At 47.9% G+C, this 288,358-nt stretch overlaps 1 protein-coding gene across 2 annotated transcripts; it reads right to left on the bottom strand.

The window, feature by feature from the left end:
* Positions 1-148,556: 148,556 nt before the first annotated feature.
* Positions 148,557-283,847, bottom strand: RBM28 (RNA binding motif protein 28). 2 transcript variants are annotated; one of them, XM_075345397.1, is made up of 19 exons: positions 283,770-283,847; positions 267,736-267,894; positions 267,523-267,614; positions 265,807-265,882; positions 252,352-252,444; positions 251,107-251,178; positions 250,823-251,018; positions 250,418-250,602; positions 249,843-249,906; positions 242,648-242,757; positions 206,299-206,372; positions 202,523-202,658; positions 195,708-195,772; positions 195,302-195,460; positions 189,085-189,234; positions 177,070-177,144; positions 156,971-157,386; positions 151,273-151,372; positions 148,557-149,422 (listed from the first exon to the last, which is right to left on the bottom strand). In XM_075345397.1, exons 1-19 carry the CDS (start codon positions 283,843-283,845, stop codon positions 149,282-149,284), a joined length of 2,439 nt encoding a protein of 812 aa, XP_075201512.1. In that variant the 5' UTR covers positions 283,846-283,847; the 3' UTR covers positions 148,557-149,281. The 2 variants fall into 2 exon arrangements, with proteins under 2 accessions (XP_075201512.1, XP_075201511.1); XM_075345396.1 differs by lacking the exon at positions 283,770-283,847 and adding an exon at positions 273,410-273,585.
* Positions 283,848-288,358: the final 4,511 nt, after the last annotated feature.

Here is a 288,358-nt window from a genome sequence, read left to right as displayed (position 1 = left end):
GTCTGACACTTTCAACAGTCACCGTAGTTCTCACTACTGTCTTACCGACTACTCTCCACAGTCTTCCCCTCCCACCTGGTCAACTAGTGGACTGGAGTGGCTCCACCTCTAGACGGCCATCCATTGGTCCCACCCTAGCTGAGTACCATTGTATGGGGGATTTGTTGGGGAAAACTGGGATTACCTGGGGTTTTGGTGTTACCGGCACTGGGGTTCTGGGTCCCTAAGGGGGTAGGCCCTGCATCCTTATGGGGATGCAGAACCTTGTAGCACCCTAATGGGTTCAGGGGCGCTACAACTACCATTGTTTTTGAGGAAAAAGGAAAATGCATTTCATAACATTTTCCAGCTTTGTGTACTTCTGATACCAATTTAATTTTCTCCAACACATCTACATCCCAAAATCCAAGGCCTCTTTAATTTGTGAATTACATATGTGTTTTAACCACGATTTTCATGGATAGAACATGTACCCATTAAAATCTATGGTGCTAGTCACATATTACATATTTTTGGAGGACTGTATTTTTTCAAAAATAAAACACATAAATCTTCATTTTTGCTCCAGGTCACAGAACAAGATTACCCATGCAATTCTGTGGATTCATAACAATCACGCAGCACAGGATGGCATCGGTGTGTAATCTGTATACTGTCCAGGATTAATATTATAATTAGCATCTGAGTAAGGCCTTATAGTGTTTTGTACAGTATACAGATCTAAGACACGGGAAAAATGGAAAAGAGCACACTGCTTATAGACTGCATTGTTTTCAAACACCACAGCTTACGACATACGTTATATGACCTAAGTATGTTGGCATATCACCATCACATCACTATGAACTTTGTTGGCAGTAAAATAATATTGGCTCCCCTTTAATACCTTTATTTACCCTCTTCTTGGATAGCTTTCCACAATATTTTGGAACGTGTCTGTGGGAATTTATTAATATCCAAAAATAGATCATGTGTGAGGTCAGACACTAATGTGGGCCGAGAGGGTATGACACATAACTTCATCTGGTAGAAGTTTGATTGGGTTAATGTAAGGCAGACATCCCAAACCCGTGGCTTGTAGGTCCCTGCTATATACTAGCTCAGCGAATAAATGCCGTAAGAGACAGCCATCAGAAGGAACAATGTAAACAAGGAGGTCAGGCCATGAAAAGGTTAAAGCTGCCTCCTCTTCCCGACTTGTGATATCCAGGGGTGTAACAATCGAGGTCACAGAGAGCTGGAAGGGGGCCCACTGATCCCAGTGCCTATTTCAGTTGGATGTGGTCTAAGGACACACATTAAGCTGAACTGCATTGGGTCTCTGCACCGCAATTCACTCCGCTGACCAAACAGAGGCCAGCAGCTGACATCGTAGTGCCGGGCATAGGCGTCACATGGCAGTGACATCATGCATCGCCATAGTAGGCAGGCCAATGTCAGTTGACAATTTCTGCTCTGGCAACAGAACGGGACACCAAAAAAATGTAGGAGCAGAGGAAGACAAGTATAATGTTTTAATTTTTTCATGTGTTAAGACAACAGCTGCTGGATGGGGGACATATATACCAGGATGGGGGACAGATATACCAGTATGGGGGCACTGTGAGGGCTATTAAAGTGGTACTATACTGGGTGGGAACACTAACAAGCTTTATTAGAAGTAATATTTAAGTGTGGCCATAAATAATCGAGGTTGAGGGTTAGGTTAGGGTACTAGCTTAGCATAAAATAAAAAAGATTGTGGCGGTGTATGGGTCCAGTATGGGTGCACTGGTACATAGATATAAATATGTATTTACCTGTTTAATAAAGGTAAAATAAAAGTCATATATTTTATTTCCTTATGAAATTACTGAAAAATAATGAAAAACAATTATCAATAATTACATTTTTAATACTCTTTTTCAAAATAAACACTTCAAACCAGTAAACAACATGACCATGTTGCTTATCCGTATAATGGTAACAGCCATACAATACAGTCATCAATTATTCATGGTGATTGGTAAAAGGCATTATAATAAAAAAAAACTTGATTAAATGTATCTATTAAATCCATAAGAAGTTTAGTTTATACAAATTTAATGCAGAATTGGGTTTGAAATTAGGACTATTGATAAGGATGTATGCACACTACAATACCACTGAGGGTGTTGGGGATAAGAATTAAGTAACCAGAAATACTTAATTCAGCCATTTCATAGACTCATGTATATAGTTTAGTAGATGTAAACTAACACACACATTTATGAATGTTTTTGTTTCTTACTAACATATATATATATATATATATATATATATATATATATATATATATGTACATATTGCATATTCAGTGTTTTTTCCTTAACCCCTTCAGCCCCCGGGCACTTTCCGTTTTTGCGTTTTTGTTTTTTGCTTACCTTCTTCCGAGAGGCGTAACTTTTTTATTTTTCCATCAATCTTGCCATATGAGGGCTTGATTTTTGCGGGACAAGTTGTACTTAAATGAAACCATAAGTTTTACCATATAGTGTACTGGAAAACGGCAAAAAAATTCCAAGTGCGGAAAAATTGCAAAAAAAGTGTGATCGTACAATAGTTTTTGGGATATTTTATTCACTGTGTTCACTATATGGTAAAACTGAGCTATTTATGTGATGCCTCAGGTTGGTGCGAGTTTGTAGACACCAAACATGTATAGGTTTACTTGTATCTAAGGAGTTAAAAAAAAAATCACAAGCTTGTCCAAAAAACGTGGCGCACGTTTTGCGCAATTTTCCAAAACCCGTAGCGTTCTAATTTTTCAGGATCTGAGGCTCAGTGATGGCTTATTTTTCGCGTCTCGACCTGACGTTTTTAACGGTACCATTTTTGCGCAGATGCTACGTTTTGATCGCCTGTTATTGCATTTTGCGCAAAATTTGCGGCGACCAAAAACCGTAATTTTGGCTTTTGGAATTTTTTTGCCGCTACGGCGTTTACTGATCAGATTCATTGATTTTATATTTTGATAGATCAGGCATTTCTGAACGTGGAGATACCAAATATGTGTGTATTTTTTATTTTTTTAACCCTTTAATTTTCAATGGGGTGAAAGGGGGGTGATTTGAACTTTTAGGTTTTTTTATTTTTTTTTTATTTTTTTAAAACTTTTTTGTTTACTTTTTTTTTTTATTTTACTAGTCCCCCTAGGGGGCTATAGCGATCAGCAATCCGATCGCTTTGCACTATCTGCAGATCTCAGCTACAGAGCTGAGAACTGCAGATTTGCTGCTTCACTTTCAATGCCGGCTGTATTCCGGCATTGAGAGGAAGTGAGTCATGTTAGCTACAGGTGTCATCACATGACCCTGTGCTACCATGGCAACCGCCGAAAGTCACGTGATCATGTCACGTGACTTCCGGTGGGGGCGAGGTAAGTGACTGTCATGGCGGCGTCCATATACATATCGCTGCCAAGATTTTGGCAGCGAAATGTAAGGGGTTAATGGCCGCGGGTGGAAGCGATTCCACCCGCGGCTAGCAGGCACACATGTCAGCTGTTGATAACAGCTGATATGTGCGCGGATCGCCACCGGCAGGGGGCGGGGCTTACCGGCACACGATCCATGACGTACCCAGTACGTCATGGGTCGTTAAGGGGTTAATACAATATATATATATATATATGCACATGTAGCACATGTAACTTAAAGATGGCTGCCACATCCTGTCTACACCCAAGATGATGAACAAAGGAGAATTCCTAAAGTTTGGAACAACCAATCCAGTAGAGACTATGCAATTTCCTATATGTCCTGAGTCCAGCCTGCGATACTTGATTGGACTGTATTTTGCCTACACCCTTCACTTCTCAAGAGCTTTAAAAAGTTTCAAACAATAAAGGGAGCCAGAATCTTAGGCGTCTGTCATGGAGATAGTTATAACTGACTCGTAGTCCATTATTTTAGTCTCGTGTGCACTCATGTCAATATAATTTGAAACAGCAGTCAGATCCCGAGAGACCGCTTGAGTCTCATCCTCAACAGCTGGCGCTCCAAAAATCGTGGGGCTACCGTAAGAAATATTGGCTGAATTTCTCTCTCGGATACAGAAGGCTGTTTCCCAGTACCCGAGGGTCCCCCAACAAAGAGCTGATCACTCTCAAAAATCACAGGTGAGCTTCATATACATTGTATGTGTCGATTTGCCTGTGAGTCGGGGGTTTTCGGCGAAAAGTTTGGTCTTTGATCTGGGAGGGAGATAGACACTGCAGACCTACAGCGTGTGCCTATTTTTCACCGGTAGTCTAGAACCAAGGAAGGACTCAGACTCTCTGAGAACTGGGCTTTTGTATGCGATCTGACTGTCTGTATTATTGAGTTGCTGTCAGTGAGGCAGAAACCGGGGGCTTTTTGTAGCAGCTGCCCACAGATTTGTATGCAGCGGACTGACATTTGTGATTAATTAGGAATAGGGAGGGGGCTGTGAGCTCCACAGAAGGCTTGTAATTTCTCCGCTTTAGTTCTGACTTAGTCCTCAAATAGTTAATTACTTGCAGCTATTGGACTCAGAAGCAGCGGGAGGGGAGGTCAGAACGCAGGGACATCGCTGCAATCTTTACACTGAGAGCAAAGAGGAAGGGGGGTCATTGGGCTAACATAGAGGAAGCAGAGAGCAAGGAGGGGGCTAGTGTGTGTGACAGTGAGAGCGGAATGTATAGCAGCTGAGGGGTGAAGAAGGAGCCCGGCTAGCTTACCAGAGTGATATTTTGTTTGGAATTTGGAACAGAGAGATAAGGGAACCGACGTTTCCCTCTGTGTTTGTATCACATCTATTGCCGTGTCTATAGCCGGAGAAATGGGAACACATGGAGAAGGGAAGTATAGTATCCATGTATTGGACGCGACAACTGTGTCCTCTTTACATGGGAAGGAGGGGGAGGAGTTCAGGTGGAGGATAGTGTTTGAATCAGCGTATTCCCCTGAGTATTAACTCATGCACTGCTGTTTAAGAAGTCGGAAACAGGGACGTATTAGGAACGGTATATAGTGTCCTTGTGTCGACATCGTAAGTGTATCCTTATTACACAGCAGGGGAGGTGAGAAATGGGTTCAGATTGGAACCGGCCGGTCCAATTAGACCACTATGTATACTCTGTTCAAGAAGAAATCGGCTTTTTCTGCAGGAACCGAGGACACTGTCACTCTAGTCAGTAGAAAATTGAAGAAAGTATATGTTGTATAACTGTGTTGATAGATGGACCAAAACGATGGACATAGGTAGTGTAAAGAATCTATGATGAAATTATGAAGTTATCATTTCTCAGTTCAGTTTCAAAAATGCTCGTAACAGGATCATTCTAACAAAGAAGCTGAAGCAAAGACAGGCAGCGTCACTGCCCTCATATCTGAAATGGTGAGGGCTTGGCAGCTCCTGGGGAGTTGGAAAAAAAAAAAACAGAGGTTTTGACCAAGTGTTGAATATACATGTAATTGTGCTAGGTTTTGTATCTTAAGAGCATGTTTTGATAATTAGGAGATTTTTTGGGGGGGATTCTTTTACCCTGGTGAGAATATTGAGAGTTTACAAGTATATAATTTGTTATTTTGAATCCCTTGACCTGCATAAGAATCATGCATAAATGTAGGCGTTTATAGAATAGTAGCCTATAGCAGAGCGCATAAATGCATAATAATGTAGACACTCCCTGTATACACCCTGCTTGGCCCGGCCCCTCTCGGTGATTCTTTGTTCACCGTTCTTAACCCATCCCCTTTAAACTTTTTTTCTTTTTTGGGGGGGCAGGGTGTTCTCTGGTATATATGATTAAAATATTTGAATAAGTATAAAATAGTATATTTGTTTATTCAGTTATCCAATAAATATAAGTCAGAGATATATAAGTGAAATTTTTAAAGAATTGGTTAATAGAAAGAGGTAACTGTCCACATAAAATAATTGGTATTCTAAAAGTTCAGCAGTATTATATCTTAAAATAGAATAGAGTTAGGTAAATACAATTTTTGTATTGTGTTAGCTAATCTAAAAATCTTAAAAGACTTACCCCAATGATGTCAGAAGGTATTATATCCATTTGTATAAAGAAAAAATATATAATGCATCCAGCGGAGATGTGTATTGTGGAGAGTAGAGGTTTCAAGGCTATGTTTTCTTTAAAACAGAAGAAGATGAGGGTTTTTTTCCTTTGCTTTGGTTTCTACTAAAAGATAAGGATGGAATGTGGGCTTCCCAAATGGTGAAGTAAGTTCTGTTTAACCCTTAGAGTTCACGATTTTACATTTTAGTATCCTGCTAATATCTGAATAATTAAATTAACTTTGCAGGGAAGACTAAATTTCTTGAAATATGCAAACTAGTTTTTTGTTTTTATGGCTATATTTTTATTTTGTGTTTATGCATACATTTTATTAATTGGATTTCCTTTCTTTTATAGATACAGTAAATACAAGCCGTGTTATCTATCATAAGGTTTCAAAATTCCCTAGCAGTGTATATTGTTGATATAGGTTATATTCAATGTTTCTTTTAATTTGTGTTTTACAGTTAATTATTGCCTGCTGTCTTATTTTTTCTTTTAGGGAATACCAGCATATAAACTCTGAATTTTGCCAAATTGGTAAACAAAAACAAAAAAAGGAGGGAAGAAGTTATTTATTATATTCTCCAACAGTAGAGGGCACAGCAGGCATATTAGATAGTCTTTGAAGCTGGCCTTTCCCTTGCAACAGTTATGTTTACTAGACTACTATGAAACATGACCATTATAAGAATAATCTAATGTATATTTTTTTAGTTTTTGTTTTCATAGATGGAATAAGATGTTGGTCGATTCTACACTGGATATGCTACGGTTTACACAATATGAGGTAATCAAAATTTGAACCACTCCCTCCCCTCCTACAGGAGGTAGTGACGCATTAATGCCCTCTCTAGATGGGTAGAACAGGAGTGGTTAAGATGGTTAAATGTGTATGTAGGTTGTAGATCTTCCCTGTCGTCAAATAAGCTAGGTATGCTGAAGATAAAGTCTAGATTTGAGCTGATGGAATCGGATGGAGATGCTCGCACTGGTGTAGCCGACAAAGAAGTAATGAACGGGCCTAGAGTTGAGAGTCTTTCACCAAGACGGATCATACATCTGTGGCACCTGTCACGTCGTCGGTGACACCTGCCACTCCTTGTGTTCTTAAATCCCTACAGGAACAAGCAAATCAACAAGGAATAGAGTGCGAGACGCAAAGCCAGCTGACTCAGGAAGGTCTGTGGATAAAGGATAGTAAGCGTTCTCTGCCATGAGAGCTCTTCTTAATGATGGCCCAGGTAACCTATGGACTAAAATCTGGGAAAGACAATTGTCAGTGTGTGCTTTGGTGACACCAGGGTTCAGTACTCAGGTGGGCAGACTCACCCAGTCTTGTAAGACATGTGCCTAAAACGAAGTGAGAAAAAAAACTGTAAAGAATCCGTAGAAACACCCTGCACCTGCTCTACCTATTTTTAGAGACTGCAAACTGATTATAGATGTATATCATGAGCAGGTATTATGTAAGTTTGTGCGTGTTGTGTAAATTTCTCTCCAGGCTTGGTCAGAGGCATTTCAGTTCAGAAAAGGACATTATTGCTGAGAAGCACATGATGAAGGTGGTTTGTAAAATAATGGCTTTACAAAAATGGTGTATATTTTTATAGAAAACTGGAAACTGGCTACTCGTGAACAAAATGTATGTTTTGTTTTCTTTTTGTAATAAACAGGTTTTTATGTAAGATATTTTTTGGTTTAGCACAGGCATGTATATTTTTATATAATTGACTAAACAGTGTGATAAACAGGTGTATTTTCCAATTCCAGATTTTAAATCAGAGCTAGTAGTATATGGGGTTTGGTCAGGGGACTGATTGATTCTAAAGGACAAGCGAGAAAAAGCCATGTGTCAACACTAGATGAGCCGATCGAACCGCAGAAACTTCAATGGATCCACGCCTCGCATTGCAGAAGGATAGACCAACCAGAGCTGCACTGAGCATCCTGCTCATATTCATCCTTTTCAAAAGACCTGTACAGTCTCAGACCATTATTGCCAAAACAGTTAGAAGAGAGGACTTAGCGAGCCTTGAGACATGGGAAAGTCCAACTACAAAGGGGGAGGACTCACCTAGGGGTCCTTGGTCTCAAATCGGTGAAGAAAACCCCTTTCCCTCTCCGCCCATGCCTCAATGTTCAGTTAGGCAGGTTTTCCCAACAGATCTTTCTATCTCTCTTCCTAAGAGAACACAGTACCCTTAGTATCTGGAAATGGCAGAAATAAGTTTTTAGGGGGGACTGTTGGGGATAAGAATTAAGTAACCAGAAATACTTAATTCAGCCATTTCATAGACTCAGGTATATAGTTTAGTAGATGTAAACTAACACACATATTTATGAATGTTTTTGTTTCTTACTAACATGTGTATATATATATATATATATATATATATATATATAGATATATACATATCTATATATATATATATATTGCATATTCAGTGTTTTTTCCTTAATACAATATACATATGCACATGTAGCACATGTAACTTAAAGATGGCTGCCACATCCTGTCTACACCCAAGATGATGAACAAAGGAGAATTCCTAAAGTTTGGAACAACCAATCAAGCAGAGACTATGCAAATTCATATACATCCTGAGTCCAGCCTGCGATACTTGATTGGACTGTATTTTGTCTACACCCTTCACTTCTCAAGAGCTATAAAAAGTTTCAAACAATAAAGGGAGCCAGAATCTTTGGCGTCTGTCATGGAGATAGTTATAACTGACTCATAGTCCGTTATTTTAGTCTCGTGTGCACTCATGACAATATAATTTGAAACAGCAGTCAGATCCCAAGAGACCGCTTTAGTCTCATCCTCAACAAGGGTACACTCTCACTAGCGTTTAAATAATCCCTCTGATTCTCATCCAGAAAAGCTGGACAAGTGTCATGCATATTCCATATGTCATGCTTGTGCTATGTGAGTGTGCGATATTTTTTTTTCACCTAACATCCGTATGATATGTGTATGACGTGTATGCAATGCAATTTTAACATCATCTTTTACATACTATAATTCTCTATGTAACTTAAATCTTATATAAAGATTAGATAGATAGATAGATAGATAGATTTGACATCAGCAAAGGCAAAGCAGACAGCTGCGGGCTGATATTATCAGGTTAGGAATGTCCATGTTTATTGGTCTCTTCTCAGCCTAAAAATACCAGATCACTGGCACTTCAAGATATGCACATCACAATAGATGCACCAATTCTGGCACTTCACCTTGGCTCTTCCCAATTGCCCTGTTGAGTTGGCAATTGGGTAATTGTTTATGGGGTTGATCTCAGCAGTGTAACATCAATCAGACACCCCCATTACTATCACAGTAAGTTAAATGAAAAAAAAAACAAAACACAAAACTACTTTATTAAAAATTATATTTGTAAAAAAAACAAACAAACATTAAGGTCCAACGCACTCTAGGGAATCTGACATAGTCCCCATATGGAAACCTGAAAAACAAGAGGGTAAAAATAACAAGAAGCTAATGTGATATTCAATTTCTGGGGTGGCAGGCTGCAGGCTGCTATTTTTCGGATGGGAAGGAACCAATAACTGTGGACCTTCCCAGCCTGAAAATACCAGCCCCAGCTGTCTGCTTTACCTTTGCTGGTTTTATAAAATAGGGGAGACCCCAAGTCGTTTTTTCCCATTAATTTCTCTAATTATTAGGCTAAACAACTATTGAATAAACTGCACATGACAGGCACTAAAGGGTGCCAGTTTATAATATGTAAGACTGTTGTGACATTATATAGCTGTAGAATATCTATCTATTCTATCTAACATCTTTCTATCATCTATCTATATATTTATATTATTTTTTTCCTTTGAGATGTGTGTAGAAATCGGACGGCATATGGATGGTTCGTGTGCTGTTCATATTTTACTCCTAACTATAGACTTTTGTATTGGCGAGTGTTGTCCAATATATGCAGCCATATGCAGCATGCTGGGATCTTTTCTAGCTGCACGTCGAAACGCGTAGTCTGAAGTGAATATCTAAGAATACACTATAGTCTGTCAGAGACATGAAAGATGGCTTTTTTATCTTTGTAAAAATAAAAGTTATTTTTTAACTACATGACACCCCCTTTTGGAGTGATACGCTGGATGAAATTCTACAAATTTACCTTCTGGGAGTGATACCTATTCTTGGAGTGATATCTTCAGGCAGGTTTACAAATGAAGAAGAAGGAACCTCTGTGCTCTGAAGGCTTGCAGATATAATTTTTCTGGTTAGTCAATAAAAGTATCACTCTAAGAATACTTTAGTCTTTTTTTTGACATAAAAGTATTTACATCGACTTATTATATGGTGAAATTTATTTTTACTCAAATTTTATAAATCTCCGTATTCTCAAGGACATAGCTTTTTTGTAATTCGCTCTACATAAATTCAGAAAAATGGTGATGTGCTGGCTGCATCTTGATGTACAAGGGCCAGCAAAGGGAATTTAAACAAAATCTAATGCCTCATAGCTCAGCTTTCCAGCGACCTTCATGCTTGCTCTCTCCTACGATCAGCACCTCATCTTCCCGCCACTTGCATACTAAAATGCTAAGCATCTTCACTTCATAGTCTCAGCCGGAAGTCTTTACGCATACGTGTTTTAAAGTTGTGGTGACGTCGTCACATAAATACATGTGCCATGACCTTACAGCTCCTATTCTAAGCCGGAATTGCCATCCGTTACTATACTCGGGACCTCTGTGCTCATACTCATGGACATCCCGGGCCTAATCGCAGGCAGAAGTCCATGACTAGCATGAAGCTTCCCGGCATTTCAACACTTAGTGGTGGTAAGAAGAGGTGCCAAGAACTGTATAGAGGACAATGGTTAGTGGGGGAGAGTAATGAGGTAAGCATTATTTGTTTCATTTTTTTCTACATCTTAAAAAGAACCAACCACCTGGATTTTGTGATATGAACCAAAGGTGTGGTCATACAGGCAGTAAGATGCTGATTGCAGGCATACCTGTTATAGAAAGATGGGTTACAGAAATATTTTTAATCAAAGTTACAGATATGCACAGCACTTTGATTGACGGGTGCAACAGGGGCGGGCCTTTGTGGGTCCTTACTGTAAAGTCCTCATTCAGCATCCTTCTGGCTTGTTCCCTTTCTTTATGCGTATAATGTGCTGCCTTTGCTTTTGTTGGTGGCGCATACACATTGCCACAGTAATTCTGTCTTCTTCATTAAAATGACGCCAAGTCTGCGATTTCTCGCACCAATTTATTGAAGACGCTGCGGTGAACACTATAAGTGGCAGGGACGCATATGCAGATGTAAAAAAAATCTGCTCACTTGCCAATGCCTCTCATAGTCTTCGCCGCAGTCTCTTCAATAAAATGGCACGGGAGTTTGTGGTACGCGCATGCGTGGATTCCAGCGCCATTTTAATGAAGGCATAATTATTGTGGCAATGTGAATGTGCCACCAACAACAGCAGGGTGGTGCAGCGCAATAATTTAATAAAGAAAAGGGGGCAAGCCGGGAAGACGTTGGAGGAGGAGTAAACGCCAAGGATCCGACCCACAAAGGACTGCCTCCGATGCACATGTCAATCAAAGTGCAGTGCATTTCTGCAATTTTGATTAAAGATATTTCATCAACCAAGCATCAGATCTTTCTAAAACAGGTATGCCTGGATTCAGCATCCGAGTGCCAGTATTGCACTGCTTTTACCTCATATAGCAAAATCCTGGTGGTTGGTCCTCTTTAAGTTTAATACACCCTGGGGTCTCTCAGGACAACAGAGCATAACAAGGTACATTCAATTCATGGTAATAAATTAGCTGCAAATCGAATTTTTTGGTAAAATCCTCACAATTTGGCGAATTGGAATTTCTTCACATCTGTTAATTTCTAAGTGTCATAGATGGCTGATGTGCCGTGCACAGGGAGGTCTCTGTAGGAAATTTATGGTCACAAGCCCGCAAATATGAAAATTGATATACCATAGTTTAGCATTGTATCTTAATGTAAATATGAATTCTTGACATAATAACTGAAATCAAGCATTAATGCAATTTCGGGAAAAAAAAACAACTAAACCTCCAAATGAACTGGAAATACAAGAAAATCCCAAGTGCTTTAAAATAGTCCAGTCATTTATTGCAAAAACTGAAAAAAGGTTTTCATTTCATCACAGTGTATCATTCATCCAGCGATTAAATAAGCTCAAGGAACAGAAGCCACATGATGTGACTGTCTCCTTGGTACTTTTCCTGGGCAATGCTTCTAAGTATTGACCTTTTTGACCTTAAGACGTGTTATATGTGAGTCTTACACCAGACACATGGCAGACTTAGCAATTCCGAGAAGCCAACATTGATGTAGTCTGTGTGCCCAGATGTGACGTAAGTCTGAATTCCCAAAATGAGGATTATTTTCTCTTTTTATTTCATTTTTTTAAGCGAAACTGCCTGGAGTCTGGATTGTAACAAGTTATCAGCAAGATCCTGAAAATTGTAAGGAATTAAAATACAGAACGTATTTGAAGATCACAGAAGTTTTCATTTATGAGGTGATAAATAATGCTTTTGTCACATAGGACCAAAAAAAATTAATTATAAACCTGAATGAAAGTCCAAGGAAGTACTCAAAGTGGCTATAGAGAAGAAATTGCAATATAAAACTAAAAACAAAGGGGAAAATGTTGAATCATGCATTCCAAATTATAGTAAAAAATAAGATGATCTAGCTTATAGAATTTATCATCATAAATCATAGATTTTCACTTTTTCTTATTAAAAGGCTTTTCCTGAAGTTACAGTGCCTTGCAAAAGTATTCTCCCCCTTGAATTTTTCAACCTTTTCCCACATTTCAAGCTTCAAACATAAAGATAAAAAATTTGAATTTTATGGTGAAGAATTAACAACAAGTGGGACACAATTGTGAAGTTGAACAAAATTTATTGCTTATTTTAAACTTTTATAAAAAATAATAAACTGAAAATTGGGGTGTGCAATATTATTCATCCCCTTTACTTTCAGTGCAGCAAACTCACTCCAGAAGTTCATTGAGGATCTCTGAATGATCCAATGTTGTCCTAAATGACTGATGATGATAAATATAAGCCTCTTGTGTGTAATCAAGTCTCCGTATAAATGCACCTGCTCTGTGATAGTCTCAGTGTTCTGTTTTAAAGCACAGAGAGCATCATGAAGAACAAGGAACACAACAGGCAGGTCAATGATACTGTTGTGGAGAAGTTTAAAGCTGAATTTGGTTACAAAAAGATTTCCACAACTTTAAACATCCCAAGGAGCACTGTGCAAGCGATCATATTGAAATGGAAGGAGTATAATACCACTGCAAATCTACCAAGACCTGTCCGTCCCTCACAAATTTCATCTCAAACAAGGAGAAGACTGATCAGAGGCCCATGATCACTCTGGATGAACTGCAGAGATCTACAGCTGAGGTGGGAGAGTCTGTCCATAGGTCAACAATCAGTCGTACACTGCACAAATCTGGCTTTTATGGAAGAGTGGCAAGAAGAAAGCCATTTCTCAAAGATATCCATAAAAAGTGTCATTTAAAGTTTACCATAAGCCACCTGGAAGACACACGAAACGTAGAAGAAGGTGTTCTGGTCAGATGAAACCAAAATCGAACTATCTGGGCGCAATGCCAAATCATATGTTTGGCGTAAAAGCAACACAGCTCATCACCCTGAACACACCATCCCCACTGTCAAACATGGTGGTGGCAGCATCATGGTTTGGGCCTGCTTTTCTTCAGCGGACAAGGAAGATGGGTAAAATTGATGGGAAGATGGATGGAGCCAAAAACAGGACCATTATTGAAGAAAACCTGTTGGAGTCTGCAAAAGACCCGAGACTGGGACGGAGATTTGTCTTTCAACAAGACAATGACGCTCTCCATCCAACCTTACTCAGCTCGAGCTGTTTGCAAAGGAAAAATGGGCAAGAATTTCAGTCTCTCGATGTGCAAAACTGATAGAGACATAGCCCAAGCAACTTGCAGCTGTAATCGCAGCAAGAGGTGGCGCTCAAAGTATTAACTTAAAGGGGCTGAATAATATTGCACGCCCCACTTTTCAGTTTATTATTTTTTATAAAAGTTTAAAATAAGCAATAAATTTGGTTCAAGTTCACAATTGTGTCCCACTTGTTGTTGATTCTTCACCATAAAATTAAAATATTTTATCTTTATGTTTGAAGCCTGAAATGTGGGAAAAGGTTTAAAAATTTGAGGGAACCAAATACTTTCGCAAGGCACTGTAGATATTGATGGCCCCCACTGTTAGGACCCAAGTTAGCCAGATGCCCACAGTGCACTGAGCCAGCAGGACAGCTACGTACACTGTGTAGCGGGAATTCTAGGGTGCTTCATTAAAGTGAAGCTACTACATAGTGTACAGCTAGGCCATAAACATCAAAACTCCTTCAACATCAATGGACAAGTTTATTAAAGAAATCGGTCACCAAGTTTTTGCTATTTTTCATCTGAGAATAGCACAATGTAGCCGCAGAGACCCTGATTCCAGCGATGTGTCACTTTGCTGCTTGCTGCAGTTTTCAACAGTTTTATTAGCTGCAGACCTACCAGTTCTCTGAGCACTGAGCGCTGCATAACCCCACCGACACCACTGATTGACAGATTTTTATGTACACTATGCATAAGCAGAAAGCTGCAAATTAGTGGTATGAGAGGGGTTAGACTATCTAGCAGGAGGTCACGTTGTCCACTATTGATAATCTCCTACTGATAAAACAGTAATTTTATAAAAACTACGCTAAGCAGACCAGTAAGTGACACATGTGGAATCAGGGTCTCTTTTCTTACATCATGCTGCTCTTGGATTAGATAGCAAAAGCCTGATGACAGATTCCCTTTAAATTGAACATACTAATTTACGACAATAAACAGTCGGTTATATCATGTACAAGACTTCATTTGTGTTTTAGACACATTCTGTGCCTTCTCCAGCAGTTGTGGCTTTGCTAGAAAACAGATATTGCCTGAGTACAACAGACAGTGTGTGCAAAAAAAAAAAGGCAATCTCTGACACAAAGTAAGCAAAATATTAGATGGTGTAAAATTAGGTTAAAAAGTCCAAGGGTGTACTAAATTTATACAAATGCATTCACCACTTTGATAAATCTGGCGCATTTAAGACTGTTCACTCTATGTTTACACTAAAAAGTGATACATATGCCCCAATATAAACGGAGGAAGCCGCATTACATATGAGCACCCTCAGGTTTTTGATGGGTGAACCCCCCAATGTTCAGGATCGGGAGCCTCACCCGAAGGTTTTGTAAAGAGTTCGGGTTCTGAGATAACGCGAACTTGCGTCCGAACACCGAATTTGGACTTTACACTTATGGGATGGGGCGGGGGGGAGGGGCTGTAAAATAAAGAATATAGTTAATAATAAACATTGTCATTTTACTTACAGGTCCCGCGACATGTCCTGCAGACCCGCTCAGCCACTGTCTCCCGGCCGCTTCTGCTTCCATGTCCGTTCATTGCTGTGCCCCCGGGTAACCACAACTAATGACAGGACCTTCCATGACGTCATAGCCATGTGACTAGTCTGGTGTGAATGTTGTACAGACATTGGCTACAGACTGGTCACATGGATATGATGTAATGGAAGGTCCTGTTAACTTTCAGTGGTATTCACTACACTGCTCGTCGCTCGGCAGTCTTTGGTTGTTATTGGCAGTGTTTGCAGGAACACGGACGAAAACATCTGAAGACTGCCGAGTGACGAGCAGTGTAGTGAATACCAATTGAACTTTGACTATCACTGTCAGTGTCAGGGTGTTTCTTGCTCTCTACAGAATGATGAAGCAGAGCTGACATGGCTCTCCCTGCTTCTTGCTCTGTATAGACGCTTGTCTTCACATAGCGATGAAGCACACTTGACATTGCTGTCCCTGTGGACTACGTCGGCATGCCAACGCCATTAGGGCCGCTGAATGAGCTGGGAAAAGTGCCTGGGAATGGCGCTAAGAAACAATGTGCCATTTCCAGGGGAGGCTGCGGGCTGCAGAGAATTCCAGTCCCCAGCTGCCTGGTTTTACCTGACTGGCGATCAAACTACAATGGGAGCTCACTCATTTTTTTTTAATTTTTTTTTTTTTTTTTAAATAATTAAAAAAAAATGTAATGGGCTTCCTGAATTTTGATTGACAGCCAAGGTAAAGCCAGGCAGATAGGGGTGGCAGCTCGTAGCCATCCGGTTTATCTGCACTAAGAATCAAAAATAGCGCGGAGCGCTACATCATTTTTTAAAATTATTTATTTATTTTTATACAGCTATATCTTGCATATATATATATATATATATATATATATATATATATATACAATATACAGTACAGACCAAAAGTTTGGACACACCTTCTTATTCAAAGAGTTTTCTTTAATTTCAGGACTCTGAAAATTGTAGACTCACATTGAAGGCATCAAAACTATAAATTAACACATGTAGTATGAAATACTTAAAAACGTGTGAACCAACTGAAAATATGTCTTATATTCTAGGTTCTTCAAAGTAGCCACCTTTTGCTTTCATTACTACTTTCCACACTCTTGGAATTCCCTTCATGAGCTTCAAGAGGTAGTCACTGGAAATGGTTTTCCAACAGTCTTGAAGGAGTTCCCAGAGATGCTTAGCACTTGTTGGCCCTTTTGCCTTCACTCTGCGGTCCAGCTCACCCCAAACCATCTTGATTGGGTTCAGGCCTGGTGACTGTGGAGGACAGGTCATCTGGTGTAGTACCCCATCACTCTCCTTTTTAGTCAAATAGTCCTTACACAGCCTGGAGGTGTGTTTGGGGTCATTATCCTGTTGAAAAATAAATGATGGTCCAACTAAACGCAAACCGGATGGAATAGCACGCCGCTGCAAGATGCTGTGGTAGGCATGCTGGTTCTGTATGCCTTCAATTTTGAATAAATCCCCAACAGTGTCAGCAGCAAAGCACCCCCACACCATCACACCTCCTCCTCCATACTTCACTGTGAGAACCAGGCATGTAGAGTCCATCCGTTCACCTTTTCTACAAAGACACGGTGGTTGGATCCAAAGATCTCAAATTTGGACTCATCAGTACAAAGCACAGATTTCCACTGGTCTAATGTCCATTCCTTGTGGTCTATAGCCCAAACAAGTCTCTTATGCTTGTTGCCTGTCATTAGCAGTGGTTTCCTAGCAGCTATTTTACCATGAAGGCCTGCTGCACAAAGTTTCCTAACAGTTGTTCTAGAGATGAGAAGGTGTGTCCAAACATTTGGTTTGTACTGTATATATATACATGGCTCTCTCTGCTTCACGCTCTGTAAATACAAACAATGGAAGGAAGAAAAGGGCTAATCTCCTGCGCCACCAAACCAGTCCAAATGATGTAGATAAAATGTGATTTATTGATCAACAGGGGTTCCCTTGCCGGTTTCTCATGCTGTTACTAACCTGACTTCAAACTTGACTGTCAGCACCTACCAATGTGAATAGGTGCGTATCTGTACATGATGCAAAATATATGTAAAAAAGAACAGTCGCACACTGCAAAACCACAAAAATACTTTATCTAGCCCCTGCCAGTTTCATGAACCTTTTTGTGGTCACCTGCTGATCTTGTGTAGGTTTTTAAGAAACCCAGAAAGATGCAGTTTAGAGTAGGACCCAGCAACGGAGGGTGCCGTGTAGGGGCACTGGGCTAGTACTACAATGGCCATTCTAATATTCTAAATACCTCCAAAAAAATGTTTTATTAGGTAGAGTATTTTTGTGGTTTTGCAGTGTGCGACTGTTCTTTTTTACATATCTAATATATAAAGCTGAATGTGTGTGTGTCTGTGTGTGTGTGTATGTGTGTATGTCCGGGATTGGCATCTGCACCGTCGCAGCTACAGCCACAAAATTTTGCACACTCACACGTCTGGACCCCGAGAGCGTCATAGGCTATGTTTTGAGGGGAAATTTTAACCCCGCGCTTTACAGTTATTCACCAAAAAACCTGCCTCCATTAAAGCGAATGGAGCTGGGAGCCACAGTGCAGCCAGAACTTCAGAAAAATGCGCAGCCACGCCCTTATATGGAATGTTGGCGTGTCACAATGCAGCCAGGGGAAGAGACAGACACAGAGAGGGAAAGAGGCAGACACAGACAGGGTAAGAAACAGACATAGACAGGGTAAGAGACAGACACAGACAAAGAGACAGACTGACAAGGAAAGAGACAGACAGACAAAGAGACAGAGACAGACACAGGGAAACAGACAGGGAAAGAAAGGGAAAGAGACAGACAGGGTAAGAGACAGACAAAGACAGGTAAAGAGACAGACAAAGAGACAGACACAGGGAAAGAGACAGAGGGAAAGAGACAGACAGGGAAAGAGAGGGAAAGAGACAGACAGGGAAAGAGAGGGAAAGAGACAGACAGGGAAAGAGACAGACAGGGAAAGTGACAGAGATAGATAGACAGACAGGGAAAGAGAATGAGACAGACGGAGAAAGAGACAGAGACAGTCAAAGACAGACAGGGAAAGAGACAGACAGACAAAGAGATAGAGAGAGACAGAGAGATATATACAAAGGTACATTCAACCCTAACCAGGGATTGTGAATGAGTGCAGCGTGGCTGTTAGTGAAAATCCAACAAACAGTAAAGTATTAACCTCGGTGCAGGCACCCTTAAGCAGGAAGATTGCCTTTATACACGGGCTGGAACGGTCGTAGTACCTCCTTGGAAAAACTTTCTGCAGTTATTAACTATTTATTCCTTGAGAAATCCACCTTCTTTTTAATCGGACTAATCACATCAGTAACTTTTATTAATAATCGTGGTTGCCACCGGCCGGGGCCCCATGATTCTACAGTCATATTGTGCTTATAAATGTATATGTTTTGTCCATTGTCATCTACTATTTGTAGAAAGTAATCTTGTTCATATTGTTAGGGATTAGGAGTATTGGTAATAATAAAATATTAAAATAATCCTCACTCTTATTTTTCAGCGCTGGTTTGTGAGATTTTCCAATTATGGAAAAAATCTCAACTTTATTTTCAGAAAATAAATACAACATTTTTTGCTTTGAAATTCGGAGACATTTTGTCAGTAGTTTATAGAACAAAAGAACAAGAACAATTTACATTGTACTCAAAAATATAAAGAGAAAAATCAGAAAAACTGAAAATTTGGAAGTGGTCTCTTAGTTTTTGCTAGAGCTGTATATATATATATATATATATATATATACATATATATATATGTATATATATATATATATATATATATATATATACAGTGAGGGTATGATTACACTTGCATCTCGCATTGCATCACCCCACATGGCCTAACGCTCTCCGGTCAGAGGTGACTCAGCTGCATGGAAACAGATACAATGGCCAAAAAAATACATAAATCAGATAAAGTAAAACATACAATGGCCCTTGTAATACAAAAATTAGATAAAGTAAAACTTACAATGACCAAAAAAATACAAAACTCAGACAAAGTAAACCGTACAATGGCCATAAAATACAAAAATCTGAAAAAGTAAAACATACAATGGCCAAACAATACAAAAATGAAACAAAGTAAAGCATACAATAGCCAAAAAATACAAAAATCAGAAAAAGTATACCGTACAATGGCCAAAAAAATACATAAATCAGAAATAGTAAAACATACAATGGCCAAAAAATACATAAATCAGACAACATAAAACATACAATGGCAAAAAAATACATAAATCAAAAAAAGTAAAACATACAATGGCAAAAAAATACAAAAATCAGAAAAAGTAAAACATACAATGGAAAAAAAAAGACATAAATCAGAAATAATAAAACATACAATGGCCAAAAAATACATAAATCAGACAACGTAAAACATACAATGGCAAAAAAATACATAAATCACAAAAGTAAAACATACAATGGCCAAAAATACAAAAATCAGAAAAAAGAAAAAAGAGGAAGACAATGGGGTGCCAAATCTAAGGTGGGCTTTACACATTGCGACATCACTAGCAATTGCTAGCGATGTCCAGCGCGATAGCACCCGCCCCTGTCGCACATGCGATATGTAGTGATTGCTGCCGTAGCGAACATTATCGCTACGGCAGCTTCACACGCACATACCTGGTCGGCAATATCGCTGTGACCGCCGAACAATCCCTCCTTCAAGGCGGAGGTGCATTCGGCGTCACAGCGACGTCACCCCGATGTCACTAATTGGCCGGTGAAATAGAAGCGGAGGGGCGGAGATGAGTGGGACATAAAATCCCGCCCACCTTCTCCCTTCCGCATTGCCGTCGGGACGCAGATAAGGAGATGTTTATCGTTCCTGCGGTTTCACACACAGCGATGTGTGGAGCTGCAGGAACGACAAACAAGATCATACCTGCGGTCGAACCGACATTATGGAAATGAACGACGTTACACAGATCAGCGATATTGTACGCTTCTGTGCTCGTTCATCGTCGCACATAGGATTTACACATTGCGATGTCGCTACCGGCGCCGGAAGTGCGTCACTAACAACGTGACCCCGACGATATATCGGCAGCGATGTCGCAACGTGTAAAGCCCCCTAAGTGTAAATGTATGTGAACACAGATGCAATGATCGAACGAATTATACACTCACCGAGCAGATTTCTTCTTCTTTCACTTGTGTGATCCATGTAGTAAATCAACTCTTTTTTTAATCCTCCAGTATGCAGCAAAAATCCTCGGGAAAACAATGGGAGTCCTGTAAAGGTGCTCCTCCGAGGTTAATGGAGTAAATAGAATAAATCCCTTTCGGCGCTTCCGGAGAATGAATGGAATATCAGTGCAAGTTTTTAAATACTTCAAGAGCAAAGGATTATTGTTAGGTTAGATTAAAAAACGGACAATTACGGACAACGCGTTTCAGCTAACAAAAGCCTTCATCGGGTATAATCTACCGTTTACTTTTTCTATATGGATTGAAGATTTCTACATAAATTACAATAAATTTCTAATTTATATTGGATCCTGGATGCCGAATTATGTTTCTTCCATAAGGATAGTTAGCTGAATCTTGTGGGGAAGCAAGTCCCTGGCACTGACACACGATTCTTTGGATGTAATTTTCTTCTTTATAATGATTCTACTGATTTTATTTTATGCAACTAATAAATACAAGAGGAAAGATAAGGGGCGAAGGGTTGTCTTTGTCATTCTATGTGAGAATTTAGTCCTGTGGCTGAAATACACAGTGGGATATGTGGCTGGACTACATAGGCGGACCATGAGGGCTCTATAAATATCAGAAAACAACTGAACAGTATAAGAGAATATGGGAAAACTTAATATATCATTCGATAGTTGTTTTGTGGTGTCTTTAGAAAGTTTATGTTGACCTATATATTTCCATCAAAAGATAATAGTGGCTCTGGGGGAATAGCTGGACGTTTCCACGACCAGATGCCCATCTATGAAGCAGTATTTTCCAACTTTGTAGCTTAAATACTACTGATTCACTTTCAGACTCCTAAACAGCTAAAGCTCCAGACTGTAAGGCTAAGACCCCACTTTGCGTTTCCTCCTGCGTTTCAGGTGCTTTTTAGGTCCGTTTTGAGAAGCAACTTTTTCATGCCAAAAGGCATGCGTTTTGATTTTACAGCAAAGTCTATGGAAAATGCGGATTTCTAGACCCCACTTTGCCTTTCTAAACGCTGCGTTTAATTTGCATATTTTGTGGCAAAAAAACATGCGCTCAAAGAAGCAGCATGTCAATGCTTTTTGCCATTTTGGGTGCGTTTTGCTAACATTGAAGTCAATGAGAAATGGCAAAAACCAAGATTACTTCAAATTCCTGCATTTTACCTGCTTTTTATGTGCAGAAAACATGCGTTTTGGACTACAAAACGCATGCTTTTTAGCCATTAAAATAATGATTTCATATGTCCTTTACACACACACACATAGTCCGACAATTAAATTTACCAAAAAAAATGATTTATTGCTATTTTTGCAATAAATAGTATATTACCGCTATAATTTTAATCTATATTTTTATTTTCTTTATTATTTCTTAAAATCTGTTTTCTTTTTTTTTCTCTTTTTTCATTGTGTTTGACATATTAAACTTTATTTAGCATTGTCTTGATGTTCAAAACGCATCTGTCAAAACGCAGGTGAAAAAGCATGTAAAGAGCGCTGAAAACGCATCTAAAACGCGGTAAATACGCATGCGTTTTCAGCGCTAAATTTCTGAAAAACGCAACTTTGGTCATATCAATTAAGCCCAAAACATGCGTTTATAACTGCAAGTAGGTGAACGCAAAGGGGGGTCTTAGCCTTAGGCTATTCAGAACACCAGGCACCTATACTTGTCCATGTAACTCAATGATCTCCTTGGAGACTGCAAACGTAGTTTACAGATTCCGAAAGTATGAGAATTATCCGATCTTACGCCTTTGACGAAAAAAACAGCACCTGTTCTATATATACCAAATTTTTTGTGAAAACACAGCATTTTACTGTCTCAGCAAATTTCATGAGAAATCATAGGCACATGTTGCTTATTTTTTCCTTGCAGATTTGAAGCTATTTCAAACATGCAGTTTGTCAATTGTTTCAGTGTCTTTTTAGCCATTCTAGTGAATGAGAAAAAAATGCATAACAAAATGCATCTTAAAAATATTTTTATGCAATGTTTTTGCTGCCAAAAGACAAGTTTTTGATGCAGAAATGTCTGCAGCAAATACTTAACTTGTTCGCATACCATTACACCATATGTCTGAACTGGATGGTATGTCACAAAATTTAAGAAATTGACCTGATAGTGTTGTGCCAATGTATAAATACCACATTAAAGAAGAATGATTCTCGGGAAAATACACTTCCCAGTTAGTGTTGGCTGCTGCTCCGAAATGTGGTGTCCTCCACTCTCCTAAAAGCTTAGGGGTTAAGCAAGGCATCCGAACATTCAATTAACCAGGCATTAAATCATACTTTGTCACACTTTATATAAATGTAAGAATCGTAATGTGTATATTAATGAACCTGACAAAGGCACTAAACCTGCATAGAAATGCATTGTTTAATCATTAATTAAGTCACCTCATCTGCACAAGGTGCACTTCAGGACAGTCTTCTCTTTGGCACTGCGTGACAAAATGTGATTTGATTCACGGCTGATTGAATTGACCTTTTGTTCATTACCTCAATACTATTATGAGCTGTAGTGTTAACATTGCTGAGTAAATGGCCCGTTACCACAGCTACCTGCACAAGCTCCACTACAAGTTGTATATATATATATATATATATATATATATATATATATAGCGGGTGAAATAAGTATTGAACACGTCACCAGTTTTCTAAGTATATATATTTCTAAAGGTTCTATGAAATCTATATCAATAACACTAGATTACTGAGAGGGTTTTTCTTTGATTAGATTATGGGTTTGGGATTTAGGAATAGAGATGAGCGAACCAGTCCCGGTTCGGCTCGAGGTCGGTTCGCCGAACGGAGGTCCCGTTCGAGTTCGGCTCGTCGAACGTTCGACGAACCGAACTCGAACTGCATAGGAAACAATGGCAGGCAATCACAAACACATAAAAACACCTAGAAAACACCCTCAAAGGTGTCCAAAAGGTGACAAACAACTCACAACACAACACAAACACATGGGAAAGTGACAAGGACATATACTCATGCGAAAACAAAAGAGCTGGACAAGGAAAAAGAGGAGGACACACAGATATAGGCATGGCACGCCCTTCTAAAATCATGTAAAACACCGCAAGGTGACTCCCAGCGTAGTCTCCCTTTTTTTCCAAAAATTGGGCCCCACACACACCCACCCCTTCAGTGGCAGCAGTTGTGCCCTAGTTGTACACTTCACAGCTAGATTTGCATCAAGCACATTCCAAAATACGCCATTCTTATCCGTCCCCAGGATGACACCGGGGTAGGTAGCAAAGTCTTTCCTGATCCCAGCTCTGTTCATCTTGGCTTCTTTTAAAAACACATCAAGCAAGGGTTACTCCAAGCGGAGCCTCCCTTTTTTACAAAAATTGTGCAACACACACACCCACCCATTCAGTGGCAGCACTTGTGCCCTAGTTGTACACTTCACAGCTAGATTTGCATCAAGCACATTCCAAAATACGCCATTCTTATCCGTCCCCAGGATGACACCGGGGTAGGTAGCAAAGTCTTTCCTGATCCCAGCTCTGTTCATCTTGGCTTCTTTTAAAAACACATCAAGCAAGGGTTACTCCAAGCGGAATACCTCAAAGAAAAAACCCCACCATAAAATTCAACACTTTATTTTCATAGATCAACAAGTACAAACTTAAAAACAGAGTTGGTTTGATACCCTAAGTCACTAGTTAAAGGGGGGGGGCATACTGGGCCAATTCCCTATTGTGACCCTTCCTATCAGCAGGGGTCGGCACCCTACATATATGACCGTTATGGCGCCCCTGCTCCAACGTGGACTGACCCTTCTTGCCCTATACTGACACTATTATTCGTGCTGCTGATCTCAATGAGAGCTTCTGTATAATGTTTCGTGAAGTTCTCATGCATCCACCCAAGCATTCAAATAGTGGAATTTTCAATATATGTCTATAATTTCCCTGATGTTCAAAATAGACATCTCAGCAATACACGTGATCAGTTAGTCTAGTAGAAGGTGCTGTCCATCTTGTATCAAACTTCGTATATCACCAGTAAATAGTGTAGCCCAATCGCCACTGCTTCGCCAATTGGCATAGCTCACTGCCCATTAAAAATTGTTGTAGCCAAATCGCCTACTGCTTCGCCATAAGGCATAGCTCCTTGCCCGACGCGTTTCTCCTCCTGAATCAACAATCGAGCGGAGGTTCATCAGGGGCTATTCAGGGCTCAGTTGCATAGATGTCAGACTGCAATTATCAATATACCTGTATTAGATGATTAATCACCACATTAGGAGTCCACACAACGCAATTCTATATGGAGCCATTACTCACATTGCAATAGTGCCAAAAAATAATAATTCAGTCCTTCAATAAGGTAATGTCGTTCCCACTGAAAATATATACATATACATGTAAGTCCAACACATTCTCATTATATTGCAGAGATCAGCGGACCATTTTATAGAGCCCAGTACTCACTCATAGTCAGATATTGTCTGGGACTGCCTGTTCCTATTTATGCCATAGATGCCCATTTCCTCAATGGGGTATCAGCTGTGAAACAACATAAAAATCCACTCAACACCTCCTCAGCTCTTTCTCCACTCTAAAGAACAAAAGTACTAAAATGCCTCCGCCAGGGGAACATGATAGTACAGAGATTTTTTGTAAATTGGTGACCAGTGAACTGATGAAAATTGACCCTAAACATAGTCCCGCCCCCGCTAATATGACTAGACAAGAAAGGGAGGCCCGAAGTAATTTGGAGAAAAACTTGGAAATTGTGGTCAAACCGTCTGATAAAGGCGGGAACACAGTGATCATGAATAGATCAGAATACGTACAAATGTGTTTGACACTCCTTAATGATAGAGATACATATGAAGTTCTCAGGAAAGATCCAACTGACACCTACAGGGGTGAACTAAAGGAGCTCCTAAATATAGCGAGAGATGACAGGTTAATCTCTAAAGAGGAATTGGAGTTTTTGTATCCCAAACATCCTAGGATAGCCACATTTTATACAGTGCCTAAAGTACACAAAGGGCTGACATCTATGCAACTGAGCCCTGAATAGCCCCTGATGAACCTCCGCTCGATTGTTGATTCAGGAGGAGAAACGCGTCGGGCAAGGAGCTATGCCTTATGGCGAAGCAGTAGGCGATTTGGCTACAACAATTTTTAATGGGCAGTGAGCTATGCCAATTGGCGAAGCAGTGGCGATTGAGCTACACTATTTACTGGTGATATACGAAGTTTGATACAAGATGGACAGCACCTTCTACTAGACTAACTGATCACGTGTATTGCTGAGATGTCTATTTTGAACATCAGGGAAATTATAGACATATATTGAAAATTCCACTATTTGAATGCTTGGGTGGATGCATGAGAACTTCACGAAACATTATACAGAAGCTCTCATTGAGATCAGCAGCACGAATAATAGTGTCAGTATAGGGCAAGAAGGGTCAGTCCACGTTGGAGCAGGGGCGCCATAACGGTCATATATGTAGGGTGCCGACCCCTGCTGATAGGAAGGGTCACAATAGGGAATTGGCCCAGTATGCCCCCCCTTTAACTAGTGACTTAGGGTATCAAACCAACTCTGTTTTTAAGTTTGTACTTGTTGATCTATGAAAATAAAGTGTTGAATTTTATGGTGGGGTTTTTTCTTTGAGGTATTTTGGTTCTAAGACCCCCCAAGTGATTGGTTGAAGGTTTCTGATTACTCCAAGCGGAGCCTCCCTTTTTTCCAAAAATTGTGCCACACACACACCCACCCATTCAGTGGCAGCACTTGTGCCCTAGTTGTACACTTCACAGCTAGATTTGCATCAAGCACATTCCAAAATACGCCATTCTTATCCGTCCCCAGGATGACACCGGGGTAGGTAGCAAAGTCTTTCCTGATCCCAGCTCTGTTCATCTTGGCTTCTTTTAAAAACACATCAAGCAAGGGTTACTCCAAGCGGAGCCTCCCTTTTTTCCAAAAATTGTGCCACACACACACCCACCCATTCAGTGGCAGCACTTGTGCCCTAGTTGTACACTTCACAGCTAGATTTGCATCAAGCACATTCCAAAATACGCCATTCTTATCCGTCCCCAGGATGACACCGGGGTAGGTAGCAAAGTCTTTCCTGATCCCAGCTCTGTTCATCTTGGCTTCTTTTAAAAACACATCAAGCAAGGGTTACTCCAAGCGGAGCCTCCCTTTTTCCAAAAATTGTGCCCCACACACACCCACCCATTCAGTGGCAGCACTTGTGCCCTAGTTGTACACTTCACAGCTAGATTTGCATCAAGCACATTCCAAAATACGCCATTCTTATCCGTCCCCAGGATGACACCGGGGTAGGTAGCAAAGTCTTTCCTGATCCCAGCTCTGTTCATCTTGGCTTCTTTTAAAAACACATCAAGCAAGGGTTACTCCAAGCGGAGCCTCCCTTTTTTCCAAAAATTGTGCCACACACACACCCACCCATTCAGTGGCAGCACTTGTGCCCTAGTTGTACACTTCACAGCTAGATTTGCATCAAGCACATTCCAAAATACGCCATTCTTATCCGTCCCCAGGATGACACCGGGGTAGGTAGCAAAGTCTTTCCTGATCCCAGCTCTGTTCATCTTGGCTTCTTTTAAAAACACATCAAGCAAGGGTTACGCCAAGCGGAGCCTCCCTTTTTTCCAAAAATTGTGCCACCCACACACCCACCCATTCAGTGGCAGCACTTGTGCCCTAGTTGTACACTTCACAGCTAGATTTGCATCAAGCACATTCCAAAATACGCCATTCTTATCCGTCCCCAGGATGACACCGGGGTAGGTAGCAAAGTCTTTCCTGATCCCAGCTCTGTTCATCTTGGCTTCTTTTAAAAACACATCAAGCAAGGGTTACTCCAAGCGGAGCCTCCCTTTTTCCAAAAATTGTGCCCCACACACACCCACCCATTCAGTGGCAGCACTTGTGCCCTAGTTGTACACTTCACAGCTAGATTTGCATCAAGCACATTCCAAAATACGCCATTCTTATCCGTCCCCAGGATGACACCGGGGTAGGTAGCAAAGTCTTTCCTGATCCCAGCTCTGTTCATCTTGGCTTCTTTTAAAAACACATCAAGCAAGGGTTACTCCAAGCGGAGCCTCCCTTTTTTCCAAAAATTGTGCCACACACACACCCACCCATTCAGTGGCAGCACTTGTGCCCTAGTTGTACACGTCACAGCTAGATTTGCATCAAGCACATTCCAAAATACGCCATTCTTATCCGTCCCCAGGATGACACCGGGGTAGGTAGCAAAGTCTTTCCTGATCCCAGCTCTGTTCATCTTGGCTTCTTTTAAAAACACATCAAGCAAGGGTTACTCCAAGCGGAGCCTCCCTTTTTTCCAAAAATTGTGCCACACACACACCCACCCATTCAGTGGCAGCACTTGTGCCCTAGTTGTACACTTCACAGCTAGATTTGCATCAAGCACATTCCAAAATACGCCATTCTTATCCGTCCCCAGGATGACACCGGGGTAGGTAGCAAAGTCTTTCCTGATCCCAGCTCTGTTCATCTTGGCTTCTTTTAAAAACACATCAAGCAAGGGTTACTCCAAGCGGAGCCTCCCTTTTTTCCAAAAATTGTGCCACACACACACCCACCCATTCAGTGGCAGCACTTGTGCCCTAGTTGTACACTTCACAGCTAGATTTGCATCAAGCACATTCCAAAATACGCCATTCTTATCCGTCCCCAGGATGACACCGGGGTAGGTAGCAAAGTCTTTCCTGATCCCAGCTCTGTTCATCTTGGCTTCTTTTAAAAACACATCAAGCAAGGGTTACTCCAAGCGGAGCCTCCCTTTTTTCCAAAAATTGTGCCACACACACACCCACCCATTCAGTGGCAGCACTTGTGCCCTAGTTGTACACTTCACAGCTAGATTTGCATCAAGCACATTCCAAAATACGCCATTCTTATCCGTCCCCAGGATGACACCGGGGTAGGTAGCAAAGTCTTTCCTGATCCCAGCTCTGTTCATCTTGGCTTCTTTTAAAAACACATCAAGCAAGGGTTACTCCAAGCGGAGCCTCCCTTTTTCCAAAAATTGTGCCCCACACACACCCACCCATTCAGTGGCAGCACTTGTGCCCTAGTTGTACACTTCACAGCTAGATTTGCATCAAGCACATTCCAAAATACGCCATTCTTATCAGTCCCCAGGATGACACCGGGGTAGGTAGCAAAGTCTTTCCTGATCCCAGCTCTGTTCATCTTGGCTTCTTTTAAAAACACATCAAGCAAGGGTTACTCCAAGCGGAGCCTCCCTTTTTCCAAAAATTGTGCCCCACACACACCCACCCATTCAGTGGCAGCACTTGTGCCCTAGTTGTACACTTCACAGCTAGATTTGCATCAAGCACATTCCAAATCCAAAAGCATTTACTCTCCCCAGGATGACACAGGGGTAGTAAATTCCTTCTGGATCCATGACTTGTTCATTTTGATGAACGTCAGTCTGTCCACATTGTCACTGGACAGACGCGTGCGCTTATCTGTCAGCACACACCCAGCAGCACTGAAGACACGTTCAGAGACAACGCTGGCAGCTGGACACGACAAAATCTCCAAGGCGTAACTGGATAGCTCTGGCCATTTTTCTAGATTTGAAGCCCAAAATGAGCAAGGCTCCATTTGCAAAGTCATGGCATCGATGTTCATTTGTAGATACTCCTGTATCATCCTCTCCAGCCGTTGACTATGTGTCAGACTTGTTGTCTCTGGTGGCCTTGCAAAGGAGGGTCTAAAAAAATTATGAAAAGATTCCATAAAATTGCTGTTACCAGCACCAGATACGGTCCTACTGGTACGGGTAGACTGTTGAAGATGACGAGACCGTCCCATGTTTGTCAAGTTACAACTGGGAGATTCACTCCCTGCACCTGCACGGTTGTTTGGTGGAAAAGCGGATCTAAGATCGAGTAACAGCTTCTGCTGATACTCCTGCATACGTGCGTCCCTTTCTATGGCTGGAATTATGTCACAAAATTTGGACTTGTACCGGGGATCTAATAGTGTGGAAAGCCAGTAGTCATCATCACTTCTAATTTTGACAATACGAGGGTCATGTTGGAGGTAGTGCAACAAGAAGGCACTCATGTGTCTTGCGCAGCCATGCGGACCAAGTCCACGCTGTGTTTGTGGCATAGAGGTGCTAACCGTTCTTTCTTCCTCTGACATCTCCCCCCAACCTCTTTCAACTGAAATTTGACCAAGGTCTCCCTCATCTGCTGAGTCTTCCATGTCCATGGACAGTTCGTCCTCCATTTCTTCATGTCCTCCTGCACCTTCCTCAACATCTCGCCTGCTACCATTCGCCCTTGTTGATCCCTGTCCCCCATGGTCCCATGCCTGGCGCCTTGGTGATGATGAACGCCTGGACCTTGGTGATGTTGTTGTGTCTTGCGCATATGAATCCTCCTGTAGTTCATCCCCTTCCTGTTGTCCCACCCCCTGACTCCGAATAGTGTTTAGCGTTTGCTCCAACATGTAAATGACTGGAATTGTCATGCTGATAATGGCATTGTCAGCGCTAAACATATTCGTCGCCATGTCGAAACTGTGCAGAAGGGTGCATAGGTCCTTGATCTGAGACCACTCCATCAGGGTGATCTGCCCCACCTCTGCATCTCGTTGGCCCAGGCTATACGTCATGACGTATTGCACCAGGGCTCGGCGGTGCTGCCACAGTCGCTTTAACATGTGGAGAGTTGAATTCAAGCGTGTCGCCACATCGCATTTCAGGCGATGAACCGGCAGGCCGAAAGACTTCTGGAGCGATGCAAGTCGCTCAGCTGCGGCGCTTGAACGGCGGAAGTGAGCAGACAGTTTTCGTGCCCTGTTCAGAAGGCCATCTAGGCCGGGATAGTGTGTTAAAAATTGCTGCACGACAAGGTTCAACACGTGAGCCATACAAGGTACGTGTGTCACCTTGCCCAGGCGAAGGGCCGCCCCCAGGTTTGCAGCATTGTCGCACACGGCCTTACCAGGCTGCAGGTTGAGTGGAGACAACCATTTATTAAACTCGGACCGCAGAGCTGACCACAACTCCTCAGCTGTGTGACTCTTATTCCCAAGACATGTCAAGCTAAAGACCGCCTGATGCCGTTGCGCTCTGCTGCCAGCATAGTAATGAGGGGTGCGTGATTCCTTCTGCGCAGTGAGAACGCTGGTGGCCTGACCAGGCAGGCTTGGGGCGGAGGTGGAGGACCCAGATGAGGTGGAGGATGCAGAAGCAGTGGCGGAACTTGGACAGACAGAGGATTGACACACAAGTCGTGGGGACGGCAAGACTTGTGCAGCAGACCCTTCACCATCTACCACCATAGTTACCCAGTGCCCAGTGAGCGACATGTAACGTCCTTGTCCATGCTTACTGGTCCAAGTATCGGTGGTGAAATGCACCCGTTCACACAGAGTTTCTCAAGGAAGCGGTGATGTTGTGTGCGACATGCTGGTGTAGCGCGGGCACACCTTTCTTAGAGAAGTAGTGGCGACTAGGCATCTGGTACTGGGGCACAGCGACAGACATAAGGTCTCTAAAATTCTGTGTGTCCACTAGGCGGAAAGGCAGCATTTCGGTAGCCAACAGCTTACAGAGGGATAGAGTCAACCTCTTAGCTTTGTCATGGGTCGCAGGAAGTGGCCTTTTATTTGACCACATCTGAGGGACAGAGATCTGGCTGCTGTGTGTAGACGGTGTTGAGTAGGGTGTCCCTGGAAAAATACAGGTTTGTGAGGAAAGTGCAGGCGGAGACATGATGTTGCCTTCATCCAACGTTGGTGCTATCGATGTCTGAGAGAGCTGTACACACTCACTTGTTTCCCCTTCCAAACCAACTGACGACCTACCAAGCAAACTGCCTGTTGCGGTTACAGTGGTGGAAGTTGTGGGTGGAAAAACAGGTGTGACAGCTGTCCCCACAATCCTAGAAGATGACGAGCGTGCGGATGCACTGGAAGGGGCAGGCGGTGGATGGTTCGCTCCGCTAGGCCGCATTGCAGCACGGTGAGCTTCCCACCGGGCCATATGATATTTATTCATGTGACGATTCATGGAAGAAGTTGTCAAACTGCTGAGGTTTTGACCTCTACTAAGAGAACCATGACAAATTTTACAGATCACATAATTTGGGCGATCTTTTTCTATGTCAAAAAAGGACCAGGCTAGGCAAGGCTTAGAGGCCATGCGACCTGTTGATCCACCCCGAATAATGCTCAGAGGCAGAGTGGTGGCTGAGGATGCAGTTGTAGACGTGCTACCAGTACTCCGACTGTGTCCAGGAAGGCGCAAGGTAACTTCGTCATCAGTTGCATCCTCCTCCACCACCTCTGTTGACCTCCTCGAGTGCCTGACTGTGGGTTGACAGTAGGTGGGATCTAGAACTTCATCATCAATTGTTGCGTTTGCACTCCCCTCCCCCTCAAACCGAGCCTCTTCTTGCCCTGACCGAATATTTAAGTTGTCATCCCAATCGGGTATCTGAGTCTCATCTTCATCAGTATGTTCCTCATTGTCTATAACCACAGGTGTTACAGTTTGTGACAAAGGGTCAACATTATGCTCAGAAACTTGGTCCTCACGGCCTGAATCAGAGTCACAAAGGTTCTGGGCATCACTGCAGACCATTTCCTGTTCTGTACTCACTGTAGCTTGGGAGCAGACCTCTGATTCCCAGGCTATAGTGTGACTGAACAGCTCTGCAGACTCAGCCATCTCAGTTCCACCATACTGTGCAGGGCTGATGGAGACTTCAGAGCTGGAAGAAATCAAGTTTGATTGGGATGACAACTCAGAGGACTGGTGTTTTTTGGATGCGGTACTTGAAGTGGCTGAGAGGGCACTTGTTGGACCACTTGAGATCCATTCAAGCATTTTCCTTTTTTGGCCATCATCTACCTTTGTTCCTGTTGTTCGTGTCCGTAAAAAAGGGAGCACATCGGATTGTCCACGGTAAGTAGTAGACATCTTACTTTTGCTGGTAGATGGTCTATCTTCAGCAGATGATAATGGAGCTTTGCCACCTTCCCCACGGACAAAACCTTTTTTGCCTTTTCCACCACGCCTCTTCCCCTTTCCACCAGCATCTGTCATTTTGCCACTCATGTTGATTGCGACAAGATTGTGGACTGAAAATGTGGTAGTAAAAATTGAGAGGTGGTGTAGATTGCAGTGGTGGTCTAGCTTTATTAACAGCAGAATAATAAAGAATAAATATCCCTGACAATGCAACTACGGCCCTTAAACTGGCAGCAAAAATTGCTAGTATAATGGCTTAGTTATAATGAGTTGGAGTGTGCAATGCAGGTAGAGGTGCTGCAAATGTCTTTGCACTAGTGGGACTATAGCAAAGTCCAATAGCCACGTTTAGGATGCCACTAGGTACACTGAGTGTTTGCTAGTATAATGGCTTAGTTATAAGGAGTTGGAGTGTGCAATGCAGGCAGAGGTGCTGCAAATGTCTTTGCACTAGTGTGACTAGACAAAAGTCCAATAGCCACGTTTAGGATGCCACTAGGTACACTGAGTGTTTGCTAGTATAATGGCTTAGTTATAATGAGTTGGAGTGTGCAATGCAGGCAGAGGTGCTGCAAATGTCTTTGCACTAGTGTGACTAGACAAATGTCCAATAGCCACGTTTAGGATGCCACTAGGTACACTGAGTGTTTGCTAGTATAATGGCTTAGTTATAATGAGTTGGAGTGTGCAATGCAGGCAGAGGTGCTGCAAATGTCTTTGCACTAGTGGGACTATAGCAAAGTCCAATAGCCACGTTTAGGATGCCACTAGGTACACTAAGTGTTTGCTAGTATAATGGCTTAGTTATAATGAGTTTGAGTGTGCAATGCAGGCAGAGGTGCTGCAAATGTCTTTGCACTAGTGGGACTAGACAAAAGTCCAATAGCCACGTTTAGGATGCCACTAGGTACACTGAGTGTTTGCTAGTATAATGGCTTAGTTATAATGAGTTGGAGTGTGCAATGCAGGCAGAGGTGCTGCAAATGTATTTGCACTAGTGTGACTAGACAACAGTCCAATAGCCACGTTTAGGATGGCACTAGGTACACTGAGTGTTTGCTAGTATAATGGCTTAGTTATAATGAGTTGGAGTGTGCAATGCAGGCAGAGGTGCTGCAAATGTCTTTGCACTAGTGGGACTATAGCAAAGTCCAATAGTCACGTTTAGGATGCCACTAGGTACACTGAGTGTTTGCTAGTATAATGGCTTAGTTATAATGAGTTGGAGTGTGCAATGCAGGCAGAGGTGCTGCAAATGTCTTTGCACTAGTGTGACTAGACAAATGTCCAATAGCCACGTTTAGGATGCCACTAGGTACACTGAGTGTTTGCTAGTATAATGGCTTAGTTATAATGAGTTGGAGTGTGCAATGCAGGCAGAGGTGCTGCAAATGTCTTTGCACTAGTGTGGCTAGACAAAAGTCCAATAGCCACGTTTAGGATGCCACTAGGTACACTGAGTGTTTGCTAGTATAATGGCTTAGTTATAATGGGTTGGATTGTGCAATGCAGGCAGAGGTGCTGCAAATGTCTTTGCACTAGTGTGACTAAACAACAGTCCAATAGCCACGTTTAGGATGCCACTAGGTACACTGAGTGTTTGCTAGTATAATGGCTTAGTTATAATGAGTTGGAGTGTGCAATGCAGGCAGAGGTGCTGCAAATGTCTTTGCACTAGTGGGACTATAGCAAAGTCCAATAGCCACGTTTAGGATGCCACTAGGTACACTGAGTGTTTGCTAGTATAATGGCTTAGTTATAATGAGTTGGAGTGTGCAATGCAGGCAGAGGTGCTGCAAATGTCTGCACTAGTGGGACTATAGCAAAGTCCAATAGCCACGTTTAGGATGCCACTAGGTACACTGAGTGTTTGCTAGTATAATGGCTTAGTTATAATGAGTTGGAGTGTGCAATGCAGGCAGAGGTGCTGCAAATGTCTTTGCACTAGTGGGACTATAGCAAAGTCCAATAGCCACGTTTAGGATGCCACTAGGTACACTGAGTGTTTGCTAGTATAATGGCTTAGTTATAATGAGTTGGAGTGTGCAATGCAGGCAGAGGTGCTGCAAATGTCTTTGCACTAGTGTGACTAGACAAAAGTCCAATAGCCACGTTTAGGATGCCACTAGGTACACTGAGTGTTTGCTAGTATAATGGCTTAGTTATAATGAGTTGGAGTGTGCAATGCAGGCAGAGGTGCTGCAAATGTCTTTGCACTAGTGTGACTAGACAAATGTCCAATAGCCACGTTTAGGATGCCACTAGGTACACTGAGTGTTTGCTAGTATAATGGCTTAGTTATAATGAGTTGCAGTGTGCAATGCAGGCAGAGGTGCTGCAAATGTCTTTGCACTAGTGTGACTAGACAAAAGTCCAATAGCCACGTTTAGGATGCCACTAGGTACACTGAGTGTTTGCTAGTATAATGGCTTAGTTATAATGAGTTGGAGTGTGCAATGCAGGCAGAGGTGCTGCAAATGTCTTTGCACTAGTGGGACTATAGCAAAGTCCAATAGCCACGTTTAGGATGCCACTAGGTACACTGAGTGTTTGCTAGTATAATGGCTTAGTTATAATGAGTTGGAGTGTGCAGAGGACAGGAGGGTACAGTGCCAGGATTGTGGGGCTCTGGGTAGAGGAATGGAAGCCTGCCTTTCTATTCCCTCCTAATAGGGAAATGTAGGGAGGAAATCCCTGACCTTTGCTACACAGACGCTGTCGCTGTTTTCAGGACCTGTCACCTATGGCTCTGACCCTGCCGGTACGAGCCCTTAAAAGGACTGATGGAAAGTGCTATCCCTATGCTGTCCAGCGCTGTGTATGGAGCGCATACAGCTGTATCAGCGATAGGACTCAGGACGCAGCTGCCCAAGTGATGTCTGACACCAAGGACGCAGAAGAGATAATGGCGTCCTGGAGGAAAATGTCCGGTTTTATAATGCAGGGACATGTGACATGGACATCCTATCACAAATGCCATTGCTTCTCTGGCTAAAAGTCCACTTAGCTGTATGTGTGTCTGGGATTGGCTGACATGCTGGCCCGCCCCACAAGACGCGCGCGCTTAGGGAAGGAAGACAAGGAAAAAAAAAAAAAATGGCGATCGCCATTATACAAACAGCAGTGATCTGAAGGCGCTGTTCCCGCACACTATACACTGAAATGTCATAATAGTGTGAGTCACAGAGTGACTTACACTATTACAGCGGAAAGCCAGCTAGGAATTAGCTGTTTTTTGCTGCTAGAACCGTTCTCGAACGTTTCTAGAACTATCGAGCTTTTGCAAAAAGCTCGAGTTCTAGTTCGATCTAGAACAGGCCCCAAAATCACTCGAGCCTAGAACTGGAGAACCTCGAACCGCGAACCGTGCTCAACTCTATTTAGGAACAACAAAATAGGCTGGATGGGTACGATTGCTCCCATATTCCAGTCCTCAGGCCAATCTGCAATTGCAGGTGCAGTTTTAGCAGCAGCAGCAGACCCAACAACAAAACAAGGAACTCCTAATCCAGCAGTTTCAGTAACAGCAGCAACAGAAGCAGTAGATGTCTCTCCTGGCAGAAATTTTCCAGGCCACAAAGACAGCACTTCCCACAAGCCAAACTGACTGCACTCATTTGAGGCAAACAGTGTGAGAGGCTTTGCAGAAAATGTCTCTGGAGGACACCGTCTAGGCTTTCCTTACTGTCTTTGAGAGGGTGTCAGACAGGGAAACACTGCACCCAGAACAATGGGCAGAGGTCCTAGTGTGATGCCCAGGGGTCACAGGTCACAACACCACACGCACCCCACATTCCCTGCAGGTACACACAAGGTCAAAACAGAAATCCTTGTTGCCTTTCTCCAGGAGCTGGTGTCCACACCAGGGGGTGGGCCAGGCGGTTGGCTCCACCCACCGAGGAGTTCACAGCTCTGGAGGCGGGAAAACCAGGCAGTCCAGCTAGGGCAGTGAAAGTGAAAGGAAGTGAAGTGAAGCTGGTGAAGTGGTAAAGGAGGAAAGTGAGAGTAGTGACAGAGAAAGTGACAGCAAGAAGCCTGAAGTTGGTCCGGGTGTGTGCCCCGGACTGAGACAGCAAGGTTGGCAGACGGCGGTGACCGTCTGCAGGCGAGACTGATTGGAGGTTGCCGAAAGGACCGTGGACGGGTGGTGACCCGGCGGTACCGGAGCGGTCTACGAAGATTAGTCAGCACCAGGGCAGGGGCCTTTCGGATCCCGGCAAGGCTAGGAGTTGCCATAATTTGCCAAATCCGTCAGTGAAGGGGACGACTGTCTCCCAACAACCAAGTCCCGATTGAAGGCAACAGTCCAACCATTAAGGGGAGACACCGCCACCGCCAAGGCACCAGTTTCCCAGGGCCAGCGCCTGCGGGCTAGAGTGGAGCTCCTCCGGCTCATATCCAAGCTGGGGAGCGGGTTACCGGTGGGAACCCATCGCTACCAAACAACAACACATAGGTGCAGGGAAGAGACCGTCACCGTCAACTGCAGGGGAAATCAGCACCGTAACCGTCCGAGGGACCCGTCCAACCAGCCATTTGTTTACCGAGAACTGTGTCGTGTTTACTGGCTGAGTGAGTACCTCCGTGCTGTGCGGCACAGCGCTGCTCCTGTGCCCCTGCACCTCCACAGGCCCCATAGCCTGCCCGTCCACCATCCAACACCACATCACTGGGCCCCGGGATCACCAACCCCTACCCACGGAGGGGCAAAACAACAACTGGCTGCTCCATACCATCACTCCCGGGTTCCCCAGCCAGAGCAGCGGTGGTGTACACTCAATCACCACAACCGTGGGTGGCGTCACGGACAATAAACTATCCCAACAACCAAACCCCTTTCACTCACGGGTGAGGAGCGCCGCTAGAGTCCCCGTGATCCGGCCCATCGCTCGAGCCACCGAGCAGCAGCAGGCCGCAGCAGCCGCGGCAGCCAGACCCGAGCAGTGGAAGAGCGTGGCGTCCCCTCCTCCGCCCGCGACAACTTGGCGTCACGAACAGGATCTTACCGCTCTGCCGTCTGGTAGAGGTGCGCCTTGTGACCGCCGGAGGTGTCCGGCCAGAAAATTTAAGAAGCCGCCATCTTTGGCGCGAAGAGTTCCCGCTCGAGCGTCTTCTCGAGTAGCAGAGGCGCAAAGGCCAAAACCCCGCCCCGATAGAGGAGGGGCCGGAAAGAAGCTAAGGGGGACGCGATGGCGGCTGGCTGCATGTGAACGCAGCTATAAAAGCAGGGACGCCAGGACTCTGCAGTCACCCTGTTCCTGGAAGGAGTTGCCAGGAGAATGTGGATGCCGTCCCAAAGCACCGTAGCCCCCGCGCCGGGAACCGCGGCGTGGGTGGAGATCCGGACCGCGCAGCTCTATCAAAGGCTGCAGGTCAAAATGCAGCTCCTCATGGAGGAGTGGGAGGCCGACATGGCGGACGTGATAGCGACCGTGCGGAGACGCGAGGAGGAAGCTGAGGAAGGGAGGGTGAGTGACCCACGCCCCGATGCCCTTGAAGGGCCAGTCATCATGGCTGCGGGACCCGGTCCAAACCCTCTCGCCCTGTTACCTCCCTCGCAACCCGTCTCGGAAGCTGTGACCCCGCCACTAGGCCCGCTGCCTCCGCAACCGGTAGCGATACCCAGCATGCCCATTCCGGCGGGCCGACCTGTAGCCGGAGCCCGTAGCAAGTCGGAGGTGCTGCCATGGAAGGCCCCGAAGTCTGCACCGGAGGCAGCCCCTGAGAAGTCCCCCGAGCCGGAGCTGATGACCCGTTCCGAGCCGAAGGCCCAGCCGCAGAAAGCCCCTGTGCCCATCCCCCACACCTCAGCTGAGGTTGCGCCAGGTTATCGCTGCAAGGCGGCGCCCAAGGCCAAGACGCCGCAGGACCTGCCGCCCAGATCCCTGACAGTGGGCAGCATCCAGAATGTCCCGCGGGGCTCGACCCGTGCGCCGGAGCTCGCAGCAGCACCGTATTGGGACAGGGAGCCGGTACCGCTGGGCCCGGAGATCGGTGAGAGGGAAAAGAAGAAAGCGGAATTGGTGGCCCGTGCAATCCGGGAGAAGGAGAACCTCCGCCAGGCGACGTTCCGTGTCCGGGGCCCGTTGTATGAAGGACAGGTGAGGCGGTTTGATGTCCGCCGGGGCTATGGGTTTATCTATGAACCGGGCCTGGAGGCCGAAGTGTTTATAGCCCGGCGGGACGTGAATGCCCACCTGCCAGAGGAGCACCCTGGCCGTAACCTGATGCCGGGTGACATCGTGCAGTATACCCGGCACTGTGGAGAGAGGGGGTGGTTCGCCCTAGATGCGAAGCTGAGGGGCAGCCAGGAGAGCCGTGTGAGTTCTGCACCCCCTCCCTCAGATGAAGCCGACGACTTGGAGTAGGGCAGCGGAGCACCGTTGTCCAGTCCCCGTTGGGACCAAAGTGTGAAAAAGTTTGAAAAGTATTAAAAATGATGATAAGCAAGATGATTACCGAACAGTTACCTGATTAACCGTGATTGGAAAACCGGCCGTTGGGACCGTGGGGACCGTTTAAAAGTTGCATAAGGGACTCCTTATGGACAAGCCCGTGAACTTGCAGGGCAACCACAAACGTTAAGTGGGTTGTAAATAAAAATTTGTTGTTGCCGCTACCGTTACCGCCTCCGGAGAGGCAGGTTGGAGGGAGGGCCCGCAGTAGAGCCGGCTGGGGCCCAGCCACCACAGGAACCGGTGGCTACCCTCTGGAGGGGAAGGACAGATCCCGCTCGGGTAACTTGTGCTGGACTGGGGTCAAGGGGTTTTAGGGGCAGCATCAGGGCCAGGTTACTTGGGTTCGAGAGAGCGGAGCCGCAACTGTTAAAATGTTTGCAACGTTTAAGTACCGAACCTCCCGATGTGGGATGATGTCATAAGTTGTATTATGTTTACCTTTTTACATATTTTTCAGAAAAACAAAAAGGAAAATAAAACCGGTGTTGGACGGGCAGCCCGAGGACGGTCTGCGTTTTGCTAAGGGGGAATGTGACGCCCTGGGCAAGCCAGGGGTCACAGGTCACAACACCACATGCACCCCACATTCCCTGCAGGTACACACAAGGTCAAAACAGAAATCCTTGTTGCCTTCCTCCAAGAGCTGGTGTCCACACCAGGGGGTGGGCCAGGCGGTTGGCTCCACCCACCGAGGAGTTCACAGATCTGGAGGCGGGAAAACCAGGCAGTCCAGCTAGGCCAGTGAAAGTGAAAGGAAGTGAAGTGAAGCTGGTGAAGTGGTAAAGGAGGAAAGTGAGAGTAGTGACAGAGAAAGTGACAGCAAGAAGCCTGAAGTTGGTCCGGGTGTGTGCCCCGGACTGAGACAGCAAGGTTGGCAGACGGCGGTGACCGTCTGCAGGCGAGACTGATTGGAGGTTGCTGAAAGAACCGTGGACGGGTGGTGACCCGGCGGTACCGGAGTGGTCTACGAAGATTAGTCAGCACCAGGGCAGGGGCCTTTCGGATCCCGGCAAGGCTAGGAGTCGCCATAATTTGCCAAATCCGTCAGTGAAGGGGACGACTGTCTCCCAACAACCAAGTCCCGATTGAAGGCAACAGTCCAACCATTAAGGGGAGACACCGCCACCGCCAAGGCACCAGTTTCCCAGGGCCAGCGCCTGCGGGCAAGAGTGGAGCTCCTCCGGCTCATATCCAAGCTGGGGAGCGGGTTACCGGTGGGAACCCATCGCTACCAAACAACAACACATAGGTGCAGGGAAGAGACCGTCACCGTCAACTGCAGGGGAAATCAGCACCGTAACCGTCCGAGGGACCCGTCCAACCAGCCGTTTGTTTACCGAGAACTGTGTCGTGTTTACTGGATGAGTGAGTACCTCCGTGCCGTGCGGCACAGCGCTGCCTCTGCGCCCCTGCACCTCCACAGGCCCCATAGCCCGCCTGTCCACCATCCAACACCACATCACTGGGCCCCGGGATCACCAACCCCTACCCACGGAGGGGCAAAACAACAACTGGCTGTTCCATACCATCACTCCCGGGTTCCACAACCAAACCCCTTTCACTCACGGGCGAGGAGCGCCGCTAGAGTCCCCGGGATCCGGCCCATCGCTCGAGCCACCGAGCAGCAGCAGGCCGCAGCAGCCGCGGCAGCCGGACCCTAGCAGTGGAAGAGCGCGGCGTCCCCTCCTCCGCCCGCGACACTAGCTCCGTTCCTTATTGGGCATATTACAACCTTGGCCTGCCAGATGCCAAGGAGTATGCCAAGTTTTAGCAGAAATTCTGGCATATTTGAGCATAACAAAACAGGAGGAAACGAGTAACTTGCTTCAAAAGTATATGTATTTTTTATTATTTATTATTCATTATATTTCATATACTTATTTTGAGTGATATTTTTACGTTTAGATACAAAATACATATATCAATATATAAATAGATAATTTACAGCAATTGGATGGCCAAAAGGGGAGTTGTTAAAAGAGGCACAAATTGATCCTGCCAAACCCAGAATACATAGTGCTTATCAGTGGCATAGTCAAATATGCATAAAAAGATTTTTTCACATGAAAATATCCACACGTTCCCACGTGAAGAAGTTGTTATACCACATCAAAAAGGGTAGAGTAACAATATCCCCCAATGAGGATTGCGCAGAAAGCTCAACAAGCATATTGCACCCACTGCCACCTACATTGATCAATAATGCTAAGAATGTCCTAGTCCATATGTGACCCAATATCTAACAAAATGATCGATCAGTGGAGTAGTGTTAACATATGCCGTAAGAGAGCCCACGCGCACCTCACTAGGAGAGACCCAACAATGGAGTTCTCTGTCAAAACCTAGGATTACACCAGCAGGGGTTATCAATAAATACAAAAATAGACGCATATAAATTGCGTCAAAAGAGGGTTGCGCATGGCGCTCCAGTCACAGGTTGCGACACACTGTTGGCCATATTAGTAATAAGGGGGCATACAGAGCAATCACCCAGCCTCAGTGCATCAGTGTGAGCATATATCCCAAAAGGAGCATCCGCACACCTCATTTAAGGGATCCCAGTGCTGGAGCAATCACATAATGAGGACAGTCATGCAGAGGTCCCACCTGCATAGTACAAAGATGCTGCGAGGATGGTCACCACACACTCTAACTGTCCAAGCGTCAGTATGCTATAACAATAATGTGTCTCAGATTACATCATAGCAGCAAAATAGGCACATGCAAGTTAAAGACCAACTACATACCATAAAGCACTAATGTCACGTAGGGAACAACACGGCAGGCAGGAAAGTTTGGATGAGAAGGGGGTTAACCCACAAATAGACTCCAACGTACGTTTCACAAGGAATATGTACCACGCTTCATCAGGGAGTGATTTGTCCCAGTAACCGGCAACCGATATTTGAGCATAACCCTGGCAGTCAGGGTACACTGGGTGCACCTCTGGTGCTACCACAGGTACAAGCGTCCTAGGTCCCAGGTGTTTGACCTGCTACACCTAGTGCAAAAATGGCTGCAGCATGAGACCTTCTCTATGGCACAAATAGTTGAAAAAGTAGTGGTGGAATGATTTATTCACTTACTACCTAAGTCCATGCAAGGGTGGGTTGCCCAAGGAGAACCCTAGAATGCAGATGACCTTATAAGCCTCATAGAAAGATACTTGGCTGTGGAGAATTCCTTGTGCACTCAAAGGAGCACTGAGATCACCTTTTGGGATACCCAAAAGAAGAGGTCTAAAGACCCAGGAGGAGCCAGTGCTGGGTTCAAGGCATACATCTCGAACCACTGTCTATTGGAGATGTCATGCCCTGGGTACTATAGCAGCCCTTTGTCTTATAGTATCAAAACCAATGGATTGCTCCATAAGCTAATGCTGCTCATTTTTTGCACATTCCGCATGCAGTGCTGTACCTCACTCTGGTGAGCTATGCCAGGTGACGGTGAACTGTGTTTCTGTGGCTGCTACCCTGACTCAGGGAGTATGGTTATCCTATTAATGGCCACACGTCTGCATTGTGCTAGTGGCAGATGGCCAGTGGGAAGGTAGGAAGCCTCAGGTTTATCCATGGAGACACCAAGAACTTTCCTGTGGCCTGGATTGACATTGGCACAGACTGTGCTGTTCCTAAATATTTTCTTTAAAACCTGTAATAATCATATCCACTCTTATTTAATTAATGTTATTCAATATATGTTCATGCTTGTCCTTTGCTGCCATCTACTGGTTAGGCCCTTCTGTTCCCCTGTTTCTTTTTAGTCCAGCCTGTGGGAGTATTTTCAGCCCTACATGTGACCTCACATTCTGCCTCGATATTAGTTTCATTTTTAGTCAGTGCATTTATGAGGAGCACATCTATTTCTCCTTTGGGCTTCGGAAAGCAAAGTTTTTGACCAGTAGCAGTTCTAGGACAATCATCACAAGACTAGCACAGTTACAGCCACCTGATCACTGTACTTCTGCACGTTTTTGTTCAGGGAGGAAAAAATAAACCACTGTTGCTTCATCTCAGCGTATGTACATTTGAATCCATTCACCCTAGAGCGCTCTGGTCATGTCTGCCTCACCTAGTGGAAACAAAGGTAAGACTTCTCACACCTCTACCCAACTAACTGCCTTCAATTGCCTCTAAGTGGGGAAAGAACACAGACTGTGGATTCTTATCCCACAGAGTAGGAGTGGTAAAAAAAACTTGTTGCACTCTGTAACTGTTGGATGTGACTTTCCTTTATTTTGGGACATGTGAGGGAAAGCAATACCACCTGATAGCTCAGCTACCAACCAGGTTACAGTGCTAAAAACCTGGTCACATGCCAATGAGCTGCTATTGTAAGTACAGGTTGGTGACAAGGAGGAGAGAGCATCCCCTGAAGTAGATAATCCTAAGCTGGAGGTGTACAAGGGAAACTTTGGCACCACCCAACTAAGGAACTCTGGTCAAAAAATTATTTTTTACTAGGCACAATAATCAGTTATGTCGAAAGACTAAGGTGACAGACATCTCAAAGCACAATGAATGGAATATGTTCGGTTCACAAGGGTCAAACAATTTAACCCTAGGGATCAGGTGTGGGTATTGGTGCCCACAGTGGAGAGCAAGTTCCATGCAAAATGGCAAGGACCCTATGAGATAGAGAAAGGGTTGTTGAGGGCAGATATAAAGTTTACCAACCAGTGAAAAGAAGGCCCCACCAGATATGTCATAACAGCTTGGTCAAGCCTTGGTATGATGGGGCCATAATTGGGTGGTTGAAGGTGTACCTCCTGGTAAGCAGACTATTTATATGGAACCTGTGAGGTCCCCCCATGCACTCCAACCCAGTATCCTTCATATTTGTATGACTAAATTCCCTGCCTAACCGGCCCCGTATAATGTTATTATGTTATTCACTTAAATCAATGTTTAAAAAAGTATCAATAACCTCTTCCTTTCCTATGCTAATTATGGCTTTGCATAGTAGATGGGGCATTAAGGTTGCTTTACATGCTTCAATTTCTCGTGCGATCGCATTTGCGATCGCACCCCATCGTTTGTGCAGCACAGGCAATTTGTTGCCCATATCGCACAAACTCGGTAACCCCCGTGACACGTACCTACCTCCCGAACGACCTCGCTGTGGGCGGCGAACATCCTCTTACTGAAAGGGGAGGGACGTTTGGCGTCACAGTGACGTCACACAGCGGCTGTCCAATAGAAGCGGAGGGGCGCAGATGAGCGGGACGTAAACATCCCGCCCACCTCCTTCCTTCCGCATTGCCGGCGGGACGCAGGTAAGGAGATGTTTGTCTTTCCTGTAGTGTCACACATAGCGATGTGTGCTGCTGCAGGAACGACAAACAACATCGTACCTGCAGCAGCAACGATATTAAGGAAAGGAGCAACGTGTCAACGATCACCGTTTTTGGACAATTTTGCGATTGTTGATCGTCGCTCCTTGGTGTCACACGCTGCGTTGTCGCTACCGGAACCGGATGTGCGTCACTAACGACGTGACCCCGACGATATATCGGTATCGATGTCGCAGCTTGTAAAGCACCCTTTATACTTACTGAACATGATGACTGAGATAGTATTACTAAATATAAAATACGCATTGCAAGACAACTGCAAGACAGGTAATTAGTTTTAAAGTTTTCGCAGATGAAATGAAAGACTTTTGTGAAAATACAGAGATAACCTATTGGAACACCATGTTGTAGTTCCTGCGAAGAAGACCGCTTTTACACTGACAAGATATATCAATTCCCTACCATTCACCCCCACCACCCTCCCCCCAAAAAAATAATAATAATAATAATAATTTCAATGTCCATTAAATTCCAAAAAAAAAATCAACTTAGAATCAACTTAGAAACATTTTAAAGGGAACCTGTCAGATCCAATATGCACCCAGAACCACGAGCAGTTCTGGGTACATATTACTAATCCCTGCCTAACCGAGTATTTTTAAAGATCTTTTATCGTATGCTAATGAGCAGGGGCACTAGCCCCCTGGGCGTTAGTTTCCCTTGCTAGTCGCCCCCATTAGAATGTTAGTACATCCCTGTGGATGTGCTAACACGCTAATGAGTGCGCAGCGTCAGAGAATTTCAGCTCAGTTTAAAGTTGGGACGCGTACACCCGGCTTCATAGTGCGCATGAGCCAAACTCCGGGGTCATGCGCACTGAGCCGAAATCCCCTATTGGATGCGATGACGGCGGAGAGTTGAGTGAGATCATCCTGTGACACTGAATATTCATTAGCATATTAGCATGCCCACAGGGGCATAGTAACATGCTAATGGGGACTAATGGGGGAACTAACGTCCAAGGGACTAGTGCCCTCGCTCATTACCATATGGTAAAAGACCTTTAGAAATACTTCTTCTTAAAATCCTAGTGTATACAGGGACGGTTAGGCAAGGATTAGTAATATGCACCCAGAACTGGTCGTGGTTCTGGGTGCATATTGCACCTGACAGGTTCCCTTTAAGACTTACTGACATACACTGTGTAACCAAGTCAGCCCTTTTTCTTTAAGTGTTTCAGTCTCACCCACTGAAAAGAGATGCATAGAATTCAGCACATACACATGTATTCCAAGAAATGATTTATACAAACATTGATATTGTTTGTGCTGGGTTCACTTGATTGTACAGATGCAAACACCTAAAGCCTGATTTACACGTTGCAATTTCGCATACGATATCGTATGCGATTTGCAACGCCCCCATCGTATGTGCGGCACGTTCAATTTGTTGAATGTGCCGAACAAACGATTAACCCCCGTCACACGTACTTACCCGTCCATGCGACCTCGATGTGGGCAGCAAACGTCCACTTCCTGGAGTGGGAGGGACGTTCTGCGTCACATCGACATCACACGGCAGCCGGCCAATAGAAGCGGAGGGGCGGAGATAAGCGGGACGTAAACATCCCGCCCACCTCCTTCCTTCCGCATTGCTGGCCGGGAGCCGCAGGACGCAGGTAAGATCTGTTCATCGTTCCCGGGGTGTCACACACTGCGATGTGTGCTACCCCGGGTTCGATGAACAACCTCACGTTCAATTTATGAGGAATGTACGACGTGCGTGCAATGAACGTTTTACCATTCAATCGAACGTAGCTGTTACACACTACAATGTACCTTACGATGCCGGATGTGCATCACTTACGACGTGACCCCGCCGACACATCGTAAGATATATTGTAGTGTGTAAAGCGGGCTTTAGATCTCTATGTGTGATGCAATGTGATATGCTAGACTTGTCTTTAAAGCGTTTGTATCCATAGGATAAGTGAGAACTTATTGATTGCTTGGGCCCCATCACTATGAGCAGCACTGACCCCAAGAATAGACCTTTGCAGTGCCCTTGTCAGTATTATGCAGCAGTACAGTACATGTGTCCAACCATTCCATTCATCATCTATGAGACTGACCGAGTGCTGAGCACAGCGGCCACCTTTCCATTCATCACTTATGAGACTGTCAGAGTGCTGAGTACAGGGCCACCTTTCTATTCATCACCTATGAGACTGTCAGAGTGCTGAGTATGTTTATCCTTGCCATTGCTGTATGTCCTGAGGAAGGGGGCTGCAACCTTCGAAACGCTTTGACCCGGTTTCCTGTATATATCTCCCTCTGAATACTTTGGAGCTGCAGCTGTTTCACCTTGTTCTTACCACACGAGTGTAGTAGTTGTGACTGGCATAACCCCTATAGGTGAGTTTACCTATTTATTAATCTTTGGTGTTTTATCTGGTAAGACCCTATTGCGCTACTTCTTCTCAGCTTCTATATCGAGTGCTGAGTACAGCGGCCACCTTTCTATTCATCACCTATGAGGCGGTCAAAGTGCTGAGTACAGCGGCCATATTTCCATTCATTACCTATGAGACTGACCGAGTGCTGAGTACAGAGGCCACATTTCCATTCATCACCTGTTAGACTGTCAGAGTGCTGAACACAGCGGCTACCTTTCGATTCTTATGGGTTAAATCAAATTTCTTTTCTCAGGATCAGGTACTTCCAGTGATCAGCATATTAATATTACCTTATCAAATTGTCCTCAGCAAAAAATTGTTTTAATGTTCAATATACTCAAACTAAACCGTATAAACCAAGTGTAAAGCGGGCTTTACACGTTGCGACTTCGCTAGCGATTGCTAGCGTGTCGCGTGCAATAGCACCCGCCCCCGTCGGTGGTACAATATGTGATAATCGCTGCCATAGCAAACTTTATCGCTACGGCAGCGTCACACGCACATACCTGTGCAGCGACGTCGCTGTGACGGCCAAACAATCCCTCCCTCAAGGGGGAGGTGCGTTCGGCGTCATAACGACGTCACCGCACCGGGTCGGCCAATAGAAGCGGAGGGGCGGAGTTGAGCGGGACGCAACATCCCACCCCCCTACTTCCTTCCTCATTGCCGGTGGACGCAGGTAAGGAGATGTGTGGTGCCGCAGGAGCGACGAACAACATCGTACCTGCTGCAGCAACGATATTAAGGAAATGAGTGACATGTCAATGAGAAAGATTTTTTACGTTTTTGTGTTCGTTGATCGTCACTCATTTACACGTTGCGATGTCGGTAACGGCGCTGGATGTGAATGTGGCGCCCCTGACCTGGTCAGGCGCCACTGAGTATTGCACCCACGCCTGGGTCAGTACAAAACAGGAAATCCCAGAGGCTGACTAGGGTGTGGACACACAGACACGAAGTAACCAGTAACACACACACAGCTTAGAGGGGACCCCTGGGTAGACCCAGGGAGGGGGCGTAGCCCTCGCATCCCAGCTAGTGGTGGGTGTTGTCACTGGGAACAGAGGAGTTGTGCAGAGGCAGCCGAAGGAGAAGGAAGTAGAGGAGTCGCGTCTGGAGGGCAGAGCAGTGGAGCAGGGCCCTGCTAGGCACTGCACCATTCGTGGCTGCTGGCGGGGGAGAAGGGCTGCTCAGCAGTGCCGCCCGAAAACCACCTAGTGCAGAGGTGGCTGAATACGGGGACTGCCAGTAGACCCAGCCCGCACGGGGTACAGGTCTCCAGAGCAGGGGCCCATTCAGTTGGCCTGCCAAACCTGCTGGTGAAGGCACTTTATGCGCCTCACCAACCTACACAGAGTTCGGAGCTACAGCAGCAACGAGGGGGCCCATAAGTGACAGAAGGCAAGCAGCCAGAATTACTTGGCCACGCTGCCCGCAAACGGGCCAGAAAGGGGAGAACAGCGTATGTGACTTCCCTGGGTGATCCCAGCAAGACTTCAAGTTGGGGTCACCTCAAAACAAGAAGGGCTAGGAAGGCGAGTCAGCAGTCACCCCTACATCAGCCGAAGGGATACTTGGTTCCACCTGGTCCACCATAGCATCGCCTGGGTTTACTCACAGCTACCACCTGAAAGTGAGTAAAAACCCTGAAAGACATTGCTGTTTGTGTGTGAGTTCTTCTGCGACCTGTGGTACTACACACTTACACTGGGCCCTGGGGCCAGCCTCACTCTCGGGAGGCTACAACATCTGACTGCAACTAACATCAGCCCCAGGCGTCCCCTAAACTGCAGTGGCGGTCACCCCCTGACCGTAAATACCGAGAGTGGCGTCACGAATTCCCCATTGAAGATAACCTATCTGTGACCAGAAGATTACGAAGCCCGTGGAGACCCTGCGGCGTCCTGCATCAGAAGGTAATGCGGGGCTCCACCTGGGTCACTACCGACGTGACCCCCGATGATATATCGTTACCGATATCTCAGCGTGTAAAGCCCCTTTAAGAGTTTCTGAGACACAGAAACAAAAGCTGAGTGATGAGTCATCCTTAGGAATTCTTTTTGGCTCAGCAGCAAAGTTTCTGATTCAATACTTTATATATACTATATACAGTCATGGCCAAAAGTTTTGAGAATGCTACAAATATTAATTTTTACAAAGTCTACTGCTTAAGTTTTTCTAATGGCAATTTGCATATACTCCAGAATGTCATAAAGAGTGATCAGCTTAACAGCAATTACTTGCAAGGTCAATATTGGCTAAGAAAATGAACTTTAACCCCCAAAACACATTTCAACATCATTGCATTCCGGCCTTAAAAGGAGCAGCTAACATTGTTTTAGTGATTGTTCCATTAACACAGGTGTGGGTGTTGATGAGGACAGGGCTGGCGATCAATCAGTCATGATTAAGAAAGAATGACACCACTGGACACTTTAAAAGGAGGCTGGTGCTTGGTATCATTGTTTCTCTTCAGTAAACCATGGTTATCTCTAAAGAAACACGTGCAGCCATCATTGCTCTGCACAAAAATGGCCTAACAGGGAAGAGTATCGCAGCTACAAAGATTGCACCTCAGTCAACAATATATCGCATCATCAAGAACTTCAAGGAGAGAGCTTCCATTGCCAAAAAGGCTCCTGGGCGCCCAAGAAGGACCAGCAAATGCCAGGACCGTATATTAAAACTGTTTCAGCTGCGGGATCGGACTACCAGCAGTGCCAAGCTAGCTCAGCAATGGCAGCAGGCTGGTGTGAGTGCTTCTGCACGCACTGTGAGGCGGAGACTCTTTGAGCAAGGCCTGGTTTCAAGGAGGGCAGCAAAGAAGCCACTTCTCTCCAGAATAAACATCAGGGACCGACTGATATTCTGCAAAAGGTACAGGGAGTGGACTGCTGAGGACTGGAGTAAAGTCATTTTCTCAGATGAATCCCCTTTTCGATTGTTTGGGACATCTGGAAAACAGCTTATTAGGAGAAGAAGAGGTGAGTGCTACCACCAGTCTTGTCTCATGCCAACTGTTAAGCATCCTGAAACGATTCATGTGTGGGGTTGCTTCTCAGCCAAGGGAATCGGCTCACTCACAGTCTTGCCTAAAAACACAGCCATGAATAAAGAATGGTACCAGAATGTCCTCCAAGAGCAACTTCTCCCAACTGTTCAAGAGCAGTTTGGCGCCCAACAATGCCTTTTCCAGCATGATGGAGCACCTTGCCATAAAGCAAAGGTGATCACTAAATGGCTCATGGAACAAAACATAGAGATTTTGGGTCCATGGCCTGGAAACTCCCCAGATCTTAATCCCATTGAGAACTTGTGGGCAATCATCAAGAGATGGGTGGACAAACAAAAACCAACAAATTCTGGCAAAATGCAAGCATTGCTTATGCAAGAATGAACAGCTATCAGTCAAGATTTGATCCAGAAGTTGATTGAGAGCATGCCTGGGAGAATTGCTGAGGTCCTGAAGAGGAAGGGTCAACACTGCAAATATTGACTTGCTGCATTAACTCATTCTGTCAATATAACCTTTTGGTACTCATAATATGATTGCAATTATATTTCTGTATGTGATGTAAACATCAGACAAACACAATTAAAAACCAGAGGGCAACAGATCATGTGAAAATATAATTTTGGTGTCATTCTCAAAACTTTTGACCATGACTGTACATTCAATATTACTGCAATAAGTATTCCTGTGGTTGTTACTGGAGATGGGTGAATCGATTTGTAGCAAATTGAATTTGCATAAAAAAAAAATTGAAATTTTTTGATCACAGCATACTTGAAACAATTTGTGACTTACATTGTACAAATTCCCTCAGCTGTGGAGTGGGGCGAGAACACTAGAGATCCCTGAACATGCATGGAGATAGTGAGTGTGACAGCGCAGCAGTGAAGATTAGTCTAGTTTTGGCGGGGTTTTCAGGGCAGTTGCAGATTTGGGAGTACAGTTATTTTGTGGCTAAGAAATTTGCTGCTACTAAATTTCTTAGAAAATGTTGTTGAAACTGAGGAAGTCACATTTCAGAGATTTCCTCATTTGCAGTCATCACTTTTCAAGCTGTATTAGCTGTTAAACTGATAATGTTGAATATCTTTACTAGATCATCACTAGGTTGTATAATACTGAAAACACGAACACAAATACAGACCTGAACCAATAGGACTTTATTAAATTGTACTGCATTTAATGCATGTCTATGTATATTATTATGGCATGAAATAAAAAAAAAAAAAAAAAAAGAAACAACATATCTATACAGTCATGGCTGAAAGTGTTGGCACCCTCAAAATTGTTCTTGAAAATGATGTCATTCTACCAGAAAATTAATGCAATTGCATTTTATTGTACACATGACATGACAACACAAAAAACAACAACAACAAAAGACAAATTGGACAAAATTTCACACAGACCTCTAAAAATGGGCAAGGACAAAATTGTTGGCACTCTAACCCTTAACAAGCTTCTTACACCTCTCAACTGGAATTTTAGACTACTCTTCTTTTGTAAATTGCTCCAGTTCCATATTTGAAGGTTGGCTTCTCCCAACAGCAATTTTAGGATCTCTCCATAGGTGTTCAATGGGATTTAGATCCGGACTCATTGCTGGCGACTTCTGAACTCTCCAGTACTTTGAAATAAAGTGGGGTATCAATGTGTGGCTGTGGCGCCCCTGAGGGTCCAGTCGCCACAGAGGTACTGTACCTCAGCGAGAGGTGTGGTATTCCGTTCCTGGTAAGGAGAAGCACACAGATCAGACACAAACACACTCTTAGTATAGCTACACCACTTCAGGCCATGGTTAGGGCAAGATTGCTCCTTAGGGAGAGCACAGTCCTGGAGCCAGCTTGGGGGTGGGGTTAGTTACTGGGTGGAAACTAGAGAACACCTTAGAATGGAGTGGAAGAGTTGGAAAGAGGAAGTGGAGGAGAAAGGTCCTGAGGACTGGAGCCGGAGGAGCTCATCCTAGGACAAGGAGGAAGAAGGGGTCCTAAAGACACAGGAAGTGAGAGATCCACCCGTGGACTCGCATCCACATCTGACACACCAGTGTGGAGGGACTAGGCCACAAAGGGGACCATCCCCTAGTCTAGTGGAGAACTACAAGGCTCAGCTAGCAAAATCGGAGGCTGAAGTAACTTCATGTGCTGAAGCCACAACCACACGCGAATACGCTAAAAAGGTGACCATAGAGGGCCAAGGAAACAAGGGCATAAAAGCCTCCCAAACAGGACCCGCGAACACCGGCTCAGGGCACTGTGTGTGAGGACACAGGGCAGGAGGGCGAAGCCAGCGTAGGAAGACGACCAGGAAAGGGACACAGAAGGGTACACCGGTCTTTTGCCTCTGAATTGCCCAGGAATTGACTGGATTCCAACACCGCAGAACTCAGCACTCCAAGGGCAGCATTTGACCATCCGTGATAATCTGGAACTGACAACTGTGAGTAAAGAACTAATGACTATATCCCACTGTGTCCTGGACTCATTGCCTGTGCCGCCAGCTCCATGCTATTCAAAGTATTCTGCCTGCTAAAGGGGACTAGTGTGACGCCCTGGCCTATCAGAGCCGGCGGCCTTGTACCATCACCGGGCTGGGGCCAGGGCACGACAGGGTACGTGGACCCTAGGTCAGGGAGTAGCTTCAGGCAACCTGACAATTTACCTGACGAGAACGGAGCCTTCAAGATCCGCTCTCCACCCGCTCCAGAATCGGGGTACTAACTTAACGAGGGGGATAGGACTTTCCATAAAAATGGTCCAGGAAATCCCAAGCGTGAACCCTGAGAGCAAGCTCCCTCAGTTAGCCATACTGGGGAACGGGACCCGACTAGTTCTACACTACAGGGACCAACTGACAAGTGAACTGAGTGCCAAGGGAAAGGTCACAGATCATCAGGCAACACCAGCGGGAACGGGACAGAAAAACGTGCTGACCTCAGCAGCAGTGGTGTCCAGAACTTTGGTTTATCAAGTTGTTGGTGTCAGCTGTGTGAACTGAGTGAGTACGAAAGTGACCCCTTCATTCCCAATGGCACTCCCCAACACCATCACCGAGTCCCGGGGCATCCCCCCTACCCATGGAGGGGTTAAACACCTAGCTACCCACTCCATCGCCCCCCGGTACTCCCAGCTGCAGCGGTGGTACTCCACCTTACCACACACCACGGGTGGCGTCATGAACTTTAAATACACCATCCCCTGTAAATACTCCCCCTTTATTTGAGTGTCCGCACAACCCCTGGGTCCAGACGCCCCTCGAGCCACCGCGGATCCGGATCCGAGCAGCCCGGCTGCTGACGCGGGGGCGGCACACTAGCTCTACCTGTGTAGAGCTGTACCATCCTAGCTGCATCACCATCTGCCCCAGCAGTCCCATCCAGCAGCATCGGCCATACCTGGCCGATGACCACAGGTGGCGTCATGAATCAGCATATATTTATATTTTCTTTACATCTTTAAACGACACCGCCAGGGTCACGGAGTCAGGCCCTGTCGCCGTGATCTCCCGAACGAGAACTGGCCTAGTTCCGAGTGTCCCCTCGGACGGCCCTGGTGGGACATGTCATGTCCAATAGCTTTCATTGCTGAACATCAGGGTTCTTGTGTGCTGGCTTACACTCTGAAGTCTCTGCCTTGGGCGCCAATAGTTTTTCCTGTTCCCTCAATGCCTATCACGGAAGATCTCTTTTATCATTGTCCAGGTTTCAGTTTTACAGCTCGTATTTTCAGGCAAAATATTATGCAGGTCGCAGATATTAGGCAGCTTATGCAAAAACCATTGATAAAGCTTTTAGATTTTAATTGCAAAACATGCATTCCCTTATGGCAAAGTTTATTAATGCCATAAACCAGTGCTTGCTTGCATTTATAAAGCCGAATAGACTAAAATTTTGCTATGCTTTGGAATTTTAAATTCCCGTTAAATAAGCACCGTTAGGTAGACATTTGTACTAGAAATAATATGCGCTCAGCTTGACTATGAAGATATAGGGCAGCTCTTTGTGCTGCTGTCCTGTAAAGCCGCTGTACTGTATCATACTGAATTTTCGTACTCTTGCCTCTTTAATGTTAGCAAGACTCTACTGAATAATTCCAACATATTTGTCTGCCAAGTGTGTTGATGTGACTGACGTGAATGTTCTCGTTCCCATTCTCTGCTGGAAATTTAGGATCATAACCTTGTGGTTTGCAAATCTCTGGCTTATGGAACACCAATCTGCAATTTTATAACTATAATTTGACCATTTGGGAGTATGTCATTTTTATTCTGCGTTTATTTTCAGAGATGTTAGATGATCAAATAGAAAATCTGTCTGATGGATGATGTTTAATGGGAAAAAAAATAATGTTTTCTTGACTTTTGCAGTTTCTGAGCTAAAGTGCCCATTACTGTAAAGTGTTATGTATTATTCAGCAAAACTGAAGGAAAAGTTTAGCTGAGGACATTACCCTATAGAAACATGGCCTTGACTAAGCGTTGAGAAGATGAGACCTTCATTTGACTGGTCTCGGATCACTATCATTTCCAAATCATGATATTCAAGTAAATACGGGATCAACGATGAAAACTCAATGCAGTTATTCTCAATAATAGAACAAGCCATTGGGTCCACCAATAATAGGACACTTTCTGCCTCTATTTGGCTCTTTGAATGAAGCAGAATGACTTTCTAGTAGGATAATATTATCAAAAAGCTCCTATGATCATTTATCTGAAGATTACATAAGGGGTATAATTCTTACATCACATTCTCCATTCTTGAAAATGATAGATAAGAAGTGCATTTGTGCTCTTACGTGAACTGCAGATGAATCAGACGTCTCATTACTAAACATTGTTCAACATCTGTTATCTATTTAGACGCGAGTCTTCAGAATAGCAATGGTTTTATTGTTTGCATGCTGGGGTACGACATATGTTACATTCTGAATGGAGGGTAAACTTTAATATATTATAATGGGATACATATCCCTAATGACTTGTCTGTGTCATGTTTTATTAAGGAATGCCATAAGGGCAGCCTAATTCAAGGCACCATCATTGTATAATGGTCACTTTTCTTTCCCAGTTATTCTGGTATTGAAAACTTTAAGAAGATGATATACTGATCTATCCAAAATATGCATGTGATGTTATGAGCTGCGGTTCCTTGCCACCTGCCACTGATTGACAGGTTTAGCACTAAAAACATGATAGGGAAAAAAGTGTCAGTTGGCCGCGGGAGAGAGGGGGCAGCCAGCTGTTCACTAATATGAGGACTCAGCATTCTGCACCTTATGAAAACTTATTTTATGGAAAGTACTGCAAGACATTCAGTAAGTTATAGGCTGCTGAAAACAGAGTCTTTGCCACTATTTTCTGCTGTCCTCTGATATTGCAGCAATAACAGGGTGACTGTGATGACTGTCACTACGTGGCACTAGACATTACTTGCGTGCAGTAAATGGAGAAGTATTCAGACAGGTCAAGATCATAAACCAGAAAGAGATGACAGTACACGGGGGGCAGACAGAGATGAGGTCAGGATACAAGTCGAAGGTCAGGGCTCCGGGATGCAAAATACCGGGAGCAGGCGGAGACGTGGTCAGGAGGAAGTCCGAGGTCAGAAGCTGGGAAGTCACAACAGAAACAGGGAAGGACAGGCAGAGACTGGTCAACAAGAGACCGGAGTCGAGAGACCAAGATCTGAACACTGAGCACCACGGGAGCCAACAGCACAACTGTCAACAGGAAGTACAACTGGTGGCATCCTGAGCTAACATACTCCCTAACGAAGCAGAGCAATCACTGGGAATGAGAAGCATCTGCATGAGCACCTCCCAGGACTAGCGTGGAACCCAGTGCTGTGAACAACCAGCAGAGCATTCATCCTGCAAAACGCTCTGCACCATAATAAGCAACATACTATATATTGACTCTGCAGGAGACAATAGCAGATCAATACAGAATGTTCTGCACATTGGAATCGTGACAGTGACATTCTCTTGACGCTATTGAACAGTAATGGTTACAAATGACATGTTTTCCAGAAATAATTGTCATTAAAATATACTACATCATCTAATTTTTACTTCTTTTGAACATTGAAAGAACAATAAACCTACAAATGAATAATACAAGCAAATAGGAGATAATCTGAATAATTTTCTGCCCATTCCTCAAATATGCTCCTAGAAAAATTACTGAAAAAACATGTTGCTACTTATTTCTTCCATTTTTGTCTGTCAAACAAATGAGGAAACTGGGTTTCACTTAGTTAATGGGGCTCATTATTTTTGGTCTCCTATTATAAAGTGTGCAGTTTAGGAGGTTTCCTGCAACAAACATTTATGCAAAAAAGGAGATAAAACATGGCTGATTCATCTGGACACATACAGGGGGTGAAATAAGTATTGAACACATCACCAGTTTGCTCAAAAACATTTAGACAAGCCTTTGAAATACTTGGAGAATATAGTTTGATCAGATGAAACCAAAATATAACTCTTTGGGTGCTATAATACACATCATGTTTGGAGGCCTTGAACACCATACCAACAGTGAAATTTGTTAAGAACCGCGTGAGGAACCAGTGCCCATCCTGCAGAAAGGTGTGGTGGTCTCAGCACTCAGTACTGAGGAAGAGGCTGTGATTGCTAAGATTCAGGATGAGGTACCCTCGGATATCCCAATTAACAAGTTATTTGTTTCTTTTAACCTTAGTCTTAAGGTTTTGAGGGAGCATCATGATTCTGTCCTCTCTGGTCACCCTGGGGTGAAGGGCACACTGGATCTCCTGTAGCGTCGTTTCTGGTGACCCACCTGTGCACGTTCTAAGCCTTCACACTCTCATCCAATTGGATGTCTGATACCGTTAATTGTAAATAGTAAACCGTGAACGAATATTTCCATGGATTGTATTACACATCTGCCTCCTTCTGCTGGTAACATGGTTATTTTGGCTGTGGTGGACAGGTTTTCCAAAATGACACATCTTGTTGCTTTACTATCTCTGCCTAATGCCAAAACGTTAGCTCAGGTGTTCATACGGGAGATTGTCAGACTCCATGGAGTCCCTTCTGACATTGTATCTGTGGCGCCCCTGAGGCTTCAGTCACCACAAAGTACTGCACTTGACCATGGTGTCCAACGCTGGATTTCGGCTCAGTGCACATGACCCCGGAGGTTCGGTCATTCGCCCTACTTCAGTTTGAAGCCAGGACATGTATGTAGCGTCCCACGGGGCCTTAGAGTACTGATCACCGGGCCAGTGGTTCCTTGGGGTAGCTGTGACTGGCCTGACCAAGTTCTGTGACCCTGTCGGCTACATGAAAAACAAAAACAGACAAGTGTCCAATACAGATGGGGATGGAATGAGGGTGACGGGCTCCTGGGAAGCGTGTCACCGATTGCAGCGGTGAATGGGGTCTCGGCCTCCTCCGCCGCCGACCCCCTTCCTGCGACTAGTCTTTTCCCAGGGGCAGTACTGGATGGGGAAGGGGGATGCTTCGCAGCGCCACCCGCGGTATGCGGCCAGGAATTAGCCGCTGCTGCACAGTCTCTCTCCGGGGCAGGTGGTATGTGCAGCCGGGATGGTATCGCTCCCCACGGGCGGAGCGGGGTACCCCGGGAGGTTGGTGAGAATGGTGGTGACAGTCCACGGGAGTGCCGGAGCGCAGGGCAGCGGCAGTTACTCACAGAGTCACCAGGTGTGGGTTCCATTCACTTTATTTACTGGCTCAGGTGGTATTGCACATGGGGTGCTGGTCCTCGCCATCAGAAACTCCGGTCGCTTCCCGGGCAGGTAAGAGGCTGGATCTGGTTTGGTAATCTATGGCCTTTCTCCTCCATGCACAACTCTGTACTTTTCCCCGGTCTCGGTCCGTACGGTTGGCAGCCTGGGCCTCTCGTGGGTCGGACCTCTATCCCCCTCTCTCAGGCTCCCTCTATGCTGCTGCGCCGCGGCCACCCGAACAAGGGCTCTGTACCTTCTCTTGTGCTCAGTCCCATGCTCTGGCAACTACTCTCTTTTAGTCCACGATTACAAGGGCCGGGTCCCGTCTCTCTCTAGGTGTTACTGGCCCCAGCTTGATTGTGCTGTCTGTTCGGTGTTACATCCAGACAGCTCTGTTCTGCCTCCCTGAAGGCCTGACAGCCTCCCTTCAGGGAGCTACATACCATGCGTCTCCTCTGTCTACTGTCCAAGCTTGTTCTGCCTAGCTAAAAGTGTCTCTACTCCTAACTGCTTATGCCCCCACTCTTGCAAGTTGCTATGGCAACCTGGTTCTGCTAGGAACTGGCTGAGTCACTTCCTGACTGTGGTTGTAGAAACATTGTTAATCCTCTCCTAGTGACTGATTCTCCCTGCTGTATGGTGGTGTGAGGTGTGTGTAAACTTACCAGATTAACATCTTGACCTGCTCGAGAAGGATATAATGATATACCCGGTAGCGACCAGTCTCAGGGGCGCTACATGTACACCCGGTTTCATAATGCACATGACCCAAACTCCGGGGTCATGCGCACTGAGCCGATCCCCCATCGGACATGATGGCGGCAGAAAGGTGAGTGAGATCATCCTCTGACGCTGCACATTCATTAGCATGTTAGCACACCCACAGGGGCATACTAACAAACATGCTAATGGAGCCGACTAGCCAGGGGAACTAACGCCCAGGGGACTAGTGCCCTCGCTCATTAGCATATGGTAAAAGATCTTCGGAAATACTTTTTCTAAAGATCCCTTTATCTGTGCTAGTGTATACAGGGACGGTTAGTCAGGGATTAACAATATGTACCCAGAACTGCTCGTGGTTCTGGGTGCATATTGGACCTGACAGGTTCCCTTTAAGCACATATACAAATACTAGCATAGAATCTGAGATTTACATTTCTAAAATACTAGATTAGCCCAGGCCTGATGAGGAATACAGTGCTTATATCTACAAATCTTCTGTTGTTCATGTCCGCATTTCTTAAGGAGAAAACTGTCAGGAAACTTTAATAAATCAGTTGGATGCAGGGCAGAATAAGGGGCACTTTGCACGCTGCGACATCGCAAGCCGATGCTGCGATGTCGAGCGCGATAGTCCCCACCCCCGTTGCAGCAGCGATATCTTGTGATAGCTGCCGTAGCGAACATTATCGCTCCGGCAGCTTCACATGCACTCACCTGCCTTGTTGATGTCGCTCTGGCCGGCGATCCGCCTCCTTCCTAAAGGGGCGGGTCGTGCGGCGTCACAGCGACGTCATACGGCAGGCGGCCAATAGCAGCGGAGGGGCGGAGATGAGCGGGACGTAAACATCCCACCCACCTTCTTCCTTCCGCATTGCAGCCGGGATGCAGGTAGGAGATGTTCCTCGCTCCTGCAGCTTCACACACAGCGATGTGTGCTGCCGCAGGAACGAGGAACTACATCGTACCTGTCGCTGCACCGGCATTATGGAAATGTCAGACCCTACACCGATGATACGATAACGACGCTTTTGCGCTCGTTAATCGTATCAAAAAGGATTTGCACACTACGATATCGACTGCGACGCCGGATGTGCGTCACTTTCGATTTGACCCCACCGACATCGCACCTGCGATGTCGTATTGTGCAGAGCCTCCCTTAGAATCACAGCCATGTTTCCATTATTAGGGAAAATTCCCATAGGAGTAAAACCAGATATGTGATATGGATTCTGACCTCCTGTAATAAAGCTGAAATGTACTTTTGTTCATCATGTTCCCGTGAGACTGAAATAAGATACATAAGCAATGACTGGCTGTATTGATGCTTTTCTACAGTTCTGTAGCTGCTTGTCTTTTTTAGCCAAGTCACAAATATGTCATAGTGTGAGTTTGAGGATTTCCTTTCGCATGCAGAAACTTTGGCAGAACACCAGAGAAATGAGGACATTTTCCGGTAGAGGCTTATTATTCTCCTCAGTGTTTGTTTTCTCATTCGTAATTCTGAAAGTGAGTGAAGCAACTGACATCATTTGGTATGTACGATTATCTAAGGAACATCACTTAGAACTAAAACTGTGATGTTGTTTGTTTTTTAAACCTTTAATGTCTGATATATCTGAATTTAAATCTAGTTTGTAGCTACAAAAATGTTGTCATAAGGTTTTTTCATAGTTGAAACCACAATAAAAACATGACAATTTTGCAAACAAATGTTAATTAATTTAATTAAAATGTGCAGCAATTTATGGACATAGAAATTTCACAGCTACATTAAAATAGTGACTGACAATTATTGCATAATGTTCCACAGCATGAATAGTCCTCATACACCTAATATAAAGTCTTACCTTGTTAATACATATCTGCAATGTCTTATTTAAAGCTGATTCATTCTGTACATACAATAAGGGCGGCCACTAGGAATTTCAAGGCCCCATACTGGCAACATTTTTGTGACCCCTTAAGACACAGCCCAAGCTCCACCCAAGCTCCGCCTCCACCACTCAAAACCTTCCACTGTCTTACCGCTACTCTTGGAGAAACATTAAACACACATAGTCATGTGCCAAAAATGTTAGCATCCTTGCAGATGTCCCAGAAAATGAAGTATTTCCCTCATAAAATTAATAACACACCCCCTACATCATCCCCTCCATAATACGCCCTCTATACACCGCCCCTCTCCATAATATCTCTCCCACACTGCCCCTATGTTGTCACGCTCCCCGGGTCCTCTGCTCCGCTCCCCGGGTCCCCTGCTCCGTTCCCCGGGTCCTCTGCTCCGCTCCCCGGCTCACCTGCCACGCTCCCCGCTCTCCAGCCTCCGGTGCCCGTACTTCCCAGGCCCCCTGGTCTCCGCTCCCGGCGCCCGACGGCTTCCCAGTCCCTGGCCGGCTCCCCTGCGTCCTCCTCTCAGTTTCCTGCCCTGGCTTCTGGCACCCGGGCCGCGCGCATGCGCATTAGGGCGCGCGCGCGGTCACTGACCCTTTCTTAAAGGGCCAGTGTCAACTAACAGGAAATGATGCACACAGGTACAGGGTATATAGGGGGTTAATGTCCAAGGGAGCGGGGCCTGTTCTTCGTGTTTTCCCAAGCTAGGAGTCAGGTCTCCTTGTGTTTTGTGAGATACTTACCTCTCTGTCTTCTAGAGCCGATCCTGCATCGCCATCCGGTCCTGCTGTACCTCGAACCCCGAACGCTGCCCATCTGCCATCCTGACAGTCCGTACCATCTCGGATCCCTGTGGTGACCCGTCATCTGGCTCCAACGGTTCCAGACCCCGCCTGACACCATCACGGCTTCCGAACCTGAGCTCCGTCACCCGGACCACCATCAGTGACCTCGTGGTCCCAGGGACTTCTCCATTTTCTCCCAGTGCACGGACTGTCCTGCTACCTAAAGTGCTCCGGCCACCGGACTCCTTTCCCTCATCCGGGAGTTCGGCCCAGTGGATCCACCTCCAGGGTCTACCCGTCCATCTGGCCCTAACAGTAAGAACAGGCCATGGATCCCGCCGAAGCACTAGCGGCCTTGCATGAGGAACTCCAACGCCAGCGTGAAGTCCAGACCCGCATGCTGAATTTTATGACCTCCGTGGACGCCCGCTTGAACACGCTACAAGCCTCGGTCACATCTGCAGCGCCCCGGGCCTCCACTAGTCAAGCCACGACCCCCGCTCCCGTGGCTGCCTCTTCGGATGCTTCCAGACTGCGTTTGGCCTCACCACCCCGGTACGCCGGAGATCCCAAGACCTGCAGGGGGTTTATAAACCAATGCTCCCTCCATTTCACGCAGCTGCCACATCTGTTTGCCTCCGACCAAGCCAAGGTCGCCTTCATCATGTCTCACCTAGAGGGCGAGGCACTGGCGTGGATGAACCCCTTGTGGGAGAAGGAGGAACCTATGACCAAGAACCTCCAGGAGTTCCTGCAGGCCTTTCGCAGCACCTTTGACGAACCCGGACGCGCCTCCGCGTCTGCGTCATCACTTCTCCGGTTACGTCAGGGAACACTGACGGTGGGTCAATACGCCATCCGTTTCCGCACCTTGGCTTCAGAACTCGGGTGGAATAACGAGGCCCTAACCGCCGCCTTCTGGGAAGGACTATCGGGTCGAATCAAAGATGAGCTGGCTGGACGTGACGTACCGTCCACCCTGGACGCCCTGATTACCCTAGCGACTCGAGTGGACATACGCTTTCAGGAGCGGTCCAAAGAGGTATCCCGTGAGAGACGTCCGGTACGGCATTCCTCTCCTCCACAGAAGCCCGCCGTACTCCAGTCAACGGCCTCTGGTGTCTCCGTCCATGAGCCCATGCAGATCGACCGTGTGTGACAGTCTGAACAACGTCGAGCAGAGCGGCTCGCCAAGGGTCTCTGCTTTTACTGCGGAGAGGGCACACACCTGCTACGCGCCTGTCCAGAGAGGCCGGGAAACTCCAAAGCCTAGGGTTGGTAGGAGAGGCCACCCTAGGTGCTGGGACTCTCTCAGACCCAGTTACATGGACTGTGCAAGTGACAACGGGAGAGACGCGGTTTACGGCTGAGGCGTACCTCGATTCTGGGGCAGCAGGCAATTTCATCCAGCAGGCCACGGTAGACAAGTACCAGGTGCCTGTTACTCCACTCGCCAAACCTCTTGTGATTGCCTCTGTGGATGGGAGACCCCTCTCAGACACCATCTCCTGGATCACCAAGCCGCTTGAACTGCGTATCGGTGCTCTGCACACCGAGAACATCGCTCTCTACGTCCTCCCACATATGTCACATCAAATCCTGCTGGGCCTTCCCTGGTTGCGGACACACGAGCCTTCAGTCAGCTGGGGCACTGGCGATATCACTCGATGGGGGTCTTCTTGCCATGAGAGGTGTCTGAAGACCATACAACCTATCCGGCGACCTCCGGTTCCCGAGTCCCTACCGGGACTGCCCTCAGCCTATTGGTCCTTCGTGGACGTCTTTGATAAGAAGGAGTCCGAAGTACTTCCGCCACATCGTCCTTACGATTGTGCCATTGACCTGCTCCCGGGAACTACACCACCTCGAGGACGGATATATCCACTGTCTCCAGCCGAAACAAGGTCCATGTCTACGTACATCACAGAGAGCCTGGCTAAGGGATTCATCCGGAGATCCTCCTCTCCTGCTGGAGCAGGCTTCTTCTTCGTAAAGAAGAAAGAGGGTGACCTACGCCCATGTATAGACTACCGGGGATTGAACCTAATCACCGTGAAAAACAAGTACCCCCTGCCGCTCATCCCCGAATTGTTTGATCGGCTCAGAGGAGCTCGTGTGTTCACCAAGTTGGATCTTCGGGGTGCCTACAACCTGGTCCGTATCCGCTCAGGGGATGAATGGAAGACCGCGTTCAACACTCGCGATGGGCACTATGAATACTGCGTGATGCCTTTCGGCCTGTGTAACGCACCAGCAGTCTTCCAAGAATTAGTGAACGATGTGTTTCGGGACCTTCTCTACGTCTGTGTGGTGGTATATCTGGATGACATCCTTGTCTTTTCTCCGGACCTCCAGACCCACCGAGAGAACGTGCAACTGGTTTTACAAAGACTGAGAGAGAATCGTCTGTACGCCAAGTATGAGAAGTGCGTCTTCGAACAGTCTTCACTCCCCTTCCTGGGGTACCTCATCACCGATACCGGACTGCAGATGGATCCAAAGAAGGTCTCCTCCATTCTCAACTGGCCTCCTCCTTCTGGACTGAAGGCAATCCAACGCTTTCTGGGATTCGCCAACTATTACCGCCAGTTCATTCCTCACTTCTCGGCTCTGACTGCTCCTCTCTCCGCCTTGACCAAGAAGGGGGCTAATCCAAAGGACTGGTCACCTGCGGCCGACGCCGCGTTCGGCTCTCTAAAGCGAGCCTTTGCCTCCTCTCCTGTACTCCACCGTCCAGAGTTAAACCGCCAGTTCACCTTGGAGGTGGATGCCTCCTCCTCGGGAGCCGGAGCAGTGCTCATGCAGAAGTCCTCCTCCGGGAAGATAGTGACGTGCGGTTTCTTCTCCAAGAGCTTCTCCGCGCCTGAACGCAATTACACCATCGGTGACCGAGAGCTATTGGCGGTCAAACTGGCTCTGGAGGAATGGCGCTATCTTCTGGAAGGAGCAGTTTACCCTGTCATTGTTTACACGGACCACAAAAACCTGGAATACCTGCGGACTGATCAGCGACTGAACCCACGGCAAGCCAGGTGGTCCTTGTTCTTTGCCCGGTTCGACTTCCAGCTTCATTTCCGACCCGCGAACAAGAATGTACGCGCTGATGCCTTGTCTAGGTCTTTCGTGCCCGTGGAACAGGAGGAAGAGACATCTCAACCCATCATCTGTCCAAGTAAGATTATTCCGGTGGCTCCTGTCACCCTGGCCCAGATACCGCCCGGGAAGACCTATGTCTCTGAGACTGACAGGCAAAAAGTGTTACACTGGGGCCATGCCTCGAAAACAGCCGGTCATGCAGGTCAGAAGAAAACATGGAGTGCTATTGTACGTCATTACTGGTGGCCATCCCTTCGCACGGACGTCGCCTCTTTTGTCTCTGCCTGCTCCTCCTGTGCCAGGAACAAGACTCCCAAACACCTGCCATATGGCCGTCTTCTGCCTCTGCCCATACCCTCAGTTCCCTGGCAACACATAGCGATGGACTTTATTACGGACTTGCCATTGTCCTCCGGACACACAGTCATATGGGTCGTGGTGGATCGGTTCTCTAAAATGGCCCATTTCGTTCCTATGGCTGGACTGCCCTCTGCCCAGGAACTCGCGGACGCCTATATACATCACATCTTCCGCTTGCATGGCTTTCCATCACACATAGTGTCCGACAGAGGAACTCAGTTCACCTCCCGCTTCTGGAGGGCTCTCTGTAAACAACTGGGAGTGACTCTGGACTTTTCTTCGGCCTACCATCCTCAGTCGAACGGCCAAGTGGAACGGGTCAATCAGATCTTGACCTCCTTCTTACGTCACTACGTCAACGCCCATCATGACGACTGGTCCACGCTTCTTCCTTGGGCTGAATTCTCCCATAACCACCACGTCAGTGAGTCCTCCTCCAGCTCTCCCTTCCATGTCGTTTACGGACTTCAGCCTACCGTCCCATTGCCTGTATCCTCTTCCTCGGATGTCCCTGCTGCTGATGCTGTAGCCCGTGACTTTACAACCATTTGGGACTCAGTTAAGGCCTCCCTTGCACGTGCATCCCTGCGGATGAAGAGACACGCGGACAAGAGACGTCTGGATCCTCTGTGTTTCTCTCCGGGAGATCTCGTCTGGCTTGCTTCCAAATACATCCGACTGAAGATACCATCCTACAAGCTGGGACCTCGCTACATCGGACCGTTTAAAGTCCTCGGCAAGATCAATGAGGTCTCCTACAAACTACAGCTCCCGGCCACGATGAGGATACCCAACTCCTTCCACGTGTCTCTGCTCAAGCCGGTTGTCCTTGGTCCCTTCTCCGCTGCCGCCAGTCCAGCTCCCCCTCCTATTGCTGAGGACGACATCTATGCGGTAAGGGAAATCGTGGCCATGAAGACCGTACGAGGTCGACAGTTCTTCCTGGTGGACTGGGAAGGGTATGCTCCTGAGGATAGGTCCTGGGAGCCCAGGGAGAACGTGGGCACTCCTCTGATCCGTGCCTTCCTGTCCCGGTTGCGGGGAGGGGGGCGTGGGGGGGGGGGTACTGTCACGCTCCCCGGGTCCTCTGCTCCGCTCCCCGGGTCCCCTGCTCCGTTCCCCGGGTCCTCTGCTCCGCTCCCCGGCTCACCTGCCACGCTCCCCGCTCTCCAGCCTCCGGTGCCCGTACTTCCCAGGCCCCCTGGTCTCCGCTCCCGGAGCCCGACGGCTTCCCAGTCCCTGGCCGGCTCCCCTGCGTCCTCCTCTCAGTTTCCTGCCCTGGCTTCTGGCACCCGGGCCGCGCGCATGCGCATTAGGGCGCGCGCGCGGTCACTGACCCTTTCTTAAAGGGCCAGTGTCAACTAACAGGAAATGATGCACACAGGTACAGGGTATATAGGGGGTTAATGTCCAAGGGAGCGGGGCCTGTTCTTCGTGTTTTCCCAAGCTAGGAGTCAGGTCTCCTTGTGTTTTGTGAGATACTTACCTCTCTGTCTTCTAGAGCCGATCCTGCATCGCCATCCGGTCCTGCTGTACCTCGAACCCCGAACGCTGCCCATCTGCCATCCTGACAGTCCGTACCATCTCGGATCCCTGCGGTGACCCGTCATCTGGCTCCAACGGTTCCGGACCCCGCCTGACACCATCACGGCTTCCGAACCTGAGCTCCGTCACCCGGACCACCATCAGTGACCTCGTGGTCCCAGGGACTTCTCCATTTTCTCCCAGTGCACGGACTGTCCTGCTACCTAAAGTGCTCCGGCCACCGGACTCCTTTCCCTCATCCGGGAGTTCGGCCCAGTGGATCCACCTCCAGGGTCTACCCGTCCATCTGGCCCTAACATATGTCTAATATCCCACACACACACTGCCCCTCTGTACAATATTTCTCCCACATATACTTTCCCTCTATATAATATCTCACACACACACACGGCTCCTCTGTATAATATCCCACACACACACTGCCCCTCTGTATACTATCCACCCCACAAAAGCTGCGTCTCTTTATAATATCCTCCCACACACATCCCCTTTGTACATTGTCCCACACACACTACCCTACTATATTGCATCCTCCCACACAAACACTACTCCCTGTATAATATCCCCACATACAAACACTGCCCCTCTGTATAATATCCACCTTTCCACACACACAGACACACACACACAAACACACACACACACACACTGCTCCTTGCAACACTTTGTTAAGAAAGAAGTAGTGGGCATCACAGTGTAAAAAAATATAAATAAAGGGCGGAGTTCTAACAAAAACTATGCAAAAAAATGAATTTCAACATGATTGGGAAAAAACTGCATAGTAAAAATGTGCACACCCAGCTATTTATATATAAACATGGCTTGTATTGAAACAAAACATATAAGGCTGACAAAAACAAAGGTTTAAACATGATTGACAAGAGAAAAAGAATGGATGAAAAAAGGGATGGACATAATAATGCTATACATATCCACAATGAAGTATCAGGGCATTGATAATAGAATGCACAATAAGTATATAAACAAGACAGTGTCCACAGAAAAATAATATAATCCAAAAACACCCAATACCTGGCTGTAGAGCTGCACCTTAGAGGTAAGGCTGCAGTAAATCAATAGAGGGTAGGTATTCAACCTTTGTTTTTGTCAGCCTTATATGTATTGTATCAATAAGAGCCATGTTTTATATATATATATATATATATATATATAACTATATATATATATAATATACTGTATACTGTATATATATACTAGAAGGTGGCCCGATTCTAACGTATCGGGTAGTCTAGAATGTGTATGTAGGTTAGCAGGTTGAATAGTAATATAATGAGTAAGTCTTGAATAATCATGGTTCATTTTTTGCTCGTTGGTCTCCTGCTATGCAGCACGCATCGGCGTGTTTGACAGTGGGAGACCAACGATCTGAATGGGCAGGGAGCCGGGGTAAGCTAGCAACCATGGTACACATTGGGTAACTAAGCAAAGTGGTTTCTATAGTTACCCGATGTGCACCATGGCTACCAGACTACACCGGCTCCGGCACACGTGTGCCGGGAGCCGGGGTAAGCTAGTGGTTTCACACATCCGGCTTTTCTCCACTTTGTCGGATCCGGCGCGCTCCCGTAGGCTGGTTTCAAACGTCCATGTTTTAGGTACGTGTGACATCCGTTTATAACACGGATGTCACACGTACCCATGTTATTCTATGATGTGCCTTACACGTCCGTGTTTGCACATGGACCGTGTGACTTTTCATGACCCCGCATGCACACACGCAGAGAAAAAGGAGCCAGCACAATCTGAAATTGACATGCATCATATAAAAAGTGAAATTTCACAGATTTATTCCAACTGTACTATAGTAAAAAAAATGAGATTTTTAGCAAATAATTGATCAATTTTTTGAGCCACCCCTGCCAACGTCACGGCAAATCTCAATAGGGGGTCCTACTCTATATTCTGTATTTCATGTGCCATGCGGCCTCCTAGATAAAGTTAAAAGCAGAACCTAATGGAGCACACATACCTGTAACCTGTATATAGCCGCTTCCATGTTGCAGGCATCTCCGGCAGCACAGATGTCACACGGATCGCACACTGATGTGATCCGTGTGACATCAGTGTAAAACATACCGGAGAAAATATGGGTCTTTTTAATAAAAATATTTTCTAGATTTACTTCTCTCCAGCGATGCTGTCTCCGACTCTGCTGCCTCCCGCTCCTTATCACCGCTCATTATACTCACTGAATATTCCGTGCCCTGTGGAGTTGGAAGCGGGAACAGCGCTGGGGACTTCAGTGCCGGGGACCGCATCGCTGGGTGAGTATACAGCAGAGTGTGTGTGTGTGTGTGTGTGTGTGTGTATGCGCACGGTGTATCACTGTGTGTCTGCTATGTGTGTATATGTGCTCAGTGAGTGTGTGTGTATACATGCATGTACGCTATGTGTGTATGCGCTCGGTGTATCCATGTGTGTCTGCTATGTGTGTGTGTGTCTGTCTGCTATGTGTGTGTGCTCAGTGTGTGTGTGTGTGTGTGCTCAGTGTGTATATGTGCTCAGTGTGTGCGTGTGTGTGTACATGCATGTGCGCTATGTGTGTATGCGCACGGTGTATCACTGTGTGTCTGCTATGTGAGTATATGTGCTCAGTGTGTGTGTGTGTGTGTGTGTGTGTATACATGCATGTGCGCTATGTGTGTATGCGCTCGGTGTATCCATGTGTGTCTGCTATGTGTGTGTGTGTCTGTCTGCTATGTGTGTATGCTCAGTGTGTATATGTGCTCAGTATGTGTGTGTGTGTGCGTGTGTGTACATGCATGTGCGCTATGTGTGTATGCGCTCGGTGTATCCATGTGTGTCTGCTATGTGTGTATATGTGCTCAGTGTGTGTGTGTGTGTGTGTGTGTATACATGCATGTGCGCTATGTGTGTATGCACTCGGTGTATCCATGTGTGTCTGCTATGTGTGTGTGTGTCTGTCTGCTATGTGTGTGTGCTCAGTGTGTGTGTGTGTGCTCAGTGTGTGTGTGCTCAGTGTGTATATGTGCTCAGTGTGTGCGTGTGTGTGTGAGTGTGTGTGTGTGTGTACATGCATGTGCGCTATGTGTGTATGCGCACGGTGTATCACTGTGTGTCTGCTATGTGTGTATATGTGCTCACATGTGTGTGTGTATACATGCATGTGCGCTACGGTATGTGTGTATGCGCTCGGTGTATCCATGTGTGTCTGCTATGTGTGTGTGTGTGTGTGTGTCTGTCTGCTATGTGTGTATGCTCAGTGTGTGTGTCTGTGCTCAGTGTGCATATGTGCTCAGTGTGTGCGTGTGTGTGTGTGTGTGTGCACATGCATGTGCGCTATGTGTGTATGCGCTCGGTGTATCCATGTGTGTCTGCTATGTGTCTATATGTGCTCAGTGTGTGTGTGTGTGTGTGTGTGTGTGTTGATAGGCGGTCAGGAGCGGGAGGCAGCAGAGCCGGAGAAAGCAGGTAAATATGAAAAATATTTTTATTTCATAGACCCGTGTTTTCTCCGGTACCTATCACACGCATGCAAACACGGATTTCACACGTATGACCATAACCAGGCGTGTGACTGGTACCTGATTAAACACGGACGTCTGTAAGCAGCCATACACTGTGTACAGTACAGTGGCCCGCCGCAACTTCCTGGTCACATGCTCTGGTCACATCACAACACGTGATCGGAGCTTGTCGCGTGGCCACTGTAGTGTACACAGTGCACGGGAGCGCGCCAGATCTGACAAAGTGGAGAACAGGTAAAGTAACTATTCAAAGCGACAGTGCTGACGTGTGCCGGGAGCAGCTACTAACCATGTTACACATCAGGTAACTAAGGAAAGCGGTTTCTATAGTTACCCGATGTGTACCATGATTACCTGCCGGCTCCGGCACACGTGTGCCGTGTGCCGGGAGCCGGGGTAAGCTAGTGGTTTCACACATCCGGCTTTTCTCCACTTTGTCTTGCCGGTATGGGCTTCCGGGGGTGCAGCAGTCACCTGGGAGTCGGGGCTCCGTGTGGGTTCGGGGAATGTGTGCAGGGGGCGGGCCAGGGCAAGCGTCCAATGCGTGAGGGGGCGGGGCCTGGCCAAGCGGCCAATCCGTGTGGGGGGCGGAGCCGAGGCGAGCGACTTTTGCTGCGGTTGTCACTGTAACGACATAATTTTGGAGCAAGACAGACAAACAGAATAAGGCAATTATATATATAGATAGTGTCCCCTCCTGGTATGTATCCCCACCGTGGGCCCCTCCCGGTATATATGTCCTGCTCCTGGTATAGATGTCCCCTTCTATGACACACCTTTTCATCTCTAGAACAACTATTAAGAGGAGACTTTGTGCAGCAGGCCTTCATGGTAAAATAGCTGCTAGGAAACCACTGCTAAGGACAGACAACAAGCAAAAGAGATTTGTTTGGGAATGGACATTAGACCAGTGGAAATCTGTGTTTTGGTGTGATGAGTCCAAATTTGAGATCTTTGGATCCAACCACCGTGTCTTTGTAGAAAAGGTGAACGGATGGACTCTACATGCCTGGTTCCCACCGTAAAGCATGGAGGAGGTGTGGGGGTGATTTGCTGCTGACACTGTTGGGGATTTATTCAAAATTGAAGGCATACAGAACCAGCATGACTACCACAGCATCTTGCAGCGGTGTGCTATTCTATCCGGTTTGCGTTTAGTTGGACCATAATTTATTTTTCAACAGGACATTGACCCCAAACACACCTCCAGGCTGTGTAAGGGCTATTTGACTAAGAAGAAGAGTGATGATGACCTGAACCCAATCGAGATGGTTTGGGGTGAGCTGGACCGCAGAGGGAAGGCAAAAGGGCCAACAAATGCTAAGTATCTCTGGGAACTCTTTCAAGACTGTTGAGAAACCATTTCCAGTGACTACCTCTTGAAGCTCATCAAGAGAATGCCAAGAGTGTGCAAAGTAGTAATGAAAGCAAAAGGTGGCTACTTTGAAGAACCTAGAATATAAGACATATTTTCAGTTATTTCACACTTTTTTAAGTATTTCATTCCACATGTTTTAATTCATAGTTTTGATGCCTTCAATTTTTGGAGTCATGAAAATAAAGAAAACTCTTTGAATTGGGAGGTGTGTCCAAACTTTTGGTCTGTACTGTATGTCCCCATCCTGGGCCCTTCCTGGTATGTATGTCCCCCTCCTGGTATATATGTCCCCCTCCTGGTTTCTTTGTCCCCATCCTGGTATATATGTCCTCTTCTGTGTATATATTTCCAACTCTTTGGGACACATTCTAATATATATATATATATATATATATATATATATATATATATATATCCATCCGGGTTTCTGTCCCCTTCCTGGGCACATTCTGGTATACATGTCCCCAACCTGGTTTACTTGTCCCCATTCTGGTATATACATCCCATCCAGGGCCCTTCCCGGTATGTATATCCTCCTCCTGGTATATATGTCCCAATCCTTGTTTATTTGTCCCTTTCCTGGTATATATGTCCCCTTCCTGGTTTATTTGTCCCCATCCTGGTATATATGTCCTCTTCCTGGTATATCTATCCAACCCTTTGGGGCACATTCGGAAATATATATATATAATAATAATAATAATAATAATCTTTATTTCTATAGCGCCAACATATTCCGTAGCGCTTTACAATTCAGGAGGATCATATACAAACAAGTAACAGTTATAGAAATACAATATTTAGAGGGGAAAAAAAATACAACCCTGCTCGTGAGAGCTTACAATCTACAATGAGATGGGGGGAGAGGCAAGGTTCAAGTGCTTATTTACAATGACAATCCAACCATCTCACGGAAATGGGGCTGGATAATGGTTTCCTGGACCAGTGGGCCCGAGCCTTGAGATGCCTTTGGGTGCCATGGAGTTTGATGTGGAGCTATGTTGTGAGAGGTTGTAGAGGGACTATGTGAATCGAATCTGATTAGGGAGTGTGATAGGCCGCCCTAAAAAGATGCGTCTTTAGGGTGCGTCTGAAGCTGAGTAAGTTGTGATTTGTCCTAACTTCTTGGGGTAGAGCGTTCCAGAGGGTTGGTGCAGCTCGGAAGAAGTCTATATATGTAGATAGATAGATAGCTAGATAAATAGATAGATAGATAGATAGCTTCTTCCTGGTTTCTGTTCCTTCTAGGGCCTCTGCTGGCATATTTGTCAGCCGTAAAAAGAAGAAAAATACATTTTACCCTCCATGGCTCCCACATCACAGGGTGTCCTCTCTGAGCAATGATGCATTTCAGCTGGATGTGCACCCTCTGAAGTGCATCCAGCTGAATTAAGGCAGGGGCTAGGGTAGGTGGGTCCCTACCATCCCTGGCAATCTCCCGCTCCCGTCTTCAGCTCACCGAGCGCTTACCTGTCCCGCTGGCTGCAAATTAGCCATGTATAGTGCTTGAAGTGACATGGCCAGACACCACTGCTGCGGCTGTATCTGGGGCCCGGTGAAGAGCAGGGCCTGGGGCTTAATAAAGCTAAGTAATTACCTTGGACCCAGCTGGGTCTCCCTCTTTACCGGGCCCCATACACCAGTCATGGCTGTCATGCTCTTATGGCATTCCTGCATTCAATGCTGTATGTGCTGCAGATGTTGAACATCTGCATAGTCCCCCTTGCACATGGAATATGCTTGTAGAGAATATTTGCTGGTATGCCTTGACAAGCCTTAGTTTTATTCTATAGAAAGGCATAGTCTGCTGGGCTTCTCTGTATTCACACAGTAAGGCCCCTTTCACACTTCCGTGAAAAACATGCACGTGTGTTACGGGCCGTTTTTCGGGTCCGTATCCCGTTTTTGTGTCCGTTTTTATGGTCCGTGTGGCATCTGTGTGAATTGCGTATGCTAGCCGTGTTTGTGTGTAGAACGTCCGTGTGTGCGTGTGGAATTAACGTGTATGTGTACGTGGAATGTCCGTGTGGAATGTCCGTGTGTGTGATGCACAATGTCGTTTATAAATGTCGGCTGACAGCCGACAGAGTTGCGCGATGAGAATGAACTCGGGTGAACTTCACCAGACTTCATCCTCATACCACGGCTCTGTCTGTGTCGTGTACTGATTAGCGGTCACCTGTGAAGGATTCACCGGTGACCGCTAATCCCCCGAGTGACTGAAGTTTCCCCCCCTCTCTCATACTCACCGATCCCCGATCACCGGCGCGGCGCTGCACGGCGTTCACACTGCTGCGGCGGCTTTTACTATTTTGAAAAAGCCGGCCGCTCATTAAACAATCTCGTATTCCCTGCTTTCCCCGCCCACCGGTGCCTATGATTGGTTGCAGTGAGACACACCCCCACGCTGAGTGACAGCTGTCTCACTGCACCCAATCACAGCAGCCGGTGGGCGTGTCTATACTGTGCAGTAAAATAAATAAATAAATAATTAAAAAAAACGGCATGCGGTCCCCCCCAATTTCAATACCAGCCAGATAAAGCCATACGGCTGAAGGCTGGTATTCTCAGGATGGGGAGCTCCACATTATGGGGAGCCCCCCACCCTAACAATATCAGTCAGCAGCCGCCCAGAATTTCCGCATACATTAGATGCGACAGTTCTGGGACTGTACCCGGCTCTTCCCGATTTGCCCTGGTGCTTTGGGAAATCGGGGTAATAAGGAGTTATTGGCAGCCCATAGCTGCCAATAAGTCCTAGATTAATCATGTAAGGCGTCTCCCCGAGATACCTTTCATGATTAATCTGTAAATTACAGTAAATAAACACACACACCCGAAAAAATCCTTTATTAGAAATAAAAAACACAAACACATTTCCTCATCACCAATTTAATTAGCCCGAAAAAGCCCTCCATGTCCGGCGGAATCCAGGATGGTCCAGCGTCGTATCCAGCTGTGCTACATGGAAGTGACAGGAGCTGCAGCACACACAGCCGCTCCTGTCAGCTCCACGCAGCAAATGAAGAGTGCCGCATGATCAGCTGAGCTGTCACTGAGGTTACCCGCTGTCACTGGATCCACCAGTGCACCAGGGCAAATCGGGAAGAGCCGGGTACAGTCCCAGAACTGTCGCATCTAATGTATGCGGCAATTCTGGGCGGCTGCTGACTGATATTGTTAGGGTGGGGGGCTCCCCATAACTTGGAGCTCCCCATCCTGAGAATACCAGCCTTCAGCCATATGGCTTTATCTGGCTGGTATTGAAATTGGGGGAGACCGCACGCCGTTTTTTTTAATTATTTATTTATTTATTTTACTGCACAGTATAGACACGCCCACCGGCTGCTGTGATTGGGTGCAGTGAGACAGCTGTCACTCAGCGTGGGGGCGTGTCTCACTGCAACCAATCATAGGCGCCGGTGGGCGGGGAAAGCAGGGAATACGAGATTGTTTAATGAGCGGCCGGCTTTTTCAAAATAGTAAAAGCCGCTGCAGCAGTGTGAATGCCGTGCAGCGCCGCGCCGGTGATCGGGGAACGGTAAGTATGAGAGAGGGGGGGAAACTGACTGACAGACTGTGAGAGAGGGACAGACAGACAGAGAGACCGACAGAGAGACAGAGAGACCGACCGACGGACTCAGGGAGATTGACCGACATACACAGAAATAGAAAGAATGGCTGACATCACTAGAAATAAAAACACCAAACGGACACGGACTATAGGTAGATGCATACGTGTTTACTAACGTGTGTGCACATACCCATAGACTTTCATTGTGTCCACGTGTGCGCGCTCCGTGCAGATAACGGACATGCATCCGTGCAAAACGCAAACACATACGGATCACGGACACGCACACACGGACATAATGAAATAACGCACGTGTGACCACAATCATAGATTAACATTGGTGCATGTTTGTCCGTGTCTCCGGTATATACGGAAACGGAACAAACACGCACGTGTTTCACGGACGTATGAAGGGGGCCTAAGATTGTATACCAAATCATTCCTTAGTTTCTGCAGGTCTCTATGTCAGTGTAGGGGCAGATGAGCAAATTTTATGTCCACAGTGAATTTCACCTGTTTTTAAGAGTGAATGGAGAGTTCAGAAAACAGGGGAGAAGAAGTAGTTCATAAGTTGAGAAGGAAATTTCTGTGATAACATACAGTGTATTATAAGGTTTATTATATGCACTACAATATTATCCTATGCAAAGTTTGTAGAAATTATAGCAAAATTTAAGTCTCACAGAAAGTTTCACAGAAAATATTCATTAATACAGTAACAACTTCTTGTGTGACCAAAAACATGAAACAGATCCAAGCAGTAAAGATGCCGTGGATGTAATAGGAAGTAGTGGACTGACACCTAGCATGCCATGGTTGCAATTACCAAAATACTTCTAGCATATGTATATAACTGATTAAAGAGTAACCGTCATATTCATTTTATTTCATCACTCAATAGGACACATAAAAATAAGCAACTTTGTGATATATCTTATCAGAGAAATCTGCTTCTTTCTCCTCTTGTACTGATGGTTCATTCTCAAATTTCTCAATTCACAAGTTAAAAGTATTCAATAAATACAGATTTTCCCATTACTGAGATAGGAGATTGGTGCTTACAAAGTCTATGGAGCGCTGTAAGGGGTACTTTGCACGTTGCGACATCGCTACTGCGATATCGTCGGGGTCAAATCGAAAGTGACACACATCCGGCGCCAGTAACAACGTCGCAACGTGTAAAGCCTAGATGCGCCGATAGGTGATCGCAAAAGCGTCATAAATTGGAGATCTGTGTAGCGTCGGACATTTTCATAGTGTCGCACCAATAGGAGATACGATGTTGTTCCTCGTTCCTGCGGCAGCACACATCGCTGTGTATGAAGCCAAAGGAGCGAGGAACTTCTCCTTACCTGCCTCCAGCAGCTATGCGGAAGGAAGGAGGTGGGTGGGATGTTTACGTCCCACTCATCTCCGCCCCTCCGCTTCTATTGGCCACCTGCCGTGTGGCGCTGTGATGCCGCACGACCCGCCCCCTTAGGAAGGAGGTGGGTCGCCGGCCAGAGTGACGTCGCAGGGCAAGTGCGTGTGAAGCTACCGTTGCAATAGTGTTCGCTACGGCAGCTATCACAAGATGTCGCATGTGCGACGGGGGCGGGTACTATCGCGCTTGGCATCGTGTTCTCACAGGAGAGCCTGCAGTACGTTTATGCCTGCCTATAGTACATCCCTCCTTGTCCACCCTTCATAGAGTCTTAAAAGCACCAATTGTCATCTATCATAGTGATAGGGAAACGTCTTCACGGAGGACAGAATTTACATATTTTGTCCAGGAATTGAAAGTGAAAGAACAATCTAGGAGAAGCAAGTAGTAAATATATCTGATAAGATATTTTACAAAGTTGATTATTTTTATGTGTATTATAAAATGGATTTATGAAATAAACATTTAAACATTGGTTACACTTAAACGATGGTACTTGCCATAACACAATGACAATATGACAGGGTGGCTCAGTAGCCTTGCCACCCTGCAGCACTAAAGTCCTGGAATGAATCCAACCAAAGACAGCATGTGCATGAAATTAATATGTTTTTTCCATGTTATGGTATTACGGTCTCTTCTCACTTAGATGTTGGCTTACAATAAAAATTGTACGTCTGCATTATCCAGAGATCCAGCCTGTTATTCCTGCACTGTCTTTTCATTATAACAGAAGTAGGTGAGCTGATTTGTCTTTAAAGGGAATCGGTCAGCAGATTTTTGCTACCTCATCTGAGAGCGGCATAATGTAGGCAAAGAGATCCTGAATCCAACTATGTATCACTTAGATTACTGGTTGCAGCCATTGTGACACAATCAGAATTTTTAGATTTAGTTATGTAGCAGAGATGAGAGAGCTGGCCTCCCTACACCAGGCTCTCAATACAGATTCTACATAGACAGTGATGTGTCAATCACAGTAGGGGGGTGTGTTGGCATGCCCTGCGTGTGACTTTGTAGTCCGAGCAATGATAAGTCTTGCTCCTTAAAAAAACAACAGATAGCACCTTGAAAAGCATCCCTGAATTCTCTGTGTTAACATGCTGTTCTCAGCTTACATAGCTAAAACCTGTTGACAGATTCCCTTTAACTTACTATACTATTAAATTTCTTCATGTTAAAAGAAGAAACAGTTATCTTGATAAAATAAATGTATTTGACAAACATTTGTTAGTTCTGCAATGTCACTGCAGTCTCAGTGATAATTGTGAAGGACACATTGTTACCTTGGGAAAAAAAAGTTTTAGCTTCTATTGGAGATACCTGATCAAATGAACATACCCTTCAATTATGGCGCAGTCACGCAGTTATTGGCAGGAAGCCATTTGGAAAGCTTTTGATATAATCTATTCTCAGCATAGACAATTTCCTGACAGTACAGAGATTTTCAATCATATGGGTGTTCAGAGGATATATATGTCAACCCATTAACAAAATTAAAAAATGAATTAAAAACTGAATGGGGGAAATACTAATGCAGCGACCCAGTACTTAAGGTGCAGACAGACAACGCAATTGTCCTTGCTATTCAGCCACTAACAACTGCTCTTGTACTTTATTGACAAAGAATATGTAGATATTGATAAGTAGGTAAGAGACGATGTATTTATACTTGTAACTCTATCACTGATACCATGGTATCTGCCAATAAATAAAGTAATTCATAAGTGCCCATAGCTTTGTAGCAAGACAGAAAATTTTCCTAGACGACAGAACTATAGCCCCACGGAGAATTGGCATAAAACAATTAGAAAATCTTGTGACTTTTGGTGTTCTCACAACGGTTTCTGGCCACTCACACACCTTTCAAGTTCATCAGTCCTGGTGGTGTTTTTGTTTACTCCAGAAATGGTACTCCAGTCCCTGACTAACATACAACCAAAGAAGAGAGGGTGCACCACCAAACATGATTACAATATATACATGAAATGCTCACCCGTGCAGCAAGGGAACTGTAGAAACAACAAGAAACAAGTACCGCACATAATTGGGGAGCACAAAATCAGTAAATGATAAAAGGCAACCTTTATTTGTAGCAAAAGTTAAAAACACTAAAATGCAAAAAACACACACCTAGTGACACGGCATGCACCCCCAACCCAGTCCCATAACAATATTCTATATCTTGCAAGTCATAAATACAAGGTTAATAATATGTGGTAGAGGTTGAAATAACAATAAATACCATATATACAACCATAACAGTACCAGGAGGGAGAGTAGCAATGAACCTACACCCTCATAAAGCCACAGAACAGAAGGAAACCCAGCAAAACCAAGACATGGTCAGGAATATAGAAGTACAAGTGCTGAGTATAATCAAATGACCTGGTATGATGATGTGTCTGCATTCACATGCAGGCCATGAAATCCTCTGTACGGCAAGGATGATATGAGACCGGGGACAGAGGGAGGTGGACATGAAGTCCCGTGAGCAGAGCCCACGGGACTTCATGTCCACCTCCCTCTGTCCCCCCTCTGTCCCCGGTGTTTCCTTCTGTTCTGTGGCTTTATGAGGGTGTAGGTTCATTGCTACTCTCCCTCCTGGTACGGTTATGGTTGTATATATGGTATTTATTGTTATTTCAACCTCTACCACATGTTATTAACCTTGTATTTATGACTTGCAAGATATAGAATATTGTTATGGGACTGGGTTGGGGGTGCATGCCGTGTCACTAGGTGTGTGTTTTTTGCATTTTAGTGTTTTTAACTTTTGCTACAAATAAAAGTTGCCTTTTATCATTTACTGCTTTTGTGCTCCCCAATTATGTGCGGTACTTTTTTCTTGTTGTGTCCTGACTAACATACAGTCATATGAAAAAGTTTGGGCGCCCCTATTAATGTTAACCTTTTTTCTTTATAACAATTTGGGTTTTTGCAACAGCCATTTCAGTTTCATATATCTAATAACTGATGGACTCAGTAATATTTCTGGATTGAAATGAGGTTTATTGTACTAACAGAAAATGTGCAATCCGCATTTAAACAAAATTTGACTGGTGCAAAAGTATGGGCACCTCAACATAAAAGTGACATTAATATTTTGTAGATCCTCCTTTTGCAAAAATCACAGCCTCTAGTAGCTTTCTGTAGCTTTTAATGAGTTCCTGGATCCTGGATGAAGGTATTTTTGACCATTCCTGTTTACAAAACAATTCCAGTTTAGTTAAGTTTGATGGTCGCCAAGCATGGACAGCACGCTTCAAATCATCCCACAGATTTTCAATGATATTCAGGTCTGGGGACTGGGATGGCCATTCCAGAACATTGTAATTGTTCCTCTGCCTGAATACCTGAGTAGATTTGGAGCTGTGTTTTGGATCATTGTCTTGCTGAAATATCCATCCCCTGCGTAACTTCAACTTCGTCACTGATTCTTGCACATTATTGTCAAGAATCTGCTGATACTGAGTTGAATCCATGCGACCCTCAACTTTAACAAGATTCCCAGTGCCAGCATTGGCCACACAGCCCCAAAGCATGATGGAACCTCCACCAAATCTTACTGTGGGTAGCAAGTGCTTTTCTTGGAATGCCGTGTTTTTTTGCCTCCATGCATAACGCCTTTTTGTGTGACCAAACAACTCAATCTTTGTTTCATCAGTCCGCAGGACCTTCTTCCTAAATCTAACTGGCTTGTCCAAATGTGCTTTTGCATACCTCAGGGGACTCTGTTTGTGGCATGCTTGCAGAAACGGCTTCTTTCGCATCACTCTCCCATACAGCTTCTCCTTGTGCAAAGTGCGCTGTATTGTTGACCGATGCACATTGATACCATCTGCAGCAAGATGATGCTGCAGGTCTTTGGAGGTGGTCTGTGGATTGTCCTTTACTGTTCTCACCATACTTCTTCTCTGCCTTTCTGATATTTTTCTTGGCCTGCCACTTCTGGGCTTAACAAGAACTGTACCTGTGTTCTTCCATTTCCTTACTATGTTCTTCACATTAGAAACTGACAGTTTAAATCTCTGAGACAACTTTTTGTATCCTTCCCCTGAACAACTATGTTGAATAATCTTTGTTTTCAGATCATTTGAGAGTTGTTTTTTGAGGAGCACATGATGCCACTCTTCATAGAAGATTCAAATAGAACAACTTGCAAGTGGGCACCTTAAATACCTTTTCTCATGATTGGATACACCTGCCTATGAAGTTCAAACCTCAATGAGGTTACAAAACCAATTTAGTGCTTTAGTAAGTCAGTAAAAAGTAGTTAGGAGTGTTCAAATCAAGAAATTGATAAGGGTGCCCATACTTTTGCACCGGTCAAATTTTGTTTAAATGCGGATTGCACATTTTCTGTTAGTACAATAAACCTCATTTCAATCCAGAAATATTACAGAGTCCATCAGTTATTAGATATTAATAGGGGTACCCAAACTTTTTCATATGACTGTAGCATTTCTGGCAAGGCACAAGGAGGTGCACTCCACCGATAATTTCCACCGAATTTAGTAAGTGGCATCTCCTAATGTGTTTGGCACGTCCAAACACTACATTAAGACTGGAGTATATAAAGCATTTTAGTGAAAATATACCGAATTTTTCAGTTTTTAAGATGCACCCCAAATTTAGAGGGGAAAAAAAGGTAAAAAAAATGGGGTCCATCTTAAAATCCGGGAGGAAGGATGGAAAGGGGTCACAGAAGGCAGGGGCGGTGGTAGTGCAGGTCGATACTGCGGGTGGTTCAGCCGGTGGGTGTCCCAGATGCTGTGAGGTAGGCAATTTCCGGAAACTGTTGGTGGTGCGGGCTTCAATAAAATTGCGCCCAGGTGGACGCGTGCTTAGATTCAGCTATCGGTTCAATTACAAGCCGAGATCTCTTCTGCGCATGCGCCACCTCCGGGCACCCTTTTACTTAAGTCTGCTGCCAGGAGATCAATGGGCCGGAGGCGACGGGTGAGCAGATGAAATCTTGAGCTTAGAACTCCACCTGCACATGCGCTGACTCCAGGCGCCATTATTTGAAGCCCGAACTGCCGACATCTTCAGGATGCCCCTGACTCACAGCACAGCAGCCCACAACACCGCAGCACAACGCCCTGCAGGCTGCAGCATAGCGCCCCACAAGCCCCAGCACAACACCTACAGCCCCCAGCATTGCTCTAACCTCCTGCTACCCCTCTCTACCACCGCCCGGTAAGGTGCATTCGGATTATAAGACGCACCGCTCATTTTACTGTCAAATTTCTTATAATCCGAAAAATACAGTACTTTAAAAACAGCTCGGAATCAAACCACAAGGGTAACTAGACAAAAAGGCGGCGCCCACCAAGCTTCATCTAATCCTCTGGTTTTGATTGACAGGTCTCTCCCTATAAACGCATGTGTGGCGCCCTGGACAAGCCAGGTCGTCACAGGTACTACACCAACACACCCTACACCCCGGCTAGGCACACCTAAGTCAAACACAAATCCTTGTTGCCTTCCTCCAGGGGCTGATGTCCACACCAGGGGGTGGGCCAGGCGGTTGGTCCCGCCCACCAAGGAGTTCACAGTCCTGGAGGCGGGAAAAGGGTTCAGTTTAGAGTTCAGTTTTGGAGAGGGAAGTGGTAGGAGAGGAGATGGACCGTGTCCGGGTGCGTGGCCCGGGCACACAGCAAGGTTGGCAGACGGTGGTGACCGTCTGCAGGAGAGGCTGATTGGAGAGAACCGTAAGGACCGGGGACGGGCGGTGGCCCGCCGGTACCAGATCGGGGAGTGAAGAGAAGCCAGCACCATTAGGCAGCGCCTACGGACCCCGACCAGGCTAGGAGTCGCCGTAAAACCGGTCAAATCCGTTAGCGAAGGGAACCTCTGGGGTTTCCCAGCAGTCAAGACCCGATTGAAGGCAACAGCTCACACCGTAGAGGGAAACACAGTCACCGCCAAGGCTACAGTTCCCAGGGCCAGAGCCTGCGGGCAAAAGGGGCTCCCTCAGCATCCATCCAAGCTGGGGAGCGGATTACCGGTGGGAAGCCATTGGAACCGTAAACACAACACAGGTGCAGGGAAAGGCAGTTACCATCAACCTACCGGGAGGAGAACAACCGCAGCCGACTGTGGGACCCGTCCATCCAGCCGTTTGTTTGACCAGAGACTCTGTGTGAATTACTGGCTGAGTGAGTACCACCGTGCCGTGCGGCACAGCGCTGCCCCTGCGACCCTGCACCTCACCAGGCCCCGTAACCCGCCTGCCATCCCTAAAACCCTCACCGGGGCAACCAACCCCCTACCCACGGAGGGGAGAACCAACATCACAGCTGCTCCCTGTCATTGCTCCTGGGATCCCCGTCCAGAGCAGCGGTGGTGTAACAACTTCACCACAACCGTGGATGGTGTCACGGACAATATCCCCAAACCACACACCACCCCCCTTTCACTCACAGGCGAGGAACGCCGCTCGAGTCCCCGGGATCCGGCCCACCACTCGAGCCACCACCGAGCAGCAGCAGCAGCCGGACCCGAGCAGTGGGTGAGCGCAGCGTCCCCTCCTCCGCCCGCGACACATGCAGAGATAGGCACATCACTCAAGGAGAGCAGTGCAGTGCTCAGCGGGTTTTATAGTGTGCTTTCTCCAAAAGGCCGCAGCATTTCAGTCAAACATACATGGCTGAGATCATACAGTCAGTGCTTTATACATGCTGCCCGTGGACCGTGTAGCATGTATCAGCTATCAGGTTCCCTTTAAAGAGAGTCATAGTGAATTATCTGATAATGTGAGACAAAAACTTCTTATGGATGATGTCATCATTTTACAGCTTTAGTCTTTAACGAAAGAGGCATGAAAAATTCATTTCAGAAAGGCTTTAAGTGATTGAAGAACATTCAATTAATTAACCTAGAATACTTTAATGAAATATCTTTAAAGCAAAGATGGATTACAAGAATGGACACCTCTATGGGGCTTTCAAGTGATTCTATAGATAAAATGTGTTAAATAAAAAGTTTATGATATTTTATCTCATGTAAAATGCCCATTTAGGTCGGGGTCACTCCAGCGTATATTCTCTCTGAGAGAGAATTGGTTTGATTATTATTATTATTATTATTATTTATTATTATAGCGCCATTTATTCCATGGCGCATTACAAGTGAAAGAGGGTATACGTACAACAATCATTAACAGTACAAGACAGACTGGTATAGGAGGAGAGAGGACCCTGCCCGCGAGGGCTCACAGTCTACAGGGAATGGGTGATGGTACAATAGGTGAGGACAGAGCTCGTTGTGCAGTGGTCTACTGGACTGAGGGCTATTGTAGGTTGTAGGCTTGTTGGAAGAGGTGGGTCTTGAGGTTCCTCTTGAAGCTTTCCACGGTAGTGGAGAGTCTGATGTGCTGAGGTAGAGCGTTCCAGAGTATGGGGGATGCACGGGAGAAATCTTGTACACGATTGTGGGAAGAGGAGATAAGAGAGGAGCAGAGAAGGAGATCTTGTGAGGATCTAAGGTTGCGTGCAGGTAGGTACCGGGAGACTAGGTCACAGATGTAGGGAGGAGACAGGTTGTGCATGGCTTTGTATGTCATGGTTAATGTTTTGAACTGGAGTCGTTGGGCGATGGGAAGCCAGTGAAGGGATTGCCAGAGTGGCAAGGCTGGGGAGTAGCGAGGGAAGAGGTGGATTAAGCGGGCTGCAGAGTTTAGGATAGATTGGAGGGGTGCAAGAGTGTTGGAAGGTAGGCCAGAGAGCAGGAGGTTGCAGTAGTCGAGGCGGGAGATGATGAGGGCATGCACTAATGTTTTTGCAGATTCTTGGTTAAGGAAAGCACGGATCCGGGAGATATTTTTGAGTTGTAATCGGCATGAGTTGAAGAGGGCTTGGATGTGTGGCTTGAAGGATAGAGCAGAGTCGAGGGTCACTCCAAGGCAACGAGCTTGTGAGACTGGGGTGAGTGAGCAACCATCAAGTTTGATGGAAAGGCTTGTTGGAGGAGATGAGTGAGGAGGAGGAAAGACAATAAACTCTGTTTTGTCCATGTTAAGTTTTAGGAATCGTGCAGAGAAGAAGGATGAAATAGCAGACAAACATTGTGGTATTTTGGTTAGTAGAGAGGTAATGTCAGGTCCAGAGAGGTAGATCTGTGTGTCATCGGCATAGAGATGATACTGGAAGCCGTGGGACTCTATGAGCTGTCCCAGGCCGAAGGTGTAGATAGAGAACAGCAGGGGTCCAAGAACAGAATTGATTATGTTAAAGGGTTATTCCCATCTTCAAGATCCTATCCCAATATATAGTAAGGGTAATAATAATAATAATATTAGCAAATACCTCCAATTAGAAATGTTGCATAGTTCTTCTGATCCCTATGTTGCTTACCTCATGTACAGGGCATTTTAATAGCAAGAAATTGGCCATAGTAAAATACCAACTTATGGGACCACTCAGTGGTGCCCCATAAGGATTTGCCTACTCCAAGAACCATAAATAACTGGAGAAAAGAGGGAGATGAGGCAACAAACGTGTGAAAAATTCCATATTTATTCATATCAATCACATGTATAAATAATTACAATATATATCGATAGGAAAAGGTCAGACAATACAGCAGGAATAAACAGGGGGAGGTAAAAAGTGTATGTGGGGGCATCCCTTGCCATTCAGAACCAGACAAAATAGGAATGTATAAGGGACTGCAATGCCAACAAGTACAATAGGGTTAACCCATGAAGGGGATTTATTTGAGAGGTGGCGGGGTAAAACCCAATGGAAAAAGACCGTGAAAATACGTGTCCTATATAGGACAGAAAATATTGTGGACACACAGCGGGTGGGCACCCATGCATGTATGAACTCCCAGCAGGACCTCCGAAAAAAACGCAGTATAAATTGGACTTATGGGCTGTGCAGAGCCAGGGGCAAGGGAGAAACGCTTCCCAAAATTGATGTAAATCTGGTAGTCCAAACCCAATGCACCACACAGCCCAGACGATCCAGAAATAAGAGGAAAGTTCCAATCATATAACTACGGTGGGAGGCAATGCAAAGAGGAGCTATAGGGGTACATATGCAGGGATTGTACACCAACCGAGGTAAGCATATATATAGTTCCCCATTAGGATTTACCACAGCCACAGAAGGAGGTTTATGTAATGCCGTCGGGGCTACAACAGACGCTGAGACAGAACAGTCATTTCAGCATAAGGGTAAGTTCACACAGTGCGTTTTTCGCGGCGTTTTTGCGCAGTTTTCGGGTGCGTTTTTGCTCAGAAAACTGCATGACTTTGCTTCCCCAGCAAAGTCTATGATGTTTCATTTTTGCTGTCTGCACACAGCGTTTTTTTTCAGCTGCGTTTTTGTGGTGCCACAAAAACGCAGCATGTCAATTATTCCCGCGTTTTTCACTGCGCTTTTCATCCATTGAGTGCAATGGGATGTTGAAAGACGCAATGAGAAACGCAAATAGCTGCGTTTTGGTGCGTTTTGGTGCGTTTCTAAGACCAAAAACGCAGCTATAAACGCAGGAGGTGGGTAGTAAAGTGACATGTACAGGAAGAGGATTCCTTCTGTCAGTAAACACAGAAGCGTGAATCCTCCCGGTACCGTCACCGCCGCTTTCACCTCCGGTCCTGTGCATGTATGCTGCCGTGCGGCGCCATGTTCGGGCGGGAGGTGGAAGCGGCTGCGAAAACAAAAGTGAACAGTAGAAAAAAAATAATTCATACCTGTCTGCAGACTCCCGGTGCCATGCCCGCTCCCACCTCCTCTCACGGTATCGCCGCTCCAGCTGTGTGCAGACGGCCGGGACACCTCCGATGGATCACCTGATGCAGTCACCTGACGCATCAGCTGATCGTAAGTATCGCGGTGACGCGGGCGCCCGGAGACTTCATCCCTGATTACCGGCAGCTGCTGCAGCGATCGGACAGGATCAGACTCCCGCCCCATCGCTCCAGGAGCTGCCGGTAATCAGCACATAAGTGAGTATTTGTTTTTTTTTTTTGCACCGATGCATTTGCTGATTGTATAAACGGCTTTTATACAATCAGCTGCTGTGTCATGTGCTTCAGCCCCTAGAACCTGACACATCATCTGATCGCTTTGCCTTCTAGCAAATCCATCAGATGATATTGGATCCGGATTGGACGGCGCGGGACCCTTGACCCAGGATTACTGCGGAGGGGGGTCTTTATTTCAATAAAGATGGAGTCACTAATTGTGTTGTGTTTTATTTCTAATAAAAAATATTTTTCTGTGTGTTGTGGTTTTTTTTTTATCTTTACTAGAAATTCATGGTGGCCATGTCTAATATTGGCGTGACACCATAAATTTCGGGCTTAGGGCCCGCTGATAATATACAGCTAGCCCTAACCCCATTATTACCCAGCGAGCCACCCGGCATCAGGGCAGCTGGAAGAGTTGGATACAGCGCCAGAAGATGGCTTCTTCTATGAAAGCGCCATTTTCTGGGGTGGCTGCGGGACTGCAATTCACAGCGGGGGTGCCCAGAAAGCATGGGCACCCTGCACTGTGGATTCCAATCCCCAGCTGCCTAGTTGTACCCGGCTGGACTCAAAAATTGGGCGAAGCCCACGTCATTTTTTTTTTTTTTAAATTATTTCATGAAATTCATGAAATAATTAAAAAAAAAAGGGCTTCTCTATATTTTTGGTTCCCAGCCGGGTACAAATAGGCAGCTGGGGTTGGGGGCAGCCTGTACCTGCCTGCTGTACCCGGCTAGCATACAAAAATATGGCGAAGCCCACGTAATTTTTGGGGGGGCAAAAAACTCCTGCATTCAGTCCTGGATGGAGGATGCTGAGCCTTGTAGTTCTGCAGCTGCTGTCTGCTCTCCTGCATACACTATTGGATGGAGTATGCTGAGCCTTGTAGTTCTGCTCCCTCTGCGTCTCCCTCCAGCAAACAGTCCTGTATGGAGCATGCTGAGCCATGTAGTTCTGCAGCGGTCTGCTTTATTGCTTACACTAGTGGAGAATGAAGAACATATTGAAGAAGGAAATGACATCAGACCTTTTTTTTTTTTTTCAACAATCTTTTTTAATGGCATTGTTCACTGAAAAAAAAAAACGCATAAAGACGCAGTGAGCAAAAACGCACCAAATCGCGGCAAAACGCGTGCGTTTTTTGCTGCGTTTTTTTTTACGCGGGTGCGTTTATGTGCGGTTTTTGCCGCAAAAAACGCACAAAAACGCAGCGTCAAAAAAACGCAGTTTGTGAACATAGCCTTAGCATGCATGCAGTGAATCATGGCCTGGAGCGCCGTGCGGTCATGGGGAAACCACATATAATAAGGGCAAGGCAGAATAATAATACCTGGTGGCTGGTTCGGAGGGCAAGGAACAGGCTCCTGACAGCTGTTTTGCAGCGTTGGCTTTATCCTTTGATAATGATTGTTATGAATAAATATGGAATTTTTCACACATGTTTGTTGCCTCATCTCCCTCTTTTCTCCAGTTATTTATGTACAGGGCATTGCAGCTTAGGTATCCATGGCTACGACCATGCATATAGACTCAGCTAGTTAGTTGCTAGTGGTCATAACTATGAATACCTAAGGTCCTGCAATACCCTGAACATGAGGTAAGTGACATAGCTAATCAGGAGAACAATACTACATTTCTATTTGGAGGTATTATATTATCATTATTATACCTACTCAATATTGGGATAGGATCCTGGAGATGGGGAATAACCCTTTAATGTCACTTTGATCAAACTGTGATCCACTTGTCAGTTTCATGTGATCCGATCTAGCATGAGAGCATTGTATCACAGGTGAGAAGAAGATGAATAACAATTTGTCCATCTTCTCCATTCTATGAGTCCATGGAAATCAGACTGCAATCGGACGTCATCCCAGTGCAGTCCAATGATTTCCATGGACCCATATACTTGAATGGGTGCGAGACATGTTATTTGTGCTTCCACTTGCAGCATGTTGCAATTTTTTTTCTCATGCTAAACAGGATCGCAGATATCAAGGTATCATTTTATTAAACCTCCTAGGACCTACATGCCCATATAGACAGCTTAGGAGGGCTGGTCCTACTGATAAATTCCATTTAAAGCTATTAGACATGTTAAAAAGATATATCCATATGTATGTATTTTAACTCTTTTTATGCCCCCACCAGGTTGTCACCAGAGCTTCTATAGGTCTACCAAGGATTTGTTAGGTTGTAGAATTTCATTCATCCATTGGGAGCAGATTCTTGTTGCCCCCTGATCTCTTCACGGCTCCTTTTGTCAGAATACAGGAGTTAAGGTACCGTCACACTAAGCAACTTACCAGCGATCCCAACAATGATAGGGATCGCTGGTAAGTTGCTAGGAGGTTGCTGGTGAGATGTCACACTGCGACGCTCCAGCGATCCCACCAGCAACCTGACCTGGCAGGGATCGCTGGAGCGTGGCTACACGAGTTGCTGGTGAGCTCACCAGCAACCAGTGACAAGCCCCCAGCGCCGCATGGAAGATGCTGCGCTTGGTAACTAAGGTAAATATCGGTAACCAACCCGATATTTACCTTGGTTACCACCGCACGGAGCTACACGTGCAGAGAGCAGGGAGCAGCGCACACCGCTTAGCGCTGGCTCCCTGCTCTCCTAGCTACAGCACACATCGGGTTAATTACCCGATGTGTGCTGCAGCTAAATGTGCACAGTGCAGGGAGCAGCGCACACCGCTTAGCGCTGGCTCCTTGCTCTCCTAGTTACAGCACACATCGGGTTAATTAACCCGATGTGTCCTGCAGCTACATGTGCACAGAGCAGGAGCCGGCACTGACAGTGAGAGCGGCGGAGGCTGGTATCAAAGGTAAATATCGGGTAACCAAGGACAGGGCTTCTTGGTTACCCGATGTTTACATTGGTTACCAGCCTCTGCAGAAGCCGGCTCCTGCTGCCTGCACATTTAGTTGTTGCTGTCTCGCTGTCACACACAGCGATGTGTGCTTCACAGCGGGACAGCAACAACTAAAAAATGGCCCAGGACATTCAGCAACAACCAACGACCTCACAGCAGGGGCCAGGTTGTTGCTGGATGTCACACACCGCAACATCGCTAGCAACATCGCTGCTACGTCACAAAAGTTGTTCGTTAGCAGCGATGTTGCTAGCGATGTTGCTTAGTGTGACGGGGCCTTTAGATTAGATCCAGCTTTGTGCTGATAAATATTACAGCTTTTATCTCACAAGCAACCATTTTATCTCCCGGTGAGACGCAATGGGCTCACAGTCACCAATTCTTTTCCCCATTCTGTTCGTAAAAGTACAATATTATAGTAAATTAATTGGTCAAATAATAACTCGAGGACAATTTTGTGCAAAGTCCTTCTGAAAACCTCATGAAAAGCTACCTTGCTGATGATCTCTGCGGGCAGCTAATGGCAGAGTGCTTATGATTACAAAGCGGAAACATGTAATTCTGTTACAGACACATAATTGATTCTGACTGATTGCCAAGGGCCGTGCCACAATCTTATGTGCACTAGATCTAGAAACGTTGCCCACTTTGCTTGTGTCAATTAACGGTTACAGTATGTGTAGGAAATAATTGTCAGACATTTGGTAATAGACAATGAAAGCATATGGAAGTATTGGATGGACGGTGTTCTCCCATCAGTTCCCAGCATCCACTAACAATATAGTGTCTTAGAGGAATCATATGGGGGGGAAGGGGGGTATTTTCACCAATCATATATAATTGTCGTATGTATTTTACAACATGGATTGTCTGTATATCGGCTCCTACAATGGATCCCTATAGACACTAGTTACCTGGCCAAGACTGTCAGTCACAACTCTTCCAAACACATGCACTTTTGACTTAAGAAGAGGCATGTAAATGCCAAACACCTCTGTTATCTGAGATCCTCCCTCAAAGTCATTTGCAAAAAACATTTGTAGTGTCCCTGAAACCCTCAGGGTGCTATAAGGTTCTGCATCCTCACCAGGCACCAGGATGCAGGGCCTACCCCCCTTAGGGACACAGAACCCCAGTGCCGGTAACACCAAAAACCCAGGTAATCCCAGTGTTCCCCAACATTCCCCCCATACAATGGTACCCAGTTAGGGTGGGACCAATGGATGGCCGCCTAGAGGTGGATCCACTCCAGTCCACTAGTTGACCAGGTGGGAGGGGCAGACTGTGGAGAGTAGTCAGTGTGTGAGTTGACAGTGGAAGTGTAAAGAGGTGACTGAGCAACGTCCTGACTTGGGTTAATGATGACCTGGTACCCAGGAGAGATTGTTGCCGGTGGAGCACGGTGGAGTACTCCCGAAACTACGCACCGACAGGGTACAGGACCCTAGGACAGGAAAGAGCTTCAAGCCGACCTGTTAACACCTGCACAACAAGGGGACCATCAAGGACCTTGCTGACCCTAAAGAATCCGAAGGCTCAGTAGCAACGGGAGAACCGGGGACAGGACCAGAGACTGCATCCCCACAGGGTTCACGCTACCGTCAGGCGGACAGAAGTGGACAAACCACAGACTCTGGACCCCCAGTGTTCCATACCACGGGGACCCACTTACCAGAGACAGGTGCAGGGGAAGAAGGTACCAGAGAACCAGACTGGCACTGGGACGAAGGGGACCTGGAGGCGAAACCAGCCGGCCTCGGGCTACCAGTTAACATCCCAAAGTGAGTAAACCTGTTGCACTGAATACCTGTCTGGACTCCTTCTTCCGACGCCCACTGCACCATACACCTGCTGGGGCAATACCCTACTTGCGGAGGGACTAATACTAGCTGCTAATACCATCAGCCCCAGTAGACATTCTGCAGCGATGGCTCCCTATACTTAGCCGCAACACCGCAAGTGGCATCACGAAAAAACTATATTCAGAAATCCCCTGTAAATATCCCCATTACAAAAAGGGCCCAGGGCACAGAACCGGGTAACGGCCACCATCGTGACATTCCCAAGACGTACACTGCCCGGAACCGAGTACCCCATATCCCTGGGTGCTACACATCTAACAAATTTTACCCTTTCCATCCGGTGTTTACAGAATGCATCTAATTATCGCTTTTAACCCTTCCCATCTTGAATTAGGCCAGCCTAGCAACCTAAGCATGCATGGTTCTTGTGGGAGTCAGGAAATATAGCGTTTAGCTGATGCCTATTGAATGTGGATTACTTTTGATTGATTACAAATCCTATATAAAACTATAGGACTGCAATACAAGATTGGTTTTACAGGTACCTATAAATGAGCATTAATCCTACATTTATTTCTCAATTAGCTCATGACCAACTTATGATCTAATAATGTCATGCACGGACTTGGGGAACTTGCCAGTAGTTTTTTCTACCAAATTCAGTAAAAACTATCATGATGTAGTACATATTATCAAAAAATATCTCCCTATATTATCAACTGATGACACTTTATATCAAATTTTGAATAAGGGAGTGAAATTTATGTTGAAAAGAAATACTACACTGAGTGCTACATTATCACCAAGTCACCACACTAATAAATCAGTTAATGATAGGACAGAAAATATTGCTGGCAACTGGTTACCAACAAAAGGGTCATACAAATGTGGACACAGATCCTGCGGTTTATGTGGTTTTATGCTAAACACAAAAATGTTTTCATCTAATGTCAATAATAAAAACTTTGAGACAAATTCCATGATTAATTGCAGCACGGATAATGTAGTTTACTTAATCTCCTGTATAACATGCAGGCTACAATATTTGGTAGTGTACCGCCCCAGGGCTGGGCCGGCTGCCGAGCCACTCGGATCCGTGCTTGTCGGTGGGTGGTTTGAGCTCTCCACGGACCCGGGGGTCACGTCGCTCTGAAAGGGGGTTGGCGCTACACGTAGGGACTTTGGTGGCCGGAGCCACGGTGGTTTGCAGGGGATTTAAGTTCGTGATGCCACCCACGGGTTGTGGTGAATGGATGCACACCCCCGCTGCCGTTGACTAGGCTCCCGGGGAAGGTGTTGCGCAGCTTTGTGTTAACCCCCTCTGTGGGTAGGGGGATGATGGTCCCGGGGGCCCGAGGGAGGTGCTCAGGCGAGGGGATGGATGCATGCTTGGGTGTCAGCGCGGTGCGGCGCAGTGTGCGGCCCGCAGGCACTGGTGTACTCACTATGATAAACACGCTGGAGTCTCTGGTAAACCAAACAAGATGGTGAACGGTGCCCGCAGTAGGCTGCAGTTTCCCCTTAACAGATTGGTGGTTTCCGCCTTTCTCCTGCACCTCTCTTGTGTAAAAATCACGACTCTTATGCCTAAGCAACGGTAGTCTGCTCCCCGACTTGTTACATGTCGGGAGAGCCCTCTTTGCCCGCAGACGCTGGCCCCTCGGGTCTCTATGCCTGGGCGGTGGCTTTACCCGTATGGTTGGGCTGTTGTCTTCAGTCGGGTCTTATGTGGGAAAGGTCCTAAAGTCCAGTCCTCAATCAGTTGATTTGACTCAGCCCGGTTGTTTTTGTGCCTCGTACTGGGTCTCAGTACCCCTCCTGGTGCTCCGGTTTCCAATCGGTTCCCCGGTTCGGTACCGGCGGGCCAGCGCCCGTCCCCGGTCCCTACGGTTCCACCGGCTGTAATCCCAGCTCCTGCAGACGGCCACCACCATCTGCCTCTTTGCACCCTTCCCCCAGTTGCCACAGGTAATCTTATCCTATATAGCAGGTTCCTACTTGCCCATACACAGGAGGTTTTTAACCTAGAGAGAGGCTTCAGCATAGCGTCAGGGACCCAGTTACGAGATATGCCGTGAAGGGGCAACTGGGCAGATATACAAATGGCCATTTATATATGCTAAATATCTCATTTTTCTCAGATTTTCCTTAGCAGTAATGCAGGTCCATGTTCACATATTCATGGTTTCCATACTTTAGCATTATCAGAGTGCAAACTGTTTTTTTGTATTCTTTGCCACAGGTGACTGGGCTCCAACCCAGACACCTGGTGTAGACTTTGGCAGGCCTGAGCACAGGTCTGCCCTTGAACTTGACTCCACTTCACTCCACTGTCAAGACTAGACTACTACTCCACTGTTTTCCCGCCTCCGGGCCTGTGAACTCCTCGGTGGGTGGAGGCAACATCCTGGCTCTGCCCCCCTGGTGTGAACATCAAACCCGGAGGGAGGTGACAAAGGTTTTGAAGTTTGGCTGCTGTCACCTTATTAAGGGGAGGGGGTTTGTGTGCATGGGACTACGTGGGACGACCTGGCTAGTCCAGGGCATCACATTAGCACATTTCGTCCTCTGAGAAGGGGAATATCAGAACATGCATATGATGCAAATAATATTACAACTAGAAGTTTATCGGGAGCCTCCCAGTATTTCCTAAAAACGCATGCTGGAGATTTAAAGAGCATGCAAGTTAATGCAATTGAGAAAGTAAAATTACCTAAGAGGGGGGGGAATTTGAAGGAGATTTTACTCCAGAGGGAGATTAAGTGGATTTTTCTAATGGGAACGAGGTTTCCCTTTGGCCTGAAAATGAGAAATGATCTGTTATGTGCTTATTAATGTTTAATGTTTGATGTATTTACCTATACATAGAATAATTCAATATTGAATTGTTGTTTCCAATGTGTGTTTTTTTCTTGTTTTTTTCTTGATGTAAAAGAATTTTTTTTTACTTGTTTGCCCCTATATGGTTAATGAAGGTTTTTGCTGCACCTTCCTTGTTTTGTGATTTCATGTCCGGGTCCTAGCCCCTTTTTAATGAGTCCTTGTTTCAGATGGGTTAGAGACAGATTAAGAACAACACGTTCAAAACGCATCCTCTTGTGGGCTTATGTCGACCCTTGTAATGGACTTTTTAACATGAACTAAAAAATAAAAAATTTGAATATTTTTAAAGAAAACTTTCTTTGGACTGGATTGCTGGAATTTTTTCTGGATTAACTATTCAAGCAAGCCTTGCCGACTTTCCCTCCATGCACAGTCCAAAGTTTAACGGTCTACATTGAGCAGGTGAGCCAGACAAAAAACTTTTTTCTTGTCATGGTTCTTGTGGGAGTCAGGAAATATAGCGTTTAGCTGATGCCTATTGAATGTGGATAACTTTTGATTGATTACAAATCCTATATAAAACTATAGGACTGCAATACAAGATTGCTTTTACAGGTACCTATAAATTAGCATTAATCCTACATTTATTTCTCAATTAGCTCATGACCAACTTATGATCTAATAATGTCATGCACGGACTTGGGGAAGGTCCGAAGTACGGCGAGACACTCAGCAAACAGGGTTGCCACCACAACAAACAAGTGGTACACCAGAGACACTTTAACAACGGTCCTTGTGCTAGGGAAGAGGATGATGTGAAACCTCCTGCACTCACATGCAGCTGCACCCTTCACTCCTAGCCAGTCCCTATACAGGTTACGCACCTTTGCCAACCAAGATACCTGAAGCCCTGAGAGACCCTGTAATAACCCTGGCTAGTGAGCTAGCAGGTGAGGATTGCTAGTCCCACCGCTGCATTAATACAACAAATCAGAATCAACAAAGGATAAAGCCCAACTTCACGGCAGCAGTTAGACAACAGGACTGCAGTCTACACTGCTTCACACAAGGGCTCCAGCAACTCTTTCCACCTCAAGGCCTAGCATCAGAATGAAGCAGAATAACCAGCACCCTCTTCTAGGAGATGTGACCATTTATAGGGGAAGGGAGTGGTCACCAACCGGAGCACCTGAGGCCAGGAGTCAGAAGCTGCTGGAAAGCTGCTGGCAACAAAACTGACATTACCCTATTCAGTAACAAAGGAAAGGGAATACAATTAATATGAGGACAGAGTTTCAAATGAAAAAGAGAGACTCTGGCCCAGATCCTGTCACAAGTTTCGACCGTGACAAAGAGGATGACTGGAGAAAAGTCTTTGTAAACAACTGTCTTTGAGTGAAAGTGACACTGAATCAAGGCTGGGGCAATATGGAGATTTTAGCAGTAATGCAATGTGACAATTGTCTAACTGATTGCTTTGAAAACAGAACTAAAGTGTAACTGACATTTTAAAAAAACTTTTGATATATCATAGAAACATGTCATAATTCTTAAAATCAATGGATGATCAGGTTCTGGCATTGCCAACAATTATTAAAATGACTTGTTAAGCCTGCTTTACACGCTACAATATATCTTACTGTGTGTCGGCGGGGTCACATCGTAAGTGACGCACATCCGGCATCGTAAGGTACATTGTAGTGTGTGACAGGTACGTGCGATTGCGATTGAACGTTAAAACGTTCATCGCATACACGTCATTGAATCCTGACGTATTGCACGTCAGGTTGTTCAATGTTCCCGAGGCAGCACACATCGCAGTGTGTGACACCCCGGGAACATTGAACAGATCTTACCTGCGTCCCGCGGCTCCCGCCGACAATGTGGAAAGAAAGATGTGAGCGGGATGTTTACGTCCCGCTCAGCTCCGCCCCTCCGCTTCTATTGGCCGGCTGCCGGGTGACGTCGCTGTGACGCCGAACGTCCCTCCCACTTCAGGAAGTGGACGTTCGGCGCCCACATCGAGGTCGTATGGACGGGTAAGTACGTGTGACGGGGGTTAATCATTTGCGCGGCACGTTCAACAAATTGAACGTGCCACACATACGATGGGGGCGTTGCAAATCGCATACGATATCGTATGCGAAATTGCAACGTGTAAAGCAGGCTTTAATCACTGTCCTTCGACAGCACCAAAGACAAGCTCGATACAAAGCTATGGAATCAGTCTCAAAGTAGAGTGCAGCACCATGGTCCTTAAAGATCAAGACTTCTAAAATGTCTGTATGATTGTTAAAAAGTCTTTGAAATGATAGTTAATTATGCTTTAAATCGGATCTCTGGCCAGATTTCACAATCCAAAATGCATGCAATATTATATTGATCTATGTGGCCTGAAAAGAATGACTGTATAATCATTTTTTTAAAGCACCATTCCAGCCTTTTTTTTTTAATTTCACCGCTGGAGGGATGCTTTAAATGTAAGCCCCCTGCTCCCTGTCTTATGCTCATCTGCTGCTGTGTTCATATTTTTCCTGCATCGTTCCGGTCAGTATCCTATAATTTGTGACCTATAAGCTGCTACAGAGTTCACAACTCTATGAGAGCCTCGTTCTGGCCTACATTGACTTGTATTGAGCGCTTGTCACGTAGCTTCTGACTTCTGGCAGGTCAGAAACTACCGGTACAAGATGGCGCCACAGGATGAGAGTGGCGCCAATGAAAACGCGAGAGGGTGAGTATAAGGATGGGAGCATGGACTTACATTTAATCCCTTCATGACATCCCCCGCACCGCTGGCGATTCTTAACCTGCTAAATCACAGCGGCATTTAGCACGCACCTACATGTCGGCTCACCATTCTAAGTGCCCATTGGCACGCCCATAATCATGGGTTGCCAATGGTTTACTATGACAGCAGGTGGTCTGCAGAAGACCTCTATGCTTGTCATAACAATGCTCCTTTGAAACCCTGCCTGTCGCTGGGCTTCAAAGGAGATAGTCATTTTCACTATATACAGCATTCCTGTATAAAAACACCAAAAACCTGAGCTGTGACAATTGTTCAATAAACATGCAACATTACAAGCATGTGAATTGCAGCCTCAAGACTAGAAAAAAAAACAAGGAGAAAATTGTAGAAAAAATACCCTGACTATAAATAAATAAATTGCAAGTGCTTAATAAACAGGGTACTTAGTATATACATTTTTGCAAAAAGGTAAGAAGCTGTCTCACCTCGTCACGGTGTACCCATCTGAGACAGTCCCTAACCTACTAAAGTTAAAAACATATTCTGTACCTGACTTGTGTCATGTCAAAACTTCAATATGGATGGTAAAGTGGTTAGCTGGGTCCCAGATTAAATACACAGCAAAAAGTGAGAAGCAGGTAATTGTCCAGCCTCAGTATCAGGAGGGCTGCACCCCCAACTTGCATTAAAGCAAGATAACAGACAAAAAACACCAAAAACCTGAGCTGTGACAATTGTTCAATAAACATGCAACATTACAAGCATGTGAATTGCAGCCTCAAGACTAGAAAAAAAACAAGGAGAAAATTGTAGAAAAAAAAAAAAGTTTTGACATGACACAAGTCAGGTACAGAATATGTTTTTAACTTTAGTAGGTTAGGGACTGTCTCAGATGGGTACACCGTGACGAGGTGAGACAGCTTCTTACCTTTTTGCAAAAATGTATATACTAAGTACCCTGTTTATTAAGCACTTGCAATTTATTTATTTATAGTCAGGGTATTTTTTCTACAATTTTCTCCTTGTTTTTTTTCTAGTCTTGAGGCTGCAATTCACATGCTTGTAATGTTGCATGTTTATTGAACAATTGTCACAGCTCAGGTTTTTGGTGTTTTTTGTCTGTTATCTTGCTTTAATGCAAGTTGGGGGTGCAGCCCTCCTGATACTGAGGCTGGACAATTACCTGCTTCTCACTTTTTGCTGTGTATTTAATCTGGGACCCAGCTAACCACTTTACCATCCATATTGAAGTTTTGACATGACACAAGTCAGGTACAGAATATGTTTTTAACTTTAGTAGGTTAGGGACTGTCTCAGATGGGTACACCGTGACGAGGTGAGACAGCTTCTTACCTTTTTGCAAAAATGTATATACTAAGTACCCTGTTTATTAAGCACTTGCAATTTATTTATTTATAGTCAGGGTATTTTTTCTACAATTTTCTCCTTGTTTTTTTTCTAGTCTTGAGGCTGCAATTCACATGCTTGTAATGTTGCATGTTTATTGAACAATTGTCACAGCTCAGGTTTTTGGTGTTTTTTGTCTGTTATCTTGCTTTAATGCAAGTTGGGGGTGCAGCCCTCCTGATACTGAGGCTGGACAATTACCTGCTTCTCACTTTTTGCTGTGTATTTAATCTGGGACCCAGCTAACCACTTTACCATCCATATTGAAGTTTTGACATGACACAAGTCAGGTACAGAATATGTTTTTAACTTTAGTAGGTTAGGGACTGTCTCAGATGGGTACACCGTGACGAGGTGAGACAGCTTCTTACCTTTTTGCAAAAATGTATATACTAAGTACCCTGTTTATTAAGCACTTGCAATTTATTTATTTATAGTCAGGGTTTTTTTTTCTACAATTTTCTCCTTGTTTTTTTTCTAGTCTTGAGGCTGCAATTCACATGCTTGTAATGTTGCATGTTTATTGAACAATTGTCACAGCTCAGGTTTTTGGTGTTTTTTGTCTGTTATCTTGCTTTAATGCAAGTTGGGGGTGCAGCCCTCCTGATACTGAGGCTGGACAATTACCTGCTTCTCACTTTTTGCTGTGTATTTAATCTGGGACCCAGCTAACCACTTTACCATCCATATTGAAGTTTTGACATGACACAAGTCAGGTACAGAATATGTTTTTAACTTTAGTAGGTTAGGGACTGTCTCAGATGGGTACACCGTGACGAGGTGAGACAGCTTCTTACCTTTTTGCAAAAATGTATATACTAAGTACCCTGTTTATTAAGCACTTGCAATTTATTTATTTATAGTCAGGGTATTTTTTCTACAATTTTCTCCTTGTTTTTTTTCTAGTCTTGAGGCTGCAATTCACATGCTTGTAATGTTGCATGTTTATTGAACAATTGTCACAGCTCAGGTTTTTGGTGTTTTTTGTCTGTTATCTTGCTTTAATGCAAGTTGGGGGTGCAGCCCTCCTGATACTGAGGCTGGACAATTACCTGCTTCTCACTTTTTGCTGTGTATTTAATCTGGGACCCAGCTAACCACTTTACCATCCATATTGAAGTTTTGACATGACACAAGTCAGGTACAGAATATGTTTTTAACTTTAGTAGGTTAGGGACTGTCTCAGATGGGTACACCGTGACGAGGTGAGACAGCTTCTTACCTTTTTGCAAAAATGTATATACTAAGTACCCTGTTTATTAAGCACTTGCAATTTATTTATTTATAGTCAGGGTATTTTTTCTACAATTTTCTCCTTGTTTTTTTTCTAGCATTCCTGTATATAGTAAAAGCGATCAGACAATCACAGCTAAAAATCACCAAAGGGGACTATTACAAACTGTGAAAAGTATAATAAAATCTTTTAAAAAATATGAAAAAAAGTAAAGAAAATCCATAAAAATCCAATCACCCCCTTTTGCCCCAATAAAAATAGAGAATTATAGAAATAAGTTAAGTTTTTTGGTTGCTGCCATACCATAAAAAATGCTGTAACAAGCAATCAAAATGTCATATTTATCTTAGAATTATATCAATAAAAAGGTCGTCTTGCCTCACAAAAAAAAGCCATCGCTCTATCAACCAAAAAATGAAAATGTTGCGGGTCTTGAAAAGTGACGACACAACCACCAAAATGTTCTTTTCCCAACTTCACTTCTTTTCACCACTAACATAATAAAATAAACTGGACAAGTTTGTTATCACTGTACTTGTTCTGATGAGAAACATATTGCGAAGTCATTTTTACCACAAAATATACACTGTAAAAACAATTCCCCCCCAAAAAAATGGCAGAATTGTGTTTTTTTCACAATTTCTCCCCATTTGATTTTTTTTACCCCATTTTCCAACACAATATGTGGTAAAATGAATGGTGTCATTCAAAAATATATCTTATCCCGCAAAAAGCAAGCCGCCCATATATGTTTATGTGGACAGAAAAATACAAAGGTTATGGGTTTGTGAAGAAGGGAGGAAAAAATGAAAACACACAAAAAAAATTGTCTGCAACAATCAATGGCTGAAAGAAAAGCACTGGAGTGGTGCTTTAAAGATAATAATGTCATAAAATGCTCAGATTATATAGCCATTTTGGCCTGGATTTTAAATATATGTACACCTCATCACTGCTAAAAGGTCGTTTTAATAAAGCATAGTTTTATATAAAAATGTTTTGTACCATAGGGTTTCAGAAGTCTAAAATAACAGGCAAAGCTATTATTCACTTATTATACCAATTCCAGCGTTGCCTCTCTGCCTTTGTTCCATACTTGTTGACTGGTTGCAGTAGTAACATTATGTAATGCTCATGGGTGCGAACAGGAGTGGACCCACTGGACCACAAGGGGCACCTGGGCTTACCCTGACATAGGAAGGGCTTAACTAAGCACCTACCGGGTATTTACCAGAGCCTCTGATGGTGAGGATTGGCTTGGCTGACAATATATGCCAGGTACTACTCCCAGGGCAGTGTCCGGCACTGTGGAAGCTCACCCCCCGAGGTTGGAGATGCAGGGACAGATTCAGGTGCAGACCAGACAGCTGGTGCAAGTAATTGCTGCATCACACTGTCACCCGTACCCAACCAGGACACCTGCCAGGTACTGCACAGCATCATTTCAAATTTACACCTCCTTGAGACCACTTTCAGTCATCTTGCCTCCTCCATTGCCCATCCTCATACCAATGTACCAACTCTTTGGTCCCGTTCAGACTATATTATTTTCAAATTTTGTGACTGTAAGCCCTACAGCTATCTACACCCAGCGACCATTTTAAAAAAATCGCCATAGTCTAAACATCATGAATATTATTTTGCTTTAAAGTGAAGCATCTATCGCTTTTCTTCTTTAATTTTGGGCTTTTCAATAAAATTCCAATTTGCATTTTTTGATTGTGCCATGTATATTTCTATATTTGGTGCAGAGAGTATGGTAGATATGGCAGGTGTAGCAAGTTCTACTTGTACAGTAGACACTGTGGCCAAAGCAGGCACTAGGTCACTGGTATGGGTTAGAAGACACAGGAAACAGGCACAGGAAATGCAGAACCTGATAACTAACAAGCAAATAAATTAACTAAACACATTGCTCAGGCACCTTTCCTAGGGGGAAGATGCCTTAAGTACCTAGTGCCTCTCAGTCATAGGCTGAGGCATAGGCTGAGAGGCAGTTCTAATTAATGGTGTGCTAGCACTTTAAGAGGGAAATAAGTTGCATGCCTTAAGTGCACATCCTGGGGACCTGTGCAACTTGCACAGGTCTCGGGAGCAGGAAGCAGCAGGAGAGCACGTGGGTGGCTGTGGAAAGGCAAGGAAGCGCGGTCTGGCCGCGGCGGTATGTCAGCGTCTCTGCTGAAGAGGAGAGATAGGACAGTGCAGGGATGCTGTCATTACCCATGTCATTACATTTATACTCTTCATGTAGTTGTCACAAGCCGATGATCCCAGTGATTGCCTGCAGTGGTTTGGAACAACTTAGTTATCATTTCAGCCAGTCAGCAAAGATTTGAGAAATGGCAGAGAGACAGCACTGGACCTGGTGAAGGTAAAAGCTCTGTTTGTTATTTTAGATGTCTGCCATCCCATAGTAGGGTACAGTTTTAAAAGATGCACCATTTTAAGTTGGCTGAGATGTTGCCCCTTGTAAAGTTTTGCACTCAGTTGTGTTATACAGGGTAATCACGAGGTTTCTTCTTTATAGCAGCTTACGATCTAGCAGGTAAGCTGCAATGAGAGTAAGTTAACTAAATAAAGAACGTACATGGCTAATTTAGCTGTGATTTCCTGGAAGGTCCATGACTTCTCTTATTCTAGCATTTTCCGCATCCATCAGCTGTCATAACTAATTCCCTTCTCACAAAGGGCTAAGGGACAAACTGGGTGCTATTCCTGGTAAAGCATCTATATCCTCTTTGTTCTTTACACAGCTGGGTTAACCTCTTCATTAACATGATGTGTACACTACGCAATTATTAGATGACTAAATCATTATTCACCACGATTACTTACAGAAATGACTGAGGATTATCACAAATCCGTGACAAGTAATTTTAGTTGCATAATGACACTGAAAAACGAAAAGGTTTAAATGGGCCGATTATTAGAGCATTGAGTACAAAACGGAGCTTTAAGATATTATGTGTGCTTAATCCAAAAAATGGTAATTTGCTCACAGAGGTACTTTTGTTGTTGAAGTCATTAGTGTGCACCATGCTGTTATCGTTTGTTCCTTACCGGATGCTGCTAACGTCGTTTAACACACATTCGTTTATAAAAATATCCACTCATTTCTTTTTCAACCTTTTTTTAGCAACAACACAGAGCATATGTGGATCTTAGTTCTCCCAAGGAAAAATACCTGCACATTTGTCTGTACCAATACCCCAGAGGTCCGCCGAGTTGTGGAATAGGGCAATAGCTACAATGGGTCCCATATTTAGAGTCTAGGTCATACAGTATTTCAAATACGGCTATGTGCACGAGGTCTGTATTTGTAAGTGGATGTTTAATCTCTAATGGAAATCTATCCCTCTAGTACAGTACTCATGAAACGTTAGGGGTCCGATATATTGCTTGTGGTTGAAATTTATGTAAACTGTAAAAAGTTCACACTACAGGGAAATTTTATCACGAAAGTAGGCCAAGTAAATAGAAGCATGCAATGGTGATTTCCGCATCTAAATAATTTATTGAAACAAAAGCCATCAACTGTGGTCGGTATACCCCCAAAAAATGTCAATGTCTCAATAACTTGTCACGTGGCTTTGAGCATCAATTACAGCTTTACAACAATGTCTCATGCTGTTCACAAGTCTAGTTCTTCTCTGCTGAGGTATGGTATCCCACTCTTCTTGAAGGGTGGCCCTCAGGTCATTGAGGTTCTGGAGTGCAGAGTTACAAGCCTATATACAGCAACTCCACTGATCCCCTGGGTTTTCTCTGGTATTCAGGTCTAGAGAAAGTGCACGCCACTCCATTTGAGCTACCTAAGTCTCCAGCAGTTGTTCCCTAATGATGCGACCTCGATGAGCTGGAGCATTGTCATCCATGAAGATTAAATTAGGCCTGTGTTGTTCATGCAGAGGCACAAGGACTTGGTTAATGATGTTATTCAAGTAGAAGGGTCTTGTCACTATACCATTCGCAAAGTGTAGGGCAGTTCTGTATTGACTAGACATACCTGCCACACTAACACCATCACCAAAGGCACGTCTGGTGAAAACAATGGCTGATGTATAGCGCTCTCCTTGATGTCTCCAACATCGTTGGTGGTCATCATTTCTTCTCAGCGTAAAATTACTTTCATCAGTGAACAGCATTTAGACTGAACTGGTTCCTCGTCTAGCATAGATGCACCCTGGCCCATGTAAGACGATGACGCCTGTGCCTGCACATCATTTAGCATGTAGGCCATGCTTGTGTAAAAGATTTCTAATGGTCTGATGTGACACTTGGGTGCCTCACATCTTCCTTTAAATGTACCTGGAGTTGTCTGGTATTCATCATCTGGTTCCGAAGGGCATTGTTTACAAAAAAAGCGGTCATCAGTGTGATGTGGCCAAAGAACGTTCACTTTTATGCCTTTTTGTGACTCTTCCAGGCTCTCTGTATCTCTGTTGCAACCTGCTGATGACACTCTGTGACACTCTAAGCTCAGTGGTCACATACGTTTGAGAACATCATGCTGGAAGCCTTGATCATTTGTTTGGTGTTGTCTTGGTCTCATGATGTCAAAATGTGAACAGCATGATGAGGAGGAAAGTTTCAATACCAATTCTGAAATTTCTTGAACAATTAATGGATCAAACGCCTGTTGTGAATTTTGCCATTATGCTCTTTGTTAGAGAACACCAAGTTGTGCAAAAAGTAACAAAACATTGAACAGTTGGACATGTGCATTGAAAAGTATAGAGAAGGTTATATTAAGCTCACCTGAAAAGATTAGAGGGCATTCTCCAACCGCACTTTTACTGTCTCCCACTCCCACACAACCTCTTCATCCCGTCCTCTCTCTGTTGGTGTCCCTCAAGGCTCTGTCCTGGGACCATTACTTTTTTCTATCTATACATTTGGCCTGGGACAACTCATAAAGTCCCATGGCTTCCAGTACCACCTATATGCCGATGACACTCAGATCTACCTCTCTGGTCCAGATGTCACTTCTCTGCTGTCCAGAACCCCAGAGTGCCTATCTGCTATATCTTCCTTCTTCTCCTCTCGCTTCCTAAAGCTCAATGTGGCCAAAACTGAGCTGATCATCTTTCCTCCATCTCCCCTACACTCTCTACCTGATCTATCTATTACAATAAATAACATCACGCTCTCCCCAGCACCCAAAGTTCGGTGCCTCGGAGTGACCCTTGACTCTGCCTTGTCCTTCATACCACACATTCAATCCCTCACCACCTCCTGTCGTCTTCAACTCAAAAATATTTCCAGAATCCGTCCCTTCATCAATTCTCAATCTACAAAAATGCTAGTGCATGCTCTCATAATCTCCCGCCTCGACTACTGCAACATCCTCCTATGTGGTCTCCCTGCTAACACGCTCGCCCCTCTCCAGTCCATCCTTAATGCTGCTGCCCGACTGATCCACCTCTCGCCTCACTACCACCCCGCTTCTCCTCTCTGCATGTCCCTTCACTGGCTCCCAATCTTCCATCGTATCCAATTCAAACTACTAATACTGACTTACAAAGCCATCCACAAATTGTCTCCTCCATATATCTCTGAACTAATCTCTCACTACACTCCAAAACGTAATCTCCGGTCCTCCCAAGATCTCCTTCTATCCTCCTCTCTCATTCGCTCCTCATGCAACCGTCTCCAAGACTTCTCCCGAACATCCCCAGTCTTCTGGAACTCACTGCCTCAACACGTCAGATTATCTACTACACTTGCAAACTTCAAACGGAACCTAAAGACTCATCTGTTCAGAAATGCCTATAACCTTGAATGACCTCACTGCCCCACCACCGTGCGGAGCTGCCGCCCCACCACCGTGCGGAGCTGCCGCCCCACCACCGTGCGAAGCTGCCGCCCCACCACCGTGCGGAGCTGCCGCCCCACCACCGTGCGGAGCTGCCGCCCCACCACCGTGCGGAGCTGCCGCCCCACCACCGTGCGGAGCTGCCGCCCCACCACCGTGCGGAGCTGCCGCCCCACCTACACCCCACCTACTGTCTCCTCCCCATAATCCTATAGAATGTAAGCCCGCAAGGGCAGGGCCCTCTTCCCTCTGTACTAGTCTGTCTACTGTAACTTGTACATGTATTTTGTATGTAACCCCCTTCTCATGTACAGCACCATGGAATCAATGGTGCTCTATAAATAAATAATAATAAAAATAATAATAATTTTAGGATCATCCTGAAATTTCACCCGATAGCCAAATATCCTTTTTCGTAAGTTTGTGTATGTGCACCTCGTTGACTTTATTGATAGAACACATAATCAGTCACATTCACCAGTACGGGTGTATTGCTCCACAAGGGACCAGTGTACAGTCTTATAGGGCAATGACAGAGAATATAAGTTTGAACTGTCTCGTAACATGAGAAGATAAAGTTTCCAGTTTAGTTTTCATTACGTAAAGGAAACTGCTCTTCAGTTCAAATTCCTCAGGCATAGTTTTTACTGTTCAGTCCGCATCCACCACTTGTAATACGTGACCATGCTTGTAGATTACTGCACCCTCCCTGACCTGCATTTTCTGAGGAACGTCAATGCAAATCGCCAATTAAGAATTAAATTAGGAAGTATTAACTTGTCTTTGCAGCCTTAAGTGCTATGCAAATGCATTTTGCATCTCTCTGCTATTAGTAGTGCATATGTATGCATCGCACATCGCACAATGTACAAGTATACATGCGTCAGGATAATGACATAATTATGCAAATGCTGATCCATCAGATAGCAACTGTTACAACAAAATGGTTTGTATATCACCATGGAAAGCAAAGTGCCAATTAACACATTGTAAGGCTGGTTTCACGGGGCCACAACTTCTGCACACCTGCCATTTCTATGGAACCAATCTCAGATCATTATATATCTCAATGATTATAAAAGTATGGTTTAAAAGAATCACGAGACGGGGTGTTACATAAATAATATGAACACAACATCTGTTCATGTTACGCCCACGTGAAACTGGCCTAAGGGGCATTTCATGAAGAAATAACAAGATTGTTGTCTGTTACGGTAGGGGAGCATTTTACAGGCATATTTTCAGAAATGCAGTCCATTTTTATTGTTCTTCTAGCCATAAGCAGTCAAAGCGCACACGAGACAAAAAAAAGAAAAATTCAACAGCGCAGCCTTTAAGTAATCACAGTTTTTGAGGGTTTTTATTTTGTTAATAGGATATGAGCTTAATTGGGCCAATGTCCTTTCAACAAACTTTGCATAAATTAACAGTACAAGCAAATATTGTCAATTATGTGATATATTTTATCAGAGAAATTTCACCTTTGAGCCACCTCTCCGCTCCGCACCCATGCTTCATGGACTGGTCATTAATCCAGAAATGCAGCTAAAATCCACCCTGTTCAAAAAAGATGAATTACCAACCCACTGTGGAATCAGATGCTTGAAGTCTATGGAGAGAGGAGGCGGCAGGAGCAGAGAGCAAGGCGGATAGTGCTATTGCTTTCTACTAAGTGCTCTTGCTGATTTGTCCTCACTGCTTGATTCACAGCTACACTGCTCAGTATATAATGTTCTCCATACTTCTGCAGCTTACACCCATGTGCTACATAGAGACAGCTGAGCAGGAATCCCTTATGTTTCTGTGTGCTTTCTATGGGAAATCTCGTACCAGTTAGTCTTCTTCACCCATTGGCTCAAAGCCGACTGAAAATCAGGGAGGGGAAAACTGATGAAAATGCACGATACATATGATTTAATGACCATAAATACTGTTATTCCTCATGTTCACACACACACAGGGTGTACCGCTATCGTGGTATCAAGTGATCAGCTGTGCAAGCTGGACAAAACTTTTGGGGGAGTAGGCACACTGAATCAGTTTCAATGATCTTAAAGGGGTGGTTCACTAGTTAATATCGCTGTGCCTATGAATACTATGTTGAGAAACAAGTTTTCTCTCAAATATTTTGTGTTGCCAATAGTGACTGTGAGAAGTGCTATTGCGGTCCGCTCACCCCCTTTGCCTGACCCCCCCAGGCTCCGTGACCTCTGATGTTCAGTGATGTCATGTCAGCTTCCTGTTGACCTGACATCATCGCGGCTGGCCCTAGTCTTCCTGAGTTACTGGGCTGTGGGCAGAGTTTCACCGCTCCTCCCAGCCCAGCATCGCTCCTGCTTGCGCGCTCTGCATTGAAGGAGGGAGCAAGGACATGCTGAGCTGTGATGTTGAACTGTGCTGAGTGGTGAAATGCTGCCCACAGCCCAGTCACTCAGAAATATTGGGGCCAGCCGCGGTGTTGTCAGGTCAACAGGAAGCTAACATGACATCACTGAACATCAGCGGTCACGGAGCCCGGGGTGGCCACTCAAAGGGGATGAGCGGACCTCAATAGCGCCGCTCACAGGCACTACTGGCAACACAAGGTATTTAGGAGAAACCTTGTTTCTCAACATAATATCGATGTGCCTATATAGTGCCTTGCGAAAGTATTCTCCCCTCTTGAATTGTTCAACCTTTTCCCACATTTCAGGCTTCAAACATAAAGATAAAAAATTTTAATTATTGGTGAAAAATCAACATCAAGTGGGACACAATTGGGAAGTTGAACGAAATGTATTGCTTATTTTAAACTTTTGTAAAAAATAATAAACTGAAAATTGGAGTGTGCAATATTATTCGGCCCCTTTACTTTCAGTGCAGCAAACTCACTCCAGAAGTTCATTGAGGATGTCTGAATGATCCAATGTTGTCTTAAATGACTGATGATGATAAATATAATCCACCTGTGTGTAATATAGTCGCCGTATAAATACACCTGCTCTGTGATAGTGTCAGTGTTCTGTTTAAAGCACAGGGAGCATCATGAAGACCAAGGAACACAACAGGCAGGTCCGTGATACTGTTGTGGAGACGTTTAAACCTGGATTTAGTTACAAAAAGATTTCCACAAGTTTAAACATCCCAAGAAGCACTGTGCAAGTGACTCGCCCACCCCAGGGCTATGGGACACCCGGTGCCAGGCCAGACTAGTCCGGGGGGTCGTCAGTGGTGGCGGGGCCCGACTCCGTGACCCTGGTGGGTGTCAATTAATATGGCTTCAGTGTTTGGGGTGATTAAAGTTTATATTATTCGTGACGCCACCTGTGGTTTGCGGCTATTAAGCCGTCGCTGCTGTAAGGGGCATCCGAGGTGATGGAACGGCAGCAATGGTGGTACTGCTCCCCACAGGTCAACAGTTGGTGCTTGTAAGTGTCGATGCAGTGATGGAATAGTGCAGGCGGAATAACGGAGACAACACCAGGGGTGCAATTTCAAGATGTTTACTCACAGTTCCTGGGCTGCAGCACACTGGTGCCTTTGGACTGCTGGAACCCACTATCAGGGACCACCACCGCTCCTGGGTAGATCCTGGAATGAAAGCCGGTGCAGCCCTCTATGTGTTCCTTTCTTCAGCTGACTCCTTAAGCCTTGCCCTTGTTGGCAGAACCTGGCTCGGCCTCCACTACAGCCTCCGGGCCAGGGGCTTGCCTGTCGGAAATTTACCCCCTTTCTAGTGGTTCTGCTGTGGGCTGTGGCCCTGGGAGCTTGCAGCTTTCCCTGGGCCTCGGTTTTTACTTTTGGAGTTGACTTTTTCTCCTCCAGTTTCTAGGGACCGTCCCCTGTGTGCAGCTTGATCCCTCCACCGATGTTCCTGTGGAACAGGCCACGAGCCTGAAAGCTATCTGTGGCCCTGGAATCCCTTCTTTTCTCTACTTGGTGTCACCTGGACCCTCTGAGTCCCAGGGTCTTCACCAGGAAGCGTCACTTTCTTCTCTTGCTCCTGACTGACTAGAGCTCTTTCCTACTGTCTATCCTTCTCCTCTGCCTCCCGCAGGACTCCTTCCTTCTCCTTCCACTTCCACTTCGTTTCTCTCTCTAACTTCAACTGACTAAACTTGACCTTCCTTGTCTACTCGACACTTGGCTGGCTCCTCCCACCCAGTTGCTCAGCTACCACTCTGTGGGAGCAGGGATGGGTCTTACGGCCCCTCCCAGCATGCATCATGGGAGGGTTGCTGCCACTGTCCCTGGTCCCTGTGTGTACCTAACAATGGGTGAAGTGCAGATTTGCCTGTGGACCGGCGTTCACTCCTTTCCTTACCCAGGATAGGACATCACACCGCTGGATGGGGTGCAATGTTCCTGTGGCGACGGAAGCCTCAGGGGCGCCACACAAGCCATCATATTGAAATGGAAGGAGTATCATACCACTGCAAATCTACCAAGACCCGGCCGTCCATCCAAACTTTCATCTCAAACAAAGAGAAGACTGATCAGAGATGCAGCAAATAGGCCCATGATCACTCTGGATGAACTGCAGAGATCTACAGCTGAGGTGGGAGAGTCTGTCCATAGGACAACAATCAGTCGCACACTGCACAAATCTGGTCTTTATGGAAAAGTGGCAAGAAGAAAGCCATTTCTCAAAGATATCCATAAAAAGTGTCATTTAAAATTTACCACAAACCACCTGGGAGACATCAAACATGTGGAAGAAGGTGCTCTGGTCAGATGAAACCAAAATCAAACTTTTTGGGCACAATGCAAACAATATATTTGGCGTAAAAGCAACACAGCTCATCACCCTGAACACACCATCCCCACTGTCAAGCACGGTGGTGGCAGCATCATGGTTTGGTCATGCTTTTCTTCAGAAGGGACAGGGAAGATGGTTAAAATTGATGGGAAGATGGATGGAGCCAAGTACAGAACCATTCTTGAAGAAAACCTGTTGGAATCTGCAAAAGACCTGAGACTGGGACAGAGATGTGTCTTTCAACAAGACAATGATCCCAAACATAAAGCAAAATCTACGATGGAATGGTTCACAAATAAACGTATCCAGGTGTTAGAATGGCCAAGTCAAAGTCCAGACCTGAAGCCAATCGAGAATCTGTGGAAAGAGCTGAAAACTGCTGTTCACAGACGCTCTCCATCCAACCTTACTCAGCTCGAGCTGTTTGCAAAGGAAAAATGGGCAAGAATTTCAGTCTCTCGATGTGCAAAACTGATAGAGACATACCCCAAGCAACTTGCAGCAGTGATCACAGAAAAAGGTGGCGCTACAAAGCATTAACTTAAAGGGGCCGAATAATATTGCATGCCCCAATTGTCTGTTTATTATTTTTTATAAAAGTTTAAAATAAGCTATACATTTCTTTCACCTTCACAATTGTGTCCCACTTGTTGTTGATTCTTCACCATAACATTAAAATTTTTCTCTTTATGTTTGAAGCCTGAACTGTGGGAAAAGGTTGAAAAATCCAAAGGGGCCGAATACTTTCACGAGGCACTGTATGAATACTAACTAGTGAACCGCCCCTTTAAAGAAGGTTTCTCTTATACATAATTTATTTACAGAAAAATCTGAGGTGGACAATTATCTGCTGTTTCAAAACTGCCAAAAATTGTTATTTCAGAATACCTCGCTGCTCCTAGTATCTAGTTTTCTCCATAACAGCAAAGTATAAGATAAATATGTAGATGCTTTTAATATCTAGTGCTTACAAGTGGTATAGGTTATTTTTCTTATAATAAAATCATGGAAACATAATTTGAATCTTAGCCTTAAATATATGATACTTCCATGCATGATATTATCAGTTTTGTAACAACATATTGATCTGTACAATATGTTAATATTTATAGATGGAATCGTGAGGAAGGTCCATCATGGGAGAAAATGAGGAAGGACTAAGGCTATGTGCGCACGTTGCGTACTAGCCCTGCAGAAATTTCTGCAGCGATCTGAAGAGCACATGTGCGCTTCAAATCGCTGCAGAAAATGTCCGTAGAAAAAAAAAAAAAGCCGATTCCATGCGCTCTGCCTGCTGCTCCTGCCATAGACAGAGCAGGAGCTGCCGGCAAAGCGCACGGAAGAAGTAACATGTCACTTCTTAGAACACAGCGCTTCGGGCAGCAGCCAAAGCGCTGCGCTCTAAAACGCCACGTGCGCACGGCCCCTGCACAATCTCCATAGATTGTGCAGGGGACGCAGGACGCATGCAGTTACGCTGCGCTACAAAGCGCAGCGTAACTGCATGAATTACGCACACGTGCGCACATAGCCTAAGAATCGTAAAGTCAACTACCCAAAGGGTTCTCCCCACCTGTTGACAGTGACTAACAGGTCTCTTCTTATACACATATACGAGGGTCTGCTGATAAGTCTTTGGCTTTACCCAGAAAGAAACGAGAAAGGATGATGAAACTTTACATTTATTCCACATACTCTCCACTGATGACAACTTCTTACATCGGTATTCCAAGTTCTGTATGTGCCGCCCAAGCAGCAGTCGAACTGCTCGGATCCGGGGTTGCTGTGACTCGAGGGTCTCCGGACCCGGGGGCTTGCGGCCACTTCAAATATAAGGGGGTATTTACAGGGGATGAATGTTCGTGACGCCACCTGCGGGTTGCGGTAAAGGGGAGTACCGCCGCTGCCGAAGGGAGTACTGTGGCAGATGGTGTGGGGCAACCAGGTGTCAGTCCCTCCGCAGGTAGGGAAGGCCCCGAATAGTGGGGATTTGGTGAACGGGTGGCTTGGCTTTGGGAAGCAGGGTGCAGGGGTCAGATTACTCACTGGTGCTGGATCAGGTGGATTAAGCAGACACTCACACAGATGGTAAACCAAAGTCTCTAGGCACCGCAGTCTCTACAGGGGGAGCCCGTCCAGGTCCCGCACCCACCAGTGTCACTTGGCAAGGCGATTTACAGTTGTGGCCCCTTGGCTTGAAGATTTTGGGGCCCCGCTACCCGTGTGTATGGCAGCTGTGCTCTTGGTGGCTGGCACTTGGGATTTCAGTGGGTTGTGCATTTTGGAGAACCTTATCCCCCCCGTTGTGCTGATGCCTCCAATCTCTGAGCTCTTGGGGAAAGTTCATAAAGAGATTATCCTCCACAGGTTAATTATCAGGTTGCTTGAAGCTACTCCCCGATCTAGGGTCCTGTACCCCGCTGTGTTCGATACCGGTAAGGTGGCTCTGCTTTCTGGTGCCAACAGTCCTCCTAGACTGTGTCTGTTACACTCCTGTCCAGTATTCCTAATACCGGTCCCTGACTCCTGTGGTCCCGGACCACCGTTTGCGACCCAACCTGTCACCTTCCTGGGAACTCCAACTCCCCTGCTCCTCACTCTCTGAGGGCTAACACTTCACTGACTCTAAGCTCACTTCCTCCCTTCCACCAGTCTGCCTAACCCCTAGATGGGCGGCCGTGCTCCAACTTGACCAACCCACTGGTATGTCTGTCTAGCCCTAGTGTGAGGTGTGGTTGGGATTTGGAGTGCGGATGTTAGTGACACTGTTGATGGGAACCTTGAACCATGGGGGGTAGGCCCTGCACCCTGGAGTACAGAATGCAGTTCCCTGTAGCACCCTGATGCAGTCAGGGGCGCTACATATAAGCCTAGCAAAGAAAAGATTCTTGGTTGTGCCTCAAACCAGGCATCCGTAGCAGCCATGGCATCATAAATGGTGTGAAATTTGGTACCCTTGAGGTGTTTATTCAGGTTTGGAAACAGATGACAATCAGAGGGAGCTAGATCTGGTGAATAAGGTGGGTGGTCAACCAGCTGCAAGCCCAGCTCTGCCAGTTTTGCCATGGTTGCTTGTGCAGTGTGAGCGGAGGTGTTGTCTTGCAGGAACAAAATTCTTTTGGACAGCTTGCCGCGACTTTTGGCCTACAGAGCTGCCTTCAATTGGTACAAAAGTTCAATGTAATACCTTGCATTGATGGTGGAACCCTTTTGAAGGTAGTTCACTAGCAGCATGCCCTCCTTATCCCAGAACACAGACGCCATTACCTTAGTGGCTGATTTTTGCACCCTGAACTTCTTTGGATTAGGAGAACCACTCTTTTGACTGCTCCTTGTTTTCAGGGTCATCCAGGTCTCATCCACAGTGACCAGTCGATCCAGGAAGTTCTTATCAGTCCAGAAATGCTGACAAATGGACCAGGAAGTTTTCACTCGCATGCTTCTCTGATCTGTTGTCAAACATTTGGGGACCCACTTTGCAGATAACTTCCTCATGTTCAAATGTTCATGGATAATGACACAAACACGTTCACGGGAAATCCCCATGATGTCTGCCATTGCTTTAGATGAAATTCATCAATTCTCCAGTATGAGGTTGTGCACAGCATTGACGATCTCCGGAATAACAACCACTCTCAGTCGTCCAGGATGTTCTTCATCATTCGTGCTGAAGTGGCCCGTTTTAAATTTGGCAACACAGTTCTTAACTGTGGAATGTGAAGGGCATTGATCCCCCATTGTCTGTGACATATCACCATGAATATTGTGACGCCCTGGCCGGGCCAGGTAGTCACAAATAGGCTCCTGCACAACACCGTTCCCTCTCAGGTGACAGCAGCCAACCTTTAAAACTCTAGTAGACACACCAGGGTGCGGAACCAGGCGGTTGGAAGACGCCCACCGAGGAGTCTAGAAAGCCCGGGGTGGGAAAACAGTTAGTCTCGAGATTCCTTTTAGAGTTCAAGTTGGAGAGGAGTGTGAGCTGGAGCTGTGTCCAGCTCCAGCAGAGGCGAATACCCCAAATTGAACGGTGCCAGGGTAGGAGCCCTGGTGCCATTGGCTAGGAGGCAGACGGCGGTCTCCGTCTGCAGGAGCCGGGAAGACGGCTCGGTGGAACCGAGGTGGACCAGGACAGGGTAGTGGCCCGCCGGTACCGACCCAGGGAACCGACTCGGAAACCGGAGCACACAGGGGGGTACTCAGACCCTGAAGCCAAGTCCAGAAGCTACTGGAACTGGTTAATTAACCGATTGAGGCTAGGACTAAAGCTCCTGTCCCACCCAAAGTCCCTATTAGAAGACAACAGCCCATCGAGGGGGATAAAAGGCCACCGCCAGGGCTCAGAGATCCCACGGGCCAGCGTCTGTGGGCAAGGGCTCCTTGGGCCACATCCAGCTGGGAGTGCGGACTCCTGAAGTTGCAAGCACAGGCAGTCCACCATTTTACAAAGGTGCAGGAGAAAGACAGAGACCACCAGCCGGGTGGGGGACCAGAACGCAGCCGGCTGCGGGCACCGACCACCATCACCTTGGTTTACCAGAGACTTGTGTGTTTCCTTCAATAGTGAGTACACCAGCACCCTGCGGTCGCCCATCTCCCTGCACCAAACCCTAATGGGTCCCGGGGCCACCATCCCTGCCCACGGAGGGGTTAACAACTTGCTGCATAACATCTCCAGCCGGGTGCCCCGTAACTGCAGCGGTGGTGTCCAACCTCACCACATACCATTGGGTGGCGTCACGAACTTAATACGGCTAAGCCCGTACATATACGTCCTACATCCACCACTATAACCCCTTTTTGATTGAAGTGACCGCGAGACCCCCGGGTTCGGAGACCCTCGAGCCACCCACAGAAGGTCCGGATCCGAGCAGCTCGGCTGCTGAGAGCGGGGCAGTACAATATCACTCCTCTGCTCTCAGTTGCTGTGAATATCACATTAGACTCTGTCATTTTGTTTTCCCGCGTGTATAGAACACTGTTGCCATAAGCAAGAAACACAAAATTTTGAAAACATATATTAGACACATAAGGCTTTCATGTGATGTAACATTCGCTACCATAGAAACAAAAAAAGATTACAAAGGCTTATCAGCAGCCCCTCGTGTAGGCAAAAACCTGTCAATCAAGGGCAGCGGATGGGGAGAAGCCACCGTGGACCCTCCTGTACGACTGGTGCACAACATGGCTTGGTCCCCAATGGCTATTAATAGTGTGTCTTTCTCTGAAATGCTGGAGATTCAGAGTGAAACACTTGGCTGTGATCGTACAGCTAGTGGCTGATACATGCTGTCCACGGTTTGGGCAACATGTATCAGCTGACTGGTTCCTTTTAACATGAAATTGCATCAACCAATCGGCAGAGATCTTGTGCCATACAAATTAGAATATTTCTTAGAAATCAGAAAAACAATGAAGCCATCATGTTCAGTTGGGTTTTCTTTTGCCATTTGGGGTCTGTTATGTCTACAGCTCTCAGATGTAAAAACATTCACATCATTCCTTATCTAGATGACAGGTTAATAAGAGCACGTGGCACTGAAGAAAACACAGAATCAGTGACTTTATTGAAAACTTGAGCAAGCTAGAATATGACCAGAAAATTCCCAGAATAGGATGAGACACAATTTAAAATCATTGGAGTGAAGCATCGTCTCTAAGTGATAAACTTTCTTCCTCAAACCTCTAAGGAACAGAACTTTTGACTTTGAAAACATTTTGTCCCAGTTCTTGAGAGACTATGTAGAAGACGTGCACAGCTAATGTCACATCATCTGTCTTATAGTTTGAGTGTCACTAACATTAAAAGGATAATGGAATTGGATCCACATTTAATTGTTTCCTCCTCCAGATTTGCCCATTAATATAGCTACGGAAATTTCCATAATCTGAATTGGCTTGGTGAAGAACAAATATATCAAGATACATTTCCAATCAAAAAAAAAGTACATTTTACATAAATTACAAAGCAAAGGCAAAGCAGTCCCTTTATCAGCATGATTTTTAAGAATATATCAACTCCGATGACTTCATCCAGTGTTTCTGACCTTCAGATTGTCAGCTCCAGTTAGTTAGCACATTCTTTATTATCATTATCAGCTAGCGAGGGAAAATGTCCCCTGACCACCAACATTGTTAGATCCACAAAATCTGCGCTCACCAGATGGATACTAGCACAGCAGCACACAATCCAGAGGTATGATTTATGACTCCGAACACTGTGGTGTAGAGATCAAGCACAGCAATGTGAAAAATGATAAAACAAGGTCACATAATTGCCTTTATACACATTCCACAGAGTAGGATGTTTAGTGTGTGTGTGTGCGTGTGTGTGTGTGCGTGTGTGTGTGTGTGTGTGTGTGTGTGTGTATATATATATATAAGGAAATTGAGGAGAAATGAGAAATGTGAAAGGGATGATGCTGTATAAAAATAAAACACAAAGTGGAAGTGGTCATCATATCTTCTTCCTGTAGGCCTAGGTCCAGTATATTCCTGGAAGCCAAAGATTATGGCAATACTGAGTATTGTAACGTTAAAAGCAGATTATTAGAAAAAGTCCCAATAAATAATCTTATCATGAAGAACAAATGAAAGAAAACCGTTCTTACAAGTAAGGACAGCTCTGGATTAAAGAATGAAGAGCCTCATGTTCTTTAGAGGGGAAGGAAAATATAACCACAACTTCTTAGATGAGTTATCTGCTCCTTAGAGAAAAACTTTTGATCTTGTTTCTACAGTTTAATATTGAATTCCATTTCAAGACGTCTTTTAGGGCTCATCCAGACGTCCATGAGTCACATTCGTGTTCGATCGGTGTTTTTCATGAACACATACCCAGAATATTCTTTGGGACTCTTAACATGTGCGTGGGTTATTTTTGAGACTTGTCTGTTTTTGATCCGAGTCATAAGTAGCCAGACAATACACTGATGCCAGTGTGCGGTCTGTGTCTCCATTGTAATAGATTGGACAAGCTTTGTAATTTATTTATTAATTTCTTTATTTACTTATTTATTTATTTTTTACCAACAGTGAAAATCACTGATGATAAGAACGAACACTGACCAAACACTGCTAAACAATAGTCCATATTTTTAGGTACGAGAAAAATTACAGCCACCTGAATAAAGCCTTAAAGGGGTTGTCCAGTCTAAAATGATAAACTTGCAGTCACTTTATGTCACTCTATGACTGCAGACATATGAGTCCTCCCAGCAGACGTACTGTGCTCTGCAAGGATTTGACATTTTCCAAGCCGGGAACGGCGGTCACTTGACCGCAATTGTGCGCTATGCATGCCCCTGGCCAGAACTCGACTAGTGAGCGCAGCCTTGCTCCATTCAAATGTATTGAGCAAGGATATACTCACTGGACACCCACTAGTCGGACGCACCTGCTCCATACACTTGTGTTGAGTGAGCTCATGCCCACAAATCTAGTTCTGGCCGGGAACATTGATCTCGCACAATTGTGGTCATGTGATTGGTGTTCCCGGCTGAGAAACCGGTGAATCCTTGCAGTGCACTGGGAGGATTCATAAGTCTGCAGTCAGTGACTACAGACTTATCACTTTATCCCGGACAACCCCTTTAATGATACTGGGTGACCCTCTTTTTTTAAAAAAAAAAAGCTGCATTCGCCAGAATACAAGATGTTATCGGACACATAATTAACAGCTTTTTAACAGATTTTAATGAATTATCCAACATAATTAACAGCTTTTTAACAGATATTAATGAATTATCCATAAGATACATCAGTATCATTTCAGTTTAGGTCTGACACTAGGCACCACTACCCATCTGATGAGCTGCATTACCCAAGAATGGCCACTAAGGCTGTCTATGGAGCGTTGTTTTGGCTCTGTACATTGTAATTATCAACATCTGAGCCTGGAATTTACTCTTTGTTCTATATCACATTACCGCATAGTGCCTGTCAAAAAGTCCTTCCCTGATCACATCCTATTTGGAGCCAATGTTTCATCTATACGCCCGGAAAATTTCCCATCAAATCTCTCTAATGAAAGGCTACCATGTATTCCACTATACAGGTGTATAATGAGATGTTGGCCATAAATCTCCACTGTACAAACAACATGTACTATAAAGTATGTGCAGTGGTACCTCGGTTTTCGTTGATCTCAGTTATCGTTGGTTTCGTTTTTTTCCACTAAACATTTGCCTCGGTTTTCGTTTGTTTTTGTCTGCGTACCCATGTGACTATGCTGCTATTTTTGCAACAACAAAGGGTGATCCATGCATTCTCCTGCTCTGTGTGGCGTTATGTGAGTATCACCCCGCTTGTCAGTTTCAAAATATATGTAAGAAATGTAAGATAAAACGTATTTACTCTTCACATTAGTGTTTTATATTAATTTAATATTTCTTTTTACTCATTTTATATTCATTTCTTATTATTTTTAGCATTAGACACTATCTTTATTCCCTATAAAATGTGTTTTTGGTATGTATTTTAGAGCATCTAAAACAAATTAATTGAATATACATTGATTATTATGGAAATAATTGCTTCGGTTTTAGTTGGTTTCAGTTTTCATTGATTGTATTCAGTCGGATTATCAACGAAAACCGAGGCATCACTGTATATTTTACTCTACACCTTAGAGATGAATAGTCTGTGAAGATGTAATTTACCCTCTCACTGTATATGCTGTACAGATTCCTATTTCAAGCTGGGTTCATTGTCTTATTTGAACTACTTCTGTGTACATTTCTATTGTTGTAGGTAATCACCCCCCTAAAATGCAAGGTTATATCCTCTTGAGGCACTTCCATCCCTGGGAGTAGGGGGAGGTGGGCCTAGAGTCCAACTAGTGTAAACTCTGCTTACCTGGGAGATTCAGGCAGAGTGAGCTGAAACTTGAAGGGAGCAGGAGCTCCAGCCTGTGTGGCTGTGGACACGGACGGAGCTAGGCCTGCGTGGCGGCCCGTGGGATTGTGTGGAACTCTTTGGACTACTGTAAGGACGATTGCTTTGTAATCCGGTCCGAGGATTGTCGGGAAGGGCCCCCGAATCTGTTTTACGTGGACTTATCGTGTGCTGTTCCAGTGTTCTTGTGAATAAACCTGTTGGATCGTTCCTCGGCCTGTTGTCTCTCCTTGCTCTGCTGTACACCCCGTCACAAACTGGTTGGCAGCGCTGGGATCAGAGCAGAAGGAATGGAGGACAATGGCTCAACATCAGGAACCAGCACTGCAGAGTACAAGACCTGGACTTTGGGGAGCCTGCAATCAAAGGCCCGTGAAGTAGGAGTTCGTTTCAAAGGACTCTCCAAGGAGCAGCTGATTGAGGCGCTAGAAGGAGTCTGCTCGCAAAATGACGTGGAGGAAGGATCCTCACAGCAAAGGGAGGAAAGACGGGAGCTGGAGGTAAATACCCAAAAAAGTCAATGGATTGTGTGGTATGAAGAAAAGATGGCACTGCTTGGAGATGAGGCCACCATAGAAGATAAGAGGGAGGCCATGCGTGGAGCTGAAGAGAAGGAGCGCAGGATGGAGGAGATGGCATTGCTGGATAAGCAGCTCGCTGTGGAAGCCGCGAGAGGTTCCAGACAGACTGTAACCCCAGCACCCATCATGAGGGAACTTCCCAGAGTGTCCCGCAAAGACTTCAAGCAGTTTAATGAGGCTGCTGGTGACATTGAGGGCTTCTTCCAGGACTTTGAGCATCAGTGTCGATTAATGGAAGTCCCAGAAAGGGAGCGCGTCCGGCATCTGGTTGGGCTCTTAGAGGGTGGAGCTGCTGCAGCCTATAGAGCTATGGACCATCGGTGGAACTGTGAGTATGCGGATATTAAACAGACTATTCTAGAACATTATGCTGTAACGCCAGACACTTACAGGACTCAGTTCCGTACTCTAGCATGTGATGAGGAAGTGTCCTTCAAGATGTATGCCCACAAACTCAAACATCTGTGGCATCGTTGGTTGGAGGCAGAGGAGGCCTTAACCTTGGAGACCGTCCTCCAGGTCCTCCTAAAAGAGCAGTTTTACTTCAAGTGCCCCGCTGAGATCCGGGAATGGGTGCTTGAGAGAAAACCAGCGACAGTGGAGGAAGCTGCTGCTCTAGCTGATGAGGTGCTCACCATCAAGCCTCAGTGGAGGGTTCTGTTGGAGGATGGAGAGACGCCTAACAGCTCCACAACACCGGATGCCCCCAGTTATTCTGTCCCCATTGTTCCCCGTTCCTCTAAGCCACCACATGTTGATACCCGTGTTAATGTGCCTCCAGTTGCTTCTACTGCACTTTCTGGAATACGCCGGGGAGAGGAAGTAACAGAGCGCAGGTGTTATGTTTGTAGGCATCCCGGGCATTTGCAGGCCTCATGCCCAGCCAGCCCATGGAGGAATCATCCTCAAACCCCTACAGCACCTTCAGGTGGGAGCCGGCCTCCAAGTTCCCCTACCCCTTACCCAAGAGGACGCCTTGGATGGAGGGAGACCCAGCTCAGATGCTATCAATGTGGACAGCCAGGGCATCGGCAAGTCTCCTGCCCAGCTGTTCAAATGAGGACTGAACCTGCGCCCAATCGGATTGTTAATTATTTACAGCCCAGCGCCATGGAGGAAGATGTGGCACCGCTATGTGAGGACTGGCCTAGTGACTCAGCCCATGTTGCACCACCAGGAGTTTACGGGGTGCGACCTGCAGTTATGACGACTTCTGCTCATCGAGGTAAGCACTTGCAGGAGGTTGTGCTGGATGGACAGAGACTTGTTGGATTTTGTGACTCGGGTGCTTTCCTCACACTGGCTGATCCCCGAGTGGTTCGGCCTGAGGCAATCCATAGAGGACCTGGGATTGTCATTGAACTGGCTGGTGGACAATGGAGGACTATTCCCACAGCCACTGTGGATCTGAGCTTTGGTTTTGGGGTCAGGCGATGTGTGGTTGGGGTGATGGGTGGTCTGCCTGCAGCTGTTCTCCTGGGCAATGATGTGGGAGAGCTACGATGCCAATTCGTGGCTGCATGAAGCCACATGTAAGTAACGCTCTGCCTGTGTGTACTTAACCAGTGACCTGTAGAGGTCCCTAGTACGTACACAAGTTGGGAGGGGGAGGGATTGTGAAGATGTAATTTACCCTCTCACTGTATATGCTGTACAGATTCCTATTTCAAGCTGGGTTCATTGTCTTATTTGAACTACTTCTGTGTACATTTCTATTGTTGTAGGTAATCACCCCCCTAAAATGCAAGGTTATATCCTCTTGAGGCACTTCCATCCCTGGGAGTAGGGGGAGGTGGGCCTAGAGTCCAACTAGTGTAAACTCTGCTTACCTGGGAGATTCAGGCAGAGTGAGCTGAAACTTGAAGGGAGCAGGAGCTCCAGCCTGTGTGGCTGTGGACACGGACGGAGCTAGGCCTGCGTGGCGGCCCGTGGGATTGTGTGGAACTCTTTGGACTACTGTAAGGACGATTGCTTTGTAATCCGGTCCGAGGATTGTCGGGAAGGGCCCCCGAATCTGTTTTACGTGGACTTATCGTGTGCTGTTCCAGTGTTCTTGTGAATAAACCTGTTGGATCGTTCCTCGGCCTGTTGTCTCTCCTTGCTCTGCTGTACACCCCGTCACATAGTCTACTGTGCTGTTACCAAAAACCTTATTTTGAAATACAGAACCCTGTTCTCACATTTAATCACTGAACATAGTCCCAAAATAGGCTCCGAACATGATATAAATTGATATGCTGTACACGGAGAGGAAAGAGGGGGAAGCCTTTCAGTTATAGACGACCTAGAGGACCTAGTAAAAAGAAGAGAAATGTACGCTTATTTTTGCTGCTTCCCAGAATATTCAGTTTGTTTATTTTTTTTTGTTTTTGTTTTTTAAAATCAGCCATACAGTTCCAGAAATATTGGTCCTTTCATTTAGTACAACAATATCCTCATGTTTATAAGGTTTTTTAAAAGCGCCGTGGATTCTCTGAGGGCATGTCATTGGGCTGCTCGTGAAAAGGTTTTGGTACCGTGTTAGCCAGTTGTACCGCACAACTTTGGAACTAATGGAGGATACCAGAATGTACCGTACAACTTTGGAACTACTGAGAACATTCAATAATTGGGCTGCTCTGCATATTACTCTGTGAGCACCGCCCTCATGGTAAACAGTGTGTGTATTCAGAGCACTTAAAAAAAAGCCTATAACTCTGGAACTATATGGCAGATTTTTTTAAAACTGGAATACTTATGAGAGCAGCAGCATATAATTGGAGCACAAACCGACCACTTTTGAGCTGGTGACAGGTACATTTTAAAAGTTATGGCAGGGCACTCAGATTTTAGACAGAGAGGAAGACATCCAGAAAACAGTTTGTGCAGGAAGTTGGAAAACCACACAGACTGTGTACAAGTGCAGAGAGAAAGCTAAGTTATACAGCATAAAATGGGGAGGCGGAAATCACTTATAAGCTGTAGAAATTGAAATCAGTCCAAGAATTAAGCTGTTCTGATACATGAGAGCTAATACAGGTAGCAGCAGTCTGGACACTCAGACCTCATATCCAGCAACTCTCAACATGGGTAACATCAATACAGTCTGAATATTAGGCCTCGGTTCCACTTGTGTTTTGCACGGATGAGTGCAATCCGATAAAACATCGGATTGCTCTCACTCTAGTGCAAAACTATAGGGCAGTGTCAATCTGTGATTGATTTTTCATGCCATATCAGTATCAGAAAAGAATCATAGCATGCTGCGTTTGGCAGTGAGTCTCGGCTCACACACTCCCATACAAGTCTATGGGAGCGTCTGAAACATCGCACTGCACTTGCATGTCATCAGACTGTAATGCGATGAACACAGAGACAGGCAGCGGAGATGGGGAGAAAGTGCTCCCTCCCTCTTCTCCACCGTTGTGATCCGATCACAAGATCGCATCACCGTCGCATGACTCTTGGCTGACGCTCGCAGCAGAGGGTCATTAGCAAATCGCTTCCGATGCTCTAGCAAGTGGAACCGAGGCCTAAGACTGATGAAGGTCTCAGTGGTTTGACTCCTCACGATCATATATTTATCACCTATTCTGTGAAGAGATGATCAATTATTTACCATACTTTATTGGGCTTTAGGGTCTACTTCTAGCCACATACAGTATAAAAAGTATTGGGAAATTACTCTTAATCGGTAAATTCAACTTTTCATACAGTTTAGTTTCTTCACAAATAATCCAGCCCTTTAGGCACTCAATTAACATTTGTGAAAAAACGATTGATTCTTAAGACCTTGAATGAATTCCTGTAGTAGATGCCACCGGTATAATAAGTCAGTTTGTGAAAATTCTTCTTTCCTAAATATTAACAGTAAGTAGTAGTATTGAGCAGTAGAAGCATTTAGGAACTAAAGCAACTTACCAATTGGCAGACCTTATTCCTTTCTGACTGAGCACTCCTCCCAACAGTTCAAGAGGGTTTTCAAATTCAATGTAAGTAGGTTCCTGCTTGCCCATAAAGTTGTAGGGTTTTTTTTAGTTTTTTAGCTCAGATAAGGGCATATTAAGTTAGGAACTCAACAAAGAGATACACCTTGTGGCTGGCTGTTGGGCTCTCATAAACTGGCCATTTTATGTGCAGGGAATAATGCAGTTCCAAAGGCCTATATTCAATGTTTGCTTACCTTAGCATTTCAGAGTGCAGCTGTGTATTTTTAGAAGTATATTGCATTTTCAGTTTGCACCTGTTCACATTTTTCTGTTTGGATGTGCTGGTAAGTATTTTATATCTTTCTGACTGAGCACTTCTCCCACTAGCCTGAGGCAGTTTTCAATTTCAATTTAAGTAGGTTCCTGCCTGTCTATAAAGTTGTAGGCGTTTAGCCCAGAGAGAGGCATATTAGGTTAGGGACCCAACAAAGAAATATGCCTTGTCTCTGGCTGCTGGGCTCACATAAACTGGCCATTTTATGCGCTAAGAATCTCATTTTTAAAACATATTTTCAATAGCAGTAATGCAGTTCCAAAATTACTATATTCAATATTTGCATACCAAAGCGTTTCAGAGTGCAGCGGTGTATTTTTTAGATTTTGTCTGCTTGGATGTGTTTTTCAGTTTTTTTTAATTTCAGGCCCCATAAAGATACAGTGCTAAGACATGGAGCAGAAAAGTCACCAACGGTCTGATGATTCTATAATTGCAGAGTCTAAACCTTGCTGGCAATAAAATGAACGCAAAATCTGTGCTCCACCCAGGAGCTTGATGACATGAGTGAATGGCCCAGCAGCTTCACGCAAGCCTTATATTACCAAGCTCAATGCTAAGTGTCAGATAGAATGGTGTAAAGGATGTCATCACTGGACTCTCGAGCAGTGGAAACATGTTCTGTAGGGTGATGAACCACTCTTCTATATCTAATCTGATGGATGAGTCTGAGTTTGGTGAATACCAGATCTTTACTTGCATGATTCCATTGTGTCAAGCGTAACTTTTGGCAAAGGAGAAATAATGTTATCAAATTTGTTTTCACGGGTTGGTAAAGGTCTCTGCTTCCAAACAAGGTAAATATTAATGCTTTGCATGCCAAGAAACTTTGGACATTTGTATGCTTCCAACCTTGAGGGAACACCTTGGGGAAGACTCTTCTGTTTTATCATGACTGTACCCCAGTGGACAAAGGAAAGTCCATAAATGCATGAATGGGTGAGTTTTGTGTCGATGAACTTGACTGCCCACACAGAGCCTGACCTCAGACCCATTGGGAAGCATGAGAACCGAAATTTCAAGCTAGATCCTGTCATCCAAAATCAATCTCAAACCTCATAAATGGTCTTGTGGCTGATGGGCTAAACTCCTACAGACACCCTCCATAATCTTGTAGAAAACCATCCGAGAAGAGTAGGAGCTGTTATAGCTGTAAAGTGGGATCCAGCTCCATATTTATGCCAATGTGTTTAAATTTGGATGTCATTAAGGTGTAATGCCTAGGGGTCCCAAAACTTTTGCCCTTAGTGTATAATTTTGCGGTCTCACCCGTGGGAGGGAGCATCCTGTTCTAATTATGTTTTATGTTATTTGGCCGTCACGGTATTTGTATTTAATAAAGGACACATAATTCGTACAATCTGTTTGTGTGGCTGCTAGATGCCATTTTTTCTTTCTCTCAGTATTTGTAGTTTTACGCATCATCAGGTGCATCCTATAAAAATGATGGGATTGTTCTTTTTACGTAATTGTACTGTTGACTATCTGTCTCTATTTTGTGACAGGGCAGCAGCTACTTGACATAAGATGATGAAAGCAAATCATTGTACAAAGCATAAAGCAGAAGCCAAAACTGCTGACGGAATAATTTCATAAAGCCAGCAAAGAGTTTATGCTTTAGTTTTCACATAAAATATTTACACGTTACTTACAGTGCTGGACTGAACTACATCTGGTTGCCAATATATAAAGAAAAAAGATTAAAATATGAAATGTGCCATCTCAGATTCGTCCTTGGCAGCACCCGAAGGTCCTCTGACCCAATTCGCTAGGACAGAACATGAACAGTATACAAATGGTTAAGCAGACATCAATGAGTATTAATAATATTATTATTAATAATAATAATAATAATAATATTAATAATAACAATACATTATTTTAAAAAAATATTTTTTTGTCTTCTTTTTCAGGCTAAGCAGATGCTCAATCCTCACTTGCAGTGCCCAGTTATTAAAGGGGTATTCCCATCTCAAAATCCTATTCCAAGACGTAGTAGATGTAATAATAATAATATTAGAAAATACCTCCAATTACAAATGTAGTATAGTTTTCCTGATATAGATAGACATTAGTGATGAGCGAGCATGCTTGTCACTACTCGGTACTCGCACGAGTATCACTGTACTCGGGCTGCTCGGCGGGGACCGAGTAATCTCGCGATACTCGTGCTTTACTCGTGGTCTTCATTTCTGCATGTTGGCGCTCTTTTGAGAGCCAGCCCTCATGCAGGGATTGGCTGGCAGACCACTGCAATGCCACAGCCCTGTTAGTTGTGGAATTGCAGTGATTGGCCGGCCTGCACAGCGTCACCGAGCCTTTATATAGGCCGGCGCGCTGTGCTCTGCTCACAGCTATTCTGACAGTGAGTGTAGGGAGAGTGTCGCTGATTCAGGGAAAGCTTTGCGGCCCTTTATAGTTAGTTCCGGAGCAGGGCTGCAAACAGTGTGACCAGAAGTCCTTCTCAGGACTATTCTAGTTGTATACAGGCAGGCAGGGTATAGCCAGGTCGGAGTACAGTAGCAGAGTCCTTCTCAGGACTATTGTTGCTATATACAGGCAGGGTATAGCCAGGTCGGAATACAGGCTAGTGACCAGAAGAGTCCTTGTCAGGACTATTGTAGCAGTATACAGGCAGGCAGGCAGGGTATATATAGCCATTCCTAGTGGTGACCGTATACCAGCCTTCATCATATCTGGGGCTGGTGTACACAGTGTAAAACAGTCCAGATAGTGTCAGACTTCTCAGTAATTGTCGCTCCTAAAAACCAGTTAGGTTCTTATTGCGTCCGTGCTTGCATTTAAAAACAGCACGTGTGTGGCAGTCGGTGGCAGGGTACAGGTGCGCGTTTTGCACAAACTATTATATAACGCACAAGTCTAGTGTATAATACACGTCAGTCAGCAGTGTCTGATAGTGTCAGACTTCTCAGTAATTGTCGCTCCTAAAACCCAGTTAGGTTCTTATTGCGTCCGTGCTTGCATTTAAAAACAGCACGTGTGTGGCAGTCGGTGGCAGGGTACAGGTGCGCGTTTTGCACAAACTATTATATAACGCACAAGTCTAGTGTATAATACACGTCAGTCAGCAGTGTCTGATAGTGTCAGACTTCTCAGTAATTGTCGCTCCTAAAAACCAGTTATGTTCTTATTGCGTCCGTGCTTGCATTTAAAAACAGCACGTGTGTGGCAGTCGGTGGCAGGGTACAGGTGCGCGTTTTGCACAAACTATTATATAACGCACAAGTCTAGTGTATAATACACGTCAGTCAGCAGTGTCTGATAGTGTCAGACTTCTCAGTAATTGTCGCTCCTAAAAACCAGTTAGGTTCTTATTGCGTCCGTGCTTGCATTTAAAAACAGCACGTGTGTGGCAGTCGGTGGCAGGGTACAGGTGCGCGTTTTGCACAAACTATTATATAACGCACAAGTCTAGTGTATAATACACGTCAGTCAGCAGTGTCTGATAGTGTCAGACTTCTCAGTAATTGTCGCTCCTAAAACCCAGTTAGGTTCTTATTGCGTCCGTGCTTGCATTTAAAAACAGCACGTGTGTGGCAGTCGGTGGCAGGGTACAGGTGCGCGTTTTGCACAAACTATTATATAACGCACAAGTCTAGTGTATAATACACGTCAGTCAGCAGTGTCTGATAGTGTCAGACTTCTCAGTAATTGTCGCTCCTAAAAACCAGTTATGTTCTTATTGCGTCCGTGCTTGCATTTAAAAACAGCACGTGTGTGGCAGTCGGTGGCAGGGTACAGGTGCGCGTTTTGCACAAACTATTATATAACGCACAAGTCTAGTGTATAATACACGTCAGTCAGCAGTGTCTGATAGTGTCAGACTTCTCAGTAATTGTCGCTCCTAAAAACCAGTTAGGTTCTTATTGCGTCCGTGCTTGCATTTAAAAACAGCACGTGTGTGGCAGTCGGTGGCAGGGTACAGGTGCGCGTTTTGCACAAACTATTATATAACGCACAAGTCTAGTGTATAATACACGTCAGTCAGCAGTGTCTGATAGTGTCAGACTTCTCAGTAATTGTCGCTCCTAAAAACCAGTTAGGTTCTTATTGCGTCCGTGCTTGCATTTAAAAACAGCACGTGTGTGGCAGTCGGTGGCAGGGTACAGGTGCGCGTTTTGCACAAACTATTATATAACGCACAAGTCTAGTGTATAATACACGTCAGTCAGCAGTGTCTGATAGTGTCAGACTTCTCAGTAATTGTCGCTCCTAAAAACCAGTTATGTTCTTATTGCGTCCGTGCTTGCATTTAAAAACAGCACGTGTGTGGCAGTCGGTGGCAGGGTACAGGTGCGCGTTTTGCACAAACTATTATATAACGCACAAGTCTAGTGTATAATACACGTCAGTCAGCAGTGTCTGATAGTGTCAGACTTCTCAGTAATTGTCGCTCCTAAAAACCAGTTAGGTTCTTATTGCGTCCGTGCTTGCATTTAAAAACAGCACGTGTGTGGCAGTCGGTGGCAGGGTACAGGTGCGCGTTTTGCACAAACTATTATATAACGCACAAGTCTAGTGTATAATACACGTCAGTCAGCAGTGTCTGATAGTGTCAGACTTCTCAGTAATTGTCGCTCCTAAAAACCAGTTAGGTTCTTATTGCGTCCGTGCTTGCATTTAAAAACAGCACGTGTGTGGCAGTCGGTGGCAGGGTACAGGTGCGCGTTTTGCACAAACTATTATATAACGCACAAGTCTAGTGTATAATACACGTCAGTCAGCAGTGTCTGATAGTGTCAGACTTCTCAGTAATTGTCGCTCCTAAAAACCAGTTATGTTCTTATTGCGTCCGTGCTTGCATTTAAAAACAGCACGTGTGTGGCAGTCGGTGGCAGGGTACAGGTGCGCGTTTTGCACAAACTATTATATAACGCACAAGTCTAGTGTATAATACACGTCAGTCAGCAGTGTCTGATAGTGTCAGACTTCTCAGTAATTGTCGCTCCTAAAAACCAGTTAGGTTCTTATTGCGTCCGTGCTTGCATTTAAAAACAGCACGTGTGTGGCAGTCGGTGGCAGGGTACAGGTGCGCGTTTTGCGCAAACTATTATATAACGCACAAGTCTAGTGTATAATACACGTCAGTCAGCAGTGTCTGATAGTGTCAGACTTCTCAGTAATTGTCGCTCCTAAAAACCAGTTAGGTTCTTATTGCGTCCGTGCTTGCATTTAAAAACAGCACGTGTGTGGCAGTCGGTGGCAGGGTACAGGTGCGCGTTTTGCACAAACTATTATATAACGCACAAGTCTAGTGTATAATACACGTCAGTCAGCAGTGTCTGATAGTGTCAGACTTCTCAGTAATTGTCGCTCCTAAAAACCAGTTATGTTCTTATTGCGTCCGTGCTTGCATTTAAAAACAGCACGTGTGTGGCAGTCGGTGGCAGGGTACAGGTGCGCGTTTTGCACAAACTATTATATAACGCACAAGTCTAGTGTATAATACACGTCAGTCAGCAGTGTCTGATAGTGTCAGACTTCTCAGTAATTGTCGCTCCTAAAAACCAGTTATGTTCTTATTGCGTCCGTGCTTGCATTTAAAAACAGCACGTGTGTGGCAGTCGGTGGCAGGGTACAGGTGCGCGTTTTGCACAAACTATTATATAACGCACAAGTCTAGTGTATAATACACGTCAGTCAGCAGTGTCTGATAGTGTCAGACTTCTCAGTAATTGTCGCTCCTAAAAACCAGTTATGTTCTTATTGCGTCCGTGCTTGCATTTAAAAACAGCACGTGTGTGGCAGTCGGTGGCAGGGTACAGGTGCGCGTTTTGCACAAACTATTATATAACGCACAAGTCTAGTGTATAATACACGTCAGTCAGCAGTGTCTGATAGTGTCAGACTTCTCAGTAATTGTCGCTCCTAAAAACCAGTTAGGTTCTTATTGCGTCCGTGCTTGCATTTAAAAACAGCACGTGTGTGGCAGTCGGTGGCAGGGTACAGGTGCGCGTTTTGCACAAACTATTATATAACGCACAAGTCTAGTGTATAATACACGTCAGTCAGCAGTGTCTGATAGTGTCAGACTTCTCAGTAATTGTCGCTCCTAAAAACCAGTTAGGTTCTTATTGCGTCCGTGCTTGCATTTAAAAACAGCACGTGTGTGGCAGTCGGTGGCAGCGTCAGGCTCCACGTTGTCCCTGGATAGAGACGTGCATGAGGGCCTCAAAACATTGTTCCCATTGCAAAGGAGTGGGTCTCCTGTCGTTGTAATGTCCATTCTGCAAAGAATGGGCGAAAAAATTTACCACTGGGGGTATACCTGAAACAAAGGCCTAAGTATTGCAATTTGTAACGGTCATCATCATGGTGGCGCATGAGGAGAAGGAGGAGCAGTCCAGCGATTAGCCAAACTCCAGAAGTGTGTACCCATGGGTGAGTGGAGGTACATGGCAAACTTTAAATTCCGCTCTCATTTGCTGGTGGTGTGGTGAAGTCTGGCCCAATCCAACCCTTGTTCATCTTGATCAGAGTCAGCTTGTCAGCATTTTCAGTTGACAGGCGGGTGCGTTTATCTGTAATGATTCCACCTGCGGCACTAAAAACACGCTCTGACAAAACGCTAGCAGCAGGGCAGGCCAGGCCTTCCAAGGCGTAGAGAGCCAATTCATGCCACGTGTCCAGCTTGGATACCCAATAATTGTAAGGCACAGAGGAATGTCGGAGTACAGTTGTTCGATCTGCAAGGTACTCCTTCAGCATCTGGGCAAACTTAGGATTTCTTGTGGCACTACCCCGCACCTCAGGGGCTGTGGTACGTGAGGGGCTGAGAAAACTGTCACACATCTTAAAGACTGTTCCCCTACCTCTGGCGGATTGGACTTGTGCCTCTCTCGGCTGTACGCCTCGGTTGTCCACTGATTCATGACCTATGCCGCTAGCGTTTTGTGAGGGGAATGCTTTGCCTACTTCCGTGACTATGGCCTTCTGGAACTGCTGCATTTTGCCTGACCTCTCCGCCTCGGGAATAAGAGACATAAAGTTCTCCTTTTAGCGTGGGTCTAACAGTGTTACCAACCAGTAATGATTGTCGGCCAAGATGTTCTTAACGCGAGGGTCACGAGACAGGCAGCTTACCATAAAGTCAGCCATGTGTGCCAGACTCTTAACAGCCATCACTTCAGTATCCTGACCGACACGATGACTGAACATGCTGTCCTCCTCCTCCTCATCATCTACCCTGTCCTCTGGCCAGCCACGCTGAACCGAGGATATGACTGCATGTCATATCCTCAATTTGGCCAGAGAGTTGCTCCATGTCTTCATCCTCCTCCTCGTCATAGTCCTCCACTGCACGTTGTGATGAGACGAGGCTGGGCTGTGTGTTATCATCACCCACACCCACTACTGTTTCTTGCTGAAACTCATCGCGCTCCGCCTGCAATGCATCATGTTTGTTTTCTGAGCAGAGACCATTTTAGAAGGCAGAGAAGCGGTATGGTGACGCTAATAATGTCGTCATCGCCGCTCACCATCTTGTTGTAGTCCTCAAAGTTTTGGCGGATGGTGCATAGGTCGGACATCCATCTCCACTCCTCAGGTGTTATGTGTGGAGTTTGACCCATTTCCCGACGGCTTAGGTGATGCAGGTACTCAACAACTGCCCTCTTCTGCTCACATATCCTGACCAACATGTGCAGAGTTGAATTCCAACGCGTGGGGACATCACACACCAGTCTGTGTGCCGGAAGATGCAAACGGCGTCTTAAGGCGGCAAGGCCGGCTGAAGCAGTAGGTGACTTTCGAAAATGTGCAGACAGGCGGCGAACTTTTACCAGCAGATCAGACAGCTCTGACTATGACTTTAGAAACCGCTGAACCTCGAGGTTGAGCACATGGGCCAAGCATGGAACATGTGTCAGCTGGCCTCGCCTCAAAGCCGCCACCAGGTTCCGGCCATTGTCACACACCACCTTTCCTGGCTTTAGGTTCAGAGTTGTGAGCCAGTGATCTGCCTGCTGTTTCAGAGCTGTCCACACCTCTTCTGCATTGTGGGGTTTGTCACCTATGCAGATTAGCTTCAGCACTGCCTGTTGCCGCTTCGCCGAGGCAGTGCTGCAGTGCTTCTGTGTCGCCCTGGACAAGCCAGGGGCCACAGAGCACAACACTTAAACACCCCACACTCCCTGCAGGCATATCATAGTCAAAACACAAAATCCTTGTTGCCTTCCCCAGGGGCTGTTGTCCACACCAGGGTGTGGAGCCAGGCGGTTGGTCTCCACCCACCGAGGAGGAGGGAAAACACAGGCAGTGAGAGTTAAGCTAAGGAAGTGGAAGGAGGAAAGTAGTAGAGAGGAGAAAAGTGACAGCAAAGAGCCTGAAGTTGGTCCGGGTGTGTGGCCTGGACAGGACAGCAAGGTTGGCAGGATGTGGTGACCGTCTGCAGTGGAGGCCGATTGGAGTCTGCCGTAAGGACCGTGGACGGGTGGTGACCCGGCCGTACCGGACCGGTATACAAAGCGAAGCCAGCACCATTGGCAGAGGACTTTCGGATCCCGGCAAGGCTTGGTGTCGCCGTGAATTTGCCAAATCCGTTATTGAAGGGGACCTCAGGGTTTCCAAACAGCCAAGTCCAGATAGAAGGCAACCGTACAACCGTGAAGGGGAGACACAGCCACCGGCAAGGGCAACCGTCTCCCAGGGCCAGCGCCTGTGGGCAAAAGGGGCTCCTCCGGCCCATATCCAGGTCAGGGAGCGGGTTACCGTTGGGAAACCATCACTACCAACACTTAACTTCGGTGCAGGGAGAGACAGTCATCACTAACCTGCAGGGAGGAACAACCGCAGCCGTCCGAGTGACCCGTCCATCCAGCCACTTGTTTTACCCTGAACTGTGTCATCATCATTGGGCTGAGTGAGTACCTCCGTGCCGTGCGGCACAGCGCTGCCCCTGCGACCATGCACTTCATCAGGCCCCGCAACCCGCCTGTCATCCATCTCTACCCCATCACCAGGCCCCGGGACAACCAACCCCCCTACCCACGTAGGGGAGAAATAACAACAAAGCTGCTCCCTGTCACAGGCTCCCGGGATCCCCGTCCAGAGCAGCGGTGGTGTCCACACAATCACCACAACCGTGGGTGGCGTCACGGACAATATCCCCAAAACCCAAACCACCCCTTTTCACTCACGGGCGAGTAGCGCCGCTCGAGTCCCCGGGATCCGGCCATCGCTCGAGCCAACGAGCAGCAGCAGCCGTAGAGCTGCGTCAGCCGGACCCGAGCAGTGGGAGAGCGCACCGTCCCCTCCTCCGCCAGCGACACTTACAGCTTGGGACTGGTGTGGAGGGTAAAGTGGATCAGGATGCGCAGGAGGAGGAGGAGGCTGAGGAGCATGACATTCCGGAGCTGTAGAGTGTGTGTGAAACCCTGACTGAGGTAGGGCCTGCAAAACTTGGTGTGTGAAGGACGTATTCCGTCCCTCGCTCAGACTGGGTCCCAGCTTGCACAATATTAACCCAGTGTGACGTCAACGAGATGTAGCGGCCTTGCCCACATGCACTTGTCCACGTGTCTGTGGTTAGGTGGACTTTGGCTGAAACAGCGTTGTTCCGGGCACGTGTGATGTTTTGTGACACGTGGTTAGTTATGCAATGCGGGGACGGCACACAGGGAGAAATAGTGGCGGCTGTGGACCGAGTAACGTGGGACAGCTGCCACCATCAGTTCGCGGAATGCTTCTGTCTCAACCAGCCTAAAAGGCAACATTTCCAGCGCAAGCAGTCGCGAAATGTTAGCATTTAGAACTGTGGCATGTGGGGTGTTGGCAGTGTATTTGCGCCTGCGCTCAAAGGTTTGCTGAATGGATAACTGAACGTTGCGCTGGGACAAGGACGTGCTTGATGATGGTGTTCTTTCTGCGTAGGCAACTGCAGGTGCAGGAGTGGAGGAGGCTTGTTCGCAGGCAGCATGGACAGGGGATTGGCTCGCATGCACAACCAGCGAAGACGTAGCAGTGACATCAGCAAGCACTGCTCCTCGACTCTGTTGTACTTCCCACAAAGTCGGGTGCTTGGCTGACATGTGCCTGATCATGCTGGTGGTGGTCAGGCTGCTAGTTTTGGTACCCCTGCTGATGCTGGCATGGCAGGTGTTGCAAATGGCCTTTTTAGAATCATCTGGAGCCAACTTAAAAAACTGCCAGTGTCAGAGTTCCTGGTTTTCCAGTTTTCTTTTGAAAGAGCTTGCCCTTTGTTAACATGGAGTTTTCTGTTATGTTGCCCTACTTCCTGTCCATCTGTTTAAAAGCCGCCCCTAAAGCTTAGTCCAGTGCCTGAGTATACTGCTTCCTGTGTGCTCCTGCCCTGCTGCTTTTGGTTCCTGATTGTTATTCGGATCCTCTTGGAAAACAACCGACACCGACTCTGGACTTCATCTGGTATCATCTAGCTGTACCTGGACTCCGTTTGCCGTCTTTGGTCGGAACTTCTGCCCGGTTCCTTCCGTTTAATACCACTCTGGACTCACATCACGTACAGACATTTTTCGACTTACCTATTGCCCTTTTGTGTCCCGGCTGCTGCGCATTTAGGGCTTCTGGGGTGATTGCCAGACAGTCCCTGTATAGGGGTTTGCTGTTGGTGGTCTCCCTGGGGGAGTCCGGTGCGCGGTACCGGGAATTCCCTTTCGCTCAGTCCCTGGAAGGTATTTCCTGTATTTATGTTCTACTGTGTTTTTGTTCCGTTTATGTACATATTTGCTGGTTGCATATTATAAATGTCTTGCACCAAGAACTCGTCTCTGGTTGTCATTGCCCTAACGCAATCGAAATCCTCAATACATACAATAGTATCACAGCCAGACTCGGGAAGACCTAACATTTGTACAGGCACCTTGTGTCGTGTTGTTCCGGGGAACAGTTGACTGACGTCTGCCTGGGGCCACCACTCTGCTTCTTACTGCCTGTTGTGATGCTACGCCTCCCTCCCCCTGTGCACTGCTGTCCTCGCTCTGCATATCCTCCTGCCAGGTTGGGTCAGTTACTGGATCATCCACCACGTCGTCTTCCTCTTCCGCACCCTGCTCCTCCTCCTGACTTCCTGACAATTGTGTCTGATCATCGGCCACCCCTTGTTGAGACACGTTGCCAACTTCGTGAGAACGTGGCTGCTCAAATATTTGTGCATCTGTACATACAATCTCGTCATGGCCCACTTCAACAGGAGCTGGCGAGAGGCCAGAATTTGTGAATGGAAACGTGAACGAACAGCTATTCCGAGTGTCCAAGTGTGGGATCAGTAATGTCCGTGGACGTGTACTCGGCCTGGTGGTAGGAAGGAGGATCAGGTTCTGAAATGTGCGGTGCAGTATCACGGCTACTGACACTTGACCGTGTGGAAGACAGAGTGTTTGTGGTGGTGCCAATCTGACTGGAAGCATTATCCGCTATCCAACTAACAACCTGTTGACACTGGTCTTGGTTCAAGAGGGGTGTACTGCTGCGGTCCCCAAGAATTTGGGACAGGACGTGCGAGCGACTAGATGTGGCCCTTTGTTGTGGCGAAATTAGAGCTTGCACACAACCTCGGTGTCTGCCTGCACCACCATCACGTCCACTTCCTTGTTCGTTGACAACGCCCTTGCGCATTTTGCAATGCTGTGCTGATGTGTATTCACTAGACTTGTGTGTTATATCCAAGTTTGTGCAAAACTCACACAAATGCAGCGGAAAGCTGCCACCAACAGGCACACACGTGCGGTTTTTAAATGCAAGCACGGAGGCACTAAGAACCTAACAGGTCTCTATCCAGGGACAACGTAGAGCCTCCCAATGTTTGGCTTCCCTGCCTAAGGGCTATACTATAATACACCCACTTCCTTCCAATGGGCACTTCAGGTTTACAGGCCTTCATGCACGTCTCTATCCAGGGACAACGTGGAGCCTCCCAATGTTTGGCTTCCCTGCCTAAGGGCTATACTATAATACACCCACTTCCTTCCAATGGGCACTTCAGGTTTACAGGCCTTCATGCACGTCTCTATCCAGGGACAACGTGGAGCCTCCCAATGTTTGGCTTCCCTGCCTAAGGGCTATACTATAATACACCCACTTCCTTCCAATGGGCACTTCAGGTTTACAGGCCTTCATGCACGTCTCTATCCAGGGACAACGTGGAGCCTCCCAATGTTTGGCTTCCCTGCCTAAGGGCTATACTATAATACACCCACTTCCTTCCAATGGGCACTTCAGGTTTACAGGCCTTCATGCACGTCTCTATCCAGGGACAACGTGGAGCCTCCCAATGTTTGGCTTCCCTGCCTAAGGGCTATACTATAATACACCCACTTCCTTCCAATGGGCACTTCAGGTTTACAGGCCTTCATGCACGTCTCTATCCAGGGACAACGTGGAGCCTCCCAATGTTTGGCTTCCCTGCCTAAGGGCTATACTATAATACACCCACTTCCTTCCAATGGGCACTTCAGGTTTACAGGCCTTCATGCACGTCTCTATCCAGGGACAACGTGGAGCCTCCCAATGTTTGGCTTCCCTGCCTAAGGGCTATACTATAATACACCCACTTCCTTCCAATGGGCACTTCAGGTTTACAGGCCTTCATGCACGTCTCTATCCAGGGACAACGTGGAGCCTCCCAATGTTTGGCTTCCCTGCCTAAGGGCTATACTATAATACACCCACTTCCTTCCAATGGGCACTTCAGGTTTACAGGCCTTCATGCACGTCTCTATCCAGGGACAACGTGGAGCCTCCCAATGTTTGGCTTCCCTGCCTAAGGGCTATACTATAATACACCCACTTCCTTCCAATGGGCACTTCAGGTTTACAGGCCTTCATGCACGTCTCTATCCAGGGACAACGTGGAGCCTCCCAATGTTTGGCTTCCCTGCCTAAGGGCTATACTATAATACACCCACTTCCTTCCAATGGGCACTTCAGGTTTACAGGCCTTCATGCACGTCTCTATCCAGGGACAACGTGGAGCCTCCCAATGTTTGGCTTCCCTGCCTAAGGGCTATACTATAATACACCCACTTCCTTCCAATGGGCACTTCAGGTTTACAGGCCTTCATGCACGTCTCTATCCAGGGACAACGTGGAGCCTCCCAATGTTTGGCTTCCCTGCCTAAGGGCTATACTATAATACACCCACTTCCTTCCAATGGGCACTTCAGGTTTACAGGCCTTCATGCACGTCTCTATCCAGGGACAACGTGGAGCCTCCCAATGTTTGGCTTCCCTGCCTAAGGGCTATACTATAATACACCCACTTCCTTCCAATGGGCACTTCAGGTTTACAGGCCTTCATGCACGTCTCTATCCAGGGACAACGTGGAGCCTCCCAATGTTTGGCTTCCCTGCCTAAGGGCTATACTATAATACACCCACTTCCTTCCAATGGGCACTTCAGGTTTACAGGCCTTCATGCACGTCTCTATCCAGGGACAACGTGGAGCCTCCCAATGTTTGGCTTCCCTGCCTAAGGGCTATACTATAATACACCCACTTCCTTCCAATGGGCACTTCAGGTTTACAGGCCTTCATGCACGTCTCTATCCAGGGACAACGTGGAGCCTCCCAATGTTTGGCTTCCCTGCCTAAGGGCTATACTATAATACACCCACTTCCTTCCAATGGGCACTTCAGGTTTACAGGCCTTCATGCACGTCTCTATCCAGGGACAACGTGGAGCCTCCCAATGTTTGGCTTCCCTGCCTAAGGGCTATACTATAATACACCCACTTCCTTCCAATGGGCACTTCAGGTTTACAGGCCTTCATGCACGTCTCTATCCAGGGACAACGTGGAGCCTCCCAATGTTTGGCTTCCCTGCCTAAGGGCTATACTATAATACACCCACTTCCTTCCAATGGGCACTTCAGGTTTACAGGCCTTCATGCACGTCTCTATCCAGGGACAACGTGGAGCCTCCCAATGTTTGGCTTCCCTGCCTAAGGGCTATACTATAATACACCCACTTCCTTCCAATGGGCACTTCAGGTTTACAGGCCTTCATGCACGTCTCTATCCAGGGACAACGTGGAGCCTCCCAATGTTTGGCTTCCCTGCCTAAGGGCTATACTATAATACACCCACTTCCTTCCAATGGGCACTTCAGGTTTACAGGCCTTCATGCACGTCTCTATCCAGGGACAACGTGGAGCCTCCCAATGTTTGGCTTCCCTGCCTAAGGGCTATACTATAATACACCCACTTCCTTCCAATGGGCACTTCAGGTTTACAGGCCTTCATGCACGTCTCTATCCAGGGACAACGTGGAGCCTCCCAATGTTTGGCTTCCCTGCCTAAGGGCTATACTATAATACACCCACTTCCTTCCAATGGGCACTTCAGGTTTACAGGCCTTCATGCACGTCTCTATCCAGGGACAACGTGGAGCCTCCCAATGTTTGGCTTCCCTGCCTAAGGGCTATACTATAATACACCCACTTCCTTCCAATGGGCACTTCAGGTTTACAGGCCTTCATGCACGTCTCTATCCAGGGACAACGTGGAGCCTCCCAATGTTTGGCTTCCCTGCCTAAGGGCTATACTATAATACACCCACTTCCTTCCAATGGGCACTTCAGGTTTACAGGCCTTCATGCACGTCTCTATCCAGGGACAACGTGGAGCCTCCCAATGTTTGGCTTCCCTGCCTAAGGGCTATACTATAATACACCCACTTCCTTCCAATGGGCACTTCAGGTTTACAGGCCTTCATGCACGTCTCTATCCAGGGACAACGTGGAGCCTCCCAATGTTTGGCTTCCCTGCCTAAGGGCTATACTATAATACACCCACTTCCTTCCAATGGGCACTTCAGGTTTACAGGCCTTCATGCACGTCTCTATCCAGGGACAACGTGGAGCCTCCCAATGTTTGGCTTCCCTGCCTAAGGGCTATACTATAATACACCCACTTCCTTCCAATGGGCACTTCAGGTTTACAGGCCTTCATGCACGTCTCTATCCAGGGACAACGTGGAGCCTCCCAATGTTTGGCTTCCCTGCCTAAGGGCTATACTATAATACACCCACTTCCTTCCAATGGGCACTTCAGGTTTACAGGCCTTCATGCACGTCTCTATCCAGGGACAACGTGGAGCCTCCCAATGTTTGGCTTCCCTGCCTAAGGGCTATACTATAATACACCCACTTCCTTCCAATGGGCACTTCAGGTTTACAGGCCTTCATGCACGTCTCTATCCAGGGACAACGTGGAGCCTCCCAATGTTTGGCTTCCCTGCCTAAGGGCTATACTATAATACACCCACTTCCTTCCAATGGGCACTTCAGGTTTACAGGCCTTCATGCACGTCTCTATCCAGGGACAACGTGGAGCCTCCCAATGTTTGGCTTCCCTGCCTAAGGGCTATACTATAATACACCCACTTCCTTCCAATGGGCACTTCAGGTTTACAGGCCCTCATGCACGTCTGTATGCAGGGGCATTGGTGAACCTCACAATTTAGGACTGCCCTGGCAAAGGAAAATACTACAAAGACTCACTTCCTCAAAATGGGCACATTAGACTCAAGAGGCCTTCATGTACGTCTCTTCTCAGGGACATCGGAGTGCCACACAATGTTTTCACGTAAAATCTTTCATGTATTGATCTCAAAAAGTAACATACACCAGCTCTATCTCACTATTGGGTATGTGCCCTTAACATTTCCGCCATGAAAAATCATTTTGGGGTCATTTTGGAAGGTTTTCTGGTGAGTCCGTAAAAATGGCGTAAAACGCGGACAAAATTGTTCACAGCTGTGACTTTTGAGTGATAAATGCTTCAAGGGGTCTTCCCCATGCTGTTGCCATGTCATTTGAGCACTCTTCTGAGACTTTTGTGACATTTTTAGGGTTTCTCCATGCTGCCGGGAGGTCATTTCACAAAAATACTCGGGTCTCCCATAGGATAACATTGGGCTCGTTGCTCGGGCCGAGTACACGAGTATCTTGGGAGGCTCGGCCCGAGCTTCGAGCACCCGAGCTTTTTAGTACTCGCTCATCACTAATAGACATGTCTCTTACCTCATGTGCAGGGCATTACAGCTTAGGTATACATGGTTATGACCACTCATATAGTGACAGTAAATGCCCAGTCACACAAAACGACTTACCAGCGATCCCGAAAACGATGCGACCTGATAGGGATCGCAGGTAAGTCGCTGGGAGGTCGCTGGTGAGATGTCACACAGTCAGATCTTACCAGCGATGCAGGAACAATACAGGTTGCAGTAGCGACCTGTATAATGATCTCAGCAGTCACTGACCCTGTCACACAGTGTCACACACAGCGATGTGTGCTGCCCAGCAAGACATCGCCTCTGAAGAAAATGGCCTGGACCATTCTGCAACGACTAGAGATCTCACAGCAGGGGCCTGATCGCTGGTAAGTGTCACACATAACAAGATCGCTAACGGGATCACTACTGCGTCACAGAAACCGTGACTCAGCTGCGATCTCGCTAGCGATCTCGTTATGTGTGACGGTACCTTTAGTTAGTTGCTTATGGTTGTAATCATGCATACCTAAGCTGCAATGCCCCGCACATGAGGTAAGTGCCTTGGATATCAGGAGAATTATACTACATTTCTAATTGTATTGCAAAAAAATATAAATATCAAGGTTTATTTGTACATCTACAATTAGATGCAGCACACATTGATACAGTACAAAAAGACAGAGGGCACTTAGGCACAGAACAAGATTAGTCATAGACCTTCACATGGCAAGTACAAAAAACAGACAAAATATAAAATGTTGTATACAGAATGACATTATTGCCAGGTGAAACCAGAGAGTAATAGCTATTACTCTCTGGTTTCACCTGGCAATAATGTCATGACTAATCTTGTTCTGTGCCTAAGTGCCCTCTGTCTTTTTGTACTGTATCAATGTGTGCTGCATCTAATTGTAGATGTACAAATAAACCTTGATATTTATATTTTTTTGCAATACAACCACGTTTGTTCTCCTGTTTGCTTACTATTTTCCTAGTGGTTTGCATGTTTTGTTGCACTAATAGAGGCCCATACAGGACACTCTATATAATAATTTTTGTGTTATTAGACTGTGTAGTCATGTTACATCTCCTATTGAAATGCTATACTCTCTCCTCATGGATATTTTTGCTTTTCTACATTTCTAATTGGAGGTATTTGCTAATATTATTATTATGATGGGAATAACCCTATAAGGAAAAGTTGGGATTGGATAGATTTTGGTGCAGAGTTCTCTCCTCATGCAGCCATTTACTCGTCTTTTTTTATGTTCCTCAGTTTTAGTTTGCTATGGGAGATCAGTCAATTTTCTTCTCAAATATTTGGAGAATAGTTTTCAGTCCTCCATTTTTTTGGAATAACACTATGCATGCTGACACCAGCCTTCCGGAGTCATGATGGGAAGATATGGTGCCGGGTGGCCAAACATCTCCTGGATATATCAGTAGTCCACACACCAGGGACAGAGAAGTTTCATTTCTCACAATTTTTTGCAATCAGACATGTGGATTCCCGGATATTACCTTCATGACCAGAGGAAGCAATGCTAAGTTTCTTTTTTCTGTATCACTCAGAAGACAATGTGCCTATTCTTTCAATTGGAATTACTTGATCATTTACATCTTTTTCTCTGATTCCTCAGGTGATGAGGACTATGTAAGGGGTTGTTCACTAATTTAACAGCTCCTTCTTGAATGCCACCAGTGTGCTTAATTAAGAAAAAAAAAACACATACTCAGCATTAGTGGTCACATCACTGTAAAACACATAGGGAAGGCTTTTGTCAAATACCTTGTGTAGTACATTCTGCCTCTGAGTGGTGCTATTGCGAACCACTCATCCCAATCAAGTGACCTCCGTGCTCCATGTCCTCTGAGATCTGATTATGTCATGTCAACTTTCAGTTGACCGGACATCACCATGGAGGCCTCAGTCTCCCTGAGTGGCTGGGCTGTGGGTGGACTTTCACAGCTCATCACAGCCCAGCATCGCTCCTGCTTGCGGTGTGCTGCTGCAAAGGAGAGACCGCGCAAGATGCTGGTTGTGACGAGCGGTGAAACTCCGCCCACAGCCCAGTCACTCAGTGAGACTGGGGCCTGCTTCAGTGATGTCGGGTCAACTGGAAGTTGACGTGACATCACACAGATCTCATAGGTTACGGAGCCCGTGGGGCAGTTGATGGGGATTAGCGGATTGCAATAGCACCGTTCAGAGGCAGAATATACTACACAAGGTATTTGACAAAAGCCTTCCCTGTGAGTTTTACAGCGATGTGGCCACTAATGCTGAGTAGTGAACCATCTCTTTGAATCCCAACACAGCTCCTACGCTCCGAGTCCTATGTTCCCTGGCAATCTGATAAAAAATGTCACGTGAGCACTGCAGCCTATTAGTAACTTCTGATTGCCTTGCAGTCTTCATAAATCTGTCACACTGGGGGTGATCAAAAGAAAGTCTCCAATAGTGGTCCACCTCTTTAAGAAGGTGATTCATCCAGAAGATTTGGGAGAAGAAATTTCAAGACATTTTGATTGCATCTTTTGAGCTCGAAGAATGTGGTTGAAAAATGTGTTAACTATTTAGATAGGCAACTTTTCGGGAATTCCTCATACCACAATGCTCAACCTGTATCTTCAGAACTTTATCAAGTTGCAGATCATGGCATGGAAACTGCCAGCCTGATCCCAACTAGTGAAGGTATTTCTGAAAATGTCTTTAGTGCTTTTCTTTCAGAAAGGAAGCCTTAAAGGGTTTTTGTTTAGTACTTTGATAGTGAAGAATTATCCATGGCATAGGTTATCGATATCATATAGGTAAGGGTCACCCGTACCAATCAGCTTCAGTTGCAGAAGGATGTAAATTATGTGTGGTGCAACAACAGCACAGCTCTGTACATTGATTAGTGTCTGTTTTGGAGCCAATTACCCTCCTGAAGTCTCAAATTTGCTTACCTGAAATTTTCAAGAGTAACATCAGTTTCCCTCCCAATTAATGTACTTAAATTTGCAATATGGCTGGTTTAATCCACTTCTAGTGTTGGATGAAGAGTTTTCTTTCAGTGGTTAATTAATTGATGACTGCATAACCATTTGTCTCCTATGTACGCTCTGTACTAGGGAACATGATTGGGAAACAACCCTTTGGTACTGCCTTTGAACTTAAAAAAGTAACCAATGTTTTAAAGGGGTTGTCCACTGCTAGGACAACGCCTTCTCATTCCACAAGTGCACCCCCATAAAAAAAAAAAAAGCCTATACTCATCTCTGGTGCCAGTGTGTTTCCAGCGGTGTTGGAACTCGCGTTAACGTGGCTCACGTGACATTGTTATGACACACGAACCCCGCATCCAGTCACCACCGGCTTCATTCTCCCCTCTTTGGACAAAAGAGCAATCAACAGGAAGTGATCCCTAGCGCTCACTTCCTGTTTCTTAACCATCCGAAGACAGGGAGAAGCCGACAGCGATTTAATGCAGGGCTTGCGTGTCATAACAATGTCACGTGAACCACGGCAACGCGATTTCTGACACCGCTGGAGCAACGCCGGCACCAGAGATGAGTATAGGCTTTTTTAATTTTATGGGGGTCCACTTGGGGGAATGAAAAGAGGTTGTCCAAGTAGTGGACAACTCCTTTATTTCACAAATCAATAGTGCACATGAAAACAAGAACCTTTGTAATATATCTTATCAAATAAGACTTTCTTTCATCTCTTTGAATGATCTTTCACTTACAATTTATGGGTAAAATTTGTATTCAATCAATACAGATTTTCCCATTACTAAGACAACAGATGACAGTTGATGCTTTTAAAATTCTATGGAGAAGAGAGGAAAGATGAGGGAATAGCTAGAGGCAGACACAAAAATTCTTCTGCATGTTCTCCTGAAAAGAGCTACAGTTCTCCATAGAACTTTATAAGCACCAATTGCCATCTCCTAGCTTAATAATGGAATAATCTATAGTCACTGAAGATATATTTTAACCATGGAATGAGAATTTTGAGAATGAATGATCATTTCAGAAGGGGAAAGCAGTTTCCTCGAATAATATATATTATAAGGTTTCTTGTTTTCATGTGTACTATTCATTTATGGAAAAAAAAATTAAAATAAAACTAAAAATTTCATGTAATGAAATAATTATACTGATGCTTTTAACCCCTTCAGATGAAAGTAGTGTCACGTAGGCAACTAAGACAAAGGCAGGAGGCCTCATTTTGTCAGAGAGTGCTTAGTAATATGATGGCGGGGTGAAGAAGACAGGGGGGGCTGACCATGGGCTTTCTATAGTCCTACAGAAGGCATAAGGACCTAATAGCATAAAACAAATGTATTCCACAGGTTTAATGTCTATAAGATCCCTCCCAGGGAGGCAGGGAAAGTGATGGCACCCTTCTTGAATGTGGATTATGCCACTTTTTCATACGGCAACAGATTTAGGTCACAGATGCACATAAAGACCAATGGATTCTAGGTACAAAGGATAACAAGACCAAACCAAAACCAGAAAGGGCTCAAGCAGCCCAATTTCTTTTAACATCTAATTTATGGTGCCATTTACTCCTGCACCAATGACCGCCCTAAAACTATAAGTCTAGTGCACAATTGCAATGGTTAATTAACAGCTCCAACCAAACTGACAAAATCCAAGAAGGACGTAGCTATACTAGTAAGGGCAAATTGCACTAATTTCCTAAGCAGCCAGTCAAATTATTCCCTTACTTTTGCCACTATGCCAAAATGATGTCCTCATCAAGGAAATACATACGGTAGGATTCGTTCCGATTGCTTCCATATTGAGCCACACACACCAGCAGGCTGAAAGCATTTACAAACTTTTAATATAATAAGTCTAATATTAACATTGGGTAATTTACAACACCGCAGCCTCAGAAGCATATTATATACATAATTGAAACAAGGCGTATTTTCTGGTTCTCCTGTATCACATAAACACAAATGCAGCACGTCTATTTAGAGCGGGGATTTCAGGAAGTCTGCGGTGTGTTTGCTTAGCACAAAGTGTACTTATCTTTATGCATTGTATCACTTTATATGTTAATTTTTACAAGCTATTTTGCCTTTACACATAAATAAATTAAAACACCAAGGTGGCAGAGCGATCTGTTAGAATGATCTTAGAGTGCCACCTTGTGGCATAGACCAGGAAGAGCAATGCCTAGAATCGACAGTGTTAGGATTATTGGATTTTAGGATTACTTTTTTTATTGGATGTTCAAATTATTTGTGGATTATTTTCAAGTCCTTTACTTTTCATCCTTGTGGCACTCTGCATAGGGCATTCTGCTCTTGTATGGATAAAGGGTAATATAGTCTCCATAATATGATTTTATACATTGCATATACATATACTAGCGCATATAGAAAACGTCTTACGTGACCGCAATCCTGACAGTGTGCACATTGAACACGGTCATTATGGAAACAGAGGGGAGTCCTAATTGCCGATGCCAAATCCTAAGTGGGTGGTTACATGACAGTAATTTAGCAATCCGCATACTTGCAGTCATGAGCCTCCAGATTCGCATCCACTTCTCTCAATGTTCTAGAACAGTAGGAGAGGCAGGTAAACTAGTTTTTTTTCGGCAGGTGACAGTTTAAAGAGAAAAAAATTGAATAAATACATTTTAAAAATCCCTGCGCTCCCCTGATTTTGCCGCTCTTCCACTTTTACCTGCGTCACTCCATTGCAGAGATACTCACATTAGTTATTTTTGCAGAGCAGTATGTAAAATTTCTGCTTTCAGACCCAAAGGACATTCTTTAGGACAGGGGTGGGGAACCTTTTCTCCAGCACCAGGGCATATTTCCAGGAATCACAGTACTCATTTTGACGGCCAATGGCCATTTAATTTTTCCTTTCACTGCACGCAGGCAGTGTTCACGACTGAATGCTGGGACTCATGCAATGAAGGATTACGTCCTGAGGCTAGTCAACTCAGGGTGCACTTTGTGGGTGGAGTTAGCGCCTTCTTCGCTCCTACCCCACTAATGAGGACAGCAGCCCCAGCCTCTCCTATGTATATACTATATAAAACCTGCAGCTCCGGCGTCTTCCATGTGATGTATAGGCTGCAGCCCCGGCGTCTCCCGTGTGATGTATAGGCTGCAGCCCCTGCATGTCCCATGGGATATATATGCTGCAACCCTTGTATATCCTATGTGATGTATATTCTGAAACTCCAGTTTCTTCTGAGTTCTATAAATGTAACGTGAGCATTGGGGACTCTATTTTGAGGAGACCTGCAGTGTAATATGCATCTGTATTTGCTGGAACTTACTGCTGCAACTTCTTTACAAAACTTATTGCAAAGAGTCGACTGTGCTACAAACCAACGCAAACCTGGTTGTGCTGTGTACCCCCTAGTACTGTGTGTACACCCCAGTGCTGTCCGTGCCCCGTGGTGATGTCCATGCCACGGTCAGTGCTGTCCGTTCTCCCTAGTACTGTGTACCCCCCCAGTGCTCAGTACTCGCCACTGTTGTCCATGCCCTCCTGGTGATGTTTATCCTCCCCCAGTACTGTTTGTGCCCCCCTAGCGCTGATGCCTAGTGCTTTCCATGCCCTCTTAGTGATGTCTGTGCCCCAGCCCCTCCTGTGATGTATATGTCCCAGCACCTCCAGTGATGTACATGCCCCTCGTGACTTTTATGCCCCAGCCCCTCCTGTGATCTACATATCCCAGGCTCTCCTGTAATGTCTATGCCCCCAGCATCTCCAGACTGAAACAAACCTGGAAAAGCATTTCTGAGAAGCAACATGATCAATATCACCTAACATCACAGCCACGGGAAAGAAAAGAAGCTCCAGAAGGGATTTAGGGGAGAATTAAATTGTTTGACCAAATATAGCAGGGTAGTTTTCAAGTTGATAATTTTGCGTGGCCCCCGAAGGTTGGTAGAAAATTCAAAATGGCCCCCAGCAGTAAAAAAGTTCCCCACCCGTTCTAAATATTCAAATGGCCAATAGCAGAGAAAAGGTTGCAAGCCCGTTTTAGTCTTCTCTGGTGGCGGGAGTTTCACCCTCCCCTCTCGGATTGTGCTGAGCTGTGATTGGCAGCATCTAAGACCGCTACATCAGCTGCTGAGCAGGGATTGGCAGCACCTCATGCTTCTTGGCTCTAAAGAAATATTCCTTTGGCCTGGAAGCAAACTTCACATACCAAAAAATCTGAATAACTGCAACACACTGATGCGGAATGAAATGGAAGAATGAAAATCGGGGAGGGGGGGGGGTGGTCTCAAGAATTTTAACAAAGTTTTTTACTCAAATTTTTTGTTTGCAAGTCCTCTTTAGGCACTGTAAATCGCAAATTGTGTCTGCACACTGGTGAATTTGGAGGCCAATACAATAACAGCAATTTCTTTTTTCAGGTTTCTGAAAATATTTCCGATCAACTATTGCAGTATAACAAGAGCCTAAAGGCCCCGTCACATACAGATAAATCTTCGGCAGATCTGTGGTTGCAGTGAAATCATGGACATATTGTTCCATTTGTACACAGCCACAAACCTGGCACTGATTGTCCACAATTTCTCGGCAACCACAGATCTGCCGCAGATTTATCTCCCAGTGTGACAGGGCCTTTAGACTTTGAAGTAGCCATGTTATGGGGTTTATTTGGTCTGAAACTCTATCTAGATATTGTTTCCACAATGCTGAAGCAAAGAGTAGGCCCCAAGGTTACCAAAAAGAGAATTGACAATGTCCATAATATCAACCCGTCTCCCCCAGCCTGTCTTCTTTATGCACTGTGACATTTCTACTATAGACGGTGTTACACTTTAACAATTTGTGCTGCATTAGCCTTTCATTGGTTAGCCTTGGGTATAATTCATATTACTTGGGTGCCCATTACTCCGATTACACCGGTCATCCACTCTAAACTACTTTTAGTAGACACTCATAATTACACATCACCACCATAAGATCTGCCCTGCCCTTGTCAAAGTCGCTCAGCACAATTCAACACATAGAAGATATCAGACAATTTTAATAGCAAGCTTGGTCATCACTATAGTCACCCATGCGCTGCTTTGGTCAAAAGAAGACCAATCCAGAAGAAATGGTGCAGAGAACAGGGGAACCCAGAAAGGACAGAGCAGCAGTAAGGACCCATCTTTGAATGTGTGCAGTTCCTCTATTTTTTTTTTAATATTTTTTTATTTTTTTTTTATCGTACACTATTGGTAGGTTAAAAGGAATAAGTGGAAAATCCCCTGTAAAATTGTATGCAGACGTATACTGGTTTGACAGAAGTCAAAAGAACAGTTTTGGCTTCCGTGCGTGGAATAGCCCTATGGAAAATTCTATGTCAGAAAAAGCTCCCACCATAAATTTTACACTCAGGGAAGATGAAATGTGGAGTTATTATTAACCCTACACCACCAGAAATTTCTACAGAGGGGTAACAGCATTTGTCTATATTCTTTCCCTGACAAGATCAGATCCCTTTTCTCCTACTAAATTAAAACTTAAGCAAAGCCACATTCTAATAATTCTGAATCCAGGCTTAAATCTCATTTACACTTATTTCAACAATAATTAGGATTTATTTTAAAAGCTACAATCCGGAATGGTGCAAAACATGAAATAACAAGACTCGGTTACATTTAGGTCAATGATACACTCCTGATTATAGCGAAAGTTCTAGATATACAAAATTTGGTAATAGGGAAAGATTTTGGGTTGTTTAATTTGAATCTTTTATTTATAGTACTAGAGGCGCACAGAACACACACACACACACACACACACACACACACACACACACACACACACACACACACACACACACCTACCTTCCTGGAAGTCAGAAACATGCAGTTGGGGCTGACCTATATGTAGCCGACCTGTGCAGCTGCACCCACACATGAAGGGGTGCTTGCATTGCTGGATATCGGATGCTTCAAATCAGTTGCATTCTTGCTCTTTTCCAGGAGGCCAGGAGCCGCTATTACCTACTCAGACTGGAGAGTCAAAGGTTGCCAAGGTTCCCTAGACATAAATACGGCAAAAATTGTGGAAACATTTTTTTTACATTTCGGTTTTATGTCAGAATTCTATTGGGAAACTGAAGTAGAAAACTGTTTTGCACAGTCGAACAGATTCCCTATGAAATACACAACAGAAGTGACACAAGTTGTAACAAATCTATGGGTCACCTTCTCTGACTTTGGCTCATGGACAAAACAAAGATGCACCAAATTCATTAAGAGGCACACCGTTCTTAATAAATTTGGTGCACTTTACCCCAGACTACAACACACCAGACTTGATGATTCCCCCCCCTGAAATACCCCACCCTGCAAAGTCTGTGACAGACTGTTAGTATAAACAATTGACCAAAAAAAAAAAAAAAAAAAAGTTTAGCTTATTTGAGGGTAAAGATCTTCAAAAAGCCAAGAAGGCAACATTTTCAGAAGAGAAAGGATCGAATACTGGAAACTAGAACAATAGAAATAACAGACAACACATTTATTACACCAGAACAGGACAACACACACGGGTGTACAATAAGAATATCGGGTCAATACGACATTATTATTAATAGGACATAAGACAAATAAAATGCTCTTTACATTGCAGTAAAAAAAAAAAAATACTTCCGTTTCTTAAGATTTGTACATGTTGGAGACACTAATTAGGGCAAATATATGTGAATATCACAACAAAAGTCAGACTGGTGGAGGTCAGATGAGCAGGTCTCCCACAAAACCTAAATGTTCGGGTCTCGAGTAGCTGTACATAAAAAGTCTCTGATTTTTAGTCCATAGAAAATAAAGAAAGTCAGCAGATATTGTAGAAATCTTCCTTATAAAACTTATATGCGTGGTCATTTCATCATATTAAAAAGGACATTGGTTGAGGGCCTCAGAAGACAGGACCCACCAGTCTGTAGCATACAGAGTGCATCTGGACACTGTTAGAAGGTAAATCTCGCTGTGTCATCAGTACAGGAGGATCAGACTGCCCATTTCTGTTGTTACCTAGCTGTATATGCTCTTTTGAAGGCTTTTTTTGCAAACTTTGTGTGGCTGAAGGACAACAATGTACAGATGTGATCATCCCTTGGCAGTCAGACTCAGTCCTCAAACCACTTGCTTTTCTTAATGGGGGCGGCACTACTGGACTTTCCCAGAATCTTGCGCTTGTATTGCTCCACCAGCTGGTTGAAGCGAGTCTCTTCCTGGTTTCTTTGTTGCCTTTTTTTCTTTGAAGGTTCCTGGAATGGGGGCAATATTTTAGATACATGACAATCTACAGAGCTGCCATCTTCAACAATGCCAAAAAGCCAAATGCACATAGATCCCTAGCAGCAGAAACCAATTAAACATTTCCTTAAAAAGGTTTCTTCCCTCACCCGCAAATCTGCCCGTAAAGGGACTGTATTTTCTACTGTGACATTTCAATTAGGAAAGCCAGCACCCCATCACTATTGGTAGATTAAAGGGAACCTGTCACCTAGAATATGCGTTCTGACCTATCAGCAGACGCATGTGTGCCCTAATTACACCTCCCTACCCATCCCGGTGTTATAAAATTGTATAATATGAAAGTAATAAACGTTTTATTACCTTCATATTTCCTATGTAAATTAGAGAGGTTCTGGTCACAGGGGCGGTGCCTTGTCCCTGCATACTTTCCGTGGTGTCACGCCCCTGTGGGCGTTATACCATGGAGTCACATGAGCGACGTCACCGTCGCTCATTCTATCCTGCACACGTTTACACTTACTATTGCGGTAGGCTTCTCTTCCGGGTTCTCCTTGTCAGTTTCAGACACGCAGTGCGCGTCTGAAGCCGGCGCGTGAACACCCGGAAAAGAAGCCTGCCACAATGCGCATAGGATAGAATGCAGTTAAAGCAGTTCTCCACCACTTTAATGCTGATGACCTATCCCTGAGATAAGTCATCAATGTCAGAAGTAAAGGCCCCGTCACACTAAGCAACATCGCTAGCAACATCGCTGCTAACGAACAACTTTTGTGACGTTGCTAGCGATGTTGCTGTGTGTGACATCCAGCAACAACCTGGCCCCTGCTGTGAGGTCGTTGGTTGTTGCTGAATGTCCTGGGCCATTTTTTAGTTGTTGCTGTCCCGCTGTGAAGCGCAGATCGCTGTGTGTGACAGCGAGACAGCAACAACTAAATGTGCAGGCAGCAGGAGCCGGCTTCTACGGAGGCTGGTAACCACAGTAAACATCGGGTAACCAAGAAGCCCTGTCCTTGGTTACCCGATATTTACCTTTGTTACCAGCCTCCGCCGCTCTCACTGTCAGTGCCGGCTCCTGCTCTGTGCACATTTAGCTGCAGGACACATCGGGTTAATTAACCCAATGTGTGCTGTAGCTAGGAGAGCAAGGAGCCAGCGCTAAGCATTGTGCGCTGCTCCCTGCTCTGTGCACATGTAGCTGCAGCACACATCTGGTAATTAACCCGATGTGTGCTGTAACTAGGAGAGCAGGGAGCCAGCGCTCAGTGTGCTCTGCTCCCTGCTCTCTGCACGTGTAGCTCCGTGCGCTGGTAACCAAGGTAAATATCGGGTTGGTTACCCGATATTTACCTTAGTTACCAAGCGCAGCATCTTCCACGCGGCGCTGGGGGCTGGTCACTGGTTGCTGGTGAGCTCACCAGCAACTCGTGTAGCCACACTCCAGCGATCCCTGCCAGGTCAGGTTGCTGGTGGGATCGCTGGAGCGTCGCAGTGTGACATCTCACCAGCAACCTCCTAGCAACTTACCAGCGATCCCTATCGTTGTTGGGTTCGCTGGTAAGTTGCCTAGTGTGACTGGACCTTAAGGGTCCATTACTGGGGGCCCCACTTATCAGCTGTTATCAGACAGATGCAAACCAGAGCACACTGAAGCTTAGCACACAGTTTAGTAGCTAATTTAAAAGATATGTCAATTTAAAAGTAGTGGATAATACCTTTAAAAATGGGTTGCACAATTCCAAGATTTTACACAATACACAGCCAATATGTTAAACTGTGGTTATTACAGAATGCAAAGTTAATAAATAATAATATTAATCTTTGCACGCGGTGACAGCCAGCACTGCGACCAAAGACGTACCTGGCTTACTGTAGATACCATCCTTTGCTGCTTTCGGCTCTGCCACTGGGCTTTGGGTTTCTTTGGTGGCAAGTGTTGAACTTTCCCCTTGTCACGTGCTCTGGAAAAGAGAAGTCTAAAGATCAGGAAGGCTTTCCACACGTTACTGGGGAGGTTTCATGACATTAGTGCAATTACTGAACATGTAAAGCATAAATAGGTCAATATCAAAACACTTGGCTGGGAATTTATGAAGACCAGTGTTATAAAGCACGCTGGATTAAGATGTGAATTTTCAGTATTAAGAGTATCTCTTACTGTAGGTTAGCCACAAAATATCAGCTGGCGTAGACTCAAACTGAAATTACTCAACTATCTGGTGTAAACTATAGTAAATTTGTTGAGCTGCACATCATCCTTTCCATCAACCTTCACACCAGAAAAGTGTTTTGAGGGTCAAGAGTGAAATTTTCCCAGCAATACCTAAAAGAATGACATGCACTCCACAGGGTGAAATATATTCAGATATAACTAGACTAAAACACAGAACCACTACGCAAAAATAGTCCCGGTTGTCATACGCTGCAGTTTACATTAGAGAACTTCCAATATATCTCAGAATGGGTTCAATACAGGATGGGATGATGGGATGGGATCAAATCTAGATGGGATCAAATCTACAGGAAAGTTTGGCAGGCTTCTACACAGGGGTTTTCCAGGAGGCTTAAAATACACAAAAAAGCCAGCTGTTATGTTACTCACCCTCCATGGGGCCAATGCCAGCACTCAACTGCTGCTCGGTGGCGACAGTGCACATCACAGCTACAGCCAATCACTGAGCTCAGCAGAAGGAGATGCCTACAATACCTCAAACACTAAACTGGGGTTCCAGGGTAAGAAACGATCAGGAGGGACTGCTCCGGCCACTCCTTCCAGGAAAGTGAACAGATGACTTGGGAGGTCAGCAGACAAACTAAAGAAGGCGAAGGTCTGACCCTTAAGAGAGTGGAAACTCAAGTGGAGTCTTTATCATAATGGTATTAAGATATGGTATGGCTAAAACACCCTTGGAGTGAAGAATGGCTATCACAAAGGCAAAGTCCTTTGTGATCATTCGTGGGACAAATCAAAAGAGGTCCACTACTTTGTAGTGGATGGATCCAACAGCAATGCCAAGGAAAGGTTGGTGAGCCTTATAGAATGGGAAAGCATACTTGATTTCTATAGATGACATTAGTTGTCCCTATTCCATCTTATACTTAGTGGATGAGGGCTTTGAGTTTCAGAACAGGAAAAGAGCCATCCTTCTAGGGAACCATAAAACTATTTCTACAAGAACGGTCGTAACCTTCCAAATGAAGGAACTGTATTATTATTCATTGGTCTATAAAAAGAAAAAAAAAGTGAGTGTGATAAGGACATGTGTTTTGAGGGGTGATGGAAAGAAAGATAGTTTGGGAGCCTAAAAAAAAAATAAAATTTCAATTTTGTAGCCTGTAGCAACTCTCACATCCAGGGAACGTGGGAGAGCCAGACATTTCTGAAAGCCTTATAAGAGACATCATGAGAGAAATGATCTTTAGGCTATGTGCGCACTTACCGGATTTTGCCGCGGATTTTCCGCGGATTTGCTGCATGTTTCGCTGCAGAAAATGTTCATAACATCTCTGCAGTGAATCACCAGCAAATCCTATGGAGAAAAAAAATCCTGTGCGCAGTGGGCGGAATTTGACAGCTGCATGTTTTGCTGCGGGAATCCCGCAGCAAAAACAAGTGCATGTCACTTCTTTTACACACATCGCTGCGGGATTTCACTCCATTGACTCCAATGTTAATCATGAAATCCCGCAGGGAATAACGCAGGCAGCAAATTCTGTGCGGTTCACTGCGTTTTCCTGAGTTATTCCCTGCGGTATTTCGCGGTTTACCTCCGGTAATGTACATCGCTTGTCTGCGGTTTTGCAGGGAAGTGATGTCATTACAGGAAGAGGAAGCCGTGCAGAGAGTAAACACACACACAGAACACATCACAGACATAGATCACAGACATTGGTCACAGACACATAGAACACACATAGAAAGAAAACGGAAATATAGAAAACAAAGAACGTGGGCTCCGCTGCATATTTACCATCCAGCCGAGGTAAGCACACAGCGGCGGCCCGGTATTCTCAGGCTGGGGAGGGAGAGGGGCAGGGTTAATGTCCCCCGCCTCACTCCCCCTCCCGCAGCCGAGAATATCAGCCGCAGCTGCCCCAGGACTGTCGCATGCATTATGCGGCAGAACCGTCGTGTCCTCGCTCTTCTTGCCACTGTGTAGCAGTGGCAGCAAGGTAATACAAGGGGTTAATGGTGGTGGATCACCGCCATTAACTCCAGGCTTGATCATGGCAGCGTCTATGAGACAGCTGACATGATCAACCCGTAAGTAAAGTGAAAAAAACACAGACACCGAAAAATCCTTTATTTTAAATAAAACAAACAAGCCTCGTTCACCATTTTATTAACCCCTCCTGCACCAAAGCGCCGGCGTAATCCACCGCTCCGGCGTAATCCACAGGTCCTGCGCTGCTTCCATCCAGCCGCGACTGTCACAGACACAGCGCTGAATGAATGCAGCGATCTGTCCTCTATCTATCTATCCCTCTGTCTGTCTATCTATCCCTCTATCTATTCTTCTGTCTATCTACTATCTCAGAATTAAATGACTTTTTTTTTTTCTTCAATGTGCTTTATTGCATTGAATGCAATAAAGCACATCCCAACCCGCACGCGGCAATACCGCGAATAATACCGCGGTAAAACCGCGGCAAACCGCATGCGGTTTTCGGGTGCGGTTTCCCGCAGTTTTTTACCGCGGGTGCGGTAATCTTTGAGAGCATGCGGAATTTTCTCAAGAAAATTCCATTTCCCAGTGCGCACAAGGCCTTATACCTCGGTATTTCCGTGTTCATTTCAGAATAGCCCTTACCGCGCGTCATAGAATCTTCTCAGGCCTCATTCAGACGTCTGAGTCATATATGTGTTCTGGGCACGATTTTCACACATAGAACAGCCACATAGAATATGTATCTATTATAGTCTTGTTGAGTAGGACCTTTACATCAAATACTTAATTAACCTCTTGACAAGGGATTGTGGGAAATATGTCGATTTGCCTTACATAATTCAGGTTTCAGATCATATACATGACACAGATCTAAAGATGGCCGCCATTTCCTGTTATCCACACCTTGCTTGGAATGCAAGGAATATCCAGATGAAAGAAGACCACCATATAAAGGGAAGACCCCTGGTCAAGCTAGAAGACCAACCCACAGATCAGATGACACCACAGACCAAACCATCAGCATGGATCCACTAAATGACGTCCCTCCCATCGTCATGGTTTCATCCACTGGAGTCAGACCTGCCCATCAACAGCAACACGGATCTCCCCATTCGCTAGCCCATGAACTTTCCCACTAAATGGGCATATCTGAACTTGTGTACGCCCCTAGAATATATCAAGAGGACGCATGAGTCTCCTCAGTCTGTTTGGTGCCATTTCTACTGTGACCAAGAAGAGATTACACATCCGACTGTCTGGTGTGGATTCTTTTATGCATGCACTTGGCCCATATCAATTCGGCCAGGCAGTAGGCAACTAGTGATCTCTGGTTAGGAGTTCACCTTAACAGTCTAATTACAAAAACAATTCTTTATCAACATCGATGAAAATTACGCATACAAGTCTATTGGTCTGAGAAAATCACAAACAGCATCTGTGAACAGTCCATTGCTGTCTGTGATGAACATTGAGAAACTTTCTATACATTAAGGGTTTTTTTTATTTTTTTTCTTATGTGAAAATTACTGATCAAACTGATAAAAACCTGACGTGAACCAAAACACCAACAGTATTCGAAATCCAATCACTGATGAGATCTGTACCAGTTTTTCACATACATGAAAAATCCCAGACATCGGAATGAGGCCTTAACCAGAAGATGTGTCTGGTCTCTGACCTTAGCCTTTAGGCTACGTGTCCACGGTAGAATGTACCTGCGGATTTTTCTGCATGAAAATCCGCACCTTATTTTTGCCGCGGATTTACCGCGGATTTTTTTTTTTTTTTTTTCCCATTCTATACCCAAAATCCGCACCAAAATCCGCAACAATAATTGACATGCTGCAGATTTTTCCGGATCAAAATCCGCGGCAAATCCGCCGCGGAAAAATCCGCAGCATGGACACAGCATTTCCAAAATGCCATTGAAATGGCTTGGAAGTGCCGCTGCTGCAGATTTTCGGAAAATCTGCGGTAAATCCGAGGCAAATCCGCAGCGTGGGCACATAGCCCATCTCTCCTGCAATCGACTGGTTTCACCATAACACTAACAAATACGGCCAAGTCCAGCACAAGTTCAATATCTGGTGAGCCTGCTGGACTGTGCAACCATTTTTATATATTGCCAACTAGGATCCACCCCACAGTGTGCCTGCCTGCTTTTGCTTCCTGGCTGTAGTTCAATTATTCGGGAGGAGAAATTTAGACATTTCATAAAAAGGTGTCTCACAGTAATTTCTAGATGCCAGATTTTGGAACATACACTTTGAATACCATTTTTGCATATCAACAAATCAAAAAAAATGTAATAAAATTATAGCCAGGTAACCTGGACAGGGCAGGCATAATCATTGCATCAACCCCTTAAGAACCTGGTGATTTTTCCTTTTTGCGCTTTTGGTTTTCCTCCCTGTATTCCAAGAGCCAACTTTATTTTTCTGTAAATACGGCCATATTAGGGCTTGTTTTTTTGCAGCACAAGATGTACTTTTGAATGACACCATTCATTTTATCATATGATGTAGTAGTAAGCAAAAAAAAACAAAAAAAAACAAAACAATATGGCGAAATAGAAGGAAAAAAAAAATATTGGGGGGGGGGGGGGGAAGGGGGGGCGGGGATTTTTTTTTCTACAGCCTTCATTTGACCTGGCAGTATGATTCTCCGGCTCAGTACGATTGCGTAGAAACCAAACATGTATAGTTTGTTGTTTGGTTTTTTTTTTAAGTCGTGAAAAAAATGTTCAGAAATTGCGCAGTTTACTGATTGGATTATCGTGATTTATTTTATATTTTGCCATTTGATATTTTTAAAAATCTTATTTCTGTTTTCACTAGTCCCCTTAGGGGACTTGAAGCTGGTATTTTGCGTTTGCTTATGCTGTACAGAACATTAGCACTGCTCTGTACAGCAGAAATCTTCATCTATGAATGCAGGCTCTTAGCTAGCGTTCACAGAAGGCCTGTCAAGACAGACACAGAGGATCAACAGACCCCTGGCTGTCATGACAACTAATCAAAACCCCGCAATCACGTCAGAGGAGTGCCGATAAGAGAGGTAAATGAAGTGCTCCCCAACAGTGCGTTTTAAATCTTGCTGTCAATGATGAACAGCAGGATTTAACTGGTTAACAGCCGCAGGTGGATCTCCAATTCACCCGCAGCTGTTAGGAGGCACATGGCGGCTGATCAGATCAAATTTCACGTGTGGTGCAAGATACAGGCTCTGTGTGCGAGCCCGTATTAAAGACGGGGAGACAATCTATGACGTACATAGATCATCATGGATTTATCAAGGATTTACAATAAGACAAAAAAATAAATTAATAAAAATGTACATATAAAGAGATATGGAAAGTAAGCATGGAATGAGCGTCCGGAGTAGTCTTACCTTATCTTGGGACCTGTGTGAGAGGGCATGGGGAGAACCTTCCTTCTCTTCTTGCCATCTGGAAGCTCTTCTTGCTCCATTACCTCTTTAGTTTGGAAACCAGACCACTGAGTCATTGCAGAAGGCCCCAATTTTCCTTCTACTTTAACTCCTTCAGCATTAGCTGGATGAGGCCTTTTCATTGGTTTCTGAGCAGTCATATTGTTTAGTTGCGGTTTATGTGCTACTCCCGGTGTTGAGCTGCCTTCCTTAGGAGCATTTCTGTTTTGAGGATTTGAATCGCTTTTTCTTTGGACAGTCTGAGTTGGTGGATTGTTGGCCTTATTGTTCTTCTGTTTCTTTGTATTTGTCTGTGCTGACTGTACCGCGGTGGTAGCGGCTGCTTGTTCCTTAGCCTGTTTTTGTCTCAGGATCTCCTGCAAGTGGAATTTATGTAAATGAATGCAAATTACCTGGCAATATATACAGCATATTATAGAAGAGACCCAGAGAGCTCAGCCATGCAGCCAGGCTATACTTCCCTTATAACTGCGACTATCATACAACTCCAACTACAAATGAAAAAATATGAAAATAAAAATATTGAAATGCCTCCCTACAATCCATGACCTTATGGGGGAGGCAACGTGTAAAGTGAAAAACAAAATTAATAAAATACAAGTAAAAACGGCACCGTCAATTCAAATTGTGGTTACAAGCTTCATCCCATAATACAAATTGAAACAAAAAAAAAAAGGTTTTTTTTTTATGACAACACAAGATATTTTTAAGTGACAAGAAATTGAAGCCTCATGTATGAAAAGATGGAAAAAATACTTTAAAGGGACTGTATCGCGTTTTTTTATTAAAATAAGTGATTCTGAAATGAAGTATTTGTAATTCAAAATGAAATTCGTAGCTTATTTAGTTTATGTAATTCTAATTTTACTGTATGCAAAAGGGGAAAAAAAAAAATATAAAAAAAGTTAGTTAACCCACATACATATGTAGATTAAAAAAAAAAAAAAATGTTATCTTTCTATAGTCAATTACTCTTTAAACACATCCCTGCACAGTCACCACATTCACTGTTACTGCTAATTAGGGGCCCTAAACAAAGTATGTCGTGACCTGTCGTTTAGGTATTCCTACATGTCCTTGACAAAAACGGGCAGTAAAAGAGCTGATGGGCTACCCCTAAATGAGTCTAGAAGGATTGGGCAGGTGTGCACAGCGCTTATAAAGCCAAGGCCCGCACTCTACTGTGCCTCTGCGTATCCAGCGCTATGCTGGTGATTTAAAAGCCCAGTGATGGGTGTCCTTATTCTGGGTGTTTTGTACAGTTACCGTGATCCCAAGTTTATATAGCTTTTTAATGTGTTACTATTCAGGAAAAAAATGAAAAGAAATTAAAGATATTTTACCATATTCTGAGATCCAGAGCTTTTTTTTTCTTACATTTCCATTGAATGAGTTGTGCGAGGGCTTATTTTTCAGAGGACAAGCTGTCTGTTTTGATCTATGCTATTTTAGGGTACACACAATTTGATTGCTTGCTTTTTCTTTTGGATGAATGGGGTGACCAAAAATTCCAATTTTCGGACATACTTGTCAGGACATACTTAAAGAGAATCTGTCAGTAGGACCAGAGCTCCTAATCTGTCTATATGCGCATGTAGGTTATAGGAAGACTAATAAAACGATACCTTGAAAATTCACATTTTTCTTATGTGTAAAGACATCTAGTCAGCCGGCATGTGCCTCAAAGCCATGGGTGGATCAGAGATCTGCCTGCGGCTGTTAAGAAGTTAAATCCTGGTGTCAATCTGTGACAGTGGGATTGAACACGTGCCGGCGGGGAGAGAATTATTCCCGGCTACCATAGGCGGCTCAGTGTTGTGATCGCGGAGCGCCGACGGGTTGTAATGACAGCCAAGGATCAGCTGATGGCTGTGTGTCATAACACACCTCCTGTGAACGCCAACTGAGAGCCGGCGTTCATAGGAAGTCAACATTTCTGCTATAAAGAGAAGTGCTGGTGAACCACTGTCCAGCACAAGCGGTCAGATGATCGCAGCTTCGAATCTCCTAAGGAGACTAGTAAATACAATAAAATAAATAAATGGGAGGGGGGGTTTAACCCCTAGCCTATTTTGACCCTAAAGACCAGGTAATTTTTTGCAATTTTGACCAGTGTCACTTTATGAGGTTATAACTCTGGAACACTTCAACGGATCCCGGTGATTCTGAGATTGTTTTTTCGTGACATATTGGGCTTCATGTTAGTGGTAAATTTAGGCCAATATTTTTTGTGTTTCTTTGTGGAAAAAAAAAACAGAAATTTCGCGAAAGTTTTGGAAATTTTGTAATTTTTAAACTTTGAATTTTTATGCTCTAAAACCAACAAGACATATGACACAAAATAATTAATAAATAACATTTCCCACATGTCTACCTTACCTCAGAATAATTTTGGGGGAAGAAAAAAAAAAAAAAAAATTAAGGAAGTTATAGGGGTTCAAAGTTTGAGCAATTTCTCATTTTTACAACAAAATTTACAAAGCCACTTTTTTTTTCTTTTTAGGGACCACATCACATTTGAAGCGATTTTGAAAGGTCTACGTGACACAAAACACCCAAAAGTGACACCATTCCAAAAAACGGCACCCCTCAGGCTACTCAAAACCACATTCAAGAAGGTTATTAACCCTTCTGGTGCTTCACAGTAACTAAAGCAATGTGGAAGAAAAAAAATGAACATTTTACTTTTTGCAACAAAAATGTTAATTTAGCCTCAAATATTGCATTTCACAAGGGTAGCAGGATTAAATGAACCTCCAAAATTTGTTGGGCAATTTCTTCTGAGCACGCAGATACCTAATATGTGGCAAAAAGAAGGGAATTTTGTTACTTACCGTAAATTCCTTTTCTTCTAGCTCTTATTGGGAGACCCAGACGATTGGGGTATAGCTACTGCCCTCCGGAGGCCACACAAAGCACTACACTAAAAAGTGCAAGGCCCCTCCCCTTCTGGCTATACCCCCCCGTGGTATCACGGGTTCTCCAGTTTTAGTGCCAAAGCAAGAAGGAGGAAGCCAATAACTGGTTTAAACAAATTAACTCCGAATAACGTCGGAGAACTGAAAAACCGTTCAACATGAACAACATGTGTACCCGCAAACAACAAAAAAATCCCGAAGGACAACAGGGCAGGTGCTGGGTCTCCCAATAAGAGCTAGAAGAAAAGGAATTTACGGTAAGTAACAAAATTCCCTTCTTCTTCAGCGCTCTATTGGGAGACCCAGACGATTGGGACGTCCAAAAGCTGTCCCTGGGTGGGTAAAGAGATACCTCATGTTAGAGCTGCAAAACAGCCCTCCCCTACGGGGGTGTCACTGCCGCCTGCAGGACTCTTCTACCTAAGCTGGCATCCGCCGAAGCATAGGTATGCACCTGATAATGCTTGGTGAAAGTGTGCAGACTCGACCAGGTAGCTGCCTGGCACACTTGTTGAGCCGAAGCCTGGTGTCGTAATGCCCAGGACGCACCCACGGCTCTGGTTGAGTGGGCTTTTAGCCCTGAAGGAACCGGAAGCCCCGCAGAACGGTAGGCCTCTAGAATTGGTTCTTTGATCCATCGAGCCAGGGTGGCTTTAGAAGCCTGCAACCCCTTGCGCGGACCAGCGACAAGGACAAAAAGTGCATCGGAACGGCGCATGGGCGCCGTGCGGGAAATGTAGATTCTGAGTGCTCTCACCAGATCTAGCAAACGTAAGTCCTTTTCATACCGGTGAACCGGATGAGGACAAAAGGAAGGCAAGGATATATCCTGATTAAGATGAAACGAGGATACGACCTTAGGGAGAAACTCCGGAATGGGGCGCAGCACTACCTTGTCCTGGTGGAACACCAGGAAGGGAGCCTTGGATGACAGAGCTGCCAGCTCCGACACTCGCCGAAGCGATGTGATCGCAACAAGAAACGCCACTTTCTGTGACAGGCGAGAAAAGGAAACTTCCTTCAGAGGCTCGAAAGGCGGCTTCTGGAGAGCAACTAGTACCCTGTTCAGATCCCATGGATCTAACGGCCGCCTGTACGGGGGCACAATATGACAGACCCCCTGCAGAAACGTGCGCACCTTAGGAAGACGTGCTAGACGCTTCTGAAAAAACACGGATAGTGCCGAGACTTGCCCTTTAAGGGAGCTGAGCGACAAGCCCTTTTCCAACCCCGATTGCAGGAAGGAAAGAAAGGTGGGCAATGCAAATGGCCAAGGGGATACTCTCTGTGCAGAGCACCAGGATAAGAAAATCTTCCACGTTCTGTGGTAGATCTTAGCAGACGTTGACTTCCTAGCTTGTCTCATTGTGGCTACGACTCCTTGAGATAATCCTGCGGACGCTAGGATCCAGGACTCAATGGCCACACAGTCAGGTTCAGGGCCGCAGAATTCTGATGGAAAAACGGCCCTTGGGACAGTAAGTCTGGTCGGTCTGGCAGTGACCACGGTCGACCGACCGTGAGATGCCACAGATCCGGATACCACGATCTCCTCGGCCAGTCTGGGGCGACGAGTATGACGCGGCTGCAATCGGATCTGATCTTGCGTAACACTCTGGGCAAGAGTGCCAGAGGTGGGAAGACGTATGGGAGCCGGAACTGCGACCAATCTTGAACTAATGCGTCTGCCGCCAGAGCTCTTTGATCGCGCGACCTCGCCATGAATGCCGGGACCTTGTTGTTGTGCCGGGACGCCATTAGGTCGACGTCCGGCACTCCCCATCGGCGACAGATTTCCTGAAACACGTCCGGGTGAAGGGACCACTCCCCTGCGTCCATGCCCTGGCGACTGAGGAAGTCTGCTTCCCAATTTTCTACGCCTGGGATGTGAACCGCGGATATGGTGGAGGCTGTGTCCTCCACCCACATTAGAATGCGCCGGACTTCTTGGAATGCTTGCCGACTGCGCGTCCCTCCTTGGTGGTTGATGTATGCCACCGCTGTGGAGTTGTCCGACTGGATTCGGATCTGCTTTCCTTCCAGCCACTGTTGGAAGGCCAGTAGGGCAAGATACACTGCCCTGATTTCCAGAACATTGATCTGAAGGGTGGACTCCTGCGGAGTCCACGTCCCCTGGGCCCTGTGGTGGAGAAACACTGCTCCCCACCCTGACAGACTCGCATCTGTCGTGACCACTGCCCAGGATGGGGGCAGGAAGGATCTTCCCTGAGACAATGAGGTGGGAAGGAGCCACCATTGTAGAGAGTCCTTGGCCGTCTGGGAAAGAGAGACTTTCCTGTCCAGGGACGTTGACTTCCCGTCCCATTGGCGGAGAATGTCCCATTGAAGTGGGCGCAGATGAAACTGCGCAAAGGGAACTGCTTCCATGGCTGCCACCATCTTCCCGAGGAAGTGCATGAGGCGCCGTAAGGGGTGCGACTGGCCTTGAAGGAGGGATTGCACCCCTGTCTGTAGGGACCGCTGCTTGTTCAGCGGAAGCTTCACTCTCGCTGCTCGAGTATGAAACTCCATGCCAAGATACGTTAGCGACTGTGACGGTGACAGATTCGACTTTGGAAAGTTGATGATCCATCCGAACGTCTGTAGAGTCTCCAGCGTAGCATGTAGACTGAGTTGGCATGCCTCTTGAGAGGGTGCCTTGACAAGTAGATCGTCTAGGTAAGGGATCACCGAGTGTCCCTGAGAGTGCAAGACTGCTACCACCGCCGCCATGACCTTGGTGAAGACCCGGGGGGCTGTCGCCAGACCGAATGGCAGAGCTACGAACTGAAGATGGTCGTTTCCTATCACAAAACGTAGAAAACGTTGATGTTCTGTAGCAATTGGCACGTGGAGATAAGCATCTTTGATGTCTATTGAGGCAAGGAAATCTCCTTGAGACATTGAGGCAACGACAGAGCGGAGGGTTTCCATCCGGAACCGTCTGGCGTGCACATGTTTGTTGAGCAGCTTTAGATCCAGAACAGGACGGAACGAGCCGTCCTTTTTTGGAACCACAAAGAGATTGGAGTAAAACCCTCGCCCTTGTTCCTGAGGCGGTACAGGAACCACTACTCCTTCCGCTCTTAGGGAGTCCACCGCCTGCAGCAGGGCATCTGCTCGGTCTGGATGTGGGGAGGTTCTGAAGAACCGAGCTGGAGGACGAGAACTGAACTCGATTCTGTACCCGCGAGACAAAATGTTTGTCACCCACCGGTCTTTGACCTGTGACGTCCAAATGTCGGAAAAGCGGGAGAGCCTGCCCCCAACCGGAGATGCGGAGGGGGGGGGCTGAAAGTCATGAGGTAGCCGCTTTGGAAGCGGTTCCTCCATTTGCTTTCTTGGGGCGTGCGTGAGCCCGCCAGGAATCTGAGACTCTTTGCGTCCTCTGAGTCCCTTTGGACGAGGAGAATTGTGTCTTGCCCGAACCTCGAAAGGACTGAAACCTCTGCTGCCATTTTTTCTGCTGAGGTTTGCTTGATCTGGGCTGGGGTAAGGAAGAGTCTTTACCCTTGGACTGTTTAATGATGTCAGCCAATGGCTCGCCAAACAGTCTATCTCTAGATAAAGGCAAGCTGGTTAAACATTTTTTGGAACCAGCATCTGCTTTCCAGTCCTTTAACCACAAGGCTCTGCGCAAAACTACCGAATTGGCGGACGCCATTGAGGTGCGGCTGGTAGATTCTAGGACCGCATTGATAGCGTAAGACGCAAACGCAGACATCTGCGAGGTAAGGGACGCCACTTGCGGCGCCGCTGGATGTATGATAGCATCCACTTTTGCTAAACCAGCTGAAATAGCTTGGAGTGCCCATACGGCTGCGAATGCTGGAGCAAACGACGCGCCGATAGCTTCATAGACAGATTTTAACCAAAGGTCCATCTGTCTGTCATTGGCATCCTTAAGTGAAGCGCCATCCTCCACTGCAACTATGGATCTAGCTGCAAGTTTGGAAATCGGGGGGTCTACTTTTGGACACTGGGTCCAGCGCTTGACCACATCAGGGGGGAAAGGAAAACGTGTATCCTTAGAACGTTTAGAGAAACGCCTTTCTGGATGAGCGTCGTGTTTCTGGATTGATTCTCTGAAGTCAGAGTGATCCAAGAAAGCACTCAATTTACGCTTGGGATAGAGGAAACGAAACTTCTCCTGCTCTGCAGCTGCCTCCTCTGCTGAAGGGGCTGGGGGAGAAATATCTAACAGCCTATTGATGGCTGAGATAAGATCGTTTACCATGGCGTCCCCATCCGGGGTATCCAGATTGAGAGGGGTTCCAGGATAAGACTCCTGATCACTCTCTTCAGACGCATCACAGGGCGACTGATTGCGCTGAGACCCTGAGCAGTGTAATGACGTTGAGGGTCTTTCCCAGCGAGCTCGCTTAGGGTGGCTGGGGCTATCATCTGAGTCATAATACTCAGCCTGGGAAGCCGGGGACCCCCTTGCAGTCTGGACTAATTCCAACTGAGGGGGATTAGAGGACAGAGACCTCGCCGTGTCCATAGACTGAGCCCCAGTCATGGATTGCAAAGTTTCAAGGATCTTTGCCATAGTCACAGACATTCCATCAGCAAAAACTGCAAAGTCTGTCCCTGACACCGGGGCAGGACTTACAAGCGTCTCAGCCTGGGTCACCACCCCTCCGGACTCCGGCTGGCGAAGCAGCACCGGATCTGAGCATTGCACACAATGGGGGTCTTTGGAACCTGCTGGTAGAGCAGCCCCACATGCAGCACACGCAGTGTACACAGCCCTAGCCTTGGCAGCCTTGCGTTTTGTGGATGACATGTTGCTGCCTCCTCAGAGCGATCTGGGGTATCCAGCCAGGAAGCGACCTCACAGTGCAAGAAATAAATAAATATATATATCTGGTGACACAGTACACCAATACACACTGAGGCACTAGAGGGGCCAGCTGAAATGCCGCTTACCGCCCGCTTAAGAGCGGGTGTGTGGTCGCCAAAAGCCCCCTAGTCCAGGTCTCCCAGAGCCTTGCGTCCTTCCTCCAGCCAGACTGCATGTAATGGCTGCCGGCGTCCTGGGAGAGGAGGGGGGGCGGGCCCTGGGCGTTCCTGGCTAAGAGCGGGAAGCCTGCTTCCCTCTGTGCCTAGTGAGAGGGCTGGAGCATGTAAATCAGGCTCCAGCCCTCGTCGCTGCTGCGAAACAGCGTCTCTCCCCTACCCTGATTGACAGGGTGGGGGCGGGAACGAAGCGGAGCTAGGCCGCAAAAGCCGGGGACTGGATTTATAAACGCCGCCGCCGTAAAAGCGCGGTCGGCGTGTCCCCGGCGCACTACAAGTCACAGCAGCGCCGCCCGGTCCAGTGGGGGTCGGCGCTGCGTTCCCACAACACAAAGTCCCCCAGTAAACTGTAGGAACACTAACTCCAACGTTACGGTCCCCGGCGCACTACAACACCCAGCCAGCCCGGAGTGTGTCTGTGCCTGCCGGGGACACAGAGTACCTGTATGATGCAGGGCCATGTCCCTGATTGTACTCCTGCTCCATATCCATCAGGTTCAACTGGGTCTGTGGATGGAGCCCGGCGTCAGAGCTTAGAGGCCGGCAGGATCCCACTTCCACAGAGCCCTACAAGGGGATGTGGAAGGAAAACAGCATGTGGGGCTCCAGCCCCTGTACCAGCAATAGGTACCTCAACCTTACAACACCATCCACGGGTGAGAAGGGAGCATGCTGGGGGCCCTATATGGGCCCTCTTTTCTTCCATCCGAAATAGTCAGCAGCTACTGCTGACTAAAATCTGTGGAGCTATGCGTGGATGTCTGACCTCCTTCGCACAAAGCTTGAAAACTGGAGAACCCGTGATACCACGGGGGGGTATAGCCAGAAGGGGAGGGGCCTTGCACTTTTTAGTGTAGTGCTTTGTGTGGCCTCCGGAGGGCAGTAGCTATACCCCAATCGTCTGGGTCTCCCAATAGAGCGCTGAAGAAAAACACTGTTTGGGCGCACGGCAGGACTCGGAAGGGAAGGAGCGTCTTTTGACTTTTTGAACAGAAAATTAGCTGGAAATGTTAGCCGCACCAGGTTGCGTTTTGAGAGCCCCTGAGGTGCCGAAACAGTGGAGCTCCCCCACATGTGACCCCATTATGGAAACTAGACCCCTCATGGAATTTATCTAGATGTTTATTGAGCACTTTGATCCTCTGGGGGCTTCGCAAAAGTTAGAGTTGAGCCGTGAAAATAAAAAAAAAAAAAAAAAAAATGGTTTTACCACAAAATTGTTACTTCAACCAAGTAACTTTTTTTTTCACAAAGGTATCAGGAAAAATTGCACCATAAAATGTATGGTGCAATTTCTCCTGAGTACAGATATACCTCATATTTGGTGGAAATCAAATGTTTGGGCGCACAGCAGGGCTCGGAATGCAAGGAGCGTCATTTGACTTTTCAAACGTAAAATTGGGATAATTAGCGTATTCCATGTTGTGTTTGGAGACCCCCTGAGGTGCCGAAACAGTGGAGCTCCCCCACATGTGACCCCATTTTGGAAACTATACCCCCCATGGCATAGCAAAAAAAAACAAAACAAAAAAACAAGGCGCACGCACGAAATGTTCTGCAAAAAAGGGGGGGGGGAGACTAGGTGGGATGGAAAAAAGAAGTCCTGTCCAAAGTCGAGTACGACTGCAGGACGATTGCTGATCAGGTACCTAATTGTTCAAGTTTTTCTTTTGTTTTTTTTTTTTTATTTGGGGTGCATAAAAAAAGCAAAAACTAGAGCAACAATTACGTACCTGATCAGCCAATCACGTAGTTGGTCAGCACTTGGCGGCAAGCAGGTGGGGGGGGGGGGGAAGAGGGAGTGGGAAATGCGATTGGGGATAGTTAAAAAAGAACCACGAACAATACTTACAGGATGGATCAGAACAGCGGCAGATGGGGGGGCGGCAGATGGGGGGGTGGCAGATGGGGGGGGCGGCATATAAAGGGAGCATCTGTGATTGTGAGACGGAGGCGGCTGGGATAGGGTGGAGGCGGCTGGGATAGGGTGGAGGCGGCTGGGATAGGGTGGAGGCGGCTGGGATAGGGTGGAGGCGGCTGGGATAGGGTGGAGGCGGCTGGGATAGGGTGGAGGCGGCTGGGATAGGGTGGAGGCGGCTGGGATAGGGTGGAGGCGGCTGGGATAGGGTGCAGTGGATGCAGGAGCGGCAGGGTGAAGGGGGGGATGGGGAGTGGGAGGTGAGATTGGGGATAGTTACCTTACAGGATGGATCTAGGCAGCAGGATCACAGGAGATGAAGGAGGCAGCAGATCGGGGAGGGTGAGAGGTGGGAGAGGGAGCGCAGCGCAGATCGGGGAGGGTGAGAGGTGGGAGAGGGAGCGCAGCGCAGATCGGGGAGGGTGAGAGGTGGGAGAGGGAGCGCAGCGCAGATCGGGGAGGGTGAGAGGTGGGAGAGGGAGCGCAGCGCAGATCGGGGAGGGTGAGAGGTGGGAGAGGGAGCGCAGCGCAGATCGGGGAGGGTGAGAGGTGGGAGAGGGAGCGCAGCGCAGATCGGGGAGGGTGAGAGGTGGGAGAGGAAGCGCGAGAGGTGGGAGAGGGAGCGCAGCGCAGATTGTGGAGGGTGAGAGGCGGGAGAGGGAGCGCAGCGCAGATTGTGGAGGGTGAAAGGCGGGAGAGGGAGCGCAGCGCAGATCGGGGAGGGTGAGAGGCGGGAGAGGGAGCGCAGCGCAGATCACGGGGGTGAGAGGTGGTGGGAGAGCGGGCAGCAGATCGGGGAGGGTGACAGGGGAGGGACCACACATCACGGGGGTGACAGATGGGGGTGGGCAGCGCATAACGGAGGAGAGGGGGCGCGCAGCGCATAACGGAGGAGAGGGGGCGCGCAGCGCATAACGGAGGAGAGGGGGCGCGCCGCGCATAACGGAGGAGAGGGGGCGCGCCGCGCATAACGGAGGAGAGGGGGCACGCCGCGCATAACGGAGGAGAGGGGGCACGCCGCGCATAACGGAGGAGAGGGGGCACGCAGCGCATAACGAAGGAGAGGGGGCACGCAGCGCATAACGAAGGAGAGGGGGCGCGCAGCGCATAACGGAGGAGAGGGGGCGCGCAGCGCATAACGGAGGAGAGGGGGCGCGCAGCGCATAACGGAGGAGAGGGGGCGCGGAGCGCATAACGGAGGAGAGGGGGCGCGCAGTCCATAACGGAGGAGAGGGGGCGCGCAGCACATAACGGAGGAGAGGGGGCGCGCAGCACATAACGGAGGAGAGGGGGCGCGCAGCACATAACGGAGGAGAAGGGGCGGGCAGCCGATCACGTGGGGGAGGGGCCGGGCAGCAGATCGGGGAGAGCGGTGACACTGTGGCAGACGGAGGAGGGCAGCGGCGGATCGGTAAGGGTGGGGGTGCGGGCAGCAGATCTCGAGGGGTGAGGGTGCAGGCAGCAGATCGGGGAGACAGGTGGCAGATCGCGGAGGGCAGCGGCGGATCGGGAGGTGTGGGGGTGAGGGTGCGGGCAGCAGATACGAGGGGTGGGGGTGTGGGCAGCAGATCGGGGAGACAGGTGGCAGATTGCGGAGGGCAGCGGCGAATCGGGAGGCTTTTCGCCGGTTTCATACAGTGCAATGGCAGCGCGGCAACTTCCAGGTCCCATGCTCCGGTTACATAACAGCATGGGACCGGAGCTTGTCGCCCTGCCATTGCACTGTATACACTCACTGTGCTGGCATGCTGCAGGGACGACAAGTGACGGTGACGGTCACCGGCAACAGGTCCATGGTGATTGGAGAGATCGGTCACAAGGCCGATCTCTCCAATCAGAGCTGCTGGAACTGGGGGAGGGTGATCCAGTGAGGTCACCCAGCTCCAGCCAATGGCCAGTGCTACAGCTGCACTGGTCAGGGCTGGATTTCAATGTTTCAGTCATTTTAAATGGCTGGAACATTACAGTGGCTGTGATTGGCTGACGAGTGCCGCTCAACCAATCACAGCCTCTGTAGGTCCGGGGAGGAGGCAGCACCCCTCCTGAGGTCAGGTACAGGTCCCCTCCTCCCCGAATGTGAGGTTTATGCTAACTTTTCGCAGTCACCGGAGGCTCCGGTGCCGCGATTACGCCATGACGGAAAGATCCGTCCTTGGTCGTTAAGGCCCAGGGCACCATGACGGAAAGATCCGTCCATGATCGTGAAGGGGTTAAGGGGGGGGGGGGGGGGGGGGGGAGGAGGAAACCCCCCCATACAAAACCATAATTAAAAAGGCAGAAAAATCATCGAATGATCAGTCAATGCATTCATCTAGATCTGAATCAGGGTTGCCACCTTTGGTTTACTTGCTCTAAACAGCTTTAACCCTAGCCCCAGAGAGTTTCCCATTTTTTTCTTTTGCTCCCATTCAGAGAGCCGTAACTTTTTTATTTTTCCATCAATCTTGCCATATGAGGGCTTGTTTATTGCGGGACGAGTTGTACTTTCAAATGAAACCATAAGTTTTACCATATAGTGTACTGGAAAACAGCAAAAAAATTCCAAGTGTGGAAAAACTGCAAAAAAGTGTGATTGCACAATAGTTTTTGGGATATTTTTTCCCCATGTTCACTATATGGTAAAACTGATGTGTTGTTGTGATGCCTGAGGTCGGTGAGAGTTTGTAGACACCAAACATGTATAGGTTTATTTGTATCTAAGGGGTTAAAAAAAATTCACAAGCTTGTCCAATAAAAGTGGCGTATGTTTTGTGCCATTTTACGAAACCCGTAGCGTTCTCATTTTTCAGAATCTATGGCTCAGTGACAGCTTATTTTTTGTGTCTCGAGCTGACGTTTCTAATGGAATCATTTTTGCGCAGATGGTACGTTTTGATCGCCTGTTATTGCATTTTGCGCAAAACTTGCAGGGACCAAAAAACGTAATTTCTTTGTCGCTCCATTGGGAGACCCAGACAATTGGGTGTATAGGCTATGCCTCCGGAGGCCGCACAAAGTATTACACTAAAAGTGTAAAGCCCCTCCCCTTCTGCCTATACACCCCCCGTGCTCCCACGGGCTCCTCAGTTTTTTGCTTTGTGCGAAGGAGGCAGACATGCACGCAAGCTCCACAGCTTAGTCAGCAGCAGCTGCTGACTATGTCGGATGGAAGAAAAGAGGGCCCTTAACAGGGCCCCCAGCATGCTCCCTTCTCACCCCACTCTTGTCGGCGGTGTTGTTAAGGTTGAGGTATCCATTGCGGGTACGGAGGCTGGAGCCCACATGCTGTTTTCCTTCCCCATCCCCCTTAGGGCTCTGGGTGAAGTGGGATCCTAATCGGTCTTCAGGCACTGAGACCGTGCTCCATCCACAGCTCCTGAGGACTCTGCTGGATAGGAGCCGAGTATCGTTCAGGGACATGGCCCTGCTACTTTGAGGTACTCTGTGTCCCCGTGGGGACCGCGCACAGCAACACTCCAGCATTGCTGGGTGTGCTAGTGCACCGGGGACCGCGGCGCTGACCGCGTTTGTGCCATTACACACTGCAGCGTCGCTGAGTGTGTTAGTGTATGGGGACTGCCGCGCTGACCGCCGCTGCCATTGTTATCACTGCGGCGCGGCTGGGACTGTTAGTGCGCCGGGGACTTCCGCGCCGACCGCGCTTATACGGCGGCCGCGCTTATAACTCGAGTCCCCGGCTTTTGCGGCCTAGTCTCTTTTTCTTCCCGCCCCCAGCCCTGCCAGTCAGGGGAAGGGCGGGACGCTGTACAGGACGGCAGCACTGAGGGCTAGAGCATGCTTTGCATACTCCACCCCCCTCACTGTGCACAGTGGGGCACCAGTTCCCGCACTTTCTGGGTCACGCCCACGGCTCCCTCCTCTCCTCAGGACGCCGGCAGCCATTCCTGTCAGCTCCTCTGACGCTGCAGAGGGGGGACAAGCTCTGGGGGACCCAGGCAGGGATTCTGGTGGCCACACAACCGCTTTAAGCGGGCGGTAAGCAGCACCTGAGGTGCTGGCCCCACTTGTGCAGAAGTGTAATTATAGATTATATGTTTATAGGCTATACTTTACACTGTATGGTGCACGGTTGATTTCTGGCTATATACCCTATTGTGTTGCTCAGGGGAGACAACAGCATGGCGCCCACAAGAGGCAGGGGTGCCAAAACACAGGCTTACTATGCTGCCTGCGCCCCATGTACGACCTCGCTACCGGCAGGTTCCACTGACCCTCATTGTGTTCACTGCTCGGCCCCTGTGGCACTTGCTCAGCCGGAGCCTCTGCTAAGGGGGGCCCAGGGGGAACCACCAGCTAACACTGTCCAGGTGACAGGGACGGAGTTTGCAGTTTTTACTGACAGACTTTCTGAGACTATGGCTAAGATTCTAGAAGCTTTGCAGTCCAGACCGGTATCTCAGACCATGGGCACTGTGGAATCATTGCCCCCTGGTTCCCCTCAGTTGGAACAACAATGTTCCCCCGGGGTGTCTCATAGATCCCAGGGTGAGGTCTCTGACACGGACCGCAGCCCCAGACCGCCTAAGCGAGCTCGCTGGGAAATCCCCTCGACCTCATCACACTGTTCAGGGTCTCAGAGGGAGGACTCTCTGTATGATGAAGCGGAGGTAGCTGATCAGGATTCTGATCCTGAGGCCGCTCTCAACCTTGATACTCCTGATGGTGACGCCATAGTGAATGATCTTATCGCGTCCATACATCAAATGTTGGATATTTCTCCCTCGGCTCCTCCAGTGGAGGAGTCAGCCTCTCAGGAGAAATTCCGTTTCAGGTTCCCCAAGCGTACAACGAGTATGTTTCTGGATCACTCCGACTTCAGAGAGGCAGTCCAGAAACACCGAGTTTGTCCAGATAAGCGTTTTTCCAAGCGCCTTAAGGATACACGTTATCCCTTCCCCCCTGACGTGGTCAAGGGCTGGACTCAGTGTCCCAAGGTGGATCCTCCAATCTCCAGACTGGCGGCTAGATCCATAGTTGCAGTTGAAGATGGGGCTTCGCTCAAGGATGCCACTGACAGACAGATGGAGCTCTGGTTGAAATCCATCTATGAAGCTATCGGCGCGTCTTTTGCTCCAGCATTCGCAGCCGTATGGGCACTCCAAGCTATTGCAGCGGGTCAAGCGCAAATTGACGCACTCACACGTACATCTGCGCCGCAAGTGGCGTCCATAACTTCTCAAACGTCGGCATTTGCGTCCTACGCTATTAATGCTGTCCTGGACTCTGCGAGCCGTACGGCGGTTGCAGCCGACAATTCGGTGGCAATACGCAGGGCCTTGTGGCTACGGGAATGGAAGGCAGATTCGGCTTCCAAAAAGTGCTTAACCGGTTTGCCATTTTCTGGCGACCGTTTGTTTGGTGAGAGGCTGGATGAAATCATCAAACAATCCAAGGGAAAGGAAACATCCTTACCCCAGGCCAAACCAAAATTACCCCAACAGAGGAGGGGACAGTCGAGGTTTCGGTCCTTTCGGGGTGCGGGCAGGTCCCAATTCTCCTCGTACAAAAGGCCTCAAAAGGATCAGAGGAACTCCGATCCATGGCGGTCTAAGTCACGCCCTAAAAAGACCGCCGGGGGTGCCGCTACCAAGGCGGCTTCCTCATGACTTACGGCCTCCTCACACCGCATCCTCGGTCGGTGGCAGGCTCTCCCGCTTTTCCGACATTTGGCTGCCACAGGTAAAAGACCGTTGGGTGGGAGACATTCTGTCTCACGGTTACAGGATAGAGTTCAGCTCTCGTCCTCCGACTCGATTTTTCAGAACCTCTCCGCCTCCCGAGCGAGCCGATGCTCTTCTGCAGGCGCTGGGCACTCTGAAGACAGAAGGAGTGGTGGTCCCTGTTCCTCTTCAGCAACAGGGTCACGGTTTTTACTCCAACCTGTTTGTGGTTCCAAAGAAGGACGGGTCTTTCCGTCCTGTCCTGGACCTAAAACTGCTCAACAAACATGTAAAGGCCAGGCGGTTCCGGATGGAATCCCTCCGCTCCGTCATCGCCTCAATGTCCCAAGGAGATTTCCTTGCATCGATCGATATCAAAGATGCTTATTTCCACGTCCCGATTGCTCCAGAGCATCAGCGCTTCCTGCGATTCGCCATAGGAGACGAACACCTTCAGTTCGTGGCACTGCCGTTCGGCCTGGCGACAGCCCCACGGGTTTTCACCAAGGTCATGGCTGCAGTAGTTGCGGTCCTCCACTCTCAGGGTCACTCGGTGATCCCTTACTTAGACGATCTGCTGGTCAAGGCTCCCTCTCAAGAGGCATGCCAGCACAGCCTCACCGCTACTCTGGAGACTCTCCAGAGTTTCGGGTGGATCATCAATTTTCCAAAGTCAAATCTGACACCGGCCCAATCACTGACATATCATGGCATGGAGTTTCATACCCTCTCAGCGATAGTGAAGCTTCCGCTGAACAAGCAGCGTTCACTACAGACAGGGGTGCAATCTCTCCTTCAAGGTCAGTCACACCCCTTGAGGCGCCTCATGCACTTCCTGGGGAAGATGGTGGCAGCAATGGAAGCAGTCCCTTTCGCGCAGTTTCACCTGCGTCCTCTTCAATGGGACATCCTACGCAAATGGGACAGGAAGCCGACGTCCCTCGACAGGAACGTCTCCCTCTCTCAGGCAACCAAAGCTTCCCTTCGGTGGTGGCTTCATCCCACTTCATTATCGAAGGGGAAATCCTTCCTACCCCCATCATGGGCGGTGGTCACGACGGACGCGAGTCTGTCAGGGTGGGGAGCAGTTTTTCTCCACCACAGGGCTCAGGGTACGTGGACTCGGCAGGAGTCCTCACTTCAGATCAATGTTCTGGAGATCAGGGCAGTGTATCTAGCCCTAAAAGCGTTCCAGAAGTGGCTGGAAGGCAAGCAGATCCGAATTCAGTCGGACAACTCCACAGCGGTGGCTTACATCAACCACCAAGGAGGAACACGCAGTCGGCAAGCCTTCCAGGAAGTCCGGCGGATTTTGATGTGGGTGGAAGCCACGGCCTCCACCATCTCCGCAGTTCACATCCCGGGCGTGGAAAACTGGGAAGCAGATTTTCTCAGTCGCCAGGGCATGGACGCAGGGGAATGGTCCCTTCACCCGGACGTGTTTCAGGAGATCTGTTGCCGCTGGGGGATGCCGGACGTCGACCTAATGGCGTCCAGGCACAACAACAAGGTCACGGCATTCATGGCACGTTCTCACGATCACAGAGCTCTGGCGGCAGACGCCTTAGTTCAGGATTGGTCGCAGTTTCAACTCCCTTATGTGTTTCCTCCGCTGGCACTGTTGCCCAGAGTGTTACGCAAGATCAGGGCCGACTGCCGCCGCGCCATCCTCGTCGCTCCAGACTGGCCGAGGAGGTCGTGGTACCCGGATCTGTGGCATCTCACGGTCGGCCAACCGTGGGCACTACCAGACCGACCAGACTTGCTCTCTCAAGGGCCGTTTTTCCATCTGAATTCTGCGGCCCTCAACCTGACTGTGTGGCCATTGAGTCCTGGATCCTAGTGTCTTCAGGATTATCTCAAGAGGTCATTGCCACTATGAGACAGGCTAGGAAACCAACGTCCGCCAAGATCTACCACAGGACGTGGAAAATATTCCTGTCATGGTGCTCTGATCAGGGTTTTTCTCCCTGGCCATTTGCCTTGCCCACTTTTCTGTCCTTTCTTCAGTCCGGATTGGAAAAGGGTTTGTCGCTTGGCTCCCTTAAGGGACAAGTCTCTGCGCTCTCTGTGTTTTTTCAGAAGCGCTTGGCCAGACTTCCACAGGTACGCACGTTCCTGCAGGGGGTTTGTCACATCGTCCCTCCTTACAAACGTCCGTTGGAACCCTGGGATCTGAACAGGGTGCTGATGGTTCTTCAGAAACCACCGTTCGAGCCAATGAGGGATATTTCTGTCGCACGCCTTTCGCAGAAAGTGGTTTTCCTAGTAGCAGTCACTTCACTTCGGAGAGTGTCTGAGCTAGCAGCATTGTCATGCAAAGCCCCTTTCCTGGTGTTTCACCAGGACAAGGTGGTTCTGCGTCCGGTTCCGGAATTTCTACCTAAGGTGGTATCCCCTTTTCATCTCAATCAGGATATCTCCTTACCCTCTTTTTGCCCTCATCCAATTCACCAATGTGAAAAGGGTTTGCACTTGTTAGATCTGGTGAGAGCACTCAGACTCTACATTTCTCGTACGGCGCCCCTGCGCCGCTCGGATGCACTCTTTGTCCTTGTCGCTGGCCAGCGTAAAGGGTCACAGGCTTCCAAATCAACCCTGGCTCGGTGGATCAAGGAACCAATTCTCGAAGCTTACCGTTCTGCTGGGCTTCCGGTTCCCTCAGGGCTGAAGGCCCATTCTACCAGAGCCGTGGGTGCGTCCTGGGCTTTGAGGCACCAGGCTACGGCTCAGCAGGTGTGTCAGGCGGCTACCTGGTCGAGCCTGCACACTTTCACGAAACACTATCAGGTGCATACCTATGCTTCGGCGGATGCCAGCCTAGGTAGGCGAGTCCTTCAGGCGGCGGTTGCCCACCTGTAGGACGGAGCAGTTACGGCTCTATTATGAGGTATTATTTACCCACCCAGGGACTGCTTTTGGACGTCCCAATTGTCTGGGTCTCCCAATGGAGCGACAAAGAAGAAGGGAATTTTGTTTACTTACCGTAAATTCCTTTTCTTCTAGCTCCAATTGGGAGACCCAGCACCCGCCCCTGTTTTTTTGTGTACACATGTTGTTCATGTTGAATGGTTTCAGTTCTCCGATATTCCTTCGGATTGAATTTACTTTAAACCAGTTTATAATTTTTTTTCTCCTTCTTGCTTTTGCACCAAAACTGAGGAGCCCGTGGGAGCACGGGGGGTGTATAGGCAGAAGGGGAGGGGCTTTACACTTTTAGTGTAATACTTTGTGCGGCCTCCGGAGGCATAGCCTATACACCCAATTGTCTGGGTCTCCCAATTGGAGCTAGAAGAAAAGGAATTTACGGTAAGTAAACAAAATTCCCTTCTTTGGAATATTTTTGCCGCTACGCCATTTACCAATCAGATTAATTCCTTTTACATTTTGATTGGGCATGTCTGAACGCGGCGATACTAAATGTGTATATTTATTTTTTTAACCCTTTAATTTTCAATAGGGTCAAAGGGGGGTGATTTGAACTTTTAGGTTCTTTTTTATTTTGTAAATTTTTTTTTCCCCTTTTTTTTTTTAAATTTTACTAGTCACCCTAGGGGGCTATATGGAACAATCCGATCGCTCTGCCATATCTGCAGATCTCAGCTACAGAGCTGAGAACTGCACATACACTGCTTTACTCTCAATGCCGGAAGTATGTCAGCACTGAGAGAAAGTGACTCATGATAGCTACAGGCGTCATCACATGACCCTGTGCTACCATGGCAACCACTGAAAGTCACGTGATCACGCACGTGCCTTCCGGTGGGGGCGGTGGTAAGTGAAAGTAATGGCTGCGCACATATACATGTCGCTGACTGACTTTGGCAGCGAGATGTAAGGGGTTAAAAGTTGCAGGTGGAAGAGATTCCACTCGTAACTTGCATGCACACGTCAGCTGTTAAAAAAACAGCTGATATGTGCGCAGATCGCCAACCTGCCCACAACAGGGGGCGAGGATTAACCTCACACAATCCATGACGGATATATCAGACACACACGCACACAGAAAAAGAGTGCTTTTTTTTTTTTTACAGAGTTGGACACCTTTACACAACCAGAACAGTAGAGTTGTAGCCCACAGGTCTGACCATAGCAGAAAATTCAGATCTGCAAAACCCACTATGGACTACCTTGCAGAAATACTGTGGAATTTTTGCACATTTCCCCCTTTTCATTGCAAATGGGTGAAATAAGCAGAATAAATTGACATGCTGAGGATTTTACATTATGTTTCTCCCATTATTTCACCCTTTTCAAAAGAAAATTTGATAAAATCTGAACCACAATGCTGCTACAATAGTACACCATTATTATTTCTTCCAAAAAGACTCGACAACTGTAAAGTGAAAGTAACTGAAAAATGACACAAAGTAACAGATGTCATTTATCTTAAAGGTCCCGGAGGGATATATAGATCATAAAGTAATAATCCTAAAAGCGCAAAAATTGGGATCAGATTCACATTAATGGCATGAGCTGAAGACCAAAGTGTAAATCTAGAAACAGAAGACCCTTGCTTACTAGACTGCGTTGAGCTCTCCTCTCCTTTAACTTCAGTTTATCCGTATCCTCCAAGGAGAACTCCACTATCGGCCTCTGAAATGATCAAAAAAAAAAAAAAGTTATTTCATTGCATTACTAATTGTGTGATTTTAGGGGAAAAAAAAAAAATCCTGGACATCTACTTCTACTAGGTCAGTGCACATTTCAGTTAAAGGGTTTCTACAACCAGACTTATGATGCATTAAATACTACATCTAAAAGTTCTCCCGAACGTTTTAGGCCCTGTGCCCACAGGAGACAAACCTGCGTAATTTTCTGCAGGTATTTCCGCAGGGTCACCCAGCAGCTCCCCGGAATCCACAGATATCTATTTATGCGGATTTTATGCGGAATTACAGCAGAAAACCTGTGCATAATGTGCGGAATTCCCCCCCCTGTATCTCCATAGTAGAAAGGCAGGAAATCCGCAGGACAATCCACAGGAATAATTCACATGCAGTTCTTTAAAGGGAACCTGTCATCAGAAATTTAGCTTGAAACCTAAAAGTTTCCCCCTCTGCGGATCCTGGGCTGCATTCTAGCAATGTTCCTGTTTATGTGCCCTCTTTCTGACCAAAATAATGACTTTATAAAGTGGTACCTTTTTGTATTCAAATCTTGATAATGGTACACGGGGCGGGCTCTCTGGTGGCAGTTAGGCTGCCTCCTGTCGCTTTAGGCCGTCATCCATTGCTCCATTCCATACTTCAGGACGCCGCCCACTGCGCCCAAGGTGCCGCGCACGCGAGGACCGCTGGTCACGTGTGTCGCAGGCACGAGACTATGGGCGGCGCTGTGATTGCATCGCAAGTGCCCGCCCATCATCTCGTGCCCGCCCTTTCCCCTCTGCCTCTAGCGTTCTGCGCATAACGTTCCAACGTCGGGTCATCTGGCCAGCGCTTGCGCAGAACGCTGGAGGCAGAGGGGAGAGCGTGGCCACGAGATGGGCGGGCACTTGCGATGCAATCACAGCGCCGCCCATAACCTCGTGCCTGCGCACACGTGACCAGCAGTCCTCGCATGCGCGGCACCTCGGGCGCAGTGGGCGGCATCCTGCAGTATGGAATGGAGAGATGGGGACGGCCTAAAGCGACAGGAGGCAGACTAACGGACACCAGAGAGCCCGCCCCGTGTACCATTATCAAGATCTGAATACAAAAAAAAGGTACCACTTTATAAAGTCTTTATTTTGGTCAGAAAGGGGGCACAAACAGGAACCTTTCTAAAATGCAGCCCAGGAGCTGCAAAAGGGGGAAACTTAGGTTTCAAGCTAAATTTCTGATGACCGGTTCCCTTTAAGGCAGTGTAAATTCCGCAGCATTTTCCACAGGTGCAAAATCTGCAGCATATAAACAGAACACCCCAAATAACATAGGATAACATGGGGAGTCTTGCGTAAACCTGCGAATTTATTGGAAAATCTGCAGGTATTTTCTCCCGTGGGCACATGGCCTTAAGTTTGACAGATGGGGAGAAAAGTTGTTTCAGTCTACAACTCTTTTGAGAGGAGATAGAGATAGAGATAGAGATATATAGTTGTGTGTAGTTGACAGTGTTTGTGTAGGGCGCTGTAAATGTTCTGGGTGTTGTCTGGGTGTGGGTGTGTGAGAGAGCAGTGTGTTGCGTTGTGTGTTGCATTGTTTGTGGAGCGCTGTGTGTCTGCAGCGTTCTGTGTGTGTTTTGGGGGAGGTATGTTTTGTGCAGTGTGTGTGTTGCGCGGTATGTGCGTATATTTATGTATGCTGCGGTGTTTGTGTGTTGGGTGTTGTGTGTGTGCGGCGTTGTCTGTGTGGGTGTCTGTAGGGCAGTGTTTGTGGTTCCCAATGTGTGTGGTGTGTTGTGCGGTGCGCGTGTGGCGGTGAGTGTGTGTGTTTTGGGGGGAGGTGTGCACCCCTCATCGTGCTTCATCCCCCATGCTGCGCACCCCCCATCGTGCTCCATCCTCCATGCTGCACACCCCTCATCATGCTCCATCCCCCATCGTGCTCCATCCCCCATGCTGCGCACCCCCCATCGTGCTACATCTCCCATGCTGCACACCCCCCATCGTGCTCCATCCCCCATGCTGTGCACCCCCCATCGTGCTCCATCCCCCATGCTGCGCACCCCCCATCGTGCTCCATCCCCCATGCTGCGTACCCCCCATCGTGCTACATCTCCCATGCTGCGCACCCCCCATCGTGCTCCATCCTCCATGCTACACACCCCTCATCGTGGTCCATCCCCCATGCTGGGGCCGCCGGGGGCGGGGCTGAGCGGGCGAGGCGTCAGCGTATGCCGGCTCCATGCACATGTGTACCGGGAGCCGGTGTACGCTGGAGCGGGCGATGCGTGCGGAGGGCCGGGGCGAGCGGCTAATCCATGCGGGGGGGGGGGGGGCCAGGCCGAGGCAAGCGGCCAATCCGTGGGGGGGGGGGGGGGGAGGGTGGGGCCAAGCCGAGCCCAGCGGCCAATCCAACAGTTGTCACTGTAACACAATTTTGGAGCAAGACAGACAGACAGACACACTAAGGCAATTATATATATATATGCAAGCATGAAAATAAGAAACTTTGTAATATTGTATTAACCCCTTCACCCCAGGCGCTTTGTTTTTTTTCCTCCCCTTCTTCCAAGAGCCATAAAACTTATTTTTCAGTCAATATAGCCACATGAGGGCTTGTTCTATGCGGGACAAGTTGCACTTTTGAATTAAACCATTCATTTTACCATATAGTGTACTGGAAAAAAGTGAACGAAATCAAAATCTGGAGAACTTGTGAATAAAAAAAAAAAGTGAAATTTCACAATGGTTTTTGCTTTTTTTATTCACCATGTTCACTATATGGTAAAACTGATCTGTCCATATGGTGCATCACGTCAGTACAAGTTTGTAGATACCAAACAACTTTTACTTTATTAATTGATTTTATATTTTGAAAAAGTCCATTTCTTAATGTGGCGACAAAAATGTGTGTTTAATTTTCTTAATTTATTTTCAATGGGGCAAAAAGGGGGAAGGAGTTGAACTTTTAGAAGTTTAAAAACTTAATTTTTCTTTACTTTTTTTTAATAATTTTACTAGTCTCCTTAGAAGACTTGACGACTATACACTGATCGCTTTTCGTGATAACAGCGTTGTTGCAGCATTGCTCTGATCAGGAGAAATGCAGTGTTCTTGTGAGTGCCAGCTTTCACACAAAGTGACGCAAGACAGCATCAGGGTCATCAGCTGACCTCGCGCTGTTATAGTAACATATCTGCGCCCCTTGATCACGTCAAAAGGGCAGAGGGGAATAGCGCAATCCCCACTGCGGAGCTTTAAATCACACTGTTAGAGTTTGACAGTGCAGTCCAAGAGGTTAACATGCGCAGGTGGATCTCAGATCCACCCTTACCTATTTGCCACACATATGTGCTGATCAGATCAGCAGACATGTGCAGGGATTACCACTGGTCCGCCGTCGAAGCCCGCGGTAACATGACCAATGATGTACATGTATGTCATTGATCGTGAAGAGATTAAAGAAATCTGCTTCGCTCTCCTCTTGAACCAATTGTAAAAAAATCGGTCTTCAGTGGAGAGACCTTTCCATTAGGCTGGATTCACATTGCGTTTTATCCCACATCACTGGCTCTATCAGACAAAATTTTCTTTCACATCCACCCATTTGAGGTGGACACTAAAACGGATCAGTTGCATTTTGTTGCCTGCCTCAAACAGGTGGAAACCGGCAAAAGAAGGGAATTTTGTTTACTTACCGTAAATTCCTTTTCTTCTAGCTCCAATTGGGAGACCCAGACAATTAGTTTTTAATTGGGTGTATAGCTATGCCTCCGCTATGCCTCCGGAGGCCACACAAAGTATTACACTAAAAGTGTAAAGCCCCTCCCCTTCTGCCTATACACCCCCCGTGCACACGGGCTCCTCAGTTTTGGTGCAAAAGCAAGAAGGAGGAAAAAATTATAATTGGTTTAAAGTAAATTCAATCCGAAGGAATATCGGAGAACTGAAACCATTCAACATGAACAACATGTGTACACAAAAAACAGGGGCGGGTGCTGGGTCTCCCAATTGGAGCTAGAAGAAAAGGAATTTACGGTAAGTAAACAAAATTCCCTTCTTCTTTGTCGCTCCATTGGGAGACCCAGACAATTGGGACGTCCAAAAGCAGTCCCTGGGTGGGTAAATAATACCTCATAATAGAGCCGCAACCGGCTCCGTCCTACAGGTGGGCAACCGCCGCCTGAAGGACTCGCCTACCTAGGCTGGCATCTGCCGAAGCATAGGTATGCACCTGATAGTGTTTCGTGAAAGTGTGCAGGCTCGACCAGGTAGCCGCCTGACACACCTGCTGAGCCGTAGCCTGGTGCCGCAAAGCCCAGGACGCTCCCACGGCCCTGGTAGAATGGGCCTTCAGCCCTGAGGGAACCGGAATCCCCGAGGAACGATAAGCTTCGAGAATTGGTTCCTTGATCCACCGAGCCAGGGTTGATTTGGAAGCTAGTGACCCTTTACGCTGGCCAGCGACAAGGACAAAGAGTGCATCCGAGCGGCGCAGGGGCGCCGTACGAGAAATGTAGAATCTGAGTGCTCTCACCAGATCTAACAAGTGCAAATCCTTTTCACATTGGTGAACTGGATGAGGACAAAAAGAGGGTAAGGAGATATCCTGATTGAGATGAAAGGGGGATACCACCTTAGGGAGAAAATCCGGAACCGGACGCAGAACCACCTTGTCCTGGTGAAACACCAGGAAGGGGGCTTTGCATGACAGCGCTGCTAGCTCAGACACTCTCCGAAGTGATGTGACTGCCACTAGGAAGACCACCTTCTGTGAAAGGCGCGAGAGAGAGATATCCCTCATTGGCTCGAACGGTGGTTTCTGAAGAGCCATCAGCACCCTGTTCAGATCCCAGGGTTCTAACGGACGCCTGTAAGGAGGTACGATGTGACAAACCCCCTGCAGGAACGTGCGTACCTGTGGAAGTCTGGCTAGGCGCTTCTGAAAAAAGACAGAGAGCGCAGAGACTTGTCCCTTAAGGGAGCCTAGTGACAAACCCTTTTCTAATCTGGATTGAAGAAAGGACAGAAAAGTGGGCAAGGTAAACGGCCAGGGAGAAACGCCCTGAGCAGAGCACCACGACAGGAAAATTTTCCACGTCCTGTGGTAGATCTTGGCGGACGTTGGTTTCCTAGCCTGTGTCATAGTGGCAATGACCTCTTGAGATAATCCTGAAGACGCTAGGATCCAGGACTCAATGGCCACACAGTCAGGTTCAGGGCCGCAGAATTCAGATGGAAAAACGGCCCTTGAGAGAGCAAGCCTGGTCGGTCTGGGAGTGCCCACGGTTGGCCGACCGTGAGATGCCACAGATCCGGGTACCACGACCTCCTCGGCCAGTCTGGAGCGACGAGGATGGCGCGACGGCAGTCGGCCCTGATCTTGCGTAACACTCTGGGCAACAGTGCCAGAGGAGGAAACACATAAGGGAGTTGAAACTGCGACCAATCCTGAACTAAGGCGTCTGCCGCCAGAGCTCTGTGATCTTGAGACCGTGCCATGAACGTCGGGACCTTGTTGTTGTGCCGGGACGCCATTAGGTCGACGTCCGGCATGCCCCAGCGGCAACAGATCTCCTGAAACACGTCCGGGTGAAGGGACCATTCCCCTGCGTCCATGCCCTGGCGACTGAGAAAATCTGCTTCCCAGTTTTCTACGCCCGGGATGTGAACTGCGGATATGGTGGAGGCTGTGGCTTCCACCCATAGCAGAATCCGCCGGACCTCCTGGAAGGCTTGCCGACTGCGTGTCCCGCCTTGGTGGTTGATGTATGCCACCGCTGTGGAGTTGTCCGACTGAATTCGGATCTGTTTGCCTTCCAGCCACGGCTGGAACGCCTTTAGGGCAAGATACACTACCCTTATCTCCAGAACATTGATCTGAAGGGAGGACTCTGTCTGAGTCCAAGTCCCCTGAGCCCTGTGGTGGAGAAAGACCGCTCCCCACCCTGACAGGCTCGCGTCCGTCGTGACCACAGCCCAGGATGGGGGCAGGAAGGATTTCCCCTTCGACAGAGAAGTGGGAAGAAGCCACCACTGAAGGGAAGCTTTGGCTGCCCGAGAAAGGGAGACGTTCCTGTCGAGGGACGTCGACTTCCTGTCCCATTTGCGGAGAATGTCCCATTGAAGTGGGCGCAGATGAAACTGCGCAAAAGGAACTGCTTCCATTGCTGCCACCATCTTCCCTAGGAAGTGCATGAGGCGCCTCAGGGGGTGTGACTGACCATGAAGGAGAGATTGCACCCCTGTCTGTAGTGAACGCTGTTTGTTCAGCGGAAGCTTCACTATCGCTGAGAGAGTATGAAACTCCATGCCAAGATATGTCAGTGATTGGGCCGGTGTCAGATTTGACTTTGGAAAATTGATGATCCACCCGAAACTCTGGAGAGTTTCCAGAGCAATGTTCAGGCTGTGTTGGCATGCCCCTTGAGAGGGTACCTTGACAAGTAGATCGTCTAATTAAGGGATCACCGAGTGTCCCTGAGAGTGTAGGATTGCCACCACTGTTGCCATGACCTTGGTGAAGACCCGTGGGGCTGTTGCCAGGCCAAAAGGTAGTGCCACGAACTGAAGGTGTTCGTCCCCTATGGCGAAGCGCAGGAAGCGCTGATGCTCTGGCGCAATCGGTACGTGGAGATAAGCATCTTTGATGTCTATTGATGCCAGGAAATCTCCTTGGGACATGGAGGCGATGACGGAGCGAAGCGATTCCATCCGGAACCGCCTGGTTTTCACATGCTTGTTGAGCAGCTTTAGGTCCAGAACGGGACGGAAGGATCCGTCCTTTTTTGGCACCACGAACAAGTTGGAGTAAAAACCGTGACCCCGTTGCTGACGAGGAACCGGGATCACCACTCCTTCCGCCTCCAGGGTTCCCACCGCCTGCATAAGAGCCTCGGCTCTGTCGGGGGGTGGAGATGTTCTGAAGAAACGAGTCGGAGGACGAGAGTTGAACTCTATCCTGTAACCGTGAGATAGAATGTCTCTCACCCATCGGTCTTTTACTTGTGGCAGCCAGGTGTCGCAAAAGCGGGAGAGTCTGCCACCGACCGAGGATGCGGTTTGAAGAGGCCGAAAGTCATGAGGAGGCCGCTTTGGGAGCGGTGCCTCCGGCGGTCTTTTTAGGACGTGACTTAGACCGCCATGCATCTGAGTTCCTCTGATCTTTCTGAGGCCTTTTGGACGAGGAAAATTGAGATCTGCCCGCGGTCCGAAAGGACCGAAACCTCGATTGTACCTTCCGTGGTTGAGGTCTGTTTGGTTTGGACTGGGGTAAGGATGAATCCTTTCCCTTGGATTGTTTAATGATTTCATCCAATCGCTCACCAAACAAGCGGTCGCCAGCCAATGGCAAACCGGTTAAGAACTTTTTGGAAGCAGAGTCTGCCTTCCATTCACGTAGCCACATGGCCCTGCGGAGTACCACCGAGTTGGCGGATGCCACCGCCGTACGGCTCGCAGAGTCAAGGATAGCATTAATGGCTTAGGACGCAAACGCCGACGCCTGATTGGTTAAGGACACCACTTGTGGGGCAGATGTACGTGTTACCGCATGAATCTGCGCCTGACAAGCTGAGATAGCTTGGAGTGCCCATACGGCTGCGAATGCTGGAGCAAAAGACGCGCCGATAGCTTCATAGATGGATTTCAACCATAGTTCCATCTGTCTGTCAGTGGCATCTTTGAGTGAAGCCCCGTCTTCCACTGCAACTATGGATCTAGCCGCCAGTCTGGAGACTGGAGGATCCACCTTAGGACACTGAGTCCAGCCCTTGACAACCTCGGGGGGGAAGGGATAACGTGTGTCCTTAAGGCGCTTGGAAAAACGCTTGTCTGGACAGTCTCGGTTTTTCTGGATTGCCTCTCTGAAGTCAGAGTGATCCAGAAACATATTTTATGTACGCTTTGGAAACCTGAAACGGAATTTCTCCTGAGAAGCAGACTCCTCAATTGGAGGAGCTGGGGGAGAAATATCCAACACCAGATTGATGGTCGCTATAAGGTCATTCACTACTGCGTCACCTTCAGGTGTATCTAGGTTGAGAGCGGCTTCAGTATCAGAATCCTGATCTGAGACCTCCGCTTCATCCTCCAGAGAGTCCCCCTGCTGGGACCCTGAACAGTGTGATGAAGTGGAGGGAATTTCCCAGCGACCCCGCTTGGGCGGCCTGGGACTGCGGTCCGTGTCAGAGACCTCACCCTGGGACCTGTGGGTTACCCCCGGGGCACATTGCTGTTCCAATTGAGGGGGACCAGGGGTCAAGGATTGGATAGAGCCCGGGGCCTGAATCACCGGTCTGGACTGCAAAGCTTCCAGTATTTTAGCAGACCATTTATCCATAGTCTCAGCCAGCTTGTCAGCAAAGGCTGCAAACTCCGTCCCTGTCACCTGGACAGTGGTAGCAGGTGGATCCACCTGGGCCACCTGTAGCAGAGGCTCCGGCTGAGTAAGCGCCACCGGGGCCGAGCATTGCACACAATGAGGGTCAGTGGACCCTGCCGGTAGTACAGCTGTACATGAGGTACATGTTGCAAAATACGTCTGTGCTGTGGCACCCTTGCTTTTTGCAGATGACATGTTGTCTCCTCTGAGAACAACCAGGAGGGTATATAGCCAAAAATCAACAGAGCGACCGTACAGTGCAATGTATAGCCTAAAAGCCTATATATATATATATATATATATATATATATATATATATATATATATATATATATATGTATATATATATATATATATATATATATATATATATATATATATATATATATATATATATATATATATATATATATATATATATATATATACATATATATATATATACACACACACACACACACACACACATATATATATATACACATATATATATATATATACATACACACTTCGGTACTCAGTGGGGCCAGCACCACAGGTGCTGCTTACCGACCGCTCAGAGCGGTTGTGTGGTCGCCAGATTCCCTGCCTGGGTCTCCCTGTGTTGCCTCTCCTCTCCAGCGTCTGAATCGCTGACAGGAATGGCTGCCGGCGTTCTGTGAGGAGGAGGAGACCGTGGGCGTGCCCAAGAAAAGTGCGGGAATCCAGCGCCCCACTGTACTGAGTGAGGAGGGAGGAGGATACTAATGTATGCTCCAGCCCTCCGCTGACGATCCGTGCAGCGTCCCGCCCCTCCCCTGACTGGCAGGCCTGTGGGCGGGAAAGAACGACACTAGGCCGCAGAAGCCGGGGACTAAAGTTATAAGCGCGGCCGGCAATAAGCGCGGCCGCGCGTAGTCCCCCGGCGCACTAACACCTCCAGCAGTGCTGGAAAGTGTTTGGCACTAACGCTCCATGTCCGGCGCACTAACACACCCAGCAGAGCTGGAAAGTGTCTGGCACAAGCACTCCATGTCCGGCGCACTAACACACCCAGCAGAGCTGGAAAGTGTCTGGCCCAAACGCTCCATGTCCGGCGCACTAACACACCCAGCAGAGATGGAAAGTGTCTGGCACAAGCGCTCCATGCCCGGCGCACTAACACAATCAGCAGTGCTGTAATGTGTATGGGACCAGCGCTCCATGCGCGGTCCCCACGGAGACACAGAGTACCTCATAGTAACAGGGCTTTGTCCCTGACGATATCCAGCTCCTATCCTGCAGATTCCCAGGGGCTGCGGAGGGAGCACGGTCCCAGTGCCTGGAGACCGATCCGGATCCCACTTCACCCAGAGCCCATTAAGGGATGGGGAAGGAAAACAGCATGTGGCTCCTGCCTGTGTACCCGCAATGGGCACCTCAACCTTAACAACACCGCCGACAAAGTGGGGTGAGAAGGGAGCATGCTGGGGGCCCTATTATGGGCCCTCTTTTCTTCCATCCGACCTAGTCAGCAGCTGCTGCTGACCAAGCTGTGGAGCTATGCGTGGATGTCTGCCTCCTTCGCACAAAGCATAAAAACTGAGGAGCCCGTGTGCACGGGGGGTGTATAGGCAGAAGGGGAGGGGCTTTACACTTTTAGTGTAATACTTTGTGTGGCCTCCGGAGGCATAGCGGAGGCATAGCTATACACCCAATTAAAAACTAATTGTCTGGGTCTCCCAATGGAGCGACAAAGAAATAGTGTACGTCAGAGTACACAATAAGATACAGGGTGGGACACTAGAACCTATCATGATTAATTTATCCAAGGTCACTAGACTCCATAATGCACAATATACAGACCAGAGAAATAGGAGTCCACTAGTGAGGCCAAAACGTGGCCAAATAATCACAAAGAGTAAAAAACCTCTTATAATAACCACAGAAAATCTTTATTAATGGAAATTTACAGCCATAAGAGGAAATAGTTTAAATTACGTAATAACAACAATACAATAGGGATCAGGTAAAACCGGAAAAAATCCGATACCAGTCACACCAAGCAGTCAGGGAATGGGATAGTGGAGCAAAATTAATTATCTCACAAGGCCCAAATAGGTAAATAGAAGGAGAGAATAATAAAACCCGACAAAACCCACACAAATGCTGTGAATAGGGGTGCCGACAATAAAGATATTAAACAGGAAAGGTTTATGTAGGAGAAAAACAAGACCTTAGATAACAGGTATGAGTGATGCTATAATATTAGTGCACCACAGTCTCCAGCCCAAATAAGGGCAGTGTGGAGGAAACAATAAGAAGCCCAAATCACTTACCCATTAAACCTGACTGCTCAGCGTGGCGTGCTCCTGTTTACCCCCCCATGGTGTGTTTCGGATTGCTGACAATTGAATGGGTGTGCCTCTCTGACTACTGCCTGATTCGTATAAGCATAGCATTAACTGTTTGATGTCTTTTGACTATCTTGTGCAACCCTTTATATTTATATATATTATCTTTATTGTCGGCACCCCTATTCACAGCATTTGTGTGGGTTTTGTTGGGTTTTATTATTCTCTCCTATTTACCTATTTGGGCCTTGTGAGATAATTAATTTTGCTCCACTATCCCATTCCCTGACTGCTTGGTGTGACTGGTATCGGATTTTTTCCGGTTTTACCTGATCCCTATTGTATTGTTGTTATTACGTAATTTAAACTATTTCCTCTTATGGCTGTAAATTTCCATTAATAAAGATTTTTGTGGTTATTATAAGAGGTTTTTTACTCTTTGTGATTATTTGGCCACGTTTTGGCCTCACTAGTGGACTCCTATTTCTCTGGTCTGTCAGAGTACACAATGACTATTTATATCATTATAGTCAATGGCCTGGTATCAGCACATAGGCCCCAAAAGGCGACACTGGCGTTTAAGTCAAACGCAATGTGAACCCAGCATTACAAAAAGTTTTATGAAGAACTGGAACAGTTTCAGAACTTGCAGCAGAATGTTTAATGTCTGCTTGTAGCTCTTCTTCAATAGAATTTTAAAAGCACCAACTGTAATTACCTCAGTAATGGGAGAATCTACCATTAATGAACATAGTCTTTACCCATGAATGGAGTGTGAATGATCAGTCCAGTAGGAGAAAGAAGCAAAGTTACAATGATGAGATATCACAAAGTTGCTTATTTTTTTTCTGTACTATTGGTTTACTAAATAAAAATGAAAAACAACGATTACTCTATAGCAGGTTACCAGTGTGAGACATGTAATGACTGACAGTCTTTTGTCCTGGATCTACTTGTCTCACACTGGTAACTCTCCCTTTAAAATTTTCCATACATTCTGGAGGCAGATCCTCATGGAGAATGTCTGGCACCTAAATCTTAACAGCTCATTTTACATATTAGGGAAAATGTGGATTTCTTTGGAATAAGATATTGGCTTAGTAGAGTTAACCCTATGAACATATTCCATTTAATTCAGCTATCAATCTGTACTCGACATTGCGACTTAAGGATGTTTTACTATAAAAATATTTCATCAGTATGCCAAAAAACTATTTTATAATAACAGTTATTAAAATGATGGAAAAAAATCTCACCTTTTTTGGTCCAAACAGATCTGGATTGTTGTTCATCTGTCTCAGGGCTGTCAGTGCATGCTCATGCTTGACAAATTCCACAAAGGCAAAACCCAGAGATTTACCCTTAGCATTTCCTGTCGCGCTTTTCATGTCTCTCATTACACGACACTGTAAAGGAGACCACAATGTCAATATGAGCATCTAGAAAGAAGATTTTGGGCACTCACTGTAAAAGCTTTCTTGGAGCCTTCGTTGGGGGACACAGGACACCATGGGTGCTTGCTTGCTTGCTTCCACTAGGAGGCTGACACTAGGCAAAAAAAGGTTAGCTCCTCCCCTGCAGTATACACCCACCAACTGGCATTCAGAACTTCAGTTAGTAAGAAAGCAGTAGGAGAAGCACTCAATGAAACGAAAACAGCTGTAACAGAACATATCTTAACAGAAACTTAAATACAAAAATAGTACAAAGAGTGGGTGCTGTGTCCCACAATGAAGGCTCAAAGAAAGATTTTACGGTGAGTACCCAAAATCTTCTTCTCTAATTATCGCTTCATTGGGGGACACAGGACACCATGGGATGTCCTTAAGCAGTCCCTATGGGCAGGTACTAAGACACTCTTAAGTCTGACCTCGGGCCACTGCTGCCTGCAGGACCCGTATACCGAGGCTCGCATCTGCAAACGCATAGACATGAACCTTGTACAAGATATGAAGACCAAGTGGCCGCTTTGCATAGCTGCGACACCGGGGCCTGGTGACAAAGTTCCCAAGAGGCTCCCACCAGCCTAGTGGAGTGAGCCGTGACCCTGAGTGGACAAGTCCTGTCCTTCACCAAGTAAGCCTCCAGGATGGCGGATCGGATCCACCAAGCAATGGTGGATTTGGAGGTAGGAAGGCCCCTGAGATGACCAGAAGGAAGAACGAACAAGGAATCGCAGTGTTTGAAGGCTGCAGTTCTTGCAACACAGGGATGGAGATCCCTGACCAGATCTAAGTGGTGAAGCAATCTCTCACGCGGGTGAGAGGGGGGGGGGGGGCGGACAGAAGAGAGGACGATGTCCTCATTGAGATGAAAGGCAGAAACCACCTTAGGAATTAAAAGCAAGAAACTGGCCATAGCATTACTTTGTCTTGATGAAAGACCAGAAAGGGAGAGCGGCAGGAAAAAGCTGCAAGCTCGGACAACCTTCTAATGGAAGTAATAGCCATGAGGAAGGCAACCTTCCAGGAGAGGAAGGAGAGAGAAATGTCAGAGGGGCTCAAAAGGAGACCCCTGAAAAACGGACAGGACAAGGTTAAAAGGTCCCAGGGTTCCACTGGCGGAAGGTAAGGAGGTACAGAATGGGCAACCCCCTGGAGAAAGGTCTTAACCTGAGATCTGGAGGCGAGACGCTTCTGGAATAACACAGAGGGCCGAAACCTGGCCCTTTAAGGAACTGAGGGCCAGACTGGAATCAAGGCCAGACTGTAAAAACGCCAAGATGACGAGCATGGAGAAGGTCATAGAAGGAGTCTGATAATAGATACGTGAAGACGAAGGCTTCCGCGCTCTAATCATTGTCTGAATAACCTGATCCGACAGGCAAGAAGATCTCAGGATGGCGGCCTCAACGGCCATGCCGTTACATGAGCGACTGAGAATTCTGGTGGAAGAGAGGACCCTGAGAGGAGATCCAGACGATCGGGGAGTTTCCAAGGTACGTCTGCAAGGAGGTAGACCAGTTCCGCATACCATGGACGTCTGGGCCAGTATGACAGGTACACGTTCCGACTTGATCTTCTTGATAAGTCTTGAGAGGAGCGGAAGTGGAAAAAATAGGTACAGAAGGGAGAACTGCACAAAAGGGATCACAAGACAGTTTGTTCCGACCTCCAGGGGGGGGGGGGTCTCGAAACCTGAAAACGAACGTTAGAACCTTGTGGTTCCATCTGGAGGCAATGAGGTACACGTCCAGAACTGCCCGCCTGAGGAAAATCTGATCGAAGACTTCGTGATGAAGAGACCACTCTCCCATGGCAAGACCCTCTTGGCTGAGAAAGTCGGCCGCCCAATTGTCCACACCCGGAACGTGGACCACTGACATGGCTGGTACGTGAAGTTCGGCCCAGGCTAGAATCTCAGACACTTCTTTCATCATGGCTTGGCTTTGGGTTCGTCCCTGATGGTTGATGTAGGTGACTGCCATCGCATTGTCGGTCTGGATGCGGATAGGACGGCCGAGAAGGAAAGCTTGCCAATGCAGGAGAGCTAAGCGGAAAGCTCAGAATGCCAGGATGTTTATCGGTAAAGTCAATTCGCAAACACTCCACCGGCCCTGAACAGGGTGGTTCCTAAATGTAGCTCCCCAACCGAGAAGACTGGCATCCGTCGTCACGATCGTCCAGCGTAACAGAAGGAAGGAACTTCCTTGGAGAATGGAGGGGGAGAGTTTCCACCAGTCTAGGAATCTCCTGGCTCTGAAGGGAAGCACTACCAAGCGGTCCAGCGAGTGAATGGTCCTGTCCCAAGTCGATAGGAGAAAAACACTGAAGAGGGCGAGTGTGGAACTGAGCAAAAGTGACTTCTTCCATTGCAGCCACCATCTTGCCCCGAACGCTCATGCCGAAGCGAAGACAGCAAGGGGCAGAGTGCTGAAGAGTCCGAATCCTCTTGAGGAGTGTAGAGTGCTTGACCTCAGGAAGAGTGACCCACGCGTGAGGTGTTGAACATCATCCCCAGGAAGTCAATGCACTTTGCAGGGACGATTTTATCCTTTTGATTATCCAATCTAGGCGCCGAAGGGTGTCCAAGGTGATCTTCCAGCTCTCGCGACACTCTGTGGGAGAGGAGGCCTTTATTAGAATGTCATCCAGATAAGGAATGACAAGGATACCGCGGGTCCGAAGAATAGTTATTACTGTAGGCAAAACCTTTGTGAACACTCTTAGCACTGTGGAAAGACCGAAAGGCAAAGCGGTAACCTGAAAATAGTAGCCCTGAATCATGAAGCGAAGGAACCTCTGATGAGACGGGAAGATCAAGATGTGTACGTAGGCATTCTGGATGGCCACTGAGCAGAGGAAGTCCCCAGGTTCCATGGAGTCTATGACTGATCGGAGAGACTCCATGAGAAAATTACGTAGACGGGCACGCTTATTCAAGTGTTTTAGATCCAGGATGGAACGGACTAGCCCCTCCTTCTTCAGGACAACGAAGAGGTTTAAGTAGAACCACAGGAGCCGTTCCTGCAGGGGAATGGGAGTCATGACTCTGGAGTAGAGGAGAGTCTGGATGGCACTGAAAAGGACTGGGATGAGCAAGCGATCCTTGGGAGGTCGAGATTCGAAGAAGCGTGGTGGAGGAACAGAGGAAAATTCTATCTTGTAGCCGTAAGAGATGACATCTCGGACCCAAGCGTCGTCGACCACGGACAGCCATACGTCCTTAAATCGGAGAAGACGACCTCCTGTGCTGAGATGATACCCAGGTTGAGGAGGCCAGTCATGTGGAAGAAAATGTGTTAGACCTAGAGCGGAAAGACTTGCTCTGTAGGCCCTGAGAATGCCAGGAAGGTGCGAGCTTGAAGGAAGGCTTCTTTTCTTGCTGTGGTTGAGATCTGTCCCAACGGCTAAAGGCGCTGCATGAAAATTGATGAAAGGGACAAAAAAGGGAAAAGCTTTCTGGGAGGAGCTTGTGCTACCCTCCGTTGACGGAGAGACGTACTCTTACCTCCCGTCGCGTCATAAATAATCTTGTTGCGCCTGTCACTGAAAAGTCAGCGACCCTGGAAGGGAAGACTGGTGAGAGATCTCTTGGAAGCGGAGTTCGTATTCCATGCTTTCAGCCACAGAGCCCTGCGGATAGCGGAGATGGTTGCCTGCTGCCTTGGCCGCGGAAGCGGCTGCATCAAGAGAAGATGAAATAAGATATTTTCCTGCATGACCTATTTGATCTGCCAGGTCTACTAGCTCAGCAGGGGGCAGCAAAGAGAATGCCCCGTTGAAGGGTCTTCGCCCAAGAAAAGATCGCCTTTGAGACCCAGGTGGCAGCAAATACTGAGCAGAGGGTGGATCCAGCAGCCTCAAAGGCTGAGTTTGCTAGGGACTCAACATGTCTGTCAGATAGGTCCTTGAGGGCAGCACTGTCCGAGAGGGGAAGGGTGGTGCTGGAGGGTCCCCCGAGGGGGATAATGACCACTTATGGAGGTCTTGCGGGAAGGGGTATAAAACCCGTAATTGCTTACATCTTTGAAACCGCCTTTAGGGATTCACCCAGTCTCAAGAGAATATCGTCGAACTCCTCATGATTAGAGAAGAACTTGGGCGCCTTTCTAGATCTTTTAAAAGGAATGGACTGAGTGGGTTCCTCATCTTTAACCTCTAGCGTCTGATTAACAGCAATAATCAGACTGTTCATCATGTTACTGAGCTTGGAGACCTATTTGGAATCCAAGTCAGAGTCGGACCCAGAGCCATGGTCAGAGGCTGGAGCTGCAGGTTCATCAGAGTCAGGGGAGAGGGAGCGTGTGGCTCTTGAAGCCGAGGAAGGAGTGGGAGACCTGGAGGAGGAGCTAGACTGCGATCGCTTTCGGGACCTCCTGTGTGAACTGCCATGTAGGAGTGGGGTAGCCACTGGATCTTACTCGCCCTGGAGAGTGATCGGGGCCCCAGAGACGGAAATGGGCAGGCACTCTAACTGAAACCAGAGTCTGGGAGACCCTAGTTAAGTTATCGAAGGACTGGGAGAGAACTGCAGCCCACTCAGGTGGGGGGATGCATCCTCACTACGGGTGGTAGGGAGGCTCAGTTGATGGCATGGCGGGGGTACTACAGGCCTAGCAGAGGGACAAGGTCTGACCCGATGGGAACTTCTTGAGACAAGAAGCACATGCAAACTGTAGGACAAGGATCTGAGAATGGGAGCGAGAAGCTCTAGTGTTAGGCATAGTAGAGGGAAAGCCAGAGGATGCCAGAGGGATAGGTGCTGGGGAAGGAGCTGCCTCAGAGTGGCAGTGCTTACACAGGTTCAGAAGAGCTGGAGAGTCCTCCTGTAAGGAGCTAGCAAATTGCTCCAGAGCAGCAGTGCGCTGGGCAGCAGTGTGCCGGAAGCAGGAGCAGAGTTGCGGTGTCTGCGGAGCTGGAGGCAGAAGATGGCGCCAGACGCTGCTGAAGAAGGGGGGCAGAGTTTGAAAAGGGTGCGCAGGGTTTCCGCAAGGTGGGGAAAGACGGCCCGTGGGGATAGGCCGAGAGCGGAGGGCGGAGAGGCCAGGGAGCAAGGGCGCACTTGATTGGACCACGGGAAGAAGGCATGGCCCGGCCAGAAGAGGAGGCTGCGGTGAATCCGAGGACTTAATTTATGGAGCAGGCCGGAGGAGCAGCGCGGAGCACAGACAGGTAGGCTGACGGAGGCTGAAGACAGAGCCGCAGAGTGGAGGGACATCCTGGGAGAGAACCCGGATGCTAAAAACGGCGATATGGGGCAGGAAAATACCTTAAGGAATGAAGACTCTTAAAAAAGGGGAAGAATTTTTTAATTTTTTTTTTTTTTTAACTGAGTCTCCCATGACTCGGGACAGGGGAATGTACCTGTCTTGACCTGGCGATGAGGAGGTCACAAACAGTCTTCCAAAGTCGTCCCGGGCGTAGTAGACAGGCTCCTTCCTAGGTACCCTCTTCGTCCTCCTATCCTACAATCAGGCTCAAAAGCGAAAGAAAGAGTTGGGTATGGAGGCGGGACCCAACAGCCTTTGTCCTAGTTTTTCTCTTTATGCGGAGCGCCTCAAAACACTCTTCTGTGTTGGAGGATCTGAGGTCCTGCCAGACAGACACGGATGGGAACAGTAAGTGGCAGGCTGACCCCATACTGTGCCATCGGCCTAGAGGGGAAACAGGGTAAAAAACAATTACACCCTGTCACCCAACGCGCTGTGTCTGAAAGAAAAAGAGAAAAGTATACAAACCTGAGGGGCTGAGAGCAGCCCCGTGTGTCCGCCTCCTACGGACACTAAGCTTAAACTGAAGTTCCGAATGCCTGTTGGAGGGTGTACACTGATGGAGGAAGAGACAACCTTTTTCTGCATTGTGTCAGCCTCCTAGTGGCAGCAAGCATAGGCCAATGGTGTCCTGTGTCCCCCAATAAAGTGATAAAGAAAGCCTAGTCACTGGGATAACTCTCCTTGGTACATCACTTGGGCTCTCCCATTACTTAGGCCAAGGTCCAATACAGTATATCAACATTCATTGTTCTACATACCTCTTTAATTTTTACTGAGCGATCCCCACCAGCTGCAGTCAAAAGGAGTTGGCGTAATTTCTTGTCATCCACTGATTTAGGAATGTTGTGAACACAAAGACGGGTTTTAGAGACAAAAATTTTCTGGGACCTCAACTTTTGTCGTTTTATTTCTTCAAACTGGAAAAGACAATAAAAGATGAACTCCTCACGTAATGAAGCCAAACAGGGCAGCGTACTGCCAATAGGGAGGGGGTGTGAATTTATTTTCAGTATATTAACATTGTTCTTTTTGTTAGAAAACACAAATATTCAGAAGAACCTCTATGTAATCATGGAAACCTTTGATATGCAACAAAGGATCTTTAGATGTACAGTTTTCCTCTTCTTGCAAATCTGATATTTTCCAAATAGCACTAGCACTTACCCGAGTTCTTTTTGCCATGTCTTCTGGACTCACTCCTTCAGCGGCTTTTGTTCCTTCCCGAATCACTAGAAGTACATAGGTCAAATGTATAAAAAAAAAAAAAAAAAAAGTAAAATAAAAGAAACAGAAAAAAAACACATATTTTCCCAGCTTCAGTCCATACGAAAAAAATACAACATACATTAACTGAACCATGGCGGAATAGTCCTTAAATAGGTGTATAATTTCACAGCATTTCCTATGAATAAAGATGAGGCACTCTGATCTTAGCCTTTAAATTCCAGCTCTATGGATAGAATAACCTTTCAGACTAGATTGACATGAGTGTTTAAAAAAAAAAAAGAATATATATATTTTTTGTACTTTCTTCGGGATTTGTTATTTTTTTTACAAAAAAGAGAATTTTGTTTACTTACCGTAAATTCTTTTTCTTATAGTTCCGTATTGGGAGACCCAGACCATGGGTGTTTAGCTTCTGCCTCCGGAGGACACACAAAGTACTACACTTAAAAGTGTAGCTCCTCCCTCTGAGCTTATACACCCCCTGGAGAGCCAGTCCTAGCCAGTTTAGTGCAAAAGCTGAAGGAGAATAGCCACCCACAAGTAGAACCGAGCAAGAACCGGAACAACCGGAACAACCGGAGACTCTCAACGACAACAGCCGGTGATAACACACGGAACAAGAAAATTGCCAACAGGCAACAGGGAGGGAGCTGGGTCTCCCAATACGGAACTATAAGAAAAAGAATTTACGGTAAGTAAACAAAATTCTCTTTTTCTTTATAGTTTCTATGGGAGACCCAGACCACTTGGTAGTGCTTCGAAAAGGTATGCAGGCTAGTCCAAGTGGCAGCCTGACAGACTTGTTGAGCCGTAGCCTGGTGGCTAAAAGCCCAACAGGCACCGACAGCTCTGGTCGAGTGTGCTTTGATCCCCGGCGGGGGAGGCACCTGAGTACTCTGGTAGGCGTCCGAAATGGTCGATCTAATCCAACAGGCCAAGGTCGGCTTAGAAGCAGGGAGACCCTTGCGCCGCCCTGTGGTTAGCACAAAAAGAGAGGTGCACCGCCTAAGCGCAGCGGTGCAAGACACATAAATCCGGAGAGCACGCACCAGATCCAGAATATGCAGCGCTTTCTCAAAGCGATGAACAGGGGCCGGACAGAAGGAAGGCAAGGAAATGTCCTGGTTAAGGTGGAAGGGAGAGACCACCTTAGGAAGAAAGTCCGGAGTCGGACGGAGAACTACCTTGTCTTGGTGAAAAACCAAAAAAGGTGACTCCGAGGAGAGCGCAGCCAAATCAGAGACTCTCCTGAGAGAAGTAATGGCAACTAGAAAGGCCACCTTTTGAGAAAGACAATACAAAGAAACCTCCCTAAGGGGCTCAAAAGGGGGTTTCTGCAATACCGTGAGGACCAAGTTAAGGTTCCAGGGATCCAAGGGCCGCCGATAAGGCGGAATGATGTGAGATGCACCTTGCATGAAGGTGCGGACCTGAGCCAGCCGGGCGAGACGCCGCTGGAACAGCACTGAGAGCTGAGACTTGTCCCTTGAGAGAGCTGAGGGACAGTCCTAGCTGCAGACCGGACTGTAACAAAGACAGAAGGGTCGGCAACGAGAATGGCCAAGGAGGATGGCCGGAAGAGCGACACCAGGACAGGAAAATCTTCCAAGTCCTGTGATAGATCTTGACGGAGGAAGACTTACGGGCCCGAGTCATAGTGGAGATGACTTCAGGAGGAATACCAGAAGCCGTCAAAATCCAGGACTCAAGAGCCACGCCGTCAATTTGAGTGCCGCAGAATTCGGGCGGAAAAACGGACCTTGCGAGAGTAGGTCTGAACAGTCCGGAAGATGCCACGGCATCTCTACGGACAGTTGGAGGAGGTACGGATACCAAGCTCGCCTGGGCCAGTCCGGAGCAATGAGGATGACTCGATGGCCCTCCATTCTGATCTTGCGCAGGACTCTGGGCAAGAGAGCTAGAGGGGGAAACACGTAGGACAGACGAAACTGGGACCAATCCTGAACCAGAGCGTCCGAGGCGAAGGCCTGAGGATTGTGGGAGCGAGCCACGTAAACCGGAACCTTGTTGTTGTGATGGGATGCCATTAGGTCCACGTCCGGAGTGCCCCACTTACGGCAGATTGACTGAAACACTGCCAGGTGCAGGGACCACTCGCCACTGTCCACGGATTGACGGCTGAGATAATCTGCCTCCCAGTTTTCTACGCCTGGGATGTGGACATGGTGGACTTGGAGTCTTCCGCCCATTGAAGAAAGCGTTGGACCTCCAACATTGCCAGGCGGCTGCGTGTCCCGCCTTGGTGATTGATGTAGGCAACCGCTGTCGCGTTGTCTGACTGGACTCGAATGTGCCTGCACGCCAACAGGTGGTGAAAGGCTAGGAGAGCTAGAAGCACAGCTCTGCTTTCCAGCACATTGATTGAAAGGGCTGACTCGGACGGAGTCCAAGTGCCCTGTGCTCTGTGGTGGAGATATACCGCTCCCCAGCCGGATAGGCTGGCATCTGTGGTGAGAATCACCCAGGACGGAGTCGGAAAGGAGCGCCCTTGGGACAGAGAGAGGGGCCGAAGCCACCACTGAAGAGAGCTCCTGGTCCGTGGCGACAGAGCCACTAACCTGTGTGAGGAAGGCCGCTTGTCCCAACAGCGGAGAATGTCCAGCTGCAGAGGGCGCAGATGGAACTGGGCAAAGGGAACTGCCTCCATGGACGCCACCATTTGACCCAGCACCTGCATCAGGCGCCTGAGGGAATAACGGCGGGGCCTCAGAAGAGAGCGCACCGCTAGCCGGAGAGACTACTGTTTGACTAAGGACAACTTCACAAGTGGCGGCAAAGTCTCGAACTGCATCCCTAGGTACGTGAGACTCTGGGTCGGAGTCAGGGTGGACTTGGGAAGATTGACAGGCCACCCGAATTGGGCTAGAGTGGCGAGAGTGAGCGAAACACTCCGCTGACAGTCTGCGCTGGATGGACCCTTGACCAGAAGGTCGTCCAGATAAGGAAGCACTGCCAACCCCTGGAGGTGCAGGACCGCAATCACTGCCGCCATGACCTTGGTGAATACCCGAGGGGCCGTGGCTAACCCGAAGGGGAGAGCCACGAATTGGAAATGATCCTCTCCTATCGCAAAACGTAACCAATGCTGGTGTGACACTGCGATTGGCACATGTAGATAGGCATCTCTGATGTCGATGGACGCCAGGAAATCCCCTTGGGTCATAGAGGCAATGACTGATCGCAGAGACTCCATGCGAAAATGCCGCACCCGGACATGCTTGTTGAGAAGCTTGAGATCCAGGATGGGCCGGAAGGTACCGTCCTTTTTTGGAACTAGGAAGAGGTTTGAGTAAAAACCTCTGAATCGTTCTCGAGCAGGAACTGGTACAATCACACCGTTTGCCTGCAAGGATGCCACGGCCTGTGAGAAGGCGGCGGCCTTGGAGCAGGGGGGAGTTGAGAGAAAAAAAATCTGTTTGGCGGGCTGGAAGAGAATTCTATCCTGTAGCCGTGAGATATGATGTCTCTCACCCAGTGATCGGAGACTTGCTTTAACCAAGCGTCGCCAAAGTGGGAGAGCCTGCCACCGACTAAGGACGCGGCTGGAGCGGGCCGAGAGTCATGAGGAGGCTGCCTTAGTGGCAGAACCTCCTGCGGACTTCTGCGGACGCGCTTTTGTGCGCCAGTTGGATTTCTGATCCTTAGCTGAGTTAGCGGACGAGGCGGAAGGCTTAGAGGATGACCAGTTGGAGGAACGAAAGGAACGAAACCTCGATTGATTCCTACCCTGGGCGGGTTTCCTGGTCTTGGTTTGTGGCATGGAAGTACTCTTCCCGCCAGTAGCTTCCTTAATGATTTCATCCAGCTGTTCACCAAACAGCCGTGAACCAGCAAAAGGGAGCCCAGCAAGAAACTTCTTGGAAGAAGAATCTGCCTTCCACTCTCGAAGCCACAAAATCCTGCGGATAACAAGAGGATTAGCTGAAGCCACCACAGTGTGGTGAGCAGCCTCTAGCATTGCAGACATGGCATAAGATGAAAAAGCTGAAGCTTGAGAGGTTAAGGTAACCATCTCAGGCATAGATTCCTTGGTGAGGGAATGCATCTCCTCCAGAGAAGCAGAGATGGCTTTGAGAGCCCACACTGCTGCAAAAGTCGGGGAAAACGCGGCCCCCGCAGCTTCATACACAGATTTGGCCAAAAGGTCAATCTGACGGTCAGTGGAATCCTTAAGTGAGGTGCCGTCAGCCACCGACAACGGTCCAGGCTAAGAGCCTAGACACCGGAGGGTCCACCTTTGGGGAGTGAGACCACTCCTTGACCACCTCAGGTGGAAATGGAAACTGGTCATCAGAACCACGCTTTGGAAAGAGTTTATCAGGGCAGGCCCTGGGCTTGGCCACAGCGGTCTGAAAACTGGAGTGGTTAAAGAACACACTCTTCACTCTCTTAGGCGAGGTAAACTGATGTTTTCTGCCAAAGAGGGTTGCTCCTCTGAGACTGGCAGATTGAGATCCAGCACAGAATTAATAGAAGCAATCAAGTCACTAAGATCTGAGTCACCCTCAGAGAAATCGATGGGATACATAGCCTCCGAGCCACCCGTGAGGGCATCCTCCTCATCTTGCGAGTCAGCTCTTGAGACAGAGCCGTGGGATGAGGAGGGGGAGGAACCCCTGCGCCTTCTCTTAGAAGGACGGGGTCTGGGACCAGATGATGAATCCTCCGTGAGCTCCGATGGACGGAGGTCAGAGGATAGAAATCCTCTGTCAAGAGTATTAGAGGCACCCTGTGAGGAGGGCTGATGCATATTCATCAAAGTCCTGGACAAACATCCCATGGACTCAGCAAATGACTGGGATATGGACCTAGAAAAGGACTCTACCCAGGCCGGGGGTTCAGCCACAGGTGCAGCAGCAGCCTGAGAGACCACTGGGGGTGAGACTCCAGGCTGTGGCACCGTCAAGTTAGAGCAACCATCACAGTGTGGATAAGTGCTCGGCTCAGGCAGCAGGAGCTTACATGCAGTGCATACAGAATAAAGCTTTGGAGCCTTGCTCCTTGTGTGAGACATGCTGCTGGAGTGGGGGCTTTGCAGAGAATGAACCCCAGGGAGAATATACAGAGGTCCACAACCGGAAACCGGCTGTGGCTTACCAGACCGCTGGGCGCGGTTGTTGTGTGCCCTCCAGATCCCAAAGCCCGGTCCCCCAGTGCACAGCACCTCAGCAGAGATGCAGAGTGCAGAATGTCCCAGAGCAGAGTGAACTCTGCGTGAGAAATGGCCTCCGGAGCGAGGAGAGGGGGCAGGACTAGGGGGCGTTCCTATAGGAGAGCGGGAACTGGAGGGCCATAGAGACCTGCAGGGGGGAGGCACGCCCCAGCAGTGGGGAGTGTCCCTCCCCTGTGTAGAACGGCCGCCGGGAGGAGCAGAGCCTGTCCCTCTGCATGAGTGACATGCGAGGGCAGGAAAACGAAACTAGGCCTCCAGCGAAGCCGGGGCCTAAATTTAAGCGGCGAGGCCGACAAGCAGGCACCATCGGCGCGGTTCTCAGGCAAAAGCTAGAGAACCCGCCGGAAAAGGCAAAAATAATCATATACAGCATACTCTCCCCATATAATAAAGAACCGGGACCCCAACACATAAACGTCTCAGGTACTTAGCTGCTGAGACGCAGGGCCAGGTCCCTGGGGATGAGTGCTCCGGTCCAACAGGATCCTCAAGGGGCTGTGGATGGAGACCGGACTCCTGCCAGGCATGGAGATCGTGCTGGCTCCCACTTCAAGCCAGAGCCCAGGAGGGATGGTGAAGGAGCGCGGCATGTAAGGCTCCAGCCTTGGAAATCAACCTTAACAACACCGCCGACACAGTGGGGTGAGAAGGGACATGCCGGGAGTCCAGACTTGGACCCGCTTTTCTTCAAACTCTTTCCAAAAATCAAAGAAATCAGATGAGAATGCATGTGTGGATGTATGCCTCCTGAACACAAAGCGATAAAACTGGCTAGGACTGGCTCTCCAGGGAGTGTATAAGCTCAGAGGGAGGAGCTACACTTTTAAGTGTAGTACTTTGTGTGTCCTCCGGAGGCAGAAGCTAAACACCCATGGTCTAGGTCTCCCATAGGAACGATAAAGAAAATGGACCACTGGCATTTGTAGGTAGAGTTGTCACTGTGCGTTTTATTTTTAAAGTAATTAGATTAGTTCCCTCTTTTACTCACATACAATGTGAAAAACCCAGAGAAAGAAAAGCTGTGCCATCTACGAAAGTGTCACAGGCCAAGTATAAAAGTATCAACACAAATAGTCGCTAATGACAATCTGCATCTACCCCTGACGACGCATGGTGTGTGTGTGAAACATGTCAGGTGTGGTGGATACCGCGATTCCCTGCTCCTGGTGTTTTATGGTCATTGCCTCTCCCATGGCTTCTCTCTGAAGAAGAATTTAGCAAGCAATGTGATATAATGTGCAATTGTGTCCTTATATATTACCATTGTGTCTTAATACAAGCCTGCCTGAGGTAGGGGACAAATTGTCTCTTCTGTATGGCATTTGCATCCAGATATATAAGTACTGAGTCTGTGGATCTCCTCTTTTTCTGCTGTGTGGATTCATGTTTTAGGTCTTCCTTTTTTCGAACTTCTAAACAAATCTTGGATTTTTATAGAATAACCCATTACCCGATCACTAATATGTCTTATAAATAGATGCTCTGCATTTTGCATGAGACGATTTAGTTACTGGATGCTTTGGTGTAAATTTGCTTAGAGGGACAGAATTATACTCACATCCTTCCCTCGCTAGATACAGGTTCCTAGTCCCTGTAGGTTTCTTTACTTTCTTTTGGCGTAGCTTTTCGGCCTCCTCACGAGTCACAGCCAGGTCCATAAATAGCTTCCTGCCAGCAAGTTTCAGACCTCCATTCTGATTTGGACAAATAATGAAATGTGTTGTGTGTTAAAGAACAGGGAAAGAGCGTTAACCCTAAGGATAAAGTGCAGCAATGGTTGCACAACCAACACTATGAGTAGCTCATTGCTCAAACGCCATCCTGTACACACGGGGAATAGATGTATAGCACGTAGAAAGCATCAAAACAGCAGGGAAATACCAAAATATGTGTACAGCAAATTAATAATAAAATTTAAACTTTATTATCTATAGAGAAGATAAAAACACACAGACAAAAAGTGGGGACTGCCCAAAGCAGCTAATGTCCCACTTGGAGAATTCACATAATAGAAAAAAACCCACGATATCGTGATAAACAAAAAAACGACAACCTCCCACACTGTTATTCTTACACAATCCGTTATCAAGCGGCCAACAGCTTCCCAGAACTGATAAGGGGAATATACACTAGTTAGCCAGACAGTTGTTAGACCTTTTTATATTGTTAATAAAGGAATGTTTTCACATACAAAAAGTTTTTTGCAATTTTGTGTTATTATCTGCAAATTTGTCCTTATTTATTGGTACTTGTATTTCGTGTCCTCCTATGTTTAGAATATGACTTTTGAAGTTTGTATCCACCTGGGGAACATTAATTGGTGTATCCCCAGTTCAGGATAATTCAGTATGGACCCATTTTCTTTGTGGTTAGACATGGCACAGAAAGAACATGTTAATGTGTGGTCTGCAATTAGTACCTGACCATGCTAAATGGGTGACTTGCAAAATTACTAAGGCTCACACTAGAAAGGATTTTTGCAAGAAATTTCTTGAGTCTGAAAGATTAGCGCACTTGCGGTCAAAAAAACGTACCAATACCGCACCGAAAACAGCATGTATTTTTTACCGCTGTTTTGTGCGGTTTTGGTGCAGTTTTTTCGCAGGTTGGTTCCTGCGGTTTACCAAAAAACGCAGGTACCTGCAGAAAATTAGAGGCGTGCGCATTCTTTTTCTCAAGAAATTCTGCAGAAAGAATGTACTTGAGAAAAAAAAAAAAAAAAGTTTTCCATAGGTTTTGCTGGGGAATGTCTGCAGAAAGGTTACAACCATTTTCTCAAGAAATTTCTGCAGCAAAAAAAAAAAAAAAAAAAAAAAAAAAAAAAAAAAATTGCGGGTAAAACCGCAGTGTATGACCAAGGCCTAAAGCTTAGAATTACATAAAGAAAATACACTCCAAGCTTTTATAAAACAAAATCCCCAGCCACAGAAACTAAAGAAACCTATGGTTCAATAATAAACCGAATGATGTCAGATATGTCCGTCCAATTGGGGAGGGTGGGATGATCTTATTATCCTTACCACAATCCAAACCGCTGATAATGATCATCCTGGACTGGTGTTTGCAATGCCCGTCCACATAAAATATTAAGCCCGGACATTAGATATAATGCCTGTCTTTTTGCAATATTAAGAGTAGTAATATTAAGTAGTCTTGTAATGATATTCTACTGCTGATTATTCAGTGATTTTATCAAAACTACACTAAGTAGCTCAGTAAGTGACACCACTGGAATCAGGATCTCTGCCCCTACGTTATGCTGCTCGAAGATTAAGTGGCAAAAACATGGTGACAGATTATTCCCGAAGGCAAATGAGGGCTGTCTAAATCAGCGGTCGCCTGCCAAGAAAGATGCGGGCTCGTCACGAGAGCCAATATATGACGTACATGTACGTCAGGTTATGAAAAGGTTAAAAATGGATAACTACTTTCAAGCAACTTTTGGAATTAAGTTGTGCGAGCACATGAGGAACATGTTCTGGCCATTATATGACATATCTGCTTTTTCACCAGTTTTTCCCTCTGCAGGCTATATACCGCAGTTGACAGTTTTTCAGAGAATATGCAGAAAAACCGGTGGTCATTCCTTGGTCCGCGCACGCGCACACTGACCGCCACACACACGTAGGAATGAGATTATACAGCAGTCTTAAGCAGCGTAAACGTGAATCCAGCTCTGAAGTGGATTCACATCTACGCTGTTCACTCACTTCTCCTCCTCAATAAAGTATGAGGGGCTGCTAACAAGTCTTTGGCTCTACCAAGAAAAAAAAAAAAAACGAGATCGGATGATGAAACTTTACATTTATGCCACATACTCTCTACTGATGTAAACACACTTCTTACATTGATATTCCAAGTTCTGTAAGCCTAGCAAAAAGAAGGATTTCGGTTGTGCATCAAACCAGGCGTCCGTAGCAGGCATTGCATCAGAAACTGTGAAATTTGGAACCCTTGAGGTGTTTCTTCAGGTTTGGAAACAGATGATACGCAGAGGGAGCTAGATCTGGTGAATAAGGTGTTTGGTCAACCAGCTGGAAGCCTAGCCCTGCCAGTTTTGCCGTGGTTGCTTGTGCAGTGTGAATGGAGGAGTTGTCTTGCAGGAACAGAATTAGTTTGGACAGCTTGCCGCGCCTTTTGGCCTTCAGAGCTGCCTTCAATTGGTCCAAAAGTTCAATGTAATACCTTGCATTGATGGTGGAACCCTTTTGAAGGTAGTCCACTAGCAGCACATACTCCTTATCCCAGAACACAGATGCCATCATCTTAGTGGCTGATTTTTGCACTCTGAACTTCTTTGGATGAGTGGAACCACTGTCTCTCCACTCTTGACTGCTTCTTGTTTTCAGGGTCATACAAATAAATCCAGGTCTCCTCCATAGTGACCAGTCGATCTAGCAAGTTGTTATCAGTGCAGAAACGCTGACAAATGGACTGGGAAGTTTTCACTCACATGCTTCTCTGATCTGTTGTCAAACTTTTGGGGACCCACTTTGCAGATAGCTTCCTCATGTCCAAATGTTCATGGCTAAATGACCCATGTTCACGGGAAATCCCCAGAATGTCTGCTATTGCTTTAGCTGAAATTAATCGATTCTCCAGTATGAGGTTGTGCACAGCATCGACGATCTCCGGAACAACCACTACTCTCGGTCGTCCAGGACGTTCCTCATCATTGGTGCTGAAGTGGCACGTTTTAAATTTGGCAACCCAGTTCTTAACTGTGGAATATGAAGGGCATTGAACCCCCAATGTCTGCAGTATATCACCATGAATATCCTTTGTGGACTTTCCTTGCAGAAACAAGAATTTTATCACTCCTGTGATCTCAGTTGCTGTAAATATCGCATTAGACTACGCCATTTTATTTTCCTGCATGTGTAGAACACTGTTGCCATAAGCAAAACATTTTTTTTTTATTTCAATAAATTTTTAAGATTTTACATAAGAAACGCACATTTTTGAAAACATATATTAGACACACAAGTCTTTCATGTGATGTAACATTCATTACCATAAAAACAAAAAAAAGATCAAAAACCCAAAGACTTATCATTAGCCCCTCATTATAGGTGTAATCCGACACCTCAATATGCGAGCAGCCAGTTTTGTCTTGTGTAAAATGAGTTGAGGTGGGAGTAGGGAAAAGAAGTAGTTCAGATGTCAATAAAGCAGAATTTTCAGATAAGATATATTGCAAAATTTCTTAGATTTGCTCGTACTAATGATTTATGCAGAGTTTTTGGAAAGTACAGATCCTTTTAATTAAAAGTAATTGAAAAGCACAGGTCATATTATGAATATGTTGGCATAACGTGGAAATAAAACTCATACCTCTGACTCATCTTTGGCAGCTGCTAAGCATTTCTCTGCAGACCCTCTATTCAGAAACTGCACAAATGCACAACCTTCAAAAAAAGGAAGGCAAAAAGGGAGAAATAAATGGTCACTGAAAGTAAAGAACTAAAATGGATTTTTAAATTCAAAATCAGTTGTAGTCAGAAGATAAAGAAATCTCTGCGCCATTACGGGTCTTCCTCCTACTAATGCTATGTATTGGTAATACATAATAAATCACGGGCTTTCTCAAAGAAACAAAGTTGATTTTGATCAAAAGATCTTGGAAGAATAAATTTCCAAACATGGATGTGTTAAAGAAAACGAAGGAAAAAAGGGAATTTTGTTTACTTACCGTAAATTCCTTTTCTTCTAGCTCCTATTGGGAGACCCAGACAATTGGGTGTATAGCTTCTGCCTCCGGAGGCCACACAAAGTATTACACTTTAAAAAGTGTAACCCCTCCCGTCTGCCTATACACCCTCCCGTGGATCACGGGCTCCTCAGTTTTGGTGCAAAAGCAGGAAGGAGAAGACTTATAAATTGGTCTAGGGTAAATTTAATCCGAAGGATGTTCGGAGAACTGAAGACCATGAACCATAAGAACAAATCAACATCAACAACATGTGTACACAAAAGAACAACCAGCCCGAAGGGCACAGGGGTGGGTGCTGGGTCTCCCAATAGGAGCTAGAAGAAAAGGAATTTACGGTAAGTAAACAAAATTCCCTTTTTCTTTGTCGCTCCATTGGGAGACCCAGACAATTGGGACGTCCAAGAGCAGTCCCTGGGTGGGTAAAAAAACAATACCTCAATAGAAAGAGCCGAAAACGGCCCCCTCTTACAGGTGGGCAACCGCCGCCTGGAGGATTCGCCTACCTAGACTGGCGTCTGCCGAAGCATAGGTATGCACTTAATAGTGCTCCGTGAAAGTGTGCAGACTAGACCACGTAGCTGCCTGACACCTGCTGAGCCGTTGCCCGGTGCCGCAATGCCCAGGACGCACCTACGGCTCTGGTAGAATGGGCTTTCAACCCTGAAGGGAGCGGAAGCCAAGAAGTACGGTAGGCCTCAAGAATCGGTTCCTTGATCCACCGAGCCAAGGTTGACTTGGAGGCCTGAGAGCCCTTGCGCTGGCCAGCGACAAGGACAAAGAGCGCGTCTGAACGGCGCAGGGGCGCCGTGCGAGACACGTAGAGCCGGAGTGCTCTCACTAGATCCAAAGAGTGCAAATCCTTTTCACACTGGTGAATTGGATTAGGGCAAAAGGAAGGCAAGGAGATGAAGGGAATTTTGTTACTTACCGTAAATTCCTTTTCTTCTAGCTCTTATTGGGAGACCCAGACGATTGGGGTATAGCTACTGCCCTCCGGAGGCCACACAAAGCACTACACTAAAAAGTGCAAGGCCCCTCCCCTTCTGGCTATACCCCCCCGTGGTATCACGGGTACTCCAGTTTTAGTGCCAAAGCAAGAAGGAGGAAGCCAATAACTGGTTTAAACAAATTAACTCCGAGAAACATCGGAGAACCGAAAAAAACCGTTCAACATGAACAACATGTGTACCCGCAAACAACAAAAAAATCCCGAAGGACAACAGGGCGGGTGCTGGGTCTCCCAATAAGAGCTAGAAGAAAAGGAATTTACGGTAAGTAACAAAATTCCCTTCTTCTTCAGCGCTCTATTGGGAGACCCAGACGATTGGGACGTCCAAAAGCTGTCCCTGGGTGGGTAAAGAAATACCTCATGTTAGAGCTGCAAAAAAACAGCCCTCCCCTACGGGGATGTCACTGCCGCCTGCAGGACTCTTCTACCTAAGCTGGCATCCGCCGAAGCATAGGTATGCACCTGATAATGCTTGGTGAAAGTGTGCAGACTGGACCAGGTTGCTGCCTGGCACACCTGTTGAGCCGAAGCCTGGTGTCGTAATGCCCAGGACGCACCCACGGCTCTGGTTGAGTGGGCTTTTAGCCCTGAAGGAACCGGAAGCCCCGCAGAGCGGTAGGCCTCTAGAATTGGTTCTTTGATCCATCGAGCCAGGGTGGCTTTAGAAGCCTGCAATCCCTTGCGCGGACCAGCGACAAGGACAAAAAGAGCATCGGAACGGCGCATGGGAAATGTAGATTCTGAGTGCTCTCACCAGATCTAGCAAACGTAAGTCCTTTTCATACCGGTGAACCGGATGAGGGTAAAAGGAAGGCAAGGATATATCCTGATTAAGATGAAACGAGGATACGACCTTAGGGAGAAACTCTGGAATGGGGCGCAGCACTACCTTGTCCTGGTGGAACACCAGGAAAGGAGCCTTGGATGACAAAGCTGCCAGCTCAGACACTCGCCGAAGCGATGTGATCGCGACAAGAAACGCCACTTTCTGTGACAGGCGAGAAAAGGAAACGTCCTTTAGAGGCTCGAAGGGCGGCTTTTGCAGAGCAACAAGTACTCTGTTCAGATCCCATGGATCTAACGGCCGCTTGTACGGGGGCACAATATGACAGACCCCCTGTAGGAACGTGCGCACCTTAGGAAGACGTGCTAGACGCTTCTGAAAAAACACCGACAGTGCCGAGACTTGCCCTTTAAGGGAGCTGAGCGACAAGCCCTTTTCCAACCCCGATTGCAGGAAGGAAAGAAAGGTGGGCAATGCAAATGGCCAAGGGGATACTCTCTGTGCAGAGCACCAAGATAAGAAAATCTTCCACGTTCTGTGGTAGATCTTAGCAGACGTTGACTTCCTAGCTTGTCTCATTGTGGCTACGACTCCTTGAGATAATCCTGCAGACGCTAGGATCCAGGACTCAATGGCCACACAGTCAGGTTCAGGGCCGCAGAATTCTGATGGAAAAACGGCCCTTGGGACAGTAAGTCTGGTCGGTCTGGCAGTGACCACGGTCGACCGACCGTGAGATGCCACAGATCCGGATACCACGATCTCCTCGGCCAGTCTGGGGTGACGAGTATGACGCGGCTGCAATCGGATCTGATCTTGCGTAACACTCTGGGCAAGAGTGCCAGAGGTGGAAAGACGTATGGGAGCCGGAACTGCGACCAATCTTGAACCAATGCGTCTGCCGCCAGAGCTCTTTGATCGCGCGACCTCGCCATGAATGCCGGGACCTTGTTGTTGTGCCGGGACGCCATTAGGTCGACGTCCGGCACTCCCCATCGGCGACAGATTTCCTGAAACACGTCCGGGTGAAGGGACCATTCCCCTGCGTCCATGCCCTGGCGACTGAGGAAGTCTGCTTCCCAGTTTTCTACGCCGGGGATGTGAACTGCGGATATGGTGGAGGCCGTGGCTTCCACCCACATCAGAATCCGCCGGACTTCCTGGAAGGCTTGCCGACTGCGTGTCCCCCCTTGGTGGTTGATGTATGCCACCGCTGTGGAGTTGTCCGACTGAATTCGGATCTGCCTTCCTTCCAGCCACTGCTGGAAGGCTAGTAGGGCAAGATACACTGCTCTGATTTCCAGAACATTGATCTGAAGGGTGGACTCCTGCGGAGTCCACGTCCCCTGAGCCCTGTGGTGGAGAAACACTGCTCCCCACCCTGACAGACTCGCATCTGTCGTGACCACTGCCCAGGATGGGGGCAGGAAGGATCTTCCCTGAGACAATGAGGTGGGAAGGAGCCACCATTGTAGAGAGTCCTTGGCCGTCTGGGAAAGAGAGACTTTCCTGTCCAGGGACGTTGACTTCCCGTCCCATTGGCGGAGAATGTCCCATTGAAGTGGACGCAGATGAAACTGCGCAAAGGGAACTGCTTCCATGGCTGCCACCATCTTCCCGAGGAAGTGCATGAGGCGCCGTAAGGGGTGCGACTGGCCCTGAAGGAGGGATTGCACCCCTGTCTGTAGTGACCGCTGCTTGTTCAGCGGAAGCTTCACTCTCGCTGCTCGAGTATGGAACTCCATGCCAAGATACGTTAGTGACTGTGTCGGAGACAGATTCGACTTTGGAAAGTTGATGATCCATCCGAACGTCTGTAGAGTCTCCAGTGTAGCATGTAGACTGAGTTGGCATGCCTCTTGAGAGGGTGCCTTGACAAGTAGATCGTCTAGGTAAGGGATCACCGAGTGTCCCTGAGAGTGCAAGACCGCTACCACTGCCGCCATGACCTTGGTGAAAACCCGTGGGGCTGTCGCCAGACCGAATGGCAGAGCTACGAACTGAAGATGTTCGTTTCCTATCACAAAACGTAGAAAACGTTGATGTTCTGTAGCAATTGGCACGTGGAGATAAGCATCTTTGATGTCTATTGAGGCAAGGAAGTCTCCTTGAGACATTGAGGCCACGACAGAGCGGAGGGTTTCCATCCGGAACCGCCTGGCGTGCACATGTTTGTTGAGCAGCTTTAGATCCAGAACAGGACGGAACGAGCCGTCCTTTTTTGGAACCACAAAGAGATTGGAGTAAAACCCTCTCCCTTGTTCCTGAGGCGGTACAGGAACCACTACTCCTTCCGCTCTTAGGGAGTCCACCGCCTGCAGCAGGGCATCTGCTCGGTCTGGATGTGGGGAGGTTCTGAAGAACCGAGCTGGAGGACGAGAACTGAACTCGATTCTGTACCCGCGAGACAAAATGTCTGTCACCCACCGGTCTTTGACCTGTGACATCCAAATAACGGAAAAGCGGGAGAGCCTGCCCCCGACCGGAGATGCGGAGGGGGGGAGCTGGAAGTCATGAGGTAGCCGCTTTGGAAGCGGTTCCTCCATTTGCTTTCTTGGGGCGCGCGTGAGCCCGCCAGGAATCTGAGCTTCTTTGCGTCCTCTGAGTCCCTTTGGACGAGGAGAATTGTGTCTTGCCCGAACCTCGAAAGGACTGAAACTTCTGCTGCCATCTTTTCTGCTGAGGTTTGCTTGATCTGGGCTGGGGCAAAGAAGAGTCTTTACCCTTGGACTGTTTAATGATGTCAGCCAATGGCTCGCCAAACAGTCTATCTCTAGATAAAGGCAGGCTGGTTAAACATTTTTTGGAACCAGCATCTGCTTTCCAGTCCTTTAACCACAAGGCTCTGCGCAAAACTACCGAATTGGCGGACGCCATTGAGGTGCGGCTGGTAGATTCTAGGACCGCATTGATAGCGTAAGACGCAAACGCGGACATCTGCGAGGTAAGGGACGCCACTTGCGGCACCGCTGGATGTAAGATAGCATCCACTTTTGCTAACCCTGCTGAAATAGCTTGGAGTGCCCATACGGCTGCGAATGCTGGAGCAAACGACGCGCCGATAGCTTCATAGACAGATTTTAACCAGAGGTCCATCTGTCTGTCATTGGCATCCTTAAGTGAAGCGCCATCCTCCACTGCAACTATGGATCTAGCTGCAAGTTTGGAAATCGGGGGGTCAACTTTTGGACACTGGGTCCAGCGCTTGACCACATCAGGGGGGAAAGGAAAACGTGTATCCTTAGAACGTTTAGAGAAACGCCTTTCTGGATGAGCGTCGTGTTTCTGGATTGACTCTCTGAAGTCAGAGTGATCCAAGAAAGCACTTAATTTACGCTTGGGATAGAGAAAACGAAACTTCTCCTGCTCTGCAGCTGCCTCCTCTGCTGAAGGAGCTGGGGGAGAAGTATCTAACAGTCTATTGATGGCTGATATAAGATCGTTTACCATGGCGTCCCCATCCGGGGTATCCAGATTGAGAGGGGTTCCAGGATAAGACTCCTGATCACTCTCATCAGACGCATCACAGAGCGACTGATTGCGCTGAGACCCTGAGCAGTGTGATGACGTTGAGGGTCTTTCCCAGCGAGCTCGCTTAGGGTGGCTGGGGCTATCATCTGAGTCATAATACTCAGCCTGTGAAGCCGGGGACCCCCTTGCAGTCTGGATTAAATCCAACTGAGGGGGATTAGAGGACAGAGACCTCGCCGTGTCCATAGACTGAGCCCCAGGCATGGATTGCAAAGTTTCAAGGATTTTTGCCATAGTCACAGACATATTATCAGCAAAAACTGCAAAGTCTGTCCCTGACACCGGGGCAGGACTTACAGGCGTCTCAGCCTGGGTCACTATCTCTCCTGACTCCGGCTGGCGAAGCAGCACCGGATCTGAGCATTGCACACAATGGGGGTCCTTGGAGCCTGCTGGTAGAGCAGCCCCACATGCAGCACACGCAGTGTACACAGCCCTAGCCTTGGCAGCCTTGCGTTTTGTGGATGACATGTTGCTGCCTCCTCAGAGCGATCTGGGTATACAGCCAGGAAGCGACCTCACAGTGCAAGCAATAAGGAAATATATATATGTCCAGTGACACAGTACACTAATACACACTGAGGCACTAGAGGGGCCAGCTGAAAAGCCGCTTACCGCCCGCTTAAGAGCGGGTGTGTGGTCTCCAAAGCCCCCTAGTCCAGGTCTCCCAGAGCCTTGCGTCCTTCCTCCAGCCAGACATGCATGTAATGGCTGCCGGCGTCCTGAGAGAGGAGGGGGGGCGGGCCCTGGGCGTTCCTGACTAAGAGCGGGAAGCCTGCTTCCCTCTGTGCCTAGTGAGAGGGCTGGAGCATGTAAATCAGGCTCCAGCCCTCGTCGCTGCCGTGAAACAGCGTCTCTCCCCTACCCTGATTGACAGGGTGGGGGCGGGAACGAATCGGAGCTGCCGGCGTCCTAGGCCGCAAAAGCCGGGGACTAGATTTATAAACGCCACCGCCGTAAAAGCGCGGTCGGTGTGTCCCCGGCGAACTAAAAGTCACAGCAGCGCCGCCGGTCCAGCGGGGGTCGGCGCTGCGTTCCCACAACACAGAAAAAAGTCCCCCAGTTAAACTGTAGGAACACTAGCTCTAGCGTTACGGTCCCCGGCGCACTACAACACCCAGCCAGCCCGGAGTGTGTCTGTGCCTGCCGGGGACACAGAGTACCTGTATGATGCAGGGCCTTGTCCCTGATGGTACTCCTGCTCGGCATCCACCAGGTGCTATGGGTCTGTGGATGGAGCCCGGCGTCAGAGCTTTGAGGCCGGCAGGATCCCACTTCCACAGAGCCCTACAAGGGGATGTGGAAGGAAAACAGCATGTGGGGCTCCAGCCCCTGTACCAGCAATAGGTACCTCAACCTTACAACACCATCTACGGGTGAGAAGGGAGCATGCTGGGAACCCTATATGGGCCCTCTTTTCTTCCATCCGAAATAGTCAGCAGCTACTGCTGACTAAAATCTGTGGAGCTATGCATGGAATGTCTGACCTCCTTCGCACAAAGCTTGAAAACTGGAGTACCCGTGATACCACGGGGGGGTATAGCCAGAAGGGGAGGGGCCTTGCACTTTTTAGTGTAGTGCTTTGTGTGGCCTCCGGAGGGCAGTAGCTATACCCCAATCGTCTGGGTCTCCCAATAGAGCGCTGAAGAAATCCTGATTTAGATGAAAAGGGGATACCACCTTAGGGATAAATTCCGGGACAGGACGCAGAACCACCTTATCCTGGTGAAAAACCAGGAAGGGAGCTTTGCATGACAGCGCTGCAAGCTCAGACACTCTCCGAAGTGATGTGACTGCCACCAGGAAGGCCACCTTCTGGGAAAGACGGGAGAGAGAGACATCCCGCAGCGGCTCAAAAGGCGGCTTTTGAAGGGCCGTCAGGACCCTGTTAAGATCCCAAGGTTCCAACGGACGTTTGTAAGGTGGAACCATGTGGCAAACCCCCTGCAGGAACGTGCGGACCTGCGGAAGCCTGGCTAGACGCTTTTGAAAAACACGGAGAGTGCCAAGACTTGGCCCTTGAGAGAGCCAAGGGACAAACCCTTGTCCATTCCAGATTGTAGAAATGAAAGGAATGTGGGTAAGGCAAACGGCCATGGAGGAAAACAGTTATCAGAGCACCAGGATAAGAAGATTTGCCAAGACCTGTAGTAGATCTTGGCGGACGTTGGCTTCCTGGCTTGTCTCATGGTGGCAATGACATCCTGAGAAAACCCTGAAGACGCTAGGAGCCAGGACTCAATGGCCACACAGTCAGGTTGAGGGCCACAGAATTCAGATGGAAAAACGGGCCTTGTGACAGCAAGTCTGGGCGGTCTGGAAGTGCCCACGGTTGACCCACCGTGAGATGCCACAGATCCGGATACCACGACCGCCTCGGCCAGTCTGGAGCGACGAGAATGGCGCGACGGCATTCGGACCGGATCTTGCGTAGTACCCTGGGCAGCATCGCCAGAGGGGGAAACACGTATGGCAGTCGAAACTGCGACCAATCCTGGACCAAGGCATCCGCTGCCAGAGCTCTGTGATCCTGAGACCGAGCCATGAAGGCCGGGACCTTGTTGTTGTGTCGTGACGCCATGAGGTCGACGTCCGGCGTTCCCCAGCGGCGACAGATCTCTCGAAACACGTCTGGGTGAAGAGACCATTCCCCCGCGTCCATGCCCTGACGACTGAGAAAATCTGCTTCCCAGTTTTCTACGCCCGGGATGTGAACTGCGGAGATGGTGGAGCCTGTGGCTTCCACCCACTGCAGAATTCGGCGGACTTCCTGGAAGGCTTGACGACTGCGAGTGCCGCCTTGGTGGTTGATGTACGCGACGGCAGTGGCGTTGTCCGACTGTATTCGGATCTGCCTGCCCTCCAGCCACCGATGGAAAGCCAATAGGGCTAGATATACTGCCCTTATCTCCAGGATATTGATCTGAAGGGACGATTCTATTGGATTCCAGGTTCCTTGAGCCCTGTGGTGGAGAAAAACCGCTCCCCAACCCGACAGGCTCGCGTCCGTGGTGACCACGGCCCAGGTTGGAGGTAGGAAGGATTTTCCCCGAGACAGAGATGTGGGTAGGAGCCACCACTGAAGTGATGTTTTGGTTGCAAGGGAAAGAGAGATGTTCTTGCCGAGGGAAGCCAAACTCTTGTCCCATTTGCGAAGAATGTCCCATTGGAGTGGCCGTAGATGGAATTGCGCGAACGGCACTGCTTCCATAGCTACAACCATCTTCCCCAGGAAGTGCATGAGGCGCCTTAAGGGGTGTGACTGACTCCGAAGAAGTGATTGCATCCCCGCTTGCAGAGAAAGCTGTTTGTCCCGCGGTAGCTTGACTAACGCTGGCTGGGTATGAAACGCCATCCCGAGGTAAGTCAGTGATTGGGTCGGCGTCAACTTGGATTTCGGGATATTGATGATCCACCCGAACTGCTGGAGAGTCTCCAGAGTGACGGAAAGACTTCGTTGACACGCCACCCGAGAAGGAGCCCTGACTAGGAGATCGTCCAAGTAGGGGATCACCGAGTGGCCCTGAGAGTGCAGGACCGCCACGACGGATGCCATGACTTTGGTGAAAACCTGTGGGGCCGTCGCCAGGCCGAAGGGCAATGCGACGAACTGGAGGTGTTCGTCCCCGATGGCGAAACGCAGGAAACGTTGATGTTCGGGTGCGATCGGCACATGGAGATAAGCATCCTTGATGTCGATCGATGCTAGGAAGTCTCCTTGTGACATCGAGGCGATGACCGAACGGAGCGATTCCATCCGAAATAGTCTGGTTCTCACATGTCTGTTGAGCAGCTTGAGGTCCAGAACGGGACGGAGTGACCCGTCCTTTTTTGGCACCACGAACAAGTTGGAGTAAAATCCGCGACCACGTTCCTGAAGGGGAACGGGAATCACAACTCCATCTATCTTTAGAGCGTCCACTGCCTGAAAAAGTGCATCGGCCTGCGCGGGGGGTGGGGAGGTTCTGAAGAAACGAGCCGTAGGTCGAGAGCTGAACTCTATCCTGTAACCATGAGACAGAATGTCTCTCACCCATCGGTCTTGAACGTGTGGCCACCAGGCGTCGCCAAAGCGGGAGAGCCTGCCACCGACCGAGGATGTGGCTAGATGAGGCCGAGAGTCATGAGGAGGCCGTCTTGGAGGCAGTGCCTCCTGCGGCCTTTTGGGGGCGTGACTTGGACCGTCACGCATAGGAGTTCCTCTGGCCTTTCTCCGGCCGGTTGGTCGAAGAGGATTGGGACTTGGCGGAGGGACGAAAGGACCGAAACCTCGATTGGATTTTTCTCTGCTGAGGTCTCTTAGGTTTGGACTAGGGTAAGGAGGAGTCCTTTCCCAAGGATTCCTTAATAATCTCATCCAACCGTTCGCCAAACAAACAGTCGCCAGAAAAAGGCAAACCAGTTAAGAACCTTTTGGAAGCAGAGTCTGCTTTCCATTCGCGCAGCCACATGGCCCTGCGGACTGCCACGGAGTTAGCGGATGCTACAGCCGTACGGCTAGCGGAGTCCAGGACGGCGTTCATGGCGTAGGACGAAAATGCTGATGCCTGAGAGGTCAAGGAAGAAACATGTGGAGCAGAATTCCGCGTGACAGCATTAATCTCAGACAGACATGCCGAGATTGCTTGGAGAGCCCACACGGCCGCAAAGGCCGGGGCGAAAGACGCGCCTGTGGCCTCATAAATAGACTTCACCAAGAGCTCTGTCTGTCCGTGGCATCCTTCAGGGATGAGCCATCGGCAACAGACACAACGGACCTAGCAGCCAATCTAGAGACTGGCGGATCCACCTTGGGAGAATGTGCCCAGCCCTTAACGACTTCAGGTGGAAAGGGATAACGCGTGTCAGTGAGCCGTTTAGCAAAGCGCTTGTCCGGAACCGCTCTGGGCTTCTGGACAGCGTCCCTGAAGTTAGAGTGATCAAAAAATGTATTGCGCGTACGTTTGGGGAAACGGAATTGGTGTTTCTCCTGCTGAGAGGCCGACTCCTCTGCAGGAGGCGGCGGTGGTGTGAGATCCAACACCTGGTTGATGGACGAGATAAGATCATTTACTAAGGCGTCCCCCTCAGGGGTATCAAGGTTAAGGGCGAAGTCCGGGTCAGAGCCCTGAGCTCCCCCGTCCGCCTCGTCGTCCTGAGAGTCCTCAAGCTGGGATCCAGAGCAGCGTGAGGCCGGGGAAGAGTCCCAGCGAGGCCGCTTAGCCGGTCTGGGGCTGCGGTCCGGGCAGGAGTCCTCCGCCTGGGGCCTAGGGGCTATCCTGGGAGCGCGCTGCGGCGCGGACCGAGAAGGGCCTGGAGGAGACAGACTAACAGGGGCCGGGGCCTGTGAAGGGCCCGGTCTGGACTGCAAAGCTTCAAGGAGCTTAGATGACCATTTGTCCATAGACTGTGCAATGGACTGAGAAAGTGACAGAGTTTCTCAGCGAAAGAGGCCAACGACGGTGACTCTGTCCCTGCAGCCTGTTCAGTGGGAGCAGGGGGATCTACATGAGCCGAGGGGCCCACAAGTGCCCTAGGCTCCGGCTGAGCAAGCGTGGCAGGAGTCGAGCATTGATCACAGTGAGGGTAGGTGGATCCCGCAGGCAACATAGCCCCACAAGAGGTACAGGCCGCGAAATAAAATCTGTGCCTTAGTAGCTTTGCTCCTTGTGGACGACATGCTGTTGTCTCTTAGGAGAGTGACCACTGAGGGTATATAGGAAAAGGGTATACAGCCTTTCCGAACAGATATATCTATCTATCTATCTTATATCTATCTTATATCTATCTTATATCTATCTATCTATCTAATATCTATCTATCTATCTATCTATCTATCTATCTAATATCTATCTATCTATCTAATATCTATCTATCTATCTATCTAATATCTATCTATCTATCTAATATCTATCTATCTATCTATCTATCTATCTATCTAATACCTATCTATCTAATATCTATCTAATATCTATCTATCTATCTATATATATATATCCCGGCACCCTAGGGGGACCAGCACCGTGACCGGTGTGGCTTACCAACCGCTAACGAGCGGAGTGTGTCCTCCAGATTCCCTGTCGTGGATCCCCCGGAGCTGCAGAGCTTTGCTGCTGAGTAGCATCCACCGGCAGAATGCTAAAAATGGCTGCCGGAGCTCTCAGGGGGAAGGTGTGGAGCCGAGGGCGGCGCCAGCAAAGAGCGGGAATCTGGAGTCCCCATAGTGGTCAATGAGGGGGGAGGGAAACATGCAGGATGCTCCAGCCCTCAAAGCAGACGTCATGTCGGCAATCCCGCCCTAACCCCTGACAGGCAGGCTCGGGGGCGGGATTTTTCGCGACTAGGCCGCGGCGAAGCCGGGGACTAAATTTAAGGCCGTGCCCGACAAGCAGGCACGGTCGGCGCGGAAGTCCGCCGAAAAGACAACGGACGGAACTACCGCGGCTTCCGGGGATAAGGTGCGACCCTCTCTGTACAGTCCCCACATGGGGACACAGAGTACCTTCCAGTTGCAGGGCCCGGTCCCTGGGGGTGAAGAAGCTCCGGACCGGCAGATTCCACCAGGGGCTGCGGATGGAGCACAGTCCCAGCTCATGGATGACCGCTTAGGATCCCACTTCTCCCAGACCCGCATAAGGGATGGTGAAGGAGACGGCATGTGGCTCCAGCCTCCGTACCCGCAATGGGTACCTCAACCTTAACAACACCGCCGACATAGTGGGGTGAGAAGGGAACATGCCGGGGACCCCATCGGGGTCCTCTTTTCTTCCATCCGTCAAAACTATGTATGAGAATGCATGAGTGGATGTGTGCCTCCTTCCACACAAAGCATAAAACTGAGGAGCCCGTGATCCACGGGAGGGTGTATAGGCAGAGGGGAGGGGTTACACTTTTTTAAAAGTGTAATAATTTGTGTAGCCTCCAGAGGCAGAAGCTATACACCCAATTGTCTGGGTCTCCCAATGGAGCGACAAAGAAAAAAAAAGCAAAAAAAAAAAAAACCAAACACCACGCATTCCTATGCTGAGATAATGTTATACAGCTCTGGCAAAACTTAAGGCCCTGTCACACACAACGAGATCGCTAACGAGATCGTTGCGTCGTCACCATTTGTGACGCAGCAGTGATCTCGTTATGTGTGTGACACCTACCAGTGATCAGGCCCCTGCTGTAATATCGCTAGTCGTTGCCGAATGGTTGGGACCATTTTCTTCAAAGATGATGTCCTGCTGGGCAGGACGCATCGCTGTGTTTAACGCCTACCAACGACCTCCTAACACAGTCCCAAAGCCCACCGAGCTCGCTATACAGGTCGCTGATCGTTACTGCATCGTTGGCAAGATCTGACTGTGTGACATCTCACCAGCGACCTCCCAGCGAGCCTTATCAGGTCACAGTTTTCGGGATGGCTGGTAAGTTGTTAAATGTGACGGGGGCTTTAAGAGACCACTGCAAAATTGTCTTGTCTTTTTTCTGATTTTTCTCTTTATAGGTATATTTTTGAGTAAATTGTTCTTTTATTCTATAAACTACTGACAATATGTCTCCGAATTTCCAAGAAAACATTTTGTATTTATTTTTGGAAAATTATATAAGCCACATACAAGGTTGTCCTGGAAAAACAGTTGCTTCCTTCTGCTGAGGCAATGTTCCCCAACTCTGAGGACTGGCTTTTCCAGCAGGACAATGCGCCATGCCACATAGCTAGGTCAATCAATGTGTGGATGAAGGACCACCACATCAAAACCCTGTCATGGCCAGCCCAATCTCCAGACCTGAACCCCATTGAAAAGCTCCGGAATGTAAATCAAGAGTGAGATGATTAGTCACAAGTCAAACAAAAGAAGAACTGCTTACATTTTTGCACCAGGAGTGGCATAAGGTCACCCAAAAGCAATGTGAAAGACTGGTGGAAAGCAGCCAAGACGCGTGAAAGCTGGGAATAAAAATCATGGTTATTCCACAAAGAAGGGAATTTTGTTTACTTACCGTAAATTCCTTTTCTTCTAGCTCCAATTGGGAGACCCAGACAATTGGGTGTATAGGCTATGCCTCCGGAGGCCGCACAAAGTATTACACTAAAAGTGTAAAGCCCCTCCCCTTCTGCCTATACACCCCCCGTGCTCCCACGGGCTCCTCAGTTTTGGTGCAAAAGCAAGAAGGAGGAAAAAGAATTATAAACTGGTTTAAAGTAACTTCAATCCGAAGGAATATCGGAGAACTGAAACCATTCAACATGAACAACATGTGTACACAAAAAAACAGGGGCGGGTGCTGGGTCTCCCAATTGGAGCTAGAAGAAAAGGAATTTACGGTAAGTAAACAAAATTCCCTTCTTCTTTGTCGCTCCATTGGGAGACCCAGACAATTGGGACGTCCAAAAGCAGTCCCTGGGTGGGTAAAATAATACCTCGTAAGAGAGCCGTAAAACGGCCTCTTCCTACAGGTGGGCAACCGCCGCCTGAAGGACTCGTCTACCTAGGCTGGCATCCGCCGAAGCATAGGTATGCACCTGATAGTGCTTCGTGAAAGTATGCAGGCTCGACCAGGTAGCCGCCTGACACACCTGCTGAGCCGTAGCCTGGTGCCTCAAAGCCCAGGACGCGCCCACGGCTCTGGTAGAATGGGCCTTCAGCCCTGAGGGAACCGGAAGCCCAGCCGAACGGTAAGCTTCGAGAATTGGCTCCTTGATCCACCGAGCCAGGGTTGATTTGGAAGCCTGTGACCCTTTACGCTGGCCAGCGACAAGGACAAAGAGTGCATCCGAGCGGCGCAGGGGCGCCGTACGAGAAATGTAGAGTCTGAGTGCTCTCACCAGATCTAACAAGTGCAAATCCTTTTCACATTGGTGAACTGGATGAGGACAAAAAGAAGGTAAGGAGATATCCTGATTGAGATGAAAGGGGGATACCACCTTAGGGAGAAATTCCGGAACCGGACGCAGAACCACCTTGTCCTGGTGAAACACCAGGAAAGGGGCTTTGCACGACAACGCTGCTAGCTCAGACACTCTCCGAAGAGAGGTGACTGCTACTAGGAAAACCACTTTCTGCGAAAGGCGTGCGAGAGAAATATCCCTCATTGGCTCGAATGGTGGTTTCTGAAGAACCCTCAGCACCTTGTTCAGATCCCAGGGTTCTAACGGCCGCTTGTAAGGAGGAACGATGTGACAAACCCCCTGCAGGAACGTGCGTACCTGTGGAAGTCTAGCTAGGCGCTTCTGGAAAAACACAGAGAGCGCTGAGACTTGTCCCTTAAGGGAGCCGAGCGACAAACCCTTTTCCAGTCCAGATTGAAGGAAGGACAGAAAAGTGGGCAAGGCAAAAGGCCAGGGAGAAAAACCCTGAGCAGAGCACCACGACAGGAAAATTTTCCACGTCCTGTGGTAGATCTTGGCGGACGTTGGTTTCCTAGCCTGTCTCATAGTGGCAATGACGTCTTGAGATAATCCTGAAGACGCTAGGATCCAGGACTCAATGGCCACACAGTCAGGTTGAGGGCCGCAGAATTCAGATGGAAAAACGGCCCTTGAGACAGCAAGTCTGGTCGGTCTGGTAGTGCCCACGGTTGGCCGACCGTGAGATGCCACAGATCCGGGTACCACGACCTCCTCGGCCAGTCTGGAGCGACGAGAATGACGCGGCGGCAGTCGGCCCTGATCTTGCGTAACACCCTGGGCAACAGTGCCAGCGGAGGAAACACATAAGGGAGCTGAAACTGCGACCAATCCTGAACTAAGGCGTCTGCCGCCATAGCTCTGGGATCTTGAGACCGTGCCATGAACGTCAGTACCTTGTTGTTGTGTCGGGACGCCATGAGGTCGACGTCCGGCACCCCCCAACGGCAACAGATCTCCTGAAACACGTCCGGGTGAAGGGACCATTCCCCTGCGTCCATGCCCTGGCGACTGAGAAAATCTGCTTCCCAGTTTTCCACGCCCGGGATGTGAACTGCAGAGATGGTGGAGGCCGTGGCTTCCACCCACATCAAGATCCGCCGGACTTCCTGGAAGGCTTGCCGACTGCGCGTGCCGCCTTGGTGGTTGATGTATGCCACCACTGTGGAATTGTCCGACTGAATTCGGAACTGCTTGCCTTCCAGCCACTGCTGGAACGCTTTCAGGGCAAGGTTCACTGCCCGTATTTCCAGAACATTGATCTGAAGTGAAGACTCTTGCCGGGTCCACGTACCCTTAGCCCTGTGGAGAAAAACCGCTCCCCACCCTGAGACTCGCGTCCGTCGTGACCACCTGCCAGGATGGGGGTAGGAAGGATTTCCCCTTCGATAATGAAGTGGGAAGAAGCCACCACCGAAGTGAAGCTTTGGTCGCCTTTGAGAGAGAGACGTTCCTGTCGAGGGACGTCGGCTTCCTGTCCTATTTGCGAAGGATGTCCCATTGAAGAGGACGCAGGTGAAACTGCGCGAAAGGGACTGTTTCCATTGCTGCCACCATCTTCCCCAGGAAGTGCATGAGGCGCCTCAAGGGGTGTGCCTGACCTTGCAGGAGAGATTGTACCCCCTTCTGTAGCGACCGCTGCTTGATGAGCGGAAGCTTCACTATCGCTGAGAGGGTATGAAACTCCATGCCAAGATATGTCAGCGATTGTGCCGGTGTCAGACTTGACTTTGGAAAATTGATGATCCACCCGAAACTCTGGAGAGTCTCCAGAGTAGCGTCGAGGCTGTGTTGGCATGCCTCCTGAGAGGGTGCCTTGATCAGGAGATCGTCCAAGTAAGGGATCACCGAGTGACCCTGAGAGTGGAGGACCGCTACTACAGTAGCCATAACCTTGGTGAAAACCCGTGGGGCTGTTGCCAGGCCGAACGGCAGTGCCACGAACTGCAGGTGTTCGTCTCTTATGGCGAAGCGCAAGAAGCGCTGGTGCTCTGGAGCAATCGGAACGTGGAGATAAGCCTCTTTGATATCGATCGATGAAAGGAAATCTCCTTGGGACATTGAGGCGATGACGGAGCGGAGGGATTCCATCCGGAACCGCCTGGTCCTTACGTGTTTGTTGAGCATTTTCAGGTCCAGGACAGGACGGAAAGACCCGTCCTTCTTTGGGACCACAAACAGGTTGGAGTAAAAACCGCGGCCCTGTTGCTGAAGAGGAACAGGGACCACCACTCCCTCTGCCTTCAGAGTGCCCAGCGCCTGCAGAAGAGCCTCGGCTCGCTCGGGAGGCGGGGATGACCTGAAGAATCGAGTCGGGGGACGAGAGGTGAACTCTATCTTGTAACCGTGAGACAGAATGTCTCTCACCCAGCGGTCTTTTACCCGTGGCAGCCAGGTGTCGCAAAAGCGGGAGAGCCTGCCACCGACCGAGGATGCGGATTGAGGAGGCCGAAAGTCATGAGGAAGCCGCCTTGGTAGCGGCACCTCCGGTGGTCTTTTTAGGACGTGACTTAGACCGCCATGAATCAGAGTTCCTTTGACCTTTCTGAGACCTTTTGGACGAGGAGAATTGGGACCTGCCCGCGCCCCGAAAGGACCGAAACCTCGACTGCCCCCTCCTCTGTTGGGGTATGTTCGGTTTGGGCTGGGGTAAGGATGTATCCTTTCCCTTGGATTGTTTGATGATTTCATCCAAACGCTCGCCAAACAACCGGTCGCCAGAAATTGGCAAACTAGTTAAGCGCTTTTTGGAAGCCGAATCTGCCTTCCATTCCCGTAGCCACAAGGCCCTGCGGAGTACCACCGAATTGGCGGATGCAACCGCCGTACGGCTCGCAGAGTCCAGGACAGCATTAATAGCGTAAGACGCCATTGCCGACGTCTGAGCGGTTATGGACGCCACCTGCGGCGCGGAAGTGCGTGTGGCTGCGTCAATTTGCGCTTGACCTGCTGATATAGCCTGTAGCGCCCATACGGCTGCGAATGCTGGGGCAAAAGAAGCGCCGATAGCTTCATAGATGGATTTCAACCAGAGCTCCATCTGCCTGTCAGTGGCATCTTTGAGTGAAGCCCCATCTTCCACTGCAAGAATGGATCTAGCCGCCAGTCTGGAGATTGGAGGATCCACCTTGGGACACTGAGTCCAACCTTTGACCACGTCAGGGGGAAAGGGATAACGTGTATCCTTAAGGCGCTTATAAAAACGCTTATCTGGACAATCATGGTGATTCTGGACTGCCTCTCTGAAATCAGAGTGGTCCAGAAACATACTCGGTGTAAGCTTGGGAAACCTGAAACGGAATTTCTCCTGCTGAGAAGCTGACTCCTCCACCGGAGGAGCTGAGGGAGAAATATCCAACATACGATTGATGGACGCAATAAGGTCGTTCACTATGGCGTCCCCGTCCGGAGTATCAAGATTGAGAGCGGCCTCAGGATCAGAATCCTGATCAGCTGTCTCCGCATCATCAACCAGAGATTCCCCCCTCTGAGACCCTGCACAATATGATGATGTCGAGGGAAAATCTAAGCGAGCTCGCTTAGTCGGTCTGGGGCTGGGGTCTGTGTCAGAGCCCTCAGCCAGGTTTCTATGAGAATCCCCGGGGGGACATTGTTGGTCCAACTGAGGGGGGCCAGGGAACAATGATTCAACAGAGTCCCTGTGCTGAGATACCGGTCTGGACTGCAAGGCTTCTAGTATCTTAGCCATAGTCTCAGAGAGTTTATCCTTAAAGACTGCAAACTCCGTCCCTGTCACCTGGACAGTGTCAGCAGGTGGAGCCCCCTGGGCCCCCCCTAGCAGAGGCTCCGGCTGAGTAAGTGCAGCAGGGGCCGAGCAGTGCACACAGTGAGGGTCAGTGGAACCTGCCGGTAGCGGCGTCGTACATGCGGCGCAGGCAGCATAGTAAGCCCGTGTTTTGGCACCCCTGCCTTTTGTGGGCGCCATGCTATTGTCTTCCCTGAGTAACACAATGGGGAATATAGCCAGAAATCAACTGTGCACTATACAGTGTAAAATATATACCATAAACATATAATTACACTTCTGCACAATGGGGCTAGCACCACAGGAGCTGCTTACCACCCGCTTAAAGCGGTTGTGAGGCCACCAGAATCCCTGCCTGGGTCTCCCAGAATTTGTCCCCCTCTGCAGCGTCCGAGGAGCTGACAGGAATGGCTGCCGGCGTCCTGAGGAGAGGAGGGAGCCGAGGGCGTGACCCAGAAAGTGCGGGAATTGGTGCCTCACAATGCACAGTGAGGGGGGTGGAGTATGCAAAGCATGCTCCAGCCCTCACTGCTGCTCGTCTGTACAGCGTCCCGCCCTTCCCCTGCCTGTCAGGGCTGTGGGCGGGAGGAGGAAACACTAGTCCGTACAAGCCGGGAACTCAAGTAATAAGCGCGGCTGCCATAAAAGCGCGGCCGCGCGGAAGTCCCCGGCGCACTACAAGTCCCAGCCGCGCCTCAGTGTTAAAACATGGCGGCGGCGGTAGTCCCCCTACATAAACACACTCAGCGACGCTGAGTGTGTAATGGCACATTAACCCGGTCAGCGCCGCGGTCCCCGGTGCACTAGCACACCCAGCAATGCTGGAGTGTTGCTGTGCGCGGTCCCCACAGGGACACAGAGTACCTCCAAGTAGCAGGGCCATGTCCCTGTACGATACCCGGCTCCTATCCAGCAGTCTCCCAGGAGTTGTGGATGAAGCACGGTCTCAGTGCCTGGAGACCGATAGGATCCCACTTCACCCAGAGCCCTAAGGGGGATGGGGAAGGAAAACAGCATGTGGGCTCCAGCCTCCGTACCCGCAATGGATACCTCAACCTTACAACACCACCGACAAGAGTGGGGTGAGAAGGGAGCATGCTGGGGGCCCTATATGGGCCCACTTTTCTTCCATCCGACAGTCAGCAGCTGCTGCTGACCCATCTATGGAGCTGTGCGTGCATGTCTGCCTCCTTCGCACAAAGCATAAAAACTGAGGAGCCCGTGGGAGCACGGGGGGTGTATAGGCAGAAGGGGAGGGGCTTTACACTTTTAGTGTAATACTTTGTGCGGCCTCCGGAGGCATAGCCTATACACCCAATTGTCTGGGTCTCCCAATGGAGCGACAAAGAAATATTGATTTCTGAACTCTTCCTGAGGTAAAACATTAGAATTGTTGTTGTTTTAAATGATTATGAACTTGTTTTCTTTGCATTATTTGAGGTCTAAAAGCACTGAATGGTTTTATTATTTTGACCATTTCTCATTTTCAGAAAATACAACATTTATTGATTGGAAATTCGGAGACATGTCAGTAGTTTATAAAATAAAAGAACAATTTACATTTCACTCAAAAATATACTTATGGTTATACTTATACTTATGAAGAGGAAAATCAGAAAAACTGAAAATTTTGCAGAGGCCTCTTAATTTTTGCTAGAGCTGTATATGTGTCCCTGCTGTGTACTGTGTAATGACCTTGTCTGACTAAGTAAAAATGTATACAAACATTACAGCACAGGATTGTAAATAATTCTTTGATGTTAAACTTTTTTTATTATTTTTTTTTTACATAAAAAGCACAGGAAGGGAAATGTTTTACCTAACAAAAAGAATCAGCTAGGATCTCATGCTGTAATATCGGTATACTCTTTTGGTTCTACCCAAGAAAAGGAGTTGTGGTACGATCAGACACAGCCATTACACAGTACATAGCAGGGCTACATATATAATATCCCAGCACAGAATTTTTTACTTTTATTTTTTAAAATCACATACAATTATGGAAAATTATTATTAAAAGACCTATTAAAATAAACTTTAAGAGGAAAAACTTACCGTATTTTTCGTATTATAAAACGCACTTTTCCTCCCAAAAATGTGGGAGGAAAATAAGGGGTGCATCTTAAAATCCAGACATAGCCTACCGGTGGGGCTGTCTGTGTGGACGGACGGGTGCGTGCGGGCGACCGGGTGCATGCCTGCGGCCGGGTGCCTCTGTCCCGGTGGCCAGCTGCTTTTCTGTGCGGGCAGGCAGCCTGCTGGCCTCCGGGACAGAGAGGCAGCCGGACTGCGACTGTGCGGACTGTGGTGGCTTTGCGGCGGGTGTCCCAGGGTGTCCGCAGTCCCGGTTTCAAATAATGGCGCTGGGTGTCAGCGTGTGCGCAGAGGAAGCTCTTGGATGAGATCTATATCTATGCATGCGCTGCTCTGGGAGTCAGCGCGTGCGCAGATGCAGCCCTTGGATGAGAGCTATATCTGTGCATGCGCAGCTCCGGGCGCACTCACTTGAACCGGGACCGCAGACACACTGGGCAACACAACACTGGCCTGCTGCACCACCGAGCCGTTGCCGTCACTGCCACCACTGAGCCGCCGCTGCCAGCACAACCTCTGCCTCCTGTGACCCTGCTTCACCCCCACTGCTGCCCCCCCCCTATGGTAAGACAGCACTGGAGTATAAGACGGACCCCTTTTTTTTAATCTGTAAATTTGGGGTGTGTCTTATAAAACGGAAAATACGGTATTTAAACTATAGTACAATTGTACATCAGTCAACTAGTAATGGCTGCAATCACTAAGAGGAAAAAAACATATTTCTAAAAATATAAAGAACCACCACTTTAAATATATATATTAAAAAAAAAAAAAAAAAAAAAAAAAAAAAATCAGCTTAAATTAAGTCACAGAGAGTGAGCGACATGACCCCTGCTGAAGGCTGTGCCAGATCTGGCGACATTCCAGTAGGAGAGTAATGGATGAATTAGGTAATCTAGATATTAAAAGCCAAGTATGAAACTTTTCAATTCTCAAAATTCTTTAAAAATCTTTGGATTAGACAAAGCAGGAACTTTGATTTATATAACGCGTCCTACATAATGCACATTACTCTATTAATGCTTATCTCATCTATATGCCCCTGCGTGTCTTATGGTCTTGTATTATATTGACTATCTACAATTATGAGTGGCATATAATTGCAATATACTAGTACTGTTCGTCATATATGAAATCTTTACATCACTAATGCAATCTTTTGGACATGGTCATACGTCCTCTCCTGCTGCAATGCCACTCCCTCACAAATTATTCTTACGTAGTTTTTAGTCAAACACTATGCGTAACTGAAGTGTTTTGTATTTTACAGTATGTGGGGGGAGTTTTCTTAGTCTGCGAAAGGATTTATGGTATACAAACTAAACACTTTATATAAAATTTATTACAGAACAAAAAAAAAAAAAACAAAACATTTTTGTTTAACCAAAAGTTTGGACACGCCTTCTCAGTCAAAGAGTTTTCGTTATTTTCATGGACTCTGAAAATTGTAGATTCACGTTGAAGGCATCAAAACTATGAAGTAACACATGTGGAATGAAATACTTAACAAAAAAAGTGTGAAACTGAGTAGCCACCTTTTGCTTTGATTACTGCTTTGCACACTTGGCATTCTCTTGATGAGCTTCAAGAGGTCGTCACTGGAAATGGTCTTCACTTCACAGGTGTGCCCTGTCAGGTTTAATAAGTGGGATTTCTTGCCTTATAAATGGGGTTGGGACCATCAGTTCTGTAGAAGTCTGGTGGATACACAGCTGATAGTCCTACTGAATAGACTGTTAGCTGCTTTTTTCTTGCCATAATACAAAATTCTAAATACAGAAAAACGAGTGGCCATTATTACTTTAAGAAATGAAGGTCAGTGAGTCCGAAAAATTGGGAAAACTTTAAAAAAAGTGTCACCAAGTGCAGTGGAAAAAACCATCAAACGCTACAAAGAAACTGGCATACATGAGGACCGCCCCAGAAGAGGAAGACCAAGAATCACCTCTGCTGCGGAGGATAAGTTTATCCGAGTCACCAGCCTCAGAAATCGCAGGTTAACACCAGCTCAGATTAGAGACCAGGTATATGCCACACAGAGTTCTAGCAGCAGACACATCTCTAGAACAACTATTAAGAGGAGACTTTGTGCAGCAGGCCTTCATGGTAAAATAGATGCTAGGAAACCACTGCTAAAGGACAGGCAACAAGCAGAAGAGACTTGTTTGGGCTAAAGAACACAAGGAATGGACATTAGACCAGTGGAAATCTGTGCTTTGGTCTGATGAGTCCAAATCTGAGATTTTTGGAGCCAACCACCGTGTCTTTGTGCGACGCAGAAAAGGTGAACAGATGGACTCTACATGCCTGGTTCCCACCATCAAGTATGAAGGAGGAGGTGTGATGGTGTGGGGGTGCTTTGCTGGTGACACTGTTGGGGATTTATTCAAAATTGAAGGAATACTGAACCAGCATGGCTACCACAGCATCTTGTAGCGGCATGCTATTCCATCCGGTTTGCATTTAGTTGGACCATGATTTTTCAACAGGACAATGACCCCAAACACACCTCCAGGATGTGTAAGGGCTATTTGACCAAGCAGGAGAGTGATGGGGTGCTACGCCAGATGACCTGGCCTCCACAGTCACCAGATCTGAACCCAATCGAGATGTTTTGGGGTGAGCTGGACCACAGAGTGAAGGCAAAAAGGGCCAACAAGTGCTAAGCATCTCTGGGAACGCCTTCAAGACTGTTGGAAGACCATTTCCGGTGACTGCCTCTTGAAGCTCATCAAGAGAATGCCAAGAGTGTGCAAAGCAGTAATCAAAGCAAAAAGGTGGCTACTTTGAAGAACCTAGAATATAAGACATATTTTCAGCTGTTTCACACTTTTTTGTTAAATATTTCATTCCACATGTGTTAAATTCGTAGTTTTGACGCCTTTAATGTGAATCAACAATTTGAATGAGGTGTGTCCAAACTTTTGGTTTTACAGAGAGATATATAGATAGATATATATATATTTTCTTATTGGCTGGCTGTATGTGGGCAGAGATCCTAACTGCTCAATTAGTGACTTATTAGGGTTCAGGTAAAGTCCGGGTCCCTAGCTGAACTTTATCTAAAGTCCAGCTGAACCCACCCGAACCAAACTTCCACAGGTCCTCTCTTCTCTAGCAATGAGAGATCCAGAATTGATCTCTCAATGCTCATAGGCTTCCATGGTTTTCAGCAATACAAGTTTACATAGGATGATGCACCGCTGAGAACCACGATCTCTTATGCTTTGCAAAAGTTAATTTAACATGACTAACAAGCTTTTTGCTCGTTAATCATAGTTACATAGGTTGAAAAAAAGACCTAGGTCCATCTATTTCAATCTTCCTCCACTAATTATACATTTTGTCCCTAAGTCACTTATAACCGACAATGTTGTGTGTACTGAGGAAATCATCCAGCCCTTTTTTAAAAGCGGCTATAGTATCTGCCATTCCTACCTCTTGTGGTAGGGCATTCCACAGTCTGACTGCTCTAACTGTAAAAGTAGATTTTGGGTACTCACCGTAAAATCCTTTCTTGGAGCCTTCATTGGGGGACACAGAGACCATGGGTTGTATGCTGCTGCCACTAGGTGGCGACACTAAGCAAAACAAGGAAAGCTCCTCCTATGCAGTATACACCCACCAACTGGCAATGATTCCTCAGTTAGTGAGAAAGCAATAGGAGATAACAAGTAAAGAACGAACAATCTTGCAGAAGTGAACATTAAACTCAACATTCAACAGTAACATATGTCCAACAGAAGGGCGGGTGCTGTGCCCCCCAATGAAGGCTCCAAGAAAGATTTTACGGTGAGTACCCAAAAAAGAGAATTTTGTTTACTTACCGTAAATTCTGTTTCTTATAGTTCCGACATGGGAGACCCAGACCATGGGTGTATAGCTTCTGCCTCCGGAGAACACACAAAGTACTACACTAAAAAGTGTAGCTCCTCCCTCCGAGCATATACACCCCCTGGATAACCAAATCTAGCCAGTTTAGTGCAAAAGCTGAAGGAGGACATCCACCCACAAGTAGAGAGAGCAAAACCCGGAACAACCGGAACCTCGGTCTACAACAACAGCCGGTGAAAACACACGGAACAAGAAAACTGCCAACAGGCAACAGGGAGGGTGCTGGGTCTCCCATGTCGGAACTATAAGAAAAAGAATTTACGGTAAGTAAACAAAATTCTCTTTTTCTTCATCGTTCCTATGGGAGACCCAGACCATGGGACGTCTCAAAGCAGTCCATGGGTGTGAAATAAACAAAACTGAGAAGTAGGCAAAACCTAACTTCACAAATGGGCGACAGCCGCCTGAAGGATGCGTCTGCCCAAGCTCGCATCTGCCGAAGCATGAGCATGCACTTGGTAGTGCTTCGAAAAGGTGTGCAGACTAGACCAAGTGGCAGCCTGACAGACCTGCTGAGCCGTAGCCTGGTGCCTGAAAGCCCAAGAGGCACAGACAGCTCTGGTCGAATGCGCCTTGATCCCCGGCGGGGGAGGCACCTGAGTGCACTGGTAGGCATCGGATATGGCCGACCTAATCCAACGAGCTAGGGTCGGTTTAGAAGCAGAGAGACCCTTGCGCTGACCTGTGGTCAGCACAAAAAGAGGTGCACCGCCTAAGAACAGCGGTGCGTGACACAGATCCGGAGCGCCCGCACCAGATCTAAAGTATGCAACGCTTTCTCAAAGCGATGCACAGGAGCCGGACAAAAGGAAGGCAATGAAATGTCCTGGTTAAGGTGGAAAGGAGACACCACCTTAGGGAGAAAGTCCGGAGTCGGACGGAGAACCACCTTGTCTTGGTGAAAAAACAAAAAAGGTGACTCCGAAGAGAGCGCAGCCAAATCAGAGACTCTCCTGAGAGAAGTTATGGCCACCAGAAAGACGACCACCTGTGAAAGTCGAAACAAAGAAACCTCCCTAAGAGGCTCAAAGGGGGGTTTCTGTAAGGCCGTGAGGACCAGATTAAGGTCCCAGGGATCCAAAGGCCGCCGGTAAGGTGGAATGATGTGAGATGCGCCCTGCATGAAGGTGCGCACCTGAGCCAGCCGAGCGATACGCCGCTGGAACAACACTGACAGCGCCGAGACCTGTCCCTTAAGGGAATTGAGGGATAGTCCTAGCTGCAGACCGTACTGTAGAAAGGACAGGATGGTCAGCAAGGAAAAAGGCCAAGGGGCATGCCCGGAAGAACGACACCAGGACAGGAAAATTCTCCAAGTCCTGTGGTAAATCTTGGCAGAGGAAGACTTCCGAGCCTGAGTCATAGTGGAGATGACTTCGGGAGGAATGCCGGAAGAAGTCAGGATCCAGGACTCAAGAGCCACGCCGTCAATCTGAGAGCCGCAGAATTCTGGAGGAAAAACGGACCTTGTGAGAGAAGGTCTGGGCGGTCCGGGAGATGCCACGGCACCTCTACGGATAGACGGAGCAGGTCTGGGTACCAAGCTCGCCTGGGCCAGTCTGGACCAATGAGTATGACCTGACGGCCCTCCATTCTGATCTTGCGCAGGACTCTGGGCAAGAGAGCTAGAGGGGGAAACACGTAAGACAGACGGAACTGGGACCAATCCTGAACCAGCACGTCCGCTGCAAAGGCCTGAGGATCGTGGGAGCGAGCCACGTAAACCGGGACCTTGTTGTTGTGCCGGGATGCCATTAGATCCACTTCCGGAGTGCCCCACTTGCGGCAGATCAACTGGAACATTGCCGGATGCAGAGCCCACTCGCCGCTGTCCACGGTTTGACGGCTGAGATAATCTGCCTCCCAGTTTTCTACGCCTGGGATGTGGACTGCGGATATGGTGGACTTTGAGTCCTCCGTCCACTGAAGGATGCGTTGAACCTCCAACATTGCCAGGCGGCTGCGAGTCCCGCCCTGGTGATTGATGTAGGCAACTGCTGTCGCGTTGTCTGACTGGACTCGAATGTGCTTGCCCACCAACAGGTGGTGAAAGGCTACGAGAGCTAGAAGCACAGCTCTGATCTCCAGCACATTGATCGAGAGGGCTGATTCGGACGGAGTCCAAGTGCCCTGTGCTCGGTGGTGGAGAAATACTGCTCCCCAGCCGGATAGACTGGCATCCGTGGTGAGAATCACCCAGGACGGGATCAGGAAGGAGCGTCCCTGAGACAGAAGAATGTCCAGCTGCAGAGGGCGCAGATGGAACTGGGCAAAGGGAACCGCTTCCATTGACGCCACCATCTGACCCAGCACCTGCATGAGGTGCCTGATGGAATGACGGCGGGGCCTCAACAGAGAGCGCACCGCCAGATGGAGGGACTGCTGTTTGACTAAGGACAGCTTCACAAGTGCCGGCAGAGTCTCGAATTGCATCCCTAGGTACGTAAGTTTTTGGGTCGGGGTCAGAGTGGACTTGGGTAGATTGACAAGCCACCCGAATTGAACAAGAGAGTGGAGAGTGAGCGAGACACTCCGCTGACAGTCTGCACTGGATGAAGCCTTGACAAGAAGGTCGTCCAGGTAAGGAATCACTGCCAACCCCTGGAGGTGCAGAACCGCAACCACTGCTGCCATGACCTTGGTAAATACTCGAGGGGCCGTGGCTAACCCGAAGGGGAGAGCCACGAATTGGAAATGTTCCTCTCCGATTGCAAAACGTAGCCAACGCTGGTGTGAAACTGCAATTGGCACATGCAGATAGGCATCTCTGATGTCGATGGATGCCAGGAAATCTCCTTGGGTCATTGAGGCAATGACTGATCGCAGAGACTCCATGCGAAAATGCCGCACCTGAACATGCTTGTTGAGAAGCTTGAGATCCAGGATGGGCCGGAAGGAACCGTCCTTTTTGGGGACTAGGAAGAGATTTGAATAGAAACCTCTGAACCGTTCCCTGGCGGGAACCGGTACAATTACTCCGTTGGCCTGTAAGGATGCCACGGCCTGAGAGAAGGCGGCGGCCTTGGAGCAGGGGGGAGTTGACAGAAAAAAAATCTGTTTGGCGGGCTGGAAGAGAACTATCCTGTAGCCGTGGGAGATGATATCCCGCACCCACTGATCGGAGACGTGTTGAAACCACACGTCGCCAAAGTGGGAGAGCCTGCCACCGACCAAGGACGTTGCTGGCTCGGCCAGATAGTCAAGAGGAGGCTGCCTTGGTGGCAGCAGCTCCTGCTGACCTTTGTGGACGCGGCTTCTTGCGCCAGGTGGGCTTCTGGTCCTTGGCTGAGTTAGTGGACGAGGCCGAGGGCTTAGAGGCCGCCCAGTTAGAGGAACGAAAGGAACGAAACCTCGACTGGTTCCTGCTCTGGACAGGTTTCCTGGGTTTAGTCTGTGGCAAGGAAGTACTCTTCCCGCCAGTAGCCTCCTTAATAATTTCATCCAGTTGTTGACCGAACAGCCTGGACCCGGCAAATGGGAGCCCAGCAAGGTACTTCTTTGAAGAAGCATCTGCCTTCCACTCTCGCAGCCACAAAATCCTGCGGATAGTGAGGGAATTAGCGGAGGCCACCGCAGTGCGGTGAGAAGCCTCCAGCATGGCAGACATGGCGTAGGCTGAAAAGGCTGAAGCCTGGGAAGTTAGGGCAACCAATTCAGGCATAGAGTCCCTAGTGAGGGAATGCATCTCCTCTAGGGAAGCAGAGATGGCTTTGAGAGCCCACACCGCTGCAAAAGGATGGGGAGAACGAGGCCCCTGACGCCTCATAGACAGACTTGGCCAGGAGGTCAACCTGGCGGTCAGTGGGATCCTTAAGGGAGGTGCCATCAGCTACAGATACAACTGTCCGGGCTGAGAGTCTAGACACCGGAGGGTCTACTTTTGGTGAGTGAGCCCACTCCTTGACCACCTCTGGTGGAAAAGGAAAACGGTCATCAGAACCACGCTTTGGGAAGAGTTTGTCAGGACAGGCTCTGGGCTTGGACACAGTGGCTTGAAAACTGGAGTGGTTAAAGAACACACTCCTTGTCCTCTTAGGCAAGGTAAACTGGTGCTTTTCTGCCAGAGAGGGTTGCTCCTCTGATACTGGCGGATTGAGGTCCAGTACAGAATTAATGGACGCAATCAAATCACTAACATCCGCATCACCCTCGGTCAGATCAATGGGGCACATGGAGGTAGCGTCCGAGCCCCCAGTAAAGACATCCTCCTCGTCCTGCGAGCTGGCTCGTGAATCGGAGCCGCGGGACGAGGAAGGAGAGGGGACCCTGCGTCTCCTTTTAGGAGGACGGGGTCTGGGAGCAGATGAAGAATCCTCTGTGAGCTCTGCAGAGCGAGCCGAAGCAGCAGAGGCACCCTGAGAAGGGGGCTGATGCATGCTCAGCAGAGTCCGGGACAACTCTCCCATGGAGTCGGCAAAGGACTTGGAGATAGCATTAGAAAACGATTCTACCCAAACCGGGGGTTCAGCCACCGGGGCCGGAGCAGCCGGAGGGACCACTGGGGAGACTCCAGGCTGAGGCACCACCATGTTAGAGCAGGCATCACAATGTGGATATGTGCTCGGTTCAGGCAGTACGAGCTTACATGAAGTGCATATTGAGTACAGCCTTGCAGCCTTGCTCCTAGTGTGAGACATGCTGCTGAGGTGGAGGCTCTGCAGTAAAGAACACACTCCTTCAGAATGATCCCCAGAGAGTGTATAATAAAGTCCACAACCAGAGGTTGTGGCTTACCAGACCGTTTTGTGTGCCCTCCGGATTCCACAGCTCGGACCCCCAGACAGGTTGCAGAGATGCAGCAGCCAGCGTCGATCAGTGTGAGAACGCTGATAAAATGGCGCCGGAGGGAGGAGGGGGGGGCGGGGCCTAGTCCAAGAGCGGGAACCGGAGGGCCAAGGAGATATCCAGGGGAGGGAAACATCTCCTCAGAGAGGAGTGTCCTCCCCTGGGCTGAACGGCCGGTGGGCGGCGCCGCACTGTCCCTCTGCATGACTGACATGCAGGGGCAGTGAAAACGAAAGTAGGCCGAAGCCGGGGCCTAAATTTTACAATGCGGCCGGCGAGCAGGCACCCCCGGCGCGGTTCTCAGGTGAAAACCAGAGAACCGGCCGGAAATCACAGCAAAGTTAAATAACACACTCTCCCCACAATAAATCTACAAGGGACCCCTCAATAACATCTCAAATACTTAGCTTATGAGACGCAGGGCCAGGTCCCTGAGGGATGAGTGCTCCGTCCGGCAGGGTCCTGAAAGGGCTGCGGATGGAGACCGGTCTCCTGCAAAGCAGTAAGAACCGTGCTGGCTCCCACTTCAAGCCAGAGCCCGAGGGATGGTGAAGGAGCGCGGCATGAAAGGCTCCAGCCTTGAAATCAACCTTAACAACACCGCCGACACAGTGGGGTGAGAAGGGACATGCCGGGAGTCCAGCTTAGACCCGCTTTTCTTCCAACTCTTTAAAATCAAAAATCATATATGAGAATGCATGTGTGGATGTGTGCCTCCTGAACAGAAAGCATTGAACTGGCTAGATTTGGTTATCCAGGGGGTGTATATGCTCGGAGGGAGGAGCTACACTTTTTAGTGTAGTACTTTGTGTGTCCTCCGGAGGCAGAAGCTATACACCCATGGTCTGGGTCTCCCATAAGGAACGATGAAGAAATCTACTTTTCTTTATCACTTCATTGGGGGACACAGAGACCATGGGACGTCCTAAAGCAGTCCCACAGGTGGGTCTAATGTTACTCTCAGGGTTGACCTCGGTCCACTGCAGCCTGCAGAACTCGTCTACGGAGGCTCGCATCGGAGGATGCGAAAGTGTGGACCGTGTAGAATTTTGTGAAGGTGTGAAGCGAAGACCAGGTGGCCGCTTTGCAAAGCTGCGACGCTGGAGCATGGTGACGGACCGCCCACAAGGCTCCCACCGCCCTGGTGGAATGGGCGCGTTCTCCCTCTTACCCGGTAGGCTTATAGTACTGCAGAGCGAATCCATCGCGCAATGGAGGACTTGGAGGCAGGTAGGCCTCTGCGCGGGCCGGACGGAAGCACAAAGAGGGAATCCGACCGTCTGAATTGAGACGTCCTGGAAATGTACAGGCGAAGGGCTCTGACCAAGTCCAGCTTGTGGAGAAGAATCTCACGAGGGTGCGAAGGGTTCGGGCAAAAGGAGGGAAGAACAATGTCCTCATTAAGATGGAAAGAGGAGACCACCTTGGGCAGAAAGGACGGTACCGGACGGAGGACTACCTTATCCTGGTGGAAGACAAGATAGGGAGAGTGGCAGGAAAGCGTCGCTAGTTCAGATACCTGCCTGATTGACGTGATGGCAACTAAGAAGGCGACCTTCCAAGAGAGGAACGTTAGAGACACCTCCTAAATAGGTTCGAAGGGGGAATGCTGAAGAACGGACAGAACCAGGTTGAGGTCCCAGGGCTCCACAGGAGGCTGAACGGGGGGCACCGAATGAGCAGCCCCTTGGATGAATGTGCGAACCTGTGAGCGAGAGGCAATCCTCCTTTGAAAGAGAATGGAGAGAGCAGACACTTGCCCCTTGAGAGAGCTGAGTGCTAACCCTGCATCCAGACCAGACTGCAGGAAGGACAACAGAACTGGCAAGGAGAAGGTCATGGCTGTGACCTGGTTAGCTTCGCACCAACGGAAATAGGCCTTCCACGTACGGTGGTAGATGCGGGAAGAGGAAGGCTTCCGTGCTTTAATCATTGTCTGGATGACCCTTTCTGAGAATCCCGATGAAGTTAGTACTGCGGCTTCAACAGCCATGCCGTTAAATTGAGCGACTGAATTCTGGTGAAGAAAAGGTCCCTGAGTGAGAAGATCCGGGACGTCTGAAAGTCCCCACGGAACATCGTCGAGAAGGTGCACGAGCTCTGCGTACCACGGGCGATGGGGCCAATCTGGGGCCACGAGAATCACCGGTACTCCTTCCGCTTTGATCTTCTTGACTAGTTTGGGGATAAACGGAAGCGGAGGAAAGAGGTACGGCAGAGAGAACTGCGACCAGGGGATCGCTAGGGTGTCTGTTGCGAGCGCCAGTGGGTCTCTTGCTCTGGAGACGAACTGGGGCACCTTGTGATTCCACCTGGAGGCCAGGAGATCCACGTCGGGGGTCCCCCACCTGGAACAGATCTGCTGGAAGATTCTGGGATTGAGGGACCACTCTCCCGCGTCGAGTCCTTCTCGGCTGAGGAAGTCGGCGGCCTAATTGTCCACTCCCGGGATGTGGACCGCCGAGATCGCTGGGATGTTCTGCTCGGCCCAGTCGAGGATTTGAGATACCTCCCTCATCGCCGCTCGGCTGCGTGTTCCGCCCTGATGGTTTATGTAGGCCACAGTGGTCGCATTGTCGGACTGTACCCGAACTGGGTGTCCGAGAAGCAGGGACTGCCAATGAAAGAGAGCTAGGCGAACTGACCTGAGTTCCAAGATGTTGATGGGAAGCTTGGTTTCCGGCTCGGTCCAGCGACCCTGAACTGTGAGGTCCTGGAATGTGGCTCCCCAGTCTAGCAGGCTGGCGTCTGTCGTGATGACTTTCCATCGAAGGGGAAGAAATGATCTCCCTTGGAGGGTGAGGGGAGAGCGTTTCCACCATTCCAATGACTCTCTGACTTAAGGAGGGAGCGCAATTGGCCGATCCAGGGAGTGAAGAGACCTGTCCCATGTTGCTAGAAGGAGACACTGAAGAGGGCGAGTATGGAATTGACTGTAGGGCACCACTTCCATTGACGCCACCATTTTCCCGAGAATGCTCATGTAGTACCGAAGAGAGCAATGGGGTGCGCGTTGGAGCTTCCAAATCCCCCTGAGGATTGCTGAGAGCTTGTCCTTGGGCAGAAGAACCCTCGCCTGCGTGGTGTCGAAGATCATGCTGAGGAATGAGATGCGTTGAGCTGGGATCAGAGAAGACTTTGGTCTGTTGATCAACCAGCCGAGACGGGTTAGAGTATCCAGAGTGATGTTGAGGCTGTCGCGGCACTCCGACGCCGAGGGAGCCTTGATCAAAATGTCGTCCAGGTACAGGATGGCTAGAATTCCCCGGGTCCGAAGAATAGCCATGACAGTTGCCATCACCTTGGTGAAGACTCAGAGCTGTCGAGAGCCCGAATGGGAGAGCAGTGAATTGAAAGTGTTGCTCCTGAACCACGAAGCGTAAGAATCTCTGATGAGCTGGAAAGATCGGGATGTGGAGATAGGCGTCCTGGATGTCCACCGAACAAAGGAACTCCCTGGGTTCCATGGATGCTATCACTGAGCGCAGAGACTCCATGCGGAATCGTCGGAGACGGACCCGCCTGTTGAGGAACTTGAGATCCAGAATGGGACGGACTGTGCCATTCTTCTTCGGGACAACGAAGAGGTTTGAATAAAAACCCTGGAATCGGTCTTGAGGGGGGACGGGGGTGATGACCCCAGAGTCTCGCATGGACAGGATGGCTGCGAAGAATCCCTTGGTGAGAGAGGGATCCTTGGGGGGTTTGAACTTGACGAAGCGCGAGCATGGGAGAGAAGAAAACTATCTTGTAGCCGTGAGAGACGACGTCTCGGACCCAGGCGTCGTCTATCACGGAAAGCCACGCGCTTCTGAACATGCGGAGACGACCGCCGACCCTGGATGAGGATCCGGGGACGGGAGCCCAGTCATGCGGAGGAGAACCTGTTGGATCTGGAGGGCTTGGACTGCTGGCCACGGGAACGCCAGTGGGGTGTTGCCTTAAAGGAGGGCTTCTGTCTCTCCTGACGTGCTGGGGACCGCTCCCGACGTGTGTTGGTGTTGGTTGAAAATTGACGAAAGGGGCGAAAGGGAAAAGCCCGTTGTTTGGGAGGAGCACGGGGGATCCTCCGTTGGGGAAGGAAGGTACTCTTGCCCCCCGTAGCCTCAGAGATGATCTTGTCCAGCTTTTCTCCGAAGAGTCTGGCACCAAAAAAGGGAAGACTGGTGAGAGAGACTTTTTGGATGCTGAGTCCGCGTTCCACGCTTTAAGCCACAAGGCTCTGCGGATTGCAGTAATGTTGCCGGCTGCCAGGGCTGCGGAAGCAGCAGAGTCGAGGGACGCAGCAACTAGATACTTTCCAGCATGTGCGATCTGATCTGCCAGATCTGCCAGCTCGGGGCTGGGAGCTTCAGCCAGGATACCACGCCAAAGAAGCTTTGCCCAGGCAGAGACAGCCTTGGAGACCCAGGTGGATGCAAAGGCTGGAGTGATGGCGAAGCCGGAGGCTTCAAAGGCCGACCTGGCTAAGGATTCTATGGTCCTGTCCGAGGGATCCTTAAGGGAGGCACCATCAGACAGCGGCAAGGTGGTGCTGGACGAAAGTCGGGAGATCGGAGGATCCACTGAAGGGGACACTGACCACTTCTGAAGAAGTTCCGGTGGAAAGGGATAAAGGACCTGTGCCCGCTTGCGCCTCTGGAAACGCTTGTCGGGATGCTCCCACTGTCTGGAGAAAACGTCCTCAAATTCCCGATGGTTGCCAAAGCTTCTTGGCAGTTTCTTGGCCCTTTTGAAGGGGACCGATTGACTGGTAGGAGCCGGATCGACATCCTTCACCTCTAGGGTCTGATTGACAGCAATGACCAGACTGTCCATCATACTGGTCAGCTTGGAGATATGCTCAGAGTCCAGATCGGAGTCAGAATCAAGGTCCTGGTCAGAGTCTGGGGCTGCCGCAGATGAGGTATGAGATAGAGAGCGTATTGCTCTGGAGGCCATAGAGGGGCTAGGGGAGCTGGAGGATGACCCCGAGAAGGAGCGCTTCCTAGACCTCCTGTGTGTTCTGCCCTGCCGGGCTGGTGGCGCTGCGGGCTCAGACTTGCTCTGGGTCACCAGGGGGACTCCGGAGGAGGAGGCAGGCAGACTCTCTATGGCCGAGGCTAAGGTTTGAGATACCTTAGTTAGGTTGTCCACTGACAGAAAGAGCTGAGGCCCACCCAGGCATGGGGGCAGAGTCCTCGTTACAGGCGGTGGGGGGCTCCGTAGTAGTCATGCTAGGGGTGCTACAGGCTAGGCAGATGGGGGAGGACTGCCCTGAGGGAAACATTTTTAGACAAGAGGTGCAGGCGAAGTGAAGTACTATGGCCTGTGGCTGAGAGCGGGTCGCTCTTGTGCTGGACATGGGACAGCTGAGAGAGGGGAAGAGAGAAGAGAACAGAGCAGAGGATGCCAGGTGGATGGGGACTGGGGAAGGAGCTGCCTCCCAGTGGCAGAGCTTACCCAGATTCTGGCGTCCTGTGCTGGTGCTGTGTCCTGTCTGAAGCTGGCGCTTGTCTGAAGCTGCAGGCTGGGGGAGCAGAGGTGGGGGCTCCGGAGAGCTGCAGGTCACGGAGTGGAAAGCTGCACCGGAACGCTGCCGCTGCCCAGAGGGAGCGCAGGCTGTAATGGCACTGCTGAGGGTGTCCAGGCTGGGGGAGGATCAGGAAAGAAGCGCGAAAAAACGGCGCGCTGCAGGGAGCAGGGATTGGCTGAGAGAAAGAAGGGCCGTGAGTGGACAGAAAAGAGCGCGCAGAGGCCTGCTGGGACTGGTTGCTAGAGCGGGCAGGCCTGCTGTGAAGAAAGGACCCGCGCGATAAGCCGGCCGGGAGAGGGCGTGGCCAGACGGGAGCTAGGCCTGGAGAGAAGCCGGGGGCTAAATTTTGGAATGAGGCCGCAGGGGGAGCCGGAGAATGGCGCCGAAGACGAGAGCGGGGGCAGAGCCTGTCTGAAGGGGGGGGGGGGGCTGACCAAGGGTAAGCTGCTATGGATCCTAATCCCTTCTTTTCCCCCCTTTTTGATTTTAATTAAACGGAGCCCCCCATGACCCGGGACAAGGGATGGGTACCTGTCCCGATGGCTGAAAGTCCTCCCAGATCCTGGCTTTATCCTGGCCACCTGGGAAATACGTAGGGAGACGGGTATCTTCTGGAAATATTTCGTCTCCCCTCCCTGATCAGGCCGGCTGTGGAGGGAGAGCGTGCAGGGGGAGGGGGGCAGGGACCATCCGCCTGTCCCTCTGTGCGGATGCCCCCCAAACAGTCTTGAGAGTGTTAGGGGGGGTAGGGTCCTGCCAGACAAACACGGAGGACAACGGAAGTGGCGGACGGACCCCACTTCTGTGCGACCGGTCTCTAGGGGGGAGAGCAGGGTGAGCTATTACACCCTGTCGCCCGACGAGCTGTGTCTGAAACGAAAAAAGGGAAAATATTAAAAATACAAACATGAGGGGCTGGGAGCAACCCCAAGTGTGTCCACCTCCTATGGACACTAAGCTTAAACTGGGGAATCATTGCCAGTTGGTGGGTGTATACTGCATAGGAGGAGTTTTCCTTGTTTTGCTTAGTGTCGCCTCCTAGTGGCAGCAGCATACAACCCATGGTCTCTGTGTCCCCCAATGAAGCGATAAAGAAAGAACCTTTCCTATTTAGCTGCTGGAATCGCTTTTCTTCCATTTGCAGTGAGTGCCCCCTGGTCCTTAGTACTGTCTTTGGAAGGAATAAGTCATGTTCCAGTCCTTTATATTGACCACACATGTATTTATACATATAAATGAGATCTCCTCTGAGACGTCTTTTTTCTAAGCTAAACATATCTAACTTTTTCAACCTCTCATCATATGGGAGGCCTTCCATTCCTTGTAGTAGTCTAGTTAGCCGCCTTTCTAACTTCTGAATGTCCTTTTTAAAATGTGGGGCCCAAAACTGGATCCCATATTCCAGATGTGGCCTTACAAGTGATTTATAGAGGGGGTAACAATACATTGGGATCCCGGGATCTAATCTCTCTTTTTATACACCCTAAAATCTTATTTGCAGCCAGTTTACTGGCGAGGTAATCGTGAAACCAGTGCTCTTAACATTTCTCGTTCACTATTATCTTGCAGTATAAAATGCTCCTTTAACATATAGAAAATGTAATTAACACGTTTGCTATAAAACAATAAATATAGATTTTATATATTTTAATGAACAGAATTGCTCCTTATACTTGGATTTCTTACCACAAGTCCTTTCGTGCAATGTCGGGCTTACCTTTAGAGTGCTCTGTATCAGGGTGTAACACTATCCGGACATGTTTAATCTCTCCAAATTTCAGCAACAACTCTTCTATATCATCTTCTTCCGAATTAAACGACAGATTCCTACATCCCACAAAAATAAAAAAATAAAATAAAAATAATAAAAAATTATATACAGTGGTACCTCGCTTAACGAGTAACCCACTTAATGAGAATTTCGCATAACAAGCACAGCTTTCTGTAAATTTGTAACCCGCTTTACGAGAAAGCTTTGCTGTACGAGCGAAATCCTCACTGCACACACTTCCGGTTCCATACATCCACCGCGCTCTGACCCGCACTTGCAGTCCACACAAACACACACATGTATGCACAAACACACACGCACATACAGTATTATGCTCACCTTACCTTCCACCGCCGTTCTCATGGTTCTTGTAGTTCCCAGGTACATCGCGACGTCCTCGTGGCGAACTACAAGACCCAGGAGGCCGGCGACGGAGCGGAAGGTGAGCATATAATATAACATAATATAGTGTACCTTCCGTTTCATCGCCAGCCTCCTGGGTCCTGTAGTTCGCCGCTGGGCTCCAGTCCACGCTGTGTATCGGCATCCATAGCGACAAGGGAGGACTTCCTGTCTCCGCTACTAAAAGGCAGCACGCTGGCCAACCAGAGGCAAGCGCGCTGCCTTTGATGTCAGCGCTCTGGCCGGGAAGTTCCTCCTTCGTCGTTATGGTAACGCAATACACAGCCCGGCACCGTACCAGAGAACAGCAAGTCCCAGGAGACCAGCGATGGAACGGAAGGTAAGCTGAGCATATATGTGCGTGTGTGAGTGTGATATATATATATATATATATATGTTTGTGCATGTGTGGAATGACAGAATAGGGGACCAGGATGGGACATTTAACACGTTGTGGAACGAATAGTTTGCATTGCAATGATTTCCTATGGGAAATCTTGCTTTGCCTAACGAGTAACTTGGTTAACAAGCACACTCCCAGAATGGATTGTTCTCGTTAAGCAAGGTTCCACTGATATCTATATCTATATCTATATTACACACACACTTACCTTCATAATTATGTTCTATATTTATGTATAGATGGATACATATATTTCAAGTACAATAAATTGGTAGTAAACTTTGATATCTTCACATTTTTCCCAGTCGAAATTACACAATTTTTCAGTGTACAGCAAATACAAAACACATCTAAAAGTGTCAAAGAAGGGAATTTTGTTTACTTACCGTAAATTCCTTTTCTTCTAGCTCCTATTGGGAGACCCAGACAATTGGGTGTATAGCTTCTGCCTCCGGAGGCCACACAAAGTATTACACTTAAAAGTGTAAACCCCTCCCCTCTGCCTATACACCCCCCCCGTGCATCACGGGATCCTCAGTTTTGGTGCAAAAGCAGGAAGGAGGAAACTTATAAATTGGTCTAAGGTAAATTCAATCCGAAGGATGTTCGGAGAACTGAAAACCATGAACCAAGAACAATTCAACATGAACAACATGTGTACACAAAAGAACAACAGCCCGAAGGGAACAGGGGCGGGTGCTGGGTCTCCCAATAGGAGCTAGAAGAAAAGGAATTTACGGTAAGTAAACAAAATTCCCTTCTTTGTCGCTCCATTGGGAGACCCAGACAATTGGGACGTCCAAAAGAAGTCCCTGGGTGGGTAAAAATACCTCGGTAAAAGAGCCGTAAAACGTCCCCTTCCTACAGGTGGGCAACCGCCGCCTGAAGGACTCGCCTACCTAGGCTGGCATCTGCCGAAGCGTAGGTATGCACCTGATAGTGTTTCGTGAAAGTGTGCAGACTCGACCAGGTAGCCGCCTGACACACCTGCTGAGCCGTAGCCTGGTGCCGCAATGCCCAGGACGCACCCACGGCTCTGGTAGAATGGGCTTTCAGCCCTGAAGGAACCGGAAGCCCAGAAGAACGGTAGGCTTCAAGAATTGGTTCCTTGATCCACCGAGCCAAGGTTGACTTGGAAGCCTGCGACCCTTTACGCTGGCCAGCGACAAGGACAAAGAGCGCATCCGAGCGGCGCAGGGGCGCCGTACGAGAAATGTAGAGTCTGAGTGCTCTCACAAGATCTAACAAGTGCAAATCCTTTTCACATTGGTGAACTGGATGAGGGCAAAAAGAAGGTAAGGAGATATCCTGATTGAGATGAAAAGGGGATACCACCTTAGGGAGAAATTCCGGAACCGGACGCAGAACCACCTTGTCCTGGTGAAACACCAGGAAGGGGGCTTTGCATGACCAGTGCAGCTAGCTCAGACACTCTCCGAAGTGATGTGACTGCCACTAGGAAGACCACCTTCTGCGAAAGGCGTGAAAGAGAAATATCCCTCATTGGCTCGAAAGGTGGTTTCTGAAGAGCCGTTAGCACCCTGTTCAGATCCCAGGGTTCTAGCGGACGCTTGTAAGGAGGGACTATGTGGCAAACCCCCTGCAGGAACGTGCGTACCTGCGGAAGCCTGGCTAGACGCTGTTGAAAAAACACAGAGAGCGCCGAGACTTGTCCCTTAAGAGAGCCGAGAGACAAACCCTTTTCCATTCCGGATTGAAGGAAGGACAGAAAAGTGGGCAAGGCAAATGGCCAGGGAGTAAAACCCTGATCAGAGCACCAGGATAAGAAGATCCTCCACGTCCTGTGGTAGATCTTGGCGGACGTTGGTTTCCTGGCCTGTCTCATAGTGGCAATGACCTCTTGAGATAATCCTGAAGACGCTAGGATCCAGGACTCAATGGCCACACAGTCAGGTTGAGGGCCGCAAAATTCAGATGGAAAAATGGCCCTTGAGACAGCAAGTCTGGTCGGTCTGGTAGTGCCCACGGTTGACCCACCGTGAGATGCCACAGATCCGGGTACCACGACCTCCTCGGCCAGTCTGGGGCGATGAGGATGTCTGCTTCCCAGTTTTCTACGCCCGGGATGTGAACTGCGGAGATGGTGGAGGCTGTGGCTTCCACCCACAGCAGAATCCGCCGAACTTCCTGGAAGGCTTGCCGACTGCGTGTGCCGCCTTGGTGGTTGATGTATGCCACCGCCGTGGCGTTGTCCGACTGAATTCGAATCTGCCTGCCTTCCAGCCACGGCTGGAACGCCTTTAGGGCTAGATACACTGCCCTTATCTCCAGAACATTGATCTGAAGGGAGGACTCTGGCTGATTCCAGGTACCCTGAGCCCTGTGGTGGAGGAAGACCGCTCCCCACCCTGACAGGCTCGCGTCCGTCGTGACCACAGCCCAGGATGGGGGCAGGAAGGATTTCCCCTTCGACAAAGAAGTGGGAAGAAGCCACCACTGAAGGGAGGCCTTGGCTGCCCGAGAAAGGGAGACGTTCCTGTCGAGGGACGTCGACTTCCTGTCCCATTTGCGGAGAATGTCCCATTGAAGTGGACGCAGATGAAACTGCGCAAATGGAACTGCCTCCATTGCTGCCACCATCTTCCCTAGGAAGTGCATGAGGCGCCTCAAGGGGTGCGACTGGGCTTGAAGGAGAGATTGCACCCCTGTCTGTAGTGAACGCTGTTTGTCCAGCGGAAGTTTCACTATCGCTGAGAGAGTATGAAACTCCATCCCGAGATATGTCAGCGACTGGGTCGGTGTCAATTTTGACTTTGGGAAATTGATGATCCACCCGAATCTCTGGAGAGTCTCCAGAGCAATGTTCAGGCTGTGTTGGCATGCCACCCGAGAGGGGGCCTTGACAAGAAGATCGTCTAAGTAAGGGATCACCGAGTGTCCCTGAGAGTGTAGGACTGCTACTACTGTTGCCATGACCTTGGTGAAGACCCGTGGGGCTGTCGCCAGGCTGAAAGGCAGTGCCACGAACTGAAGGTGTTCGTCCCCGATGGCGAAACGCAGGAAGCGCTGATGCTCTGGTGCAATCGGCACGTGGAGATAAGCATCCCTGATGTCGATTGATGCTAGGAAGTCTCCTTGGGACATCGAGGCGATGACGGAGCGGAGAGATTCCATCCGGAACCGCCTGGTTTTCACGTGTCTGTTGAGCAGTTTGAGGTCCAGAACGGGACGGAAAGATCCGTCCTTTTTTGGCACCACAAACAAGTTGGAGTAAAAACCGTGACCCCATTGCTGAAGGGGAACAGGGATCACCACTCCTTCTGCCTTCAGAGTGCTTATGCCTGAAGAAGAGCATCGGCTCGCTCGGGGGGCGGAGATGTTCTGAAGAAACGAGTCGGAGGACGAGAGCTGAACTCTATCCTGTAACCGTGAGACAGAATGTCTCTCACCCATCGGTCTTGGACATGTGGCAACCAGGCGTCGCAAAAGCGGGAGAGCCTGCCACCAACCGAGGATGCGGTTTGGGGAGGCCGAAAGTCATGAGGAGGCCGCTTTGGGAGCGGTTCCTCCGGCGGTCTTTTTAGGACGTGACTTAGACCGCCATGAATCAGAGTTCCTCTGACCCTTCTGTGGCCTGTTGGACGAGGAGAATTGAGACCTGGCTGAGGGCCGAAAGGACCGAAACCTCGATTGTACCTTCCGTTGTTGAGGTCTGTTTGGTTTGGACTGGGGTAAGGACGAGTCCTTTCCCTTGGATTGTTTAATGATTTCATCCAATTGCTCGCCAAACAGGCGGTCGCCAGAAAATGGCAAACCGGTTAAGAACTTTTTGGAAGCAGAGTCTGCCTTCCATTCACGTAGCCACATGGCCCTGCGGACTGCCACTGAATTGGCGGATGCTACCGCCGTACGGCTCGCAGAGTCCAGGACAGCATTCATGGCGTAGGACGCAAAAGCCGACGCCTGAGAGGTTAAAGACACAACCTGCGGAGTAGAGGCACGTGTGACTGCATTAATCTCAGACTGACAAGCTGAGATAGCTTGGAGTGCCCATACGGCTGCGAATGCCGGAGCAAAAGACGCGCCTATAGCTTCATAGATGGATTTCATCAGGAGCTCTATCTGCCTGTCAGTGGCATCCTTGAGTGATGAACCATCTGCCACTGCAACTATGGATCTAGCCGCCAGTCTAGAGACTGGAGGATCCACCTTGGGACACTGAGCCCAACCTTTGACTATGTCAGGGGGGAAGGGATAACGTGTGTCATTAAGGCGCTTAGTAAAGCGCTTATCCGGAAAAGCTCGGTGTTTCTGGACTGTATCTCTGAAGTTGGAGTGATCAAGAAACGCACTCCGTGTACGTTTGGGAAACCTAAATTGGAATTTCTCCTGCTGAGAAGCTGACTCCTCAATCGGAGGAGTTGGAGGAGAAAGTTCTAACACCTGATTGATGGACGTTATAAGGTCGTTTACTATGGCGTCCCCTTCAGGTGTATCAAAGGTTGAGAGCGGCGTCAGGATCAGAGCCCTGATCTGCCACCTCCACTTCATCCTCCAGAGAGTCCTCATGCTGAGACCCTGAGCAGTGTGATGAAGTCGAGGGAAGCTCCCAGCGAGCCCGCTTAGCCGGTCTGGGACTGCGGTCCGTGTCCGAGTCCTCACCGTGGGACCTATGAGTCGCCCCAGGAGCACTTTGCTGCGCCGACCGAGGGGGGTCTGAGAGCAATGATTCAACAGTGCCCGGGGCCTGTGTTACCGGTCTGGACTGCAAAGCTTCTAGTATCTTAGCAGACCATCTATCCATAGACTCAGAAAGTTTGTCAGCGAATACTGCAAACTCTGTCCCTGTCACCTGGACAGTGGCAGCAGGTGGTTCCACCTGGGCCGAGGGTCCCACCAGTGGCTGAGGCTCCGGCTGAGTGAGTGTCACAGGGGCCGAGCATTGCACACAATGAGGGTAGGTGGAACCTGCAGGTAGCATAGCCGCACATGAGGTACAGGTTGCAAAATAAGCCTGTGCCTTGGCACCCTTGCTTTTTGCGGACGACATGCTGTTGTCTCCTCTTAGAGCAATCAGTGAGGGTATATAGCCAAAAGCAAATAGTGCGGCCGTACAGAGTAAATGTATACAATATAAGCATATAAATATACACTTCGGCACCCAGGGGGGCCAGCACCTAGTAACAGGTGCGGCTTACCGACCGCCCTCAGCGGTTGTGTGACCACCAGATTCCCTGCCTGGGCCTCCCAGAGCTGTGGAGCTCGGTGTTGTCTCCCCTCTGAAGTTCTCCAGCGTCAGAAGTGCTGATAGGAATGGCTGCCAGCGTTCTGAGAGGAGGAGGGAGCCGTGGGCGTGCCTCAGAAAGTGCGGGAATCTGATGCCCCGCAGTGCTCAGTGAGGGGGGAGGAGGATACCTCAGTATGCTCCAGCCCTCACCGCTGACATGCAGTCTAGCGTCCCGCCCTCACCCCTGACTGGCAGGCCCGGGGGCGGGAGTTTGCGGTACTAGGCCGCAAAAGCCGGGGACTAAATTTATTAGTGCGGCCGGCAAACAAGCGCGGTCGGCGCGGTAGTCCCGGCGACGCAAAACACCCGGCAGGTGCTGCAGCGTCCGTTACACAGGCGCTCTATGCGCCGTCCCCAAGGGGACACAGAGTACCTCAGAGGAGCAGGGCCTGTCCCTGACGATACCCGGTCTCCTGTCCAGCAGATTCCCCCAGGGGCTGCGGAGGGAGCACGGTCCCAGTGCATGGTGACCGGTTAGGATCCCACTTCACCCAGAGCCCCTAAGGTATGGGGAAGGAAAACAGCATGTGGCTCCAGCCTTTGTACCCGCAATGGGTACCTAAACCTTAACAGCACCGCCGACCAGAGTGGGGTGAGAAGGGAGCATGCCGGGGGCCCTGTTATGGGCCCTCTTTTCTTCCATCCGATATAGTCAGCAGCTGCTGCTGACTAAATTGTGGAGCTTGCGTGCATGTGTGCCTCCTTCAACACAAAGCATAAAAACTGAGGAGCCCGTGATGCACGGGGGAGGGGTTTACACTTTTAAGTGTAATACTTTGTGTGGCCTCCGGAGGCAGAAGCTATACACCCAATTGTCTGGGTCTCCCAATGGAGCGACAAAGAAACATAAGACAAGGCTAGGTTTGTTTAGGGGGGGGATTAAATCAGAAACCCTGTTGTACTACATCACTCAATGACAAACCGGAACGGGCATATAAAAGGTCGTGCTTGCGTCTCTTCTAGTGCACATCTCACTGATGAATTGTATGATGGGGTTTTTCTTGTTTTTAGTGCTAACAGAACGCTGGAATTTGTGTGTATTACATGATGCTTCAGACAAAGCGAGTTGTACAGAGCTAAAGCTTTACCTTATGAACAATGTTTTTCCCTCGCCAACATCTGACGGCAAACGTTTCTTCACTTTAGTTTTGACTAAAATAGAAAACAAAACACGAAGACGTTTAACTGGTCACCTGGGTTAACTGTACAAACACGTGCAATGCCAGTTTTTTTTTGCTTATTGCTTATAATGCAGGAATTACAACACACATCAATGGAATAAAATGTCATTGTTAATCCAGAAGGTTAAAAAAAAAAAAAAAAAAATATGATATTACAGCAGCATATGTGGACTTCACTCAGCACTGCAACTGCTCTGCTCTCCCATTGAATAAATCAGGAGTAGAAAGATCCATACTATCACGTGCAGCTAGCAACTACAGAAATATTTAGTATTTTTATTTCCCAAAAAAACCCAAAAAGCTATAGAAAATAAAAAAAAAAACAAATTTTGAGATCCAGTGATTCTAATTGAATAATAGCAAGTTGCAAACATAATCACATTTTTACTTCTGCCTTTTTATTCAAATCTGACGGGGGTTTTTTTTGGGAGGGGTGGGGGGGGGGGGGGGGGGACGACAACCCCTTTGTTCCCATGATGTACCTTTCTTTTCACTCTCAGAGTCAGAGTCTCCAGACTCGTCATCTACATCACTCTCCTGACCAGAGTCTACAGACATATCGTCGTCGTCGTCATCCTCATGATCATCATCATCACTGTCCTCCTCCTGTTCGTCGTCACTGTCCTCCTTCATTTTGCTCATGTTAGTCTGAAGTTTCTTAATAGGGCTAAAAAACACAAATCCAGGTACACATTAGATTTATGAATATATAATGTTAGACCATTAATTGCACACAACAATAAAAAGGAGTATGACAAAAGTGATAAAAACTCTTATTAAAAAAAAAAGAAGAAAGCAGCAGAAGTGACTGAAGGGAGGCCAAATCCTAAAATATAACAGCTGGAGATTCTATATTGTTTCTCTAATAGTAATTACCCATTACTTACACGTTGCCTTTACTTTTCTGTTGTGAAGTTCCCTTCTCATCGTTGGATTCTACAGTGTCATCTTCACTTGAATCTTCCTCGTCGTCATCATCCTCACCATCATCTCCATCTTTTAGTGAGGTTGTGTCTTCGTCATCCGAGGACTCTTCATCTGATGAATCTTTACACTCTTCCTTCTGGGCTCTTTTCGTGGATTCTGCAACCAATGTAAGAATACCATTATAAATATTGCTTGGTAAAATCTAACATCTTTTTCCCCAGAAACCCAGATAAAGTTAACTCACCACTGACTGACGGTCCCTGAGTTGCAGTGTATTTATCCTTTGCAACAGCCCAATCAACAGCAACAGTTCGACCTATAAAAAGGGGGAAAAAAAAAAAAAAATTAAAAATAAAAAATATATATTTAAACACATTTTTTGTTTTCTAAGATGCACCAGATTATAAGATACACCCCAAATTCAGAGCAAAAAAAAAAAAAGTGGAAAAAAAAAATGGGGTCAGTCTTGTAATTAGGTGGCGTCTTACCGGAGGGGGCAGTAGCGGTGGTGGAGGATTGTCCCAGAAACTGTAGGCTGTGCTGTGGCCGCAGCAGAGGCTGGGCCTGTAGCGGAGGTTGGGGCTGCCGTGCTGGGACAGCTTCAGCGGCTGCGCGCGGTGAAGGCTTCAAAGAAACTGCGCCCAAAGTCAGCGCAGATTGAGCTCTAGGCTCAATGGCAAGCCAAGATCTCATCTGCGCAAGCGCCACCTCTGGGTGCCATTTTCCTGACGTCCGCTGGAGGGAGATCAATGGCCGGAGGCGGCGCCTGCGTAGATGAGAGCTTGAGCCAAGAGCTCCATCTGCACACGTGCCGACTCCAGGCAGCATTATTTGAAGTTACCGCTAGACCCGCAGCACCAGCCAAGCCGCTGGATACCCCGCGCAGACACCGCACAGCCGCCAGAGACCCCGCATAGACACCGCACAGCAGCTGCAGACAAAGCACAGCCACCTCAGGAGCAGCCACCGGAGACACCGCACAACAGCTACAGACACCGCACAGCCGCCGCAGCCCCTGCACAGCTGACTCAGCATCCCCCCCCCAGTCTCTTGCGACCCCTCTCCACCACCCCAATAAGCTACATTCAGATAAGACGCACCCCTCACTTTCCTCCAAAATTTTTGTGAGGAAAAGTGCGTCTAATAATCCAAAAAAATATGGTAATTAAATAAATACGCATTTCATCGCAGAGACATATGGATGTTTAAAATGCTTCACTCCATCCTATTTTTTCTTTGTTCCCCCTTTTATAGACACGCGGCTCTTTTCATTGCACTGCCTTTTAGAACAGCGATGACAAAACAATGCATTCTAGGTTAGTCTATTTAATCGCACCACTAATCTGGTTGCATATGTTGTCCTTGAAAATACAGCTACATTTATGTCACAGCTCATCTTTACCAAGACAAGGAGACCACATTGTGTCACTGTGCAGTACTAGCTCTGATTACATAAACATCTTAAACAAACATTTGTAAGTCTGCTCACCTTTTATACTCTTCATGTTTGTCGCTTTCAACGCCTTGCTGGCCTCCAGCATGTTCTTAAACTGCACAAAGGCAAATCCTCGCATCTTCCCATCTGTTGGAAAAAGCACATTCATTACTGCAATCTGGTACCGCTTCTAGATATAGAATGAAACCCTGAAGACGGCTGATTATATAGGTTCTATTATGCACGTGTTGCGAGTGGTTAAGCCTGGAGAGTGGCGCCAGCGAGGCTGCACATTCTATTGGCCAGGTTGGTGGGGGCATGTCCTGGCCACCAATGCAGACCCTACCCAAGAATGCCAGGGACTAAATTTTGAATCCCGGCCGCCAGAAAGAGCCGGGGCGGTGTGAAGCCGTGATTCAGCTGTAAAATAAATTAAAAGTGACCATTAGGGACTGGACGGTGACCCGGAAACCCATAAACTCTAGCTCTGCTCCTCAGGTTTAAGAGGGGAAATACACTGAAACATTATTGCATATACACAATATATCACAAAAGTGAGTACACCCTTCACATTCTTGTAAATAATTTCTTATATCCTGTTACAGCATAACACTGAAGATATGACACGGTTATACAATGTTAAGTAGTCAGTGTTCAGCTTGTATCAGTGTAAATTTGGACTGTCCTATATTTACCTCACACAACCATTAATGTGTAAACTGCTGGCAACAAAAGTGAGGGGGAAAAATTAAATACAAACTCCACAAATCTAAAAAGGCACAAATGGGGCTGAGTGTGGCCCCTCGTCTGCCTCCTACGGACGCTAAGCTAAAACTGATCAACTTGACTCCAGTTGATGGGTATATCCTACTCAGTTTTTTGGTGCAGTTTATCATGCAGTTTGTTGCCCAAGTCTGCATGTCTAATCTTATGCCAGCAAAGTCAATGAGAATTCTGAAGTGCTGTGTGCACATTGCTTCTTTTTTCCTTGCAGTTTAAGTGCAGGAAACAGAAGAAGTATGTCAGTTGTTAGTGCGTTTTTTTCTAATGTTTCAGCTCTTTCCGCCAATGATTTCACTAAAGAAGGGAATTTTGTTTACTTACCGTAAATTCCTTTTCTTCTAGCTCCAATTGGGAGACCCAGACAATTGGGTGTATAGCTTCTGCCTCCGGAGGCCACACAAAGTATTACACTTAAAAGTGTAAAGACCCTCCCCTTCTGGCTATACACCCCCCGTGCATCACGGGCTCCTCAGTTTTAGTGCAAAAGCAAGAAGGAGGAAAGCTAATAAATTGGTTTAAAGTAACTTCAATCCGAAGAAATTTCGGAGAACTGAAACCATTCAACATGAACAACATGTGTACACGAAAAAACAACAGCCCGAAGGGAACAGGGCGGGTGCTGGGTCTCCCAATTGGAGCTAGAAGAAGAAGGGAATTTTGTTACTTACCGTAAATTCCTTTTCTTCTAGCTCTTATTGGGAGACCCAGACGATTGGGGTATAGCTACTGCCTCCGGAGGCCACACAAAGCACTACACTAAAAAGTGCTAGGCCCCTCCCCTTCTGGCTATACCCCCCCGTGGTATCACGGGTTCTCCAGTTTTAGTGCCAAAGCAAGAAGGAGGAAAGCCAATAACTGGTTTAAACAAATTAACTCCGAGTAACATCGGAGAACTGAAAAACCGTTCAACATGAACAACATGTGTACCCGCAAACAACAAAAAAATCCCGAAGGACAACAGGGCGGGTGCTGGGTCTCCCAATAAGAGCTAGAAGAAAAGGAATTTACGGTAAGTAACAAAATTCCCTTCTTCTTCAGCGCTCTATTGGGAGACCCAGACGATTGGGACGTCCAAAAGCTGTCCCTGGGTGGGTAAAGAAATACCGCATGTTAGAGCTGCAAAACAGCCCTCCCCTACGGGGGTGTCACTGCCGCCTGCAGAACTCTTCTACCTAAGCTGGCGTCCGCCGAAGCATAGGTATGCACCTGATAATGCTTGGTGAAAGTGTGCAGACTGGACCAGGTAGCTGCCTGGCACACTTGTTGAGCCGAAGCCTGGTGTCGTAATGCCCAGGACGCACCCACGGCTCTGGGTGAGTGGGCTTTTAGCCCTGAAGGAACCGGAAGCCCCGCAGAACGGTAGGCCTCTAGAATTGGTTCTTTGATCCATCGAGCCAGGGTGGCTTTAGAAGCCTGCAACCCCTTGCGCGGACCAGCGACAAGGACAAAAAATGCATCGGAACGGCGCATGGGCGCCGTGCGGGAAAAGTAGATTCTGAGTGCTCTCACCAGATCTAACAAACGTAAGTCCTTTCCATACCGGTGAACCGGATGAGGACAAAAGGAAGGCAAGGATATATCCTGATTAAGATGAAATGAAGATACTACCTTAGGGAGAAACTCCGGAATGGTGCGCAGCACTACCTTGTCCTGGTGGAACACCAGGAAGGGAGCCTTGGATGACAGAGCTGCCAGCTCAGACACTCGCCGAAGCGATGTGATCGCAACGAGAAACGCCACCTTCTGTGACAGGCGAGAAAATGAAACTTCCTTCAGAGGCTCGAAAGGCGGCTTCTGGAGAGCAACTAGTACCCTGTTGAGATCCCATGGATCTAACGGCCGCTTGTACGGGGGTACGATATGACAGACCCCCTGTAGGAACGTGCGCACCTTAGAAAGACGTGCTAGACGCTTCCGAAAAAAACACGGATAGTGCCGAGACTTGCCCCTTAAGGGAGCCGAGCGACAAGCCCTTTTCTAACCCCGATTGCAGGAAGGAAAGAAAAGTAGGCAATGCAAATGGCCAGGGAGACCCTCCCTGAGCCGAGCACCAGGTTAAGAAAATCTTCCACGTTCTGTGGTAGATCTTAGGCTAGGAAGTCCACTTCTGCTGTTTCATGGTGGCAACGACCCCTTGGGATAATCCTGAAGACGCTAGGATCCAGGACTCAATGGCCACACAGTCAGGTTCAGGGCCGCAGAATTCCGATGGAAAAACGGCCCTTGGGACAGTAAGTCTGGCCGGCCTGGTAGTGACCACGGTCGGCCGACCGTGAGATGCCACAGATCCGGGTACCACGATCTCCTCGGCCAGTCTGGGGCGACGAGTATGACGCGGCTGCAATCGGATCTGATTTTTGCGCAGTACTCTGGGCAAGATTGCCAGAGGTGGAAACACATATGTGAGCCGGAACTGCGAGCAATCTTGCACTAAGGCGTCTGCCGCCAGAGCTCTGTGATCGCGCGATCGTGCCATAAATGCCGGGACCTTGTTGTTGTGCCGAGACGCCATTAGGTCGACGTCCGGCACCCCCCAGCGGCGACAGATTTCCTGAAACACGTCCGGGTGAAGGGACCATTCCCCTGCGTCCATACCCTGGCGACTGAGGAAGTCTGCTTCCCAGTTTTCTACGCCCGGGATGTGAACTGCGGATATGGTGGATGCTGTGTCCTCCACCCACATGAGGATTCGCCGGACTTCCTGGAAGGCTTGCCGACTGCGCGTCTCTCCTTGGTGGTTGATGTATGCCACCACTGTGGAGTTGTCCGACTGGAGTCGGATCTGCGCTCTTTCTAGCCACTGCTGGAAAGCTAGTAGGGCAAGATACCCTGCCCTGATTTCCAGAACATTGATCTGAAGGGTGGACTCCTGCTGAGTCCACGTCCCCTGAGCCCTGTGGCGGAGACAAACTGCTCCCCACCCTGACAGACTCGTATCTGTCGTGACTACTGCCCAGGATGGGGGTAGGAAGGATCTTCACTGTGACAATGAGGTGGAAATACGCCACCATTGCAGAGAGTCCTTGGCCGTCTGGGAAAAGGAGACTTTCCTGTCCAGGGAGGTTGACTGCCCGTCCCATTGGCGGAGAATGTCCCATTGAAGTTGGCGCAGATGAAACTGCGCAAAGGGAACTGCCTCCATGGCTGCCACCATCTTCCCTAGGAAGTGCATGAGGCGCCTTAAGGGGTGCGACTGGCCTTGAAGGAGAGACTGCACCTCTGTCTGCAGTGAACGCTGCTTGTTCAGCGGAAGCTTCACTATCGCTGATAGAGTGTGAAACTCCATGCCGAGATACGTTAGTGATTGAGTCGGTGACAGATTTGACCTTGCCAAATTGATGATCCACCCGAAAGTCTGGAGAGTCTCCAGCGTAACATTCAGGCTGCGTTGGCATGCCTCGAGGGAGGGTGCCTTGACGAGTAGATCGTCCAAGTAAGGGATCACCGAGTGTCCCTGAGAGTGCAAGACTGCTACCACTGCTGCCATGATCTTGGTGAACACCCGTGGGGTTGTCGCCAGACCGAATGGCAGAGCTACGAACTGAAGATGGTCGTCTCCTATCACAAAACGTAGAAAACGTTGGTGCTCCGTAGCAATTGGCACGTGGAGATAGGCATCTTTGATGTCTGTTGAGGCAAGGAAGTCTCCTCGAGACATTGAGGTAATGACGGATCGGAGGGATTCCATCCGGAACCGCCTGGCGTGCACCTGATTGTTGAGCAGTTTTAGGTCCAGAACAGGACGGAAGGAGCCGTCCTGTTTTGGAGCCACAAAGAGATTGGAGTACAAACCCTCGCCCTCGTTCCTGAGGGGGGACAGGGATCACCACTCCTTCTGCTCTTAGAGCGTCCACCGCCTGCAGCAGGGCATCTGCTCGGTGGGGAGGTGGGGCCGTTCTGAATAATGGAGTCGGAGGACGAGAACAGAACACTGTCCTGTGCACGTGAGCACAATGACCGTCACCCACCGGTCTGTGACCTGTGGCAGCTAAATGTCGCCAAAGGCGGGGAAGTCTGCCATCAACCGCGGATGCGGAGAGAGAGAGAGGGAGCCGAGAGTCATGAGGAGACCGCCTTGGTAGCGGTTCCTCCGGCTGCCTTCCTTGGGCGTGATTGAGCCCGGCCGGAATCTGAGCCCGTCTGAGGTTTTGTAGCCCTTTTGCACGAGGACAATTGGGACCTGCCCGAGCTTGGGAAGGACCGAAACCTCGACTGTACTTTTAGGACAGCTTTAATAGGGTAAGTCGCAGTGCAGACATTGCGGGGTTACGGACGCCTCTGCGGTACAGATGTACATGTGCTCAAGGCCAGCTGCGCAAGAACAGCTGAACAGGTTAGGTTGCCTATACGGCTGTGAATGCCGGAGCAACCGACACGCCGATAGCCTCCTAGACAGATTTCAACCAGAGTCCATCTGTCTGTGAATGGCAACTTTAAGTGAAGCCCCATCTCCAGTGCAACTATGTCTCTAGACGCAAGCCTGGAGATTGGAGAATCCACCTTTGGACCCTGGGTCCAGCGCTTGACCACGTCAGGGGAAAAGGGATAACGTGTATCTTTAAAAAACGTTTGGAGAAAACGCTTATCTGGTAAGCGTGGTGTTTCTGGACTGCTTCTCTGAAGTCAGCGTGGCCAGAAAAATACTCCATATCCGTTTGAGATACTGAAAAGGGACTTCTCCTGCTGTGAAGCTGACTCCTCCACTGGGGGAGCTGAGGGAGAAAGATCCAACCTTCCATTGATGGACGCTATAGGATCATTCCGTATGGCGTTACCATCCGGTGTATCCGGACTGAGAGCGATGTCAGGATCAAAGTCCTGGAGAGCTGCCTTATCATACAGAGAGTCCTCCTGGGACCCCCCCGTTCCAAATGAGGTTGGTCAGGAAGATTGCCCATGGCCTGTCTGGACTGCAAGTCTCTATCTTATGACAATATATCCGTCGAAACTGCAACTCCGTCCCTGTCCTTGGACAGGGTTGACAGGTGGTTTCTTTGGCCACGACTAGTAGAGACCCCGGCAGACGAAGTGCTAGAGACCCCGGCAGACGAAGTGCTACAGGGGAGCATGCACACAATGGGACGGTGTCATGAATAGCATCCCATGTAGTAAAAACAGCACTGAAAATCTGTGTTGCTTTTTTGCCGCTGCCGACTAGCCATCTAGAAGTATATAGCCAAGAATGGTGACCGTACAGTGCAATGTATAGCATACAAGCATAAAGTACAAATGAACACTGCAGCACAAGCAATACAAGCAGCATAGAAGCCTATGCCCTGGCACCCCTGCTCTTCTGCTGCTGTAGACTAGTCATCTAGGGGAATATAGCCCAGAAGAGTGACCATACAGTGCGATGCATAGCATACAAGCACAAGTACAAATGCACACTGCAGCCCATGCAATACAAGCAGCATAGAAAAAAACCTGTGCCCCAGCACCCTTGGTTTTCTGCTGCTGTAGTCTAGCCATTCCAGGAGAATATAGCTAAGACTAGCGACTGTACAGTGCAATGTATAGCATACAAGCATAAATACAAATGAACACTTCAGTACGTGCAATACAAGCAGCATAGAAAGCCTGTGCCTTAGCACACCTGCTTTCCTGCTGCTGATGTGTCGCTCTCCAAGCGGGCATATAGCGACCTATGCAGTTAAAATACACATGTACACACTGCAGTATATATTGGGGTCAGCACTATGTGTGCCGCTTACCGCCCGCCTATAAGCGGGTGTATGGTCGCCATAGTCCTGCCTGGTTGCCGAAAGTCCGAGCTCGTACTGCAGTAATGGCTGCCGGCGTCTTCCCCAGCTCGTGTGAGGAGGGGCGGGCCGTGGGCGTGCCCCAAGTCAGAGCGGGAATCCGGCGTCCGACAGTGTGCAGTGAGAGGGCTGGAGCATGTAAATAAGGCTCCAGCCCTCGGCGCTGCTGATTGCTCAGCGCCTGTCCCCTTCCCTGAGTGACAGGGAGGGGGCGGGAACGAAGCGGCACTAGGCCGCAGAAGCCGGGGACTGGATTTATAAGCGCCGCCGCCGTAAAAGCGCGGTCGGCGCCCAGTCCCCGGCGAACTACAAGTCCCAGCCGCGCCGCCGCTCCCGGAGCGTCCGGCGCGGTAGTTCCCAATACACAAAGTCACTCAGCAAAGCTGCAGTGACTGTAACCCTTTACTGTCCCCGGCGCACTAGCACACCCAGCAAGTCTGGAGTGTGCTGTGACTGTGTGTCCGGGGACACAGAGTACCTGTAATGGTGCAGGGCCATGTCCCTGAACGGTACTCCAGCTCCGTATCCAGCAGGTTCAAATGGGTCTGTGGATGGAGCCCGGCGTCAGAGCTTTGAGGCCGGCAGGATCCCACTTCCTCAGAGCCCCTCAGGGGGATGTGGAAGGAAAGCAGCATGTGGGCTCCAGCCTCCGTACCAGCAATAGGTACCTCAACCTTACAACACCATCAACGGGTGAGAAGGGAGCATGCTGGGGGCCCTATATGGGCCCTCTTTTCTTCCATCCGAAATAGTCAGCAGCTACTGCTGACTAAAATCTGTGGAGCTATGCATGGATGTCTGACCTCCTTCGCACAAAGCTTGAAAACTGGAGAACCCGTGATACCACGGGGGGGTATAGCCAGAAGGGGAGGGGCCTAGCACTTTTTAGTGTAGTGCTTTGTGTGGCCTCCGGAGGCAGTAGCTATACCCCAATCGTCTGGGTCTCCCAATAGAGCGCTGAAGAAAAGGAATTTACGGTAAGTAAACAAAATTCCCTTCTTCTTTGTCGCTCCATTGGGAGACCCAGACAATTGGGACGTCCAAAAGCTGTCCCTGGGTGGGTAAAATAATACCTCGTAAGAGAGCCGTAAAACGGCCCGTTCCTACAGGTGGACAACCGCCGCCTGAAGGACTCGTCTACCTAGGCTGGCATCCGCCGAAGCATAGGTATGCACCTGATAGTGCTTGGTGAAAGTGTGCAGGCTCGACCAGGTAGCCGCCTGGCACACCTGCTGAGCCGTAGCCTGGTGCCGCAAAGCCCAGGACGCACCCACGGCTCTGGTAGAATGGGCCTTCAGCCCTGAGGGGACCGGAAGTCCAGAAGAACGGTAGGCTTCGAGAATTGGTTCCTTGATCCACCGAGCCAGGGTGGATTTGGAAGCCTGTGACCCCTTACGCTGACCAGCGACAAGGACAAAGAGTGCCTCCGAGCGGCGCAGGGGCGCCGTACGGGAAATGTAGATTCTGAGCGCTCTCACCAGATCTAACAAATGCAAATCCCTTTCACATTGATGAACTGGATGAGGACAAAAAGCAGGTAAGGAGATATCCTGATTGAGATGAAAGGTGGATACCACCTTAGGAAGAAATTCCGGAACCGGGCGCAGCACCACCTTGTCCTGGTGAAACACCAGGAAAGGAGCCTTGCATGACAGCGCTGCTAGCTCAGACACTCTCCGAAGTGATGTGACTGCTACTAGGAGGACCACCTTCTGCGAAAGGCGAGAAAGAGAAATATCCTTGAAAGGCTCGAAAGGTGGCTTCTGAAGGGCCATCAGAACCCTGTTGAGATCCCAGGGTTCTAACGGCCGCCTGTAAGGAGGGACAATGTGACCAACCCCCTGCAGGAACGTGCGTACCTGAGAAAGCCTGGCAAGACGCTTCTGAAAGAACACAGAGCGCTGAGACTTGTCCCTTAATGGAGCCGAGCGACAAACCTTTTTCCAATCCTGATTGAAGAAAGGAAAGAAAAGTGGGCAAGGCAAATGGCCAGGGAGAAAACCCCTGATCAGAGCACCAAGATAAGAATATCTTCCACGTCCTGTGGTAGATCTTGGCAGACGTTGGTTTCCTGGCCTGTCTCATAGTGGCAATGACCTCTTGAGATAACCCTGAAGACGCTAGGATCCAGGACTCAATGGCCACACAGTCAGGTTGAGGGCCGCAGAATTCAGATGGAAAAACGGCCCTTGAGACAGCAAGTCTGGTCGGTCTGGTAGTGCCCACGGTTGGCCCACCGTGAGATGCCACAGATCCAGGTACCACGACCTCCTCGGCCAGTCTGGAGCGACGAGAATGGCGCGGCGGCAGTCTGACCTGATCTTGCGTAACACTCTGGGCAACAGTGCCAGAGGTGGAAACACATAAGGGAGTTGAAACTGCGACCAATCCTGAACTAAGGCGTCTGCCGCCAGAGCTCTGTGATCGTGAGATCGTGACATGAATGCCGGGACCTTGTTGTTGTGCCGGGACGCCATTAGGTCGACGTCCGGCATCCCCCAGCGGCAACAGATCTCCTGAAACACGTCCGGGTGAAGGGACCATTCCCCTGCGTCCATGCCCTGGCGACTGAGAAAGTCTGCTTCCCAGTTTTCTACGCCCGGGATGTGAACTGCGGATATGGTGGAGGCCGTGGCTTCCACCCACATCAAAATCCGCCGGACTTCCTGGAAGGCTTGCCGACTGCGTGTTCCGCCTTGGTGGTTGATGTAAGCCACCGCTGTGGAGTTGTCCGACTGAATTCGGATCTGCTTGCCTTCCAGCCACTGCTGGAACGCTTTTAGGGCAAGATACACTGCCCTGATCTCCAGAACATTGATCTGAAGGGAGGACTCTTGCTGAGTCCACGTACCCTGAGCCCTGTGGTGGAGAAAGACTGCTCCCCACCCTGACAGACTCGCGTCCGTCGTGACCACCGCCCAGGATGGGGGTAGGAAGGATTTCCCCTTTGACAATGAAGTGGGAAGAAGCCACCACCGAAGGGAAGCTTTGGCTGCCTGAGAGAGGGAGACGTTCCTGTCGAGGGACGTCGACTTCCTGTCCCATTTGCGTAGGATGTCCCATTGAAGAGGGCGCAGGTGAAACTGCGCGAAAGGGACTGCCTCCATTGCTGCCACCATCTTCCCTAGGAAGTGCATGAGGCGCCTCAAGGGGTGTGACTGACCTTGAAGGAGAGATTGCAACCCTGTCTGCAGTGACCGCTGTTTGTTCAGCGGAAGCATCACCATCGCTGAGAGGGTATGAAACTCCATGCCAAGATATGTCAGCGATTGGTCCGGTGTCAGATTTGACTTTGGAAAATTGATGATCCACCCGAAACTCTGGAGAGTCTCCAGAGTAGCGTTGAGGCTGTGTTGGCATGCCTCTTGAGAGGGTGCCTTGACCAGCAGATCGTCTAAGTAAGGGATCACTGAGTGTCCCTGAGAGTGGAGGACCGCTACTACTGTAGCCATGACCTTGGTGAAAACCCGTGGGGCTGTCGCCAGGCCGAAAGGCAGTGCCACGAACTGAAGGTGTTCGTCTCCTATGGCGAAGCGCAGGAAGCGCTGATGCTCTGGAGCAATCGGTACGTGGAGATAAGCATCTTTGATATCGATCGATGCAAGGAAATCTCCTTGGGACATTGAGGCGATGACGGAGCGGAGGGATTCCATCCGGAACCGCCTGGTCTTTACGTGTTTGTTGAGCAGTTTTAGGTCCAGGACAGGACGGAAAGACCCGTCCTTCTTTGGAACCACAAACAGGTTGGAGTAAAAACCGTGACCCTGTTGCTGAAGAGGAACCGGGACCACCACTCCTTCTGCTTTCAGAGTGCCCACCGCCTGCAGAAGAGCATCTGCTCGCTCGGGAGGCGGAGATGTTCTGAAGAATCGAGTCGGCGGACGAGAGCTGAACTCTATCTTGTAACCGTGAGACAGAATGTCTCTCACCCAACGGTCTTTTACCTGTGGCAGCCAGGTGTCGCAAAAGCGGGAGAGCCTGCCACCGACCGAGGATGCGGTGTGAGGAGGCCGAAAGTCATGAGGAAGCCGCCTTGGTAGCGGTACCTCCGGCGGTCTTTTTAGGACGTGACTTAGACCGCCATGAATCGGAGTTCCTCTGATCCTTCTGAGGCCTTTTGGACGAGGAGAATTGGGACCTGCCCGCGCCCCGAAAGGACCGAAACCTCGACTGTCCCCTCCTCTGTTGGGGTATGTTTGGTTTGGCCTGGGGTAAGGATGTATCCTTTCCCTTGGATTGTTTGATGATTTCATCCAATCGCTCACCAAACAAGCGGTCGCCAGAAAATGGCAAACTGGTTAAGCACTTTTTGGAAGCAGAATCTGCCTTCCATTCCCGTAGCCACAAGGCCCTGCGTATTGCCACCGAATTGGCGGATGCAACCGCCGTACGGCTCGCAGAGTCCAGGACAGCATTAATAGCGTAGGACGCAAATGCCGACGTCTGAGAGGTTAAGGACGCCACTTGCGGCGCAGACGTACGTGTGACTGCGTCAATTTGCGCTTGACCCGCTGAGATAGCTTGGAGTGCCCATACGGCTGCGAATGCTGGAGCAAAAGACGCGCCGATCGCTTCATAGATGGATTTCAACCAGAGCTCCATCTGTCTGTCAGTGGCATCCTTGAGCGAAGCCCCATCTTCCACTGCAACTATGGATCTAGCCGCCAGTCTGGAGATTGGAGGATCCACCTTGGGACACTGAGCCCAGCCCTTGACCACGTCAGGGGGGAAGGGATAACGTGTATCCTTAAGGCGCTTGGAAAAACGCTTATCTGGGCAAGCTCGGTGTTTCTGGACTGCCTCCCTGAAGTCAGAGTGGTCCAGAAACATACTCGTTGTACGCTTGGGAAACCTGAAACGGAATTTCTCCTGCTGAGAAGCTGACTCCTCCACTGGAGGAGCTGAGGGAGAAATATCCAACATTTGATTGATGGACGCGATAAGATCATTCACTATGGCGTCCCCATCAGGAGTATCTAGGTTGAGAGCGGCCTCAGGATCAGAATCCTGATCAGCTACCTCCGCTTCATCATACAGAGAGTCCTCCCGCTGAGACCCTGAACAATGTGATGATGTCGAGGGAATTTCCCAGCGAGCTCGCTTAGCCGGTCTGGGGCTGCGGTCCGTGTCAGAGACCTCACCCTGGGATCTATGAGACACCCCGGGAGCACATTGTTGTTCCAACTGAGGGGGACCAGGGTGCAATGATTCAACAGTGCCCATGGTCTGAGATACCGGTCTGGACTGCAAGGCTTCTAGTATCTTAGCCATAGTCTCAGAAAGTCTATCAGTAAAAACTGCAAACTCCGTCCCCGTCACCTGGACAGTGTTAGCAGGTGGTTCCCCCTGGGCCACCCTTAGCAGAGGCTCCGGCTGAGAAAGTGCCACAGGGGCCGAGCATTGCACACAATGAGGGTCGGTGGAACCTGCCGGTAGTATAGCCGTACATGCGGCGCAGGCAGCATAGTAAGCCTGTGCTTTGGCACCCTTGCTTTTTGCGGACGACATGCTGTTGTCTCCTCTGAGCAATCCAGGAGGGTATATAGCCAAAAATCAACCGTGCGACCATACAGTGTAAAGTATAGCCTATAAGCATATAAATCTATATGTACACTTCTGCACTAGTGGGGCCAGCACCTCAGGTGCCGCTTACCGCCCGCTCAAAGCGGTTGTGTGATCACCAGAATCCCTGCCTGGGTCTCCCAGAGCTTGTCTCCCCTCTCCAGCGACAGAAGAGCTGACAGGAATGGCTGCCGGCGTCCTGAGGAGAGGAGGGGGCCGTGGGCGTGCCCTAGAAAGTGCGGGAGTCTGGTGCCCCACTGTGCACAGTGAGGGGGGTGGAGTATGCAAAGCATGTTCCAGCCCTCAGCGCTGACGTCCTGTGCAGCGTCCCGCCCTTCCCCTGACTGGCAGGCCTGGGGGCGGGAAAAAAGTGAGACTAGGCCGCAAAAGCCGGGGACTAAAGTTATAAGCGCGGCCGGCGTATAAGCGCGGTCGGCGCGGTAGTCCCCGGCGCACTAACACTCCCAGCCACGCTGCAGTGTGAAATGGCAGCGCGCGGTCAGCGCGGTAGTCCCCAGTAAACTAACACACCCAGCCACGCTGCAGTGTGTGATGGCACAAGCGCGGTCAGCGCTGCGGTCCCCGGCGCACTAACACACCCAGCAATGCTGCAGTGTTTCTGTGCGCGGTCCCCACGGGGACACAGAGTACCTCAAAGTAGCAGGGCCTTGTCCCTGACGATACTCGGCTCCTTGTCCAGCAGAGTCCCCAGGGGCTGTGGATGGAGCACGGTCTCAGTGCCTGGAGACCGATTAGGATCCCACTTCACCCAGAGCCCTAAAGGGATGGGGAAGGAAAACAGCATGTGGGCTCCAGCCTCCGTACCCGCAATGGATACCTCAACAACACCGCCGACAAGAGTGGGGTGAGAAGGGAGCATGCTGGGGGCCCTGTTATGGGCCCTCTTTTCTTCCATCCGACATAGTCAGCAGCTGCTGCTGACTAAGCTGTGGAGCTATGCGTGGATGTCAGCCTCCTTTGCACAAAGCATGAAAACTGAGGAGCCCGTGATGCACGGGGGGTGTATAGGCAGAAGGGGAGGGGCTTTACACTTTTAAGTGTAATACTTTGTGTGGCCTCCGGAGGCAGAAGCTATACACCCAATTGTCTGGGTCTCCCAATGGAGCGACAAAGAAATAACGCATAGCACAAAAAACATGCATTTTTGTGGTGCGTTTTCCTGCCACAAGGTGAGTTTTTTGGTGCAGAACATTTTTGCACCTGATCTGCAGCGTGCACACACCCTCACAAAGATCACCAGCAGAGCACTGTATGTAAAGCATCAGAATAAGGTACTAGGAGAAAGTTCTTGTACTAAACAGATGAAATGAAGAGAAATCGCTTTTTGACAGCCATTTCTCTAGACCCCTTTATACACAAACAACAATATCCTAATAAATCCAACCTGGCTTTTTCGGGATGTTAACCTCCATCACAGACCCAAAAGTGGAAAAATATGTCTTGAGATCTTCTTCAGAGCACTGTTATGGGAAATAACAGACAATCAGCACAATAGGCATAAAAAGATAACTGACCATTTGAAGTGTGATTTAGTAGCATGCGAGCAGAGATTTAAGGATTACACCCCTTAAGCTATGTGCCCACAGGGAAAGTCTCCTGCGGTTATATCCGCAGGACATTCCGCAGGAGCTCCCAGAAAACCGCAGAACAACTTTTGTCTGTTTCCATGCTGCGGAATGTCCTGCGGATATGCTGCGGGCATTCTGCATTGAGGATACAGTACCATGGCTTCGGCACTGCATCCTCAATGCAGAACAAGTGCTGAGTGATCGGGGAGTTCATACTTACCTCCATCACGCAGCACTTCACTTTCTGGCCACCATGTCTGTCAGCGTCTGCACTGTGCAGGAGAAGGTGGGCGGGCCTGAACTAGCTCTGGCTGTCACATGACCGGAGCTCGTGCAGGCCCCGCCCAACTCCACCTTCCTGCTCCTAGCTCCACTGCCATCCTGACTCGGGTGTCTGCTATAAAGGCAGGTAAATATGGGACCAAGGCAGGTAAGCCTCCATCTCCATAGTGGAGCGACGGGATTTCCACAGGTAAATTCGCAGGAATAATTGACATGCAGTTATGTGCGGCTGCGGGACATCCGCAGCATATTCCGCAACCACACATACCGCAGCGTGGACACAGACACTCCCCATGTCCCATAGGATAACATGGGGAGTGTCTGTACTTGCTGAAACCTGTGGATTTATCAGGAAAATCCAGATAAATCCGCAGGTTTTCCGCAGCAAAATCCGCAGAAGCAAGCTCCCGTGGGCACAGGGCCTTAGGGTAAGAGCGTGAAAAACGGACGAGTGCAATGTGAGAAAATCTCGCATTGCACTCGCACCTATGTCAGTCAATGAGGGCAAGCAGTTGGTCAGGTTCTCTCATCCAGAATCTGGATGCGTGAAAAGTAGCTGCATACTGTGATTTTCTGCAAGAGGCGTATCACTCGCACCCATTCAAGTGAATGGGTGTGAGAGATACATCAGACTGCCCTTGGAGGTTAACCCAGTGCAGTGCGATATACGCACAGGCTGACAATGGAGGAGATGGGGGGGGGGGGAATTAACCCCTCCCTCTCCTCTACAGCACCCGCCCTCAACTTCACAGCTGTGACCCGATCGCAAGACCAGGTCAGTGTCGCATGACACTCTGCTCACGCTCGTAGCAGAGCCTCAGCCTGGGGTCATTAGCATGTCGCATCGGATGCCATACACTAATGGGAGTCCAGCCTTAAAGGGGTTACGTGGGACTTTTTTTTTCCCCTCCCTTTCATTTTTCTATGGGGCTAAGCACCTATCGGCAACATTAAAACAGTTCCAATTTGTATTGAGAAGTCCAAAATAATCTAAAAATAAAAACAAAAGATATTGCTAAAGCCTTCTGGCACTCATATCCAGCTATTAATGGAATGAGGAGCTTGAAAAAGACAATCCTCCAGAATAATGTATTACTATATGTAGACTACCGTCAAAACGTTATTATAATTTCCTATCGTTGTTGATCCCAGTCATGATCTATCTGAAGATCTGAAATAGATTTATTTCTAATTTTACCATAGCAGGAACACACTCCTTATAAATCATATCGATCTACTTCAAACTTTACCTTAAAGCTCAGATTGCGGATGATCAGTCTGGCTTTTTTGGGTGGGACTTTGGCATCTTTGGGTTTGCTTTGTTTTGCATCCTCAGGTGTTTCTGAAAGCAGAAATATATCAGGAAAGCCACAAAATTTCCAGTCATACAACGAGAAACGTGGGCAGTCTATTATAGATTAAACATATGGCGTTATTACTCTGTAACCGACATTTGGCAGTACCTTTAGTTTTTGCCTTTTTATCTTTATCACGTAGCTTTTTCTTGGCCACCATCACTTCGATTTTCTTTCCATCGTACTCCTTGATTTCTTTCATTGCTTTCTGTGCATCCTCCAACATAGAAAATGTGACATAGCCAAGTCCACGACATTTTTCTGCCCCTGCAGGTGAAGTACACAACATATTGTACCAACCACAGTGATTGGAGTCAGTCCAGTGGGTCTGATCAGGAGCTACAATGCAATTAGCCCAGAATATGGAACATGCTGCCATGCTAGGATTTGCAGTTGTAATACGGAAGAAGAAAAGCTCTCACATTATGCTCCTGTGAAATAGACCTTTAAAAAGGGTTATCCAGTTAAGATATTGATGGCCTATCCTCAAGATAAGTTATAAATATCGGATTAGTAAGCATTTGACGTTCAACACCACCACCGATCAGCTGTATCAGGTCCGGCCAGATGAGAGCGCTGAACGGAGCTGCAATATACAACTCTGTTCAATGTTTAGAACTAGCTGCTGAACACTGCAGGACTGATACTAAAGAGAATAGGCAATGATCTGCCGAACACTGCAGGACTGATACTAAAGAGAATAGGCAATGATCTGCCGAACACTGCAGAACTGATCCTGCTAAAGAGAATAGGCAATGATCTGCCGAACACTGCAGAACTGATCCTGCTAAAGAGAATAGGCAATGATCTGCCGAACACTGCAGAACTGATCCTACTAAAGAGAATAGGCAATGATCTGCCGAACACTGCAGAACTGATCCTACTAAAGAGAATAGGCAATGATCTGCCGAACACTGCAGAACTGATCCTACTAAAGAGAATAGGCAATGATCTGCCGAACACTGCAGAACTGATCCTACTAAAGAGAATAGGCAATGATCTGCCGAACACTGCAGAACTGATCCTACTAAAGAGAATAGGCAATGATCTGCCGAACACTGCAGAACTGATCCTACTAAAGAGAATAGGCAATGATCTGCCGAACACTGCAGAACTGATCCTACTAAAGAGAATAGGCAATGATCTGCCGAACACTGCAGAACTGATCCTACTAAAGAGAATAGGCAATGATCTGCCGAACACTGCAGAACTGATCCTACTAAAGAGAATAGGCAATGATCTGCCGAACACTGCAGAACTGATCCTACTAAAGAGAATAGGCAATGATCTGCCGAACACTGCAGGACTGATCCTACTAAAGAGAATAGGCAATGATCTGCCGAGCACTGCAGAACTGATCCTACTAAAGAGAATAGGCAATGATCTGCCGAGCACTGCAGGACTGATCCTGTAAAGAGAATAGGCAATGCTCTGCCGAACACTGCAGGACTGATCCTACTAAAGAGAATAGGCAATGATATGCCGAACACTGCAGGACTGATCCTACTAAAGAGAATAGGCAATGCTCTCCTGAACACTGCAGAACTGATCCTACTAAAGAGAATAGGCAATGATCTGCCGAACACTGCAGGACTGATCCTACTAAAGAGAATAGGCAATGATCTGCCGAACACTGCAGGACTGATCCTACTAAAGAGAATAGGCAATGCTCTGCCGAACACTGCAGAACTGATCCTACTAAAGAGAATAGGCAATGATCTGCCGAACACTGCAGAACTGATCCTACTAAAGAGAATAGGCAATGATCTGCCGAACACTGCAGGACTGAGACTAAAGAGAATAGGCAATGCTCTCCTGAACACTGCAGAACTGATCCTACTAAAGAGAATAGGCAATGATCTGCCGAACACTGCAGGACTGAGACTAAAGAGAATAGGCAATGATCTGCCGAACACTGCAGAACTGAGACTAAAGAGAATAGGCAATGCTCTGCCGAACACTGCAGGACTGATCCTACTAAAGAGAATAGGCAATGCTCTGCCGAACACTGCAGGACTGATCCTACTAAAGAGAATAGGCAATGATCTGCCGAACACTGCAGGACTGATCCTACTAAAGAGAATAGGCAATGATCTGCCGAGCACTGCAGAACTGATCCTACTAAAGAGAATAGGCAATGCTCTGCCGAACACTGCAGGACTGATCCTACTAAAGAGAATAGGCAATGATCTGCCGAACACTGCAGAACTGATCCTACTAAAGAGAATAGGCAATGCTCTGCCGAACACTGCAGAACTGATCCTACTAAAGAGAATAGGCAATGATCTGCCGAACACTGCAGAACTGATCCTACTAAAGAGAATAGGCAATGATCTGCCGAACACTGCAGGACTGATCCTGTAAAGAGAATAGGCAATGATCTGCCGAACACTGCAGGACTGATCCTACTAAAGAGAATAGGCAATGATATGCCGAACACTGCAGGACTGATCCTGTAAAGAGAATAGGCAATGCTCTGCCGAACACTGCAGGACTGATCCTACTAAAGAGAATAGGCAATGATATGCCGAACACTGCAGGACTGATCCTACTAAAGAGAATAGGCAATGCTCTGCCGAACACTGCAGAACTGATCCTACTAAAGAGAATAGGCAATGCTCTGCCGAACACTGCAGGACTGATCCTACTAAAGAGAATAGGCAATGATATGCCGAACACTGCAGGACTGATCCTACTAAAGAGAATAGGCAATGCTCTGCCGAACACTGCAGAACTGATCCTACTAAAGAGAATAGGCAATGATCTGCCGAACACTGCAGAACTGATCCTACTAAAGAGAATAGGCAATGATCTGCCGAACACTGCAGAACTGATCCTACTAAAGAGAATAGGCAATGATCTGCCGAACACTGCAGGACTGATCCTGCTAAAGAGAATAGGCAATGATCTGCCGAACACTGCAGGACTGATACTAAAGAGAATAGGCAATGATCTGCCGAACACTGCAGAACTGATCCTACTAAAGAGAATAGGCAATGATCTGCCGAACACTGCAAAACTGATCCTACTAAAGAGAATAGGCAATGATCTGCCGAACACTGCAGAATTGATCCTACTAAAGAGAATAGGCAATGATCTGCCGAACACTGCAGAACTGATCCTACTAAAGAGAATAGGCAATGATCTGCAGTACTCGGCAGTGGCAGCTACACACAGAATAGGCAATGATCTGCAGTACTCGGCAGTGGCAGCTACACACAGAGAATAGGCAATGATCTGCAGTACTCGGCAGTGGCAGCTACACACAGAGAATAGGCAATGATCTGCAGTACTCGGCAGTGGCAGCTACACACAGAGAATAGGGAATGATCTGCAGTACTCGGCAGTGGCAGCTACACAGAGAATAGGCAATGATCTGCAGTACTCGGCAGTGGCAGCTACACAGAGAATAGGCAATGATCTGCAGTACTCGGCAGTGGCAGCTACACAGTGAATGTAGCTGTGCAACACATTTATATTAGTTCCAGTGAGGTGTGATGATAAATTAGCTAAAGTGGGGTTGATCTGATTTCCGTAAGAGCTTCCATTATTAGAATGCTACAACTAGCTCCGCACTATCCCAGTCATAAAGTGATAGAACTGATACATAGGGTTTGTTTCCAGTCTGTTCAGGAGCTGCAGACACCAAAACATAAAATAATCAGAATACTTTTTTTTTTTTTTTTTTAAATAACTAAAGATGAGAAAGCACAATGGTGCTCGGAACTCTCTCGGAATGAGCAGTTGGACGCTGGGACGGGCTCAAGTCGTGTATCAAGTATAATGGAGTCAGTGAGGGGAGTAGATGATCATCTTTATTGGCAGGGCTGGTCCTTTATGCATTACCTCTATTCCCTATATCATTATCAGGGTTTAGGCGGAATTACAGGTCTGTGCTCACTGCTGGCTTGCAGCCCAGCACTGGGAGTGATGGGAAATGTAGTAATAAAGTAGCAGGGTATTCTGAAGCGGAAGTGATCACTATGACAACAGAGCTGGTGCCAGAGCACAGAAAGCAAAGCAAAAAAAAAAAAGCAAAAAACATGGATCTTAGCAGAAAAGGTATATGGGGACCTTTAGGGCCTTATCCTGAAGCATTTACTGCAAAACCTGTAATTGAGTCCGGGTAATGGATGACCTCTTTAAAATGAGTTTCTTGGAATTTTACACAATATAACTACAAATAGGGAATTGTTAAAACAAAAAAAAAAAATGAAAACATCACGCACCCACTTAATTCAGTGCGGCTCAAGTGGTCCTCACTGATCCTGGAAGTGATGACAACCATCCCATCTAACGTTCACATTCACTGCAGTCAGTCACTGGCCTCAGCGGTTACATTTGCACATATGACACTTGGCCACTGGTTCCAATGATTGGATGCCGCACAACCAGCTCTACCCTCACCCATCCCTCAGACTGAAAGCCCTTACGGGCAGGGACCTCTCCTCCTGTACCTGTCTGTGCCTTGTATTGTTTATGGTTATTGTACCTGTCCCTATTTGTATACCCCTTTCACATGTAAAGTGCCATGGAATAAATGGCACTATAATAATTATTAATAATAACATGAATGATGAACATCATCACTGCATAATCGCTGGGGACCAGTAATGTTGCTAAGTGGATGCTGATAACAGGAAGCTAATGTTTATTCTTTTCTTTTATAGCCTTCCACACATTTGGCCACATAGGAGAAGACTTCTTTAGGTTGTGTCACAAATAAAATAAGATGTCATGGTCTGGCCAGATCCTCAAAGTTAGCAGCATGCTGGGTGTCAGCAGATAAACCCATGACAGCAATCTGCCCTTTACTATTCCACTGTGACAGATTTCGGGCTTAATGCCACTTTACACGCTGCGACATCGCTAGCGATCGCACCTGCCACCGTCGTGCGTGCGTCACGGGCAAATCGCTGCCCGTGGCGAACAATATCGGTAGTACACGTCACACATACTTACCTTCCTATCGACATCGCTGTGGGCACGGAACAAACTCTTTAAGGGGGAGGTTCGTGCGGCGTCATAGCGACGTCACACAGCCACCAATAGAAGCGGAGGGGCGGAGAGCAGCAGCATTAACGTCACTCCCACCTCGTTGCCGGAGGACGCAGGAATGCTGCTGTTCGTCAATTCCCGGGGTGTCACACGTAGCGATGTGTGCTGCCTCAGGAACGACTAACAACCTGCGTCCTAAAAGAGCAACGATTTTTTGAAAAGGGACGATGTGTCAACAATCAAAGCTTTATCCCTTATTTCGGATCGTTAGCGGTCGCTCATAGGTGTCATACGCAACGACATCGTTAACTATGCCAGATGTGCGTCTTGAATTCCGTGACCCCAGCGATATCTTGTTAGCGATGTCTTTGCGTGTAACGGGGCCTTTAGACTGAGCCATACACAAGCCTTGGCAGAAAGGAAGTTTGGGACGTATCCTGGATTATGTGAGATGTGTGGATTGGAAGTGAAGCGATAAAGGGGGTTCCCTCGTGACCTCATCTCCTGATGACTCCCCAGTATCTGGCCAGCACTTACCACATCTATCCTGCAGATAGCAGCATTATTAGGCAGCCCCACTAAACACCTGGTGACAATACTCCCTGTATTGTGGGCTCTGCACACTACACCCCACACTGTGCCAGCACCACCTGTGCTAGAAGCATAGCCCCCCCTTATTCTCAGACAGCACCTGTAGCAGCAGGCGAGGCTCCCTCCACACGGCACAGTTCCACCTGATGGCTACGTGTCGTGTATTGTGCCGTGCACAGCATGCCCTCCTTACCCTTCTCCCGCACCACGAAGCTCTGCCGGAGGGGTCCGCTCTCACTGAAAATCTGCTCCAGCCGCTCATTAGTGGCATTTTCAGGGAGACCCCGGATAAATAACGTGAGCCCTGCCATCACTGCGTACACTTCCGCCTAAACCACGCTTCACCAGGGCGCCGCCATATTTCCCGGAAGTCCGTGTCCGTAATCAATCCCCTGCCGGACGCGTCCTGTGCATTGGTTCCGGCGCGCGTTAGTTCCCCTTGTGCACCTTTGAAACCTGCACGATGCTCCTCGCTGCAGAATGTGCCGCACATATTTCAGTTTCCCCTTAGATTTGGAAGCTGCCCTTGTGCTAAGTCATTAAAGTGTCAGTGCGCAGTGAATATTAACCCCTTTACCCCCACCTGAGCGATTTACCATTTTTCCCACATTTGTTTTTTACTCCCCTTGTTCAAGAGCCATAACTTTTTTATTTTAACGTCACTCTAGCCATACTAGCTATAGAACCCGTTCTACGCCCTGGTGTCGATGATTTAGCATCAGGGTGAGACTTTGTGGGGTTTTATTTTTAACTATTGCTCCCCTGGTGCCTTTCCTCCTCTTTATTTAAATTTTGCTCTGAGGCCGACACCATTACACCTATGGCCAGAGCATACGCAGTGCTTTGTTAATGTTGTAGCTGAAATCTTGAATAAAATGGCACCGGATTCAGTGTATGCGTATACTGGCAAATCCACCGCCATATTAATGAAGACACTGTCTGGAAATATCTGAAACAAAATGGTGGCTGGTGATATTCAGAGACCGTGTCTCCAATAAAATAGTGGTGGAGTTGACAGTATCCACACACACTCACTACGACGCCATTTTATTGAAGAATTCAACTACGAAATGAACATAGCACTGCGCACATGCCTGCCAAATGGTTTGATACTGGCTTGGGCGGAAGGACAGATTCAGCATTATATAATGAATGAATGAAAATAAATATATATATATATATATATATATATATATATATATATATATATATATATATATATATATATATATATATAATGTGTGTGTATTGGCAAATAACAGAGAAGCAGCATGGGGTGGTCGACGCAGGTGATGTCAGTGAATTGGCCGTGTGTGTATTAACAGATAGCAGAGAGCAGCAGCGTGTGGTGGTTGGCGTAGGTGACTTCAGTGAAGTGTGTGTGTGTGTGTGTATTGGCAAATAACAGAGAAGCAGCATGGGGTGGTCGACGCAGGTGACGTCAGTAAATTGGCCGTATGTGGGTGTGGATTAGCAGAGAGCAGCAACATGTGGTGGTCAGAGCAAATGACATCAGTGAATTGGCCGCATGTGTGTATGTATTGGTAGATAACAGAGAGTAAAGGCCCCGTTACACGCAACGACATCACTAACGAGATGTCGTTGGGGTCACGGAATTTGTGACGCACATCCGGCCTCATTAGCAACATCGTTGTGTGACACGTATGAGCGACCGCTAACAATGCAAAATACTCACCAAATCCTTGATTGTTGATACGTCATCCATTTCCCAAATATCGTTGCTCGTGCTGGACGCAGGTTGTTCATCGTTCCTGAGGCAGCACACATCGCTACGTGTGACACCCCAGGAACGAGGAACCTCACCTTACCTGCGTCCTCCGGCAAGAAGGTGGGTGTTACTTTCATGCGGCTGCTCTCTCGCCCTTCCACTTCTATTGGCTGACTGCCGTGTGACGTCGCTGTGACGCTGCACGAACTGTCCCCTTAGAAAAGAGGCTGTTCGCCGGCCACTGCGATGTCATTAGGAAGGTAAGGATGTGTGACGGGTGCTAGCGATTTTGTCCGGCACGGGCAGCGATTTGCCCATGACGCACAAACGACGGGGGCGAGTGCTTTCACGAGCGACATCGCTAGCGATGTCGCTGCGTGTAAAGCGCCCTTAACAGCATGTGATGGTTGGTGCAGGTGATGTCAGTGAATTGGCTGCTTGTGTGTGTATTGGCAGATAACAGAGAGCAGCAGCGCACACCCTTGTGGTCGGTGCAGTGATGTCAGTGTTCTCGGACAGCCTCGGCAGTGCTGCACCTGCTTCAGCAGCTCCTCCACCTCCTGTTGCACGGGTGTCCTGCTTTGAGACACCACTGCTGGCCTCTATAAACACACTGCACCGTGCAGCCTCCACACAGAACCCCTGCATCTGTGGAGCCCTACAGGTGCGGTGCAGCAGTGTATTACCCTTGGGACTCCACGGGATGGGACGGTCTGGTCACAGGTAGGGAACCTTCGTTTTGGGATACGTCGTGACGCCACTCTCAGAATTGCGGTCAGTGCGGACCGCCACTGCAGGTTAAGGAATGCCTGGGGCTGATGGTGGGTGCAGTAGGTTGTAATAGCCTCCTGAGAGTAAGGCAAGCCCCAGGTCCCTGTGTATGTGGGTGGGACCACAGGTCGCAGAATGACTCAAACACAGTCCAAGAAGTCTTTTAACGTGTTTACTCACTGTTTAGAGGTCACGGTGAGATGCCCGGGCGACACTGTGATAACCAGGTGGAACCAGGAATTCCAGGAGGCCGTTCTGAGGGTAGCTGTCCGCTCGCCCTCCTTGCACTCTTTTTGTTTGGGAGGATCCCTTGCTTGAAGCGTGGTAGGACTCCTCCAGGGAAGCTGTTACTACCCTGCTCCCCTCTCTCTGGCCCGTCTGCCGGCAGCGTGGCCTTGGTGGGATGGCTTCTGGCCCTGTCCCCTTATGGGCCTGGTGATTGCTGCTTGGCTCGAGCTCTGTGTAGTAGTGGTGAGGGCATAAAGTACCCCCCACCTGTAGGTTAAGCAGCTCTGGATGATTTGCTGCCTGTACTGGGGATCTGTTTCCCCTTGCGTGCTCGGATACCAGGATCTCCGTACTCAGCCACCCCTCTCTCTGGATGTCTTTCAGGCCGACCCACGGTACCCTTTCTCCCCCGCTTTCAGCTACTGCACTCCTCAGGACCCGTCTGACACGAGAGACCCTCTGCTCCCTTCCACACACTTTCACCTCCAGCTCCAGACCACCCTCACTTCCTCTCTGCCCTGCTTCCTAGCAACCAGCCTCTGAGCACACCCCTTGCTGGGAATTGAAAGTTAACCCCTACTGGCTACCCAAGGGTCCCTTCTAGTGGTGTGGGAGACCTGGTCACTATGTGTTTGTGTGTGCACCTCATCCTGGCCTTTGGAAATTACCTGGAAGCATTGTCCCCGCATGGGTGCAATACTCTGTGGTGCCTGACCAGGTCAGGGGCGCCACATTCCCCCTTAGTTATCATCAGCACGTCCTCGGGCTGCAAAGACAAGAGAAAAAGGTAAATACAAACTTTTCCCACGCAGGGGCAATTATTTACATTTAAACATACCAGGTACCATTCCACCACCAACCACCCACATGTCCGAACCCCACCCAAAAACCTCCAGGAGGTAGGTCGCCGGTCCTTTTGGTGACCAGGGCTGGGCCATCACATTCCCCAGACCTTTCCTCCAATCTTCCTCTCCTGAGGAGAGTGGTGTAAGGTAGGCCCCATAAACAGGCGTACCCGCTTCCGAGTGTTGGAGGGCAGGCCCCATAAACAGGCGTGCCCCCTTGTTGGTGCAGAGCCATGCCCCTCAACAGGCAGACTCTGTGGTTGATACCAAGGAGGTAACTTTTTACAATGCAAAAGTTTGTGGTTAAATCCAGTTCATAACCGGTGGTCCATTTTTTTAAAATGCACGTGAACTAGTGTAAAGAAAACATTTTAAAGAGGTCTCACAATAGTCCTTGTGGGCACATTTCACTTAAACGTTACTTAACTGTAAACAGGTTAAACATTACATTTCATACCGTCACTTTGAACTAAACTGTACTTTCTCTATAGCGTAATGGGAGCTGACCAAAGTTGCTGCGGGTTGATCTACGCAGTACTATACTGTCATCTGTCTGAGGTTGTGTCCTCCCACCCGATGTATGTGTCTCAATGTGAATAATGGGTGTACTGGGTATTGATACCAATGCATGGTCTTCTGCTTCAGCTACATTTGGCTCTTCCAGGTTCTGAACAGGTTCTTCTGGTTCTCTTACTTCTCTAGATTGAGGGAATGTAATAACCGGAATAACTACTGCTCCATTGTATTGAGGCCAACTTGCTGGAAAATCTCCAAGTACAGTATGGATCATCTTTTCTTTTGGTTCTTGAACTGGCAAAGGGTTGGGACTTTCTTCAGGGGTTCTTAGTTGTTCAGGACATTTCTTTAGGCGATCTCTAGAAACGACAGCTGTTGTTTTTCCTCCATCTTTGCTGATAAGGCATGTCTTTTCACTGCTAAGCATCGATGGTAACACAGTATAGGGTTCTTCTTCCCAGTGATTGTCAAGTTTATGATGTCTTCTCTTTCTCTTGAGAACTATATCTCCTGGCATCAAAGGAACAGCAGGTGCTTTCCGATTGTAGGCTTTTTCTTGTTTCTCACGCTGCTGAGTCAGGCTTCGCTCCACACACTCTTGTACTTTCTTGTATTGGGCTTGGCGGTTGGAATCCCAATCAGCACCTTGTTGATGGTCTTCAGGGGTCTCAACTCCCATTTCCAGATCTACTGGCAATCTCCCTGGTCTGGCCCTCATCAGGTATGCCGGTGTGCAGTTCGTGGAACTCACAGGGATGTTGTTATACATGTCCACTAGATCGGGCAGTTTTTCTGGCCACTGACTTCGTTCTTCTAGTGGGAGAGTCTTCAGAAGGTCGAGAATGATGTGGTTCATTTTCTCACACATGCCATTGGTCTGAGGATGGTAAGGTGTGGTACGGATCTTCTTGCAGCCGTAAAGGTTACAAAACTCCTTAAACACTTCAGCTTCAAAGGCTGGTCCTTGGTCAGTGAGCACTTGGTCTGGATAGCCATGTGGTCGACAGAAATGTGTCTGGAACGCTTTGGCTGCAGTCTGACCGGTCAAGTCCTTGACTGGTACTACCACCAGGAATCTGGAGTAGTGGTCAACCATAGTGAGAGCGTAGTTGTAGCCTTGTCTGCTGGGTGCCAACTTTACATGGTCCAGGGCCACGATCTCCAGGGGCCGTTTAGTTTGGATTGGCTGGAGTGGTGCTCTCTGGCTGGGCTGGTCTTTTCTTCTAAGATTGCAGGGCCCGCAGTTTCGACACCACTTCTCTAGGGCAGATCTCATGCCCACCCAGTAGAATCTTACTTTAAGTAGGGCCTCCAGTTTCTTCCAACCAAAGTGGCCTGCACCATTGTGATAGGCTTCTAGCACCATCCTCGTATCCTTCTGTGGTACAATCACTTGCCACACCTTCTCATGCGTCCTCGGGTCAATGATGCTCCTGTAAAGTTTGTCTTGATAGATGAATAATCGACCCCTCTCCTTCCATAGGTACTGTGCCTCAGGTGGGGCTCCTTTGTCAAGGCTGGCGCCAGGCTGGTTGATCAGTTTCTTTACCAAGCCTACCGCTGGATCATTTTCCTGGGTCTCCTTCCAGTTGTAGTGAGGTAGTGGGTTCAGGGTCACCTCTTGGCGGTTGGCACGCAACTGCCGACACTGTTTTGCTCCATGGCGATGGAACGCTTGCAGCTCAATCTCTTCAAGATCATCTACATCTTCACCCTCGTCTGCTAGGTGAGGCATCCTGGACAGAGCATCTGCATTGCCGTTCTTGCGGCCAGCTCGATACTTGACAGTAAAGTCATAATTCGCCAGTCGGGCTACCCAACGCTGCTCCATGGCACCCAATTTAGCAGTATCCAAGTGGGTCAGGGGGTTGTTGTCCATGAAGACAGTGAATTTGGTGGCTGCCAGGTAGTGCTTGAACCGCTCTGTGATAGCCCATACCATGGCCAGGAACTCTAGCTTAAATGAGCTATAATTCTCTGGGTTTCTTTCAGTAGGCCTGAGCTTCCTGCTGGCGTAAGCAATCACACGCTCTTTGCCTTCCTGCACCTGTGAAAGCACTGCTCCCAGTCCCACATTACTGGCATCTGTATACAGTACAAATGGTAGACTGTAGTCAGGGTAGGCTAGGATCTCTTCACCCGTCAAGGCCCCTTTCATTTGTCTGAAGGAGTGTTCTTCTGCTTCTCCCCAGTGAAATGGCGGGCCGGAGGTCTTTCCTCTCTTCTTTGGGTGGCCTACCAGGAGCTCTTGCAAAGGCGCTGCCATTTTCGTGTAGCCCTTGATGAACCTTCTGTAGTAGCCTACCAAGCCAAGGAACTGACGTACTTCCCGAACGGTGGTAGGTGTGGGCCATTCCTGGATGACTGTGACCTTCTCTGGGTCCGGTGCTACTCCTTCTGCACTGACCACGTGACCTAGGTACTGGACCTTTGGCTTCAGTAAATGGCACTTGGATGGTTTCAGCTTCATTCCATATCGGGATAGCGCTTCAAAGACTTCAGCCAGGTGTTTCAGGTGGTCCTCGTAGGTCTTGGAGTACACGATGACATCATCCAGGTAGAGCAGGACGGTCTCAAAGTTGAGGTGCCCTAGGCAGCATTCCATAAGCCTCTGGAAGGTCCCGGGGGCATTGCAGAGTCCAAATGGCATGCTGTTGAACTCACAGAGGCCCATTGGGGTGGTGAAGGCCGTCTTCTCCCGATCTTCCTCTGCTACAGATACTTGCCAGTAGCCACTAGTAAGATCTAGGGTAGAAAAGTAGTTGGAGGTTTTTAAGGCAGCGAGGGATTCCTCTATCCTTGGCAAAGGGTAGGCATCCTTGTGTGTTATCTGATTTATCCGTCTGTAATCCACACACATCCTCATCGTGCCATCCTTCTTCCTCACCAGGACTAGGGGAGCTGCCCAGGGGCTGCAACTGTCCCTTATGACTCCTGCCTCCTTCATGTCCTTCAGCATGTCCTTTGTGCGCTGGTAATGGGCTGGTGGAATAGGCCTATGTCTTTCCTTAATGGGAGGATGACTGCCTGTGGGTATGTGATGTTGCACCCCTTTGATCCTACCAAAGTCTAGTGGGTTCTTACTAAAGACCTGCTCGTATTCCCGCACGACCCTGTAAACCCCATGTTTCCGGTAGACGGGTGTAGAGTCAGTCCCCACGTGTAGTTTCTGGCACCAGTCCTCTAACTGCTTTTGGGAGGTCTCATCCTCTGTTGAGTCAGCTTGTGTCAGGGGACCTACAGGTGTTATGGCGTCATCTGAGCATGTAAACAGTTTGGCTATGGTAGCGTACCTTGGTAGTCTGGCTTCCTCCTCCCCACAGTTCAACACTCGTACAGGCACTCGTCCCTTGTGTACATCAACTACCCCCCTGGCTGTCAGAATCGTGGGCCAGTGGTCTGAATGAGTGGGCTCTAGTACAGCCTGGTAATCTTGTCCTCTGAGACCTACCGCTGCTCTACACCACATCATCATTTCACTCCGTGGGGGTATCACAATGGGGTTAGCATCCATCACCCGTACACTACCAATCTCACCGCCAGTCTGTTTTACCTGTTGCTTCCTCAGAATGATTCGGATCTCTTTTTGCAAGGCTCTTTGCGACCTGCCCTCAGCACCTTCAACAATCTGGTGAAGCAACAACAACACTTCCCCTAGGCAATTTTCTATGACATTAGTGCCTAAAATCATTTGCGGGTTCCTTTCTCTAATATGTGTCCACAACAATCAGTCCTTGTCCCTTCATTTCCTGCCTTCCCACCTTTATGGTTACCTCCTTGACCCCAATCTGGTCTATAGGTTGTCCGTTGGCAGCATAGATGGTGAGGGAGGGGTCCGGTGGTCGGAGATCGTCGTCCGACCAAAACCTACGATACAGGACATACGGGATCGTGGTTACCTGAGAGCCGGTGTCCAATAATGCCAGGGTAGGGATCCCATCCAGGACGATGGACAGGACAGGACGTCCACCCACGTACTGATCACGGCAGCGACCTGGGCCTGATCTTCTTAATCCTGAGGACTGGCCCTCGGCCCCAGGTTTGGCTCGTTTAAAGGGCAAGCCCTTGCATAGTGACCTGCCTCCTGGCAACGACGACAGATGGGTTGTCCAGATGAGTCATAGCGATCACTGCTCCTGCCTCGGGTCGCAGGACCTCTTCTCCTCCGCATCCACGGGACGTCCTCTGGGCTGTCAGCTAGCAGGATCCGATGAGGGACTTTGGTGTCTGAGGGCAACTGCATTGCTTTCAGGATTTGTGCGACGTCCTTAGTGAGCTGTTGCACCTGGGAGGATAGTGTATTTATGGTCTCTGCTGGCGTGTTGAGTCCTTTTGCAGTTATCAGGGCCTGCGAGGAGGATTCCGCTCCTGCAGCCGTGGAACTGGCAGGCCATGCTGGTGCGACGGGGTCTGTGTCCACAGGAGGTTGGAGTGCTTTCACTGCCCTGTCTTTCAGAATGGCAAAGTCCACGTCAGGGTGTTCCAGGGACCACAGCTTCATCTGCTTCCCATCCTCAGGAGAGCGCAGGCCCCGCAAGAATTGTTCCTTCATCATCCGGTTTCCTTCCTGATCACTGACAGGGTCCACCAGCTTGAGAGCCCGTAGTGCAGCCTGCAGCCTGAGGGCATAGTCTCTTATGCTATCTTGGGGCTTCTGACGGCAGTTATAGAAGTCCGTCCTCAGCTCTCCCTCTGTGCGGTGTTCAAAAGCAGCTGCTAGTTTGGCAAAGATGGTCTCAACAGAGCCCCGGTCATCATTGGTCCAGGACTCAGCTTCCAATTCTGCTGCTCCAGTCAATTGTCCCAGCACCACAGCGGCCCTCTGCTTACCAGTCATCGCGTGCATGTCTAGCAGGGTGTTGATCTTCTTCTTAAACCCGGTCAGCGTGTCTATTTTACCGGCGTATTGGGGCAGCCATTGCGCTCCTGGGACATACAGTAAGGAAACTGGCATTATGGGGGAGACTTCGGCCGGCGCGGCTGCGACCGCGGCACCGGCACCGGGCGCTGCTGCGTCCAGCGCGACGGGGGCTGGCATCGCTTGGGCTGCGTCGCCCTGACCAGGGGCATTACCTCCTGCAGCGTCCATTTTTCTTCAAAAATCTGCGCGCTCCCTTTCCACTTCCTGGGTCAGTACGCTCTCTGAATTGTGGGGATTCTGGGGCGGCCACACCTCTTCGTGGGCGGTGCTCTTTTCCCTCGCGCGGGCTGCAGCGCGCGCTTTTGAAGATGGCAATATGGCGGCGGTTCAATTTTTGCGGTCGGACCTCTGAGGCGCACGGTCACCTGTCTGAACAGGTCTAGTCCAAATCCTGTTCGTGACGCCAGATCTGTGGAGCCCTACAGGTGCGGTGCAGCAGTGTATTACCCTTAGGGACTCCACGGGATGGGACGGTCTGGTCACAGGTAGGGAACCTTCGTTTTGGGATACGTCGTGACGCCACTCTCAGAATTGCGGTCAGTGCGGACCGCCACTGCAGGTTAAGGAATGCCTGGGGCTGATGGTGGGTGCAGTAGGTTGTAATAGCCTCCTGAGAGTAAGGCAAGCCCCAGGTCCCTGTGTATGTGGGTGGGACCACAGGTCGCAGAATGACTCAAACACAGTCCAAGAAGTCTTTTAACGTGTTTACTCACTGTTTAGAGGTCACGGTGAGATGCCCGGGCGACACTGTGATAACCAGGTGGAACCAGGAATTCCAGGAGGCCGTTCTGAGGGTAGCTGTCCGCTCGCCCTCCTTGCACTCTTTTTGTTTGGGAGGATCCCTTGCTTGAAGCGTGGTAGGACTCCTCCAGGGAAGCTGTTACTACCCTGCTCCCCTCTCTCTGGCCCGTCTGCCGGCAGCGTGGCCTTGGTGGGATGGCTTCTGGCCCTGTCCCCTTATGGGCCTGGTGATTGCTGCTTGGCTCGATCTCTGTGTAGTAGTGGTGAGGGCATAAAGTACCCCCCACCTGTAGGTTAAGCAGCTCTGGATGATTTGCTGCCTGTACTGGGGATCTGTTTCCCCTTGCGTGCTCGGATACCAGGATCTCCGTACTCAGCCACCCCTCTCTCTGGATGTCTTTCAGGCCGACCCACGGTACCCTTTCTCCCCCGCTTTCAGCTACTGCACTCCTCAGGACCCGTCTGACACGAGAGACCCTCTGCTCCCTTCCACACACTTTCACCTCCAGCTCCAGACCACCCTCACTTCCTCTCTGCCCTGCTTCCTAGCAACCAGCCTCTGAGCACACCCCTTGCTGGGAATTGAAAGTTAACCCCTACTGGCTACCCAAGGGTCCCTTCTAGTGGTGTGGGAGACCTGGTCACTATGTGTTTGTGTGTGCACCTCATCCTGGCCTTTGGAAATTACCTGGAAGCATTGTCCCCGCATGGGTGCAATACTCTGTGGTGCCTGACCAGGTCAGGGGCGCCACACATCCCGCAACCCCGGCTCGCACAGCCCGTACCCTGTAACACAGCGCACCTGTGAGCAGCCAGCTTACAAGCACAGCTATCTTCAGGTCACGAGATGTCCGTATGCTGCTGACCTCACACACCATGACGCATGTGATGTGGGCGTGCGGTTTCTCGCCTCTCCCCTCCATCATTATGATGCTAGTGTGGGCGGGCGGAGGTGACGGCTGGCACATGGGCAGTACTATGTTGACGTGATGTTAAAGTCATTGTGTAGTCCTATGTGATTATATCCTAACATGAGTAAACTAGCAGTATTTTAAGCTTATTTCATAAATGGAATTTATTCTAAAGCATATAATAAAATGTAAATGAGATAAATGAAAACCAACACGGATCAACAATAGAGAACACTTTCAGATACCTGCAAGTTATTGGTGTTAATCTGGCACCTGGTGCTAATCTCCTTAAGTATTTGACAAACCCTATTTAACTGGCAGCCTGACTTTCCAGTTAACACTGACTTTGCAAAAATGGTGTGCCGTTCCAAAGTGACTGAAACCCACCAGTAGTAGGTTGTCCAGAAGAAGGCCAAAGAGGTGACCCTATCAGCCATAAGAAGAGAAGTTGTTCGTTCCAAGTCTGTGATTTTGAGAATATTGCATCTTTACAATGTCACAAACTCTTTCCAGTACCGCAAGAATGCTGGTCAGCTTCGAAAGACAAATGCAAAACAGGACAGGATAATGTGGAGAATCTAAATGGGTAATCATTTCAACACTGCAGCTGGAATTTCTTGGCAGTTCAGCACTGAACAGGGTAAGGATCTGTCTCATCATACAGTGTCACGACATTTAAGAGCATTTGGACTGAAAGCCCACTCTGTAGTGGCAAATCCTGTTATTAGCAGAAAAAATGAAAAGGCTAAATTCACCTTTGGTGAGGAGCATGTTGTGTGGACAGAGGAGAATTGGTCCACAGTTCATTTTAGTGATGAAAGTGAGTTTAATTTATTTGGGTCTGATGAGAAACATTATGTTCATCGACAAACTGGGGAAAGACTGAGCCCAAATTGTGTTAAGAAGTCAGTGAAAAGTGGTAGGGGAGGTGTCATGGTTTGGGGAATGTTTTCTGCTGCAGGAGTTGGACCTCTCATATAGCTACATGGCAGATTGAATGCAAGGGTCTATCAGAACCTTTTTCAACAACACGTGATTACTTACTTGCGTTCATCACTCAATTGGCCAGCAATTTTCATACAGAACAATGCTCCCTGTCACACACCAAAACGGGTAAAGCAGTTTCTTGAAACAGAAAACATTGAAACAAGAGTCCTTTTCTAAACCCGATAGAAAACCTCTGGAAAATCATTGGTGACAAAGTTATGGCCAAGAAACCAATAACAGTCATAGAACTGTGGAAGAGACTAGAAGGAGTGGACCAAAATCACACCAGAGCAGTGTGAGAGAGTAGTGATGTCCTGTGGCCGCAGATGTGCTCACGTCATTCAAAGCAAAGTCCTCTACACTTCCTACTGATTGGTGACTGTTGTTGTTTCAGAAAATTTAGTTATAATCTTTCTCTCTGCTACAGTCATTGTTGTCCTCTAATTATAGTCATCATGTTTTGAGCAAAATAAAGATTTTATGTTGATAAACTTTGGATCTTTAGTAAAACACTGTTCTAGTGGCATGGTGTACCCCTTACAAAAAACCTTCAAATGTTGATCAATGTAGATCACATTATTTCGGGAAAAAAGCAAATGATCATCTTCTCTAATTTAATCTCCCATATGTATATATACTGTGCTGCGTGTATATGTATATATATATATATATATATATACACAGTATATATATATATATATATATACACAGTATATATATATATATATATATATATATATATACACAGTATATATATATATATATATATATATATACACAGTATATATATATATATATATATATATACACACACACAGTATATATATATATATATGTACACATGCACAGTATATATATATATATTGTGAGACTGTGACCGGGGTTATCTATGACGGCCGGTATGTCTCGCCCCGGTTGTGCTCACTCCATGATAGAAAGTAAATCCACTCTAGGGTTAATGCTGTTTCCTTACAGGCTGAAGGAAGGGTTAAATGGAAACAGGAACAAGGGCAGGTGTGCCGGGTGTGAGGGAGTGAACAGAACTCCCTGAGTTCTCTGCTGGAGAGGCACATGTATATTGTTGTGGACTTTTGTTTGGACATTAAAACCGTGTGCTGTGAACCTTAATGCCTGGATCCCGTGTCTTCTGCTGCGCAGCCCACCGTGCTACCTCACATATGGTGGAAAATCGGCGGGCATGCCAGCCCGGTGAGGTGTAGCATCCATCCCTGGTGACCCAGTAGCACATGTCCTGGATTTGAGCGGCTATACTACAGCCCAAACCCGGCGACGCCATGGAGGACATACTACAGCAGCTGGCTCAGGCTAATGCACAGCAACAACAGGCTAATGCACAGCAACAAGAGACCAATGCACACCTGCTCCGGGCGTTGGAACGTCAGCAGCAATCCTTGCAAGTGCAGGACAAAAAGCACCAAGAACAGCTGGTTCAGGCCAATGCACGTCAGCAGCAAGCCTTACAATTGCAGGAACAAAGACATCAAGAACAGATGGTTCTCCTGGCCAAGTCGATCCGTGCCGGACCGGCAGCAACAACCCCGGGACCGGGTGATGACGGCAGCGTCCGGAAAGCGGTGAGACAAGCGTTGCAAAAGATGACCCCGGGGGATGATGTGGAAGCGTTCCTGGCGGTGTTTGAGCGGGTGGCCGAGCGGGAAAAGCTGCCGACCCCCCAGTGGGCTGAGGTATTGTCACCCTATCTGACGGGGGAACCCCAAAAAGCGTACCTGGACCTCTGTACCGAGGACGCCATTGACTATGTGACCCTGAAAGCCGAAATACTGGCTCGGTTGGGGGTGAATACCTATGTACGGGCTCAGCGGGTAAATCAGTGGTTCTATGAGGAAGCCAAACCCGTACGCTCCCAGGCCTATGACTTGTTGCATCTTGTAAAAAAGTGGTTGCAGCCTGACACTCTGAGCCCGGCGCAAATGGTGGAAAGGGTAGTAGTGGATCGTTTTGTGCGCACTTTACCCGTCACCGTTCAACGGTGGGTAGGACAGGGTGACCCGAGTACCCTCGACCAATTAGTGTCCCTGGTAGAGCGGCATGTGGCTACGCAGGACTTGATACGGGACACTGAGACTTTGCGTACCGCCCGTCGGTCCGGCCCCTCCAAGCCTAGGGCCAAGGACCCACCGCTGACAACGGTGCAGGAGTCCCCTACCGTCCCGTCTGAGGCCGCGGCCGCCATTCCTGAGGTCCGGAAGGTTCTGTACCCTAAACGACAACCCGTCAAGGGGGTTTCCGTCCCCATTAGATGTTGGCGATGCCAGCGGGTGGGACATATGGAAGCCCAGTGTCCACTCACCACGGAGCCCATGGATTGTGGGGTTACCCGGCGGGGTTCAATGTATGCTCAGGTGGTGTGTACCGCTGACCTGGTCTCCCCAGAGACGGAGCCCCACTTGTGCCAAATACAGGTGAATGGATGTCCGGTTACAGGATTGTTGGATTCCGGAAGCTTAGTGACCCTTGTGCGATCCACCTTGAGGGCTAAAGTAAAGGCCACAGGATGTACCGTGGGGGTGGTTTGCATACATGGGGACCGCCGAGACTATCCCACAGGGATTGTCACCATCACAGCACCTTGCGGTCAGGTGCAACATGAGGTGGGACTTCTTAACACTCTTCCCTATGACGTGATCCTAGGAAGGGATCTGCCCTATTTTTGGACTTTATGGAAGGGACCCCCTAAGTCTCCTCAGATATTGGTCAGTCCGGGACCTGAGCCCTACAATCCTGAATCCGGGACACCTGCCGTTGGGGTCCCCATGATAGGGACAGAATGTGAACCCGATAGGTCGCCCCTAGAGGTATTGGCAGGAGAGGCTGAGACGGTCGAACCCATCCCGGAGTTGGAGGCGTCCACGGATACGTTTGGGACTGCCCAACTCCAGGACCCTACATTAATACATGCCCGGAGTCGGGTGACAGTAATTGACGGGGTGGCACAGCTGCCCGGTGCCCAGGTAAGGTACCCCCATTTCGCTCTTAAGCAGGATTTACTCTACCGGGTAGATGAAATACGGGGCGTGGGGGTAGAGCAGTTGGTGGTGCCCCAACCGCATCGTCGGCGGTTCCTCGACTTGGCTCATAAACACCTGATGAGTGGCCACCTAGGGGTCAAGAAAACGCAGGAGCGAATATTGCAAAGGTTCTATTGGCCCGGAGTCTTTGGGGAGGTAAAACGGTTCTGCGAAACCTGCCCGGAGTGTCAGCTTACCGCACCCCTGACCCATTTTCGCAGTCCGTTGGTACCGTTATCCATTATAGAAGTCCCTTTTGAACGGATAGGGATGGATCTGGTGGGGCCCCTCGTAAAGTCCGCTCGAGGGTACCAACACATCCTAGTGATCGTTGACTATGCCACCCGGTATCCAGAGGCGATACCTCTCAGACATACTGCAGCAAAGCTTATAGCTCGGGAGTTGTTTGCTGTGTTCTGCCGGGTGGGGTTGCCCAAGGAGAT

Source organism: Anomaloglossus baeobatrachus, chromosome 4, assembly GCF_048569485.1.
Source record: "Anomaloglossus baeobatrachus isolate aAnoBae1 chromosome 4, aAnoBae1.hap1, whole genome shotgun sequence".
Lineage (NCBI taxonomy): Eukaryota > Metazoa > Chordata > Amphibia > Anura > Aromobatidae > Anomaloglossus > Anomaloglossus baeobatrachus.
Note: the sequence above shows the minus strand (reverse complement) of the source record. Positions and strands in the feature narration are given on the sequence as shown.

Excerpts from the sequence above, each read along its gene's own strand:
- RBM28 (XM_075345396.1), bottom strand. The coding sequence starts at position 273,527 with ATGGCAGGGCTCACGTTATTTATCCGGGGTCTCCCTGAAAATGCCACT. Across the intron at positions 265,883-267,522 it reads TCCGCAATCTGAGCTTTAAG|TGCTCTGAAGAAGATCTCAA; the intron begins GTAAAGTTTGAA and ends TTCCCATAACAG. Across the intron at positions 157,387-177,069 it reads GGAGAGCTCAACGCAGTCTA|GAGATCCTGAGACAAAAACA; the intron begins GTAAGCAAGGGT and ends TTCCACTTGCAG.